Source organism: Ictidomys tridecemlineatus, chromosome 3, assembly GCF_052094955.1.
Source record: "Ictidomys tridecemlineatus isolate mIctTri1 chromosome 3, mIctTri1.hap1, whole genome shotgun sequence".
In the NCBI taxonomy this organism is placed as follows: domain Eukaryota; kingdom Metazoa; phylum Chordata; class Mammalia; order Rodentia; family Sciuridae; genus Ictidomys; species Ictidomys tridecemlineatus.
Genome location: NC_135479.1, coordinates 189,837,549 through 190,125,906, shown reverse-complemented (window position 1 = coordinate 190,125,906; position 288,358 = coordinate 189,837,549). Strand labels below are relative to the sequence as shown.

At 33.8% G+C, this 288,358-nt stretch overlaps 5 protein-coding genes, 2 long non-coding RNA genes and 1 other non-coding gene across 9 annotated transcripts; 5 read left to right on the top strand and 3 right to left on the bottom strand.

Annotated features, from left to right (window-relative positions):
* Positions 1 to 48,229: 48,229 nt before the first annotated feature.
* LOC144376462 (uncharacterized) lies at positions 48,230 to 63,023 on the bottom strand. Its single transcript, XR_013436967.1, has 2 exons — positions 62,852 to 63,023; positions 48,230 to 53,058 (listed from the first exon to the last, which is right to left on the bottom strand). It is a non-coding gene; the product is annotated as an uncharacterized LOC144376462 (long non-coding RNA).
* Positions 63,024 to 63,054: 31 nt separating this feature from the next.
* Positions 63,055 to 73,818, top strand: Hspa13 (heat shock protein family A (Hsp70) member 13). Its single transcript, XM_005324306.5, has 5 exons — positions 63,055 to 63,196; positions 64,721 to 65,061; positions 67,809 to 68,022; positions 69,844 to 70,011; positions 70,788 to 73,818. The coding sequence occupies exons 1-5, from the start codon at positions 63,172 to 63,174 to the stop codon at positions 71,450 to 71,452; spliced, it is 1,413 nt and encodes a 470-aa protein (XP_005324363.2). The 5' UTR covers positions 63,055 to 63,171; the 3' UTR covers positions 71,453 to 73,818.
* Positions 73,819 to 76,642: 2,824 nt separating this feature from the next.
* On the bottom strand, positions 76,643 to 169,893 carry LOC101966891 (multidrug resistance-associated protein 1). The gene is made up of 28 exons (XM_078044464.1): positions 169,649 to 169,893; positions 163,174 to 163,235; positions 154,117 to 154,258; positions 153,313 to 153,455; positions 146,764 to 146,941; positions 139,374 to 139,628; positions 135,488 to 135,553; positions 129,525 to 129,662; positions 128,467 to 128,613; positions 125,879 to 125,963; positions 125,709 to 125,775; positions 125,308 to 125,434; positions 120,863 to 121,039; positions 117,831 to 117,998; positions 115,998 to 116,160; positions 110,174 to 110,249; positions 102,402 to 102,462; positions 101,652 to 101,871; positions 95,706 to 95,860; positions 93,129 to 93,284; positions 90,019 to 90,218; positions 88,830 to 88,956; positions 86,928 to 87,029; positions 83,684 to 83,827; positions 81,807 to 81,965; positions 80,337 to 80,503; positions 79,291 to 79,485; positions 76,643 to 78,935 (listed from the first exon to the last, which is right to left on the bottom strand). Exons 1-28 carry the CDS (start codon positions 169,718 to 169,720, stop codon positions 78,797 to 78,799), a joined length of 3,891 nt encoding a protein of 1,296 aa, XP_077900590.1. The 5' UTR covers positions 169,721 to 169,893; the 3' UTR covers positions 76,643 to 78,796.
* A 30,075-nt stretch (positions 169,894 to 199,968) lies between these two features.
* On the top strand, positions 199,969 to 200,100 carry LOC120890473 (small nucleolar RNA SNORA72). Its single transcript, XR_005734687.1, has one exon. It is a non-coding gene; the product is annotated as a small nucleolar RNA SNORA72 (small nucleolar RNA).
* Positions 200,101 to 213,669: 13,569 nt separating this feature from the next.
* Rbm11 (RNA binding motif protein 11) lies at positions 213,670 to 223,605 on the bottom strand. Its single transcript, XM_005324305.4, has 5 exons — positions 223,384 to 223,605; positions 221,365 to 221,527; positions 220,007 to 220,079; positions 216,171 to 216,267; positions 213,670 to 215,465 (listed from the first exon to the last, which is right to left on the bottom strand). The coding sequence occupies exons 1-5, from the start codon at positions 223,477 to 223,479 to the stop codon at positions 215,178 to 215,180; spliced, it is 717 nt and encodes a 238-aa protein (XP_005324362.1). The 5' UTR covers positions 223,480 to 223,605; the 3' UTR covers positions 213,670 to 215,177.
* Positions 223,413 to 242,969, top strand: LOC144376461 (uncharacterized). 2 transcript variants are annotated; one of them, XR_013436965.1, is made up of 7 exons: positions 223,413 to 223,684; positions 224,015 to 224,148; positions 228,085 to 228,137; positions 238,497 to 238,566; positions 240,813 to 240,915; positions 242,087 to 242,137; positions 242,718 to 242,969. It is a non-coding gene; the product is annotated as an uncharacterized LOC144376461 (long non-coding RNA). The 2 variants fall into 2 exon arrangements; XR_013436966.1 differs by having other exon boundaries at positions 223,417 to 223,684; positions 240,721 to 240,915; positions 242,718 to 242,964.
* A 1,083-nt stretch (positions 242,970 to 244,052) lies between these two features.
* Lipi (lipase I) lies at positions 244,053 to 284,856 on the top strand. Its single transcript, XM_040286943.2, has 9 exons — positions 244,053 to 244,600; positions 246,558 to 246,666; positions 248,040 to 248,141; positions 252,010 to 252,099; positions 253,064 to 253,231; positions 255,129 to 255,233; positions 261,736 to 261,847; positions 268,708 to 268,884; positions 284,315 to 284,856. Exons 1-9 carry the CDS (start codon positions 244,304 to 244,306, stop codon positions 284,400 to 284,402), a joined length of 1,248 nt encoding a protein of 415 aa, XP_040142877.2. The 5' UTR covers positions 244,053 to 244,303; the 3' UTR covers positions 284,403 to 284,856.
* On the top strand, positions 277,887 to 278,384 carry LOC120890357 (mitochondrial inner membrane protease subunit 2). The gene has a single exon (XM_078044463.1). The coding sequence runs from the start codon at positions 278,012 to 278,014 to the stop codon at positions 278,282 to 278,284; it is 273 nt and encodes a 90-aa protein (XP_077900589.1). The 5' UTR covers positions 277,887 to 278,011; the 3' UTR covers positions 278,285 to 278,384.
* Positions 284,857 to 288,358: the final 3,502 nt, after the last annotated feature.

Here is a 288,358-nt window from a genome sequence, read left to right as displayed (position 1 = left end):
TTTTAGGAGTCTTTTTCTTTTCTAGTTCTGTGAAAATGCCATTGATATTTTGATGGGTACTGCATTGAATGTGTACATTGCTTTTGGCAGTGTGACCATTTTAACAATATTAATTCTGCCTATCCAAGAATATGGGAGGTCCTTCCATCTTCTAATTATTTTTTTCAATTTCTTGCTTCCACATTCTATGATGTTCATGATTTTCATGGTGATCTTTCACCTTCATGGTTAGACTAGTTTCCAAGTATTTTATGTTATTTTTTGAGCACATTTGTGAATGGAATGGTTTTCCTGATTTCTTAGAAAAATCACTGTTGAAGTATAGGAAAGCTATTGATTGGTGAATGTAGATCTTGTATCCTGTTACTTTGCTGAATGTATTTATCAGCTCTAGAAATATTCTGGTGGAGTTTTTTGGGTCTTCTATATATAGGACAATGTCATCAGCAAAAAGGGATAGTTTGACTTCTTTACCTATTAGTACCCCTTTTATTTCCTTCTTTTTCTTGATTCCTTGGCTAGCATTTCAAGAATTATTTTGAAATGGAGTGGTGAGAGTGAGCATCCCTGTTTCATACCTGATATTAGAGGGAAAAAATCATTTTTTTCCCATTTAGTATGATGTTGGCTGTGAATTTGTCATATTTAACCTTTATAATGTTGAGGTAAGATACTTCTATAACTAGTTTCTCCAAGATTTTTAATATAAATGGGTGCTTCATTTTATCTACGACCCTTTCTGTATCTGTTGAGATAATCATATGATTCTTGTCCTTCATTTTATTTATGTGTGAATTACATTTATTGATTTGTGTATGTTGAACCAGTTTTGTGACCCTGAGATGAAACTCATTTGATCATGTTATATCACTTTTTGATGTATTTTTAATACTGTTTGCTAATATTTTATTTAGAATTTTTGTATCTATGTTTATCATGGATTTTGGTCCATAGTTTTCTTTTCTTGATGCATGTATGTCTGATTTTGGTATCAGTGTTATATTGGCTTCATAGAATGTATTTGGGAGTGTTTTCTCCCTTTCAATTTCATGGAATAATTGAGAAAGACTGTTGTTAATTCCTCTTTAAAGGTCTGGTATAATTCAGCTGAGTATATATCTAGTCCTGGGCTTTCCTTTGATTGAAGGCTATGAATTACTGTTTTCAATTTCATTATTTGACGCTGGTCTGTTTAGGTTTTATGTATCTTCCTGATTCAATATGGGCAGGTCATATGTATTTAGAATTTTCCAGGTAATTGGAATATAAATTTTCTAATTGTTTCTAATGCTCCTCTGAATTTCAGAAATGTATGTGATGATATCTCCATTTTCATCTCCAATTTTGTTTATTTATGTCTTCTTTTTTTGTTGTTAGTTTGGCTACAGGTTTATTAATTTTATCTTTTCAAAGAACCAACTCTTCATTGTATTGATCTTGTGTACTATTTTCTTATTCCCAATCTTATTATTTTCAGCTCTGATTTTTATTATTTTCTGTCTTCTACTGATTTTAAAATTGGTTTGCTTTTACTTTTCTAAGGTCTTGAGAATGAACATAAGATTATTTATTTGGAATCTCGCTACTTTTGAAATTTAGGCATTCAATGCTAATAATTTGCTTTTAGAATTGTCTTTATATTGTACCAAAATTTTGAATATACTGTGTCTCCATCCTCATTTGTTTCTGAGAATTTCCTGGTTTCTTCTATGATTCATTCTTCATTTTAAATAGTATTATATATTTATCTGGTTTCTACTATTTTTCTTGCTGTTAACTCTTTTCATTTCATTATGATCTGAAAGAATGCACAAATTATATCAATATTTTTGTACTTGCTAAGACTTATGTGACTAGAATATGTTTTGTTTTTCGGAAAAAGTCCATGACTGTTGAGAGACAAGTAAACTCAACTTTTGCAGGGTGAAATGTTCTGTGGATCTCTATTAGTTCTATTTGATTTATAGTATTAATAAGGTCAGAAATATTTTTATTGACTTTATGTTTGGATGACCTGACTACTAGCAATATGTATGTTGAAATGACCCAATATTATTGTATTGGGGTCTACCTGGAATTTAATGTCTAAAAGTACTTTTTAATGTAATTAGATGCACTGGCATTCGAGACACATATGCTGACTATTGTTGTATCTTCTTGCCAAATTGTTTCCTTTATCAGTATGTAATGGCCTTTTTTTGGTCTCTTCTCATTAATTTTTGCTTAAAATCTGCTTTTTCAAATAGAAGAATAGCTAACCCTGCTTGCTCTTGGACTCCATTTGCATGGAAATTTTTTCTGTCCTTTCCTTCAGCCCATGGGTGTCTTTGTTTAAAAGGTGAGTTTCTTCAAACATCATAGTTGTATTTGTTTTTGATCCATTCTACTATTCTGTGTCTTTTAATTGAGACCATTTATATTCAGCATTATTACGTATATGTATCTAAATGGCTTTTAAACTTGGATGTCCCCTAGAACCATCCAGCAAGTTGTGGACATGTGTCGATCCTGCCCTTAGAATTTTTAAAGTTGATCTGGAATACAATCCATGCAATATAATTTTTTCAATCTTGATTTTTATGTGTAGCAAAATTGAGATACACTGATCTCAGTCATCATGGTACTCTAAATTTTCAACCAAGCTCTTCTACCCAATGACATATTTTGAATGTTTCACATGAATCTCAAACCTAGCCTGTTCAATAATTGTATGCTAATCTCAAACAAAGTCTGTTCAAAATGTAATTCATCTTCTTTCTAAAATTCTACCCTCTACCAATGCACCATCATTTATCTAGAATCCAATTATTAATTTGAAAAGGTCCCTTGAATGTTCCCTCTTCCTCATACTTCACATGCAATCAGTTACTTAGTCCCATTAATATTAGCACTAAACATAAGTCTGAAATATATTCTTTTCTCTCCATCTCTACTGCCTCTGCCTTGATCTTGTGTACTATCTTGTGTATATGCTTGTATACATCTTCTTTCACAAAATTATTATAAAATCACCCTGACTAATCTCAATAATTTCATACTTGATCTCTCTCAATTAATTCCCCAGACTGCATGGTAGAGAATTCCACAATGTAAATCGGATTATGCCAATCCTCAGTTTAAAAATCCTTCCCTGGCCTTTAAGCATTTTCTGAATGCAATTCAAACATTTAGACTGCATATTAATTAACTGTTACCATCTAATTTTGCATTCTTATCATTCATCAGTTCTTCACTCATATCTCATCACCGTGTCTCCTGGTGATGGGAAACTGCTTTCACTGTTTCCAAAGTGCTTTACTCACATACCTTTCAAAGCTGTACACAACGCCATTCACATATATAGATGCATTGTCCCCAAACACACACTGAAACTCTGACTCAGCCTTCAAGAATTATTTCTGAGGTTAATCTTTTCTGAAAAGATTTCCTGGATACCCTTGTATACATTAATTTTACCCCCTCATGTTTTCCTATATGATCGAAGGCATTTTTATACTACAGAAATTTTTACTCTTGCAAATTATTTATTTTTTTGTAAAACTGATGGCTCTCTGGGGCAGAAATTGTAACCTCAGCACTGAGTAGGGAATCCACATACAGTAAGGACTTGAAAACCTAAAGTATGAAATAGAAAAATGGTTAGCCTATTTGATTTTTTCAAATTGTATACAACAGCATTGGAATATACTCATCAGTTATCTTAACTTTTTAAATTATAAAACAGAATGCACAGTTGTATGAATGTATAATTACATGATGTGTGTATGTGTACATATTTCATTTAAGTGTATATATTATTTGTGTGTATATATATTCATATATACACATATACATATTCATACAGATAGATATTCATAAGACTTGACTTAAATATGATGCAAAATTGATACTCATTCAATAGAAACCACACTTCAAGTTTTGAGTTTTGATCTTTTCAAGACTATATGCAATATGGTTCTTTCTCTTGTGGTACTTAGAAATGAAAAGATGCTGCTCATCATCAGTCAGTCATAAAACCAAGAGAGGAAACAACTAATAATCTATGGTTTACTGTGTTGCCACGCTATAATGTTTAGTAGGTTAGGTGTATTAAGTGCATTTTTGGTTTAAAATAATTTCATCATATATTGGGTTTATCAGGACATAACCCTCTTGTAAGTAGAGGAAAATCTATATAGTATATATAAATAAAGGGAAGAAGTAACATAGAAGTAAAAAAAATATTAAGTGGTTCTCTACAACATGAGTATGTAGACGATTGTTTACTTTTTAGGCTTTTCTGGTTGTCTATGTGAATTTGTATTATTTTACAATACAAATAATTTTTAAGGGATAAGCTTATTTAATTTGTCCCTACTGATTCTATTTGCCAGTTTCACTCCTATATGAACCAAAGAAAACACATTTTACTCTAATGTCAAATTAGACACAAAAATCCACTGACAGGTGGAAACTACCAAGAAAATCAAGATTCTGAGGCTGCTGGTTTTGGTAGAATTTTTGGAAGATACAAATCAGGAAGTTTAATCCTTTATTCTTCCCTCTCTTTTGCAATCCCTAAAGAATATATGAAAATAAAATCAATTTATAGTGGAATAGAAAGTAAATTAAATGCATATTTTGAATTTCTAATGTTTTCAGTCATTATGATCACCATGTACAAGTTATTGTTAATTACTTTTATGTATCTTAATGCAGAAGAAGATGTTTTAAAAGGGAAAAAATGAGAGACATTTACATGGTTATTTCTTAACCGATGCTATGTATGAGAAATTCACATTTAATGAAATGAAAAGGCTACATTAAGATTCAAATATATACTTAAGAATAAATATTTTACTTTAGTTTACACATTGTCTACTCAGAAACTATAATTATATCTTCACAGTAACAAAGTTTGATTGAGAAAAATGTTCCTTATTAAAGCAGTTAAAATTACACTGCAGATAACATAAGGTCCAGGTACAATCTTAGAGTGAGATGTACTATTTTCCAGATTACATTATTAATCTAACTAAAATGTATGAAAATTAAGTCTGAACTTTATAAACTTCATTATATTTCTATTGAGAAATATTTCATGTTTATACAATTTAGAAGGCATTAAAAAACTATTACTTCACTTTTCTTTTCTAAAACCATGATTTCCAAACAACTTTAGATTAGGGATTGAACAATCTAAGCAAAGCAAACCAGATCTAAAAATATATCCCTTTTATTTAATCATCTTAAACCATAGCTTAGTTGTCTACATGCTCCTTCTGAATATTTCCAAGGGCAGAAACAAAGGTTAAATTCAGAAATTTATCAAAAGTGTAGATCAAATAAAGTCAGATCAGGGAATAGAGATAATGCAAGGAAACAGGAAATTAAGGCACAAAGGAACAATTTAGAACTTAAATAAGAGGAGCTAGAAATAGAAAGGACAGTAGGTCTTGCCTTCTAGATAATGGGAGGATCCCTTACATATTTGTATGAGTATAAACCTCAGGGTTTTTAAAGTATCCTTGGCCTCCCTGCTTCCTCATTCCTACCTGCCCCTTGTAACCATTCCCAGCCTAATCTCTAATTAGGACATATTTTATCTCTGTTCTCCCCACTTCCATGCTGTCCATACTATTTAGAAATTGGATTGATTCATTTATATTGGATATGATGGAGACTTGCTTAAATGAAAACTAGAGGACTTAATATCCAGAAATATTTATGTTGGATAACTAGATCTATAGGTCTCTACATCTTATTTCTTTCCACTTCTCTAACTTATGCTTTGTGATTTGAAAATATGAGAGTTCCAGAATCTTCCTAAAATGCACAATAATAAATGCCCTTATTTGTATATGATTGGTTTCCCTCATACCAACCTGAGCCCAAAAATAAGCATACTTACTAATCATTGTAATAAAATCTTATGGCCATATTTCTGAAGATAAAATAACAATAACAAAAAACATAGTATTCCAAAATTGTGATGAAACTGCCATGAACAAAATGTTCTTGTTTATACCTGTAAAAAAATTTTAAGAAGCTCTTTTAGAAATCTAATGTACTCATCACTTCACTAATACATTCCTTAGATTGGTTTCTTAGAGACAGAAAAACTGAGGGAACGAAAGAAGGAAAAAAAAATCAAGGTGCTGAGATTACAAAGTGAAGACTTGGAAGTATAGGAAAAGAAAGCCACTTCTCAGCAAAAGAAACAATCAATGAGGTGAATAGAGAGCCTAATTTTGGGACCAAATTTTTACCACATGCACATCAGACAGGGAACTAATCTTTAGGATAAGAACTGAAAAATCTTAACACCAAAAAAACAAATAACCCAATCAATAAGTGGGCCAAGGAACCAAACAGACACTTCTCAGAAGAGGATATACAATCAATCAATAAATACATGAAAAAATGTTCACATCTCTAGCAATTAGAAAAAAGCAAATGAAAACTACTCTAAGATTTCATCTCACACCAGTCAGAATGGCAGCTATCAAGAATACAAACAACAAAAAGTGTTGGCAAGGATGTGGGGGGAAAGGCACACTCATACATTGCTGATGGAACTGAAAATTAGTGCAGTCAATATGGAAAGCAGTATGGAGAATCCTTGGAAAACTGGGAATGAAACCACCATTTGACCCAGCTATCCCACTCCTTGATCTATACCCAAAGGATTTAAAAACAGCATACTACAGGGACACAGCCACATCAATGTTTATAGCAGCACAATTCACAATAGCTAAACTATGGAGCCAACCTAGTTGCCCTCCAGTAGACTAATGGGTAAAGAAACTGTGGTATATATACACAATGGGATATTATTCAGCATTAAAAGAGAATAAAATCATGGCATTTGCAGATAAATGGATGGAGTTGGAGAATATAATGCTAAGTGAAGTTAGCCTATCCCAAAACACCAAATTCTGTTTGTTTTCTGTGATTTAAGCATGCTGATTTTTAATGGGATTGGGGGTAGGGGACATGGGAGGATTAGATGAACTCTAGATAGGGAAAAGGGAAGATTGGAAAAGGGCAGGGGTATAAGGGTAGGAAAGATGGTGGAATGAGATTGACATCATACCCTAAGTACATGTATGAAGACACAAATGGTGTAACTCTATTTTGTGTACAAATAGAGATATGAAAAATTGTGTGCTGCATGTGTAATATGAAATGTAATGCATTCTGTTGCCATATATAACAATTAAAATTTTTAAAAAAGAATAGCTTTAGTTTCTAGTTTCAACTCTCTTATGTAATATCAAAGGGCAACTTAGTTCAGTTTTTTAAATGTCTAAAATTAAATTCATTAAAAATGCAAAAAAAAACTAATGAGACAATTTAGAGTTCTCTAAAAACTTTGACTACATGTAAATAAAGAGTATTAGCATTTTCTTACAGAGATATACTAATTTGTAGATGTGGGTGGTTTGTGTATATTGGATTTAATGAGGTTTACTAACTTTTAAGTAAGTCAATTTCTTTTGAAAAAAAGTAAGTATTATTCATTCAGAAAAGTACACAGATTAGAGTATCACTTAATAAATTAGCAAATATAGATACACTTTTTGAAATATCTACAAGGTCAAAATACAGAACATTTCAAGACCTGAAGTTTCATATTATCTCAGTTCCAATTACTCAGTCTCCTTCCATTGTCCTGACATCTAGCATTAGAGATAAGTTGTACCTTATTTACACCTCTATAAATTGTGTTATACAATATATGCTTTTTTGGGCTTAATTCCTTTTCTTCAATGTAACTTTTGAGATTGATTTCTATTATATGTAGTAATACTTTGTCATTTTATTGCTCTGTATGCAAATGTATGTGGATTTATAATTTATTTATCCATTTTATTGTTGATGAATAATATGTTGCTTCTAGTCTTGAACTAATGAAAATAATATTGCTATGGATTTTCTCTTAAATGTCTTTTTGGTGCAACTATGTATATTTCCCTTAAAATTAAACATCAAACATTTGGGTTATAGAGTTTGCAAGTGCTCAAATTTAGAAGGATATATTGCAGTGTTTTTTCTCCTCTCATCTTAAACAACAACAACAAAAAAAAACACCAGATGTTTCTCTCTAAAGAATTCTGGTTGTTCGGTATACTTGTCAAGACTTGGTAATACTAGTCTTTCTCTTTTTAGTCATTCTGATGAGTGTATAATAGAAATTCATTACTATTTTACTTGTATTTTCCTGAATTGCATCAGTTTTATCTATCTTTCTAGGAATTATATTCTATTTTTTTGGTAGAATACTTCTTTTTAACAATAAAGAATAAACCTATATTTATGAGGACATCTTTCTTGTCTTTTTCTTTGGGTGAAGGATTTTAATCGTCAAAGATTCAGTAACATGATGCACAACTGTTGTCATATTTAGTTAAATTCTCTACTGGAAGATGGTTTCTGTCAAATGTTTTGAAAGCATATTTGAAAAATAAGTGAGAAATTATTTCAAGGTGTCTATAGTAAGAAGGAAAAATATCTTTGAAACTCTCACTTATCATGCCTTATCAAACACTCCTTAGTGTAGCTTCCCTGCTTCCTCAAATCACTTTTCTAATGACACAAGAAATAAAAGATAAAAATAAATGCATAACATCACTTGAAAGCTAGGAGGTATACTACCACAAACCAGAAAAGCAAAGAGTTCCTGGAAGATACTATTAACCAAGTAGGAACAGATTGACAATGAAACCTAAGAAAACTGAGGAGCTATATAAATCCCTCAAAGATAAAGGGAAACTCAAAATAAATGAGTTTTTCAAACACTAAATTGCACAAACAGTGGGGCCTTGGAAATCGAACAGGCTATGAGGAGCTGTCCAGGTAATTAATTAAAAAATGATAAAACAGTTGTACCAGTAATCATCCTTATTCCAAATTAGTGCATCTCATATTTGCACCCAAGATGACGGTGTCAAGTACAGTGATACAGAACGAAAATTGCATGCCCAGACTGAAGTTCTGGGTCAACAAGTTGAGCAATATATCAAGAAAAAACTATCCATTCATTATAAAGGGAATTCACTGGATATTTGATCCTCTCATCAAACAATTGACATGAAATAGGAAGAAGAGTAGATCCTTCTGAGCCCATATTTAAAAGAAAAGTCTTTTCAGAACCTGAGAGCTATAAAGAAAATAATGATGAGAGGATTTTAGTGACTTATAGTCTTATTCCCTTGCTTGTAAAACCTGTGCCCATGCTTTAGATAACCACATAATTTTTTTTTCCCAACCCAGGTCACTTCTGAGTGTGATCAAGGATAATGTTAAGAATTTTGCCTGAATAAAAGGCTGACACTATCACTATATAAAGTGATCACAGATAAGTGGTCATGCCTATGGATGCTACCACTCCTCTACAGAAATGGGTAGAGAAGACCTATTGCTATGTGTTTGATGATTAGGTGTTTGCTGATAAACAGGACAATATGAAGCTTCTGATTTTAAAAAAGTAAGAAATAAATGTAAAAAATACAACTTTTAAGATAATCAGAGAGAACTGGATGTGAATTTTGTAATTAGACTATCTTAAATAATTACTGTTATTTTTGTTGGTTATGTTGTTTTGCAGTTATAATTTTTAAAATTCTTATCTGTTAGACTTACATGAAAATTATTTATAAATGAAATTACATGAATACAGGATTTATTTTAAAATAGACTAGTTAAGAATTGGAGTAGGGAGAAAAGAAGCAATGATGGTAGATAAAACTAAATTGCCAACATATTTGTATTTTGTTGTAATGGAGTAATAAGTATATAGAACTTTTTTATATTTTTATGTCTACATGTATATATGTTTTAAAATTCCCAGAATACAATTATCAATACAAGGATTTTATTTTTTATTTAAACCCCAAAAGATAAAACAGTACATGAAGAAGATGATAGCCACAAACTTTTCACAAACTTTGGGAAAACAGAATGAATAAATGATTTAGAGATTCCAAAAAACTCAATCCTAAACCAGCAGTGAGTGTCTAAAATATAATTCAATTTGTTCCATCCACTCTCCAAAAACCCATGAATAGAGAAGGGAGGTGTTACAGGTAGGAGTGCAAGTGAATGTGAGCTAAGAATAAGAAAACTGGCTGAAAGGCTATTGGAGAAGCAATTAAACTTCAAGATTTTCTCTTCCTCAGGGCACGGTGAGCATGCCTGTAATCCCAGTGGTTTGGGCGGAGACAAGAAGATCCAAAGTTCAAAGCCAGCCACCGCAATTTATCAAGGGACTAAGCAATTCATTATTATTCTATTTAAAATTATGCTATAACTATGTAATAGGCATGGGAATTTGCTGTATGAGAGTGGTATGTATGTATGTGAGCAGAAGGATGAAAATCCTGTGTTGCATTGGTGAGGATGTAGAATATCAAAGAGAGCAAAATTTCTCTCTTCTGCAGTGAAAACTCAATAAATAGTACCTAAAATTCAAAGAAATGGTAATAGAAATATGTCTTGTCCTTTGGGTCTCATTTCCTACTTCGGCACAAAAGATGAACACCTCATGAAAAGGCTTTAAAAAGCAGATCAATTGAGAATATTTATTTGGCTTTAATTTTGGAGGTGTGACTATGATAGCAATGGTCAAGGTTCTTGATATAATTATTCTGGACTGGTTTCCCTCATCTATAGTCTTAGAGGGTCTGCAGAGGTGGTGGGAGGACAATCGTCACTGGCAGGTATGTGTTTCCTTATCCAACTCCCTCAACACATTTAGATCAAGGAAGAGTGCCTATTCACCTGGCATGAATGGAGACAATGCAGTCCTCTCCTGCTGAATTTAGTATTGAGACTGAAATACCCTCGGCTTGATATGCTCTGTTTTCCTGTAGAAAGATCATGATCTCAGGGCCTATGCTCATGAAGTGGTCATCTTCCCTACTGTGTTGACTGAATAACAAAAGTTAGTGTGCAACATAAAAAGAAAACAGATGCACAGAGAGATAATGGCCATGGTTCTTAGAACTTTTCAGTTCCTGATCTTGAGAAGCTCCTCTTTCAATTATAAACTACCTCCATTTTTTGAGCCTCAGAGTTCTGTCAAAACTATGCCTGAATGCAAGAAGGCAGCTTGATTCTTTCCTTTGCACCTAAAAATACACACTCCTTAGGTAGTTAGAGGGAAAGACCTCAACTAGAATCTCTTTACTTGGGCACTTAGATTTTTCTGACAGCTGTGTAGGTCAAAGAATAGGCCTCTGGCCCTTCTTTTAAAAAGCACAGAATACTCTGTCCAGGGAGCACTGTGGAACTAAGAGAAGGGTTAGACTGGAACTGGATGATGTCATCACAGTGTATCTTCTATCTCACTACGGGTCACTTACTCACAGCACAAAGGTTTTAAAGGACGTGGGGGGAAAACACCTACTCTCTCTAACATTTATTTTTTAGTGGAAGAAACTAACGCTAATGATCTGTTCTCCCAGCTCTACAGAAGTCTCTGGAATCCTTTTGCTGACAGTGTCATTGCAGGTTTATGGCATTCCACTCTCCTGGAAGACAGAAGGAAAGTCAAATGCTTTATACCACCAAGAGGACATAGGTTAATAAAGAAAAATGACTAATCGATATTTGTGAGCAACATATTGAAGCAAAGACAGTCTACATTAGCTCCAGAGTGTAAACCGCTTTGTAGAGAGAGCACTTCTGAATCCACTCCGTCATTCTTGATTTAGCAAATGTGAGCTTTTCTTCTTTCTCAGCTAACAGCCAAAATAATTAACACAGAGTTTACATGTACTAGGAAAGTGCTGTGTTGAGAAAAAAAGAGAAATTGTACAAACCCTGTGGCCAAGCAGTTTGCTGCCAGAAATAGAACTGTGAACATCAGTCTGATTGGAAATGCTGTTCTGTGGAGTAAAGGTGACTGAGGCTCAGAAATCAGCTCAACATTTTCCATATTCACACCCTATACAAGGTTCTTAGAGTGTTTCATCAAGACTTCTTAACATTAAGGAATGAACTAAAACAAAAAAGAAATATTTAAGGCATTTTCTTGGACACTCCCCATCCTAAATTTATATTAAAGTTCAATATTTTCAGTTTCTTATACATTTGTTTGCCTTTATGGAAAGGGCCCATAAGAACACATAGTTCTTCATGATTGCATTAAATGGCCAGAGGCCCTACGGAAAAGTAAATGACTGTTCCTGTGTCAGCAACTAGTGAAGAACAGAAGACAGCATCAAAGCCAGTCTTCCTGGCTCCTAACTAGTGGCCCTTCTACCCCAAGGTACTTCAGATAAAGACTTTTGAAAGAGTCCCAGTACCATAATGGGAGTAATGTCACACATGAGAAAACTGGTGGTCTCAAAAGAATCCCAACTTCCTTCTTGTAAGCAAGCAACTGATCAGATTATAAAAGCTTTTTAAGAAGTACAAATGTGTTAACTTTGAGCAAGTGTATCCCTGAAGAAGTAAAAAAGAAATGACACAAGTAAAATCAGGTGGATTCATGTGTAAATTTTACCCTCTGGACTCTAAATATCTTGATCATTTTCAAAAAAAAGAAAAAAAATCAAGCTTCTTGTCACCACAATTGAACTGCAACTCCATTACTGAATCAATACTCCTGTTAGCACATATTCCTTCTGGAGTAGCCTTGCTGCACAAATTAAAACAGTTTTAGGAGGAGGGGAGGGGTAATTCTGGGAAACTTGGGACAGAGAAATGACCTCAAAACAGAATTTGTGTAATAGATATAACCAGGGCTGGTTGGGTGGGGATATGATATAAGGAGGTGGAGCTGCTTATATTAGAATGAATTTTTTAATGAAATAAGGATATGGACATTTTAACTTCAAGGCAAAGAATAAAATGATCAAATAGATCGTTTTCCCAAATAAATACTGTTATGCTACATTTTCATGGCCAATAGCACTCCATTTGTAGGTGTTACTCGTCTCAAAAAACCAATTTGGCTTATCTGTTTTCTCCTCCTTACATATATCTCAAAAACTGTAACAGATTCAGGGAAATAGATGACCCAGTCACAAAAATGCTGCTTCTCCAGGGACTTGCCTTTAAATTGACCTTGAGCTTCACAAAAAAAAAAAAAAAAAAAAAAAAAAAGCATTTGTGTACCTCAGGGAAGTATTAAATCTGGAAAAAAAAATGAACTAAAAAAGAAGGGATAGGTAGAGTTGGCCAAAGCCAATAAATCCTCATTTAGACAGCCAAACCAATAGATAAGAATACAGAGTCCTCATTAAGCTGCTGATTCCTTATGGGCCATAAGTAGTTACAGGAAATGTCTGTTCAGATTAATATCACACCATCATCAGTCTTTTACAAGAAATTTTAAAAATGTGAATTTGTCTAACTTTTATATAGCTTCTTGTTTCTGCTCTTTTAATTTAGAAGATTTTTTTTTAATCAAAGAGAAATAAGAAGTAACAGCCTAAGGTTCAGTCAAGTAGTACACGATTTAAGGAAAACTGTATTGTTTACTACGAATTTTAATGGACTCGAATATCATCTTTTTTCTAATTTCTTGGTCTCCAGAGATGAAAACCACAAAGCTATGTGGTAATATTAATGGGATTATGGAATATCGATGAATAAACTGATTGAAATTAATTTCTATATGATTTGTGGCATAAATAAAAAAAACTATTGCTATCATAGAAGGGAAATTTCCATAATTAATATTCAATAGCTTTGTGGAAGGTGTGCCTGTTTCTAAGTTTTCCAACTGCCACCTACTCATGCTATTTTAAAAGTTACATAAAGAAAAAGCAAAGAAAAGCTATGGCTGAAAATTTGATTTTGCTATGCCAACCTGAAATAAACTTATAACTAGACAGAGATATAATGATTACAGCTTAAACTTTTCTAGTACTCTCTATGTGCTGTGGAGAGAGAGGCAGGTTAAATATGGCTACAAACTCTGATAATTCTCTCACATAGAGGTGAAATCCTGAATCTAGGCAGGTTTTCTAACTGCTTTGACCAATCGAATATGGTTCAAGTGTCTCTGTGTTATTTTCTGGACCTAGTCTTTAAGAAGCTGTCAGCTTCTTATCTCTTTTTCTTAGAAACCTTTTTCTGGGAACCACAAAAGAAATATAATTATCCTGAGAGAACTTGGTGAAGAGTTCACATGCAGGAGCCAAGGTCAACCATCCTGGCCATCCAGTTATCCTACCACATGCCAGACAAGAGAGTGAAGCCACTTGGACTCTCAAGTAGCTCATCTCCCAGTTAATCACTACCAAAAGTGATTTCGGATGATGAAACACAAGACTGAAGTAGAACTTCCTCATTAAACTCTGCCTATGATTCTAATCTTGACAATTATGTATATGGGGCAGGGTGGCACACACCTGTAATCCCAACAAATTAGAAGGCTGAGCAGGAGGATCACACATTCAAGGCCAGCCTCAGCAATTTAGTGAGGCTGTAAGCAACTTAATAAGACCTGTCTCAAAATCACAAATAAAAAGGGCTGGGAATATAGCACAGTGGTAAAGTACCCCTGGGTTCGATCCCCAGTAACAAAATAAACAACAACAACAACAAAAAAAAAAAAATCAAAGAATTCAGAGACCCTTGTAGTAGCATAAAATAGCTGCTTTTCAAAGCCACCAAGTTATGGGAAGGACATCAGAAAATGTAAGGTGCAAGGCCTTTATATGTATCATCCTCCTAACTATCTTACCTCTTACCATGTGAGTAATTCAATTTTTCACATTTTTATAAACTGAAAGAAACTGAAAGTTAATGAGATCAAATAACTTGACCACAGTCACATTGTTAGTAAAGACAAAGCAAGGATTTAAGCTCAAGCAATTGGATGCCAGAATCTACATTCTTAGCTATGGTATGTTCTCCGTCAATTCTGAGAAAGGTGAAATAATCAATAAATATTTATGAAGTTTGTCAAATATTATAGAGCACTGATAGGTATCATATAGAAGAGGCATGTCCACAGATATGAGCATAACAATTCAATCTAATAAGAGAGAATTGTTCCCTGATCCCTACCATCCTTCAAGTGTCCCACCTCTTCTCCAGTCACCCCTATTTCATCTCTTCAGTTATTGCTTTTGTGACACTTGGCTCGTCTGAAATCACCTTGTTCTGTTACCACTTAGCCGCTTACTGCCTTTCTTCCACCAAGGTAAACTCAGGGAAGGTGGTTTGCCTTGGTTTAACATGCTTGTGGTATACTTCATTTTATTTTATTCAGTTAAAAGTGGTGAACCAAATGTTGCTGACATCTCATCCTCCCAGCCTTTGGGGCCGTTGGCATTGAAGTTCTAAAGGCATTCAAGCTAAAATACTTAAATGTGAGAAGAAGAGCACAGAAGGAATCACTCCTTCCCATGGAAGGCCTGCCATTTGAGCTGGAGTAAATGTCCTTAATTTAAGCTCAGTGATTGAGATTCATGGGATCTACATGCCCTATAAAATATAAAACATGTATCTCTGAATTTCTGTACTTTCGTCTTGAGAATAGAGCCATAGCTTATATTATATTATTAAAAGAATTTGAGGGGCTGGGGTTGTGGCTCAAGTGGTAGCGCGCTCACCTGGCATGCACAGGGTGCTGGGTTCGATCCTCAGCACCACATAAAAATAAAATAAAGATGTTGTGTCCACTGAAAACTAAAAAATAAATATTAAAAAATTCTCTCTGTCTCTCTCTCTCTGAAAAAAAAAAAAAGAATTTGAAATAAAAAGTTTGGAGAGACATTTTCTTAAATTGGTTTCTCAACCTTTTTTTCACTACCAACAATCAAAAAAGAATTTTTTTTCATCTATAAGTTACCCAACACACAAAGGAAAAAAAATTGGAGACAAAAGATTTATGAAAAAATATTTTCTCTATTTTCATCTAGTGAAATTTTATATTTTAAAAATGCTGGTCTTGACCCACAAAATTAACTTCACAACTCACTAGTGACGATTGAGTCACATGTCCACCAATTTCTGATAAATTGTTAGGATCAATTGAGAGGGGAAGGTATGGAATCTTAGCAAACAAATGGAGATATATATTGGAGTGGGGGGGCAGATGTGAGCTTGTGAATGTTCCAATCGTACTGTGTAGTAGCTAATTGCCCACACCATATAAGTTTCATTTTCAGAAAATGAAGGGAAGTGTAAAACAAGTTAGGACATTGTGAGTGTGGATATGCATATCCATTTGTGTGCCCTGGGCTTCATTGGGGGCAGAGTGAAGAGGGTGAGGAGTAGGATTGTTTCATCTTTCACAAAGGAAGTTCTTTGAAGCACATATCCTGTGGTGAATCTACAAATTACCTACAGAACTTCACACAGCATCCTGTGGGTTCACTGAATGGGGAGGCAGCCTGTACAAGCAAAAGATCACTGCACTCTGAATCAAAAGAAGTGGGTTGGAGTCCTAGTTCTACTACTAGGGCAAGTTGCACACTCTTTGAGCTTCAACTCCTTATTCTCTAAAATGATCAAAATAAAGGAACTCTGTCTACCCCAAGGGTTAAGGTGAAGAACAAATGAAACAATGACTAGATAGACTTAAGGATTCTTAGATTTCCTCTAAAACTTTATCCCACTAGTTAAGAAGAGTTCCAATTAATCCAGCATTTATTTACAAATAATCTATATTTATTCAGTAAATGCCTTTTTACAGACTAATAACTGTACAGCTGCCTTAATTTCCATTTCAGTCATTTTCACTTGCAGACTGTCCTCTTTTTCTTATAGCTCATCCACTCTGTCTACTCAAGAGAGAACTTTAATTTCTTCAAAATCTTACTAGCAACTAGCAGCACCTTGGGATGGTGAGAAATGGAGTTGCTTAATGAGATGGAATGAAAGCAGTAGAAAAGAGAATTAATGACACAGGAAGCTTTGATGTGGTGGAAAAATCTAGACTTTGGAGACAGAAAAACCACTATTCAAACCCCAGAACCTTAATTCGCTATCTTTGTGTTATAAGCTGAGTAATCTCTGCAAATTCATGTGTTGAATTTCTTACTTCCAAAACTTTGGAATATAACTCTATTTAGAGACAAGGTTTTAAAAGAGGTAATAAAAATTTAAAAGGCCATTTGGGTGGGACCTAATCTAATATAATGGTAATAAGACTTCTTATAAGAAGAGGAGATTATGACACAGACAGGTGAGATAGGAGGAACACAGAAGACAAAGAGAAAATACAATCTTCTGCAAGCCTAGGAAACAGGAATCAGAACAGACCAATTCTGCTGACATCTTTATCTCAGACTTTTGACCTCCAAAATTGTAAGAAAGTATATCTGTTATTTAAGCCAATCAGTCTGTTACTTTATTATGGCATCCAAGTAAACTAGTAACTATGTAAGCTTCAGTGTGTCCTATGAACTAAAGTTGATTAAAATGTTCATCATAAATTGTTAAAGAATTTGTTTTATTTTTTATTTTTTAACATGACAGAAGGAAGAAGAATTTGTTATAAACAAAGTAGGGCAAAGCAGTTTTAAATTTTTAGAAATATGGGCTGAATTCTTCCATGGAAAAAAGAATAGTAACCTCATATCCATTGCTTAAGTGCTCTTGTTTGTTCCAGTCTTGTTTAAATATCTTTCTTGTGTTCTTTGTTAAGCATATTTTATAGTAATAGAGAATTTTTGTGAAAGAAAAATAATGGCAGAAGTAAATTATAACTTGATTTTGCAGATGGCCTCACAATATTGACCCTGGGGAATTTCAGAAAGAAATTAAGTCTTAAATTAAGAATTTCAGAAAGAAATTAAGACCTTAAGTCTTGGGTATGGACAATCAGGGCTTCCAGAAAAAATTCCCACAACACTTTGCAGAAGAAGATATTAGGATAAAAAGTTATATCATACAACTAGGAACCCAGTTTCTTTTGGCTTCCAAATTTTAAGAAATGCTTCTAAAAGGTATATTTTTTTAAATAAAATTATTTTGGACTTCTTATGACAGGTCCCAGCTTACATATAATCATAAAGGCCCTGAGAAAAAATTTTCCCATGTAGATGAAAGAACAGCATATATAACGTCAATAAATATTGATACAGGGGCTGGAGTTGTAGCTCACAGGTAGAACATTTGCCTTGCATGCATGAGGCCCTGGGTTTCATCATTAGCACCACATAAAAATAAGTAAATAAAAATAAATATATTTTGTCCATCTACAACTAGAAAAAATTTTTTTTAAAATATTGATACAGGTATAGAGACAGAAGCATTAACACTGCCAAGATGGCACAAACTAAAGAAGCTAATGAAGATGGGTGAGTTGGGAAAACTTTGAGCAAAGTCATGTTTTTATAGAGACATAATGACGAATAGGAGTGACCAGGAAAATTCTGGGAGAGTGCTGAGGGTGAAACAGTGCCTGTGAAGGTGAAACAAGTCCGCATAGACAGACCACCCTGACCCTGGGTTGGAGTGAGAAGGAGGAGGTGTAAAGGGTGAAGCTGGAGAAGTTGGTGCTGGGAGTTAGAAAGATAGTATGTGATGGATCAACTCCTACAGAACTTTGCAGACCTGAATTTTACGTGGAGGAGCAATATGACTCGATATGCATTTTTAAAAGATCATTCTGGCTACTATGTTAATTGAATGGAAGTCAGAAAGGAAAGAAAAGCCATTATTGCAGGGGACTAAATGAAGGAGTGACTTGAACTAGCAAGTTGACTCTGGATATGGAGCTAAGTGGACTATTTGAGTTATATATTGCAGGTAGAATCATTGAGAATGGTGGTAATATAAGCATGAGGTGAAAGGATAGCCAATCTACATGAGGGATAGAATATGTTCACCACACAGATTCATGGTGAGCATTAAATAAGACAGTATGCATCCATGCTCATAGGAAGCAGTATATATAAGCTGTTACTAAAAATATAAATACAATGATAAGCACTTTAAAAATGATTTGCAGTCATTTTAAATTGCCCAAAAGTAAGTATTATGGTTTAGATATTGTTTGTCTCCTAAATTGGAAGTTTTGTCCCTACTGTGGCAGTGTTGAGAAGGTAAACCTTTAAGAAGTGGGGTCTAGTAGAGATCATGGGGCTTCACTCTTAGCAGAAATTAATTCCAATCTCTAGAAAGCGGATTCCATTTCTTGTGACTAGATTAATTTTCACAAGATCAGGTTTTAGAAAGTGAGGCTACCCAGTGTGCTTGGCCCCTTCTACATAAAATCAGTTACTTTCTGCTTCTCTACTGTGTCATGATGCAGCCAGGGGGACCTCACTAGATGGTACCACACTGTTTGAACTTTGCTATCACCAGAATCATGTGCTAAATAAAACTCTTTTCCTTATAAAGTACTCAGTCTTAGATATATAGATGTGTGTATGTATAATATATATTTATATATATATATATATATAACAGCAACACAAAACAAAGCAAGATAGTAAATATCTATATACTGGCTTGGAATTAAAGAAATTGAGGAGTATAATTGGCTAAATTTGAACCCTCAAAAATCTTCCCTTAGATGTATACATGTCTTTGAAGATATTCTGACTTCTCATTTACTTGGAATGACTGTCTCATAACAATATCACATCAACCTCAAAGTGGATGTGAAATGCTCAGAGTTCTGAATGCCTACTTGAGATCCAAAGAAATAATAGTAAACAGGGATGAAAACTTTCATTAAAGACTCACCTTCATTAAACTAATTCAAAGCATCCAGGAAGTGGATGCATTCCTTATAGTTCAAACAAATGAACTCCATTGAAGGATTTTAGTAATCAAACTCCTTGCTTTAAAACATGATGTAAATCTGAGAAAAGAAATGTAGTTTTTTGGATAACAAATACATGACCTTTTGTTCAGATGTCATTTTCACAATATGACTACAGGAATAACAGGAGAGGTAGAAAGTCAGAGAAACCAATGAGCTCTATTTCATCTTGAAGAAAGGAAAGGGCAAATTGCAAGAGTGCTATGCAGGAGACAGAAATTCAGATCTCTCCTGGACATTCATCCAAATCTTCACCTTATCACCAGCAACTTCTGACTGTTTCCTCAAGCAAAATACACATTGAAGGATAATTTTTTCCCCCTTAGGTTTCTGGAAGAGTCTTTCATCTCATGCCAGCCTTATTGTTTTTAAGGTTTTGGTCACTAGCCAAGAAGGAAGTACCAGTACTTCAGATGAATCCAGACTCAAGCCACAGTAATAAGACAGAATTTCTCAAAGGTGGTGGCAGATAGGTCTACAAATAACACTATTAACCCTAAGTACAGAGGACTTGTAGAATTTTCTAAAACATAAACTCACTGCATTACCCCACCTGTATGCCTGATTTTCATTTATTCATTTTAATTATGCAACAAATAATTGGTTATTGTTTATAATATCCTTCTGGGGTGTATCAATGCTTTTTTCCCTAGTGTAATTCAATATCATGAAATTATCTCAATAACTTTTCTCTCTACTTACTTTGTTTCCTAGTTTTCAAGGATGTCTTACTGTATGACAGCTTTGAATGCATAATTGCTATTACTATTTTTTAAAAGAAGAAAAGTCTGGATTCTAGTGAGTTTTTCCGCTTACTAGTAAAATGGCCTCCTAACAATCCATAGCATAAGAAGCCTTAAACTCCTTTACTGCCATTGGTTATCAGCCATTCTGAGGATGCAAGAATACTAGATGAGTCTATACTAGCCACATATTGTCCTAGTGCTCCCTAGGAAGGTGTGCAGGGGACACATAAGCTCTTCTGACACCTTCTAATGTAGAAAAGGGAATAAAGATCCAATGGGGGATGGATGGTCTTCCCTTGGGATGATAATGGCCTTCCCAGGAAGGATGCTTATTTGTAAATACAATTGAATGTCCCTCTGTCACAATACACCTTGGGTACCTCCCATCTCTGAAGCAAACCCCTATTTATTTCTACATACTTTGTGCCTGTCCCAGAGGATGCTCTCAAAAACACAGGTTAGATTAAACTGAATCAGTTTAAAAGGGGAATACTATGCACATTTGACTTTCTATTTTCCACCAGTTTGATAAATTGGCAGCTCATGTGCTGGTTATTTTTAGGTGTTCTCAGCTTAGAGTGGCAAAAGGAATGTATTTGATAGGGTACTTCTGTTTCCAGATTGTTGGATCTTGGTTACAGGAGAGACTGGCAACAAGCAAAAACAATAGTAAGGATGGTATGGGGAAGAGGAATCCCTCTTTACAGTAATGAGTCCCTGAATTATAATTTACTTAAAACTAGAAATGATAGAAATGAAGTCATGGAGTAGAAACATGTATTCATTCACAATCCTGGAATATTCTGAGAGAATCATCATAGGTTCAGAAATCAAGCAACTCAAGTTTCTGTTATTGCATTTTAAAACTTTCTTTCATGAAATCTCTGCTTTTTACTTTCTTGATTCAGACATATATACATGTTTAAAATGAAGAATTGTATTTAATATGAGTCAGGACTTTTGATCCCAAGTCTGTAATTCTTGGATTGACAAAAGTAAATTCAAAGCTGGCAGTGGAAATGGCCTACCATAGTAAAAGCCACAGGGCAAGAACCCACTTGCAGAAGAACAGTATGAATGACAGTCTTAGGGCTGCAAGGAGCCGATGACAGGAAAGTGGCGGCAGGGTAGATATGTGAGAGGCCATGTGCCTCTTCCTGAAAAAAGAATTGTTGTGGATTTTGGGATCCAGGGCTTACAGTGAATGCTTTGTTGTTACAATGGTTAATTTTGTCATTAACATGAATACAAATCACATTCCCAAACTAAGAATATTGGTTATACAAGTAACAGAGGCCTTCCTATAGAACCCCACTGATGTCTTTTGCATGATAAATATTAAACAGCTCAAATAGATTTAAACTATTAAATTTGAATTAGTGACTTCCAACAATAGTAACATCAATGTCCACTAGTAATTTGGATGACATTCTGTCTCACCATCTCCTCCCCTGACTTAATTTCTTTATCCCTTCCTTCTTTATTTCTTAATCTTGTATTCTGTCTACTCTGAGTATTTCCATCAATACACTGTACCATAATCAAAGCCCAATGTTGAAGAGCAAAGGAAGAGTTGTCAAAGGACCTATGTACTAGGCCCAAGTTCTGCCATTGGGTACTGATATGGTTAGCTATATTTGTTAATCCTTAAACAACTTCTGAAGTCATTTGAGCCTCCACTTTTCATCTGTGAAATGGAGGTAAGAAATTATTTTCTGCCCACAGTATAAGACTGTAGGATCAAATTAAATATGTATATGAAATTGTTTTATAAACTGTAAAGTGCTATAAAATATTCTTGATTTTATACTTGTGGTCAAGAAGTATGGATTCTTATCTAGAATAAATATGGAATGAAAATATGAAGTGATTAGTTTGAAGTATAAAGATAAAAGCCAAAAAATTGTGGGAACTAAATCAAAATTATGATAACATCAGCAATGTTTAATGTGATCCTATTTACGCTACTGCTGAAGTATAGAGATAGGATGGCATTTGAATTTTGAATAATTGTCAGTATATTGTTGATTTAATACCCAAAGTTTGTTTGCCTAACAAATACCACAGATGCTAAGCTAATTTTGAGAAACTATAATACCACCTTCCTGTGACCCCCAATCTCTTCCCCCATGCTTTAGATTTAATTTTCTATTCATTATGCATTGCTTTCAAGGTTATAAGGAAAGAAATAGAAAATATGAGTCAATAATGAATGTTCTTGCTAGAAAAATAAACACTGAATTGAATGATTTTGAATAAGAGCATCACATGTTAAATCAAGTGTGGTAATTTTTTTTTTGCCCTACATGGCATTTTAAAAGCCCTCAGCATTCAGGTTGGACTTTTCTTACAGTATGCTAAGGAGCTAGAAGACATCAAAGAACAGCAACCAAGCTGAAAAGTTAATAAAGTTGTACAAATGGGGCAATTTCAGTTATGAGAAAAACAAAACAACTAGTAAGATAAAAGGTCAAGGGAAGATAGATAGAAAATTTAAATTTAGAATCATCTTACATAGCAAGCAGAGGATAAAATTTCAAGCATTAACGATCTTATTAGTAGGACCTATTGTTACAAAAGTAGATATGCAGAGATGTGTCAATTATCCAGTTACATCTGAGTGTGAAAAGGCCCCATTTTTTAAGAACTAACTTGAGGATCATAACTGTAATCATCTACAAAGCCAACTTTCTTGATATTCTCATGTTACCTCCATTCTTTCTTTTTAAAACAAGAATGGCAGAAATAAAGATGCAAATATCCTGAATGCCATCCCTCAACACTCATAAAATACTGAGGTATAAATAGTGTAAAATAAAGTTAGCCATTACAGAATAAACAATTTTTATTTTATTGTTAGATTATTCTAAATCTCATAGAAATGTAACCCCTATGGTATTGTAAACAGTAACGCCCCAAATTATGACTGCTGGGAGATTACTTAATGATGTTTCATCTGGAATATCATGACTTCCATGTTTCTACACAGTGGGGAATTTATTTTCACGTTGGACTCCACGCAGGAAGTGTTTATTCCTTCCAAAGAAGATGTAAAGTTGTCCCTCCCTACCCAATGCTGCTGAGGTTGCTGCTACCACAGAGAACAGTTGCCAAATAGAACATAGATCCAGATGGAAGACTGGCACAGGAGAGAAGTGTCACAGCATCACATGGCCACAGAAAGCATTTGGTGAGGTTCTGAACAAAATCAAGTGTTCCAAAGAAAATCAGATGAGGAAAATTCAGTGCTTTATGCGCTCAGGTTAAAGATATAAACATAAAATAAAAGGTAATGATTAAAAGAAGTAGGTAACAGGAATTTTATGAAGACCACTTGGGATAAGAGAAATACAGGGTACACATTAAAAAGAATCTAGTGCAGACCAATTGTATTTTCTCAGCTGACATAAAATTATTGCTAATTCCTCAGAAAGAAATAACTTGGAAGTATGTGATAGATACTTCTAAATGCCTATAATTTAGGAATAGAAAAAGATAATTTTATAAACATCATATGTATGTATTTATTTATCAGAAATAGGAAATATTAAAAGGTAACATACTAAAAGAATCCTCAGTAAAGCTGGGAACAAGACAAGTATGACAGACACCAATAGTTTGGAAAGCTTAACATTCAATAATTTTGGAAGAGTTCACTAAATGATTAAATTTTAGAAGAGACAAAACTATTATCATGGTTTAATTTAACATAGTATAGTTTTGTGACTGTAATAAAAATAAAACTATAGTAAATTTTGAACTATTAAGTAAGTTCTATAAAGTGACTCTCTATAAGCAAATGTACAGAAATCGATGTTTTATTTATGAATCAAAAAAATGTAAGATGAAAAACAAAATGGAAAAAAAAATCCAATTTACTAGCATAAAAATTTGGTAATACCTATGTATGCTTTTAACAGGAAAACAATAAGAACTATATGAAGAAATCTAAATGCTTTGCAAAAGTACATTTAGGGAAAAGCAAAACATTTCCCAAGATGGGAACTTCATGTTGATATAAATTCTTTCCCAATTATTAGATAAACTAAATGGTATCTCAAACAAAAGCTTGACATATTTTTTTTCTTTTTGAAATCTGACAAGTATACACAAAAGCTAAGAAATTTTTGAAAAAGAATAATGAGAAGCTATGTGGCCTGCCAAATATTTAAATGTATTTCCTTGTTATTGTGAATAGAAATACATAAATAGACAAATAGGTCAGTGGACTAGAATAAAGTTCAGAAAATAAAGCAAGTAAATATTGGAATATATAAATGATAAGTATGACAATTCATATCCATGGGGAAAGGATGTTTTATTCAGTAAGTAGTATTAAGACAATTAATTGTCTTATGAAAAAGAATAGTTGGATCCTTGTATCACACTTATACCACAATAAATGACAGAACACTTACAATGGAAATGTGAAAACAACAAAATTATAATCACACTAGAAAGAAATATTAGAGAAAAACTTTATAATGAAATCAATAGAAGCAGAAATAACAATAAATAGCACTCTTCATATATCAGATTGGTAAATTAAAATATTCTCTTAAATTTTTGATGGGAGTACAAATTGTCAAAATATGTGCACACTTTAAAACCAGTGATTCTAAGAATCAATGTTAGAAATATTTAGTCAAAATTTTGGAAACAAGAATCTACCAAAGAGTAATTAAGCAAAATATAATATAGTTATAGAATGAAATATAGTGCAGTGATTATAAAGAATGAGGTAAATAATCTGACCGTATGTCCTGGGTATACTGTAAATGACAAAAACACTCTCTACTATTCTGTGCACTGGTTCTATTAACAGGACTTGTGGGTCACTACAAGGAGAGCATCCAGATTGACTGACTCTGTGACCTTTAACCCCAAAGTATCATGTCCCTACCGTTTTAGTAAGGTTTGTCCCCTAGAATGCATCATATTTGGGACAAAGAGGAACAGGCAAAGTACTTAAGTTGCATGATAACCTAGACGCAGGGCCGGAATACCAGTTGATGAGACAATCCTTCTATCCCTTCACCCTAACTGAAAGCAATGTGAAGTGTAAGTCCTTGACAGATGATTCCACCTTTCCTCTGAAGCAGGCTACTGACAGTTTAGCAAGACTCCCTCAATTTCATAGACAAGTTTGGATGAAAGCCAACATCATGAGAATGAAAACACAAAAGGAACTGATTCTAGAGTAAATAAGCATTTAGAAAAGATATTTAAAATAAAATGCAATTACCCCCAAGGTGATGCAGGTAGGTATTTCATCTAAGAAAAATGGATAGAAGATTGTGAAACATAGTAATGTCTATTTGTTAAAATTAAACAAAACAGAAATAAACCTTAATATATGGCCTGAATAGTCATGGCTGAAGAGAAAAACAATTAGAAGATGATAGAAAAATTGTCCCAGAACTGATCACAAATTGATAAAATTTAAAAATAGAAAAAGAATCAGAGAGAGGGGAAGATAATGTTGAGAGGACAACATCATCCTAATATAATTTCCAGAAGAAAACACTACAAGGAATAAGAAGGAAGCCACTGAATTAAAAAAAAATCTCAAAGGTATAATCACAAAATAATTGAGAGTGATTACAATGAAGTGGAATTGAAAAGGGATGGGAGGAGGGAAAGAGTATTTTTTAGTGATTAAATATGCTGAGATTTTAAGTGTTTAAAATGTTTTATGTAACAAAAACTCTCTCTATAGATAGATATAATCAAATAATCATTCCTGTAAATATTCTATCTTCACGCACATGAAGATAGAAGAGTTATTCACAGAAAAAATGTATTTATTAACTTGTAAAATCTTTAAAAATCCCTACAATTATCTTTTAAATTGTACCCAGATCTGGGAGACCTGGCTGTCTATCAGAATCACTAGTCTATCCAACAAAGGAAACAAACCAAGTAAGGAGAACCCCTTAGAAAATCCTATCTTAATGACATTACTCTATCCTATACCATCAATTAAATAAATACATCACCATAATTCTCTCTCTGTCTCTCTGGATTTTCAGCAAAACAGGTGACTTTAACACAAAGAATTTGCTTCAACCAGCTTTAGCACTTTTGTTTCGTTTAGTGATGATCTCAAAAAAAGATGTGATATGAAGGCCCAAGTCGTCATACCAAGAAGTCGAACCATGAAGAGATTATCTGGATGACTCATAGAGAACTTGTGCTTATCATCTTGGGCACTGAGTTCAAAAGATTAATTTGTAAATATACCACAACCATTTCCTGGTTCTTTTTAAATGTTAGAGCTGTAGTATTATCTTAAATGAAGGATGAGAATCTCATCTTCTTTTCAGTTAGCCACAAGTCCCCTTCAGACAAAGATTAGTAAGGAGGGCTTCCCCTTTGCTCTGAAGAATAAGACTTGCATGGTACATTGTTGAAGGGGAATCCGGGAGGGTCCATGTAATTTCACCTGTCACTTTCACCACTTTCAATCTGCTTTGGAATTGTATTTTGGGGTTCCCAAATTACATATAAGCATTCTTAACTCATGTGAAAATATAGGAATACCACCGTTTCCCATATCTATTTTCTGAGAGATAGAGAAAACCAAACAAGTTCCTTGAAAATATCACCTATGAAGGAAATGGTGCCATGATGCAGGGGACAGAGTAGACTGAAGCAGCAGAATTAACACAAGCAGTGCTGACAAGTGAGGCAGATGAGCACTGAGGACAGACAACATCCTCTTAAATTTTGCATAGAAGGGGAAGTTTGACTTTTCAATAGTAAATAGAAAAAAGCTTAAACAGGAAAAAATAAAAATCTAGAAGCTTAAGTGTGCTATAACGTGCAATTTTTAAAATTATTTCATGAAATAATACACACAAAAAAAATGGAGCCAATAATCACAAAAAGTCTGCAGATAGAAGAATCCCAGGTAAGAATGAATTATTTCCCAAGTTATTTCAAAAGCAGTTTCTTAGCACTGGCAATTCCTTGATCTCACAGCTTGTTGAAAGAAATGTCTGAATTAATGCATGCATGAGCAGCAAATCTCCCTGATTTTCCACAGAGTTGCCTCACATCTCTGATTTTCTTCTGTTATAAAGATATTATAAAGAAGTGATATTCACTCTACCAACATTGCCAAAATGAAATAAAAACAAACAAAATCAAATAATGGCAATCTTGAAGTGATGCGAAATCTGAAAGTGTTTTGTTTCCTCTATTTCCCTTAAAGAGCTCTAAAGCCACAGTTCTGCCATTGTTAGGTTTTAGGGGTGAGGTATTAGAGGATTGGCCCTTTCAGAGGGAAAACCAATGGTCTATGCTGCTGATCCTCTGCAGGCAATGGAGCACTGTGAAGCTCTACTCTCTAGAAAGCACTTCTTTGGTAATTTTCAAGACCTAATTTCTTGATCTGGCCATAGAGTTAAGCAAATGTGTGTGTTCTTCAGAGTTCTTCAGAGTTAGAATTACTATCCACAGGGAATCTGGCTCTCCCTGCTCCTTTCAAGTCTTATAGTATATTTTTGAGGTAGAACATTTGGGATATTTCCCATATAAAATTTCATGTATCTCAGAAAGATCTCTAACTTATTTAAAGGCAGCTGTGACAAGAAAAAAGAAGGAGGAGGAGGAGGAGGAGGAGGAGGAGGAGGAAGAAAAAGAAGAAACAGTCTTAGTCTCCTTTGTGATATTTGTAATATTTGCCCATCTGAATGTTGGGTATTGTACCCTATCACTCATCAGGAATTCAGCATTTTTTCCCTCATTTTGTCATCATTTCAAAGACTGATTTTATATTTATCATTAACACTTAAGTATAAATTACTGAATCATTGTAACTGTTTCTGAAGAATTTTCATTTGAGCATTGCTTCTAATTGGGTAAAAAATTACTTTGTCCTTCATAAATTAATTTCAAGCTTCATATAAAACATGGAGATGATTATGAATTCTCATTATATTTCATGATTTTTCTCTTGCCTGAAAGGGAAAACAAATCAAGCCTAATTTGCCTATGGCAGTAACCAAAAGAGTTTGGAATTGATTGAGAGCAAAATATTGTGGGTCTAGGAACTGTGCATCCTTCTAGAGATTTAGCGCCCTGAATCCACCAGTTCAAGTTCCATTCTTCCTGCTCATTGCTTCTTTTCCCCTATTTTCAGCCATTTGTTCTCTTGATTCTTATCATTTTCTTTTTTAAGAATTTAATGTCTCAAAAATCACAACTTGTTTATCCTGTCTGTGATTTCTTCCCTTCTCAGTTTACCTACCTCCCCTAGAGAAAATACCATATTTTCATGACCTAGAAGTTGTTTTCTGAAACCTATCAATGTACAAACATCTGTACTGAAACCTGAGTATATAAAATGTTCAGGAAGATTTGAGAATGAAAACTGTCACAGGAAGATGAGAATACTAATGGTCTCAAACCTGAAAAGTAAAATATTCAAAAATATTTCTCCTCCCTTTCTTACATCCCAGTACATTGAAGAGCTATGGGATAATCTAGTACAGAGGGAGCAAATTTCAGAGCAGGGAACAAGAGGCTAGAACTGAGAGAAATTATTTAGCTAAGTAGATGCATCCATATTAAAACTCTGATTGAATCTATTGCTAAAATGAGACTGTTTTGAGTATGAAAGTGATTGGAGTTCTATTTTAATCAAGAAAGAATAGGAAAGTTCTAAATTCAAGATGTCATATATCATAAAAAATAGAATCAGTGGGAGAAAAGATATCCATGTTATATTCAGCAAGCATGTTATGAACATCAGCACACCACAGTCTGGAATAAGTTGTATTTAGTTTTTTTTGTTTGTTTAAGTGAAACAATATTAGAAGTAGAATTGTGCATATTAAGTAAGATAGAAATGGCACTGATATTTCTGTCCTTCAGTTTGTTGTTGGTTTGGGACAATGTAAATGAAATCCTGAGACTAATGCATTAGTATGGTGAATGATAAGTCAAAAAAATCCTCAGTACAATAATTAGTGAAATACTAATTTAAATTAAAGCTCTATGAAAGAGAAAAATACAAAATCAATGTCAGCCCCCTTTACTGACTAATGTCCAGTCCAGGGTGGAGCTAGCATTGTGCCAAAGGGGGAAAGTCCCTACAGAGCTGCTCTAGACTTAGATGAGAACAGGGAAAGTTTTCAGGCATCAGAGAATGACCATCACACATTTTTAATGAATCACAGAACAGCATTAATAAAAGGCCTGGGTGCTGTTTGTTTTCTTTCTCTAAAACCAGTGGTTTCTTAGGTAATCACTTTTATCTCATAAAATAAAATTACCAGAGTTCACACTGGTTTTTGATGATTTTAAAACATGTCAGCAAGTTCTTTAATGTTATTTCCATTAAAAGGTAGAGTGTTAACTCTCCCCACATCTTGTGTTTGTACTAACCTTAGTGACTTTTAAATAACAGAATCAAAAATAACTGCATGAATTTTAAGGCTAGGTGAGAAAAAGATAAAAGCAACTCATAATTGGCTTTTTCTGTCATGGAACATATATGCTGTGGAGCTCTGAGCCACCATGTAAGAATTCCAGTGACCCTAAAGCCACTGTGTTGGAGGAAAACAGATCTCAAGGTGACAGAGAAGAGGCTGAAAAGTCCCTCAGATCTTCTGTTGTTTGAATTTCCCCATCCCAGGAGCAATAGGTAAGCGAGTAAGACATCAGATGATTCTGGACCTGCTCACCATCTGACTGCAACCACCTGAGGGCCTCAAGCGACAACCCAGGCAACCATAGATCCACCAGAGATAACAATAATGATTCTAATAATAATAGTAATAATAATACATGTGTTCTTTTTAAAGTCAAAACATGTTTTATTGAGATGGTTTTTTACATATGAATAAATAATTGGAACATTGCTATTTAGCAGTGGTTTACAAAGAGCTATAAAAATAATCATCTGGTATATAGAAAAAAACACATAGAAATGCATTATATTTGTTACTGAGTCATCTTAATACTTATTGCAAAGTATGATCCATAAACTACCCCAAATTAATTTAGAAATGAATAACTATAATTTGTACATATACAAATAAACATGTAGTTAGGGTGCTTCTCACAGTATATTACCAATCATTATATACAATAAAAATATGTGGACACCACTGGTGTGATTGAAACAAACTTCAACCTGGAGTCTTAATTTAAGACTATTCAAATCTTGATCCTGCCCTACTGGCTTTCTGACATGGAGCACATTTTTGTACTTATTAGTTTTCCCATCTATAAAATGAGAATTAATAGTCATCACCTTTACAATGGCAGACTTCTAAGAAAAAAAGTAAAAAAAATAAAATATCCTACCAAATTACATTTTCCTAAAACTTACCATTTTTGGAAAAAGCTTTGTGATATATTGGGAAACAGGGAAGGCTGCATGATAGCATTTTGATTTTTTAAAGACAAAATTCAAATTAATTTTATTTTGAAAAGCTAAGTAGTATTCGTTAGTATAATGAATATTATACTAATGAATATTATATTATCCCTAACTACATCTTAGATACACTTTAACCCTTGTCTCATATTACTATTAGTAGTCAGCTCAAGATGTTGTCATAGTCCTTCTGTTTTAAGTTTGATTTAATATTTTTAAAAATACACTTAAAAAATAAGCTTAATATTTACAGAAAAGCTGAGAAGATAATACATAGAATTTCTATGTACCTCATGCCCAGTTTCTCCTGTTTTTAACATGGTTCATGTTATAATTAATGAACTAATATGGACATGTTTATAACTAAAGTCCATAATTTGCCCAGATTTCCTTGATTTGAACTTCCTCCTTTTTCTGATATAGTGTCTCATCCAGGGTTATTAGTTGCTATGTCTGTCACCTTTGTTTCCTATGTCCTATGACAGTTTCTTAGATCTCGTTTTACTTGATGACCTTGATAGCTTTGAGGAGTGCTGGTCAGGTATTTTATAGCTTGCACCTCGAATAACAGTTGGTATATGTCTTTTTCATGATCATAATGGGGTTATTGGACTTAGGGGTTTGGAATATTACAGAAGTACCACTTTATCACAGCAATATCAGGGATACATACAATCAACATGGTTGATGACTGTTATTATTGACCTTGATAACCATGCTGAGTTAACTTTCATGAGGATTCTTCACTTTGAAGTTACTCCTTTTTTCCCCTTTCCATATTGCACTTTTTAAAAGGAAGTCACTATGTTCTGCCCATACCTAAGTGAGTATTTATGCTTCACTCCTCAAGAGGAGAACAACTACATAAACTATTTGGAATTTCTATATATGGAACATTTGTCCCATCTCCTCCAATTTTTACTTTTTAATAGTTTATTATATTGACATGGTTTCATGGATATTTATTTCCTACTCTGGGTTACTATATAGGACAATTTTATTTTCTTGATCAGAATACTAGCTTTGACTATTACAAGCTTTTTTAGTTTGCTTTTGTATCTCCTTTTACACTCTCATCAATATGAATTTTATTTGTGAGCTTTTCCTTAATTTCTGGCACTACGAGATAGTCCAGGCTCATTCTATTTCCTGCTCAGTTCTAGAATTAATCATTTCTCTAAGGAACCATGATTGTAATAAGTTTTTGATTCCTTTGTGAAAACATGCATGTATAGTTAACCTACAATAAAACAAACACATTGAGTTTTTTATAATTTATCATCATTACATGAAGATGGTTAAATGGTTAGGATCTCATAGGACATGTACTTAGAAACATAATGAGATCGATATTTGGAAACTAAATGGTGATATTTGAAGAGATTAATTGTAAAGACTATCAATACCAGTAATAATCAGAGAAAAGGAAAAGGTCAGAAAAATCTATACTTTAATCCTTAAGCAATGGTTCTGCAGTAAAACACCAAATATATTAACAAAGAAGTCTACACAAAAGCTGAGTGAGAAAAGTTTTATAATGCATAGTTCTGGGATCCTGTACTGTCATCTGGTGGGATTCCAACAATTTGTAGGAAGTATCTAAAAGCAGATAAATATAAATAAATAGGACATAAAAAGTTCCTTCAGACCACTCCAGAATTATCAGCATTATCTGCATCTACTTTTGACTCTAAAAAGAGGAAAGTCATATTTAAAAACCAACAGAATTTACAGATTCAAAAGGACATTAGCAGTGATCTAGCATATATTAGCTTTCTAGGACTTCTACAATCTTACAGATTGGGTGGTTTAAAAGAATATATTTATTTTCTCACAGTATTGGGGGATAGATATCCAAGATCTAGTTTTAGCAAATTTGGTTTCTTCTAAGGCTTCTCTTTGTGGCTTGAGGCAGCCACCTTTTCAGGGTCTTCATATGGTCTTTCTTCTATATGTGTATCTCCCTGGTGGTGGTCTATGTACAAATTTTCTATTATCTTGACATCAATCAGATTGATCACAACTGATTGGAACACACTGAACAGCCTCATTTTGAACTTAGAATTTGCCTTTTTAAATGCCCTATCACTAAATATAGTCAGATTCTGAAGGACTGAAGACTAGAGCTTCAACATACTGATTTAGGGGGAACACAATTTATCATGTAGTCCCACTCATCATTTTAAGAAGAGAGAACCAAAACTCAGTGAAGTAAACTTATTTATCTATGATTAGATACATTTGAGATTGAAAGTTTCCCAGGATAAGTTTTCTCTTCATTGCATTTTATCAAGAAGAAATTATTCTAGCATTAAAAGATCCCCAAACAAATTATAGCTCAAGACATGAAAAATTCCTTGAAGTAATTTGTGCTAGAAAATATGATCAGATCCAAGAAAAGTTAATTTACAGAAAATTCAAGGAATAGTCTATTCTCATAATATCTTTTTGCTTATTTAAAGATATTCAGTATGAAAAAAACTCCAGAATATTGAAGCATTCAGAAAATAATATATACCATTCATGCAATTATAATAGATTAGGATATATTATATAATTACTTCATTTTAAATAAAAATTTGTATATACTCAAAATACCAATGCCTATAACTTATGATCTACTATTCTGAGCTTAGTGTATATTATTCTTATGAATATTTTTTAATTGTACTACATATGTATATGTTCATTAACAATATATGATATTATAGTGTTTTAAATTTTACATAAGTATTATCACACTATATCTTACATTTTATTCAATAGTATATTTATGATATATGCATATGCTAACATATGTTGACATATTCATTTATTTTATTTAAGGAATTATATTATGTTGTATAAAAAGAACACAAAGTTTATATCCTTATTTGGTAACAAGTTTTTTTCTATATTTTCTCTATTGTAAAAAGTCTATATTTGAACATTTTTTTTCAAAATATTTAGGAAAATGTTTTATGAAGATAGCAGAAGATTATTGGTTGAAGGATATGTATATCTTCAATTTTGCTTGAAATGAATATTACTCACCCAAGTATACCAGCATATACACCTACCAGCAATATTTCAGAATTCCTAGCAAATGTTATCTTTTCAAGACTTTTATTACCTGACTATTTTTTACCCATCTGATATGTGTGAAATGATATTGCATTTTTGCTTAATTTGTACTTCCCTAATTAGTAGTCAGCTTTCTAAATACCTATTGGGCATTGAGATTTCCTTGCCTAAAAAGCTCCCATTTATGCAGTTTACCCATTTTGCCCATTGTTTTAGAATAGTTTGAAGGTATTTGTCTTTGACTTTTAATCCAATGTATAGTCTAGATTTAGATTCTTTGTCAGTAATATGGGTCTCACATGTAATCACTCCTTTGCTACTTTCCTCTTCACTTTTTAAAATTTTTTTTATTGTATACATATGTGTATATAAATATGTAATTAATCACGGTGTACAATATGTTTTTCTGGTTTCCTTACACATAGTTAAATGGTTATTATAATCAAGCAAATTATTACATTCATCATCTCACAGATGTAATTTTTTTCATTGATTAATGACCTAAAATTTACTCTCGGTAAATTTCCAGTTTACAATAGAATATTATTAACTATAATTATCATTTGCACAATAAATCTCAGACTTATTCACTGTACAAACTTATTAGTTGTGCATAAGTACAACATCACACCCTCTTACCTTCATTTTCCTGTTTCTTTTTCCTTTCTACTGGCCCATGGTAACTACTACACTTCTAAATTTTTATGTCTTTTGAATATTTTAGATTTCCCCATATAAGTGAGATCATGCAGTATCATCTTTTCCAGGTTTGGCTTAGTCACTATGCATAATGTTCAACAACCTCATCCTTGTTGTTACAGAAGGCAGAATGTTCTTCCTTTTTATGAATGAACTATATCTATATATATATAGATATCTATATACATAGATACATCTATATATACGATATCATAATATATATCATATATATCTCCTTATTCATTCATCTGTTGATAGACACTTAGGTTGTTTCAAAAACTTGACTATTATGAATAATATTGTAATGAACATGGGAGTGCAAACATCTTTATAAATGGATGATGTCATTCCTTTGGGTATAAATCCAGAAAAGCGATGGAATATCATAACATAGTTCTATTTTTAATTTTTTTATTGATTTTATTATTTTTTAAAAATACACAACAACAGTGGAATGCATTACAATTCTTATTACACATATAGAACACAATTTTTCTTATCTCTGTATATAAAGTATGTTCACACCAATTTATGCCATTATACATGTACTTTTTTTGCAGTACAATTCTTAATACACATATATACCACAATTTTTCATATCTCTGTTTGTATATAAGGTATGTTGACACCCAATTCAAGTACTTCATACATGTACATTGTATAATGATGACCATCACATTCCACCATGTTTGCTAATCCCCTTCCCTCTCCCTTTCCCCTCCCACCCCTCTTCCCTATCTAGAATTAATCTAAGCCTCCCATGCTCTCTCTCCCTACCACTGAGTCACATTATTTTCCATAATGTACTATACCAACAGGGCATAAGATCTCCCTTTTTTTTTACGCCCTCAACACTTGATATTTCTTTTCTTTGGGGCAATTATAAGAGGTATGAGGTGATAACTCATAATCATTTTGATCTAAATATCCCTGAAAATTAGTGAAAAACACCTTTTTATGTACTTCATGTCAATTTTTATGTTCTCTTAGGAGAAATGTCTCAGTTCCTTTGTTGATTTTTAATCAGGTTATTTGCGTTTGTTATTGAGTTGTGTGAGTTCCTTATATAGGTTGAATATTAACCCCTTATCAGATATGATTTGCCAATATTTTCAATATTGGCTATCATTTCAGCCATACCTGCCAGAGACTTTCTTTATTCTTTTTTTTCCCCATTATTTTTCTCTTTTCTCCTCTGACTGGATAATTTCAAATGGCTTGCCTTCATGCTCACAGGTTCTTTCTTTTGCTTGATCAAGTCTGCTGTTTGCACTGTTTTACATTTTTTCATTTCATTCATTATATTCTTCAGCTCTAGAAAATATTTAAATGATTTCTTTTTCTTCATTGAATATTTTGTTCATATTGATTTCCTGATTTCATTGGTGTATATATCTATATTCTCTTGTTTTTCATTCAGCTTTCTTAAAAAACAACTTTTTATTTCTTTTCAGGCAATTTGTACAAATTGACCCTCAAGAAATTGTGCACCATTGAACAAGCCAATGTATCTATTATGGGAGCATTAGAAGGACAAGAGAGAGAAAGGCAATGTCATAGTCCATTTCCTTTTGCTATTATTAAAGACCAGACTGAAAAATTTGTAGAGTAGAGAAATATTTAGCTCATGATTCTGGAGGCTAGCAAATTCTAGCTTGAGAAGACAAATCTAGGAAAGTCCTCCTGCTTGCCTTTTCCCTCTTTGGGGAATCCCTCCTGGCTCCAAACTGATTCTGAATGGGGAAGAAAGTGGCATGAGCAAGTATTTCCTACTCTTTCCCAAGCTGTTATCCTTAATTCATGTGCCCCATAGTGTTTCTGTTACTCCTTTGCTCTATAGCTATCTTTCAGCTATTTATTTTTCAGAATATAGTTGTTTATTCACCGTATTTGTTGTTTTTCTGAGACCGACAATTATAGGGACTTCCTAGTCCACCATTGTGCTGATGTCATCTTTGTCTTTTCACTTTTTAAATTAACCTAAATTGAGTTTTTAATTAACTTCTTCTTGACATCAATTACATATGATAGATAAAAGTTAGTAATTGGTAAGTGTATAGCTCAATTAATTTTTACATACTTATATACCTGTGTAGATAAGATACCACACTGATCAATATTTTGTCAAAGCAAAAGTTACTTGTAAGATTAGCTAGTATTTTTACTCTAGCATAATAGATTATTTTTCCTGCATTTTTGGTCCAGTTTGTGCCCTTATAACAGAATATCAGAGAATGGATAATATATAAAGCAAAGAAATTTACTATTCCCTGGTCAGGAGGCTGGAAAATCCAAGATGGGAGTACCTACAGGTTCAGATTCCTGTGAGGGATGTTTACAATATGGCAATTTGATTGCTGTTCTACAGAAGGGAGGAACACAGTGTCCTTCCCTGGCAGAAGACAGAAGGCCAAAGGGGACAAACTTCCTGTCAAATGCTTTAACAGTTTAAACACCTTTGAAAAGGTCCCAATCCCAATACTGTTGCCTTGGTGATTAAGTTTTTAACACATGCATTTTGCCAGGGGACCATAGCAATTTTGTAAAGATTTGTGTAAATTTCATATGCATAGAAAATATACAGTATTCACCAATGTGTTTGGCTTCTATTGCTCAGCATTTTGTAAGATTCATCCATGTTGTGAGGACAAGTGGTTCAATCTTTACCACTTTTATTTTCATGTTGGTGAACAACAGTTTGTTTCAAATCATTAGAATTTATAAAATAAAGGTGCTAAAGATATTATTGAATGTGTGGATTTGCTTGGTCGTAGGATAGAAATTTATTTAGAATTAGTAGATACTATCTATGTCAATCCTTTCAATTTTAGTCACCATATTAGGAAAATACTGGTATCTCATGGGTTTTAAAGATTTGCATTTTCTCAATAATGTTGAGTACTTTTGCAAGTACTTACTTGTGACTCTTGATGTTTTGGTGTTTATCTGGTTTATAAATTTATTTCCTGTTCCAATAAAATAAATATAGTTTTTTTCTAAAATGTTTCCCTTTTTTGCATTTAGTATATTAACTACATTAAAAATATGGTTAAGATTTAAGCATCTGGGCTTGGGCTGGGGCTCAGCAGTAAAGCGCCTGCCTCACGAGTGTGAGGAACTGGGTTCGATCCTCAGCACCACATGAAAATAAATAAATAAACAAATAAAGGTATATATATATATATATATATATATATGTATATATATATATATATATATAAAGAGTTAAGTGTCTGGTTTAATATATTTCCATAGGTATAAGTTTTTATCACTTTTACCAAATAGTCTTGTTTTACTGATGTGGCAATGTATTCTTTCGATTATATAACTTTTATAGTAATGTCTTATAATTAAAATAAAGTTCAAGGAAGGAAAGAAAACAATAATTTCAGGAAACATTAGAGCAAAAAGAAGCAAACCTACATGTATTTGGGAAATTGGCATATGAATTTTGATGATTGATGATTCTCCTTATTATTTATATTTTTATATTTTATTTCATTTTCTAAACTTTATTATATCCTTCTGTTTGCCTTATATTTGTATTGTTCTTTCTCTAACTTGTTTAGTTGAATGCTTCAATCATTATTTTACACTCTAAATTCTTTTCAACAAATTTAAGGTCACAGATTTCCTTTAAGTAGTATTAGCATGTGGCCTGTTTTGCTATATAACATGTCCATTGTTATCTAGTACTAAATAACTTAAAATTTACATTTTGATTTCTGTTTGGGCCTTTCAGAAGTATTTTTTTTTTAGTTGTAATGGACACACTACTTTTTATTTTTAATGTGATGCTGAATTGAACCCAGTGCCGCATACATGTGAGGCAAGCGCTTTTCCACTGAGCTACAGCCCCAGCCCTAGAAATATATTTTTAACTTCCTATTAAGTAAGGCATTTGATTATATTTTTGTATTATAGATATTTAATTTTATTTCATCAGTGATTGATACAGAGCATTATCTGAATAACACTGATCATCTGTAGTTTTGAGGTTTTCTTCAGGTGAAAACAATTTTAATGTATTGTGTGTGTTTGAAAAAACTGTATTCCAAATATTGAATGAAGGGTTCCACCAAGGTCCACCTTGTTAAGAGGTTTAATTACAATGTCCCAATTTTTCACAGGTTTTTTTTTTGGCTTAATATACATTAACTGAAGGAATTTTAAATTCTTAAGCACAGGGCTGGGAATGTGGCTCAAGTAGAACAATTGCCTACCACGTGTGAGGCACTGGGTTCAATCCTTAGCATCACATAAAAAAGATGTGTTTGATTCCTAGCACCACAAGGAAGGGAAAAAATATATATGTACATATACTTATATACATATATTATATATATTTAAAACAAAAATGGTCATAATTACAGGTATTTTTGAGGCTATACTATTATATCCTTCTTGTGAATTCCTTTTATATTATTTGTTCTTACAAAAAAATGAAGCATTTTTTTCCTATAAATTCCATTGATTATTTAAGAAATTGTGGTCCCTTCTTATTCCTCTTTCAGATCTTAAAAAGATATGTATATCTTCTTTTATATTTTCTGTAGTCTAATTGTTGAGTGGTTTTGTAAAGATTTCTGCTAGAGATTCAAGGCTTTTCCCAGACTGTGACTAATTATTATATTAATTCTACTTTGGGGTTTCAGAGTCAGTAATAAAGTATAATTGTGGCTCCTTAACTTTTAAGATATAGAGTTAGGGATTTTGATTTTGTAGGAAAGACTATTATTGTTATGTTTCACTGTTATTTTCACTCAGGTCCCTGGTAGAAAAGCTCCCTTGTTGGTCCTTACATGCAGATTTTTTTTTTCATTTTTTATGTAATTTCTCTCAATAGCTTAGCACTTCAAGGATTTTGTCTTGTGTATTAACTTTGCTCCAAAGACTTGTTATATCCCAGGCTTTCTATCCAACTCCTAAATGAGTCTTAATTGCAACTCCTTAATTACAATACTGAAATTCTTATAAATTTTTGCATGGTAAGTTGATGCACTTTGCACTCTGGGAATCAGTTCCTTCATTTTCAGCATCTCAGCAGATTCTTTTCTTCTTTTCAACTCATGTGTGCATTTAAAAATTATCAAATTTTTGTTTGCATCAAGAAGATAATCACATGTTCTTGTCTTCTTCTATAGGCATTCTGACAGAGACATCCCATTCAACTTAGTTATAGTATGCAGAAATTTAAGGGATAAATTCATTAATTTTAATTTTCCACATTGAAATACAGACTGTGATAACTTTGAAGATAGACTCCATATGGAGGAAAAGAATAAGAACTTGAAGAAATCATTTGCAAAATATTTTGCAAATTCCATAAAATCAAAAGGGCTCAAATGTATTTTTCCCAATTTGCCTTTGCATTTAGCAATTTTTATTGGACTCAGTTTTCGTGTATATATATATGTATATATAAACTTATGCACATGATATAGAAATATAGTAAAACAATATAATTTCAGTGCCTTTCTCTGTTTAATGCTTTCACTACATAATTCGATAAGTGTTCTGTGATTTCCTAGAACTTTTGCTTTTAATAATAGGAAATATGACATGCAAAAGGAGTAGAAATCAGCCTGTTTTACATTCTTTTACTTACAATATTTCAAAACATTCACAAGATTTTATTCTGAAATATATAGTTAGGGAGGGTGTGAAATCAAAATATTAATGAAAGCAATGGTTGACAGAAATCAGAATTTTAAATAAAGAAAACAATGATTGACTTTCTGTCTTTTCTTTTAGTAGAAAAAGGATTACATGGCCCAAAAGAGATCTAAAATTTTTGACATGTAATAATTGTATATATATATATATGAGGTAGAATTTCTCCTAGAATTTTCACTCTTTAAATATTAAATCTTTCCTAACATTGCTCTAAAATCTTTGTATATTGTTTAAATGGTCTTATCTTAGCCCATGTTATATTTTGCAAGAAAGGGAATATGTTTAAAAATTATATATATATATATATATTATGGTTTATATTATATATTATAATATAATATATATTATATATTATATAACATGTTAAATGGTTTGGATAAAATATTCCCAAAAGACTCATGGGTTGAAGATTTTGTCCCCAATTCACCAATGTTCAGAGGTGGGAATTTGTGGAAGTAATTGGATCATGAGAGCTTGACCTCATAAATGGGTTAATTCATTAAAGGATTCACATTTGGTGTCAATGTTGGAAGGTGGCTGAAAATGCAAGTGGTTGGGCCTAGGTGGAGGAAGTAGTCACTGGAAGTGCACTCTGTAAGTTGGATATACTCTGTAAGGGTATATCTTTTGTCCCTGGTGCTATCCTCTACCTCCCCCACCCCTCTCTTTCCCTCTTCCTCCCTTCCTCCCCCCACCCTCTCTCCCCACTTCCTGGCTGCCATGAGGTGAGTAGGTTTACTCTACTATGCCTGTCTGCCATGATGTTCTGCCTCACCTAAGGTTCCAAGAAATGACACTAGCCAACCATGGACTGAAATCATGAGCCAAAGTAATCTTCCCTTCTCTAAATTTTTTCCTCTGGTATTTTGTTCAAGCAATGAAAGGCTAACATAATATATTTCATAAAAAATCTCTGTCCATCATATGAGAAAAATGAATCTTGATTCACTTTTCTATTATAGGTACAAGATTTCAATGACCCATAGGCAAACTTTGACCCTATTCTCTTGCAGTGTTTGCCAGACAAATATTGAATGGAGTTAATTGTACGGAGCCTGTGTGGAGCTAGAAATACAAGAAAGCTACCTTGATTATAAAGCCCATCTCCCTGACCTCATTAACATTGCACTCAAGCTCAAAATATGCTCAGCTGTGACTTCCTGTACAATTTACTGTGCAATAAGGAAGTCTGTGTGAATTAGATCATTGTCAGCAGACCAAGAGCAGGAAGGCACAAAATTACATTGACTCTCAACAAATATTTCTTTGCACTAATAAGACACATATACAACTACAAGTCACATGTCAGCACAGGTAGAGGTGATATTAACATGAAGAGGGATTGCTATGGTCAGTAATTTGTACTGCCTTATCAGCATGAGCCCATATGTATTGTCAGATGATTTAACTCTTCTGATGTGTTTTAAAGATCAGACGTTAGTTCTAAAAGTTGGATATAAGTTAGATACAGGAAAATTAGAGATCTCTATAAATGGAAATTTATCATTGCTATCTAATGCTTTTATAATAACATTTTCCTAAGCAACACGTTCTAAAAATGTTTTTATTTATTTTCTCAGTGCTTCTATAAATTCAATGATCACTTAACTCCCAATAAGCATGACCCCTCCCTCTTATAGAAAGTAATTTAAATTCATGAAGCAAAAAGATTAGAATCATCCAAAGTTCCCAATAACTTCAGATATAATGATAATGATCTTTTATAATAATTCTCAAATATTTTCATAGCACAATTCACATGACCTAAATCAGCTTCTACAAGCATGCAAATAGGCACATATACAAACACAATAAGTGAAAAAAGGGAAATGTTATAATTCCAGAAGATTCCCCCCAAGAAACACACATAAATTACTCCCATCTACCCCAAATAACTGGGATGATCATTGATGGGAAATCTAGTAAAAGAGTCATGAATAAGGAAAGAAAAAAACATTAAATAAAAGTGTGCTGCATTTCCAGGAAGTATTTGATTCTACTAAGAACTAGTGCTTCCTAACTCCACAAAAGCGAATGTATACTTGCTACTGAGTTTGCATATTTACAAGAAAGTAGTTATGGATCATATTTTGAATTTAATTTTAAAATTAACATTATATCATGATCATCTTTCAATGTCAAGAAACCTTCTATAATTTCATTTTAGGTGCTTCTTGCATTCTATTATATTGATGTGCTATGAATTCAATTAATCCTCAAATGCTAGATACTCCAATTTTATAATGATCCAATGGTCATTTGTCCTTTTTGTGCTTTTTTTTTTTTCCTGCCAAGCTTCATTCCCTCTCCTAATAACACTTTGATTTTTAATTAGAGAAGTAGCTCCTTTTCATTGTTTTTAATATTGAGGGAGAAAACTTCTAGGCAATTGCCTTATACCATAGAAGCCAAAGAAAAGAAATATTATTTCCTGGTACCTGTACAGTCAGGTATTGGCAGGTGATCAAAAGTTGATCAGTGGAAGGTCCTCTTTGAGACTTAGAACCTTCATCTTTGAATCACGTGCAGGAGGCCAATGTTAATAGGTTGTTCATCTCAACAGGGGTAATACCTGTTAAAGCACAAGACAGTAACTGTGCCTCTTACATTTTCCTCCTTCATAACTTAATTCCTATTACATTACTGTCCCATTGGTCTATAGATTTCCATAGAACCTTTTAACAAATTTTAGCAAAAGTTAGTCAATCTGCTTCTTTAGAATTAACCATGGTTTTGTATAGTGTAAACATTTTTGATCAAAACCCTGTAGATACATTTTGCATGTGTCCATTATTATTTCTTTAGAGATTTAGAAATGTCAAGTAAAGCTTATTCAAAATCTTAATTTAAAAGTATGTTGTCAAACTACTTCTTTAAATACAACATAGCAGTTAAGAAGGCTAGCTGATCTCTTATCACATTGCATTTTGCAACTGATCTCTTCAGCCTCAGTTTACTCATTTTACTATGGGATTAATCAGAACATCAATTTGAGGGCTATTGTAAAGAAAAATGAGAGTGCATACAAAGTTCAGTATAAAATGAAATTAAGAATAAATGTTGATTTTATTTTTATAAGAAAAAAATGTAGAAAGTCTACTCCAAGTGGTGATGCCTAGATGTACACATTCAATCCTCATTTTCCTTCAACTGTCTCTTGGCTTCCTTTGTCCACTCACATATCCCTGGTCTACGACTGAAATATATTAGATACTCGAGGAAAACATTGCTGTCATTTTTTTATTTCTTTCATACATGACAATAGTGGAATGTATTACATTCATAATTATCCATTCACAGCACAGCTTTTCATAACTCTATATAAAATACGTTCTCGTCAAATTATGCCATTATACATGAGCTCTCTTATTGATTTTTTTTTGCATTACAATTCTTAATACATCTTTTTAACTTTTAGTTAAATTAAAAAAAATACTTTGTCAAACTTCCTTAACATTTCTGTACACTGTACTATTGTTTGGATTTAATTACATATGAGAAGATATAATGTCACAATCTTTTCAGTGTTTAGGACTTTTAAGTAAAGATTTTTATCTGGTCTTTATTCGAAAAGATGTTGTAAGATAAACAGAGAAAAAAGGTAAAAGTTAAATACTAAGAAATAATTCGGGATGTCAATGAAAAAGAAACGCAGACCCACCATTAATGACTTGAAAGAAGAATTTCTTCACATACAGTAGAATAATAAAGGAAATTTAAATGTAGAAAATGAAAAGTGAATTTAGTTACATATAAATAGGATTACTAAAAAAAAAAAAAAAAAAAAAAAAAAAAAAGGCTCCAGAATCTAATCTACATTGCATAACAGAGACACCTGCTGGTCACTAAGTATTTCACTGATCTAACGGTCAAAATACATTTATTCATTCCTTTACTTTTTAAATTCTACTCCCACAGAAAGTCTGTAAGCTCTTGAACTTTCAAAGCACAAATACAATGAGAGGTTCACATCAAAATGATAATAATTAAATCATGAAGTATAGCTTTTCACACTAAATCTGGGAGAGTGAGTTTTGCCAGCAAGACAACTTTGCTAATGCCATTTTAAATACATGTTAAACTAAATCTGTTTTGTATAATATGCTATTAAATGGTAGATTAAAGTATATCATACTACTATCTTTATCAACAAAAAAATAGGTTGCAATTTCTGAAAGTCCACAATACTATTATGGCCAATGAAAAATTATAAGACAAATATATCTAACATATTTGGTTAAGATTTTTATTAAAAACAAAATATAAAGTACAATTACTTAAAAATACTAATGACACAGCTTATAATATTATAATCCAGTAAAAGAAACTGGTTTGTTATTTCTCACTAATATAAAATGCTAAAGACTGAAGGGATCTGTCCGTAGAATCTAGACCAAGACTTGGAAGGGGTCAGACACGAAAATTGACCATGTGATTATGGAAGGTAAACTGGGTTTCCTACCCCCAAAAGAACTTTTACTTAGTGGGAATATATCCTTCTTCCTTAAATAATTCATCAAATGAATTAAAATACTGCAGTCACTTTTTTTGACACACAAAATGTAATGTGTATGTTCTTTAGCATCTTCAAATTTCATCTTTTGAAAAAATAGATTTAAAAATATTTCAAAAACCAAGAATTACAATCATAATCTAAAATTGCATATACCATAAATTTACTTAGGACATTAAGTATTACACATGGCTAAATTCATAAGGTGAGAAATGTAAAAAGTGCTGATTTTAATCATTTTGCTAATTAACAAGTATATATTAATATTCTTTAATACTGTGCTTAGGATTACAACAGATGCAAACTCTAAGACCTATTTTCAAGGAGTCCATTATTCTAATTGGTAGGTAACTTTATTTCATATAAATAAAAATCAATATTTAATTATGAACTAAAGTGATAATGACCTAAAGTCATGAAAAAGTTCTGACATGAGAGCTATGACAGTTAGGGACTGGTCAGGGAAATGTTCATGGTAGAAATGAACACTGAACAGGTATATGAATGCAGGGCAGGATTTGTGTAGGAGGAAGTTTCAGTAAAAATTATTTCAGGTAAAGGGAACATTAGGAGTAACGAACAAGGAGCAAAGCCCAGAAATAATTTGTTAGCAGAGTAGACAGAGGGTATCACAAGAAACATCTGGCTTGAAACAGAAGGGCCAGCATAAGGAAATTCTTGAAAGTCTGGCAGAAAAGTTTAGATTTGATGCATTAGGACATGAGAAAGATGAGTTTTGATAAATTCAATAATGAGAGTTACTTAATAAATTCCATATTTAAGATTAGTTTGGAAGCAACCTTCTCTATAAGTGGTCTATTATGGATTTGCTCCACTTGTGTTACTTTGCTAATAATATTCAAATTTTACCTACAAGGAAAGTGGTTTATATATAATAACTTCATACATTCTATATTAAATTATTTACTTAGTATAGGCCAATAATAAATGAAGAAGAAAGCCAAGCAATAAATTTGATTCCTATCAATGATCAGCTTAATAAGAACCCCAAATCTATGTTTTTGTACCTTCTCACCTCCATTCCCTGATAAAAAGAAACAGAATTGGCTAAGAGAAAGGAATAATTGTCATTCTGTTTTTATTATCTAATCTTTTTTAGGAAAAAAAATTACAGAGAATTTGTCCTGAATTACATGAAACTTTAGTAAGCATACACTAAATTATAGGAGAAGTAATGTTTGCTACAATTAAAGATTGCCTAATTTTTAAGCATAAATCTATTCATTTCACTAAATTGTCACAGCACCTCCTCAAAGAAGGGACTGCATTTTTATCTTTGCAGCTAAGTTGTCACAGGCTCACAGGATCTGGAAGAAGATCCCTCACATTATGTACTTGGATGTGAACCCAGGTCTGTCTGATCCCAAAGCTTCAGTCCTCTGCATGATCCCAGCTAGTCACTATGGTGAGGACACTATATGAAACACTGAAGCAATTTCTGCCCCTGCTTTACCTTCATAAGTTAAATGTCAAAGTTAAAGGCCACTTCAAACTACATTCGAATTATAGCATGCCAAAATGTTAGTGGACTACTACAGCAATGATCATGGAAAGCATGAGTATTGATAGCAAGGTCTGGCTGAGGATTGAAATGGCAGAGTTCCAAGGCATAATTTCAAAATTCACTCTAAGTATCCTAGAGTCATAATGGAGCCTGACATTGAATAATAGATAACATGCTAATCTTCTACTAGTTTTTGTTTGTTTTGTTTCAGTTACTGCTTAATTTTGGTGATATAAGTCAGGCAACTCTCTATTCTGGCCTACTTTTAAAGTTCTTGATATAAATAATTGATATTGCAATTTTTTCTAGGCTACTTCTCATTTTGGCATGGTTTTCCACTATTATTGATTATATATCTCTATTAGGAGATAAAGTAATCTCTGATTTATAGCTTTTAAATAAGAGAGAAAATCAAGGGATACTAGATTATATAGGTGCATAGTTTTCTCCAAATCCTGTAATAATATATAAAAACAAAACCAAAACAATATAAAAAGGGAGAAAGAGAAAAGAAATATGTCTGGGTCAAACAACTCTAACAGTAGAATCTAAGATCTTCGGTTGCTTTCACTGACCCTAACTCACCAGTTAAGAACTGTTATTTAAGAGGTAATCAATTAATTCAAATACGACATTTTTTTACTCAGAGTGTTAAAGTTGTAACATAAGACAACTTAGGGAGAACTGAACATTTCTAGAAAAATTGTGTATTAGATATAATGAAGAGTCTTCTTACTTGAGGTGGGGAAAGCAAAAGAGCGTCCATAAGGGAGAAAAAAAGATTATTATTAGGAACTAGGCTTCTGATAATTTGAGAATAACTTTTAAGGGACTAAAAAATGAGTTGCTGAAATTTAAAGGGAAAGCCTAAAAGAGTCCTCAAGAGGCAGAGATACCCTGAGGGCAAATTCCAAAATCAACACCCAAATCCTGGGCCACTAGTAAGACAGGGAAGATCAAGTTGAGACTCAAGAATCTAGCAAGGGGGCTTTGGATGGGACTAAAATGGCCCCAAGCAGGTTACTCTGATCTATTTGGATCATCTTCTAAATTGTTTCTAATACTTACATAAAGAACAAAAGAAAAAATATGCAACACATGCCTGAAAAAGATGTAGTAAGTTATTTGCCCTAATAAACAGCATACAATAATTTTAAAGACTTAGATCAATTGACAAATAAAACAGAATAAAGAGCTAAGAAAGACTTGTATATATTGAAACTTGACTATATATGAGAAAAGATCACGTAAAACATTATAGAAATTATGAAGTATTCAATAAATAGTACTGAGCTAAAAATTATATATATGGAAAAAATGGGATAGAATCCTTATTCTAGACCACACACACAAATCACAACCAGGTTGGTTAAAGACACAATCCGAAAGCTATAAGAAGATAACACAGAAGGATATATGAACGACCTAAGTATATTTTAGGAGTTCTTAAACAATATTAAAAAATACTAACTCCAAAACTGACCACATTGTATAATTTTAAAAATTATGATAAATAATTAAAAGTTGTGTTATCTTATTTAAAGAACATCATAAAATATCCTAAACATAAGCCACTGAGATATTTCTATATATTTATCCTGCAAAATAATAGTATTAAAAATATATAAAACCAGCCACAGTGGCGCATACCTGTAATTGCACTAAGGAAGGGTGATCACAAGTTTGAGGTCAGACTCAGTAACTTATCAAGGCCTTAAGTAACCTAACAAGACCCTGTATCAAAATAAAAATAAAAAAATAAAGGGCTGGGGATTGAACCTCTGGGTTCAATCCTTAGTTAAAAAAAAGAACTCTTATAGATACAAAAAAAATTATAAAAATGTGGAAAATGTATATGAACAGACATTTAGAAAAAAAGAGAAATGGAGACTAAACATTAAAAATACTTAATTTTATTAACAATCAGATAAACATGCAAGTATGTATCATAAAGATATATCTTTCTGCTTTCATCAGACTAGACAATATTGAGCAGTATGATAATGCTAAGTATTAATAAGCGTGTAGTTCAATTAAAACTTTAATACGGCATTGGTAGAAATATAAACTTGGTAAATATTTCTGGAAGACAGGTTAGCATTATTTTATAAAATTAGGTGGTAAGTCTCCTATTTATAAACCATGGAGAAATGGTTGTACAATTTACATTAGGAGAAATATATAAGAATATCCACAATAACATCCTTTATAAAAGCAAAAACTGGAAACAACTGAGATACCCACATATAGTAGAACAGATAGAGATTTTCACATAGTGGACCACAATACAGCAATGAAAGGTAAGGCTATATACCTACACAAAACAAGTTAGAAAGTTGTTTTTGAGTGAAAAAAAAGTCTCAGAAATCAATAAAGAATTAATACCTTTCTACTGTGTCAATTTAACTAACTTGGAATTACATGTCACATTTTTTCTGTGTGATTTTGAATTAAATATTCTGTAGAGAAATTTATCTAATATTTGTATGAGGAAATTTGGAACAATACAATCAACAAACATAGTCTATACCAGTGAGTAGAGAAGGTACATTTATTTGTTTTTATGTAATTTTTAACTTTTCTTTTATAATCCATAATTTTATAAATATTTTCTAATTCCCATCAAGACATTTTTTTAAACAATATTAAAAGTTTGCAATTCAGTTTTCACATGTATTGCTCTTTTAGTTCCTTTTCTATTGTTGATTTCTATTTTCATTGCATTTTGAACACAGAAGATACTCTGTTGAGATTCATGTGTAGTTTCAGATCACACAATTCCACTTATTTTGGCAAAACTTCTCCTTCAGCTTCTCTGATTTTGACCAGGTGTGGTTCAGCTTTCTGATGAAGAGAATCACCTTGCCCTTCAGGTCACCTGCATCATCAGGACTGGAGACTAGCAAGACAGACTTGCTTCTGGCTTTGTCCTTGCTTTTTCCTACTTACTGCATTCATACCCACCTTTGCTTACATGGTCAGGGCCTCTGACTTCAAGCTCAGAGAAACAAAAAAAGGACCTAAGTAGTCAATCTAATTAGTTATTAATTCTAATTAATTTTTATGTTAAAGCATTTTGGATTTTGGATTTTCAGACTGGGGATACTCAAACACAAAAGTTTATGCGAATCTTCCAAAATCTGAAAAACTCTGAATTCTGAAACATTCTGGTCCCAAGCATTTTAGAAAAGGGATACCCATAATAGACCTAAAATAAAACCTGTGATAAAATGAACCGTTATTTTACATGACTCACATGGGTTCTGCTTTCCTGAGCAAACCCTGATACAAATAATATGATGTCACTGTGGGGCCTTTTAGGTAGCTCAACACTAAAACTAAATACTGTACTGCTTACATAAGTATCATAAATGATAAAACATTTACACACTGCAATTATTTATTTTTATTATTTTAATTGAATACATTCATGGAATTCATTGTGATAATTCAATCCATGCATCCAGTGTGTAGTGATCAAATCAGGGATATTTAACATTTCCCTCACCTTATAATTACTTTGTTTTGGAGGCTTTGAGCTCCACTTTTCTAATTGTTCACAAACTATATAAATAAACTTTTTTTTTCTTTTTTAAAGGACATGGCAAAACCAAAATTCTTCTCTGGGAGGGAAGTAGGAATTAAAAATTAAAATAAGGAAAGATTGGTAGATTTGGAGATATTTGGATTGATGGTCTTAGTTAGAAAGAGGGATTCACTCACTGATGTTCATTTTATCACAGGTTTTATTGTAGGTCTATTATGGTTATCCCTTTCTAAAATGCTTAGGACCAGAAACGTTTCAGATTTGAGTTTTTTTCGGATTTTGGAAGATTTGCATAAACTTTCCTGTTTGAGTATCCCCAATTTGAAAATAAAAAATCTGAAATGCTTCAAAATAAAAATATTTTGATTCTCAGCATATGTCAGATTTGACATTTTTAGATTAAAGATGCTCAGCCTGTATTCTGTTTCTTAACTTAAATATAGATTTTATATATATATATATATATATATATATATATGTATATGTATATGTATAAAATATTTTATAAGAATTATAAAAACAAAGTCCTAAGATGGGCATGAAAATAAGAGTGAAGTTACGAAACTAGGAATTCAACAGGAAAATATAGGCAGTGTCTAGAGCAGAAGGTTCACTGATTTTCTGAACCAGCCCTAAGGAAAAAGTGTCCTAAGAAAGAGCAAAGATTGAAAAGATGAGCAGGCTCAGAAGCAAACCACAGAGTAATTACTATAATTTGGGAATGAAGAGTGCCCTTAAAGCACTTTGGTTTATAGCAGAACAGCTTGTCTGTCATATGTGCTAAGGCTGCAACTAGTGAGGGCTCTATTTTGCATGAAGTTGCAACAGGTTCCTAACATACCTATATAGCCAGAGAAGCAATGGAATACTATCCCATCACTCTGCTTCATTACTGTACATATGAAAATAAGAACACCTGTAAACATTCATAGTTATATTTCCTTCATCATCTTCTCATTTTAGAACAAAAGACATTATCATTATTTGGAGATAACAGTTACTGAGATCAATTAAACAGACTAAATGTATCAAAAATCAATACCTTAAATAGATGGAGCTGGAGAATATCATGCTAAACAAAATAACGCAAACCCAAAAAACCAAAGGCCTAGTTTTCTCTGATAAGCAGATGCTGATCCATAATATGGGGTGGGTATAGAGAAGAATGAAGGAACTTTAGATTGGGCAGAGAGGAGTGAGGGGAGGGGAGGGGGTGTTGGGGTGGGAGAGATGGTGGAATAACATGAACATTATTACCTTATATACATGTATGATTACACTACCAGTGGGACTCTTCACCATGTATAGTTAGAGGAAGGAGAAGTTATGCTTTGTTTGTGTATAATGTGTCAAAATGCAGATGTCATGAATAACTAGAACAAATTAAATTTTTTTAATTTAAAAAAATCAATAACTTAAGAGTGTTTAATTGGTAATGTAATTCTAATAAACACTGTGTCACAATACCAAAAAGCTACAGAGTATCTTTAAATAAACTTAACCCAGAATATACAATATCTATATGAAGAAACCTATAAAACTGTATCACAGGATGTAGAAGTCCTCATTAAATATGGTAATATATCTTGTTCTTGATGAAAATTTCATTGTTGTAAAGATGTACAATATCTTACATTCAATGCATAAAGTTTTATTACAAATCTTAATGAGTCTTTTGGAGGAAAAGAAACTAGGTTGAGTTGATTCTTAATTCCATGTAGAAAAATAAATCGATTGAAATAGAAGACAAGATGGTCAAAATGAAGTATAAGAATACATTTGTCCAGCCAGATATAATATTTATGATAAAGCTTAAGTGAATAAAATAGTATGTTACTAATCTTTATAATCACTTTAATGAAACACAAGTCAGGCAAAAAGGTCTATCTGCATATGGGAATTTAATATATGGCATATGTGGCATTGAAAACCAATGAGGAAAAAATAGTTTATTTAGTTAATTCTATTTTAACAATTTCTTATCTATTTAAGAAGAAAGTTGAAAATCAATCTCACAACATACATTAGAATGCACTTATATTAAATTCATAATTTGAACATAAAAAACACAAATATATGAGTTAAAAGCAGGAGTATAGTTGAAACTGAATTTGGGAAGTCATTTCATTGAATGGCACCAACCTTAGATGCCCTAAAGACTTAATTATATAAAAATCTAAAACTTTGACATAATAACAGATGGCATACACAAAACAAAAAATGAATGATGTACTGGGAAAAACAACTATAACACGTAATTAAGAGTATTTTAATATGAATATTCATAACAAATATCTATAAAATACTAGGTAAAATGACTAAAAGATAAAAAATGGGGAACAAATAGCTCACTCAAATAACTGTAAATGAATCATGAACATTTTTTTAAATTTATTTTTTAGTTTTAAGTAGACACAATATCTTTATTTTATTTTTATGTTGTGCTGAGATCGAACCCAGTGCCTCATGCATGCTAGGTGAGCACTTTACCACTGAGCCGCAACCCCAGCACTGAATTGTGAACATTTAACATCATGAATAAACAAATGCAAAAATACAGTAATTATATTCCCCCACCCTGATCAGATCAATATTGATAATAAGCAGCATTGGCAAGAAGGCAGAGGGGCAGAGGCTTGTACACTTTATATTGGACTATAAATTAGTACAGTTCTTTGAAGGGCAAATTGGCAGTATCTGTCAAAATTCTGAATTTACAAAGTGTTTTACTTCTAATAAGTGATAACAAATAACTGTAAGGAAAAACAGACATACAAGGATTTTACTGCATAAGTATATGGTTATAGTAAAAACTAGAAATAAACCAAGTATCCAATAAGAGGGATTATTTCAGTAAATTATAACATATTCATGTAGTAGAAAATTATGTGGCTATTAGACGGACACAAAATTATGTACATCAACATGGAAAGATATCACAATATATTGTTAAATGAGATAATAAAATTACAGAGCAATATATATGATATAAACACATTTCTGTTGATAAAAATGTATAGCTATGTTTATGTATGTCTATGCAGAAAAAAAAATCAAGAAAACATACCACACAGGGAACTTGGATTGTTTGAAAGGGAGCTTTCTTTTTAATTTATTCAACCATTGTGGTGTTGAAAGTTTTTACAATAGGCTATATGAAGAAAATATTTGCAGCTGGTCTAAAATGTAAAGGAAAAAAATTCACATTAGAAAAAGAATAAATCTAGGGCATCAGTATATATTTCACCTAGTCCTCTGAGCTCATCATCTTCATGAATAAAACAACTCATTGCTAACATTTGAAATTCTTAAAGTAAATGGCACTGAAATAAGCTTAATCCATCCCCTAGGATATTGAAAAAACAGAAGTTTTAGGAGAAAGACGACTAATTTTACTAAAAATATATTTGAAACATTAACATTAGCTGGAAAACTAAAATTTATTATTTTCTTTATTGAAATCTTGGCACAATTAATTCTCTCTTTCATTATCAATTACATCTTTCATTATAATTTTTAAAAGACACAAACACATGCCTTTAATAAATGGAAGTAGATGTATTTAAGTTAAAACATGAAATAGTGTCCCCAAAGCCCCCTCCACCAATATAAACATTTCCTTGAAGTAGTTATGACTCCACTTAAAATTTAATCACTATCTAAGCAACTAGTAATTAAATGTCCAAGCTCCTCCAACTAGGTTATGAATACTCTGAGCTCAGAAACCTTCCATCTTGATTTCCTACTGTATTTGGAGAACGTAGGAAATGGTAAAGGTAAAGTAAACATTTGTGGAAGGAAAGAAGAAAGGGAGGGAAGGAGGCAATTAGGGACAGAAAAAAGGTGGGAAGGAATCACTTTTTAGAAGAACAAATGAATCTTCAAGGTCACCTATTTTCAATAGATATAATAAATGTCATGTCATCAATGTTTATAATATAAGCATCATACAATCAATGTCACAGAATAGCTCTGGAAATCTCTTCTGATATGGGCCCATTATTCTTTCTATTTTTATATGCAACAGATTTTATTCTGCTCCCAATCAGTGAATTTCATTCTAATTTGAACCAACAGAGTATCTCCATGTACACTATATAGCAAACTTGATAAAAATTTAGTCAACTCTTCAACACTTCTGGTTTAGTCAGCTTTTCGTCTCTATAACCAAAAGACCTGACAAGAATAAGAAAAGTATATTTGGCGCTCACAGTTTCAGAGTTCTAAGTCTATAGATGACCAACTCCAAGAAGGATGTAGCAGAAGAAAGCAGTTCAGGACATGGCAACAAAGAAGCAGGGAAAGAGTTCTATATACCAGGAACAAAATATATTCCCCAAAGGCACATCTCTATTAACCTACATTCTCCAACCACACCTTACTTGCCCACAGTTAGTCACCACCCAGTAAACCCAGACAAGTGAATTAATGCACTGATTAGGTTAAGGCTTTCAAAACCCAATCATTTCAGCCCTACACTTTCTTGCCCTGTGTCACACAGGAGCTTCTGAAGACACTTTATATCTAAACGATGACAACTTCTAAGGTAGTTGTTAAAATATTTGAATCAGAACATTTGTTTAGGAACAATGGGCTGGTAACATTTTTGACCCCTTCCCTTCTCTCCTTTATCTGCAGCCTGCATATAGTAGAGATTAGAAAGCTCTTCTTTTATGTGCCTTTATTGAAGCTTTTATTGTGTGCCTTTGTGTCAATTAACAATCTAAGATCATAATGTTGTATTATTAAAAACTGAATAACTAAATACTTTAAATATACCACTGAAGATTTTTCTCTGTTGAAAAGAGAAAACTAACCTAAAAACTGATACATGCTGTCATACTGCATAATCCATAGTGTATTCATTCTAGACTAGCTTTGCAAAACAAGTTTTAACTATCAGTATAGTTTGATTCATGTACTCAAAAGCCATATTGTAAATCTAATGATTTTGCTATGGCCAAATACTGTTTTGATGGGTTCAAGAACAATGAAGATGACAATAAGGATTAAACTACTGAAGTCTCTTAAGGCATAATTAAGTCTAGGATACGAAAGAAAGCTAACTTGAGACATATAGCACTTATTTGAATTCTAAAGCTGCTAGAAAAAATTAAAGGGTATAATTTGCATTGGAAATAATGCATAACTTAGTCATTCTTTGGAGACAAAAATTAGAAAATCATACAAGAACACAATTCTGTGTGATAATCAACTTGTTCTTTTTAGGGGGTGAAGTCACTAATTAATTCAACAAATATTATGTGCCAAAGAGTTCTTCATGGAGTTATTAATTACAGTTCACAAAGTAAATCATGTATAAAACAAAAGTGAAAAAAACCCAAGGTATTAAATTATTTCATCTTTAACAATTATAACAATACTAAGTATAAAATAGTATTTTATATATGTATCCAAGAATTATTACAGACAGAATTGTGCCCCTCCCAAATTTGTATGTTGAAGTCTTAACTTCCAATGTGAAATGTGACTATCTGGAGACACGGTTTTTTTGGGGGGGAGCGGGGGCAATTAAAGCTAATGAGGTCATAAAAATGGGGTTCCAGTCTGACAGGGATGTGGCCTGGTAAGAAGAGGAAGATGCTTCTCTTTCTCCCCAGCTTTTTTTCAACCAACTGAAATGCCAAGAAGAAAACTCCTAAAAGAAACCAAGAGGTCAGTACTTTTACCTTAGACTTCCCAGTCATCAGAACTGTGAGAATAGAAATTTGCATCTTTAAGCTACCAGTCTATGGTATTTTATTATGGCAGTCCAAGCTGACTAAAACAAGAACATACGTTTCATTAAATAAGAAGATGTACTCTTAAATTCTACCTTTAGTTTCCTGTTGGTAAAAAAATGTATTAATTCACCCCTAAAATTTATTTTTAGGGGAAAAATATATAATATATACAAATCAGCTGTTAAGAAATCAAACAAATGGTAACTTATTACTTTATTCTTTACTCCTCATTTAGACTGGTTAGCAAATCACACACTTTCACAACTTAAGAGGAACTTAATACATATTTAAGTGCTAAGTCATTATTAATATCAGGCATTCCATAATGAAGTGATTTTTCTCTTATGAGTCCTTTCTCTTAATTTTTAATGTCACAGTAATGTGACTTTTAATGACTAGTTGCATGACACAAAACACAAATGACCATTAAACAAGATAAAAGATTATACAATTATTTCACAAAGTTTATGTAGTATTTGATGAAATTTTTAAAATACATGATTTGTTTGTAAAAATTTATAAAATAAAGTAAAAATTAACCTTAGAATGATATTTGACACCATAAAGTCAAAGCCTATATAATGGATAGATAAGTCCAATTACGTTAGAAAAATGGAAATATTTATGATGATCTGCCCAAAACACATTCATTAAATCACTATTCAAAAACAACTGATCTCCATGTATGGAATGCTGTGAAAATGCTAAAATAAGTCTTAATTTTATTCTTTAAGCAGTTGGCTCCTCAAGACTTAATGAAAAGTCCCAAATATATTTTATTTTCATATATGCTTTGTATTTACTCTATTTTATTTTTATTGACTATATTTAAGCATCCATAATGTATTTACCAATGTACTAGGATGTGAACATGCAGCAGAGACCAAGACAATAACTGGTATTGTTATTGTGTGTTTACATATTTATATTCCTTATGACTTGGGCACACTCAATAGTGAAACTTTAGGCACACTGTAATAAAAAAGGTATTTAGATATAAGAATAGCATATGTGCCACACTCCAATCTAATCCCATGGCAGACATTGCTAATTAATTATGGCTGTCATTCTTAAAGAGTCTGAATATGATGTGAAAATTCTTTTCATTACAGTATTCACATCAGCCATTATCAATCAATTACAGTTAACAAATAAGTTAAAATATCAATTTCAACCTGAGTAGAAAGCAAAATGGAGGAGACAACATACTATTACTTCTACTTTAACAAATAGAGGCAAAATGCACACATCCAAAAGTCAAGTTTGTAAAGACGTCAACAGTCAGGAAGCAAACTGGACTACATGAACTATTTCCAGAGATGAAATATGCCTTCTTAGGAAAGATGAAACTAATAGTTTTATTTATTGGGAACACAGGAAAATCTGTGCACATACTAAAAATCAAGTTGACTTAAGCAAAAATTCACAATGAGAAAGAAAAATCAGCACAGCTTTTGGTGGTCACTGAAACTAGAATCTCAAGGAGCCCCAAATATGAATGCTGGTTTGGTACAAAGGAAAACAGAAACTCCTGCTTTCTTATAATGCTTAGGTGACAAAGCTCCTAAAAAGAGATGGATCTGCAATAAATACAGTCTCTACTTTAGAGAAAGACTAAATTTAATGAGATAGACTACAATAGTACTAATTTTTAGATGTGGGGTTTTAACTATTTTATGTACAAAAGACCCCAATAGTTCAATGACAGCACTGCTAAATGGAGCAAAAAGTGCTATAAGATTCTTGTATTCTTCAAAACATGATAAAAAGACCATTTGTGATAACTCAAAGGTATGTGCTAAAATCACTGATAGCCACTAAAGAATAAAATAGAAAATAAAATTTAAAAAAATTTTTTAAATGATCTTAAGAAAAGTACAAAAGAAGTAAAAGAAAAAATGAATTAGGAGCTTTTGTTGTTAAAAGCAACCTTGGTAGACTAAATCTATTTATTAAGCAATATCCATAGCTATATTTAAAGTAAATAAACTAAAGATTTCAAGTAAAAGTCTAATTGTCCCAACTTGCATTGAAACTAAAGCCTAACTGTATACTATTTACATGAGAACCTTTAAAGACATAATTGGATAAAGAGATACAGGATTGGAAAAAATGTACTAAGCACAGACTAGCAAAAGAAAGCTACCACTACTATACTAATATGATAAAGCAGGGCTGGGAAGAGGGTACAGCAAGCAAGTGCAAGTGCTTAACGCACTGACATTAGAAAGTGAGTAGCTCCTAAAGAGTGAGGCATCTATCACACAATTTAAGGGGATTCTTCCCATTATAATTTGGATCTGGAATCCACCCCCCCCCCAAAAAAAAGCTCAGGTGTTAAAAGCATAGTCTCCATTGCAGCAAGGTTCAGACTCCCTGAGCTCTGATATCACTTCTCAACTCAACAAGGACATTGTGCTCTACATGGGATTTCCTTCTCTACACTATGGCCTTGGCAGTTCTATCATCAGTTGCTAAACAAAAATTGTCAAAAATAGGGCAGGCCATCTCATTGGTTAGTTCTGTGAGAGTGTTCCTGAAGCAGGTGTCCATGACCTGAGTGTTTTCCCTTGATGACAGTCTCTAGTTTCATGGGGTGTGACAGCAAAGACACCATTCTTTAGAATAAATTTTCAAATTATACAATGAATCAGCAAATCTAGACTGTGAAAAACTTTGTAGGACAAATTTCTTCAAAACTACAAGTTGAAGATTTTATTTGGATTGGAATTCAAAGAGTCACCTGGAAGGCAATAATATATTTATGAAGCATTTGGAAACCAGAGCACTGACAATTACTAATAACAAAATATAACAATGGATATTTAGGCTTACTAATATTATTGTGTGTGTTTTTGAAAACACTGTTAGATAAATCTATTAAAATATTTAAGGATAAAATAATATATCTCTTATTTGATTTAATGCAATATAAAATGAGAACTGGGTAGAGATAGACATAAAATTGAATCGAGATGAGGTACATGAAAATTAGTTCCCTCTACTCTAATATATATTTAAAATTTTTGTATAATAAATTTATTGTTTTTTGACCCAAAAATGTGTTCTATTTTCATTTACTAAAATGTATTGTTTTGGTGTTAGGATAGTTTGACAGCTTTTTTCTTTATTCTTAAATTTACTTCTGTGGATTTTATCTTCTTGTTTGCTATCACAAATGTGATATTTCCTGCCATACTGTTTTATAACTGGTTCTTATTTGCAACAGGAAAGTTATCTTTGTATAATATTACTGAACAATTTACCACTTAATCTTATTGCTTCTCAAATATTCTTAGCTTATTTTCTTTGTAAATAACCATATGTCTATAAAATGAAAAATCTGCCCCTTTATTCTTTTCCCAAATTTGTAACTTCCATTTTATTTCTTTGAACTAGATATTCCAGAGAAATATTATATAATAGTTGTAAATAGGCATTTTATCTCATTTCCAATTTTTCTGGTTATAATTTGAAGTTTAGTGATGGTTTATTGTTTGGGATATTTTTTTTCTTACATGTAAGGAAATATCCTTTTAATTTTTGTGTTTTGCTGTTTTCAGATATGGATTTTAAAGGAACAATCTGGTAGTTTTTGGTCTACCCCATTTGTATTTGTTAGTATTGATCCTAAATCTGTCATCTATTTTTTATTTCTACTGCTTTATTGATATGCTTGCCCCATAAATTTTTACAATTGACTCTCTTCTATAGAAAACACAAAAAATTTACATATTTTTATTTTGTTCCACTTATTTTTCTTTATAACCTATTCTTTTTTCTACATGTTTCCTGCTTTTATTTAGTCCTTCTAATAGTTGCATTTTTAATTTTGAATTATATCTTAATTTCTCCATTCTACATAACACCTATTAGCTCCTTGCCATGAAAACAGGAATAAATAAGTACATCTACTTTTATTTCTCTGTTCCTGCTCTTCTCATTTCCCAACACCACTGTCGAGTTCTTGGGCCTCGGGGATATAATAATATTAAAAAGAACAGATTTGGGCTTTTGAGCTGATTAAGTTTGGAAGAGCTCTTCAGACTTTAAGTTAATGTTAACAGGATGAGATTTGGAAGGGATACTGCATTTTGTATATGTACAGTTGTGAATCTTTGAGAACAAGAGGGCAAATCATGATAGGAAGAATAACTGCCTCCCAAAGAAGTTCACACTCTTATTCATGGAACTTATGACTATTTCCTTACATGCCAAATAGGGTCTCTGAAAATATAATAAGGTAAAGAGCTTGAGATGGAAATTATCCTAGGTTTTCTGAATGGATCCAACTAATCACATGACCTTTTTTAAATATTTTTTTATAATTTTATTTTATTTACTTATTTTTTATGTGGTGCTGAGGATTGAATCTAATGCCTCACCAGGGCTAAGCAAACAGCTCTACCACTGAGCTACAGCACCAACCCCAATCACATGACCTTTAAAGGATACAAAACAATGTCCTCTAAGAGGGACCTGACCCACTGTTATTGGATTTAAAGATACAGTAAGAAATTTCTGAGCTAAGGAATGTGGGTGGCCTCTACAAGTTGGGAACAGCCTTTAGTTTACAGACAGAAAGCAAATGGGACCTTGATCCTATAATCACAAGGAAATAAATTCTGCCAACTTGAATGTACAGGAAATGGATTCAAACCTAGACTCTCCAGAAAGGAACACACCCTGATGACTACTTGATTTTTACTTGTTCTTTTTACTTGTACAGGGCAGTAGAATATATTTTGATATATTTATACAAGCCTGGAATATATCTTTAGGATCCCAGTCTTTTGGATGTACACAATGTTTAAATTCATTGAAGTGTATTCACATATGTGCATAGTAAAAGTATGTCTGATTCAGTCCACTGTCGTTCCTAATCTAGCCCCTCTCTTTCCCTTCATTTCCCTTTGTCTAATCATTGAAGTTCTATTCTCCACTTCCCTTGTTATGGTTAGCATTCACATATAAGAGTGGACATTCAACCTCTGGTTTTTTGAGATTGGCTTATTTCATTCAGCATGACAGTATCCAGATTTTAATCCTATGAATTCCAAATCAAATTTCTGACCTACTGAATTGTAAAATAATAAAATCTGTATTAGTTCAAGACATCAAATTTGTAGTAAATTTAAGACAGCATAGAAAATTAATGTTCAATTTAAATTCCTCCCCTTAGATAAAGGCCTGCCACTCTAAAAGCATATAAACTCTAGCTACTCCTTGAACAAGTGAGAATACTTTTACCAAGAAGAAAGGAATGGGTGGCAGGAAGCATGACAATGAGCAGTGACTGACACAATCTTCCTGATCTGCTTTGACTTCTCTAGTCCTATATCTCATACTTCCACCAATACTTCATGTCCCTAGAGTTTCTAACCTAGGGGATGGTTTTCTACTCCTATGTTCTTAGTAACACAGTTCCTTCTACCTAGAAATCCCCAGCCTACTATTCATACTACTCCTCCATTAATCTATGTTTTGGTTCCCTTTATCCTCCAAAATACTGCTCATATTCTCTTCCACAAACCGCTTCAAGCTAAGAGTATAGTATTTCTTCAATTCTGTTTCTGCTAGCTGTCCAGGCTGGTATTATAGTATATGCCATATACTACAGTATATAGCAACTCCCCAGCAATATTTGTTAGTATCATTATTTCCCATAACAGTATTCAAAAATTGAATATAAATTCTTCTCAAAAATTTTACTGAATAGTACTTGTTATAGACATGTATACCATAAGTTTCACATTTCACATACTTAAAGAACACAAATAGCATATTAGAATGAATCCTCAATAGTCTTAATTCAGATTCAATAACCATTTTTATATACAATTGAATCAGCTAGAAAGCTAATAGAAGTTTATTCCCATAAAAAAAAAATATTCAAGTCTCCAGGATCTTCAGTCTCAAGAACTTTAGCAGTTAAAAAAATGTTAGGGAATAGACATATATGAATGGTGGGAACATGAAGTTAAGAGAATAACTCTATAAAATTGGCACCTTGGTGGCTGACCCCCACATGCTTTCTTTTCCAAGAAGCAATTTACCTGCGGGCCTGTCTGACCAAAGTGAACAATATATGTCACATTCCTGAGCAGACTACCCGTTAACTGCAAGAGAAATGCAGGCCCAAGATAATGTCAAGGGAGAAATCCAGGAGACTTTTGTGACCAGATCCTAAAACTCTGAGAGATAAGAAGAGTTCGTCCCAACTATAAAATCTGTAAAAATGGACGCTTAAGAATCCAATGAGTTCCAGTCAGCATGGGCCAAGGTAACCTAAAGTTACCATGGCAGTGGGTACTTGAAAGTCTGATGTCACCCTTCTGCCAGACAAGTCATGAGGTGTAGCTGGGCAGGACTCTGGAAGCTTCTCTAGGATCTCCAATAAAACTGGAGTGCATGAGAGGCATATTGTTTCTCTCCTGAGAGAACAAACTCCCTCCCTTGAAAGCATCCCTTTTCCTTTCCTAGCTCTTAATAAATTCATGCCTATTACTTGGAACGACATGTCTGAAATCCTTCTGACTTAGTCTCAAGGATCAGGGTTTGAAGAAGGTGGTCCTCCCTTTGCCTCAGTTTCTCACAGGCCCCAGCTCCGTCACAAAAACAACAAAAGTAGTGTCAAAAGGAGCCCAAGACTAAGAAATGAGAATCAAAAATTATCAACTAAAAACTTAAAAAAACATTTCATAAGTATTCTAACTAGCCAATATATGGTACAGGACCTGTCCATAAAGGACATTCTGGCCACATTTGATTTAAGATAAAGCTAGGTTTATTGTTTTGTCAAGGGCCCACTTTGGTGCTTAGCAATAGAAAAATGAGCTTAGATAAATCGCATTCACTGAAGATTGCTTGAATTCGTTTGTCCCAAACCAAAAGCAGAAGCCTGAAGAGCCGACTAGAGTTCCAGGTCTGTGTCCAAGGTAATGAGTAGGGACATTAGGCCTCCTCTGGGCTTGCACTGAGGCAAGGGGAAGCTGGAGGGACCTGCGGGTTTAGAAGAACTCCATCTAAAATCTAGATCACAGGCAAAGAAACACGCTTTACACGGAAGCCGAAGGAAAAAACAAAGGCCAGCCCCCTAGTCCAGAGACCAAAGAAAACATCACCCTAATGATTTCCACCTTTCTTCTCACGCTTTCCGCCAGATAGGGCACAGGACTACACTTCCCAGAATGCAAAGCGGAAGGGCGGAGCTAAAGAGACTGTTTACCTCAAGTTGGCCCCAGGCGTTTGAGGTTTGATAATAAACTCTAGTCCGTCCCCGTGCCAGCCCTCCATCTCAGCCTCACTGGTTCCGCAATCCGCGCGTGGGAGGGCGTCTGGGTCGTCACTGGCAGCGGTTGAATGGAGGCTCTCCGCCCCGCGGCCTTATGGTACTTGATGTCCTCGCTGTGGACGGAGCAATAGCTTCTTCAACTGCGTCAGAACAGAACGACTACATTTCCCAGGGGTCGGCGGGCTGGCGGGGCGGCGTGGGGGCGGTGCCTCACGTCTGGTACAGTCATCCCAAGCCCCTTCGGCGGGACTGTAATGGCCGGAGAGATGACGATCTTAGGTCAGTGTCTAAGGGGTCTCTTTTGCCTGGGTGGACGTCAAGGCGGTCCGCGGAGGCCAGGGTGGGCGGAATGATTGTCTAAGCTCTTGGTTCCAGCTGGCATAGAAGGGGACTTGGAAAAGCTGACTTGGAGGCGATTTGGGGCTTTTCGGACCTGGTGGGGGTGGAGGCGCCTCCAAGAGAAGTCTAGGCCCTGGCAAGCTACGTACAAATCGTACCTCTCAGGGATTTTCGGCTTGGCGATGGGTTTCTTACAACAGAACCTCGGTTTTGAATTGCTGGCCGAAATGGGGCCTTTGAGAGGCCGCAGGAACCTACACCTCCGGGACCCTTTATGGAGGAAGGGGGGAGGAGCCGCAGCAGGAGCATCCTGAGTTGTAGATGCCTGGGATGCTGAGCTTGAAGGGATGTAGGGCCTTTTGATGCTCTTTCCACCATATCGGATGGGATTTACCTTCCCCTGCTTGGAAGGTGATAAACTCTTTATGCAATTTGCCTGTAGGTGGAAGGAAATTGACACTTGATTTCATTTCTTTGAGTTAGTGTTGAAGAGGATGAGCTAACAATTAGTAACACAGGCCTACTAACTGACGTTTTGGGTTGTAATGTAACATAAGTGTACACAGGTATATAACATAGCCTCCTGAAATCAAGTAAGAGCATAATTCCAAATTTAGAGTAGTTTTTTTTTTTTTGCTTATGTTTACAATTATTTATGGCATTCGTTCAGATCTATTTTTTCATGAATTTGTATTTGCTGAGCATATGTTATTCCTTGGCATGAGAGCTACAACAGTGAACAAAACTTGCCTTCAAGGAGCTTGCATATATGTTGTCATCAGTGTTACTCACTTTTATACTTCTCCCCTAAATATTATCGCTACAAGATCTGTCTTTAATTCATATATATATAAACTATGTTCTGTTATGAAGTGATGGTTTAATACCTGAGCAACTTTCAAAGTCATTGTATCTGATGTATCCATTTTATCCTTTTGAAAAGGAAAAGGAGATAACAAAAGTAAAGAGTTTTAACTCTACATTATTAGTAAAGGTTTTGGTGTGAGAATTTCAATAATGGAGCTTCTTTTCAAAAATGATAACATAAGCTTTATAGAATTTAAATAGCAATTGTTCAAGAAAATTGGATAAAATTTAACTTTTACTTCAGATGAAGGGTGTTTCCTGACATCATGAGCAGAATTATTTTACAAATATTATTAAGTATTTTTACATTTTATTCCTGTGTTCTGCTAGTGAACTACGATACAATTACAGGATTTTTTTGTTTTTGTTTTGTCATTACTTTATTTTTAATTATAACTAATTACATTATAAAAAACTAGATGTCTTAGAGAAGTATTAACAGTTCTATAAAATTAAATGAGATATATTTTTAGTCTTGTTTCAAAGATTGGTATTAAAGGGACTGCTTTAGTAATTGAGCATATTAGACTTTGCTATAGTAATTTAGTATATTATCATAATCTGATAAGATGTATCTTTTAATTTGCCTGTTTTCAGGATCAGCTGTTTTGACTCTCCTATTGGCTGGCTATTTGGCACAACAGTATTTACCATTGCCTACTCCAAAAGTGATTGGCATTGACCTGGGCACCACCTATTGTTCTGTTGGGGTGTTTTTTCCTGGCACAGGAAAAGTAAAGGTGATTCCAGATGAAAATGGGCATATCAGCATACCTAGCATGGTGTCTTTTACTGACAGTGATGTATATGTGGGATATGAAAGCTTAGAGTTGGCAGATTCAAATCCTCAAAACACAATCTATGATGCCAAAAGATTCATAGGCAAGATTTTCACTCCAGAAGAGCTTGAGGCTGAAATTGGCAGATACCCATTTAAGGTAAGGGATTGATCCAAAAAAGTTTTGTTTATTTTACTGTTAAATAACTTATTTATTGTATTGTTTCAATTAATACTTTACTTTCACATTATAAAACATTCTGTTTTAATTTACTTAATCTACATGGATGTTATGCTATCTCATTTAACAGGAAATTCCACAGCAGCTCCAGGGTGAGTTATTGCTAAAACTCTTCAATGTTATCAAGAACTTAGGACCTTACTTACTGCCATTTTGAGAATGTGTCCTTACCTTATTCAAGGTAGCAGGAAGGTTGATGAAGCCCCATATACTGTAGATAGATATTATCTATGTAGGTACATATTTGTTTATGTCTGAATAGATCATACAAGGCATGGTGTTTTCTGATTTACTTGAAACTTAGTAATATGTCATAGATGTTATCTTAATGGTTGTGTAAAATGACTAAATTGATCAGTCTCTTTTCACTGTATATTTTCTTATTTTTTCTGGTATTCCACTAATGGTGGAGGTTCAGTGAATGTTCTTGTAAATACATCTGTTTTTACTTATCTGAAAATTTCCTGACTTGAATTCTAGAAGTGGAATTGATAGGTCAAAGGTACACATGTTTTTAAGGCTTTGATTTTTATTAACAGATTGTGCACTAGAAAGATTATATGCTCTTAACTGTTATTTTTTAGAGCACTTCTATCTTCCCTGGTTATTATTGTTTTACAATATTTGCCAATCAGATGAAAGAAAAATGAAATATTCTGTTAAATTTCATTTCTTTGCTTTCTAGTGAGATTTTTTTAGAAATTTTTTTATTCATATTTTTATTTTCCTTGGTGAACTATTTTTTGTTGTTGTTGTTCTGTTTCTTTGACATGATATTTTTTTCCTAAATGAAAATCAAATACTTTTGGTTTTGTTATTTTTTTAATTGTTTTTATTTTAACTGATGATTTGTTTTTGAGTTGTCAAAATTTTAAGTTTGTATGCAGCAAAATTCCCTCTTAATTTTATAAAAATGGCATTGACTCTTACTGTGCTTAATATGGTTTTCTTATCCACTTGTTTTGGTGTTTTTGTTTTGTTTTGTTTCATTTTTCATCCTGATGCTTTTATATAGGTGTTGGTTTGTGTTTTGTTGCTGAGTATTTTCTTGCTTTTGTTTTAAACATTTAAATCTTTATTTTAATGTACAGTTTTTCTTCTAAGTTATGAACTAGGATTCTAAATTAGTTTTAAAATCATTAGCTAGTTCAGTCACTGCTGCTTGTTGAATAACCCTACCCATAAAAATTTTTAAACTTTTAATCTATTTTCAGAGAGAAAAAAAATTGTTGTACTTCTAACTTTATTACTTTGTTTTTAGTTTCTTTCTTTGGGATTCTTTTATTAATTTATAATCTTTAGTGATAAAATACTAAAGCTATACATTTTCTCTAAGTTACAGCTTTGGGTGCATTACTTACTGGTTGAAGAGTTATTTTAAGTTACTAAATTTCAAATGATTCTAAACAATTTGTTTTGGTTTGGGGTGGGCCTTATGGTACTGGTATCTTTGTATCTTATATTCATAGTAGATCTATAGCTTGCTTTTATTTACAAGGTCAGATTTTTTTGATTGTAACTTAATTATGAGGTCTACAATGGCTGGGGAAAGAGTCTTATAATTTCTGGATGAGATTAATTTTTTTTGCTATTGCTGTTAAAACAATCTGTTCATAGTTTATACTAGGGTGTGTACAAGTGTACTAGGTAAAATGTACTAATGTAGTACATTTTAGAGATAATCTAGTTTTTTAAATGTATGCCCACATTAGAGAAAATGAGCTAATACATAGTAAATATTTTCATGGAAATAAGAATGTAAATGATGTTTGATTCTTGGATAAGGACATAATAAAGTACTAAAATTATTATTTTTAATATGTATTAGAAATTTCTTTAATTTTATTTTTTACTCTAGAAAACAAGCTAACTTGGAACAAAAGAGAAAGGGAAGATCCTGAGTTATATACATGATTGAGCAACTGTTATTCCTTATATATTAGCCCCCCCCCCTTTATTTTGATTTTGCTTTCTGTGGTTATTTTCCATGGTTTTAGTTACCTGTGATCAACCACTATCTGAAAATATTAAAGGAAAAATTTTAGAAATAATTTACAGATTTTAAATTATATAACATTCTGAGTAGCAAAACAAAGTCTTCAGAACTGTTCAATCCCACCCAGAACTGGTATTACCCCGTATCTATTTTATATGCTACCAAGTCCCTTGGTGCTTATACTGATTATCAACTTGACTCTTGAAGTATAGTGCTTGTGTTCAGGTAACTTTATTTTACTGATTAGTGGAACCAAGATGCAGGAGTAGTGATGCAGACAATTTGAATATGCCAAAGAGAAGCCAAAGCAAATGCTTTTCTTTTAAGCTGAAGGATCATCCACTGGGGAACTTGGAACACATCCCTGTGTGGATAAAGGGAAATTCCTGTCTTTTATCAGGAATTCATTGAACAAATAAATATGCTTGGTTATGAATTTTATTCTGCTCTTATTAAGAACTGTAGCATATATTTTATTTACTTTATACTTCTTAAAGTATAACATTTAATAAGCTCTAATCTTGGCAGATGGATACAAATATGGAATTTATCACTTTGTAAAGGTAAATTTTTATTGAAAAAAATCTATTATGTATGTGTGTAAGTACATACATATGTTTATATTTAACAGACTTTTATTCATATTCCTTTTTTTTAATCCTATTTTTAGGTTTTAAACAAAAATGGATTGGTTGAGTTTTCTGTGACAAGTAATGAGACCATCACCGTTTCCCCAGAATATGTTGGCTCTCGACTATTGTTAAAATTAAAAGAAATGGCAGAAGAATATCTTGGAATGCCAGTTGCTAATGCTGTCATTTCTGTACCAGCAGAATTTGACCTAAAACAAAGAAATTCAACAATTGAAGCAGCCAACCTTGCAGGTAATAGCACTCTTGCCTGTGTTGGATTTTTCTCAAGATTTTGTTTGGTATTTGTCACTTTGTAAATCACTTAACTATAGGCACAAAAACAACCTATATCGTGGGTAAATTAGTGGATTTTTATATAGGTTGATAAGTGATAATTACAAGAGCTCTGTAGCATGATGTAGAATGTGTATATTAAAATAAGAACCAGTCATAGGCACATGACAAAGGTAGAAAACATGGACACATTAGCAGGGAGGGATTTTTTTTTCCCTAAAATTTCTTTAATCAAAGTTAAGGTAAATATAATGTTGTCAAAAAATCTGATGTGAAAATATTTTAAAACTTTTCAAAAAATATTGGGGCTGGGGCAGGGGCTCAGTGGTAGAGCACTCACCTAGCATGTGTGAAGCACTGGGTTCAATCCTCAGGACCACATCAAAACAAAAATAAAAGCAGATGGAATTTAAAAAAATAAAACAAATATTGAGTGTCTCACAAAATAAACAGGTACCTCCTTGTTTTTGTGCAGCTTATGTTTGACAGAAAGGAACACAGAATAAACATGTCTCTAAGTTTAACATATGCATTATTGACATTTTGGGCTCAATAATTCTTGGGTGTGGTGGTGGCAGTCCTGTGCATTTAAGAATATTTTGCAGCATGTTATGACAATCATGCTTTCATTCATTTCCACAGATCTCTTGGAGATAAAAACACCTCTGATTGAAAATCATTGATACAGTGTGTATCAGAAAGTAACATGCTATGAAAAATAAAAGCAGGATAAAGGGACAGAATTGTTTGTGGTGGTCAAGTGATTAGAGGCAGCGTGTTAGCTCTGAGTCAGGGTGATCAAAGTACCTGATGAGAACAACTTAAGAAGAAGAAAGATTTATTTGGGCTTATGTTTTCAGGGCAATCAGTTTATGGTCAGCTGGCTTCTAGGCAGAAACCTTTTGGCAGAAGGGTATGCAGAGGAAAGCTTTCAGATCATGGTAGCCAGGGAGGAGAGAAAGATAAGCCAGAGAAGAAAAACTTCTAGGGCATGCTTCCAGTGACCTACTTCCTCCAACTAGGTCCCACCTTCCAGTAGTCCCTCTAAGCCATCAGTGGATTAATGTACTGATGAGGTGAGAGCCCTCATTATCTAATTAATTCCCAAAATCTTTACCTTTGAGCATATGAGACTTGGAGAGACATTTCAGACCCAAACCATAAATAACAGGGGACTTACACATTTAAGTAGGATGGTCATTCGGCCTCATGGAGATATTTAAGCAGATTTGAAGGAAGTGAGGTAGTTAGCTATGCAGACACATGCAGGAAGTTCATTATAGGGGGAGGAAACAGTACAATCATAAAATAGGATTTTGGTGATATATAAGGATAGGAAGACAAGAGTGGTGGCGCTCGCCTGTAATCCCAGTGGCTCGGGAGGCTGACACAGGAGGATTGCAAGTTCAAAGCCAGCAAAAGCGAGGTGCTAAAGCAGCTCAGTGAGACCCTGTCTCTAAATAAAATGCAAAATAGGGTTGGGAGTGTGGCTCAGTGATTGAGTGTTCCTGAATTCTAACTTGTGTAACCCCCCCCCACACCACAAAAAAAGGAATAGGAAGTTGTCTAGTGTGACCAGAGCAGAGTGATAGAGAACCAAAGGAATAAAGGAATAGGTATTAGGATATTTAAAAGAATTCTTCAGTTTGAATGTTGTTATAGCTCCTGAAACATACATTAGTTTTCAATCTATTCTTGAAAGTTAGTTTGCTGAGTGACAAGAAATTTCTTAATAACTTCCTCTTATCAGTTGTCCTTTTCTCCAATCAATCTTTACAGGACTGAAGATCCTGCGAGTAATAAATGAACCTACAGCAGCAGCAATGGCCTATGGTCTCCACAAGGCTGATGTCTTCCATGTCTTGGTTATCGACTTGGGTGGAGGAACTCTAGATGTGTCATTACTGAATAAACAAGGAGGGATGTTTCTAACCCGAGCAATGTCTGGTGAGAAAAAATAGAAAATTGAAGAGATTCAAGCAACACTTAACTTACCTAATATGTAGTTTGTGGGTTTTTTTTTTTTTTTGATTTGTTTGTTTTTTTGTTGTTGTTGTTGTTGTTGTTTTGTACTGGGGATTGAACCAAAGAGCATTCTCCCTCTGAGCTACATCAGCAACTTGTTTTTAAAGTTTTATTTTCAGACAGGCTCTGGCTAAGATGTTTACACAGCCTTGAACTTGTGATCCTCTTCTTTTAGCCTGCTGAGTAGTTAGGATTATAGACGATGTACCACCCCAGCTTATAATTTTCTGTGTTATTTATGCCACTATTTGCATATAGAAAAAGTTATGTTTAAGTGATAGGAAACCCTATAAATCAAATTAACTTCCAATTTTTTCATATTGGGCTAATAAGGCATTCATGGTGATGGTGAAGGAAACAGTGGGAAGAAAAAATTCCTGAAAAATAAAAAGGGATAATTTCATTATATTTGTTAACATACATTATTATAGCAAGCCAATCTGTTTTTTCATCTCTAATTTTGAAAAATTATCTGATTATTAAGATACTTCTTCCACATCATTTAGATATTTTAACTTTAATGTGCACAGTTTTTTAATAGTATGGGTCAGGGTTCAAATCATTTTAACACAGTATTTAATAATGATCTTTGAATAAAATTTTAATGCATTTTAAAAGAAATTTATTATATTAGAATAAAATTTTATACACATACATATATATGAATATAATACAAACTTTTTAAATTTTTTACTTAGGAAACAATAAACTTGGAGGACAGGATTTCAATCAGCGGTTGCTTCAGTACTTATATAAACTGGTGTACCAAACATATGGCTTCCTCCCATCTAGGAAAGAGGAAATCCACAGATTAAGGCAAGCTGTGGAAATGGTCAAATTAAATCTGACTCTGCATCAGTCTGCCCAGATATCTGTATTGCTAACAGTGGAGGAAAAGGATGGAAAGGAAGCTCAGAGTAATGACACTGAACTGCCAAAGGACAAACTTAACCCAGTAGATGGTCATGCAAACAGAGAGTTTGGACCCGGCCTTTTGGAAAAGAAAAGTGGGAAAAGTCAGGTTTTATTTGAAACAGAAATATCTCGGAAGCTCTTTGATAGCCTTAATGAAGATCTCTTCCAGAAAATACTTGTGCCCATTCAGCAAGTATTAAAAGAAGGCCACCTGGACAAGACTGAGATTGATGAGGTCGTTTTAGTTGGGGGCTCTACTCGTATTCCTCGAATCCGCCAAGTCATTCAAGAGTTCTTTGGAAAGGATCCCAACACATCTGTAGACCCTGACCTGGCAGTGGTGACAGGCGTGGCCATCCAAGCAGGGATTGATGGAGGCTCATGGCCTCTCCAAGTCAGTGCTTTAGAAATTCCCAATAAGCATTTACAAAAAACCAACTTCAATTGAATTCTGGAGTAATGATGTGTGATCAAATACAAATACATGATCTTATCTGGTGAGCTCTTCCCCTTTATCAGAGCACCTCCTCCAAAAAAGAGAATTACTATCTAAAATATGTCACAGATTTACCTAGAAGGCAATATTTAGATAAAATAAAATTTTACATAGCATATATATATATTTTTTTTTTTTTGGAGAGGTCTCATTCCAGTACATACTCTTATTAGAGAAGCATAGGTGGCTATATTTTCTGAATTCAGGAAATAGATAACCATATGCACTTAACATTGTATTCTGTAAACATTAAATAGTGCCAATTATAAGATTTCCCAGTTCTTACTAAATTGTGTTAATAGGAGCTGGTAATTTCTTTACTTGGTCATCACATCTAACTATAAATTTGAATATACTTGAATGACAGTGTTGATGTCAGGTATTTTCATTGGAAGGTACCAGTATTATTAAGCTGCATATATATTCAATAACGGCCATATACAAATTTACTTTTTCAATGTCCAGTTGTGTGTCATATGCACATATTCTGCATTTTCCAGATTATCTTAATGTATTTCATGAATCAGTTTTGCTTTCTAAAATAAATACAGATTTATTCAAATTTTTCTGTATCAGCTAGTAGAAATACCCAATTTTTATTGTAGGTCCTTCATCTACTGTGCATCATTCTCTGCTTGGATTTCCATGATTCTGCTTAGCTAGAATACAGTAGGGAATTATTAGTTGCATTCTTAAAATGTGTTCTTGTCATAATAAAGTCATTGCTATTTCATTTTTGTAAACCAGGACGTGCAGATATTAGTAAATAGCATTAATTACCTATTGTGTTTCTGTTTATTTCTTAATTTACATTTTCAGTGAGCTCTGGAAAATATAGCATGGATTTGAACTATAAAAGTTAGTCTGATTGAGTTTCATTGATAATTTTTTCCCCATATTTTGTTTCAAATGAGGAAAATGTATCAAACTGTAAAAACCCTGTTATTTAGTCTGTATTATTTTTAAATAGTTACACTTGGATTATTTTAGCCATAAATTGGGGTATGATGAGATCATAAAATTTGTGAATACTGGAAATAAATCTAACATAGAAGGCAATATGGGAAAATTTTCCACAAATCAGCATTTGTAGAACTTAGGTATTTTGTTGTATTTTATTTGTTTTCTTTAAGAAAACCCAGAGACCAAGTAAGAAAATAATAGCAGTTTTATTTCTATGATTTCCATGTTATGTGAAGATACATTTATTTCTTTAGTGGAGACCTACTTCATATTAATATTCAAAAATTTTATATCCTAATCACCATTTTTTTAAGGTAAAGTGTATCTTCTTTATCCGAACTTTAAAGATGTTGTTTCCAATCACTAAAGATGAGAACCAAGCAAATACATTTCAACAATATCAAAACATTGAACAGTGTTAATATTTTTTCAGATATAAAAAGAAAACGTTTCTTAGCGGTGAAATTGATTTTGAAACAAATTTCAAATACGTTTGTATATAGAAAATACCTGTAGTAGGTAAAGAAAATACAAAACTTTTATTTTAGAACTAATTGAGAAATGCCAAAGATGAATCCACCACTGCATTATGAAAATATTTAAGTGTTCGCTTGGACTTTATATAAATTTTAATAGATTAGAATTGAAAAATATCTTTGGAAGGTCTTTGGGAAAAGTGTTCAATCTCTACAGAGTATCAATTTTAACCTAAAATATTTTAAGATTAAAAAACTTGAATTTCTCAGATACTTGATGTGGTTCATGACAATCTGTTAACCTGTTAACATTTTTTTTTTAAGGAAGCAATGTGCAAAACAGGGCAGCTAATCACACAATAAAATTGGAATTTAAATAATTTGACTCTTTGAAAAATAGAATAGCAGTGTTGGAATTTGGGGGCAGTAGTTTAGCATATTCTCTAGTATAATTATACCTTTAAAAAATGAAGGAATTTCTTCAATCATATTTTAGGGCTGTATCTATACATAGTCTTGACATCAGTGTAGTTTATTTAAAAGATAAGAATGCATTCTGAAAGGGGTCATTTATTAATAACAATCTGAAGTTGTTTTTCGTAAAACAAACGTTTTAGTTGTACATGTGACTAATTATTTTTTCAAGTACATAACAAAATTCTAAATATCTTGTATAGAGTATGTGAGTAATTTATTTTGTATCAGGAATGTTTTGGTACTGTGTTGTCACTCAAACCACTAACTTATCAACAGATAACTGTGTAATGTGTGCTGAATATTACAATATTGTGCAAAACAGATTGTGCCTCTTAAATGTGTGTGTACAGATAATTCATGTTTTAATGTAAATAAATACCATTTTGCAGTTTGTTTTTTAAACTGTGTACTTTATTTTCTATTAAGAACTAGACTAAAACACAGTTTTGATGTGTATAAATTCAAAAGTTGGATAGAGGTGGTCTGATGCTAATGGTGTCCCTCAACCTCAGTCTCAATGTCTCATTCCAGAAATGTACATTTTCCTGCTTCTGTCTCTGGGTTTTCTAATAAGAGTTTTTGCTTATTTCCCTAATTTAGGAAAGAGAGTTCCTGCATCATATGAACAGTGTCTTTTGAATTCTGAATATGAGTTCATTGCTTAAGAATGTAATGAAGCCACAAACTGAGCTAATTAGTTAGGTAATAATTTTACAAAAATAGGATGTTGTAATTATAAAAAGTAATTTTCTAACAGAGTTTGTGTTATTCTTTGGATAACTGATGCTTTTTAAATTATCCTTATAAGATGATAGTCCCAATCCCTTCCGGGACTAGTTCCTGTGATTTCTTCATACTTATTTAAATTACCTTACTGAGAAACTCAAACAAACAAGGAAATATAATGATACTTACATATTTATTTTACTTAACAAACAAAAATACAGTGCCTATTTTAGGTAGGCAGCCTCTAATTTGGATGGCTGCCAGTAACACCCCACCTTCTGGTATCCATCCCCACAAGATACCAAAAATATCCATCTTCCCTTGAGTTTGAGTGAGATTTAATAACTCTGCTAATGAATGACATGGCAGAAGTGTGGGGATATCTCTTCCAAAACTGGGTTTTTAAAAAAAGACTCCTGTCTTAGGTGTTTCCTCTTGCTGCTGGCTACCTCTCTCTTGGAATTCCAACTGTCATGTAAAATTCAGCCTGTTCTGTTGGTAAATACTGGTAAAGAAAAGGCCCTAGGAAGAGGCATTCCCACTGACAGCCAGCACCAATTCACAGCTCCTTAAAAGATTTAATGCTAGTCAAGGCTTAGGTGTTGCAGCCATAATTGAAAATGTGAATGTAACTTCATCAGAGATCTTAAGCCAGAAACATCCATTAGTTAGGTGACTTCCTGATTCTTTACCCACAAAAACACTCATTTTTGTTTTAAAGTACTAAATTTTGAATAATTTTGCCCAGCAATAGAGAATAGAACTCTTAATAGGAACCAGGACATTGCTCCAAATGTTTTACTAATATTAACCAATTTAGTTTCGTCCTCCAAGCAAACATGAGTAGGTGTTGTATCCCCAATTTCAAATGGGGCAATTAAGGCACAAATGTATCAGGTAAACTTTCCAGGTTTATGCAGCTAATAAATTGGCAGTATCAGTATCCCAAACCAGTCCATGCTCAGCCCCAATGTTGTGCTGCCTTATGTGATGACAGAAACCTCTGAAAAATAAAATCTAGAAAAGTGGGACTAGAGGGAAAGCTGGAAGGAGCTAGAAGATCTGCCCTCACCCCTTCTTCCTCACCTTTGTTTGATCTAACTGGAAACATGCATCATTGAGAATCATGCCTCACTGTAATCTCCAGTTATCCCAATGTTGTTGTCCATTGAACAGACCTTCATAAACATTGGCTTAGTTTTATTTTTATTTACATAATAGTGTATCTTATGATGTGATTTTGTAAACATGAGATGTTACTCAATGTTTTCTATATGGCAGACATTGTTCTAATGATTATGTATTTTATATACTATATTATATAATATTTAGTTTTCCAAACAACTTCAGAAGTACATAAAATGATTACTCCCAAATAAGCACAGAGAAGTTAACTTGCCCAAGTTTGTACAAGTCTAAAGTGTTTGAGTAGAGGTTTAATAAAGGTACCCCCATCTCAAGACCCTGAACCCTTAACCACTGTAATATTTTCATATTTTAACTGTTTTTATTCCTTTTTCCTGAAAGAAGGCCCTCTGGATCAAGTAGAACTATTTATAATTTGTATGCATATTTTAAAACAACATTAAATCTTCTTAACCATTAAGTTTGATATCAAACTGTGTTTAAAAATAGATGTAATTGCCACTACTCCATCGACCTATGAAAATGATTATTGTATATGGTTCAAGCTAATACTATATATAAAGAAGCATAGCAGCCCCATCCCAATATTTAATTTAATTTACTATACCTACAATATTATTGTTTCAATTTCCTCCCCCATTCTTGAGTTACAGACTCTTAAGTGTTTCTTGTAGGAATGAGACATTGGTGGAAAAATGGAGTCACGTGGACTGGATTTTGAATCTTATTGCCTAAGATTCTCTTGGAAGCTTAGTGTCATTTTTGGTGAAATTGGTAGATAATATGCTGTTCAGTAAGGACTGAAAGTAGCAAATATTTCAAATGTCTTCAAATGTCTGGCACTGAGGACTATCAGTAATAAATATTCCTCTTGTCTTCAAAGTAGTTCATGCTGTTTAGGATTTTCTTTCTATCTGATAAGGTAGATATTACATATTGAGATTATATTCTTAATCTATTTTAAAGTTACAATCCTTGAACAAATTAGATAATCATGGAGTAAACTTTTTTCTTAAATACAAATGTATGACTTCTTTGTAACCTAATCATTTTGAGTACCCTGTACTTTGTTTCAAGTATACTTCATTGATTAGCAAGCTTAATGTGGACAATTGGATTATAATGTGGAAATGAGAATAAAATAATAATTTCTCAAAACACAATGAACTCGGGGCTGGGGATGTGGCTCAAGCGGTATCGCACTCGCCTGGCATGCGTGCCGCCCGGGTTCGATCCTCAGCACCACATACCAACAAAGATGTTGTGTCCGCCGAGAACTAGAAAATGAATATTAAAAATTCTCTCTCTCCTCTCTCACTCTCTCTTTAAAAAAAAAACACACAATGAACTCATCTTTGAATAATTTTGACTATTAGTCATTTTTAATAATTTTAGTTTTGTTTAACTCTTAAATATCATATGTAACAATATATAATAATACTGAACCAATACTCAGATTAAAAAACAGAATACAGCTATTATCCCAGGAGCTTACTTTGCAGACTCCATCACTACCCCCTCAAACACACACACACCAAGGATAACCAATATCCAAAATTTCAATATTATAGATTAATTTTTTTGGTTTTGATTTTAACTTTAACATAAATAGAATCATAGAACCATACAATGTTATTTCTTTGTACCTAGCCTCATTGATTCAGCATTATGTTTGTGAGATCCATCGTATCTGCGGCTGTCATACATTCATCCCATGACTACACAAAGTTCCGCCATTTATGCAGGCTACTGTTGATGTCACCTTAGATTTTTAAATTGTGCAGCTTCTCTGATTTATTAAAACTATAGGAAAAGAGAGGCACTATGGGGCTAGGGTTGTGGCTCAGTGGTAGAGCATCTGCCTGGCATGTGTGAGGTACTGTGTTTGATCCTCAGCACCTAATAAAAAAAATAGATAAATAAAGGTTGTCCATCTACAATAAAATATATTTAAAAAAGAGAGGCACTATGGTATGAATTTGTCCCCCAAAGTTCATAAGATGGAAAAAATCCCAATCAACAGTGTTGAGAGGTTGAGACTTTTAAGGGTGATTCACTCATGAGGGTTCTGCCCTCATGAATAGATCAGTACCATTATCACAGGAGTGAGTCCTAATGAAAACATGATTTCAGCCTACTTCCCTTTTCTGACTCTATCTCTTCTCTTTTAAAGTCTTCTACAATGAAATGGTAGAGCAAGAGGGCCTTTGCCAGATATGAACCCTCAATATTGGAGTTTCCAGAACTATAACCTAAATAAATTTCTGTTCTTTGTAATTTACCCAGTGTGTGATATTCTGTTAAAGCAATACATAATGAACTAAAACAAAAGCTAAAACAAGTTTTAACGGTATTTCTGAAATGCCTATATCCCTTAATGGATTCTAAATAAATATTTATTCAGCATTTATAAATTACATCAAGGATTGTAAAGCCAGGACAATATTTCAAATATCTTACATTCTATTAGAAGGAGATTTAGTTAATATTTAGTTTTATAGATTAAGGCAATTTTTTCATAAATACCCTTAGGAAATGAAGCAAATATATATATATAGGGTTGCATAGAAAGGAAAAAGGGGAAGACAAAGAAATGGTTGATGGCCTTAGCAAACATGTTAAATAATTGTTTAAAATCATGTTGAAAATGCCACTGAAGTTTGATCACTTCAAATCTGAAGGGCAATTCAGACACAATGTTGATTTTATTCCAAAAATCTGAATTAAAAATTCCTTCAAAATATGATTTGTACTATAAGTCAACAATATTATCACAAATGTATACCAGCTGATAAATATCTTTCTGAGGTTGATCCAGATATTCCATAGAAAATAGATATTTTTTAGGCAAATAGTAAAAATTCTACAAAATATTTTCAAATAAATCAGACCATAAAATTCAGTTAAGATATAATTATCAAAAAATTGCCCTTTCTTTAAACCTAAAAGCAGCTCAACTTTTCTTTGATTCCTCCATCATTTCATAAACTATACAATAATTCAACACACACATATACATACTCTAATACACAAGTTCATTATTTTATAAAAACATTTGCTGGGCTTGAGCAATATGAAAGGGTCTATGCTAGGACCTATCATATAAAGAAGAATAAAACTGAGCACCTGCCTCAAGTAGCTTTTTTTAAAAGGGGACAGACAAGAAGTAGAGTAGAGCCCACCACTACCATGATAAAGATATGCACAAGAGGTAAGTAAGTGCACAGATGAGGGGCACTCAGATCAGACTGGAAGGCAAATGAAGATGAGTGGTCCTGCACTAAGGAAGTTACTCCTGAGATACTTAGCCCATGGGGAAATGCAGAGAAAGCAGGCATGAACAAAGTGAGAAGCCTGAATGCAGTGCCTGATGGTGAGAAATTGGGGCATCTGTTAGTGTATGTGCCAACTCACAGTCAGGAACTTGCCTTTGAGCATTCCTCCCCCATCCTTATTTTTTCAATACTAATGCTGAACAGTTGTTCTATTCAGTATCATCAATACCCAGTTAAAGTAATTGATCTTTTGTCCCCAAGTCTTGTGTCATTCCAGCTTCTGTTGTCATTCGAAAGAAGAGTCCTTTCTGGTGTATCAGATTCTGTGGTGCCCCAAATTCTATAATCCTTCCAGAATCTAGAACAAGCACTCTGAAATAAGAAGAAAACCAGTTAAATAACCTGCAATCAGGTTTTCTGATCTTAGAAAGGTAAGATTTTTAAATTATCATATGAATTAGAATAAATACAATAAAAAATTTTTAAAAAACAGATTACCATACGAATAATTCCATTCCAAAAAAATATATAGATACTAATTAACTTGAGAAATAAATCAAGTTTTCTAACATTCTTCTAGCACTAGAATTTTCCTCTAATTTGGAAAAGATCTTCTATATCATATGGGGAAATATAGTATTTCTAACACAGGTAAACTTTCTTATTAGAGGCAAACAATTAATGTGTTTCCTATAGATATTGTTTATTTTTTGAAAACAAAGCATACCTGTCTGAATCAAAGATAGAATGTAGTCTATGAGCAATGGTCAGGATGGTGCAATCAGAAAACTCCTTCCTGATTGTGTTCTGCACCAAGTTATCAGTCTCAAAATCAATAGAGGCTGTTGCCTCATCCAAGATGAGAATTTTTGTTTTCCGAAGCAAAGCACGAGCCAGACAAAGGAGCTGCCGCTGTCCAACACTGTAAATGTAAACACAAAAAATGTAAAATAATTTCAGCACTGGACTTTATGGTAATGACTCCTGTTCCCAAACCCTAATATTGTTATTCTTTTTTTTTCTCATTCATTATTCATTCAAAAAATATTGTCTTCTATAAACCAAACACTTGTCTAGGTTCTAGAAATGGAGCAATGAAGGACAGACAAAAATCTGTGTAGAGTTTGGATTCTCCTGGGGGACACAGAAAATAATAACAAAAGGATAATTGAGTAAGTGCATAAAAACAGTAAGGGTACCAGTATAGTAGACGTGTATTATAGAATTTTCATAAAAATATGTATATAAAAAGTGCTAAGAAGAATTCAAGCATGCATGAAGAGGGGTTATAAAATGTGGATGAGGAGTGGACATGGAAGGCTAAGAAAACCCTCACCAAAGGAGTTGCCTTTCAGGTCAAGGCCAAAAGTTAACCCCCAGATTTCTGGTGCAAACTTATACCAGGCAAAGGAAATAGCATATGCAAAACCCTGGAGGCAAGCAGGTCTGGCCTGGCAAACTCAGGAAACAGCAAGAGGTCATTGTGCAGAAACAGGATCAGCAGGGAGATTAATCAAAAAAGTGGAAGTCCTGCTGTGCAACCTTGAAAGGGGGTAGCTCATTTTCCCTAGGTCTCTGATCACCTGAAAGGGGCTGTCTTAAGACAACACACAGAGATGAAAATAATACCAACATTTACTGAGGTTGCCCCTTTATTACCTGTCCCTCTTCCCTGAAGGGAACCAGCAAGGGTATACTTTAAACAATGCCGGCTGTGGCTCTCAGCAAATGCCAGTTCTAAAACCCTTGGAAAGCTCTGTTCTTGCAACTTACCTGAGGTTTTCACCACCTTCTGAGATCTCATGCAGCAGCTTCTTGGGAAGGGACTGCACAAATTCTTTTAAGTGACACAATTCCAACACCTCCCACAGCTCACTATCAGAATAATTGTCTAAGGGGTCCAGGTTCATTTGAAGAGTTCCAGAAAATAAAACAGGATCCTAAACAATAAAGTAGCCTTCTGTGATCTTACTGTCATATGAGTCAACACATTTTTTAAAAAACATATCAGAAAACTAACAGGGAAAAAGCAAACTGATCAAACCTATTACATTTATAAAATCCATTTTACATAAATAAATAAACTATACAGTATCCCCTCCGCCAATCTGCTGTTCTATTCCCCATGGTTTTAGTTACCCATGGCCAACCATGGTTAAAAAAATATTAAATAGAAAAGTCCAGAAATATACAATTCAAAAGTTTTAAATTGCATGCCATTCTGAGTAGTGAGATCATATCTCCCACCATCCCACTTTGTCCTATACAGAACGTGAATCATCTCTTTGGTCAGTGTATCCACACTGTATAACCTACATACCAGTTAGTCACTTAGAAGTCATCCTGGTTATCATACCAGCTGTCTCAGTATTGCAGTGCTTGTGTTCAGAAAATATTTATTTTACTTATTAATAGTTTCAAAGTGCCAAGTAATGCTGGCAACTTGATATGCCAAAGAGAAACATTCAAATGTTTCCTTAAAGCAAAAATGCAACAGGGCACAGGAGTACATGCCTGTAATCTCAGCTACTTGAAAAATCAACTAGGGCAACTTATTAAGACCTTCTTTCAAAAGAAAACAAAAAGAGGTCTGGGCATATATCTCAGTGGTATAGTGCTTGTCTAGCTCATGAGAGGCCCTGGTTCAATCTCCAGGACCAAAAAAAAATGAGAAGAAAAAAAATTAAAAATTTATGGTGCTCAGAAAGGAAAAAATAATTGTTTGCTGAGGTTCCTAAGACCTACAGTAAGAATGAATCTTGTGTGAACCTCTCATAAAAGAAAAATAAATTTGTATTAGTTTTCCTGTTGTGCCATATACTGAAAAAAGGGGGGGGGGGAAGTCATAAAAAACTCATAAAGTTTATAAAGAAAAATTTAACCAAATTAAAAGAGAGAGAGAGAGAGTGTGGGGTGCATTCTCAAAACTCACTATTTTTTTTAAGAGAATATGGCTATAACTGTTCTGTCGATAGTTATTATTAATCCCTCATAGTACCTAATTTGTAAGTTAAGCCTTATCATAGGAATGTATGGATAGGAAGGAACATAAGCAAAATGGTTGGAGGTGAGGAGAGAAAGAGAGAGAGGAAAAAGAAGAAGAAGAAGAAAGAGGAGGAGGAGGAAGCAAGGGAGGGAGGGAGGGAAGGAGGGAGAAAGGGAGGAGAGAATGAGGGAGGGAGTGTGAGCAAGATAGCTCACCTGAAATGAGTTAAGAGATACTGCTTTCAAAACAGGTCTTACCTGTGGAATTATATTGAGTCTACCACGAAGGTCATGAAGCCCAATTGTTGATATGTCTATTCCATCAATGATAATTTTGCCTCCTGATCTCTCCACAATTCTAAATAAGCTATTTGATAGTGTTGATTTACCTGCCCCAGTCCTTCCCACAATTCCGATCTGTAATGAAATGATCATAAACAGTTCACATGGTGCATTTTGTAAAGGAACAGAGCCTTTGCTCTACTCAAATGTGCTATTTGTCACAATTAGATCCCACTGACCCAAATGTGTTATTTGTCACATTTGGGTCAGTGGGATCTAATTCTGCCAACTAGACTAACTTTGACTGGTGTGGAAGATAATAATGTGTCTTCCCAAGATCTGTTGTGTGCAGACCCTCTTTACCCACTGAAAAGACTCTGGATACTAAGTTTTCCCTCTAGCTTTGAGTGAACGAGTTGCCACTTAACTAGAGAATCCCAGTCACTCCAGTGACAGTAGGTCATCTCCGAATCATTCCTGAACATCCAGTATATGGGCATCACTGAGGACGACGTAGTTTAACTGGAACTTTCAGAATGAGAATTTTCTCTACCCTTCCTTCCCACAACAAACAACACAACTAATTAATAAAAGGGACCGGAAACTGGTTGGAAAATCCAAAGGGATATCTGTAATTATCCCAGGTGTATTAAAACAACTTCACATTAAATTATCAAGGGAACCACAAGTAACGTTAAGGGTCTTGGACTTCTGACCAAAATAATAAGCACCCCAGCGACTGAACATGTTCCTATAGTCACAAAAATTAGTACAATATTTTCTGGTTGCTGATTTGTATATTGGTGTTAATAGAAGAACATTAGGAAAAGAGTTGTTTTGCCCTAATGAGAGATCTTAAATCTGACAAAATACATCAGAAAACAAAACCAAACCAGAATCTCTTGCATTAACTGGGATAACCCAAATGCTAGAACCATTTTACTTGTTTCAATAATATTTTAGTCTTTAACTACCATGGCAGCAGACCTAGTTCAGAGTGTTGGAACAAGATGTTTAAGGTTACAAAAGATAAATCTCTGAAAAAGCCCAAGTAGGACATTATTCTTATTTTTTATGTTACTTCCATTTATGTGTAAAACATCTTTTTAAAATGAAAATAATGTTTCATATATAATTGTAAAAAAAAATGAAGGAAAATTACAGAAGAAAGTATAAGATCATCTGAAATTATATCACCCAGAAGTAACAGCTATGTTTGATGACTATTCTTATATTTTTGCTAATGTGTCTCTTTACTTTTTAAAAGAGAAAACTGACATTACACTACCAAATGTTTTTCAAACCATTTTTCGTTTTCTTTTTCTTTTGTTTTTGAGAGAGAGAATTTTTTTTTAATATTTATTGTTTAGTTTTCGGCGGACACATCATCTTTGTTTGTATGTGGTGCTGAGGATCGAACCCAGGACACATCATCTTTGTTTGAATGTGGTGCTGAGGATGGAACCCAGGAAGCACGCATGCCAGGTGAGCGCGCTACCGCTTGAGCCACATCCCCAGCCCATCAAACCATTTTTAAACCAAATTTCATCTCAATCATCAGAAAACATCATATCATGAACAATTATCCCATTATAAGGATTTACCATATTTTAGGTGAATATTTACTTATTTTTGACATTTGCTTTATAGAGGAAGTAAAAATAAAATGTACTAAAATTGTGTTTCATAATACTGTACAATTTAAAAATGTATTTTTTTCTTAATAGAGGGAAAACTTGTTTTCTACTATCAACCACATGTCTTTATTCCTCTTATATTTATGAAATATCTTTAAAAGACCATCTTATAATAAATATTATATTATACTTAACAAAGTGCATTAGATATGGTACCTTCTCTTCCCCATTAGTCTGGAAAGTGATGTCTTCTAGTGCCAAACCAAGATCATCTCGATATCGAGCTTGATAATTAATAAACTCCACTACCCCTTTATTGGGCCATTGTAATGGAGGCCTTCTAGACATAATCCAAGGTGCCTTAAAACGAAGAAATATTCTTTAATTATACTTACAATAAAATAATACCTTCTCTTCCCCCAAAATAATTCTTCTGCATGCAACCAAAAGTGAGGAAAATGATAAAAGACATTTATATATATGATTTTCTGAAAATAGTTTTCAATACTTACGAACATAAAACTTCTCATCAGGTTATAAGAAAATTTTAGAAATAAATTTTTAGAGAGAGCAAAGCTTCCCATCACCTATCAAGTTATCAAGACAAACTTTCTAAAATCCTATCAAGAGGTTTTAGGGTAACTTGAAATTTTAGGTGAGAGGAGGACAATCTGTCTTTCATTCATTCCCTAAATACTAAGTGTTTATAATGCCAATTGTACTTACTGGAGATTCAGCAAAGAGGAAAACAGATAAAGTGATCTTCCACTTTTGAAGGATATGTGCTAACAGGGAAGGAGACAGAACTACATAACACAGGAGGAGCATTGGATGAACAAAGTTTTGGAGGATAAGCACTTGGTAGAAGTGACAGGAAGAGGGCATGATTGTGAGCAGGGTCATTAGCAAAGGCTACACTGCACACAGTGAGGGAACAAGTCACAAGAATGTCAGCAGAAGAGGATTCAGGGCAAAGGAAACTGTGTGTGCCAAGGACCTGAGATAGAAGCCTGCCTGGAATACTGGAGAGACTTCAGGAGGTAGAACACACAGGACTGTGTGTACCTGGGTGGCTGGATGAAGTATTTCATGGGAGGATGTAAGGATGGCCTTAGACCTTAGCCTAAGCAACTCCATTTTAAAAACTCCAGTTTGAAATCTGCAGTCTCACCAGGCACACCTATGGAGCCCTTCAGTATGGCCCTCTCAGGCACAAACAAGTCACTTCTCCCCACTCTGACAAACTCAGAGTGAAGACTCTGGCGTGTTGTCCTCACCCTGATAAGAGCGAGAAGCAAGAAAATCAGGGAGGGGACCACCAGACCAGATTCTCAGGACAAATGATGTCACTGAGAAATCCAGTGGCAGCTGATAGGGATTGAAAAAACAATCAGAAGCTCCCAAATTTAGTATAAATGATGGAGCAAATGAACAGACATTCAGCCAGCAGACAAGGATGCACATAATCCTGAGAGCATGATGAGGAACTGGACTGACAGCCCAACTCTTCTCATCTGCCTGATCCTCTGTGTCATTCTCACTGCTCTCAAACTCTACAGCAGCCTCCTGATTTGGGTGAGAAAAGGACTTCTCCCTGATCACCTCCTCAGGAAGCCATCAGCTCCACCCCAGGAGAAGCCTGCCTTGGTTCCTGACCTGATTGCCACGGTCTGAGTGAGTGTGCATCTGCTGGACTCAGAACCTAAGGCTTGAGACTTTTGATCTGACCCTTGAGCTTAGCATGCAGAGGGAATGTCTGTCATGAGCCTGTCATGATTAAGTGTGTTTGCAGTCCTTAGAATTAATCTAGAATTGTTTGCTGTGAATTTATTGTGCCTGTTGCAGTGCCTAAGGATTGCAGCATTAAGGATTGTCATTTTCTTGATTAAGAACCTACAGAGTGAAATTGTATTGACTGATTTGAAAAAAAATTATTGAAAAGGGCAGAAGTGCATGGACAGTCTTTATTTCTCCCCCTTGACTGCATAAGTCGCACCTTTTGCCCATCGAGACAGAGAGACAGATGGCCAATGTCAAGTTATACCTCAGGTAACATGAAAACTGAATACGGAACATTTGTGATCTAGGTAAGACAGGTTCCATGAAGTGGTGGAATCAGAGGCCTGTTTAAAGAAGAAAGGAACTAGAGACAGCAAGTACCGGAAAATGTTCCAGAGAATTCTTCCACGAAAGGGAGTGGAGAAAGGGGGCTCTGGAGGGGATGAACAAGGTTATCTAAACAGATATACCTCTTCTACATCAAGAGTTTTTGCAAGGGTATTTGTCACAATTTGCATCAAATTACATGAAGATGTTTTTGTTTTTTAAATATGTGTATACCTACACATGCATTATATTGTATTTTTCCAATATGAAAGAAATATAGATTTATTGAAAATTTTCAGAAAATAAAGAAAATGATATTTTTTATGTAAATCATCAGATGATAAATGGACTAAGCAAACTGAAATTTAGTTCCTAAAGATTATGAATATAGAATAATTGTCTATGAGAAGGAAAGGCAAGAGCTAGGAGAGAATCCAGAGGACAATTCAAAGTTTAGGAAGGAGCTGGAGGATGTGGAGAATATTTTAGCTTATTTATAGGTTGTGTAAAGTAAGGGAGTAGGAAATTAGAAAGGTAGGAAAAAAAGGTAGAGAGGTGGTTAATGGAGAAAGGTCTGAGAAGACAGGAAGAAATAAAACAAAAAATATAATTGGAAATGTTAGATTGTTATGTGGAGAAGATGTATTTCTTCCTTAGTGTCCAAGCAAATGAGAGTTATATGCAAAAGAGGAAAGAGGAATTCAAGTCACCTTCACTATCTTAATATTTATGGAACTTGAAGTGGAGATCACTTGATGAGCAAAATACAAGGATAACTTAAATTTTATTCTCTATCAATAGTTAAATTTTTTGCCTTCCCAAATTATAATTGATTAAAAGGAAGATTTATTTTCCTTCTCCTTCCCATTCACTGAGGTGTTAATGATGAATTAATGAAACAGAAGGTATAATCACTACAAACATAATTAATCTAAAAACTGTGAGGACTCTAAATAATTATAAGATGACTATATAAAGGCTTTTTTCACAATGTTAAATATCCCACAAAGTTATAATTGTAAATTGTGTATTTTGCCCTATATCAGTAGAGGACAAATCATCATGTCTTTTGAAAACAGGTTATCCTATTTCATTCTGATAACTTGTTGAAACACCTTACAATTTGTGGAGAGTCTATTTAATCAGCAAGGTTTTTATTTCTATTTTAGTGATATATACAATAATGGTGCATTTTACAGTATTTTTTTGTTTCATTGTCATTGAAATGCTGAATATTAGAATGTGAATTTAGAAATTGAAGGCTTTGTTTAAAATTTAGTTTTCAAGATGTCAACTAAAGGTGCATCATGATGTCTTATTCCTAAACATTTACTGGTTATTGATGAGTGCCTACCTCTTTATCAATATCTTCATATTCACACACTCTTTCAATGGACACTGCATTGGTTTCAATTTCACATGCCTTCCTTACCCAAAAATTCAGAGATTGAGTAATCTTGGGGATGAGGATAAGAGAGAAAGTAAGAGATTAATTCATATTCTTTCATCTTATATGTAAAAAGTAATACTATGTTTTATAAGGTTTAATTTTCTGAGTTTTCAAATGCCTCCTGTCTTTTGATTACTTAACAATTCTAGAAGAAAACATATTTATACATATATACACATCTGTGTTCCTTCAAGTATGTTAGACCTACAATATAATAAAGAAGATGATTTGGAAGATGATAAAATGACCAGAATTCAATACATAGTAAAGTAATCCACACTTGGTGTAAGGAATAATGAATAGCAAGATGGATAGGATATGCCTCACAAAATCTACATCATAAATGCAAATAAAAGATAATTAATGACACTGGGGCATTCTTCTCTACCTTCCGCCAGAAGGAAGACTCTCCTATTTTATTTCCTCATTTGAAAAAAAAATTATAGTCCTCACTATGGCAGTGTATATACTAAAATTGGAATGATACAAAGAAAACACACATATTCGTGAAGTGTTCTATATTTTTCAATACAATATTACATAGCATTAATAGAGAATAAAATTATTGTATTTGCGGGTAAATGAATGGAGTTGGAGAATATCCCCCAAACCAAAGGGGGTAAGTGGATGCTGATCCATAACGGGGAGCGGGGAAACATGGGAAAAATGGAGGAACTTTGATGAGGCAAAGGGGAGGGAGGAGTGGGACGGGGTCATGGGGGCAGGAAAGATGGTGGAATGAGATGGACATTATTACCCTAAGTACATGTATGACTGACTGCACATATGATGTGACACTACATCATGTACAACCAGAGAAATGAAAAGTTGTGCTGTAATTATGTACAATAAATCAGAATGCATTCTGCTGTTATATATACCTAATTAAAATAAATTAATTAATAAAAGTTTGTGAACACTAGTTTGTTTTGTTTTGTTTTTTTCCGTGCCCTCAAATGTAGGTTCTCCAGGTTGAACTTCAAGTTTACTTCTAAAAGTCAAAAGCTTTGGCTTTTATTTTATCTTCAGTTTGGTGCCAACTTACATGATGGCCTACTTGACTTGAACAGATGTGGAGCTCCTTAAAATGTTTCTTGAACCCACTTGAGATATATATTCACACATTTCACTGAAGAAATAGTAACATTTGATAATGGGATTTTGCCCCAACCCCTGAATATGTATTTTATATTCTCTTTCTAGAAGTCTAAGTCCAGAATACTGAAATGCCCCAGGGGTTTTGAATACAAGACTAAGGTACATACCCAAATCATCTAGACTTACCTGTGTAATTAATGTGTAATTACGTTAACTAGTTTAAGGCATTTACTCTTTCACAAAGGAGATATGGACACACTCTTACCAGTGCTTTGAAGTATAGTATAAAATAGGGCTTAGGGGAAAATTCATAAGCAGAAGAGAAGTGGAGCATATACTGCCCCCAGAGCTTGCAAGTATCTGCTTGCTTCAGCAGGGCAAAGTGAGCACACCAGCTATGGTGGGGAAGAGACCATACCCCAGAACCTTCTGTAATTATAAAGATGGGGAGCAAGAGACTTGTGGGTCATTATGGAAGGTTCCTGTTCCTCCAGGGCTCAGCCCATTCTTTCTGGGAGCTAACTGAAAATTGCTGAGCCAGCTCCTGGCTACTACCAAAATAGAGGAAGAAATGAGCCTCCAGGGTAATCCAGCTTTGCCTCTCATTACTTAGTTAATACAATCTATAATTCAGACAGGCAAAGGAGAAGAGTGTTTAATTAATTGCATTATAAACATGCCATGTACCACAAAATCATTATTACTTACATTTAGGGCATAGGATATAGACAAACCAACTATTGCTGAATCTATGGAATTGCCAGCCAACACAGCAAGCAGAGCAGTAAAGAACAGCATTAAGTTGCCAAGAAATTCAAGCCTAACGGACAGCCACCTGTAATAAATGGAATGTTCCTGAGAACTGAGATGCAAAAGTTTTGGTGCAGTTAATACTAACTCTACTCTGGGAAATTGAGAAGAAAACATCAATGATTACTTTCTTTGCCTGCCCCACACCCCCATCCTTACTTGGAACTCAATTAGGAACTCAATTAAACCCAGATTATCACAATGATGCTAGCTTAAATAAAGGATTCCTCTGCATAAAAGTTCACATTACTTTTGTAGAAGTTTGCTTTAAAACTTAATCAGAATTAAAAAGCAAAAGACAAGAACTTTAGCTAAGATGAGTTACTGGCAAATAAGTTACTTCTCCAATTACATACACTGTAAAATAAGATGCATTTCATACTGATTAAATTATTCTCTAAAAATTAAAATATGCCCAACTACTATTTATTATTTCATTATTACCTCCTTATAAGATTATAACTTGAAATTAAAACTACCATAGAAAAGTATGCACAAACAAAATATATTCTACAAATACTGAATACAACAGAATCTTATTAGTCATTCTAATAGCATCCTATAATTTCTTCAAAAAACAGAACTTTGTTTTCATATAAAGTAGTAAGTATGTGTCTTTTATATGGTATATATGTAGATATGATTTAACTTAAATGCATATTAAACACTAGAAAATATTCAGGATTTACATATATGTGTGTGTGTGTATATATATATATATATATATATATATATATACATATTTAACTAGTTAATGTATACTGATTTGATGAAATGGCATTAGAAAACACTTTTTTTTTTTTTTGCTATTCTGGATTGAACTCAGGGGCACTCCACTGAGACACATCCCTAGCCCTATTTTGTATTTTTTCTCTTTAGATACAGGGTCTCAGTGAGTTGCTTAGTGCCTTGATTTTGCTGAGGATGGCTTTGAACTCTCGACCCTTAACCTTCAGCCTCCCAAGCCACTGGGATTATAGGAGTGTGCCACTGCACCTGGCTAGAAAACATTCTTTCATTTAAAAGTCAGTGAACAAAGTATCTAAGAATAGACAGATTCTATGCTAGATTTATTGATGAAACATACCTGTTTGAAATTACATTATTGTAGAAACAGACCAAGTTCTCATTCACTACCTCTCTGTTTTGCTGGATAAACCTCTGTTCATGTCCGAATGCTCTAATAGTGGACACTCCCAATAAAGTCTCACTGAAGTGAGAAATGACAGGGGAACGGGAAGCTCCTGACAACCGCCGAATCTGTCGAGAGCTGGCTATGTAGTATCTCTAATCAGAAGACAGAAAGAAGTAGTTGGAAAGATGTAGCAGAAGTTGCTTCAGTGACTTAAAAACTACAAGAACCTTGTGTGGTGACTTAAAGTGACCCCTCCCCCCCAAAAGCTTGCGTCCAAATTCTAACACCTCTCTCTGTATCTTTAAGCATCACCTTATTAGGAATTAGAACCTTTGCAGATGTACATAATGTAAGGATCTCAAGATAAAATCATTCTGGATTTGTGGTAGGCCCTTAATCCAATGCTGAGTGTCTCTACAAGTCTCGGTAAAGGACTCAAAACAGAGAGAGAATGCCATGTGTGGTGAAAGGCAGAACATAGAGGGATATGTCCACAAGATAAGGAAAATGCCAGGATTGCCAACAGCCCAGAAAAGCAAGCATAAAGCATGAAACAACTTCTCCTTGGAGTCCCTAGGAGGAACCAACCCTGCCTGCATTTTGATCTTGGACTTCTGGCCTCTAGAATTAACAGAGGATAAATTTCTCTCATTTTTAAGACATCCAGCTTTTACTTGCTACAGGAGACTTAGAAAACTAATACCCCTTTATAACAGTGAAAACCCCAAATTATGGACAGTAGAACTAGGACATAATTAGAAAAAATTTCACTTGCTTGGTGCTCTCAAGTGACCATTACTGAGTACCTACAATAGGAAAAGTTCTGTGTCACATGCTGAAAACATGACCAGGCAGTTAACCTGGGAAGTTGACCAAGGGTACCTATGATATTTTTTTACCTGAACAAAATTGCAAAACAAAAAGCAAATCAATTTATTTTTTCCTCCATGAAAAAGATATAGTATACCCAGAATTATGATTGAGTTACTCCCCCTTAGCCTTAGGGATTATGAAGAGTTTGGAAGGACTATGTCCTAAATTAACTGAAATATCATTAACCATCTACAGAAAATTGCTACCAATGAAAATCAGGGATTACAGATCTTTTACTTTTTTTTTTTTCAGAAAAATCTCCATATCTGGAATTTCATGTAAAATCCCTGATTTTAATGTCTTTATTTTGGTAAAAACGCTGATCAAGCAAAACAAACATGTATCTCAAGCCATTTATAAAACTATCAGTTCATAGTTCATAAACTCTGCTCTGTACTAAATGCTCTGGAAAATACAAAGGATTATCACATTCCAGAGGCTGCAAAGGGACTTACCAGACTGTCTAGTTCATGGATGCTGTTTTTGGAGACACAGGCTCTGAGAGTAGCTGATTAAGGGTGAGACACTTATCCCTAGGTATATGTATATGTGAATACTATACATCCTTTGAGTTTTTTTTTTTTAATTCATTGACCTATAGAAGCCATGCAGTTCTTCCAGGGAACTCTCCAGGGAATCTAGCTTAAGAACCATTAATCTAGATCAGTTTCTCATACTCTAGTAGGAATCACCTGGAAGGTTTGTTAAAATGCAGACCTCTGGGCCCCATACTGAGATACTCTAATTCAGTAGACCTGGGTTTATCATACTTTGAATAGCACATGTCAAGTGAAACTGATAATTCCACAGGGAAGAGAAGTAGAGTCCAGAAAGGGAAGTTATATTCTTGATGCAGAAAACAAGAAGGTGACAAGAACTCAAGGCTCCTGAATCCAAATTCAAGTATCACCTTATTCAACTTCCTAGGGGGTTCTAGATTCTTTTAATCCTGGTCACCCTATTATAGTTTACCAACCATGAGATCATCACATAAAACTTCATTCATGACGTGTGTGTGTGTGTGTGTGTGTGTGTATATTTTTTTAAGTGGATAAAATTGACCCTCAGTAGCATTCTTCTGTTTCCAGATTGATTTTTTTTTTAAATAAGACATAGTCTCTGGCCTTTGGAAACATGATCTGATCAAAAAGACAATATGTGGTCTCCTAAAAAGTAACTTATAATACTAGTAATATAATACATCCAGAGTACATAGGTGATTTTGCACTATTTTGGTAGAAAATGATTCACAAGAAAGTGGAATATAACATAGGCCATGCAGAGTAAGATCTAGGTAGAGAGAATAGAGGAAACACGTGAAGTAGGTAGAATAATAATAGCACATGTTCAGAAATAAGAAAATGATTAACATTCTGTCTTGAGCAGACTAAATTCTAATATGAATTTAAAAAGTTGAGTTTTGGGAAGGATTTGAACTACAAAGAAGGTATCCTTTTGTGAGAAAAGCTTTAGAATATTTTGATATTCAATTTAAAAAATATATTAGTATATTGTGTTTACTTACTGTAGCCTCACAGTGACATAATTTTTGAATTCAAATTGGTTGATTGTATTTTAATACACAGATAATACATGAATAACATGAGACATATTTAGTTCTTCCAGCAAAAATTTGCTGATATCTAGGATAATAGGACAAAAGGTAGTATCTGTTTCTGTCTTGATTATGCAGGCAAATTAACATAGCTTAGAGATAGCATGGACTGCTGCTCTGCTAGAATTACTGCACTATGACTATTGAGGCTACTTTTTCATGGATGGCTCCCAGCCAATGACTGGATATGAGAGAGAGTGTGAAAGCAGACTCATTCAGAAGTCACATGGGACCCACCAGTGGTGACCTTGGTTGAGATCTTCCCTTTGAATTGAATGCACCTTTAATAAAAAATGCTCTGCAATGACAGACTTTTCCTTCCCAATTCTTCTAGCTCCTTTTCCCTCACAGGTATCACATATACATTGCCGTCCAAGAGTTCTCCCAGCTAAGCCTTTTCCTGTTTCCTCTTCTTTATTTTGACATGCATTTCCCAAAGTATATCTATAGTACAATTCACTTCTAGGACCCTGCTTTTTGGAGAATCTGAACTAATAGAAAGTTTAAGTGGGTGTAAAACTATATTGGACTGTAGATGCATGTTATTAATACAAATAAAAACCCAAATACTTACTTGTATGGTGAAATATAAGAAAACCAAGGGAATAATCCCAAGAATGAAGAGTGGGAAAGCTCCCAGGATGACCAAAATTGTTCCGATAACATCTAGTGTATAATTCAACCAGGTCCGTAAATAGTAATGGAAACGTATATCAATTATAAACATATCCTGAAAAAAATTTGATACCAGATCACTTTATTTTGAACTATTTCATGGCTTAGAATGAGAGAGAGAAGAAATATATCCTTTAATGGAAAATGAAAAAGAATTTACCAAACTGTTACAATTAGATGACTAAGAAAGTCTGACTACACTCTTTTCCCACCACCATACATTTTTCTTATAGTCCATAGGCTATGCCACAAGCAAGTCTTCACAAATACAAAAAAAAAAATAGAGATATTACACAGCATTCTATCTGACCATAATGGAATAAAATTTGAAATTGATGACCAAAAATAGACAAGCTACTCCAACACTTGGAGACTAAACAACATGTTATTGAATGATGCATGGATAACAAAAGATATCAAATTTGAAGCCCGATCCCATGAGATGGAGATTAGAGCCAACTTTTTCTTCTATCAGATGCAGAGTTTCTGGTTTGATCCCTAGCTCCTTGATCCATTTTGCATTAACTTTTGTGCATGGCGAGAGAAAGGGATTCAGTTTCATTTTGTTGCATATGGATTTCCAGTTCTCCCAGCACCATTTATTGAAGATGCTATCCCTTCTCCATTGCATGCTTTTAGCACCTTTGTCTAATATAAGGTAGTTGTAATTTTGTGGATTGGTCTCTGTGTCTTCTATTCTGTACCATTGGTCTACCCGCCTGTTTTGGTACTAGTACCATGCTGTTTTTGTTACTATTGTTCTGTAGTATAGTTTAAAGTCTGGTATCACTATACTGCCTGTTTTACTCTTCCTGCTTAGAATTTCTTTTGCTATTCTGGGTCTTTTATTTTTCCAGATGAATTTCATGATTGCTTTTTCTATTTCTGCGAGAAATGCCGTTGGGATTTTGATTGGGATTGCATTAAACCTATAGAGTACTTTTGGTAATATTGTCATTTTAATGATGTTAGTTCTGCCTATCCATGAACAGGGTATATCTTTCCATCTTCTAAGGTCTTCTTCTATTTCTCTCTTTAGGGTTCTGTAGTTTTCATTGTATAAGTCTTTCACTTTTTTTGTTAGGTTGATTCCCAAGTATTTTATTTATTTATTTATTTTTTGAGGATATTGTGAATGGGGTGGTTGTCCTCATTTCCATTTTAGAGGATTTGTCACTGATATACAGGAATGCCTTTGATTTATAACTCTGATTCAATTTATCAAAATCTCTGGGACACTATGAAGGCAGTGCTAAAAGGAAAGTTCATTGCAAGAAGTTCATTCATTAAAAGAAGAAAAAGTCAACAAATAAACAACTTGAGATTACATTTCAAAGCCCTAGAAAAAGAAGAACAAACCAACACCAAAAGTAGCAGAAGACAGGAAATAATTAAAATCAGGGTGGAAATCAATGACATTGAAACTGAAGAAACAATTTAAAAAATTGTTTTAAAATTGACAACATCAAAAATCTAGTTCTTTGAAAAAAAAGTAATAAAACTGAAAAACCCTTAACCACTCTAACGAAAAGAAGGAGGTTGAGAAAACTCAACTTACTAAAATTTGTGTGATGAAAAAGGAAATATCATGACAGACACTATTGAAATTTCTAGAGGCATGTGATCAATCCAAACTGAGTCAAGAGGATATACACAATTAAAACAGATGAATTTCAAGCAAGGAAATAGAAGATGCCATCAAAACCCTATCAACCAAGAAAAGCTCAGGAGCAGATGAATTCACAGTTGAGTTCTACAAGACCCTCAAAGAAGAACTAATACCAATATTCTCCAAATTATTTCATGAAATATAAAAGGAAGGAAACCTTCCAAACTCATTCTATGAAGCTAGTATCCTGTTACCAAAACCAGGCAGACACACATTAAGGAAAGAAAATTTCAGATTTCCAATTTTCAGATTTTCAATATTCCTGAGGAACACTGATGCAAAAATTCTCAGAAAAATTCTGGCAAACCACATACAAAAACATTAAAAAAACTGCACCATGATCAAGTGGGGTTCATTCCAGGGATGGAAATGTGGTAAAACATGTGGAAATCAATAAATATAATTCATCACATCAATAGAATTAAGATAAGAATCATGATTATATCCATCCCCCACTCACCATATGTGATTCTCAGAGATCTCCACATGTACTTACATTTTCTTTCCCATCCTAGCCTTAAACCAGTGACTGTCAACTTTATGTATGTGAGAAAAAAGAGTTGTAGATACCAAAGTATATGTTGTTCTTTAATTATTTCAGCAATCTTCAAGGTAATTTTAATTAAATGCTTAAGGTATGACACTCTTACACATCAATTACAAATTTCTTAATAAATTTGACAATAAAATCTACACTAAACACATTCTCAGCATTTTATAATAACATTTTTACAAATGAGATTGCAAAGAACTACGCATAGGTTATCACTTTAAGTATGATACTTGACAAGGAAAGTCTTTCCTTACCTTGGTGAACCGATTAATGATTTGACCAATGGGATTGGTTTCAAAATACTGGAGTGGGAGGTGTAGCACATTACTCAAGAGCTGAGCATATAAGGTTCTAGAAGCAGACAAGGATCCTCTGGTGAGTACACAGGCTCCAAAGCAGACAAAGAGACCTAATCACAAACGTTGTTAGGATCAGGTTCACATCTTAAAGGAATTTTGTGTTTTAATTCTCAAAAGTCTGCTTATAATGACATTTTTAAAAATAGAAAATCCAAGTGTCATACTTAAAAAATGTACAATTGCGGACCAAAGCAAATGTAAATGTACTTGGTGCACTAGAAGCAGACAGTCTGATGATTTGCATGCTACCATAGGTTTGTGGTCAATGGTTCTATACAAAATGCACGAAAGTTAATAAGAGGTCAATCTGGTTCACAGAATGTTAGCATCCTATTAAGTTTATAATGTCCTGTGGGAAAATGTGGTTGCCACTAGTGTTGTCAGCCAAACTGTTCCAAGTTCTCTCAGCTTCTAGGTACATGGTGCATTTGTACCCACTAGCCCCTTTGTGATTGATAATACTAAGCACATAGTTCTGAACAATGAATTGTGACATTACCACATGACACTTCCAGGTTAGAGTATTTAATTGCAGATGCCAGCCCTGTTACAGCTCCAATTTCCTTTATACAGTGTCTTCTAACATTGAAATGGTGACTGAATTGCTCCTTCAGTTTGAGTCCTCGGACAAGAAAGTCCCTTTCTCGACTCAGTGGACACAAGGTATGAGTGAGGAATAAACATTTTTTGATGTCATAAGGTACTGAGATTTGGCTGGTGGGAGGGTTATTTTTATAATAACTAAAAAGTCAGAAAATAATATGAAATAAATGGGAAGCTTTAGTGAAAAAGGTTAGAAGTTATTAATACCAATACAATGTTGATTTTGACAATGTATAACAAAAGACAAAAAAGAGTTAACCAATATATGAGAAGAAATGAGAGTCCTCAGCTTGAAAAACTAGTAGGGCTTGAATGGAAATGTTGGGTTACAATGTTCAGAAATTACTTTGTGACCCAAATTGTTTCATGCAGAGTAATTCAAGTACATCCATAGGAGGAAGTTCTTTGAAAACACATTTCCATTACCATGTGAAAACTGAGAGGGAAAACAATGAGGAAAATAATAGAGATAATAAGTTAAAAGGGTTGTGGACACTTCCTTTGAGCCTTTTGTTAAAGTGTGTTTAAAGATCGAGGCTTTTCAGTTGGTTGTACATTTGGGATAATTTCTTATAATTTATCTTCTCACACCTGTACAATCTTTTAAAATTCTTTAAATTGTTTAAGAGCTATCTTGTTCTCAGATTGTATTTAGTTCAACACATTCTGCATTTACTTTATGAATGCAATATTTGAATCTCTGAAGATACTAATTAGACATTTGAAGGTTCTCTTCTAATTTAAATATGATTGTTTTCTGGATTTAGCTGCTCTAATTTGCTGACTTGTTTCTTTATACTATTGCTATGACTGAAATACAGGATCATTTTAAACAACTAAAGGAAAAACATATTTGATGAGGCTTTCTTTTGTCATTGCTCACATTTATTTCCCCGAACATTTCTCTCCCTTGAATGTGAGAGGACTTACTTCGAGGTTCACTTAAGTGGGAGGATATGACACCAAAAGTCTTCAATTTGGAATGAGACCCAGCAGGCTGAGGCTTCAAAAGCCACAATAAGAAAGCTTTCCTCTATATTTGCTACACACTCTACTATTCCTACTTTCCTCTATAAACATCATCTTTCTGGTTTCATTGCACTGTTCCTGTGTTAGTGCTTACTTTGGTTGTGATGGCAGTGGTGGTGGGTGGGCTAGTGGAATAATGCCCTAGTGACTTATTTTTATGACTTCCATGTAATTTGATTTTATTCTTTGCAACCATAAAAACTAGTGTTTTTCCATGGCTCTACCAAGCATCACCCTCTTCTTTAGAGTTTCTCCAGTATTTACTCCTGGCTTCAGGTTCTTGTACCCTTGATCTTCTGCAGGTATAATGGTTTATGTAGAAATTTGTCACTTTGAAATTCCCTGAAGCCTTTCCTTTTATATTTATTCACTGTCATTTCAGTGAAGTTTTGTGTGGTAAGTAAATGGTCCATTCAGTGATTTTAAAGTGGAAGGAACAGTATACTCGTTTAAACATTACATTTTGGGAAATAAGGTGTCTATGTTTTATACCTTAGATCAGGAAATAAAGTCCCTAATAGTGAGACATAAAACACAATATATTAGGGATGTGCAGAGTATCCTACAGATTTTAAAGCAAAGAGCTGAGACCCAAGGAAAAAATGCTCAGGGCTATTTATTTTTTTAGAAAATGAAGGAAGATCTTTATTAATGTTATAAAATATAAAGTTTTCTGCCTCAGTACTCAGGTTCTGTTCAAATATTAGCCCTCTATATTATTTATAACAGATCTAGAATTAACATGTGAAAGTACTGTTTTTGCCTTTAAGTTAAAAAAAATTGTTTTGAGCTAAGATAATTTAAATGAAGATAATGTGAGTATATCCTGCACAAGCCCTGCATTCAATCCTTAGCACAGGAAAAAAAAAAAAAAAAAAAAAAAAAGAATGGGAGTCAGGACCCAGAGAGTTCTTTATGTAAGCCATTCAAATAGCTCTGATCTACTAAGCCTTCGCAAGTTATTTGGTTGCTACTAAGCCTTTCCAAGTTATTTAGTTCACAACTTACTGATTCTTTATACAATTGAGTATATAAGTGATTCATTCTGCTTCTCTGGGTTTTTATTTCTTTATGAAGGTTTCCAAACTTTGATTAAATAAATCAATATGCTTTTTTTCTTGTTAATCTATCTTATATCAATTTAACTCTCAGCACTAGATGAAAGGAAATACTAAAAAGGAAGAAGAAAAATCCTGCATGCATCTATTTTCCCTTCATATTCTTAAAGACTACAATGTCCATGTAGAAGGCTCTGTTATTTTCTTTCTGATTTGATATTACTGTCTCTCAAGTTGGCTTCCTTTCTTATAAATGAAACTAGTTGCATTTAGTTTTTTAAATTTCCTTATGTTTATACTATGTTTTTGAGTATCTTTGTTCTTTCAAATTGCCTAACATCTTTTAAGGACTATATAGTATAATTATATTACATGTACATGTAATATAATTATACTATATATATGTGTATGTGTGTAGGTGTGTATGTATGTATATACAACATATATACACATATACGTGTATGTGTAGGTGTGTATATATGTATATATTGTATATGCATGTATATATATATATATATATATATATATATATATATGTAAAATATACTCCTTCATTCTCTAACAACTTCATAATTTCCTACAATGTGTTCTTTTCCCATTTTTCTCTCCATGATGTATCTTGGCTATACCCGGATTCTTAGTTTTCTTTCTCCTTCTTATATGATAACATTTCACAGTCATTGAACTTTGAAACATTAACTTTTTATTTCTAAGTTTTTGTTTTGCTTCATCATGATTTTATGCCTCACTTTGAAAGCAGTGTATTACAGCCTGAAGTTTTCCAAAGTATATTCTATAAAAGGAATGTTTTTCAAGATGTTAATGGGAAAGAACATTTTTAAAATATCCATAGTCAATAGATTTGAGAAATATCAAGTCAAACAATTAAACAGGGCAGCTTATCATTTAATAACCTAAAACCTTTAATGAAATCCAGAAAGAAAATTTCAGACTCAGAAGAATACAGTTGCCACTTTTCCTAACCTGTTGAAATACAGAACTCAGTTTGTGAAGCATACTGAAAGTTTCGTGTAAAATCCTTTTGGAAATTCTAATTTAATGTTTAAGAACAAGCACTTGGGAGTCAGGCAAACATGGATTCAAAAATTAGCTCCAAAATATGCTATCACAGAATGTTGATCATACGATTTAGTTTCTCCACTGCTAATAATACCCTACATTTATTGCACTACTGCTGTATTTTTCTACCTACTCTACCCATATTGTCTAATTTAATCATGAGGAAAAATGTCTGTGTGGGAATATCTATATTGTATGAGCATTAAAAGTGAAAGGTTAAGTAACATCCCCAAGTTTAATGAGTTTCTCTTTAGGATATATATGCTAAGTTAATTAATCTAGTAGTTTAAATAGTATGAAATGGCCATTTTTGTGAGTTAGAGAAAGCCAAATCTCACTTGGCTAAATCTCTATAGCTAAAATACTTTGTCCTTCCAGAAACAGAGCAAACATTCACATTATAGTATTTGTTTTATCTCCATTTCACTGACTGTGGAATAATCTCAGCTCAGCTTCTATGAAGCTGGTCCACCAGGTAGCTCTATGGACAAAGTCCTCATTCACCCTTATGGCCCTTAATTTTCATTTATAATGGTCACATATGCTCTCATGGCTTCATTTATTCTCTGTGTAGAACAATTCCAAGTCAAAGTAGAACCACAGAAGTATAGAATATTAGAATTTGGAGGAAATACAGAAATCATCTAGTCTAAGTCTCTCATTTTACAAAGAAAACTGTTGGTTTAAACTTCCAGATATGCATTTTAATCGGTCTAATGGAATAAAAATGGTGGAAATAGTTATCAACACTTTCCATTAAATGTGTCCGAAACTGAATTTACCATTTGTCTGCCCCACCAATTAAGGATCCCTCCCTATTTCTTTATTTTTGCCATCATCGCTTTTCTAGTTACCTAATCTAAACCTTAAAATCATGATGAATGGGTGTCTTTTCCTCACTCACCCTCAATTCTTATGTACATTTTCACTGCAATGTTTTCCCATCCATCCCGTTTAAACAATCCAATGGCAGCTCTCTATCCATTCTTTCTTTGGTCATTCATTCATTCATTATGTATTTATTCGATGCTCTTCTGCCCTGTACCCGTGAGTCAGCACTGGACTAGAGGCTCTGGGTGATTCACAGATGTATCAGACAAGAAAACTTTCCACATTAGATTACTGTTCCCTTAGACTCCTAAATACCCTTGCTTATTTCTTTTCTATCAACTTCAAGTTCTCCCTGGTCCATCCAACTCTTATCCTCACAATAAGAAAAATGTATATTTTTAATCATTGCTGCTGATTTTTTCTTTTTCTTTTTGAAATGTAACTTCAAATATGTAACTATTTCTCTCCAATTCCCAAAGTTTTCCACTTGCTTTTTCAAATATGGTCTCCAACATATCTCCAAACTACCTTACCATCTTTGGTTCCATTCTGCCCTTATAGCAGCCTGAGGATCACTCAAACTGACACCCTCATTCTTGCCAAAATACCTTTCTGCCTCTTACATACTCTGTTCTGTCACCTCAATGTAAAAAAAAATTCCATATATCCTCTTAGTATCACTTCAAACTCCAAGTATTCTTTAGAAGTCACATTAATACCTCAACCAAATATGACCTTCCTGCCCTGAATCCTCATAGAGCTTTCTTTTATACCTATATAGCACTGATTGCTTACTATGCAGTTTGATTGTGAACCTGACCTATATTCATTTGGCTTTAATTCCTTAACAGACTTTCCTATCGATTTTCACATCACTCCCAACACTCACACATACAGAGTGATACCTCACCGGAACTTTTGAATGCTGCATGGCTTAATATATAAGTCTCAGTGTTCAGCTGTACAATGGTGACAATGGCATCTTTCTAGATAATTACTGCCAAGACTAAATGAGATAAATATGCAAGTTATTGTTGTGAGCCATGTAGCTGACGCTGACAAGCTTTGGTATACTCTCTCAAATGTGGTAAATTGGAAATATATGCATTTGGTTACCTCCATATATTTGAAAATTATGGCTTTATTTTGAGATATCATGATGCCATATGCTTATGTTTGAATTAACTTTGAGTCCGTATAAAAAGAGAAAGAGAAAAGCAAATAGACATTTCTTTTTTACCTTGAATGAATCCCAATAATCCATAGATATTAAGTTTATTGCTTCTTATTTGCTTCCATTCTGTGAAATCATTCAAGTGTTTTGCTTCTTTTGCCCAGGAACTAAGCCATAGATTCTGTCCAATGCTCACCAAATTCTGTCCTAGGCAACTGGCTACTATCAGCCACACCCAGGGCCAGCCAAAGGCTTGGAGATACTTCAGAATGATTGAGAACTTCACCTAAGGTAAAATTGGTCTAAAATTAGATTGCTGAGAACACTAAAATGTGACATGCTAACTTGAATGTTTCTTTACTGATTATTTATGATTAGTATCAATTAAATAAATACCATGATAAAAAGCCTCAAAATTGTACTTTAGAGTCAGACACAATAGATTTAAATCCTATTCTGATGTTTCCTAAGCTTTGGTATGGTGATCAAATTACTATCTTGTCTAACTCCAAGATTACTCATCTGCAAATTAGAATAAGAACAAGTAGCCATCTTAAGAACATCCAAAGCAAAAATAACAGTCCTGAATACTTAAAAGTGGTAAATTAATCTTAGTTACTATCATTAGTAAAAGACTATACATAACTAAATAAGGTAATCATTACTAAACACAAGTAACATATCCAACAATTCCATTTAATTTAATTTTTACAGACTATTATATATAAATTAAATGGTAAATGTAGCATTTATTAATAATGAGATATAACATTTCATTTTTGGATAATTAATAACATATGGTCTTCTGATTCTTACCCCACCAACAGGGATCTTTTCTTTTTTCATCGAGAACTGTTTTCCATGGTCCACTGAAGGTCTGATAAACCAAGACAATGTTTAGTTTTTAGGTTTTAGATAACTTAACATTTTTAAATAATATGTACTCTGAACCATTTTTTACATTTTTTCTTCTACTTCCTTATCTTGATAGCAATCTGAACTGCTATTGGTTCTTCAGTCTTATCCAAAGGAAGGTGATTCTCTCTCTTTCCTTATATAGCTCAGGGTCAGGGCATGTTGTCTGCTTTTTTATTTCTTCTAAATAATTATTTTTCAAAAGTGAATCAAGTCACTGGGTGCATTGTACCCCACCACTCCTTCTTGACTCACTTTCTGGTATCAGAAAGCTCCCCAAATCCATATTCTTTCCACCTCGTTCTTCCACCATCCTGGTAAAATCATAGTGTCCATGAACAACTATGTCAAACTCAGCCCTTTCCCAACCTCATGACCTTCATAGTTTCAGTTCCTTCATCTTTATTTTACTTTGACCATTACATTTCATGACTTTAAACCATAAATTGTATTATATAGAATCAACTCACCTCTAAAAACCCAAGTCTAAATATTTCAATCTCTGGTCATAACCTTTTGTATTTCAGTTGTAAATTTAGTTACTTCCATCACACCTAGATTTCCAATTCCCAAATCCACTTTTCTATAATGTTTTCGCTCTTCAATATGATCAATAATCCTAGTTTACCTGGATTTCCCTGGTTTTAGCATTGATTATTTCACATTTAAAAAAAATTTTTAGTCAAAAGAAAAACTATGCCCTCTCACTAATTCCTTCATTACCCTGCATATCATCCATGATTTAATTTTATCCAAACTGTGGTAATATGTTAAACTCCAGACCTGCTTTCTTTCCCTTAAACCTCATCAGAACTCACTTATCAGTTCTCCCCACCCCTACCCTGCAGAATGCTGCTCCAAAACATCATGTAACCCTGTACATTGGTTCCACCATAAATGATGCCTTTCTTGCACTTGGGCTCCTAATATGACCAAAGAGTTTGCCTCACTCTCAGAAGGAGGCCTTCTATCCTGCTTTATGAAAACCATGGAAGCAGACAGGAGAACAACCACCAAATCTTTATAGGTATCTGCATTTCCACCCAGTCTTTTCTCATTTTCTCTTTTAACAATCACAGAGATTTCGCTCCTTAGATCCAAGGATAACTCATGGCCAGAGTTCTACTCTGTCCCACTTTCTCAAAATACATTTATTAATTATAGTGTTTCTAAACTTTCCTGCTAATGAGTCCCCTGATAGTATTTGTTAAAAACACAGATTGTGAAATTTCTCCTCCAGAAATCTGTCATTTAAACAAATGATTCAAGAGATTCTCATCTTAAGGCAAGTTGGAAAAACAACTCTACTCCCTTTTCTAATCATCACCTTCTCCCTTTCTACTGATGCCTTCCCATCAGCCTACAGAGAACCTGTGCTTCTCATTTTGAAATCAGTAACATCACCACCAAAAAAAAAAAAAACCACTCCAAACTATGTGTTCCCTCCTTACCATTGCACATCCCACTTCTTGATTTCCTTTTGTTGCCAAATATTTTCCTGCCCAACCACCTTTTACTCCTCAAACTTTCTGGAATCTTCGTAAAACAATTTTTTTTTTTCATCCTGGGCAATAGCCAACTACTTATGACTTTATCTACTCCACACTTTTGAAAATTTCTATGAGAAATTCCTTGGGTACTTTGACCACTTCTTTGTTTGAGGGACTCTTCTCTTTCTGCTGTATGTTCCTTGTACCTCTCTGGAGCACTTTTAATTTCTCTTCAAGCTCCTTTCTCTGCTTTCTCTTTTTTTTTTTTTTTTTATTGGTTGTTCAAAACATTACAGAGCTCAAGACATATCATCTTTCATACATTCGACTCAATTGGGTTTTGAACTCCCCAAATACATAATACAGACTCACTTCTGTTACATACTCACATTTTTACATAATGGCATATTAGTGACTGTTGTATTCTGCTACCTTTCCTATCCCCTACTATCCCCCCTCCCCTCCCCTCCCCTCCCAACATCCCTCTCTACCTCCTCTGCTGTTGTTCAATTCTCTCCCCTTTTTTTCCCCCCACCCCCTTGCCCCTCATAACCTCTTATTATTTTGTGTATCACTGAAGGTCTCCTACCATTTCCATATGTTTTCCCTTCTCTCTTCCTTTCTCTCCCCCCATTCGTCTCTGCTTTCTCTTTAATGTTTATATTCTGGGGCTCAGTTCTAGCCATTATTTTCTTTGGATAATCCACACCTCCTAAACCATCTCATCCACTCTCATAATTTTAATGACTCTCTTTCTTGTGGATAACTCTCATATTGGTATATTAAGTCCACATCACTTTTCTGAGCTCCAGTTCCAAGTCTAACTCCTACTTGCCATATAATTTATTTCTTTGCAGGTATCATACACACCCAAAAACGAACTAGTTATTTTTCTGCTTTCTCCAAAATTTTTTGACTTTGCAAAGAGTAGCAGTACAACTTCTGTCTCAATCATGGGACATTTCCAACTGTTCCCAAGTACTTGACAATTGCATCTTCAAATTATCTCTAAAATTATATTATTAGGGAAGTATTTGGTAAATGTCAAAAAACATAAAGAAGATTGAGGAGAAAGGAGGCAAAGGAGAAGGAAGAGAAACAGGAAGATAAGAGGAAGAGAATGAAGAAGAAGTGGAAGTAGAGGAGGAGGAAGAGAAAGGGAAAGAAGAGGAGGAGGAAGAAGGGAGATATATAGAAGAAAAAAGATTCATAATCCTATATTTCAAATAATCTGTGCTAAGATGTTTGTGAATATTGTAGTTTCTCTCTATAAGTGTGGTGTGATAACATGCCTGTTCTAAAACTGGTCTTCATTTTTTTTAAATTTGTATATGGTCTTTATAACTCAATATATGATGAATAATCAATAGCCTTCTATAACAGAATTGTATCTTATAAAAGCATCATATTTTATAATATGATAATATAATATTATTTTATAATTCTACCATAATGTGGTATAAAAGGCAATACTTATTCTGGTTGTTATTTTCTCCTGATGTAATTATTGTTAAAATGAGCTTTTTAAAAAAAAAATAGATTGTCCCTTGTAATAAATTCTATATGTAGAAGCATAGGTATGCTGAATTCTAAGTCCTTTGATATATTTGATATTAATATGACCTCTAGAAATAATGGAACTGATTACACACCCATAAGCAGATCATGAGAAGCTTCTGTTTCTCCTTAGTTTTTGTTTTATTTATCAGAATAAGAAATGCCTTATTTGATCTTGATCGTTTGTTAGTTCTTCCTTTCCCGCCTTTGGGACTAACATCAAGAAGTATTTTGTGGGAGGCTGCGGTACATGTCCTCTGTAGATCAGCTTCGCCATCAGAGAAAGACACACTCTTTTAGAGACACTTGCTTTGGAATAGCTCCTGGTATATGATTTGGGTTAATTACTGTCATCATCCTTCAAACCCTTGGCATGGCTTCTGTTTGAATAAGCAAATTTAGCATTGGGGCCAAGCCAAAAAATTAATTCTTAATGTAGCTGGACATAAAATGCTATGAAATCCAACTGTTAAAAGGGAATTAAAGCTTTCTGATTAGACATAACTAACAAAAGACCAATAATTTATTGGACACTATACAGAAGGGTATTGCTTTTCTAAACTAAAATGTTTTTCATTATTTTTCCACAAAAAAATACTGTATTTGGTTCTGGCTACTTTGTTGTCAATAACAGGTTTTGTTTGAGTCTTTTACAAGAACAAATTACTTAATGTTGGTATAGAAGTTTTTAAAATGTGTCTTTTTCTGTCCTTCAGAAAAACCTCAGAAAATTTGGCACAATACCCATCTATGTATTTTTGTATAAAAGATATAAAATTCACATATTGAAACCATTATGCCTGATTAGAGCACACAATTGCAAAGGATAGAGTATGTATGAGAAGATTGGGGATTAAGAAAGAGCGGCTGGAAAGCCAGGAGGGGGCAGTCTAGATACTAAGATTACATTCAGTTTTATTTTATTCAGAGTAGGTAGTACCAGAGAGTTAAGGAAGTAATTAAAATATACTATATAAATTTAGATAGAAAAAGAAAAATATGGAAATAGTTAAAGATACTTTAGCCCTGATTAGAAAATGGGACCAAAATTATTAATTAACTCATTCTTAAATTTTGAAGGGGGAAATTTTCAGACATTATTCCCTTTAATCCTCTTTCTTTTCCTTATTCCTAGAAGATAGTTAACAACATTTACCATGAACCTCTCCTCGAGGAAAACTCTTTGTATTTTATATCAATTGATCCCATTGGGGAGAGGCTTGAACTGTTGACAAGTTCCTTCCTGCTGTATCTTCCAATCCTGGTCCATGTTAGTTGTCCCTGTTCCATATTGGGAATAATCCAGTAATTCTGGACAGTAAAAAACTAGGCTAAAAAGTCAAGAAAGTTCTCTTCATGTAATTTTATTTATCAAAGAGTAGATTAAAAATAAAGGGAGAATAGAAAATAAAATGGAAAATAATAAACCATGGAGCCAAAAACTTATATTAAATTAAATTAAAACTGATGTCTTGAATAAAGATAAAAATATATTAAATAAAATATAATCAATTCATTATTTGTTTGAAATTTCTTGCTTGAAAAAATAAGAAAAATCAGCACTGGGTGAGGGGAGGAATTCAAGAAAATTTTTTTTAATATTTATTTATTTATTTGGTGGATACAATATGTTTATTTTACTTTCCATGTGATGTTGAGGATCGAACCCAACACCCTTCGCTTGCCAGGGAAGCACGCTACCGGTTGAACCACATCCCCAGCCCAGGGAGGGATTTAAGAACTTGTAATAGAGTTTAGAACCAATTAGTTTTTATCATAGTCCTTAAAAGTTAAACTTGACTCTGGGTAATGTTAAGAATATGATGCACTGAAACTAATGTAATCTTCCCAATATAGTTTTCACTGAAAAGAAATTAGAAGTCAGTTTCAGAAGTCTGACTCCAGTTCGAGCCTCTGAAACTTAGAAATACATAGAAACCAATTTGTAAACAAATCTTTATTGGGATTCGTGTTCTTTGTTCAATGAAGAAAAGGGTAAATAGTTTCAAGAGTGGTTGACAGAACTTCAGGGGGTTCAGTTTTTATATAATGATCGACAATGAATTTTGTAAATAAGAGAATATTGATTTTAGAGGGAAGGTTTTGACTAACAGTGCAAAAATATTTATTGGTTTTTAAGTTTCAAGCTTTGTCAAGCTACTTACCGAGTACATGATGAGACTATATCTAGATGGAAACTTTATAATTTAGAGAATATATGAGCCCTAGCACACAACTTTCAGAGTCTCTTTCAACACTTCTACATTGTTTTTTTCTAGGACTTCCTTTAAAAGATGATCCTTGGGGCTAGGGTTGTGGCTCAGTGGTAGAGCGCTTGCCTAGCACATGTTAGGCACTGGGTTAGATCCTCAACACCACATAAAAATAAATAAATAAAGGTACTGTGTCCATCTACAACTAAAAAAATTATTTTAAAAAAATGATACTTAAATGAGAGATACTAAGTTATAACGCCCCAAAATATGAAATAAATGATGGATTAGAAGATTTTGTGGTATTCTTTCAGTTTCTAGCAATTTATTCGTCCATTTGACATATATTTATTAAGCACTGATTTATATGCTATTCAGTGTTCTGGTTGATGACAATACAATAATGAACACACACAAAAAACTTCCTGCTCTGATAAGACTTACAACGATAGACAGAAGCAAGAAAAAATAAATAAATCAGGACATTTTCCAGTGTGCTGAAGGTTAATAAGACTTGTGAAAAAAATTAAAGTGGGAAGGAAGTGGGAAGTATTGTTATATGAAATAGGGTATCGAAGCAAGTTTTCATCGATGTTGAGCAAAGACCAAAAGAACGTGAGTGAGGAAGCCATATAGGTATATGGGAAACTATGCTTTAAGCAGTGGAGCAGGAAGTGCAAGGGTATGAAGGTAGGGGCATGCGTGGGCTGTTTCAGGAACGGAGATTCTGTATTTCGGGAACAAAACACTGAGAGGTTCTGAGACCAGAAAGGCAGACAGGTCCAGGTCTCTGTACAGCTGTACAGTTCATTGTAAAAGATCTGGCATTTTCAGAAATGGAAATCCTCTGTAAATTTAAAGCAGAAGATTGATATGATCTGACTTATACTGGCAGAGGAAACAATCTGGATGGTACATTGCTAACAGCCTGTATGTTAGGGCAGGGATGGCAGCAGAAAATCCTGAAAGATGGCAATTATAATAATCCAGGTGAGAAATGATAGTGATTAGACAAAGCTGGCAGCTGTAAAATGAGGAATAGTGGCTGAATTCTGGATTACTGGGTATATTTTTAAGGTAGGGCTGCTGGGATTGGATGATAGATTGAGTATCACAGAAGAGAGGTCAAGGATAACTATCCTATATATATTATTTTTCCTGAGCAACTGTAAGAAAGGCACTGTCATTCGCTGAGATCAAGAAAGTTGCATATGGGGCAAATTGTGTATGGTATGGGAAAATCAGAAATTCTTATTTGGATTTATAAGTTGGAGGTGTTATTTAGACATTAAAGGCAGGCTGAGAGCATCAGCTGGTCATCCAACTCTAAAGTTCAGAGAAGAGAACCAGACTAGAGATTTTTTTTTTTTTTTAAATTGGAGGTGCTAGTGTATCGAAGGTATTTAAAGTCACGGGACTAGATGACAACCCCATAGATTGACAACACTAAGAGAGCCCATAAAGAGAATAGATTTCCTTGACCTATCCAGTCAGCTAAATCTGGGACATATGCAAAGCTCCAACCCGCCACATCTGCATTATACACACGTCCTTTGGCATATCCAATCCTTCTAAAAAACAATGTCATTCATCTGGGTCAAATTCTAGAAAATTCTGACCTACTGGATACTGCAATGCTTGCTTCCCTGGAACCTATCTCAATGCTCCCTATAACTCTAGTCACTTATTTTTTTAATCTCCTTGTTCCTATTATTTCATTTTTATCATTCAGCTTCCAGTTTGGGCAACTTCTGATGGAAATTTTAAGGGACAGAATTTATTAGGTTAATTTGCTTCAGTCATTGATCATTTTAGTTATGTACAAAACGCAAAAACAAAAACAAAGACAAATAAACCCATTTAAAATGTAATAAAATCTAATCATTGACAAAGTTATTTTATCCCTCCCATCTCTTCTCTCTCTTCTCTCTCTTCTTCCATGTTTTCTTCCCTTCTTCGCTTTATTCTTTGCTTTTGTTTTTAAAACAGGTTATTTGGGTCCTACATTTAGTCACTATTTATAGGTCACATACTCTGGACCAATAATCATCCCAGACCACTGTGGAATTTTCATGTCCAAAGATTATCTTCACATTCGCATCATTATAGTGTATAAATGCTATGAAATGGGGATGGTTTTGACATCAGTCTAATTAAATTAGCTTTCTACTACCGGACTTTGGCTAGAAATAGCTGCAAGTCTAATGAGCATATGTTTCCCAAATGAAGTCACATCCATCTCACTTAAAAAATTAAACACATTCATCTAATTTAGAGCGTCAAGTTGGAAACAATAAAGTACATTTTATATTTATTTTAATGTGAGGATCCTTTTTATAAGCTGAATCTTAAATACTAAAAAAGTAATTAATCAGTCCACATTCCCAGAGCCTGGAATTCTCCTGATACTTACCTGTTTTCTTGTTCCAAGATTTGGTCTTTCAGTACATTTCTGGAGTTGATTGTACTCACTTGCTTTAAAGCAGGACCTGGAGAGGAAGAGGGTGAGTGCTTTTATGTTCATATAAGCAAACAATCCATTAAATAGAACTAAGATGAAAGACCACACAGATTGGCTCCCAAGGTCCACAGGGAGCCTTTTCATTTTACTCATTATTTCCATTTCACCTAATATGTTTTGCAATTTTTTAAAAATAAATTTAAGATTCCATAATCAAAAACCCTAGAGAGAAAGTTTTTTTTTTTTTTTTTTTTTTTTTTTTTTGGAGGGGGTGCTAACTTACTTTGGATATTTTATAGAAGAACCAAGTATTTGCCAGAGGAACCCAACTCTCAACTGTAGCCTTTAAAAAAACAATAAAACTCCACCAAGACTTATGTATGAGTGTGATTACTGTAAAGATTAGAAAGAAAACCAGATGGTAAATCCTCCCAATCTGTCATCTGCTGATATGTTACCAATACCAATAGTCGCTTCCCATGCAGCAGACACTATTCTAAGGGATATGTATCTACAAATTTTTTTCATCTTCACAGCTACCCTAAAGGGGAGCTAAAGGGAAGCCCCTATAGCTGTCCTTGTCTTACAGCTTAAAAAGACCATGGCCCAGAAGGGTGATGCAGGTCACATACCTATAACTAATAGAGAATGAAGTTCAAGTAACTGTTAGTGAATTTGCTGGTAAATACCTCAGAGGTAGCATAACAGATTTTGTCACACACCGCCCACCCCCCCACACATATACAGCATTATGATACTTAAACTCCTTAAATTTCCAATCTCTAAAAGAAAAGAAATAGACTTGGACGTCTTCAAGGTCAGTATGTAAATTCGATGCTTTGTTATTTATAGAAGTAAGGGCCTAGCCCAGCAGGAAAGAATCTGACTACCTCTATAAGCACAGGATCCCCAGGCTTAAAGAATGACAGTTCAGTTTAAAGATGTTTCAGCCTTTCTTCCCAATGTGCATTATCATTCTTCTATCTTCTAATAAAAATATTTAAATTTATATATTTACAGTTTCTAGTGTGTATCACATGCATCCTATATACTAAGTGCCAAACAAGCTGATAAGGTAAAAAGAACTGGGAAAGTTACTTGTAGTTAGTTTACAAGAGGGAAAATAAAACCGAGAGAGGATAAGCAACTTGCCTGAAACCCAGATTTGTCAGAAAGACACAGAGAGGGGTGCAAGCTACACAAGGAAGGGTGAGCTGGGCCTTCAGCCATGTCTTTTCACACTAAGTCAGTGTCTTGTGCTTATTCCTACAGGTTGATATATGTTTAAGAATTGATAGGCTCTCTGGCATGAAACAGAGACAACATTGGATTCTCTTCCAATCTGTCTTAATTTAAGCAAGATATCTAATCTCTTTGTATAATCAAGATCATTCAGCCTTAGGAGGTTTTTTTGGGATTAAGTCAATGCAAAACACACGAATATACTAATATAGTTAATACTCAAGATATACCAACTTTCACCAGTGTCATCAGTATGCACAAGAATTAACCAAGACTAGACTTGTAAATATGTAAAATATATTCTCTTACATCTTTCATCATACACCAACTTCTCATAATCCCTATAAAGTGAGATGCATAGATTTTTTCAGAGCTAAATCTTTTTATTTATTTATTTATTTATGTTTGTATACTGAGAATTGAACTCAGGGGCACTCAACCACTGAACCACATCCCCAGCCCTACTTTTTAAAAAATTTGTTTTAATTAGTTACACATGGCAATACAATGATCTTGACATATACATTTGAATCAGATGGGGTATAATTTCTCATTTTTCTGGGTGTACAGGTTGCAGAATCACATTGGTTATAAAGTCACGTATATACATACAGCAATAATAATATCTATTTTATTCTGCTGTTCTTCCTTTCGCCCCATCCCTTCCTCTCCCCTCCCATCACTTCTCTCTACCCCATCTAATGTGACCCACTTCTTTTTTTTCTTTTTCCTCACATCGTCATACATGTATTCTGTATAGCTATGAGGGTCTCCTTTCATCTTCTGTGCAATTCCCCTTCTCCCTCCCTTTCCCTCTCACCTGTCTTCCTTATTTAGTAATAATCTTCTTCTCATGCTCTTCCTCTTTACCCCATTTTGAATCACCCCCCTTATATCAGAGAAGACATTCTGCATTTGTTTTTTAGGGATTGGCTAACTTCACGTAGCATAATCTGCTTTAATGTCATCCATTTCCCTGCAAATGCCATGATCTTATTATTTTTTAGTGCTGAGTAATATTCTATTGTGTATATATGACACATTTTTTTTTTTTTAAAAATCCATTCATCCATTGAAGGGCATCTAGGTTGGTTCCACAGTCTAGCTATTGTGAATTGTGCTGTTATAAACATTGATGTGCCCAGCCTTATTTTTTTTTTTTTTTTTGTATTTTATTTAGAGACAGGATCTCACTGAGTTGCTTAGTGCCTGGCCATCGCTGGGATGCTTTGAACTCATGATCCTCCTGTTTCAGCCTTTCAAGTCTCTGGGATTACAGGTGTGCGCCACTGCACCCGGCTGCTAGATGAAATCTTAAAGATCTAATATATCTCCAAACTCAATTTACACTAAACAGTCTTTTTACTATTTATTTACTTTATTATCTGTTACCAACTTCAGCAATGAAAATGAGAATGTTCTAGAAAAAATAAAGTGTGAGTCACAAGCAGTCTCTTGAGGGTATGGGGGGGGGAGAGAGAGAGAGAGAGAGAGAGAGAGAGAGAGAGAGAGAGAGAGAGAGAGAGAGAGAAAGGAAGAAAGAGACAAAAAAGAGAGAGAAAGGAAGGAAGAAAGGAAGGAAGGAAGGAAGGAATGAATTAAGTAGATAGGTAGGCAGGAGAACACACATTGTTCAGTTTCACATCAGCCACCAGGAAAAACAGCTAGTTCAAGCCCTATATTTCACAAATAGGAAGAACCAAAAGAGTTCACTCCTGTGAAAACCAACATAGTGTTTCAGTGCAAGGACTAAATCTGAAGAGCTCCTGACTTCAGACCCCTGTATTTCCCCATAATGTTGTGCTAACTTATACCCCAATTATAATGTCATATAACTTAATTTAAAATGAAGAATTATGTGTCATTTAAAGGAATTTCTGAATAGGTTCAAAACCAAAAATGATGAATTATAATAGACGAATGACAGATCACAGGGTGATTTTAAAACTGGGGATCACATTTCTCAAACTGCACTCCCTGCCAAATAGTTCCCTTCTCCTAAATTTTGGCCAAAAAGCCCTCAGATAGAATTTGACTTTTCCTTATCATTTATGCAAATAAATCTTCACAGACAGGCCTATATCTAACATCTGTGTGAACCAGGGCAAGAGTTCAAATGAAGGTCCACATACCCTCTAATCATTTTAAAGTTATAGAGCTAGCAGACTCTTAAGTTCTACTGCTTACCAACAAATATGCCTCCCCAATCACTTGGAAGGGGAGATGTTTGGATTCTTGACACTTTTCCCTACTTTGTACATAGCAGTCTTTGGTGAGGTAGTCCCTTAGCTCTCAATCTTTCCCTCCCCGGTTCCATCCTAAAACAGAAGAGCTGCACACTTCAGTCCACATGTTCAGTCTCTACCCATCACCACCATGCCCAGGGGGGGAAAATTCTCAGGTCAAAAAGTTGTGCACACCAGCACAACAGCTGGTTCTTTGCGCGAGCAGACCCAAGGCAGAAAAATTGTCCTGGTCCTAGGAGCAAAGAATTCTGGAATCTGAAGACAAAGGTAGAGAGGTTAAGAAACGGCAAGTGGAGAGGGCTCAGGTGGTGAATGCCATCTCTCGACCAGAAAGTCAGGCACGAAAGGCAGAACAGAGACTCTATAAGGCAACAAGTACTGACCTAAGTGTAAAAGGCAGAACTGCAGGAATATCACACTGGATGTAACTGAGTTTGAAGCTATTATTGAATGAGGGATTTCATATCATTGAAATGTATTTCTGCCCTGCTTTCACAGTAAGCTAAAGAAATCATACCATATATGGCTAACCTTCGAAGGTTATCTATCTATCTATTTATTATGAGTAAAGTATTTTTATGAGTTTTTACTAGATAAAAATACTAGATACTAGATTTTTTTAAAAAGCCTTTATATTTTCACCTAGTATCCAAATAAATTAAAATCCCAGAAATATTCAATTTCAAACATATTCTATTCCTAGTAACCAAATTCTCTTTACTTTCTATCTTCCTGAATTCTAACACAAAATGCAAAAATATTGAAGTCATTAGGAAAAAAAGTTCAAATTATACATTTCTAATGGCATATTTCTGGAGAATTGGTAGTATCTGTTAGGATAATTCTAGGAATAATATTGCTTTTAACCTGTTACTGTAGAGGACACATAAATACATAAAAAACATACAAATGCAGAGAAGGTGTGGCATTTGTATACCAAAAGAGATTTGAAAAATAGCAAACCCACAACTTTTAAATGGTCCACTGTTCATACTTTGTAGTAAATTAACTATGGAATTAAAAACATATTCTGTTTGATTTTGGATATATCTTTTCCTATATAATGTAATCTATATTTTATATGACTTTCAATAAATGGCAGAAAAAGACACTGGCTCATAGTGTTGTAAATCATCCTGTTTACTTCTGAAGAGACACATATTTTGATGCAGTTATTTAATAAACATCTAGTTGGCACTTGTTTGCATGTGGCTCCATCAGTGGTGAGGACAGAGACAATAATAAGACTCCTTTCTTCTAGAGATGCACTGTGTATTTTTAAATATATGCACAAATAGAATATTTATAATATGATAAGTAAAATCAGGGAATTAAAAAAAAATAGAACTCAATTTGTGTGTCTTAGCTAAGGTCCAAAAAAACAAGACAACTGAAAAATGACTTTATTTTTGCATTTCATGACATTAAAATAATAATTGATCTTGTTTTAAACCAGTTTCATATTCTATGGCATTTATATACAGGTCAAGGGTAAAGTGAGGTTAGACTAGATATTGAGTCATTTAGAAAATACAGAGACATATCACTATAAGTCATGAAATTACAAAATAATCCAGAAAAGGCTCTGGAAAATGATCAGGCTCTGATGGTCTACATGAAAAACCAATTAAAGCTTTAAAAAGAGATGATGTGACATCCCACTTTCAGAGCAGGCAAGGACTGATTTCTGTGAAATATTAAAATAAAGCTGGATTTCAAACATCCCTGTGTCCTAAGCATTAAACAGGGATGGAACCACTTCTTTTATTTTAAAAAGTCTATGAATCTGATTTTCAAATTCTATGACTATAGTTACAAAAATTAGTGAATAAAACCCCAATTTCTAACTCTTCAAAGTTAAGCTGATATGTTTCCCTGTATTATTATTTTTTTGTGCATCCAATAATTTACCTGAAAGTTTCAAATAATTACTTTTTGTTCCTTGTGGATTTATGCTTTAAACTTTGTGTTCTAAATGTTAAAGACAGAATGTTTTGACCCATTGTATTCTAGACTAGACTAGAATTTATAAATCTTCTAATCTCTTTATAGATGAAGAAACAGACACTGGTGCATTTATATTTATTCTTAAAAGCCATAAAGGAGTTGATGTTTAACTGGTCTATCTCATTGTCTTTGTTTCTTTCCTATTGAAATAAAAGAGCCTCACCCTTGACTTTAGCAGGATCAATGAAAAAGAAATGTACAGCAAGAGATTAGGTAATTAATAGACTTTCAAAATGCGTAGGCATATTATGTCTTAGGTTTATTTTTTATTGTATCCTTACCTTCTTCTTGTCCACTGAAAACCTGAAGCAAATTATGGATGTTTTGGGTTTTCGATAGCAGCTCCTGGTATGTCCCCATTTGTGCTACCCTGCCACTTTCCATCACGACAATAAAATCCACGTGTGGCAGAAGCGTGAGGTTGTGTGTGACTAAAATACGAGTCTGAAACGCAAAAGTGTTTATTCCACAGGTTAAAAAATATGGCATAAATAGGACTAGGGATGTAGCTCAGTGGGGGACCATTTTCCTGGCATGTTTGAGGCTCTGGGTTAGATCTCCAGAAAAAACTGAAAAACAAACAAACAAACAAACAAAAAATGGCACAAATATTTTTTTTTAAACTAAAGTCACTTTTTTTGTCTTTATTATTTGAGAGTGAAATTTTTGTAGGTGACAATTGAACACAGCATCCATACTATCTCCTAGACATACTGCTGGATCAGAAAATATCTTACAATTGTAATTTTAACCCTTTGGTTAGGGTATTGCTCAGTCATTAGAAATTAACTGATTTCATAGCAAATTTTAAATAATTTCATATCTGTCACTACTGCTTAATGTTAGGGTTTAGATTGGGTGTCCCCCAAAAGTTCACGTGTCAGAAAATGCAAGCAGATTCAGAGGTGAAATGATTGGGTTCTGAGAGCCTTGACCCAATCAGTGAATGAATCTCCTGATGGGAACTAACTGAAATGGGGCAGGGTGGCTGGAGGAGGTGGGTTAGTGGGGACATGCCTTTGGGGTACATATTTTGTATTGGTGAGTGGAACTTCTCTCAGCTTCCTGATTGCCATATGAGCTTCTTCCCTCCACCACCCTCCTCCATCATGATGTTTTGCTTCACTTCAAACCATGAGGAATGGAACTGGCTATTGACTGAGACCTCTGAAATCATGAGACCTCAAATAAACTTCTTCTCCTTAAAATTGTTCTTGTCAGATATTTTAGTCACAGTAACTAAAACATTTGCCTTTAAAAAAAATATGCCACCGGTAAAAAATGTGTTTTGTTCAAATTACAATTAATAAGTTTTCTTTTTTAATCTTTCATATTATTATACACATAGAAATACAAGTGAATGAGAAGTTTTTATCTTGGGTTCGTCCCAGTAAATCAAGAAATTTTTACATTATTGACTGAAATAAATATTTTAGAATTTTACATATATTTTCCAGAATGCTACATATTAACAAATCTACAAACATATTATCATGGAATGATTGTGATTATGTGGTCAGACAGACTTTGAAAAATCTTTGCTATTCTTAAGTTGAGAAACCTAAATCAGGCCAATTTAGAGTATGATTTCCTTCATATGTAAAATAGGCATAATGATAATACCTATCTTAGAGAATTGCTATAAGAACTGAAGACACTAATTTAAAGAGTCAAACATATAATGCACTTGGTAAATATTAATTTCTATTTTCTTGGTCCCATCACAAAATGATGGATTCATTATTATTGCTATGTTTGTAATACCAATTTTTAAGTAAAATGATTCTATTTTTTTAAAACAGTAGTACATACCAAAATACCATTTTTCAAATAAAGTTAACTAATTATAATTCATACTTCCTCTTAGAGTACGGTAATTGTTAATGAAGTAACTACTTTATGTACATACTTATTGCTGATATAAAGTTATGCAAAAAATCTCAAAAATGATCATTGAAATTTATCTCTTAAAGGGAAATGCATGTATCTTATCTTTTCATGTGAAATTCGACTATTTTGCTTAAATAAATAGGCAAGATAATTGGAATAGTAGGCACAATGCTAAGCAGATTATCCTCCCTCTGCTTCCCTCCAAGGCACAAAATTATGAGTACCTTGTTTTTCAAAAGGCCCGAGGACCCTATCACTTTTTCAAAGAGCTGTTTTCCAACATGAACATCCACAGCAGACAAGGGATCATCCAAGAGGTAGATGTCAGCCCCACTGTAGACAGCTCTGGCCAGACTTACTCGTTGCTTCTGACCTCCACTTATATTCACACCCTGAGTATGGAATAGAAGTTACATCTAAGTGCTCTTTCATAGCAAGGACAAGATAACAACCCAATATGAACACTCAAAACTTTGTCAATTATTTCCTAGTCTTATCTCCATCCCATTTCCTAGTTCTACTAACTTGGGCAAATTAACAACTATGTCTACCTCCTTTTAACTACTTACTCTCAAAAGAAGAGGCTACCAATTAAGGAAAGAAGAATTTTCAAAGCTCTAAGTCTGAAAAGTTAAGCCTGTAGAATATTAAACAAGATACCTGGCTGCCAACTATATACTGACACTAAGTGATCATTTTAAAATTGACACATAGGAAATCGAGAATAATGGCTAAATTACCAAAGCTGTAATCAACATGTCCTATTTTCTCCTGTAGAAAGATTAGTGCAAGTCTTGTTGGCAAAAGGACAACTCCAAGAAGCAAAAGTAAGGAATATACATCACTGTGTGAAAATTAAAGTTGACACATACAGCTATGTATAGAGAATTATGGGGTAAGGCACCCAATTCACTTGATTCATTTATGTTTAGTGTTTACTGATCTTATTTTAAAGCTCTCAATGCAACGCAGAATTTAGCCAACGCGTACAATTGCAAAATGATATTGCTTCTTTGCATTTAACAATCGTCCTGTTACTCAACAGATATCTCCTCAATATGATTATATTCTGGGGGCTATGCTAGCCCTTCAGACTCAAAGATAATAAGGGAGTTGAGCATGAAAATGTATATATTAAGGAACGTGGTTCACATGTGTGTATTATGTGTGCATTTGTTTGCATGTAATTATGGTAGCCCCTGACTCATATTTTGGGAGAATTCAATAAAGTGTGTAAAAATATTCCTAAATCCAACACTGAGTGTGGACACCGTTGGCATTTGGTATTATTACCCAATTACTCCTCTCTCTAATTCATCTTCTGACATGTCACCACTTATCCTGTAATTATATTACCATCTTGCTTAAATACCTTGGATTCCCACATCTCACTTTTCTATCATCCATGAGCAAAAGCATCTTTCTCAGTCTAAGTGCTTTTATTATGGTATTAATACCCCCTTCTACTTCTCTCCCAATGATGCCCTCGAGTGAATATGATTGACTGAGCAGATTTACCTACCCTTTCATAGTAGACCCAAGGATGTTCATTCTGCTGGGGAGCCCACATTTTTTCTTTTCAATTTGAAGGATACCCTAAAAAGTTCTCTTGGACAGCAACCTCTCTCTCAGTGTATTGAGTATAATGATGTCTTCCCTCCCTTCCTATTTTGCAGAACATTGTTTATTCAGCCCAGTCTCATAGTCTCTCATGAGCCTATCAGCTCCCACCTAGTTCATCCTTTATTCCAAATACTTAGTGTATGACACCAGAAAATGAATAAATCTTGGTAAAGACAATCGATTAAAACTGTTGGTAGTGTTCCGCTAGATTACTTGAAGGCCGGGTGACAGCTCTCTCACTTACCATCTTATACCTCAAAGCAGAATCAGAGTATATAATAAATTCATAAATATTTGTGTTTAATTAAAAAGTGTCAAAGGAAAAGATCATTAAAAGAAAAGGAAAACTCTATAGTCATTGTCTTGGTTATCTCATAAACAGCTGTAAACAGATTTCCTTATGAAGTATTCAATTCCATGTTTGTTTTAAAATACATCATATCAAATTGAGAAAAAGCTAATTAAATGAAGTAGGAATTATAAATAGTAATATCATTTAGTTCCTATATTAAATCAGTATATCCAATTTTGAATTTTTTTCCTTTTAAAATTCTTTATAGTTACGTACAATCAGATATTCATATTTTTAGAGACAGTTTTCTCATCGTGTTTTTTAGTATGCACTAACAAGTTTGAAGAAATCACATTTCTGCAAGATTTTAGCTATGGCATCATTTTGATCAGGGATAATGAAGATGCCCAGAAAAATCCAGGGGTTTGGAAAAAATAATAAATCTATTTAATATTATTGAAAAATTAAATCTACAAAATAGCAGACTATGAAGGAAGCCAATCTTATTTAGAAAGTCAACTTTGGTTCCTTCTGGATTTTATAGATTTCTACTTCCTACAATTTTGTTGCATACCATATTTTATTTATCAATGTATAAAATTGCCTATGCCTGCTCCCTTTTCAGATATTTGAAGTACTCAGTAAAGACTATTTATTCATCCTTATATCCACATGGATTGTAGACCTCAGGGATACTTCCACATTCACGCTTAAATGAAGATTTTTGTTCCTGGTCAGGGATAATAAATTATTTAGGGGTTCATACTTAGTGTTATATATATATATATTTCAGACTTTATATATAAAGTCTGAAATACTGAGCAGAGTAATGATTATTCATTAACACAATGTAAATAAAATAGAACAAACAGTGAGATGACTGGGAAACAAGTCCCTTTTAAGCAGGAATAAACCAATGTAGAGCAGGCACATTAACAAATGTCATCTCAGAACCTCCGTAGAACCAGAGCTTGGTGCTCTGATGCTCCTTTCCTGATTGGCCTTATACAGAGAAAAAGAAAAAAAAAAAACTCTTTAGAAGGAGAACAGCATTGTGCTAGGAACTAAAACAAAAATGTTGACAATCTAGTTGGCGGACTTTAATTCCACCCCCATGGATACTAACAAATGAATTGTTTTTTAATCTGTTTTCTATGTAGCTAATTATAAATAATTTTTTGCCCTTAATACTGCCATCTTCTTCACAGGAATTCTATAATGAGTTTTTAAAAATTGTAGTTGGATAACTCTCCAAGACCTCAATAAAAAGACTATTAACATTTTATTAGTATAGCTGAATGCTATTTTATTCCTGCATATGATAAATTATATTTTCCTTACTCTTTCTCCAATCTCAGTTTGATCTCCGTTTGGTAACTGCTCCAAGTCAGGAAGGAGAGCACAGGCTTCCAATATTCGCTCATAAAACTGCTTCTGCATGATGGAGCCAAAGAGAATGTTTTCTTGCAAAATGCAATTCTGAATCCAGGCCTGCTGGGAAACATACGCCACAGAGCCATAAAGAAAGAAAGAAGTAAAGGAATATTCTCAACAAGGAAAGAAGAGAATTTGCATGCACCACATGAAAGTATACAGAGTCCATGGGTTCTGTGCGTGCACACACGTATGTACACACACATACAATTTTAAATCTAGGTTATTTCCCTACATGTAAACATACAGATCATTGTATCCTGTTTTAAGATTGTATCTGTTTATTAGCAGTCCCTTCAAATGAGTTAATTTGTGCTTTTTACTTTCTTTCACTTTAGCTTCCATCACACTTATCTGTCTTTATAAGGATTTTCTGGAAGCAGATGCTAAATGTGTTATTTTCTAGGGCTACCAATAACAAGGTACCACTGACCGAGTGGCTTAAATAATAGAATTTATCTTCTCACAATTCTGGAGGCTAGAAATTCAACATCAAAGTGTCAGCAGGGTTGGTCCCTTCTGAGGCCTTTCTCTTGGGTTGTGGATGATGTCCTTTTCCCTGCTTTACATGGCATTCACTTTGTGTATGTGTCTGTATTCTAATCTCCTCTTCCTAAAAGAACTTCCGTCCTATTCAGTTAGGGTCCAACCTCATGAGATTATTTTAACTTGATCAACTCTTCAAAAATCCTGTGTCCGAATGGTATCACATTTTAAATTACTGAGGATTAGAATGTCAACATACAATTTGGGGGACACACAATTCACTCTAAAACAGAGATAGAATTTGAGGTACATATTTTATATTGTATATTGGGGCTCAACCCCATGGAAAGAAAGGAGAATGGAACAGTAGGTAGAGGGGAACATCATACTGTGTGATTCAGGCTTGATAAAGCTGTGTCCAACCTTCCAGAGCTTTGGAGGAGTGTTGTCCATTAGTTGTCCCATGTTAGACTGAAAAAGAGTAGGATCTTGGGCTGGGTCAAGGCCAACACTGATGGAGCTGGCATGCTGACCATGTATTTCCACAACAGGCAGCAAGTCCTTCTTAAAAGGGTGTCCTGACAGCACACACCCATGTCTTATACATTGATTATCACTCCTGAATTCATTTTTTGATTATTTATGGCTTGAAATGATCCCTAAACATGTGGCAATTTACTCCATCAAATGTCCTTTTAACTAATCTTTCTTTTCTGGAAAAGAATCTATAATATTTGAACCAGAGACCCACCTTTCATTCTGACCCATGGATTCTATCCAAACATTGATTATGTAGTATCTTAAACACTGCCCGCTCTACAACAATAGCAAATGTTTAAAGTACTTTCTGAGATAGGCATATATGCAACTATTAGCCTTTTGATTTCAACCAACCACTTTAAAGATCAAAGATTAACGTTTAATTCTTCTTTGTTGAGCATGTAAGACACAGAATGGCTTTTGATCAAAAACAGTATAGTTCTGATCTGACCTGATCTTGAACACAAAAGTAATTGCTCTGGAATTGCATTGTGAAGGGAATAAGCTGAACTTTGATTAGAATAGCCTATAAAATCAACCCACAGGTGAAAAATATTTTGAATGCTTGTGGCATATTAAGCAAGTTAAGCAGAAAAGAGAATAAATTAAAGAACACAGAAGAAAAGATTGAAGAATATGAAAAAAAATAACTTAAAACAAAAACTACATGGTCTCACATTGCTATAACAGGGATTAAAACTGGCTAATCTGTTTTTACAAAGATGTAAATGTTTTCTTTTATTGTTATTATAATTATTATTCACCTCTCACAAAGGAAAATGCATTTTCCTTCATACATAATAATGAAACTACAATTGAATTTTTGGTAATGCAAAGTGATCTTCGATCTCTAATATTCTATCAAAGAACACTGAATACTGAATATTCTATATGAATGATATCTTTTGTGAGCCCTTGATACAGAATAGGGGATCCTAGAGAGTTTTAGAATTTGACTATTATGATATAAAATATGCCTCAAAAAAGTAGTCATACTCTGAATGCTACACACAGAAAAACACTATTTTATTTTTTGTACTAAGGTTTGAACCCAGGGGCACTTAGCTACTGAGCCACATCCCCTGACCTTTTTAGTTTTTATTTTGAGATAGGGTCTTGCTAAATTGCTTAGGGTCTTCCTAAGGTGCTGAGGCTGCCCTTGAATTTATAATCCTCTGGCTTTAGACTCCCTGGCCCTGGAATTATGGGCATGAGTCACTATGCCCAGCTCACAAAAGCACATTTTTTTCCCTCCATGGTGCTGGGGATTGAACCCATGGCCTTGTGCATTCAAGGAGAACATCCTACCAACTGAGCTAAATCCCTATCCCTACAAAGAAACTTTTAAAACTCTAAATGTTAAATTGGTCATACCATTATAATGATCACTTCACTTAAATAGTGCTCATCAATATGATACTTATACATTTGTGATAAAATATTGGGGAAATAATTCAGAGTGTAATATGTCAAATCCTGCGATAGATCCAAAACAAATACTTCTGAAGATCAAGCAACCACTTACAGAGATTATAGCTTCTATCTCGGACACCTACAGTTTAAAAAAACAGGTGGGGGTTCCTCTGCTTTACCATTCACAATGGCATTGTTATGGTTTCTTTTATTACAATGAACACGCTTTTTAATTTAAAACACTCAAAAATGTCAGAAAGAATCCCTATGTCTTACCATAAAAACCTCAACAATCAAAATGAAAATAATGCTAGTCATTAATATTCATAGGGAGCCAGCTGACTGTACCATAAACTAACTAGGTCTTGGTATATCCTCTCATTTTAATCATTACCCCGGGCCTTTTGCTCATTGTCATTATTAATGCATTATGTAAAACCTAGAATTGATATCATTTTTATGTTTATCAATTCCTAATTCTTTTCAAGATCAAATAAAGACTACCTCTTCTCTGATTCTTTTTCTTACCCTTCAAAACAGAATTTGTTTTTTTTTTTTGTCGTTGTTGTTATGTGTGTGCTTTCATTCATTTTTAATAACTTGTCATAACTGACTTTGGTATTTACCTCAGTTGACTATGATCTCTGAAAAAAAGAGGAACATATCTTGTTCATGTTTGTTACTCTAGTACTATGCTATAGATGCATAGTATGTGCTTCAGAGCTGCTTATTGAAAATAGCTTTAAATACTAAATGAAAATGAAATTACTATGATCCTCTTTATGTTTGCAAAGAACATTCATTGGTCCAAGAAAATTTATAGATATCTTGAACTATATGGAAAGAGCTGATTGCAATCATTACGAAGAACTCAGGGCTAAAAGATGGTATACTTAAAGTTCAAAAATAGTAGTACTTATTAAGTGTAATCTTATCTGAAAAAGTCATAGGGATTATATTTGATCCTACACTAGGTAACAATAAATCTCAGAGAAAACAGAATAATACAAGTTAAGTCATAAAGACAAGAATCAATAAAGTTATAAGGATATGAGGAAATATATGTTGTAAGGAAAGAAAAAGGAGTTGATAGAGTTGATTTTTTCCAGGGAGGAAAAAAAAAAGTAAGGGTAAAGAGGAACTGGTCTCAGATGCATAAAGTTTCTCCCTTTTTAGAGGTGAGAAGGAGGAACTGGGTTAGTATTTTACCTGAGGGTTAATTAGGTTTAGGGAAAAACTCACAGGGTAGTCTAATATTTCAAAACCATTAAGAACTTGTTGAGACAGTGTGATGGTGCATGTGTATAATCCTAGAGACTCAGGAGGCTGAGACAGTAGGATCACAGGTTTAAGATCACAGCCTCAACAACTTAGCCAGGCCCTAAGTTGAATTTTTATCTACTTCTAAGAGTAGAATAAATATCTGAGAATAGATTCTTTATAATTCAATGACTGAATATTAAATATAAGCTATTAATATTATTTATTATTTTTTCTGAGGTTTCTTTTAGGCCACAGATATCACCCATGATCAACTAGCTAAAAGACTTGTTAGAAATGGAATGGCCATAATTACTTACGGAAACTTGTAATGAATGGTAATTAGAAGACTAATCAAATTACAGTATAAATCAAATTCATTTCTTTATAATTGGTTGCAATTTGGTTAACATCATCAAACAATTACTATAAGCATTTATAAATGATCTGCTGAAGAACTTAGAGGACAGATCTCTGTTACTAATCTATCCATAGCTAATCGATTTTTATGGATATTGAAATGTTTGTTATAAACTAGAAATATCCATTAAATTCTCGAATCTTCAATTTAATTTGATAAATTGTTATTGAAACTAATGACAAATTGGTTATGGCCTCTTCTACAAGATTTTGAAAGAACACGTCAGTGCTACCTTTCTCTGGACGACTCCTGTAAGCTTCTGCATTTCCCCCAGGATGGCAGACAGCACAGAGGACTTCCCAGACCCAACCTGCCCTACAATTGCCACCAAAGCTCCTTCAGGAATCTTCATGTTCAAGCTGCATGATGAAAAAAGGAGAGAGATGATGAAGGGATTTTTCACATTTTTCTACAAACACTTAGGCTTCCAAATTGCAAAGAACAGGTGAATTGTAAAGTCCTGAGGAGGAAATAAACAGAAAAAAATCACTAAGAAAATGAAAGGTACAGTGAAGGGTTAAAAAAATCTTATTTACTATATTAATTTGTTAAATTCTAAAAAATGAAAGTTGACATAATTATAGAATCCAATACTAAAATAATTTTTCAAATGTGCCTCAAATCAAGACTTACTCTTTTAGTACTGGAATCCCTGTTTTATCCCAGGAGAAAGAGGCATTAGTAAACCCAATGGCATGATCTAGGAAAAAAATAAATAAATGCAATAATGCATTTTGGATTAGAACTGATTACCTTGAACCCAGAAGTCTAATAAATATTGAAGGTAATGAGTAAGCGCTGACCTCCTATGTAGTTTGTTTCAATATTTCGAAGAGAAAGCTCCTCAGAGTTGAGAAAGTCTTCCAAACGACACAATGATATCCTTGTCTATCAAAACAGACATACACAGGACCTATCTGTTGTTGAAGCAAAATGTAAACTAAAAAGCTCTTACTGTAACATACAGACTGAATAAATATTTTAGATGCAATTTCAAAATATTGATATAAATAGAGCAAGCATAGTTTGAATTGTTTTAATGATATAAACAAGTTCATCCTTAAAGAGCAGTTTCAAGGGTCAAAGATCAAAACACACATCATCTTTGAAGGAAAGCAAGAAAGACAGCAGTAAAATTTCCTCCCTATTATTGTATAAAAACATAATTAATCAATAATTATAGAAATAGTAATTTTCTACCCTTGTTGAGGTAAAATTGATAAAATTACATATATTTAAAATGTATAACAGCATGCTTTAATATACCTATACATTTTGTATCACAATCAAACTAATTAACATATCCATCACCTTACACAGTTATTTTTTCTCTATGTAATGAGAATATTTAACATCTACTCTCTCAGCAAATTTAAAAAATATAAAATGCATTATTATTAATCAGAATCACCATGCTGAATATCAACTCTCCAAAACTCATTCATCTTACGAAAAGTTTGTACAGTTTGATCAACATCTCTCCATTTCTTTCCTGGCACCTCCCAACCCCTTGTAACCACTCTTCTACTCTGTGCTTCTACAACTTTTTTAGATTTCACATGTAGGGGAGATAATGAAGTATTTGTATTTAATGTGTCTGGCTTATTTCACTTAGCATAATGTTCTTCCATTTGTTTTTTACAAATGGTAGGATATCCTTTCTTATGGTTGAACAATAATTCCTCTGTATATGTGTGTGTGTGTAAGAGAGAAAGAGAGAGAGTATGTGTATGTACCACTTTTTCTTATACATTCATCTATCAATGGACACTCAGCTTGTTTCTATGTCTTATTGGCTGTGGAAATACTGTAATTAATGTGGGAGTTATTATTGAGTTATTCTCAAGATAGTAATTTTATTTCCTTTAGATACATATACCAAAAGGGAGATTGCTAGATCATATGGGAGTTCTATTTTTAATTTTTTAGGAAATTTCCATGCCACTTTCCATAATGACTGTACCAACGTACATTCCCATCAACCATGTGCCAGCATCCCCTTTTTCCATATCCTCATCAGCATTTTTTGTTATCTTTTGACTTTTTGATGATAGCCATCTTAACAGGCATGAGGTGATAACTCACAATGATTTAGAAAGATTAGATTTTTAAAAAAACTTCAGATTGATGTATCAATTGGGCTTCCAACAATAAAGAAATCCATGGTTTTGGCAATACAAGCAATCAATTTTAGAAAAAGAATTATAAAATATTGAGCTACTATTAAGATAAATAAAACCACTTCCCCCCCGAAACTGAGTACATGAAATCTGCAGTACATTTTTATTTTGTATTAGAAGACATCACTTGTTAACATTAAAGATGTAACTGGGCTGTGGTTTCCTTTATAGAGTACATCATATCAATACACACTGCTGCTGCTGCTTTTTTCTTTCCTTTAGACAATTTTTTTTTTAAATTTAAATGAAGGCAGCAGTAAGCCACTAGATCTTTAACACTTTGAGATACCAGACCTTTAGCTAGATTCCAGTTTTAAAAGCAAATCCAAACCATTACTTTAAGAACTAACATTATCTTCAAGTGAAGTGTGCTGTGGAAATAAGAGTTAAAAGCATCACATCCAAGGTACTTCTGTGCCCTCTGTTGGTTATTCTAAGGAAGATAATATGAAAAAGATAGGCTGTAACAAGAATGACTTAATTGGTATTTACTATTCATTTGTTAGTCTTCATTCAAAAAATAATCAAATAAAACAAAAGCAAAGTTCTTAGGTCAAAGAGCTGATTGTAAGAAACAAAGACCCACTTTATGGACCCAGACTTGAGGAAATGGTTCCAATGGAAGATGCCTGAAGAATCCAAGCATGATTTTAACTGAGTGAATCTCAGTGGGAAAAGAAGGATACAGGAACTCACTTTTTTGAATGCCCTGAGGCTTTTGCAGTTTTTACTCATTGTAGTAGCTAAATAGTCTCTATGGACTAGAGGTTACACCTAAAAGCATGCCCAAGCCAGCTCTCAGGTTTTTTTTTTTTTTAATCAGACTGGTGTTATCACTGCACTTTCTCACTGCTTGTCTTGCTTATTCAGTAGTGATGACATGTTGCTGAATCCAGGGAAAACCTTCAGATCTGGGTTCATACAAAGCACCTGATTATAAACCTTCAGTTATAACCAAGTGAACTCTGTGATGACACAGGAGCTAAGTAAAAGAAACCAACACCTAACAATGAAAATAACGTAACGTGTTGAAATATTTAAAAGTCACAATGTTCTCTACCACTTATTGAATCAGGAAAACAAATTTTGAATGCAGAGTTAAATAACTACAAAAAGGGAATATATGATATAAAATGACAAAAAAATTAAATGTACAAAATCATTGATTTTATAGAGAAATGATTCTTAGTTTAAGGATACTCTGAATGTACCTGAACCACAGCTGAGATCACTGTTGGTAAATCAAAAAGAGGAATCCTCAGAATATTAAACAAAGACATAGATGTGAATGCTTTAGTGGCTGTTAAAATGTTTCCTTCATCCAGTGAGAAATACACACCAAAGGTGGCCAGAGACACCTAAAATTAGATACATAATTTAAAAATATATTTATTGCTTGCAACCTAACAAGTTATACAGTCTTAAAAATTAGGGAAGAAAATTTCAATACTTTCCCTTTGCTATTTACTGAAGAATATCAACTATGATACCCATCTGTTTTTTTGAATTAAAAAGTATTTTAAATTATCAACATGGAGACATATAGAATTTCCCTGATTCTCATTACTACCTAGAGTACCCATTTTGATTAAAGTTAAAGTCCAGTTGAACATGGTTTGTTTGTTCTTTGTTTTCTTGCCCTTTGATTCATTTCTCAAGGCAATTTATACTCTAGTTTAAATAGCATGAGATACCTGATGATTAAATGGTGTGAAAGAAAGAGAATACTTCACTTTATATCAATTCACTGCTGAAGACTAACTCTACAAGTTTGACGTTGTCTTCAAACTACTATAGACTTTCATTTTCCCTTGTGAAATGAGAAAAATAATTCATATTATTGTGAGAATAAAAAAAAGGCAACATATATAATTTGGCTTGCTCATAGGAAAAATACTCAGTGTTACTTCCCTTCCCAGCTCCATATAGTGTACCTTTGGTTGCTGCTTAAAAGGAATTAATCATGCCTAATGAAACTTTAGAGCTATAATGAAGCTCTGAAGAGAAGATTTTTCTTTTTAAGAATTAAAAAGGCATATGTTCAATGTGAGAAATTTCAAAGGAACAAAATGTGTAAAAAATATGAACCAATAGGAACACATTTTCTTTGAGCTGTTTGTTCTCTAATCTCCCAAAATTAATGATTAAAATGATTAAAATTTTTAATTTAGACATAAAATTTTTACTTTAAATGTTTTAATTTCAGGCAATTTGGAAGCAAACCTATAAAGTTAAATTAAAAATCAAAAGAGAAAATATATACACTTACCAAAAATGGAATGCAAGTTAACATCAGCATAGAACATATAGAAAGATATGTAGATGATTTTTGAAACTCCAATTCCTGATCTCGAATTTTAATAATCTTATTTTTATAGGCAGGTTCCCATGCATAAAGTTTGAGAATCTGTAAAGAAGTCAGACAATGAATATTTGACAACTAATATTATAGAAGAAAAGACTGCATGCATACAAATGCACACTACACACACACACACACACACACACACACACACACACACAACACAACTGAGGGTAAAAGTAAAAAAAAAATGCTCCCATTTTTGACTGAATCAAAATATTTCCTTGAATTATGTGGCCTTAAAGAGGGGGTCTGAAATCCTCTGAAACAGAAATGAGGACAACTACTCCATTCACAATATCCCCCCCCCCAAAAAAAATAAAATACTTGGGAATCAACCTAACAAAAGAGGTGAAAGACTTATACAATGAAAACTACAGAACCCTAAAGAGATATATAGAAGAAGACCTTAGAAGATGGAAAAATATACCCTGTTCATGGATAGGCAGAACTAACATCATCAAAATGGCGATATTACCAAAAGTTCTCTATAAGTTCAATGCAATGCCAATCAAAATCCCAACAGTATTTCTTCTAGAAATAGATAAAATAATCATGAAATTTATATGGAATAATAAAAGACCCAGAATAGCAAAAACAATGCTAAGCAGGAAGTGTGAATCAGGCAGTATAGCGATACCAGACTTCAAACTATACTACAGAGCAATAGTAACAAAAACAGCATGGTACTGGTACCAAAACAGGCGGGTGGACCAATGGTACAGAATAGAGGACACAGTAACCAATCCACAAAACTACAACTATATTATATTTGATAAAGGGGCTAAAAGCATGCAATGGAGGAAGGATAGCATCTTCAACAAATGGTGCTGGGAAAACTGGAAATCCATTTGCATCAAAATGAATCTGAATCCCTATCTCTCGCCATGCACAAAAGTTAACTCAAAATGGATCAAGGAGCTTGATATTAAATCAGAGACATGGCATCTGATAGAAGAAAAAGTTGGTTATGATCTACATACTGTGGGGTCGGGCTCCAAATTCCTCAATAGGACACCCATAGCGCAAGAGTTAACAACTAGAATCAACAAATGGGACTTACTCAAACTAAAAAGTTTTTTCTCAGCAAAAGAAACAATAAGAGAGATAAACAGGGAGCCTACATCCTGGGAACAAATCTTTACGCCACACACTTCAGATAGAGCCCTAATATCCAGAGTATACAAAGAACTCAAAAAATTAGACAATAAGATAACAAATAACCCAATCAATAGATGGGCCAAGGACTTGAACAGACACTTCTCAGAGGAGGACATACAATCAATCAATAAGTACATGAAAAAATGCTCACCATCGCTAGCAGTCAGAGAAATGCAAATCAAAACCACCCTAAGATACCATCTCACTCCAGTAAGATTGGCAGCCATTAAGAAGTCAAACAACAACAAGTGCTGGAGAGGATGTGGGGAAAAGGGCACAACTGTTCATTGTTGGTGGGACTGCACATTGGTGCAGCCAATTTGGAAAGCAGTATGGAGATTTATTGGAAAGCTGGGAATGGAACCACCATTTGACCCAGCTATTCCCCTTCTCGGTCTATTCCCTAAAGACCTAATAAGAGCATGCTACAGGGACACTGCTACATCGATGTTCATAGCAGCACAATTCACGATAGCAAGATTGTGGAACCAACCTAGATGCCCTTCAATAGATGAATGGATAAAAAAAAATGTGGCATTTATACACAATGGAGTATTACTCTGCATTAAAAAATGACAAAATCATAGAATTTGGAGGGAAATGGATGGCATTAGAGCAGATTATGCTAAGTGAAGCTAGTCAATCTTTAAAAAACAAATGCCAAATGACTCCTTTGATATAAGGGGAGTAACCAAGGACAGGGTAGGGACGAAGAGCTTGAGAAGAAGATTAACATTAAACAGGGATGAGAGGTGGGAGGGAAAGGGAGTGAGAAGGGAAATCACATGGAAATGGAAGGTGATCCTCAGGGTTACACAAAATTACATATAAGAGGAAAGGAGGGGTAAGACAAGATAATACAAGTGGAAGAAATGATTTACAGTAGAGGGGGTAGAGAGAGAAAAGGGGAGGGGAGGGGAGGGGAGGGGAGGGGAGGGGAGGGGGGATAGTAGAGAATAGGACAGACAGCAGAATACGTCAGACACTAGAAAGGCAATATGTCAATCAATGGAAGGGTAACTGATGTGATACAGCAATCTGTATACAGGGTAAAATTGGGAGTTCATAACCCACTTGAATCAAACTGTGAAATATGATGTATTAAGAACTATGTAATGTTTTGAACGACCAACAATAAATAAATAAATAAATAAATAAATAAATAAAGAGGGGGTCTGGGGGACGGGGTCACAATCAGCCTTATCTTTCTTTTATGCACCAGCAACTTATTTCTGAGCCAGTTCTGATGAAAGCCCAGCTCTATGAATGAACTCCACAGCAGTTTCTGTCTCACTCAATTCTGTCACTATTCCTGCTGGTCCAGTTCTCACTTCTTCATAGCCAGCCTATTTTTTCTGGCTTCCCAATTTCTTTAAGACTGATGTCTTGGAACTTAAAGCCATTCTCTAAAAAATGATTGATATTTTCCCATTGTAAACTACTTCCTAAGACAGAAAATGTGGGGGAGCAGGATCATACACTGGTTCACTGTACACATTTTAAAGTGAGAGACCTACATTCAAATTCCACTTCTCTGTGAGATGCTTTATTTTGTGTCTATTTGACTGGACTATGATGCCTAATTTTTTGATTCAATGCTAGACTGGATATTGTTACAAATACATTTTCATATATGATTAAGATCTAAATCAGTAACTTTGAGCGAATGAGATTAATTTCTAGATTATGGGTGAACCTCATTCAATCAATTGAAGGCCTTAAGGAAAAAGATTGAGGTCATCCAAGGAGGAAAAAATTGTGCATTCACACTGCCTACGACCCAATAGTAACTGCCAGCCTGTTCTACAGATTTCAGACTCACCAGCCCCCACAATCATGAGTCAAATTCTTAATTTAATTTTTTTTTTTTGTAGCTTGAGAAATTAAAGCCAGGGACTTCACACATACTAGGGAAGCACTCTAAAACTAAGCTGCATTCCCAATGCGTCATGAGCCAGTTTGCTAAATTCGCTTTTCTTCTTTCTCTCTCTCCCTTTCCCTTCCTTTCCCTTCCCTCCCCTTTGTTCTCTCTCTAAACACACACACACACACACACACACACACACACACACACACACACACGCACACACATGTGTTCTCTATTTTCCTTTTGCTTCTATTTCACTGGAGAACCCTGAAACACTCTCATTTGTTCTGTAAACTTAGACATGACACTTAGCTGACCAGTGTCTTTGTTGTGTAATTTGTAAATTGAGCATAAGAAATATTTTACTCAAGGTTTATAGGGATTACATGAGGAAATGGAAGTAAACTTATCAGCACTTGGCACATAGAAGATGTTTAGTAAATGGCAGCTCTTCTTAGATTATCAGAGAGAGGCTTTATGGCACCTGTTATCTGACCCCATGGAATCCAACTGCTCACAATTTTAGACCATACTACTTGATTGCTATTGGGACTTCCACTAATTTTCAAGTTTATTTCCTGCTGTGGATGCTACTTCAAGTCTTGAATTTTGCTCAGATCTTGGAGAAATGTTCATCCATTTTACCCACACTGTACTAATTCTACTGATAATGCAAATATCCCTTTGTGAATATAAATATTAACACCTGTGAACAAATGCTGGTATACTTTTTATTTTTGGATGCAAAGACTATCAATCAATGTACTGAGAATTGCATTCAGATCATATCACTTTACAGTGATCTTATTAAAAATGTGAGTTAAATTTCAGAGATACTTAAGGCTTCTCTTAATTTCAGCCAAGTCGGTAAATATCACTCCCTCTTCAAGGTATATTCAATCTAACAATTTCTTTCACCTTGGTAATTTACCATTTTGTGTAAGTTCTCCACAGAACGCTACAGCAGATCACTTACTGATTCTAAGGTGAATCTACATGTACATATAATGGATATATACTGTGCACATAAAAATAGAAAATAGATATTCCAAGGATTGATTCTTCATCAAGATGCAAAGCACAACACACACAAAGCAACAATAGACAAATGAGATTACATCAAACTAAAAAGCTTGTGTGCAGCAAAGTGAACAATCAACAGAGTAAAGAGAACCTACAGAACGGGAGAAAGAATTTGAAAATTAAACATCTGATAGTAACTGGTGGGGAGAATGGAGAGAAAGGGAACTCTTGCACACTGCTGGGAATATAAATTTGAATAGTTATTACAGAAAACAGTATGGAGGTTTCTGAAAAAATTGAAAATAGAACTACCATATGATCCAGCAATTCCATTACTGGGTATATATCCAAAGGAAATGAAATCAGTATGTCAAAGAGACATCTGCATTCCCATGCTCATTACAGCATTAGTTACAATAGCTAAGAAGTGGAAAAAGACCTATCTACCCAACTACTGATGAATAGGTTTTAAAATGTGGTACATATACACAATAGAATACTACTCAGTCATAAAAAGAATGAAATTCTGTTATTTGTGACAACATGAATGGAATTGAAGATCATTATATTAAATGAAATAAGTCAGGCATAGAAAAACTAGCGCCTTATGCTCTTACTCATATGCAGAATCTTTTAAAAAGTTGGTTTCATGGAAGTTGAGAGTAGAATGATGGTTACCAGAGCCTGGGGTGAGTAGCAGGGAGAGAGGGATGGGGAAAGGTTGACAGTGGCTACTATGTTACACTTAGGTACAATAAGTTCTAGTATGCTATCCCACAATAGGATGATTAGAGACAACAATTGTGTACTTCATATTTCAAAAACCTAGGAAAAAAAAGATTTTGCATGTTATTACTAAAAAAGGATCAATATTTAAGCATTGATATATATATGTTTTACCTAACTTATATAGTATATGATGTATACATGTATCAAAACATCACATAGTACTGTATTAAATACATATAAATTTATGTGTTTATGTGTCAGCCAAAAAATAAATTTAATTTAAAATTTTAAAACTAGATGTATTACAGAGGGACTCCCATATGTGATTATTAAGGCCAGAAAGAAATTCCATATTGGCTTTGCAAATTTTGTCTTTTAGAGAATTCTGTAAAGCATAACCTATGTCATAATAAATTAAAATGTTGCGTGTATGTGTGTGTGTGTGTACACACACACACACACACACACACACATACATAGAAAACAGTATGAAAACATATATATGTATGTTTATGAAAATGTTCATTAAAATTCTATAAAAATGATAGGGTTGGGGCTGTAGCTCAGTGTTAGAGCATTTGACTTGCATGTGTGAGGCACTGAGTTCTATCCTCAGCACCACATAAAAATAAATAAATAACGATATTCTGTCCATCTACATATATATATATATATATATATATATATATATATATATAACTTTATAAAAATAAATGTAACCTTATGAACTTAAATAACTTCATAAGGATTCACTCATTATTTTGTGAAGAAAATGTTGGTGGCATGAGTGATGTAGCTTGTTTCAACCCATTTTTTCACATAATTCTTTAAAATAAGTAATATTCTGTTTCTTATAATACTTACATTTAGTCGCTGAGAAACGAAAATACCTGCATATTATTTGACTTTTCATTTTAATGCTATTTTAGCACAAATATTTCCAGGTACCTCAAATCTGAAATCTACTCTCAGTAATTACACACATGTGTCATCACTGTGAGACACAGAGAACATTACAAACTTTATTTATCAGTTAGCATGTTGGTATATTATAAATAGTCAAACTGAATGTAAATCTTGTTTATATTACCTTAATTCCGTGTAAGATTTCCTTGAGTAGTTTTATCTGTGTATCTTTGTTCTTTGTTTGGTTTTTCTGTTTAATGGAAAAAAATCACACAGGAAAAAGATTGTTTAAACTTTTGCTGATATGGCCACAGCTATTTTAAAAATACATTCTATTTCCTGTGTTTTATATAAATTTTATTTGAGAAAAGCATCTTACCAATACTTGAACAACATTCTTCTATTGCTAATGTTAGAAGATAGTTATAAATAGGTAAACTACATGCAGATACTAATAGAATAAAAGCAGAATAAAATTGTAGAAAAAAATTATTTAAATGTGAGTAATTCAGAATTTAATAATGAAGTAACACCTGCATTCTATTAAAAATGGAATTATCTATTTCTCCCTTTGGACTTTGATATAAATTCTCTTTTTATAGTTTTTTCTTCTCTCTTTCTGTCTCTTCTTTTTTCTCTCCCATTTGACCAATAAATTTCCCAAAACTCTATCAAATCAAAAGTTCCAGAAATAAAAGCAAAACTCTCTATAAGTTTGAGAAGTTTGGGGAGAATTTGAGTACTTACAATGCATATTTTCAAATATGAGCTGTTTATTTTTTAAATACTATGTAAAATTATTTGAATATCGTATACTTTTTCAAATATGTAATGATTAAAATAACTTAAATTTATTATTGTTTGGGAACCAAGATTCAAGAAAAATTTTCTTCATCTTGAAATGGGATACTATAAACAACTCTAATGTCAACTTTGATCATATAAACAACTTCTTAACTTGAACAATAATTATTAACCCAATAGCTAACATTGTACCTTCAAACCATTTGAATGTATTTCACCTTATGGTTTAAATCATGAGTTGGAATCAATCTTTCTATCTTTGTTTTCCTATCTCTAGTTTATACCTGTTTTTCTTACCCTCTACTCATCCTTTTATGTTATCTGCTACTACCTCAAATGACACCCATTATCTATTTCTCCCTTTGGACTTTGATATAAATTCTCTTTTTATAGTTTTTTCTTCTCTCTTTCTGTCTCTTCTTTTTTCTCTCCCATTTGACCAATAATTCTTTCTCTTCCCTTTTAGCCCTAACTTAAGGTTTTAGTAAGTTACTAAATTTAAAAATTCATTTTTTGACCTGTTCCAGAATTTATATAAACCTATAAAATAGGTTTATACCTGAATTTTGGGAACTACAGGAAACAATTGCAATGAGGTTTTTTTTTGTTTGTTTGTTTCTTATGAAGTTGAATAGAATGAGGCTTGGCTCAGAAGTGATTACAGTAAAAGGACTCAGTGGAATCTCTTAAAGTGGTACTGATATTGGTATCAGCAGAGGTCACACATTGACTTAAAATATTGTAATCTTAATATTTATCCAACCCAGGGCTCTTGAGAAAAAGAAGCTCACAAAGTAGTCCTTCACTTAAAAGAAGTCAGAACTATACTGATAGATGAGTAGACATATAAACAATATGAAAAAGCAAGGGAAAAAAAACATCCCAAAGAGTCCATAATGCTTTAACAGCAGACTTTATTGACACCATAGTGGAAAATATGCCAGAGAAGTACTTTAGAAAGTTCATAGTTAAACTGTTCTATGAACTAAAAGAAGATGTAAGGAATAAAATCAGAGAGAAATTATAGGAAGTGAAAGATCACTTCAAATAAAGAGGTAGATATTCTTAAAAAAGAACCAAACAAAAATCCTCAAAATGAAGTAATCAATAAATCAAATTAAAAATCCAATGGAAAGCATCACCAATAGATTAAACTACTTTGAAGATAGATTTTCAGACCTCAAGGACAGAGTATATAGCTGAAGTCTCTGAAATACAAACTAGAAAATGTGTTATATATGCACAATGGAGTATTACTCAGCCATAAAGAAAAATGAATTTATGGCATTTGCCAGTAAATGGATGGAACTGAAGACTATTATACTAAGTGAAATGAGCCAGTCCCCAAAAGTCAAAGGTTGAATATATCCTCTGATATCCAAAAGCTAATTCAAAATAAGGGGGGGGGCATGTAAAAAAAAGAAGAAAGATCAATGGAGTAGACAAAGAGGAATGAAAGGAAGGGAGAAGAAATGGAGGGATGGGCTAGGGAAAGACAGTAGAATGAATCTGATCTAACATTCCTATGTACATATATGAATATAAACAGAATCTCACCATCATGCACCTCCACAAGTCACTAACTTAAAAAAAAGTAAACCAAAAATAAATGGCAGAAAGATCAGTATAACAGAGTGATGGAAACAGGAGGAGGGAGAGTAGGAGGGGAAGGGGAAGTACTGGGGACAGAATTAGAACAAACTATATTCCATGGTTTTATAATTATGTCAGAATGAATCCTATAGTCACATATAACTAAAAAGAATCAATAAATTTTTTTAAAAAATAAAAAATTTGTTACATTTAAAAAATAATTAAAATATATTATTATTATTATGAGCAAGCATTATTCAAAACATTGTGTTTAATACTTCAGAATTATATCCTATTTTCTAGTTTTCATCTTTATAATTAACCATCTTTTATTTGAACATTTTAGAAAAACAAAAAATATTCAACTTTCCATCACTTAAATTATTTAAGTAAGTAAAACATTTCCCTCTCCCATACATCTAATTCTACTCTATGGGAAATAAGAGACTGTTCCTTTTTCTCTAGATAATTTTATAGTTAAACAAATAAATATGTAGTTGTATATCTTCATTTACTTATTTCTATCACACACATGTGCATGAGTATATTCATGTTGTAAATACTGGAGTAGCATTATATAGACATATGTATGTATATGTATAAAGTAGTCCCCATCTTTGTATCAGTGATTTCTCTTTGAGTGATTTTGATTACCAATGGTCAACAGAGGTCTAAAGATATTAAATGGAAAATTCCAGAATGAAATAATTCATAAGTCTTAAACTCAGAGCAACATGACAAAACCTCTTGTTCTCATCCATTCTGTCCTGTTGGGATGTGAATCCTTGCTTTGTCCAACATATCCATGCTTTGTAGACTACATGCCTGTTAGTCACTTGGTAGCCTTCTCATTATCAGTTTGACTGTCAAACACTAGCTGTGTTCATGTTCAGGTAACCTTATTTAATGCATGGAATCATCTTTCTCTCTCATTGCAGTGTGATTTCCTTCAGCAGAGTGAACTATGCTGTTTCTCTCTTCCTGTAGTACAGCATAATAGTACACACTGTCTGACACCCCATGGGTGTCAATAGACTTTCTATCAATATATGGATATTGATAGAAAGATGAAAAATTGACGGTTAGGAAAGAGTATCAAAATTAGTTCTGTGAAAAATTTACTGTGCATTCACTCTTTGCTCATTCGAGCACGTGGGCCCTTTCCACTCTTCAGACAACCGAGAATACCCACCTCCAGCCTTTGCACTTATTGTCCCCTTCACTTGGTTTATCTTTTTCTGAGACATACACACAGATGTCCAACCATTTGTTGACATACCATTTCCTTCCTGAGAACTTTCCTCCTTCTGCATATATGGAGGTCTCTTTGCTCCTCTATCACCTTATCTTGACTATTTTTATGCATACACATCTTACTATGTATCTATTTAATACCCACTTGATATCTGTCTCCCCCCACAAGCCTCATGAGAGTTGGAACTTGTCAGTTCCTCTCACTACCTCCCTTTCTGTGTCTAGAGTGGTGAGTGGCACAGAATAGGTGCTTCATCAATATGGGTTAAATGAATTAGTGAATGATACATCTGAGTGGTTTCCATTGATAACCTTTACTTTTCATAATTATAGAATTAGCCAGATGACTATTGTCAACTCAAGTCAAAAAAACTCAGCTTCTGTTCAGCACACATAACATGAGGCAGTGATTTTCTTACCTTCAGCTTTTTTATTCTAATGGCAACAAAAGCATTTATTGGTAATACAAGAAAAAGGACTGCCACTCCTGCTAACACTGCAGGACCCAGTTCTTGCCAAAGAAGAAAGACGGCCATCAGGATTTGGAAAGGGGCTGACCAGAGGACACTGAGGTTGGCTGTCAAGTCCATGAGCTGCTGGGCATCTGCTGACATCAAGTTGATGATTTCCCCAGTGGAAAACTGTTTGTGAGAAACATTTGATAAATGAAGGGCCTGTAAAAAGAGAAATAAACAATTTTAGAATTCTTTAAGTTATGGGACATCTTGTTATCAAACAATGGTAAGTATTATCAGTCATTAATATATTTAAGAAAACATGACTTTTAAGTGAGGAATTATAATTTTGATTAAATACATAGTTTTGGAATCAACTGCATAATGGTAGAGAGTAACATCTGGTTCATAAGACAATAAGAACCTTCTACAACTATTTTCTTTAATTACAAAACTGAAAAAGAAATCTGTTCTGAATATATTGAACTCTCTTCCATTTCGTGCCACCTCCATAAAGCTAAATGTAACTGATAAAAAATACACACATAAATCAATGAATATCTAATGAATACTGGTGAGCAGTATTATTACCGAAGTTGTGAAAAACTAAAAAAAACATAATCCCAATTATTAGGATGATTACAATCTAGTTGGGGAACTGTATTCATATATATACATCCACATAGGCCAATTCTAAGTATAAAAGCAACTGGAAAGGGTCATGGAAACAAAGAGGCATAAGATGACTACAAAGACTTCATGGAGCAGATATATCTTTTCTTCCAAGGCCTAATTCTTACTTTTCACCTGTGTATATTATTTAATATTTGTATATCAAATTCAATATTCCCAAGCAAAATTATTGGTACCTTTTTTTAAGGATTCTAGTAGAATGCATTTATTTAATTCCCACTCCCTTAAAATTTCCAGTGAGATACATAAATAACTAAAAATGGTGGAAGATTTGTATTTGCACTGGAAACCAAGCAGAGGCCCATTTACATAAAGAATATTTTATGAAATTTTCACTACATTGATTTAAAAGAAACAAGACTGAGAGTTGAGGCTACCGAGAATAATGGGGTACAAGAAGCAAGCAAAATACATTTTTTTAGTAATAATACAAAAGGAAATTCCACCTGGCAGGACTCACAGTGAAACTTATCCAACATTGCCTACCTTCAAGCAGAGGGATTAAATGCAAGGTGGGGTTGGGTAGGGGGCCAGAGGGACTGCACAGCCCTGGGACTTTCACAAGGCTCCAGCAACTCCACAGGCAAAGGCTTTACGACTGTCCTCTTTACTAGTCAGTAGCAAAAATATCTCCAATCTTGCACCACAAATTGGAGATATTTTTACTACTAACTAGTAAAGAGGTCAGTTGTATTGAAATAACATCAAATGACTATTGCCACATGGGAAGAAAAGGGAAGTCATTATTTACCAGTTAAACTTCCAGTCATATTTATTCCAAATTTTGCTTTTTAACCTCCTCCTAATAAGTTACTGACTATTGTGGACAAGTAAAACAGTAGAAATCCAAGCACATTACTCATTTTATTAAGAGCATAATAATTCATAAGCTCAATCCATTGATCTTGAATAGAATCCTCCCCCAATTATAAACAAATATAGGCTCTTTTTCTCCCTATTTTCTCAAATACTCACTTAGTGTTTATGAAAATATTAAAGGTTATGTAGTTCAAAATAAGTAAATTATCCAAGGAATCAAATAAATGTTCCCCTACTGGGAAAAGGTATTATGATAAACGTAATAAAATAGTTGACTATCTCCTTATTATATTTTTAGGAAAAAAATAGAATACCTAGCAAAAATGAGTAAGAACATGAAATTTTTCCATATCTGAAGTACAACTATCAAATTTTACAAAAACATAATGGAAGCATCCAAAGTCCAAATAGATAATACTTTAAAATGGAATTTGTAAAATGTTAGAGAAGTTAAAAAGCTTTCCCCAGAAATTAGAGAAAACATACTTTAAATCACAAAGAACTTGTATTGATGGTGTATTTTCTCAATACTTTTGCTCATGAACTATTATTAAATAAATTATATATTACTAAGTAAATAAGATTAAAAAATAAATATCAAAAGAAAATATATCAGTGATTATTTTTTGGAGTTAGAATAAATGCTATTTTCTCTTTCATATTTTATGTACTTTCTTCAATGAACAAAATAATCTTTAAAAATTAATTGCTGAGGGGCTGCGGATGTGGCTCAAGAGCGCGCTCGCCTGGCATGCATGCGGCCCGGGTTCGATCCTCAGCACCACATACAAACAAAGATATTGTGTCTGCCAATAACTAAAAAATAAAAATATTAAAATTCTCTCTCTGTCTCAAAAAAAATTAATTGCTGAATAGTGTTCAGCTGCAATTTACATTTCTTTATCATTTATGTCTTATATGAGATTTAGTTTGTTTCTACATTTTGGTTATGGTGAATAGTTGTCTAATGAATACAGATATAAATGTGTCTTTGAGATACTGATTTTAATTCTTTATATATATATATATATCTATATATCTATATATATATATATAGATATATATATATATATATCCAGAAGTAGGAGTCAGATTGCTGGGTGGCATGGCAGCTCCTTTTGGGGGGCAGAGGGTGGCGAGGGGATACCAGGGATTGAACTCAAGGGCACTCAACCACTGAACCACATCCCCAACCCTATTTTGTGTTTTATTTAGAGAAAGGGTCTCACTGAGTTGCTTAGCAGCTCCATGTTGCTGAGGTTGGCTTTGAACTAGAGATCCTCCTGTCTCAGCCTCCTGAACCACTGGGATTACAGGCACAGCTCCTTTTTAAACCTTTGGAAGAATCTCCACATTATTTTCCATACTGCCTGCACCATGTTGCATTTCCACAACAGTGTACCAGGGTTCTGCTTTCCCCACGTTTTTGCCAAATCTTGTCTGTATTTTTGCTTTTTGATATTTTGGTAGTAGTCATTTTGATAGGCATGAAGGAAGGTATTGACATGGTTTTGATTAGTATGCTCTCATGATAAGGAAGATAAGCATTTTATAATACTGTTTGGGCACTGTGTATCTTCTTAAAAAAAGAAGGAAATATATGGAAACATACATGAATCTTGTGGATATTATGTGAAATGAAATAAACCAAATACAGAAAGATATGTGTTGATTCCACTTAAATACTGTATCTAAAAGAGTCAGATTCATAATCAAAGACTGGCATGGTGTTTACCAGAGGCAGAAGGGAGGAAAAACTGGGGAATACTTAACAAAGTTTCAGTGTAGTAAGAGGAATAAGTTATAGAGATCTGCTATGCAATATTATATAGACAGCAATGTAATAAATAAGCAAAAAGGATTCATTTTATACTTAAAATAGGTTAAGATGATAGCATTCATATTAAATACTCTGACAAAATTAAATTAAATAATTGTTTTCAGAATATTAAAGAAAAGACTAAAGGGCACCATATCATTTATTGTTATTTGCATGGCATTTCTAACATTAGGAGAACTGCTTCTTCTTTCAAGATCTTTTGTTCTGACAAATAAACCTTCACATTTCTGTAAGGGACAAAATTCACAGGCCATGAAGGACAATTCAGTTACCATTTACTGCTAAATTATACAATCAAAACTGTCTTTGTGTTACAGGAAACAATTTGAAAGAATACTGCAATATGCACCACAATTACAGTAAATCGTGCAATATTTCTAGAATTGTCTGGTAGAATTTAATCTAATGAAAAAGAGAAAGTGTGATTGAGATAAAAAGAAAGGATCTTATCTTTAAAATCTAAAATAATTTGAAAAGTCAGGACATTTCTAAATATCCTTAAAGTCAAAATTGAAATTAGCCAACATATATTTGTATCATAATTACTTTTTTTCTAAGAAAGTTCCTCCAAGCTCCCCAAGTTTTAGGTTTTTAATCCATACACACACACACACACACACACACACACACACACAGGCATAATTGTGTGGCTCATCTCTTCCAAAACTTCATTTATTCCACCTATTATTACAATAGAAGATGATCCAGATGAACTAGATAGAGTTTTAAGCTTCCCAAACCCCTCCAAACTAACTGGAAATATCTTCATTATCGATGAGTTCAATTCACTAATATTTAATTTTATCCATTTATGATAAAATTTGTTTTGCAATTTCACCTCTCCCTTTACTGTTTTTTGCTGTATCCATTGCCAAGGCCCTTCTTCAAATCTTTAACTATTGCAATAGTTCTATGGTTTTTCTTCTCTCTACCCTGTTTTAAATATTTTTGCCTTGAGCATCCCCCTGTGGTTCAACTGCATCCTAAGTTCTTATATAATGCAAATACATTTTCACAATATAGTCTTCAAGGTTCTTCAATTTTGTTTCAACAAACAATCCCTTCTTTCTGTAATATTATCTCTCCCCATCATACTATATAGGAAAAGTGTCAACCCAAATTAACCTACTTACCATTTTCTGAGCAAGTCTTATATTTGTTTCCACCTTTTTTTCATGTTATTGCTACATAAAAGACTTTACCTCATGACATTCATCCTACTGACCCACATTTGTATATTGACCATGAAACTTTTTCTGACTTTGCTAGCTGGAAGCCATACATATCATGCAAAGCTGAAAGGGCTCTATATTCCCATGACCTTCAAATGCAAGTATGAGGCATGAACTTAAAAGTTTAACCTTAACATTTATGGGAATTTGTTCTTCTTCCGTTCCTTTATATTCCAACAACTATGCCAGGATTCTCTTGACTCAAAGTGCAGGGTTTGGATTGTGGCTCTCTTCTTCTTTCCACCCTTAAATGCAATACCTCTACTTTACAGAGTGCAACTAAATTTTATCAGTTTTATTTGTATTTTATAACTTCTATAAATAAAGTAAGATAAAAACTTTAAGTTACACAGGGAGACATTCTAAATATTGTACTTTCCAAAATGGTAGCCACTAACCAGGTATGGTTAGCAAATTTAAAGTTAAATTAATTAAAATTAAAAATTCACTTCCTTAGTTATACTAAGTTATACTAACAGTCACTTTCAAATCTTCGACATCCATATGTGACTAGTAGCTACCATATTGCACAGTGTAAATGTAGAACAATTTTAGAAACACAGAAATTTCTATTGGACGGTGTTTAATGAAGGAATACACCCCGAGTGCCCACACTAAGCCCAGGACTAATTGATGCTGCTTTTGAGTCATATCTTTTTCTGAGTCTTTATGAATTCTCATGGAACCCGCACCTATAAACCAAAGAATAAAAAAAAAAAATCTGAGTTTAGAGACCCATAGATTCTTAAAGTGACCAATGTAAGGAGACTCATGTTCTTCACTGAGAACCTAAAAATAATATTCCCTGAACTATATTTCAAATAAAGCATAGTTATGTGAATGACACAGAACAAGTGAGTCCTGCCAACTCCACTTTTTGTCAAGCAAAGGATCTGAGACCAGCTTTACTCAACTCTATTAACAAGATCCTAATGAAATAGATCCAGTTTCAAGTTAAATAGGTCATCTGGGGTCTGCTAGGACAGTCACTTGAAGATATCTAAATATGAAATAAATCACAATCCCAAATCCTGTAAAGAAGAAAGGAAATTTATCTATTCCAATTAACCCCAAGGAGAGAGATTTCTACTGCACTCCCCTTCAATTAAAGACTATTTTTAGAGAAATGTTAGGTTCACAGCAAAACTGAGAAGAAGGTAGTTCTGATAGAGTGTCTCTCCCCACACAGGCATGGCCTCCCCTATTATCAACATTTCTGGAGTAGGACATGAGGTGTGACTGATGAACACACTCTGACACATCATTATCACCAAAGCCCATAGTTTACATTAGATTTCAATCTTGTGTTGTACATGCTATGGGCTAGGACAAATGTGTGACACAGTCACCAGGATAGTGTCATAAAGAGCAGCTTCGTTGCCTAAAACTTTTCTGAGCTCTGCCTTTTATGCTTATAAATCCACCCACTTTTGCTTCTGCTCTTTCAGGGAAGTTGATACTTTTATGCTTGTAAATCTACTCACAACCCACATCTAAACACTGAGGCTTTAGTCACTGAATAAAATCCTGTTCTGTAGAGACTGTACATCAAAAGTCAAGCGGCAGCATTTAAACAGCTCCTAGATTCTTTTGTATCTCTCCTGCATGTTTGGATTCCTCTGGAATTATGATAGGACAGTCTCTCTGACCCCAGTTTTGGGCTGAACTATATAGCTCTGCTACAAGTTCATTTAACATTTATTGATTCAATGGGTCCTGGGTTATTTTAGGTTGTCTAAAACCTCTCTATGTCCCCATTTGACCCAAAAGGATGAAATAGCCTATAATGCCTGTTGGCCAGCTCAGTCTAAATTCTAATGCTTCCTTTTACTTATACAAGTTCGATAGGTTTCTAAAAGACTCTTCCAAGACTTGGTGTGAAAATTTCCTTAACTATATACAACCCTTGTAGATTTTCTGCTTATTGGATCCATTTAGTTCCACATACTATGTATGCTAACATTTCTTTCCAATTTCTTGAAGGCTTCTTTGTTCATTCATTTATTCATTTATTTACTGAGCCATCCAACATTTATAAAAATATTAAAAAATCATATCTTAGATGATAAGGACACAACAGGCAGATGCATTTCTGTTCCAGATCTTGAAGCACCCAGAATTTACAGGAGGAGCACAAAGAAAGAACAAAACACAACCGCTGATTGAATAAATGGCTGATAACTAGGGGAGGGAGGAAACTCTTTAATTGTTGATAATTATGATATAAATAAAAGGCTCTGTATAGAAACAAGGTGGTGTTTAAAACAGTATTTTCTAAAGAGGACAAATCAAACTTTAAGTCTGAGGAATGAAACTTAGGATCAAAGAGAGGGAAGCAATTACTGCACAAAGCAGGATGGATTTGTTGCATTAAAAAAAGGTGAGCAGTGGAGTCAGACAAAAGTAGAAAGAATTACAGTGAAAAGAAGAAATTTTATGGATGCTCAGATATACAATCAGGAAAACATTCAATTCCATTTGCTTTTGGAGGAGGAGTTAAGTGACATAACAGTAGACAAAGAAACCATTTAGTTTCCCAGTTGAAGGCTGTCTAAAAGTTTTAGGACAATAGGGAGAGGGAGAGAATCCCCTAGGGAAATTAATGCAACCAGATTGATGAGTCAGTTCTGTATTGGAGTAAAACAAATGTTCATGTAAAGGACACTTTAAGCACTTTTTAATATATTCCACTACTTTCCCAGTTCCATTATTGCAAAGCATAACAAGAGAGCAATCCACTTAAAGTTGGGAAATCCTTGAATATTTTTACCTTTTTGTAGATCAGTCCAGTTACAGCTGTTTTTATTTTTGCTGAGGTGAGCAAGCTAAAACGTTGATACTGCTGAAGGATCAAGGTTTGGGAAAAGGCTACAGCAAAAAGTGCAACTGCATAACCATAACCAGTCCAGTTGGAATCTGGGGTGTTTTCACAGAAAATGATCATTTGCCTGGATGTCATAAAAATTGAGAAAAGGGAAGAAATGTTATTTACCTGAAGTGGTTAAATGCTTGTGAGAGTTAAGTATTGTTAACACCACACACACACACACACACACACACACACACACACCTGTATGTTCTTCTGTATCTGCTCAATTTGGTGTCCTTCTCTTTCTTTGTTTTTTAAACTCATGCATTAGATGACAAAGTAAATAAAATCATCAATTACTATCACAGGCAGGTGGGTATGAGGTTATTTTCTGGTTTTCATATGATAATATCATCAAATAATTAACTCTTCTAATATGACTTCATCAGAATGTTGAGACAGATACATTAAAAAGCAAACTTTTATTTTCTTCAAAATGATGCATTTTGCCAAATGTAGGAAAACATGAAAATTGGAACTCAAGAAGTGGTATTTTAGGATGAAACACAGATGTCTTATTTATTTGTTTATTTATTTTTGGTAATATTATTTATTTATTTATTATTTGGCAGAGCCCCTTTACTACTGCACAACATCTTTATTTCTTTTTATTTTGAGATAGGACCTCAAACTTGTGATCCTTCTTCCTCAGCCTCCTGATTTTCCAGAATCAAGGGCATGCACCACCATGCCCAGCCACAGACACCTGTATTAAAGACTTGGTTTATGTCTCATCTTTTATTGTTACTTTTATCCATATCCAGTTTTTCTCTTCTCTACATTTTCTCACTTTCTCAAGTTTGATTGTGACCAAAACTTAGTCATGATCATTACTGCCAAGGAGATAGTGAAACAGTGGGGACAGTTCTAATCGTAACTATCTTGTAACTATCTTGATTGGCTTTTGTCTTTCAGTTGTAAATATTGATTAAGATTCAGAGTGCCTTATGTCCACTGTTGATAACATTTATATGTGGTCTTACCCTGTTTTATAGAATCTACATGACTAAAGATAATAACTTTAAAAGACTACATATATTCCACATAACTGTGAAAACAACATGGGCGTATAGAATGAGATAGTATCAATTAGTACATCATTTATTTTGCAGACCCACAGTTCTTGGTTTATTTAAGTGGTCCCTTATAATTCATAGGTAAAATGCATAAGGTTAGAAGTTGTATAAATATATTATTTTCATTGTGAACTCAGGAGTTACAAAAATGGTCTTTATCATCCAATAGCTATCTTGAATGAATTTGTAAGTTATATAACCAGAAAAATAAAGCATATGTAATTAGGTAAAATCATATCTAAATATTTCTAAAAGAATAATAAATTTAAAAAGTCACTCTTTATATAGCTTAACAATTAAGGTGGCAGATAAAAATAAATTTCTAAGAGTTGATCTCTTATATTGACAGTTTGAACTGCTAGTGGATGTGTTGCTCAAATTGCTTTATAAACCAAGGACTTCAAATATTAACGCTATTAAAATCAGCTTTTAGAATAATATATATGTATATATGTGTATGTGTGTCTCTAAAACTAATATTAAAACTTCTTGAAAATTATTTGGGGCATTATATATTCTCAGTGACATTATTAAATTATTCCATTTCCCAGAGGGACATACTAATAATGGGATTTCTTAACTGACCTCTTAGCTGAATTTCTTAACTGATATCTATTGGGTGCCATCTACTAGAACAATAAATTATTTTTGCAAGGCAATTTAACAAAATGCCTTTTGGGTCTCTGAGTAAGATTCCCTGAAAGAAGAGCTCTAGTATTCCTATTATAAACATAGCTCTCATTAACCTTTTGATTTTTTTTCATAAAAACCAAAAAAACTAAATGTTTATCACCAGGTACCACACAGATTCTACACATTAATTATGAAATATTAAAAATAATCTGTGCTCCAGATATGGTAAAATCCATAAAACTATTTGTGATATTAGATATAAACATTCATTTTATGTTTGGCTGATGTTAGAATAAATTCCATAAAGAGGGATAAAGAGAAAGTACAATAATCCAAAGAGAAAAACATCTCTTCTACTAGAAAATTAACAAAAGCATTATTTTCTATGCTGGGTCACACATATGTGTCATAATCATATGACAGAGTGCCCTCATCTTTAAAAATAGTCCTCTCCTTAACTCTTCCTTATCAACAAAAATATATATATATATATCTCAAAACTAGCTCATAAATTCAGCTCTGCTGAGTCTAAATCATATTCATGCAAACTCATAAAAACTCATTCTTTCTGATTACTGAGTTGCTCCTCAGTGTAGAAATTTTAAGGTTATTCAGTTACTGTAGAATGAGAATCTCTGGGGAAAGTGTAACTTTGCTGATGTCCATGTATTCAGTATGCAATTCAGGGAATGTGTTGGGGCTCTATGTGCCAGGTTTATGGCAGTGGCTGAAGGGTGAATAACCCCTGGAGGAGCCTGTTGTCTAGGCAGGGACAAAGGCTGACTCATTTCAATGCAATATTAAAATTTCTGTTTTGCAAGTGTGGTCAAGTACGTGTGTTGCAAGAATGTGTCACAAAATTAGAACATTCTCTATCTCACAGGCCTTCTTTCATAGTATAAATTTTGGGAGAATACAGAGACACTGACATGCTATAACACATTATTATTTTAGGAGAGACTGTGGCCATAGTGAGATTCTCTAATGACTTTCTTGAGCAGAAGTCATTGGTAAATGGGAAGAAAGAGATGGATAACTGGCCATTCCCAGCCATCTTAGCCCAGGTATCTGAGTTAGGAAGGTAAGGCAGCTATCTGGGATATTCCAGTACCAGCAAAGAGGGAGAAGAAACAAGGTCACCCAGCCAACACCCAGAACCAGGGCACCAGACATAACATCTCCATTTGTCCAGCTGTTCAAGACACTGAGCTGTGAAGTAGAGAAAAACAATACTTGCCTGAAGTTCTGACCCTCCAAATTATGAGATTAATGAAACTTCTGTGTTATGTCATTAAGTTTTGACATGGCTGATTTTGCCACATTAGATAACCAAAGCAGGGCAGGAGAGGAAGAAGATGGTGCTAAACGCCTGTGATAAGTAACTTTCTCTTCACACACAAGGAAACTGTAGGATCACTCTTGGCATATACTGAGGTGAGGAACAGTTTTCTGATAGCAATGCACACCTTCTTCTTGGGCTTCCTGATGCCATTCTTTCTTTCTTTTATTTATATTTTTTTATTTCTTTATTTTTTTATTGGTGTATTACAGTTGTATATACTGATAGGATTCGCTGTTACACATTTGTGTACACGCACACAATATTAACACCATTCTTTCTTGGTTCTCTACTTTCTACACTAGTCATTAGTTGTTCTCAATATCCTCTGATAGATTTCTTCATCTTCACCAACTGTACGCATTGGAATAGCTGATGGCTTTGTCCATGGACATCTTTACTTCTCGACATGTATGCTAACATAGCCTCATCCAGAACAGTGGCTGGACCCCCACCCCAGTTCAATTCAGAATAATCCCAGTTTAATCACTGGTGCCTCCACCTTTCCCTATTCCAGACTTGTATAGAGAGTTGCTTACTCAACCTTTTAATCTAAATTGCTGTGTCAGGAATACCCAAGACCATTCAATGATTCATTAGGAGAACTTACAGCACTTGGCATACAGTCATAAACACAGCTGATTTATTATGGTGAAAGAATACAAAGCAAAATCAGCAATGAGAAAAAAATGTGCATGAGTTGAAGTCCAGGGGAAAACAGGCACAAGTTTCCAAAGTTCCTTTTTCTCTTTCAGCAAAATCACAAAGAACACACTTAATTCCCCCAGCAACTAATACTAGTGTGAAATATTTTCTACCATGCAAATTTGGTAGAAAATCAGTATGTAGGGTGGTTGGTCCAATATTTTTCCTTTTTCTTAACCCATATCAAAATTCTAGACTCTTAGAAGGACAGAAGGTATTTGGCACAATTAACTATAACAACAGTTTTAATATAATTGAACCACTTTCTATCTGTCCAGGTAGTGAGAACCCTCTTGAAATCTCAGCTCCAGATGTCAGAAACAGACCACTCCCACAAGCACGCCTTCTGGAGTGCATAGTCAGGCCTGCTATGTCAATTCTTTCTTGCACAATGGTTAATAGATATTTCAAATTTAAAAAGTCCTAAAGCAAACTCAATTCCCTATTCTAGTCTTTCCTGAGTATTCATAATACACAGTGACTTTGTTACCTTCTGACTCAAGTTTTAAAAAAAATACTCTGAAGGCATTCTTGATACCTCTCCTCCTCCCTCAACCTACATTCTAACCATCAGTGTGTCCTCTTTTGTCTCCACTTCTAAACCAGAGCCAGACTCTGACCACTTTTTATCACTTTCATCACCACAGCCTATTTGAAGCCACCACTCACTTTTGCCTGCATCACATCAATGGACACTTAACTGGTGTTCCTTCTGATTCTCTTCCTCTTCCTTACATGATTCTCCACACAGTAGCCAGAGCGATCACAGAAAAACTTGAGTCTAATCACTTTCTGCCCTTGAAATCTTCCTAAGGCCTCTCTTCTAACTCTCTCCATCATCTTTTCACAAAGGCCCTTCAAGATCTCCTGACTCACTCTGAGCCTTTCTGACCTTAATCTTATCACTTTTCCTCTCAGCCTTCTTCTGCTTCAGTGTCACTTGTCACCTTACAAGCCCTCAAAGATAACAAACTATGTCCTTAGCTCTTACCTTTTCCCTTCATGTAACCTCAAATTACAACAGATATTGTCTTGGTTAACTTTCTAACTTCTTTCAGGACTTTGCTCAAATGTCACCTTATCACCAAAGTCATCTTCAATCACCTAATAAATCAAATAGAAATTTACAGTCCCTCATTTGGCTTTGTTCTTCTACTTTCCTAAGCACTGATGATTTCTAAATATTGTTTATGTTTATTAATTTGTTTATTCTCAAATCATCCTAAGTGTCAGAATGGAATTTTGTTTTGATTTTTGTTCTATCCCTATAGTCTACTTAGAACAGTGTTTGGCATATAATAGATACTTAATTAATATTGGATAAATATGCTCCTGGAAATTATCTGAAATTTAGGTAACTCATGATTAATTATATTTTCATGAATTAAATGACTAAATTGTTTTTAAAAACTCTAACTAATTTGAAAAACTATGTATCTTCAATGCTAAAATAAAATAACAGGTTAATAATAAATGTTTTCTTCAAATAACAGAAGTAAGGTAATTACTCCTTTAAAAATGTGGTACACAATCAAGGCTTCAAGTTCATTGCCTTTAATCCCTTGTAGGCAGATATTATAGAAATGCTTTAAGATAGATATTATAAAAAAATCTTCGAGAAAAATATATATACAAAGATATATCTACAAATATGTACATGTTAATTAGTAGTGATGTATATATATATATATATATATATATGTGTGTGTGTGTATATACATCACTACTATATATTATTATTACATATTAATAATAATCATATATAATGACATAGTCATTATATATTAGTACCTTGGTTGATAAAGTTGAATTCTCAAAAGACCACAGCTAAAAACAAATATCAAAAGCATCTATCACTGCATTTTATAAACATACATTCAAACTATTTTTCAAGAGTTCAATCATTACCCTGGTAGTTTTTAGCTATGTGGACTAGGCAAATTAGTTAAACCTTTCTGTTTCTATATTGTAATTCTAGGTGTAAAAATACATGCTACTTCCTTGTTGGATGTTGTAAAGGTTAAGTAAGCTAATTAATAGAACTTTCATTTCATGCTTTAACTTGATTTGGTGAAGGAATACCCAGATAGCTGATAGTACAATTTTCCATGAGGGAGTTCCTAGAAGAGATTAGCATTTTAGTTAGTAGACTGATATTGGAAGGCCTAGTGTGTCATCCAGTTAATTGGTGGCCTAGATAAAAAACAAAAATGAGAAAAGGGCAAGTTTGTCTTGTTTTCTGAGTAAAAATTACTATAATTCCCATTTCCTATCCTTGAGTGTCTTACTTCTAGGTTCTCAGGTCTTTAGACTTGTACTGAATTACATATTGGCTTCCCAGATTATGGAAATTTCTTGGTTTCCATAATTTCATGAGCCAATTCTCATAATTAATTCCCCTCTTATAAATCTGTCTGTCTATTTGGTCTTTTTCTCCAGACAACTCTGACAGTACCACTAATACAGAGATTTTATAACATCACTTACTACATTGTTGGCCTCAGTAAACACTGACTATAGTATCACAATTTATATTCACAGCACAGATAATCCCAACACAGTGTTCATATAATAAATAAAATTCACAAAAAAAGAAACTTTCCTACTCTTTTCTAGGGGAAATTTTATAGTGGAATATTTGCTTAGTATTTACCTGTGAGGAGAAAATAAAGAAAAAACAATAAGCTTTCAACTTACTTCATTATGATTGGGCTAGTGAAGGACAAAATATCAGCAAACATTTTGAACAAAGCAACTTGAATCAGGGAAGACTTAAATGTATTCCACAATGCAGAGAGTAGAGATGGCTTCCTGGTATGGTCCTCTCTATGAAAAGATGCCTATGTAATTAAAGAGAATGGAAACAATGAGAAAATTGGACAGAACTAATATAAGTAAAAGTAAAATATAGATACAATATCACTACAAAATTAGCAATGCACTCCAAAGATAATAAGGCAACAGGGAAAGAATAAATTCAGTTAAGTTGAAAATGTGATCCATATCATTGGTATCCAGATGCACAGGTGTTAATAACACCAACACAACTTCATTTACTCATCACTTTTTGAAATTATTTCATTAATATTAATACTGCCTTATCTCCGAGTTGCATTTTCTTTTGGGGATGTTATAAAAGGATATATGTGTGTATATGTGATGTTATATATGGAAGATTTGCCCCACAAACTTGCTGTGGTCACAATGTGACTTACTTTGACCAATAGGTGTATACTATGAGATATAGGAGCCATCTTTGCCATCATGACTGACAAACCAAATATACATAAAGAGAAGAGATGATGAGAAATTTGAGTATAGAAATGGGTCACAATGACTACCAGTTGTGCTTATGAGAATGGTTTGTCACTACAAATAATTTAGGGGATTTTTTTGGATTAATAACAATAATATCTCATATTTAGAAAAATATTTATCTAACTTTACATAGTAGTTAACTTCTTGAGTAATCAATAAAATTTAATAATTAATTACCCCTACCTTTTGCCTGTCTTGATTCCTTAAAACTTCCTTCCTCCATTGCTTTTCAAAGATGGGACACACAATGTAGGGAGAATCACTTTCATTTAGTTCAAAAAGATCCTCTCTTTCCAAAGGTTTCTTATAGCCTAAAATAATTATTCTAAAAATAAAATGGTAAGGTAAATAATTCAGCATAATCAGTAATTACTTTAAATAATTTTACATGCATTTATTTTACTCCCTGGGTTATAAATTGCTTTATTGATTAGGATAGAATGACCAGATTATATATTTTAAAATCCGTACAACTTTATTACAGAGTTAAATGATGTATTACAATTATTTGTAGGTTTAAAAATGGCTATGTAGACATTCAATAATTTAGTGAAATACCAACTTCATTACTCATCTTACATTTGGAAAATATACTACTCATGTATCTTACCTCCTTTACTGAAATATCAGTAGCAAACTTTTACAGTTAAGTTATTCACCCACTCATTCAAGAACCCACATTCGTTTTTTAGGCTTGTGCAGAGGAGAAATGGATCCACCCTTTGCGTTTGCAACTTTTTGCTATTCTGTTGGAAATTTATTTGCTTTTTGTGATTTGACTGTAGAGATTTTCCAACAATATGTAGACTATCTGTCCTTAGCCCATAAACTTTGACCTTGGCTATATGACTTACTCTGACCAGCAGAATACCAGCCAATGTGAGAGTGCCATTTTTGAGTTGACACCTGAAAATGGCAAGTTTCTGCAAACCTCTTAGAGTTTGCGTCCCCCTTCCTTCAAAGGGCCCAAGGTGCACCGTAAACAATTCTGTGAGAACAGTGTGTCTAAATTGAAAGGCAGACAAACATGCACATTCTAGTCAGACCACAAAACTTATTGTGGGAAATGATGAACTGCACATTCCCTCAGCAATCCTTCTGTTCTACCATCTTCCTGCTAATGGAAATCTTACATTATTCAGTTGAAAGTCTCATGAACTTGGGGACAGCCCATATTCCAGTAGCTGAATTATGGATTATGGCTGGTCTAAAGCAGTCCTGGGAATCCCATTACACTTGGGGTTAGGAACATAACTAACTAGTTATGGCTAAGTATATTGAAACAAAAATATGCTGGGGAGAAATTTTGATTTCAAAAAACAAATACCAAATGTCTTCTTTGATATAATGAGAACAACTATGAACAGAGCAGGGAGGAAGAGCAGGAAGAAAAGATTAACATTAAACAGAGACATGAGATGGGAGGGAAAGGGAGAGAAAAGGGAAATTGCATGGAAATGAAGGGAGACCTTCATTGCTATACAAAATTACATATAAGAGGTTGTGAGGGGGATGGGAAAATAAACAAGGAGAGAAATGAATTAAAGTAGATGGGGTAGAGAGAGAAGATGTGAGGGAAGGGGAGGGGGGATAGTAGGGGATAGGAAAGGTAGCAGAATACAACAATTACTAATATGGCATTATGTAAAATTGTGGATGTGTAACCGATGTGATTCTGCAATCTGCATTTGGGGTAAAATTGGGAGTTCATAACCTACTTCAATCTAATGTATGAAATATGATATGTCAAGAGCTTTGTAATGTTGTGAACAACCAATAAAAAATACAGTATAAAAAAAATAAATGAAAAAAAAAGGAAAAAAAAATAAAACTTGAAGCAGAGAAATATTTTGCTACCCCTTTTCTTCTGCTTACTCTTGTTCACATACTGAAGAAATGGTATTCTGATATAGAAACTGCTATGGTTTGGATGTCCTCTCCAAAACTTATCTGGAAATGTAATTGCCATTGTAACGGCATTAAGAGGGGGAACTTTAAGAGGTGGTGAGGCAATGTGGACCAAGTCATCCTCATGAAAAGGATCAACTTGTTGGAGGGGTAAGTGACTGAGGGAGGGAGTAGACAAGAGGGTGATTTCCTGTCACCTGTTTGTTCATTGGCTTTTCACCAAGCCTGATGCAGCATGGAAACACTAACAGCACAAAGGCCATGCTTGGAATCTCCCAGCTTTCGCCACTCTGACAAGTTAATTTCCTTCCCTAAGAATTTATGCAGTCTGAGGTATTTGGTTATAGAACTAGGAAGTGGACTAAGACACTACCTTTGCCATCAGAGGTGAAAAGCCAATGAGAAGCATGGAAAGTGGGAAGACAGGGCCTTTCATAGCATTTTTGAGGTAGCTGGCCAGCATGTTCCATGTCTTTCTCTCACTAAGAAAATGAATGCAATTAACCCTTGTTGAATGATGAGACACATTCCCAGAGATATGCTATTAGGCAATTTTTTTTTGTGCAAACATCAAAAGGTGTCATTAAAGGAACCTAGATGGCGTAGGTCACTCACTTGGCATGGCTTCTTTATGTAATCAGGAGTCATGGTAAACCTGAGATGTAATAGGTATTGATAGCATATCCCAGAAGATAGTTTTACAGTGAAATTTTATTTTTAGTAAACAGAAGGCACACACTCTAAAATAATGATAAAAGTATAATACAGTAAACATGTAAAGCAGTAACAGAGGTGTTTATTATTATTATGAAGTATTAGGTACTATATATAATCAGATGTGATATACTTTTACACAAGTGGCAGTGCAGTGGGGTAGTTTACAACCAACAATGCCACAAACACAAAAGTGAGTAATGCACTGTTATGACGTTGTGACCAAAATGTCATTATGTCAACCCATAGTCATGTCTGTACTTATTTGTTTAAGCTATTATTATTTGACTACTCTGTTACTTACACCCAAACACAATCCTCAGTGATAGAATTCAGATATAGTCTGTGAGTTTGGTGATGTGACTTGCACAGTAAAAAAAAAAAAAAAAAAAAAAAAAAATTAAACTAATTTATATCTAATCCTTCCAACTCTCTAGCCTCAGTTCCTTCAATTATAAAATGCATTAGACCAAGAAACCATAGCAAACTATTATACTACTCCAACTAGGTCTACTTCATTTTCATTGTTACTGAAAAATCTCAACTGATTGACCCTGGGATGAATGTAAACCCTGTGGTAACTGGATTCTCCATTGGATTCAATTTTACTTTTATTGTAATACATAGTAGCATACTACAATCCTTATTTAACAAAAAGGCCCAAATGTAATAAGAAAGTACCATCAGTAATCATGTTTCTGTTGGCTCAAATATGCTGGACATTTTCCTGAAGTGCACTTTTAAAAACATATTAAGCAATAAACTCCTTTCATGTCATATTAAGTCCTTCTATTCCATTGCATAAAATAAATATTCATTTTCAAAATAAGATCACATTGATTTTTCAGAAAAGCATTTTTAATAACATTTACTGCCTCAGCATTTTGAGATAGAACTGTGCAAAACTCAGCGGTTTTGGTTCAGGGATAAGTGACCCCTAGCTTTCATGCTGAGTCTCCAAATAATGCAGTATCTAGAAGTGACACTTCAGCTGAATTGACTGTGATTTTCATGGCTCTGTAATTTAGCTACCTTGACTTCCTTTCTCCCAGGTGTGTGCTCCCTCCCCATCTTTTGTTCTCTGTGATAAACTTTTAAGACTCTGATCACATGGGGCAGTCTTATATTCCCACTTAAGAGTTTGGGAAAAAGAGGAAGTGTAGAAGTGGTATTTCTTTATATTAAATGTTGAGGGAGCTTTTTGGGAAGCAACTAGGATCAATAGTTGACCTTCTCCATGACTGAAATGTTGCATTTGCTGGATCCCATCAACTTGTGGACCTTCTTCTCAAAGCAATTATCAGATTCCAATGTGCATCTAGTATTTGTTAGAATATTTTTTCTCTTCAAAGTGTATTCATTTCAGTTCACTTAATCCTCACAACTCTTTAAAGCAGACAGGGCAGTATTCATTTCCATTTTTACAGGTGGTTAAACACCATGAACTCCAGGGACAGGTTGTAGTTTTTTCTATGTGGAATAAATTAATGCTACTTTAGCAAAAGTCAGACAGTTGCTTCGAAATGTGATAACACCACTCCATTTTTAATTTTGTCATCATAGACAGAATTTTGAACATATGTAATATTAACAAGTGTCATTTAATTGGAAAGATGCGGCAAAATATAATTTTGTAGATGAGTAAATTTGAATACTTGCAAAACAAGAACAGAGAGCATTTTCATTTATATTACTATTAGTCACCTTTTAAAGATTTCTGGGAAGGGGTGATTGTCCCTTTTTTTGAGTAGATAGAAAAGGAATGAATCAATCTGTCCAAAAATCATTGACTGAAACAAAGCCAGTTAATGTACACATTTTATTAATGTGTGAATAAAAGGTAGGACATATTGGAGAATGTATGCCTAGTTAAAATAATGACCCAACTGTGACCCATAAAAACATTAACTAGATTTTTCCACATATATCAAGGGGATTATTCCATGACCCTGATCATTATACACTAAAGACAGATTATATTTTCTAATAAAGGCTTGGTAATTATTTGATCATCAAAATGATCTAGATCGCTACTACCTTAGGAATTAAGACTCATAAGCATATTATTTCCTAAGTAATGTATTGTCTGAGCTCATTTTTAATTGAATTATTCATATAATTTTGGGCAAAGTTGGCCTAGGAAATAATTTCTGACTTTATTTTACAACTGAAAACCAGACACAAGAATATAATTAAACAATGATTTCAGAGGGACATTCTCTTAAACAATAGATCTTTTTCTTTTGTTTAAATTTTAAATGTATTTATTTATTCTAATTTGTTATACATGACAACAGAATGCACTTCAATTTATAGTACACATATAGAGCACAATTTTTCTTGTCTCTGGTTGTTCACAAAGTAGAGTCACATAATTCATGTCTTCATACATGTACTTAGTTAGGGTAATGATGTCCATCTCATTTACCATCTTTCTTCCCACCATACCCACTTCCCTCCCCTCCCTTGCCCTTGCACTATTTAAAGTTCCTCCATTCCTCCCATGCACCTACACACATCCGAATATGGATCAGCATCCACATATCAGAGAAAACATTCAGACTTTGTTTTTTTGGGATTGGCTAACTTAGCATAATATTCTCCAACTCCATCCATTTACATGCAAATGCCATGATTTTATTCTCCTTTAATGCTGAGTATTATTCCATTGAACATATATACCACAATATCTTTACCCATTCATCTACTGAAGGGCATCTAGGTTGGTTCCACAGTTTAGCTATTGTGCATTGTGCTGCAATAAATATGGACACGGCTACATAACTGTTTTTAAGTCCTTTGTGTATAACCCAAGGAGTGGGATAGCTTGGTCAAATGGTGGTTTCATTCCAAGTTTTCCAAAGAATCTCCATATTGCTTTTCAGATTCGTTGCACTAATTTGCAGTCCTACCAGCAATATATAAGTGTGCCTTTTCCCTTACATCCTGGCCAACGCTTATTGTTGTTTGTATTCTTAATAGCTGCCATTCTGACTGGCGAGAGATGAAATCTTAAGAGTAGTTTTGATTTGCATTTCTCTAATTGCTAGAGATGCTGAAAATTTTTTCATGTCTTTGTTGGTCGAGTGTATATCATCTTCTAAGAAGTATCTGTTCAAATCTTTGGCCCATTTATTGATTGGGTTATTATTATTATTATTATTATTATGTTAAATTTTTGAAGTTTTTTATATATCCAGGAGATTAGTGCTCTATCTGATGTGCATGTGGTAAAAATTTGCTCCCAAGATGAAGGCTCTCTATTCACATCACAGATTGTTTTTTTGTTGTTGTTTGTTTGTTTGTTTGTTTTGCTGAGAAGAAACTTTTCAGTTTGAATTCATCCCATTTATTGATTCTCGATTTTATTTCTTGTGCTATAGAAGTCTTTCTTATTAAGAAAGTCAGAGTCTAATCCAACACGATGAAGATTTGGGCCAACTTTTTCTTCCATTAGGTGCAGGATGTCTGGTTTAATTCCTAGGTCCCTGATCCACTTTGAGTTGAGTTTTGTGCATGTCAGAAAAAGGGGCCATTTTGCTGCATATGGTTTTTCAGTTTTCCAAGCAACATTTGTTAAAGAAGCTATTTTTTCTCTAGTGTGCTTTTGGTACCTTTGTCTAATATGAGATAACTGTATTTATGTGAATTTTCCTCTGTGTCCTCTATTCTGTACCATTGGTCTACAAGTCTACATTGGTGTGAATACCATGCCATTTTTGTTACTATTGCTCTGTAGTATAGTTTAAGGTCTGGTATTGTGATGCCGCCTGCTTCATTCTTCTTGCTAAGGATTGCTTTAGCTATTCTGAGTCTCCTATTAAACAACAGTTATTTTCCAACTGCAATTGTCTAACCATCAAATAAAAAATCAAGCCAGCGACATTTCCAAATAATAGCATACTATAAAAAATATTTTGTATTTACTTCTGTTATGCTAAATTTAAATAAAATAAATATGATAGTCAGCAATTATAGCATGTTGGTATGTTTAATTAACTTAAGATATGGATTTCAAAATATTAGCATTTACAAAAATGTTATGCTTAAACTTAATTTCAGTTTCTTGCTTTAGGAATCCTAAAATGGTATTCACAAAATTAAATACTACATACAATTTTATAGTTTGCTAATAAAAATTTAAATCTATATTTGACTGAAATTAATTTAATCTGTACAATTTAAATTCTTTGATATCTACAACTTTAAAATGACCCCAATTTTTTAAAACCACAATAAATAGTACTCTTTCTCTCAATTCACAGATGTAACAGAATCCAGGTTTGGAAAACATTTATATACATATGTGAATTTGAAAAGTCAAAAATCATTAACTGTAAATAGCCCATAAGCACATATTACTATAATTTCCATCTAATTGTTTTTCTTCCTAATATGTAGTTTAATTGTATTAGTATAAAATTTTTGCCAAACTCTTTAAGTGGTTCCTAGGTTGATATAACTTGGAATTCTTACCATAATTCAGTTTTGTCTACCTGGAATGCCCATAGTATATACATTTTCTACTTAACCTGATTTCAAAAAAAAAAAAAAAAAGACTAATCTTAAGGTTGTCAAATTTAAGGAAGAGTATCCTGTATTTATTTTCATTTACTCCCTTTTTAACATTTAGCTCTATTGAACATTTTGTTTTATTATTATATTTTTTGATGGTGGTGGGGATTGAATGCAGGGCCTTATGCATGCTAAGCACATGACCACTAATCTACATCTGCTTATCTTTCTCCTTTTTTAATAGCTCCTTTTTTCTTAATTGCTAATCATATTTCTGTCCTTGGATATTCCTCTTACATTGTGAATACCTGAATATAGTTTCCTTTGTAGACTGACTACCACTCCTCTCTTCATTTAAAAACGAAGGATTCCCAACAGGCCATCTGTATTCAGTGGATTTTCTTTCTTGACAGTCATATTCATACCGATGGTTTCAGCGACTGACCTATAATAAGTGACTCCCAAATCCATACTAGAGATCACATATCCAAATACCTGTTTAAATGATGCTTCTCATGCCTCTCAGAGTAAAACTTCCCCCATCTGAGCCTACTTTTTTTTTTTTTTCCCACCACAACGGAACTTCACAGTTACCTGAACTAAAAATTGGCATTTAACCTACACTTTTCCCAGTCCTTCAATAATCTCATCCAATCCACACTTTTCTAAATAAATCTTCTAAATAGTTTCTTCCTCTTTATCACCTTTATCATTATCTTATTTCAAAATGTGACCATAAATCTCCCAGGACACCCAAAGAGCCTCTTTATAAATTTTCCTGTCTCCATTTCTATCTCTTATACACCTTTTCTACAATATTGCAAAGGTGATGTTCTAAAATGCAAATATGATCACATCACTCTTCTGTTATGATTCTCCAGTGTCTTTTCATTCCCTTCACAATGTTCTAAAGAAAGTCTCATGATCTCTCCCTCTGGGTTAGTCTTATGCCACTCTAATGTCCTGCAAGGTGGGAAGGGGCAGTTCTCTCTTCTTTCTGTGGCTTGCAAGTAGCAACTTGGAATGCAACCTGATTCACTCCTACACATCTTTAAATGTTGAATTAAGATACATGTACTCATGAAACATTTCAAAGCAGTGCAAATTTTTTTGGATGAATCTACTGAAAATGTGTTTCTTAATCTTATTTATGTTGCTTTTTTGATATATCTTTGTTACCTTTTGATAATTGATGATTTATTTTTTAATCTTTCTAATTCTGCTATAAATTCCAAGAAAGCAGAAACTAAATTATTTATCCCTATATTTTTAAAGGTTAGCAGAGATCAGGTCATCTAGTTTTCAATCAATTATTTTAAGGATTCATCTACTCTTGAGAAAATATTTGTAGATAAAAATTGAGTTTTGTTTTTACTAAGCAGGGGAAATGAAGTTAACAAGGTAGATTTAATTTCATATTATCAGAAACTTTCTCTTAAGAGTGAGAAAGAAATATATTTCTAAAAAATCTTCTGAATTTATAAAATAAGAAAGTCAACACTTCTCATTTGATTTCATTCCTGTGTTAAAGTCAGAGATCATACTGGTGTGTCTAAAAGAACTTCTGAGCTCTCATTGTACTATACAGATTAATTACTCTGTGAGATAAAGCACAGTATTTTACAGAAATGATTTCTTATGTATGTACGTGTATGAGTTTTTATAGTAGAATATATAAGCATATATGAAACCACTCCTAGTTAAGAGTAGAAAGACATCAGTGAAAAAAAACATGGACTCAAAAGAAACTGACTTGTAACACATACTTGATCCTACCTGGGTACCAATCCAATGGATGAATTCCATACACATGCATACATTTACACACACATACATATGATATATACATACATATATATATGTATGTATGTATGCCTTTTTCCTTTCCCTCCTTAGTACTCACAGGACACATTTCCTAAAAAGAGATAGCCTTATTGTCATTACCTATGATTTCTGTGTAGTAGGTGACATGAAAAGAAAGTCTTTACAATGACATATTGTAAAAATATTCACACTTAAAATAAAGGAATAGCATTCCAGTGTCTTTTCCCTTGGAATTGTTCTTATCTCCACATGCTGCGAATAAGTAAGTATAATTCTTACCTGCTAAACCAGGAATATGTCACTTTACTGAAAAATGAAGCACTTTTCTCTGGACTGCATTTCTAAAATGAAAAACATAATGAGTACATACTTAATGCCTTTCATTTTCATTTGGAATTCAGGTTGTATAAGCCTTATCTGTAATATTTGAGATCAGAAGTATTTTGGATTTTTTTAAGGTTTTGGAATGTTTTCATAGACATAATGAGATACCTTAGATGTGACCCAAATCTAAATTTGAAGTTCTTTTATATTTTATGTTTACCTTATACACATATCCTGAAGGTAAATTTACACAATGCTTTTAGTATGCCTGCATTTTGACTGCAGTATATTCCAGGAAGTCAGGTGTGAAATTTTCCACGTGTGGCATCAAATTGGTGCTAAAAAAAGTTTCATATTTTGGAGTATTTCAGATTTTAGATTGTTGAATTAAGGAAGCTCAGCTTGTATCTTGGTCAGTAGGTGGAAGAGTAAACATTAAATAAGTTATTTTACTAACAGTTAAAGATACATTGATTTCATAATCTTCAAGGAGTACAGTTAAGCAAATATATTCCTGGGTAATTACTGGAGTAAAGGAATTTTAAGATTTTTACCAACATTATGACCACTTACATATGAATAAATGATGTTGGAATAGATGATAATTTCTAAAACTTACTCTTCTCTCTGTATATGTCCATATACATGTATATAATAGCATGCACTATAATATATACTTATGATAGTTATGTGTGTATGAACATATATACATACATACTTTGACTTATACACATATTTTATAATTATTAAATTAAAGATAATTGTCAGGCTAAAGTTGTGGCTCAGTGATACAGCACTTGTCTGGCATGCATGAGGCATTGGGTTCAATTCTTAGCACCTCATATAAAAATAAATAAAATAAAGGTCCATCAACAACTAAAAAAAAATTTTTTTAAATATAGTTTTCATTTTTTCTGAAGACCAGAAAAAAGACAATAGGTATTTGGCATACTTCTGTATAAGCACTTAATTATATATTTTTATAATGGCATTTGCAATCATGTAATTATCACAATTACATATTATTTTAAAGTTAAACATTTCCCTAAAATTTTTCTCATTAACTTAGTGGGTTCAATGAAGAGAAAGAAGAGAGATTTTTAAAAGGAAGCTTTCAAAATTGACTTTTTTTTTTTTTTTTACATTTTTAGAGTCAGCATTCATCTGTATTTCAAAAAGTAAATCTGATCAATCACTAAGCTAAATTTGATTCTTAAAAATTGTCCCATGTTTAACAACTTTTGTATTGATCCTCTCTAACCCAGTTTGGATTCCATACTCAAACAAAGAGTTTACCATATTTTAAAAATTCTGAACCTAAAAGAGAGAAAAGAAAAAATTCCATCCCTTACAGCAAGATGTCCTGAGCATGAAGGGAAGACATGATATCCAACTTTAAATCTGTTTTCTGCATTATAGTAAATGATAAAAATCATTTATATAAAACTTTTCCAAATGGTATCTATCCTCAGGATTTTTGTAAGAAGTAAGTATAATGATGATTATAAAACATTTATCACAATTTTGGCCCCAAACAAAGACTCAATAACATGAATTATGATATTGCTATCACTGTTTTTATTAACTATATTATTTACAAAAACAAATACACAAGTTATTGGGGAAATATTGTTAAAATTCTCCAATTAAACTGGAATTCAACTTTTGTGACATATATCCAAATGTCAGAGGGAGTTATCAATTTGATAATTCACTGTCAATGAAAGGATCTCTTCCAACTCCCAAACAGGTACATGTCTGGCACATTGTAAATGGCTAACAATTCTTTGAAGCTTCTTCCATCGAGTAGATCTTAATTCCCATCTGTTGAGTCTTGACAATGTTGCTTTGATCATGAAAATGCCACGGGAGCAACATTGAAAGAGCTCTAATTCTAAACTCAAAACCTTACCACATCTGTTTTTGCCCAAGACCTTGAAAACTGTCAGGCACATGGGTAAAGAGGGGCTGCATTATCCAGCCATCAGTTGAGCTGCTAGCTGACTGTAGATGAGTAGGAGCTCAGCAGGTATCAGAGAAGCTGATACAAGTCAGGACACAGCCCAATGGATCCAGAAAGTTATCAGCTAAGTATAATGGGTTGTGTTTTAAGCACCTAAGTCTTACAAAGCTTCACAGATAGTTACTTTAGAAGACTAGAACTCAGCATTTGACTTGACATTTCCCTTAGAATAATTTTCCAGGTAGTATCTTATATGAGGCCCACTGATTACTCTGGTAAACAGCCTCCTTAAGTGTGGACCTGGCATCTTATACTGAATTTATCATAGGAAAAGTCCAAGTATATATAATGTCTGAGGAACAGCAGCCAGGTTAAAAAAAATAATGGTGAAGATGCTTAATTCTTACAAAGCATCAAGGATATATGAATAATTTTTCAAGGAATAGTTACTGAATTCATACTGTAGATTTCACTGAGATTATTATTTAAATATAAATGCATTGCAACTTGTATATAGAAAAATAGAATATATAGAACATGTTTCTATTTTTCTATATAGAAACATGTGGGATTACATTTCAATTTTCTTTTTTAGTCCTTCTAATTTACCCCTTCTTACTCACACATCTCTAATCTCCAGATCTGCTTGACCCCAATTAGTGTCTCTTTGCCTTTGTCTTATTAAGCTTGCACAGGCCTTTGTCTTCTAAGCCATTTGATTATCCATTTTACTTCTCTATCACTGGACTTGCCGCAGTCCGGCTGCAGGAAAATAACCGGGGGGGTGACAAGCAACTTGTGTAGATTGATACAGCAGGAGTAGGAGCCGTTTATTGTAGGACAACAGAGGTATTTATACATTCCACACAGTTTATCTTAATTAACATAAACTAGATACAGCAGTCAACCAATAAGAAATCTCCACACTTAATAGCTCGCGCTGGCACCACCTCACAAACCACTCCCCCTGGCAAAATGCCAGGCACCATCCTGACTTGTTTACAGACCCTAACAGGACTTACAGTAGGCATTTCATAAACATAACACTGCTGACTTAAAGGCAATTTTCACTTGACTGGAGGCACTCTTATTTCTGGATTATGGCAGAGAAACAAGAGCATGCTATAGTTTGAATCTCAAATGTCCTTTTAAGGTCTGTTCAGAGGTAATGAAAATGTTTAAGAGGTAGGGCCTCATCAAAGGTCTTAGATCATTTAAGGGTATACCCTTGACACAGATAATGGAACCCAACCTTTTCCTCTTTGTCTCCTTTGCAGGAGGGAGTCATGAGGTAAAGGGACATCCTCCTTCACATGCTTCCTCCATAATGTCCTGTGCTGCCATATACCCAAAGCAAAGGAGCCAGTCATAGAATGAAACCTCCTAAACTCTGAGCCTCTTTTTAAGTTTCTTGAGATTAGGAATTTGTTACACTCCTGGAAAGCTGATATACACAAATTATTTAGACCCACTGTGCCATAGCATAACCAGGATCCAGCACTTGGCAAAATGTCTACTCATCTTCTTTGTGAGATGTGGCCTCACAAAGATAGGGTTTGTATGACTGATTGCTAGGTTTAATATCTCATATCCCCTAATTTCATTTGAGAGTGTTGTACAAAGATCTAAAAGTAGAGAAAGTTGTGGGAAAGTGGAAGTTTAGACTCATAGAGAAGGGAAAGCATTTAGAAATCAAAAAGAGATATGTTTTTAATAACTTACTATGTATCAGATTCTGTACAAAATGTTCTCTCTCATTAAATACAAAATACCTTTGTGGTGGAAACATGTTTCTGATTGCCATGTTTTTAGACAAGGAAAATAACACACAGACTTCAAGAAACTGGCGGGAGACCTTTTAAGAATTTAACAAATCAGATCTAATTTAGATAGTCCATTCTGTCTTCTATTCCTACATTCCACACTCTCAACTCCATACCTGTCACATACTGCTTTCTATGACTTAGGCCTTTGCTCCTGCCCATGTTGTTCCACTCACCTCCCCTTGCACTTCACTCCTGTTCAGGATTTACTTACTGCCTTTGCTTTTCCTTTTTTTTGGGGGGGGGGGAGGGGTAAGGGAGTGGTACCAGGGATTGAACTCAGGAGTACTCAACCACTGAGCTGCTGAGGGCCATTGCCAAGTAGGAATGACACATCGAAATTTCCTTGCCAGCGTACCCCATGTTAAATGGACTTGCCTTGGAATTTCGCTGTTGACATTGCATGTAAGGTGACCCTGCTCAAGGACCAGGATGGATCCAGGATTAGGGTGTATCCTGCAGGTTTTAGGAAGTATCCGGGTTTAAGACAATTTGGGTTTAGGGTGTTTCCGGTTTAAGACAAGTTTAGGGCGTTCCCCGTTTAAGATAATCCGGGTTTAGGGAAGTTGCAGGTTGAAGGTTATTCCTGCTGGGAGTAGGGCGTGCCTGCTGCCTGAGTTCCCACTGAGTTCTCCTGGAGAGAAAGTTTTGGGATGTGAATTGTGCGGTAGATTTTGGATTTCCCCAGAACGTGTTTGGAGAGGTCGGTGTGAGTTTGGGAATAAAGAATTGCTGTTTGAATCTACAAAGCTGTGAGTGGCTCGTGATTCAGTGCCAAGCTGAGACATTGGCACTGAGCCACATCCCCAGCCCTACTTTGTATTTTTATTTAGAGACAGGGTATCACTGAGATGCTTAGCGCCTGGATATTGCTGAGGCTGGCTTTGAACTTGGGATCTTCCTGTCTCAGCTTCCCAAGCTGTTGAGATTTCAGGGGTGTGCCACTGTGCCCAACTGTTTTTTCCTCTTCTCTTATTTACATGGTGGTTCTGTGTCATCAAGGAAATCTCAATGTACTCCTTAGGGAGGACTTGAGGGCTCCTTCAGATCTACACTCACTAAAGTTCACCCCATCCTCCCAGAATGTCATCTTTTCTAGCATGTGCTTTTCTCTTAGTATAATCAGTATCTCTGGAGGACAGAAAATACATTAAATTTCACTCTGGATATCCAGTTTTTTCTTAGAACCTAGTTCATAATAAATATATTTTGGATGAATGAATAAATGAATGAATGAACAAACAAATAAATGTTAGTTACTATCAACCAAAAATATTTACAAGCATTCTAGTCTTAGATCACCATGCCAGCCCTACTGAATCACAAAATCATGTTCTTAGTTTATAGGTTAGGAAGAGATTTGTTAACTAAAATTCATTATTTCAAAAATATTGTCTCAACCACGAATGTAATCATGTAAGGTCTTCAATATGCTTTCAAGCCATTAACTTTAAAAATTTTTTGCATTATATAATATAATTAAAATGGACATTTTCTATTCTGTTCAAGCGGATTTTTTTTTTTTTTATCTGTGATGACTATCAAGGTTGAAAAACAATCAAGAAAATAAACATTATTTGAATTCTAGAGGAAGAGCACAGTGGAATTTTTGATGAGGAAATTGCTTGAGTTTTATAATTTCCCACTATGTAAGTTTGTAATTTAGGGCTTTTGGCAACTTCGATGTTCAGTAATGACATTAAAACAATTTGACTGATTGAGCCTGTTCTCTCTACTGTAAGATGAAAAAGGAATATTGTCTTGAGGGGGCTTTTCCTTATTTTAAGGGCTTATTGACCCCTCTATTATGTAAACTTTTAAAAGCCTAGTTTACATGCAACTTTTTTTTTTAGTTTTTTAAATTTTTTTATAATTTCATTTTATACGTAATAAGAAAAATAGCTGTTATGTTTATTTAAATTTTGGAATTATAACAAAAGACAAGTTTTAAAACGAGTTCCACAAAATGTTTTTTTCTTCTTTTTTATTTGTTTTTTGTTAGAACTATAGAACAACTTGTATGAAGGACTATTTTCAAAGACCACGTCTTATATAGTGATAATAAATGAAACGAATGCAATTTTTGTTAGACAAATCTCTCCTGATTCACAACGGAAGGTTTCATTTCTCTGGGCTACTGCCTTAGCACATGACTCCTATTGTGGGAGAAGAATGACTCATTAGGGGGTAGAGCAAAGCACCATTAAGTGTCTACAGTTTCTGGATTTGTCCCAGACCCTAGTGTCCCCATACTCAAGTCAGGGTTCTCTTGAGTATTTATCTCTAATGGCTCCCGCGGTTTTCGTGGGATGAGCCCCTGGTTGTAGAATTTCCCCACGGGCTTCCACCCCTTCAGCAAGGACAAGCCCATTCATGCTCTCAAACGCTTGTTTTTCCTTATGCACGAGTCACTTATTCTTCACCAAGGCGTAGATCACGATGGCTCAGGTTTCCCACCGTCCTGGGGACTGATCTCAGCTCTCAGGATTGGAGCGTGTGCATGTGTCTGTCTCTGCACCACTAAAATAAGACATCTGCCTAGTCCACGGTCCCAGGAGCCAGCCAGTCCCCCCTTTTCCACTCCCGCCCCCACCGGAGCCGCCAAGACTTGCTCTTCCTCGGCCCCAGGACCAGTGGGCTTTACCTGCGTATCCAGCCCCCCTGGGATCGGCTCGTAGAACCTGCAGGCGCCCCACCTCCGCAAGCTGGAAAACATGTCGCTGGGCACCTGAGACTGGCGGCGGAGAGGTGCTGGGGTTGTCACCTCCCTTGGGAGGCGCTGTGATGCAGAGCTCTGGAGGTGGCAGACCCGTGCGTGAGAGTCAGCTGTCGCCTTGCCGGCTGTACCCACTGCCCTTCCTGGTCAGAGGACCGGGGGCGGGATGAGGGTGGAACCCGGTAGTGCTGGGAGGAGGAAGAAGGGAGGGAGAGAAATTGTCCATCTCAGAGGATCCCAGACTTGCACTTGACTTACTGGTCCTCAATTTCCCAATTTCTAGGTTGGCCTGTTAGAAAGCACAAAGCTGGTTCCTTCCTCTCATGACACGTATAAGTTTGCACACAGAATGTTACAGCTGTCTCCTACAGAAAAGGACAAGTATCAGTAGAATATAGGGGATATAAATTTATTGCAATGGCCTTAACAGCAAATGTAAATATAAATTGGTACCAGAAAACCATAACATTATTTACATCCAGATTATATTCTTCAGATTGATTATAAATTAAGATAAAAAATGAAAAACTCCATAGTAACTAGAATTAACAAAGAAATAAAGGTGACACATGATGTATAAAGGGGAATATGAAAATTAAGAGGTGACATTTAGCTTTTAGTAAAAACCATTAGCTAGCACAAAGAAAAACATGGAAAGGTGGAATAAAAGTGCAGCTGGATTTAGTAATGGGCAGGACATATTCATGTCACAATATTCCACTCTTGTATATGAATCTTGTATAAAGTAACAAGTTACTTTGAGACAGGCACAAAACACCCGGCATGTGCCATTGGTTTGGTGGAGCATTTTGCTTCATTTAGAATCTGAAGATATAGAAAATGGATAAATCTTAGGAATTCCAAATGATGGGGATGAAGATAAGGCAGTGGAGAAGGATGGGTAACATGTTTCAGAACCAAGGAATATTCTTGAGACATCTGCCTGGTCCAAGGTCCCAGGAGTCAGCCCTTCCCCATCTTTCACACCTCCCTACCCCACCAGAGCCACCTAGACTTGCTTGGCCTCTGCCCCAGGACCAGAGAACTTTACCTGCCCATCCAGCCTTAGCCTGAGGGGCTCTTTCCCTATCTGTAACTGTCAAACTATCCTCTGGAAGATTCTCTGTGGAAAAGACAGATTTTATAGTTAGTGCTTGCTTTTTCAGATACAGTTACAAGGAAAGAAGAAATTTGAACATGTGTCAGAGAGGGAAGCCAGGAAGAAGAGAAACCCTAAAAAGAGCATAGTCACTAAGCATTTGTCTTTCTCCTCTAGGAAACAGTTTCCTCAGGAAAGACTGGTTCTACGAACTGCACAGAAATACTTCTTTAGTTGCTCAATTCTGCAAACAGACTCACCTCCTTGATAGAAGTGAAGAGAGAAGAATGACTAAATTAATTGAAAAGTGGTAGGTCAATGGCGGAACTGGAAATGAGAGGGAAAGCATGACGGTTTCTATAAAGAAAACTTAGTTTTCAACAGTTATTTAAAGAAAATCTGTATTTGTATAGGGAAATTGAAAGAATAAAATAAAAGGACCTGATATATACAAAATCTAACCGCAAAGTTAGCATTCTGACTTAATGATTTCTTATGCCAACTGGAGTGTGAATAAATACCTTCATTAGCTAGCACAAAGAAAATCATGGAAAGGTGGAATGAAAGTGCAGTTTGACTTAGTAATGGGCAGGACGTATTCATGTCACAATATTCCACTCTTCAGTGTGTTGGAAAGTTTCATTAGTCCTTCCAGGAATTTTGAGGTGCTTTCCAAGTTCTGCAGGCATGCAGGTCACCCTTTCCTGTTGAGGAGAGCCACATGGAACAGAGTCACTGTCTCTGCAGCTGTTGGAAGGCAAGAGCTGACTGCATAGTTAGCATGGCATATAGTTGTCACCATGGCAGAGAGGGGAGAATTCTTCTTTAAAGTGATTGTGGATTATATTCTCATAGAGGATATTGAGTAAATATTACCTTCATTGTTCTTATTAACCTTGGTATAAAAGTGTGAGTTAACAATATTATTCAATTCATAGAATAATATCATTTTCATTTCATGAAGGGCCTTTTAAATTTTATTTTGTTTTATTTTTATTTTCCCACCTATTCATTTTCTAATCAATTTTCCCCTGTCATGGGACCACTAATCAGAATCTTTCCACTCCAACTTCTATACATTTATCATCTACTTGTTTATCCTTGAAAACTATCTGGTGCCATTTTATGTATGTATAATATTTATTCCAATGGTATTTTACACAAGATTGCTTCAATAAAATTTGCTCTTGTCATGTAGCTGTGAAATGATTCCGAACTCTTACACAGTTTGCTACCACTACCAATGAATATGATATATATTTTGCTGTGCCAAGAACATGGGGTGGCTTCTCCCCTCAAGACTATGACACCATGCCTTATCAGATTACCCTGTGTGAGTTACTGACCTGAACTCAAGAATTTGTTAGATATATGAGAGTTTAGGCCATGGCAGGCTACATGATGTCAGTGGCTTCTGCTAGTATGCTGTGACAAGTCTGCAATCGGCCACTTCTCTGAAGACTGAGAACTTAGGCTGTAACAGTGCCACACCCTAATGAGTGTCTCCCACACCGGTTTGTTGCAAGTATTATATGACTTAATTGTGGAATGAGAAAAGTGCTTAAAATGGCAAGGGCACATGGTAAATACTGCCTAAGTTATTATTACTGATCTATTTGTCATTTGGGCATTCTGCTCACCTATGAACCTTGCCTCCAACTCTGGCACTGACTTTTAGAATCTAGGGACCTCAGACATCGTCAAAGATCTCTGCTTTGTAGGTCCTTCCAGTTTCTCTCTGAGAACCACTTGTATAAATGTATACCACCAGCATTAATGAGATTTTACCTTCCCAAGGGACCTGCTTCCATCCTAATGGAACAACTAGACTTTAAGAATTTTGGAAATTACTAGGTGGTTAAGGAACCTCGTTTATAGAGTGTATTTCCTGTGAGGTTTGTTCTTCTTATTAAGCATTATGAACCTAAGGAGCGCTGTCCCTGTATGGCAATAAAACCGTGCAATGCATAGACTTATACTTTGATAGCATCCTTTTTCCAATCATACCAACACATCTGTCTGGTATTTTTAAGTTCAACATTATTTGTGAAGTATCTACCATGTGAAGCTATGCTGTTCTCACCGACTCTTCCTGACTGCAGTGTGATGTTTTGTTCTATGCAAATACAAGCTCCTGTAGGAGAGTGGTAAGCCCACACACACAAAGGCAAGACTGTGGGAGTAAGTGGTGGCTCCACTCTTCACCAGTTTGTCATTAATACCTCAGCTAGTAACTCAGCATTCATTCTCTTATCTGTAAAACAGAAGTAATGAGTGCCTTCCACATACGTGTGCTTCATGGATTATAGGGATTAACTATGGAATGGGTAAAGTGCTTAAAATGGCAAGGGCACGTGGTAAATTCTGCCAAAGTTATTATATCTATTCGCCTTGTGATCAATATGTAGGCTAACTCCATGGTCAGTACTGTGAGTGACATCTCTTTTTAAGGATCAGTGTGTGATTCAGGAAGTGTTTATAGACTTCAAATTTTATTAAGGATCTAAGTATCTAGTTTATGAGCACCATACTTATGTTTATCATGTTACAATTTAAAATTTATATAAAAAAATTAGATTTAAAATTAACAGTAATAAGCCCCTTACATTTCTGTAATATGTATATATGATGAAATATGCTATCATGAAAACAGTTATGATAAAAGTTAGCATCAGAAATTTCTGACAGCATAAATGAGGGAGATGTAAAAGGGCATAGGCAACCAGGGCAAGATGACAAGTGAGGAAGTCAAGAGGCAGGGTTGAACAAAAGAAGCCTGGAGAGGGTCTTCCAATGAGGTCAATGAGTATAAACATATCTGTCTGATTTGGGGACCCAATGAGACAGATATGTTTATACTTGTGCTTCTAAATGGGATATCCAACAGAAAACAGAAAATAGATGTGTGGACAATACAAAGTACTGTTTGGGGAGGGGAGGAGAGAAAGAATGAAGGAGACCATAAAAAGAACAAGCCAAAATTTTCTCACTGGCCTCCAGGCCCCGGGATCTCTTCTCTTTGAAGAAATCTGCTCCTTCAGCTTTTGCAATAAACCTACTGCTTGCCAGCTATCTCTGTGTCCTATTCTTCAATTCATTCTTGGGCATAGACAATGAAGCCAAGACCCCTAGATGGTAACATAATAATTTCAGAAAAGATAGCACCTTTATATATGATGCATTCATTTTTAAATATATATAACAATTAAATTATTTTGTTTAGAAATGTTAGATTAATTAACATTACAAATAACTAGATATTAATAGTGGTCCCCACTAGGAAGTGAAATTATGAATTATTTTTGTTTTATTTTTATTTACATAGTTTTAAAAATTTCCTACAAGAAACATGCATTTATTTTAAAATTGGAGAGAAATAATGTGAGGAGAAGTTTCTTCATTAGGTTTTTTTTTTTTAATCAACATTTTTCCAAAATGTGATTTTAAAATTTTACCTGCACCTCCATGGCCCAAACTTTGCCAGTGTTTTATCAGCATGGAGGGATTAGGAGATCCAGGGCTTAGTTGAACACAGGGGATTGCCTGCCAAAGAAACCAGAGGTAAATTCTCAAGGGCCTTTTCAAGCTTTGAGAAATAAGACAAGTTACTCACCCCTTCTTTCTTAACCTTACTTTCGATGGCCTGCTTCCTACCTCACAGGACATCAGAAGTATTAAATCAGGGACTGAATGTAAAATGCTGGATGTAGAACCCGGCACCAGTAAATATCCTCAATAAATACTACACTCATTCACTTAGAGCCCTATCTAAAAAAGTCTAAAGGCTGAGATCAGCAGAGGTTGAAAACCACAAATGTGAAGCAGCTGCTGAGCTTAACTTTGCAACCTTCTTAGATCTGCTTACAAACATGAGAACAGGAGTAACAAAGGGAATGATCAGATTTATTCAATATAGAGAATCTGAAAAGGGTTAAGAAGTCACCAGAATTCAGAGCACTGATGAAGGGGTCACTGAGGACAATAAGTGCTCATAGAGAAACAGTGGAAGCTGAGAACGGTTTTAGAAACTGGAGACCAGGGGATCAAAATACCGAATATTTCAAGGAGGACAGACCTTCATGAGTTATATTTAAATAGTCACCAGATTGTAATTCCAAGGATGCCCTGGAAATGACAGACCCAGCAGTATTTTGCTCTCTCTGCCAACAGAGTGTTGCCAGTTAAAAGTGAACTTGGTTTTGTTTTACCTTTTTTTCCAGAAGAGGTTCTTATGGGCAATCTGCATGCAGGTCTGTAATTTGGGATCCAGGGTGTTATTCTTGATTGAACATGGCTACTGATTTTTTTCCCAGTAGTGAGCAGGGCTAATCTCTGCAGAACTCACACACTGATCAAAAGGGCAGATGTTGATTTCTGTAAAATATGCATGGGCTTCTCTGTGAAATTCAGATGCCAGGATCTGGCATACTGGAATAACCAACTCTTTATCCTTGCATTCTTTCTAATTTGGGAGCCAATAGAAAAATGGGGCTAGGAAAATATCAGTGGATATAGTCTAGTCCCTTGCTTGCTGGATTTTAGAAGAAGCAAGGACAAATGGCACCGCTTTAGACTGTTCAAAAGTTAAAAACCAGCAGTGGTGAAATACAAAGCAAAGCAACAGGAGAAAATATCACAGGATTCTCAGGATTTATTCCAAAGTTTTTTCAACACAGAAGAGATTAAATCAAGAGAGTTGACTGACAACCATCATTACGGTTATAAGAAAAGCCAGGGCAAATCATATTTCCTCAGAATCCAGGATTCTTTGTGTTTGTTTTTCTGTTCTACCAATCCCAAACCCTTAGTTTGTGCTACAAATAACTATCTAACTGCATGTGAGCTCATTTTTATATTAACAAAGGATAAACAATTTATTTATGATCATTTTTGTTGTGACTTCAAAGATCTATGCACATGATAGCTAAACACATTTCCAAATATTTTCCAAAGAATTTCTTGAAATCTTCACCGCATTATGCTGGATGTTATTATTTCATTAATGCATTTAACAAGTATTAATTGACAAACATCTCTGTGCCAAGCATTCTGGTAGGTGCCCGAAATGTCGGGATTCATTCTTGTCCCAAATGGATTATACACTAGTGGGAGAAAAGAAGCAAAGACAAGTACATACCAAAATAAGAAATAAAATAAAAAGAATCACTACAAAATGTAAGGTGCTTTAATGAAAATGATCAGGATGCAATATTAGAGAATAATCTATCAATATAGGTGTCACCTTCCAGGTTAGCTGAGAAGTTTCACTAAACAGGTTATAACATAATGAACAAACTAAGGGGCCAATGATAAGAATAGTTGGAGCAAACCAGACCATTTCAGGCACAGAAATAATGTGGATAGAAGCCTAAATGCTTCTTTTTATGTGTGCTTTTCATTCTTTTTATAAGTAATTTATTTGAACACATGACTAAACATTGCTAAACCCAAAGCAGGACTATACTCTTTATTTCCTCAACTGTCTTTCATTTTCTAAGTCACTATTTAGTTTAGAAGACATAAATGGGATAAAGTCCACATTTATCCCATTTCAATGAACATTTATTGCACCATGTCTCATAAATCTGTATGTGCTCCTTTCTGTACATAATGCATTTCAAATAGACTTGAGTATTTTTGATCAAATTAATGTAGGTTCTTATAATAGGGTCCTGAAGTTTTTTAGATCAAAACAATAATAGCTAATATTTATGGTGCATTTATTATGCATTAGATGGTATATTAAGCTGCTTACATTTAGGATCCAATTGAGTCCATACAATACAACCAAACCCTTGAGTTTAGAAAAATTTAATAATTTGAAAAGATTCCTATGGCTAACTGATCAGAAGCAATATTACCATCAAGCTATTCAGGATGGAAGGAGATGATGCACAAGAAGTTCAAGAGCTGTGGCTGCTTATGTGCATTTTAACACTAACACAGCCATCAAGAGGTTGTGTCAACCAAAAGTGGTGGTGGTATGTGTGGGGAAGTCAACATAGAAAAAGGTTCAGAGGGAAATACAGCCTCTCATTGTGAATACCCTGCCTTTCAAGGAGAGGAAACTTCCTGTGAACTAGGAATACTTTCTACTGTTTATGTGAATAATCTATCAATAGTCATTTATTCATTTATCAGGTACTTATGAATTCTTATTATGGAGTATAGAGTTTGCAAGATGCTATGGGGGGAAAAAGCAGAGGAAGAAAAATTCTGCCCAAGTAAAACTTAACAGTTGAATATAGAAACAATACATACATAAATAATGAAGTGCTTTGATGTCAGATGATAAGAAGAGACAAATTATGAGGGGAAGAGGACAGTGAATATGGTGATGTTGCAGTTGTATATAGTGGTCTGCGAAAGACCAAGAAGGATTGGAGGAGAGGCAAGGTATTCTTGTGACCTTCCCGAGTTCTATAGCTCAGTCTATGAAACAAATTGACAGCAGGTAGAGAAATATGAGAAAAGGTATATAAATATATTAACTATTATTATTAAGTGCAAAGGGGTATTACATGAGAAAAGTTAATATGAGAAAAAAGCCCTGACAGTTTGGAACTTACATGTTAATAAGGGAAAGGAAGAGAGAATGTAGGTAACTTTTGGGGGGAGTAAATTATTTTTAGGAAAGATGAGTGGCCCCCAATAAAATTTGTTGGGTGTAGTGATTACTTGTCTTCTGTGATGAATCAGTCTTTCCTGGTTGATAAGACTCTCAGGGAGGGGACTGGTGACAACTGTTTTCTGATGATGAAAGAAGTTGGGAAAAAAGCTTCTCTGTGAATTGGTTGTTTTCCAAGAGCCTTTAGTACAAAATAAGAAGTATATTAATGCACATTTTGGGGTAGGATGTCCCCAATTTCTTTGAGTTCTTTAATCCCTGAAAGAAGAGGAAGAAGAAATATGGCTATCTGGTATTATTCAAGAAAACCCTGGTAGCTAAACCTGCAGAACAGGTGTGAGTAGTTTGGAAGAATCCCAGAACAGCAGTGGATGGAACACATCTGGTCGACTTCACCAGGACTCTTCATGGCACAGAGGATGATTTTATGTGGACAAAGACAGCTTCAGCAACTCTGACTCAGAAAGAAATTGGTGAAGTGAGATCTGAGTGCAAAGAAGTTTTAGAAATATACAATTGATTTATTTTGCTGATACTTATGTGTAGGCATAACAGTACTATATCAAGACAGTCTACTCAAGCACCCTAATTAAGTATAAAATCGTCTATCTCAGAGATAAGAAAAACATTGTTTCATAGTTCAATTTGCAACACAGTTTTTAGAGGTCAGTATTGGTAAGGCTTACAATCATGGATCTCTTAGATCCACTGAGAGGAATCCATTCAAGGGTAAAGATTTTCAAAGGAGTCTTCTCATTAAAAATATACACCATCGAGTGTATTTTAAAACTTTAAAAGTAGTTCAACAACAGGTTGGTACACAATTTCTACCTCCCTTCCTGACCTGGTCTTGGTCAACATTCTCACTTAGAATCTCTATCAATCTTTATCGGTTAAAGAAAGGGTGTGGGCTGTGCATACAGTCTTCATCTTTCTGTTAACATTAACTAAGATGAGTTGAAGGGGTAAGGAGGAGCCAAAAAAGGTAGAGTTTTATTAATTTTGTTTTTAAATGGCATATTAATGAACAAAGAAGTCAGAAAAGCTTTTCGATTCTTCAAAGACTATCATATGATTATCCAGCTTTAATCATAGATTTTTATAAAAAATAGTATTCCTCCTACTGATTATTGAAAATTATTTTAAGAATTAAAGAGAAAAAATTCCTATTTATAAACTTGAACAAAAAAGAAGTAAAACATGAAAATGTATTATTTAGTATTATTAATTTTTCTCTTTGTAATAGCTGAAATTAAAGCTCACATTATTTTGATTTTAAATAGGTATACTTATGATCATGTTTGAAAATATATTTGTGAATAATTTAGATAATCACCTAAATACATTATCCCCTAATTTTATGAATTGAAAAACATAAAACTGATTTTTAAAAAAACTAAAGAAAAAAATCACTTAAACTTCATTCTATCCTACCCCTAATGGGGTGCTCCATTTTTCTTTTCTAAGTCCACTTATTATATTTAATTACAATTTTGCCAAGATTACTTATTTTCTTTTTATATTTCATAAGTGGATTTCATTTGCTACATTATCTCCACAATTATTATTTTAAAATTACTACTTAATATTTTATTGTGTTAATATAGTGTAGCTTAATTAATGAAGTATTGTTGATCCTTAAGCATTTTATTATTTCTGAATTTCTACCTCCACATAAATCTTTGTGCAGACAGTGTTTTTATCCTTCTTTTTTATTACTTTAAAATGAATGATCAAGAAGTGCTAGTTCAGAAGATTTCAATATTTTAATGACTCTAGATAACTTTTGGCCACATTATTCAAAAGTACGCTACTAACTTACATTGTCCCCAGAATGTATTTATCCATTGATTTTTCAACTAATTCTGCAACTGTCCTCCTTTTCTATAAATAATAATGGTAGAAATGATGACATATTTACTGACAAGGATCAAGCAGGTGAGCATTATTCTAAACAATTTATGTAGAATTGCAATGGACAATTGCAAGCTTTGTATTCAAATGAACTTGTATTTAATGTCTTGCTCTTCTACTAAGCAACAAAATGATCTCAGGCAGGTTGTTTAACCTCCTTCACATAAGCTTTTCCATTCATATTATGCGTATAAGACTAAAAATTCTGGAGAATTTTTTTGACAATTGGTTTTCATAACACTTGAATTTTTATTTATTTATCCCTTCAATCTACCTGAAATTTATTTTTAATATGTTAAAATATGTACATCTATTTTTCTGAATTGTTCATTGATCACATTACTTTTAAAATATTATCCTGTTCATTAATACTTAATAATGTGTGTCCTTAAATTCTAAATTATCATAATTAATTTTATTTAGTTCTAACTTTTTAAATTCTTTTTCCACTTATATATTATCAATGTATTAGGTAATATTTTAATGATTATGTTTCATTCTTTGGAAGACTATACTTTTCTTTCTAAATTCATGTTTTTTCAATTTATTTTGCAATATTATTTCATAGTTTTGCAAATTTATTTTTACCAGAAAATTTTATAATTATTTTGAGTTGCAAAACATTAGATATATATATTAATTTCAGAAATATTATTAACTGTTCAATATAATCCAAGTCAGATTGTAAATGTGGTCTCTGTGTAGTATAGGCATGGCAATATCTATCCATGAGATTGGTGAGAAGAGAGAATCACTTTCTAATGGTCCCATCAAAGTTAGTTTCAATAAACTTTTATAACTAAATCAAGACCTGTGGGCACTTGTAGCTATAGAACCAAACGAACCCTATTAAGTTGGATATCTTGTTTAAAATATATAGGATATGGGTTCTAATATATTTATCACATTTAAATATAAAAATTATGATTGTATTTTAATTGTCAAGAACATAAATATTATCCCTATTGAACCATAATGTGTCATTCATCGAAAATTAATGAGTAAATTAAATCTGACTAATGAATTAAATCCTTTCTAATTGAAATCCATTTAAATTCAATTAAACATACCCTGAGTGGTATGCTATTTAAATGGAAGATAGCACTTCATTTTATGAAAAAGAATGATTTACATAAATATTTAAATAAGAAAAAAGAACAAATGTACCCTGAATAAATGGCCCAAATTATCTAGTAAAATTTTAATATTTTAGACAGGAGTTCAAAAAGTTTAACATTTGTTACATAATAATAATGATAATTGTATTAGCATTTATTTAGCACTTTCTATTTTTAGGCAAGTTCTAGGGGTTTTATTTGTAGTTATCTCAGAGCAAACTTATGAGAAAAAAACTATTTTTATCCCAACTTAATAGCTGTGGAAACTCTTAAAGGAATTTTAAGAGCTTTGTTCCAAATCATACAGAGCATGTATCTAAACCAAAGTTGTTTGTCCTTAGATTGTACACTCTCAATTACTTTGCCAAAAATAGTTAAATTTTTTTTTATGTTAACCTTTCATCCATTTGCTTACCGAATGCTTTTGATTATCTATTTTCTGTGTAAATTTGAACTGAAACTTTTCATAGCTTCACGATTATTCATTTAAACTGATGGGGAATTCCCTGTAAAAGATCAAACAGGGCTTAACAAGTGTCCTTGTTTAGGATTAAAAGCCACTCTTAGAAGAAAACACTGTGCACAGTAAAAAATAGGTCAAAAAAGAGAACACTTTTCAGATATGACTTTTCAATAAAAATACGACATATGATTATAAATTATTTTCCTCACGTTCATAACACTTTCTGATTTAATTTCAAATATATATTTATTTTATGAGTCCATAAAAACTCTATCAGCAAATGTCTATAAAAGCTCTAAGATCATTGTTTGACCGTTAATTTCAACATAAAAAAATAAAATAAGTCATAACATTCAGTTTCAATATACAGATAGCAGTTTGTTCCAACTGCCCTTAACAATTGGAAACACAATTACCTTTCCAAGGCAAAGGATGACCTGCAGTGGAAGCAAATCCTTTTTGACCTAGTCTGCAAGAGACCCAGTCAACTCGTGTTATTCGAGCACCATCTACTGGAAATTTTATATAACAGCCAACTTACTGGGCTTGGAAATAAAAGGAGATGATGGAAAATCCTCCCAGAGAGACCTACCACTTAGGATGTAAGCTACCATTTGTGTAATAGTAATGCATTTCCCCTAGATAGTCGGGCTTAATTGCCCAACCAGAACATTCAGTCCTTTCTTTGCCTGTTGGTTTCCTGGCCAGAAGTGGCCAGAAGTGGGCCGAAATTCCAGGTTAATTTCGTGTGTCTGGTGGATGCAGTTCTCCATGGGTACCAAGATGACTAGACTAGCACAACACAAATTCCTGAGGGCCCTGAGGTCTCTGCCATAAGTGCTTCATCTGCCATTTGTGGTGGCCCTGCCTGGGTCCTCATTCCTTCCAATAACAGGAGAACTATAGGTCCAATATAATAATCTGTTGAAATGGCTGATAAAAATCTCATTCACGTAATTAGCACTCAATCTATGCCAGGCAGGAACTATATATTGTCCATATTTTATATCAGTTATTCTTTAGTTATCACTAAGGCTAAATATGCCTATGACATCAGAACTTATTTAACTTCTCCTTTACTCTTACTTTAGTTATATACCTGACCTTTCTCTGACTTTTCACTCATTCTCTGAGGTGTCTTAACCATTAACATCTGATGCATTTGACTAGGAATCTGAGAAATAAAGACAGCAAGTAGAATTTGAAGGTCAGAGAGACACAAGAACAACTTTGGTTATTCATGGGCCCTGGGCTTGACCTCAGACTTCACTTGTTTGAACCACACATGCTTTTGATCTTGAGTTTTTATTAGTTCTTTTAAAAGGCTTGGCTTAGAACCACTCCTACTGGCAGCTTTGCACTATGTTTCATAGCCAGAGTTTTCTACCTTGGAATTTTATGCTTCGTCATTCATTTAGGGCCAAGTAATTGAAATTAGAGCTTTGAATTCCAATTTTCTTCTGCCTTTGCATTCTCCTGAGGACTTAATTACCAGAACTCATACTTACTCTTGGGAGTACTGGAGACCTGGGCTGTATTTGTTCCCATAGATTTGTAGTGATCTCCATTGAGAAAGTGAAAGAATGGGATATCACCTTTACTTGAGTAGTAAGAGAGGGAAATCTGGATGTCATCGCTGAATATCCAAAGCCAACAAAGTCTTTAAAAAAAATTTTTATACTTTTTAAATGGTTTGGATTTGGGACTTAAGGTGGCACAGAAAGAAAGAACATGTGAATGGGTCAGTAGAAAGGAAAATTTTAAGGTGCTTTGGATGAATAGAGGACTGTCAGATTTAGCCCTAAGAAACTATGGGAGTATCAGTCAATGAAGCTACAAAGAGTATTTGAGTGAACTAGACTGTAATGAAAGAGGGAAAAGGGACAGTAGCTAAGAGGACATACCTAGAGCTGTTTAGTTCCAACAACCAAGCTAGAAGTGATATTAGATGAAGGAACATGCCACAGAAAAGTCCCAAAGAAACCCCAAAGAGAAAAAAGGGCGGAGAGTATATGCTCCCCACAAGGAGCCAGCTCTAGAAAATTATTATAGTTTAATTTTAAAACTTTAGATAGAAACTACTGATAAGTTCTCCTTCAAAATTGGTAATTACTGACATGCTGACATGTTCTCTCTCAAAACTGAAGGGACCCACCTTCTCCAACCACACTTGACCTGTCTATAGTTACCACCTAATCAGTCCCTATCAAATTAAAGCATTGATTAGGTTAAGATACTTGACCCAATCATTTTCCCTCTAAACTTTCTTGCATTGTCTCCATGAGCTTTTATATATAAACCATAACAAATGGACTACTGGGTGGTAACTGTTGGCAAATGGGGTACAGATCAAGGAAGTGGGCCACTGGGAGCATACACCGGGGATTACATATCTTGTCTCTGGCTCCTCCTGCACTTTCTCTGTGGCTTCCTGGCTACGGTGATCTGAGTAATTTTCCTCTACCACACCCATCGACCATGATGTTCAGTCTTGGCTTTCAGTCTAGAGATGGAGCAAGAACTGAACCTCTGAGCCCAAAATAATCTTTTCCTCTTTTATGTTGTTTTGGTCAGGTATTTTGGTCACAGTTACACAATACAGACTTACACAATCACAGAAGTCTAGTTTATGGAAGATGCAACCTTTGACACGTATCTTAAAGATTATGGGGCAATACCAATGGATTGCATAAAGTATGGGCAAATGTGACAGTGAATGCTGGTAAGATCAGTGTTGTCTTAGTCAAGGTTCTATAGAGAAATAGAACCAAAAGGAGAAAGGATGTGTGTGTGTGTGTGTGTGTGTTTGTGTGTATGTGTGTGTGCATGCATGCGTGTGCAAATGAAGACTTATTTGGAGGTTTTGACCTGCATGATTTTTATAGGGGTTGAGAAATCAGTGGTGTAATTCAGGCTAAGTCTGAAGACCTGAGAGTCAGAATAAATGATGTAAATTCCAGTGGAAGACAAGGAGCAGATGAGATGCGAAGTTCGGCTCAAGCAGTGACACAGGAACAGGGGTCTGAATTTCTCCTTCTTTTGTTCCATTCAGATCTACAATCTATTGGATGATACCTGCCACAGTTATAACATGAACGTCTCCCAAAGGCCCACACGTGAAAAGACTGATTCCTGGAGTGGTTATGAGTAGGTGGTGAAACTTTTGAGAGGTGAGACCTAGTGGAAAGTCCAAAGGTCACTGGAGTCGTGTCCTTGAAGGGACCTGTGGGACCACAGCCCCATCCTCACTCTGTTTTGTTTCCTGGCTAAAAGAGAAGCAGTTTTTCCTCCAGGTGCTTTTACCAAGATATGGTGCCTTGCTCCAAGCTCAAAGTAATGGGGCCGATATGTTACGGACTGGAACCTCAACAAATTCAAGTCCAAATTAAGGTTTCTTTTCTTCACAAGTTGATTATTTCAGGAATTTTGTTATAGTGAAAGAAAGCTGACTAATACAATGTCCAATGTTTTGAGGGGAAGACTGTCTATGATTACTGAGTTCACTGACTTGAGTGCCAATTTCATCTGGAAACATATTCACTCCGAAATAATGTTCATTCTGGACACTCAATGGCACAATCAAACTGATGAATAAAATTATCCATAATTTGTACAATGCATAGGAACCATTATCAGGCAAGAGTTAAGGTGACACAATATTGTCCCAAGTCTGGGAGAGATGCTTCAGATTCTAAGGCCTTAGTTCCCTAAGAAGTTCCCTTTATTTCTTAAGAAGGAAAAAAAGAGATGACATAGGCTGAGGGGGATCTGAGCAGATGGTGTGCATGATTCTCTACCTGGGTTAGATATTCTGATAAAATAATACTTCCTGGGTAAGGCAAACGAATTCATTGTGGAGCAAGTGGAAAGAATTGCACAACTGATGCTTCTGAAGATTCAGAATTTATCATGCATTTTGCTAAAATCTGTCTCACTATGGGTGGCTTCTCCAAACAAGAAAACTTGTCTAGTCTGAAAAGAAAAGAAAGCTAAAATGAGAGGTATAGCCAATATTAGGGGAGGAAAAATTCATAGTTCAAGGTTAACTTCCTAGAAGCTTCCAGAGACTCTTGAGTCTTGCTGAAGCATTGGAGGGGTTGCACAGGGAAATTGTACTCTAGAATATGTGCGGTGGATACATCTTCCTTATGTACATTTGGTCACCTGAGTTCACTAGTACCTAAAGAAAGCACTTTGTGTGCACACAGCTGTCTACCTCCAGGTGACCTATCTCTCTTTGTCTGGAAGCTTCTCCAGAGCCCTGGATAGGCTAGAGGGGGTAGTTAATATGCCAGGGCAACTCCTGACTGATAGGAGATGGGACTCCAAAAATAAATGGGCAGCCTCCCCAGCCTCCAGGGGGCTTTTGTGAGTCGTATTTTCATCACTGTGATTGGAATAACTGGAATAACAACTTAGAGGAGGAAAAGTTCATTTGGCTCATGGTTTCAGAGGACTCAGTTCATGGTTGATTGACCCCATTGCTCTGGGCTTGAGGTAGGCAGAACATCATGGTGGAAAAGCAGAGTGGAAAAAAGCTACTCAGATAATGGTGGCTAGGAAACAGGTGGGGGGCAGAAAAAGAAGAATAAAAAAAAAGAAAGAGGAGGAAGAGGAAGAGGAGAAGGAGGAGGAGGAGGAGCTGCTGCTGCTGATAGGGGAACAAGGTATTATCCCCAAGGATATGCCTTCAGTGACCCCCCTTCTCCAGCCATGCCCCACCAGCCTACCTACAAGTACCACCCACTACAATAGTTCTTTTAAAGTATAAATCCATCAAATGATCAAATGAATTAATCCACTGATTAGGTTACTCCTCTCATAATCTAATAATTTCAATTACTGCATTACCTAGGAATTTTGGGGGGACACCTCATATCCGAACCATAATAAGCCTGGTTTACACTGGATCTCATTAGATCCCTATGGGATGAACTCCCAGTTGCCCACAGCCTTGAACTGTTCGTTAATGGATTCTTTGTCAGTTTTCTCCCTTTCTTGTATCACTTTCTCCACTTCTTTACTTGTGCTTCTTGAGCTCACTTCCCAAATAATCTACCAAATGATCTATTCTCTCGTGCTAGAGCATTGCCATGCTGAGAAGGTCCTATCTTAGAAGGTACATGGAAGAAGCAATGTTCTTCACTAGGCCTGCTTGGCCATAAACTTCAGAAGTTTTAGAAACAGCTGCAGTGCAGAAGTCGGCTGGTGGTAACAAGGGCAATGGGAGCAATCAGTGTCCAGAGAAGAAGAACAAACAACTCAATGTCTGGAGGGAGTTTCCACTTCCTGCAGGTTTAGAGGAACATATAGGGTAAAAGCGGCCACTGAAATGATGATGTTCTGAACTGTTGCAACCTGGAGAAGGGGACTGTCACCGTGGGAATGTCCTATATTGTGCAACTAGGCAACAATCTCTATATTTGTCCAGGAAATGAAATGAGACACACAGATGAAGTTTTCCTTACACATTTGATAAAACATTTGAGGAATCTTATACTGGCATTTTTTACTACTGGAACATTCATAAATTTTATTCTTGCACTATCCCAACGTGATTTGAATTCATTATATCACCTCTTGTTGCCTACATCAGCTATAATGTTGGGACGTAATACAAATGCAAAATTGAAACTTTCAATTCCAGTTTTAAATTCCAATTCCAATTCCTTGACCTTAGATGAAAAATTGAGCTTTGAATTCGAAGGCGCAAAAATAAAAATAAAAATAAAACTCTGTGATTGTGAAACACAACAAAAAGCCTGCTAGCCAAGTGTTTTAGTCAGCCTTTTGGTTGCTGTAACCAAAAAATCTGACAAGATGAATTTTAGAGGAGGAAAAGTTGATTTGGGCATTCATGGTTTCAGATTTCAGAGTTCTTGGGCCATTCCTTGGGACTCGAGGTGAGGTAGAACATCGTGGCAGAAGAATGTGGTGGAGGGAAGTGTCTCACAAGATGACCAGAAAAGAGAGAGAGAGAGAGAGAGAGAGAGAGAGAGAGAGAGAGAGAGAGAGAGATGCCACTCACCAGACACAAAATATCTACCCCAAACACACACTCCCAGGACCCATCTCCTCCAGCCACTCCTTACCTACCTTCAGTCACAACTCAGTTAATCCCATTAGGGGATTAACTCACTAATGGGGTTAAGGCTCTCATAACCCAATCACTTCTCTTTTGAGTGTACTTGCATGGTCTTACACATGAGTTTTTGGGGCACATCTCACATCCAAACCATAACACTCCGATTATAAGGTGGCTTTTTAAAACAATTAAGGAAAACTGGAACAATTTGTGAGTATTGTGTCCTATTGAGCAGAATAGACACACTGTCTGAGGACTATGGCATCATACAAGTTAGGGACAGATTAAGGGAAAAATACAAATGTTAAAACTCTAGGATTTCCAGCTTTTTATAGATATTTCCATATAATCAAGAAATGTGCACCATCATGTTTTGTAATTCAGTACCTCACATCTGTAAGTAACAAGAGAAAAATTATTTTGGGATACTGGTGGGATGGAAACACAAGGAGAGAGAACAGCTCTGTTACTCTAACATCTGTGGGTATTTTTTTTTTCCTCTTAACCTATTGGGTTTAATCTTTAGGCTAATGATCAATCAAGGGCAGGATCTTTCTTTTGAAAGGGATCTGCATTCTATCAAGGCTAACAGCATGAACCTTTAGTAGCCAACTCCACCAAAACAAACACTACATTTTTTTGATTTCCTTCTATGACTATTAGCAAGCAGTTTATATTTTTTCTCCCAGGAAGCCATGAGATAGAATATAAAGAAACAAAAAAGTGAGTTTCCAGGTGACAAGTAGTGCCCCAATGCAGAGACATATGTTCTAGAACTAAGGAGCTGAGTATTTATCTAAGAAAGCACCAAGTGCCATCCGAATGCTTAGGGATATGCTGATCTATCTATCCTGTAACTATTTAAATAACTCATTAGGTAGACTAGGAATTCTTTAGCATGAAATACTTTTGGTTAAATTCATCTGTCCTGTCAAAAGCCCTGAAATTCGGACCAACATTGATTCATTAGTTGTAAACATGCCCCATACATGAGTTGTAAACATGCCCCTTGGACTACAATGGAGTTATGTCTCAAGAAACCCACTGTGAATTGGAAAATCTGAAGTTTAAAGTGCATTTAATACACCTAACCAACATCACAGTGTAGCAGCATGGTATGCTGGAGAGTATTGATGGTAAACTCTCATAAGTGGCTGAGTGAGATGCGTGGCTTGCTGCCTCAGAACAGCAATGAGAGAATAACATATTGTGAGCTCATGAAAAGATCAAAACTCAACATTCCAGGTACAGTTTCTACTGAAGATCTATCACTTCCACACCATTGTAAAATTGGAAAACCATAAGTGAAACCATTGTAAGTCAGGGACTGTCCGTATAGTTTTGTTTCTATCATAAAAATCTAGAAATAAAGGTAATGTAAACAAAGAACAGTTGAATAGGCATTGGCAAGCATGATGCACCTCTTCCAGATCCCCGTGGAGGCAGAAGGCCTGGGGCAGCTGCAAACAGCAGGAGTTTACAGTGGATGGGCCCAAGAGTCACTCAGCCTAAATCATCCTTCTGCTGGTTACCCAACAGGCCAAACTGGCAGCTGCCCCTGAATATTCTTTTGCTCCAGGTATCTGCAAACTATGAATCTAGAGTACTTTTATTATTGAAGTAGTATATTTGTAGTTTATAAACGTTTGAGGCTATACTTTTCTTTTTTTCTGGGATTCTTTATGGTTTTTTTTTATCCTTTTGGTTTTGGCACACAATACATATGATATGCATTATATGTATTATAATAAGCTTGGTTCAAACCCTAAATATACATCTTGTGAAAAACTAAAAGGCATCCCCAAGATTTCTAGGAACAACTAACATGGTCATTGCCATAGTTTTCTTGTTTTTAAACTACTTCTTCTAAAAAAGTACAACAAATAATATATGGCACTGTTCCAAACCTTGTTAACTTTCATTGAACTCAAAACTTTTGAGTTCACACACCACAGTATGCACGGAAGACCTCTGAAGGCATAGCTGACTTTACCTTTATTCTGTACAGATGACCTAGACTGATATTGCTGCAAAATACATAATTTGAAATCGAATATTAAACACTATCCTTTGTGTTTTCTACCTCAAGTAGGCCAGTCTTGAGCCATATCCCAAACAAACACTACATTTTTCTTGCTCCCCTTTATGTTTTAGTCTCTGTATTTGTTCTCTTTCCCAGGGTCCCATTCATTTCTATGAAAATCTAATGCATTTTGATTTTCCTAGTTTTCTGCTAATTATTGCCCTCTAGTGGTGGTAAACAAACATCTACCTAACAAAAACTCTGTTGTTAGCTTTTAAGGTTTTTAGTTTCTTTTCTTCTTCTTCTTCTCTCCTCCTCCTCCTCCCCTTCCTCCTCCTCTTCCTCTTCTTCTAACTCCATTAGCAATAGACTGAAGTAATTTTCAGCACAATTTTAAGACTACTTCATTTAGAAACTAATCTAAATTCTTGAGGAGGATGTTAAGTATTTTTTTTTTAACAGATTACGTAAAATCATGGGTTTTCTGAAAACAAATCATTGATCAATGAGCAATATCAAATAAGTGTATTTTCCAACATATTGATTAACTTGGACAAATTTCATAGTAGTTTACCCTGCTTTTGTGTGTAATAGAAGAAATAATTTAAATCAGAAAGTTTAAAGGAGCCATTCTGAGTTATTTTATTCATTTTGTTTTGTTTCATTTAATGGTATTGAAAACTGACGTTTATAACCTATTTGTAAAATTCTGTGAGACAAAATAATATTTTCCATTCACAGTGATCAGATATCCGATAAATACTTATACAAACACAAGTATGTGATTAAAAATGTCTCTAAAAAAAAAGCCGTTAAATTCCATTCCTGCTATACATCTCAGGAGGGTTTCCCTGCCTGAGGGCAATCTAGGAAGTGTTCATTTCTTGAAGCAGAGTATGGATTTAACTTTTTCTCCTCTGTTCTCCAAAATAATCAACAGTATCAGATATGTCCAGCTAAGGTATGCTATTGTAAAGATGACCTTAACCTAACAATGGCCTTAGCCTAAGTCACTCCATTGTAAAATAAACCTGCAGTTCCACAAGACACAGCCTACAGAATCCTCCAATATGAATCAGGCAGAGCCTGATAAAGACAAGTCACTTTCCACAACCCCTCATAAAACTCAGAGTGAAGTCATTGTCATTTGCCTTCGCCCTGATAAGAGTTAGAGGTGAGAGATCAGGGCGGAAACCACCAAACCAGATGTCCTAACCTGGAATGTAAGATGTCACTAAGAAAACCACCAACAGCAGATAGGGATTTAAAGAGTGAGCAGAAGCCCCAAAATTTAGTATAAATGATGGAGCAAATGAACAGACATTCAACCAGCTGACACTGATGCCCACATGCCGGATAGCCTAATGAGGACCTGGACAGACATCCCAACTCCTCTCATCATCTGCTTGATCCTGTGCATTATCCTCACTGCTCTCAAACTCTACGGCCACATCTTGACCTTGATGAGAAAGGTGACTTCTCCATAGGGCTCTCTCCTCAACTGGCCTTCAGCTCTACCCCTGGAGAGACCTCCATCAATTCCTGACCTGATCACTGCAGTCTGAGTGAGTGTGCACCTGCTGGACTTCAACCCTTAGATTTGAGACTCTAGACCTGGCACTTAAGCCTAGCATGCAGAAGGAATGTCTGTCATGAGCCTGTCATGATTAGGTGTGTTGCAGCGCTTAGAATTAACTTAGAATTATTGTTTTGAGTTGATTGTATCTATTGCAGTGCCCAGCATTAAGGATTGTCATTTTATTGATTAAGAACCTATAGAGTGAAATTGTATTGAGTGAAAAAAGTATTGAAAAAGGCAGAAGCACATGGACATTCTTTATTTCTCCCCTGGACTCCATATGTCGAACCTTTGCCCATCACGACGGTTATAGGGACTGGCATTCAGGGGAAGCCCAGGGATGGAATATGGACACTGGTGTGATTCGCAGAGATAATGGAAGAGTTCTAGTTTTGACACAGAAAGTAGGGAGAAAAGAGCAAAGGGTCAAGGAGAATTTTTGATCAGTCCTAAATACTTAATGCTTTGATTCTATGCCTTTACTAGATGTTAAATGTCTATGGCTTCTAGAATTAGGTCAGTAGAAGTTTGATTTTGCTTATATATAACTTATATATTGTTTTCTCTATAACCACTTTTATATAACAATAGACAATATATAATTAACTGATCATTGCTTTCTATGAATATAAAAATTCAGACAAAAAATCCTCCACATAATAATTAGCTGGAATAATAGCCAAACCCTGTTTTTAAGGTTATTTATATCCCCCCCCCCAAAGTACCTATGTTTGAAACCCAAGAAGAATACTATTGTCCAGAAGTAGCATTTAGTTTATTTTTTGTTATGGTTTGGAAGTGAGGTGTCCCCCAAAAGCTCATGTGTTAAACAATGCAAGAATATTCAGAGGTGAAATGATTGGATTTTGAGAACTTTAACCCCTTCAGTGGATTAATCCCCTGATAGGTATTAACTGAGTGGTAACTGAAGGCAAGTAGGGTGTGGCCAGAAGAGGTGGGTCACTAGAGGCATGCCTTTGGGGTATATATTTGGTGAGCTGAACTGAGTACCTCTCTACTTCCTGATCATCCTGTAGCTGCTTCCCTCCACCACACTCATCTGCCATGATGTTCTGCTTTACCTAAAGCCCAGAGGAGTGGAGCTGGGTGTCTAAGGGCTGAGACCTCTTAAACTATGAGCCCCCAAATAAACTTTTCCTCCTCTAAATTTGTTCTTTTTAGGTCTTTTAGTCATGGCAACAAAAAAGCTGACTAAAACACATTTATAGTGCTAATGATTGGAATAATTTCTGTAGGTTTCCTTTGATATCTGCTAAGAAATATTGATGATTTTGTGTAATGATTCTATATTCATAACTGCTATTTGTCTTCCCCCCAAAATGCAGAAGTACAGTATTAAAACACTTCAAAAATATGTTTTCCTTTTTTCTATTTCTCATTGCAAAAATAAATTTTGTAAGGTATTTTAAGCATTGTTATATTCAAGGTTGAAAAGTGCATGACAAGTCAAAACATTAAGCTTAACTTTATGGAGAAGAATGTAGAATAAAATGATCTATTGAGCACTTGAAGGAACTAGACCTGTTCCTACCTCCTAGCATGCAATCTGGAATACAAGGACAGTGGCCTCATATTTGTAAGAGGAATTTTAACTCACTATTACTGCTATGTCATTTTGTAGCACTTCATCCCTTACAATCTTAATAAGCTAGTACAATAATGGGTAAGCAATAGGTATATTTGTCTTCTCAAAATCACTTTTTTTTTCTATAGGACAAAAAATATTCAGGTTCACCCTTGGCTAGGTAACTTGAATTTGAGGATTATATCAATTATCTGACTCAATGCATAACCATAAGCACAAAGATTTGGAAAACTGAGAGTACTCATATCATATTCTCATGTTAATATTGAAAACTACTAAACTGTGCTGTAATGTGAAGTGTCAAGTGTTTATATTGAGAGAATGCCTTTCTAATTTCCATGAATCTTCTCATAATTGCAGATAGCACTCTTGAAACAAAAGTGATGTATTAACATTGTTTCATAGTTCAGAGGAAAAAATGATATTTACAAAGCATTTGCAGGTATATAGAATAATCTTGTGAAATAGCTATAAATTCCCGTTTCGCATATGAAATGGCATAATTTTCATTGGTCCACAATTCTGTATTAGATATGGATTGGACATAGATTTCAGACATTTGTTTTTTGAAGAAATGTTAGATGCTCTGTTACATATGGAATTAAAAACAACTAGCATATGGCAATTTCTGAAAATTTTCTAAGTAAAAATAAAATTCAACTTAAATTCATGTTATTACAATCCAATTATTTTTCATTGCACATTTAAGTATTCAGTATTAATAAACAAAACTGTTTCAGGTTAGCAGTAAGAGGAATCCATACTGTTTACTTGATTTGAAGGTACTAGATCTCCCTCAGAAGATACAGTGACAGAACAGATGAGCTTTCTTTCAGGATATAAGGTGGCCATAAAGAGAAAATATTGGCATAAATGTGATTTTTAAAAATAAGCTTTCTTTTTCTATTTTAAATTAATTGTCTCCTAGCATATATTTAAATATTTTTACTGGTTAAAAAAAATAACACAAATGACCGAAAATATCAGTAATCTAAATGTTTTGGGGGGTGTCATTTGAAAACAAAATCAATGTTTTGTATGGTATCTTTCCCCACCTGCTTGCTTTGATTTCCTTTTTTTTTTTTTTTTTTACATCTCATGAATAAAAAGTGTTTAGTTAATGACCTCCCATCCTTTTAAGAAAATGACTATAATAAATTTGCCTCATTTGGTCTCTAAGATAATCAATGGTAGAAACGGAAGAAAATAAAATTTACAACAGCCACGGTGGTAAACTTTTCTGAATCTGAGAAAATGCTCTATAAACTGCAGGCTGATGGAAATAAGAAGTCAATCAGTTCAGCTGTAGAAAGCAGTAAGCTGTCCCCTTTTGATTCTTTGCTTTTGTCTTCCTGTTTTAGGATTTCAAAATCTTTATCAAGTAGAAAACTTGACAGCCATTCTTCTATTTCTTAGATTCAACTTCATCATATCAGCATCTACATGTCAACTCAACATCTTCATCATATCAGCATCTACATGTCAACTCAACACCACTTGTGTTCATCAGCTTTCCATTACTATAACAAATAGCTGGGCTAGTCAACTTTCAAACACACATTGTTTATTTGGGCTATCAATTTTAGAGGCTCCAGGCCATGATCAGTTGGTTCTCTTGTTTTTAAGGCGGTGGTGAAACAGTACATCAAGACAGAAGATTGTGGCAACACAAAGGGCCTCCCTCTTGGCTAAGAAGCAAAAGAGAGAAAGGGAACAGAGCCTGGGAGTCTCATTTCCCCTTCAAGGACAATCTTCTGGTGACCTAATGACCTCTCACTAGGCCATACTGCTTGAAGTTTCTATTACCTCTGAGTAGTGCCAACTGAAGACCAAGATTCTAACACATGGGCCCTGGGGGACTTTTGAGTGATAAGAATTTGGGTGTAGCATCTAGATTCCCATTAAACAAGTGGGAGAGAGCCAGAGGCCACTGGGGGGAAAAATAGTAGCTTACTATTTTTTTTTTAATAAGATGTAATGACTATAAGTTGAGCGTTAGAAACAGAGGTGGGGCCAGACCACCAGTCATGGGTGCACAGTGGGATTTTTACAGGTTCATATGCACTTTTCACTCAGAATGTTAAAAACTCCAGTGGTATAGAGGGTAAATGTAGAAAGGGCACCACTTGTCACTGTAAGACCCAAATTGAGAAACTTCTTCTAGTTAATGAAGGAGTGTATGAAATCAGCACACACTCCTGACAGTATTCATGTTCAAGAAAAGAATAGGACCTGCATTCAGGGTGGTACATAATGGATATAACCATTTCTTATTCCATGTGATTTGCTGAGCACTGAAGTCTGGGGAGAATTCTCCTCATTGAGTAATGAGGGACTTTTAATGGAGAGAATATTAAAATGCATGATAAAGAAACAAAATCATCATGAAGTTTCAGAAAAGTGAAGACTCTCAAAATTTTATATTGTAATAAACATTTATGGCCATTTTTTACTACTCTTTTCAGAACACGGAATGTTTCAACATTAATTAAAAATGGGCAGAAGACCACAAGGAAGGAACAAATTCGGATGAAAATGTGTAAAATGTGATAAGTAGAGAGATGGACAAAGGGATTTTATGTATTCTATAAGTTAAAAAAAAAAACGTAACTTGGAAGAAGAGTGGAGAACATTTCAGGAAAAATCAATGAGAAGAAAGTCACACCTTAAAGATTCTATAAATGAGAAAACATGAACACCTTGAATATATTTCCAGATTTTTAAAATTGGAATTATAAAGCAAGAACTTCTAAAAATATAAAGTAGAGGTTTGCTTGCAGAGAATAAAAGAATGTTCATACTGGCTTCAGAAATCATCTTTGCAAAAATTTTTCCAGATATATTCATGGGCAATTTATTTTTCACTGGTAACAGTTAATTTATTTTTTTAAACTAAAAGCTTTCAGTTACATAACTAATACATAAATTCTAGTTCTTTTCAAAACTTTTAAAATTTTTTAAAATTGTAAAAATATCAAAGTACAGGAGAAAAATAACAGGTTTTTAAAAATATCCTCTAATCTCATCATAACTCATTTGAACAAAAATAGCCACGCTCAACTAATTTCCTACGAGCAACAAAAGAACTCATCCTTCTAAATCCATTAACTTCTCCAAATGCATGTCATTATATAATTCATTAGCAATCAGCAATTTACACAAAGGTATCTAGTATGGCATTATCTACAAAAGTAAAAAACTACTCAAATTTCTGACAGCAATGTTCTGAAGCAATATTATGAAATGTGTATGTCTTTAACCTGCATCATCTCAAAGTTTAAAACATGATCATTTCAGCTCTAAACAGCTCTATCTTGGTCTTGCCTATGACTATTAATGGAAAAACAGGTGTCAGTGCATAAAGAGTGAGTTTTTAGAAATTGAAATAAGAAGAGGTTGTAGTTTTTAATAATGTGGAAAGATCTATTATGGCCATGGAAATGAATGTATGAGAAAGGTCAAGAGCTTGGCTCCTTGGAGAAGTATTTAGGGACTAAGGGACCAGTGATTTGTACTAATCATTTAGTACATAGGTATACCTGGGTATACCATGGGTATACCATGGTAAATGGGTATACATTTAAATCACAGAAGTTTTTTAGAAGAGTGCTAAAAAAGAAACTCGCAGTGAGCCAGAGTTATATTCAAGACAAAAGAACTATGAAAAAAACACACTACAATGAAGGCATAGCTGGTGATATATTACAATGTCAGAAAGAAGTGGGTAGGATATGAGAATGTTAATGTTGAACCAAAAGGCAACTATCTCTCTTTAGGTAGAAGGGTGAGGAGGGTGCAAGAGAAAATTGCTACCCCTTGAAAGTACGACAAGGCAACCAGTGTCCCCAGGAGAAAATCTGGTAGGAAGGTAAGGGAACAGATTTAGAATATGAAGCATGTTGCTGTAGAACGACTGTGACTTCCAGAAACAGAGTGAGAAGGTCTAGAAATTAAGAAAGGAGTATAGATCAGAGTAGGGATGTTCTCATGCCTCATGATGCCCAGTCTGAGAGATGAGGGATAACCTCTTGTGCTTTAGGAATATTTGCAGCAAATTAAGGTAATACCATATAAAGTTGATATTAAGGGTCTGAAAGGAAATAGGGAACAACTTTGAGTACAAGGGCTGCAGGAGGCATAGATTCCAGAATAAGGGACAGCTTCTCAATACATGGATGGCTGGCCCTTCGGTTGAGACCTCCTATCAATCTATTCTACAGAGGAAGGGTTGAGTTCTAAAACTTCCACTTCTTCTTTAATAGTTTTAGGAACTCTTTGGGAAACAAGTGCAGCTTATATATTTGGAATTGGAAAGCCCAAGAGAGCCAGGCCGGATCCCTGAAACAGGGACTGTGAATAAATGGGGAGAGAAGACGTGGTCCTCCTGAATAGAACAAAAGAAAATAAAATGTGTTTCACCATTTAGTGAAATAAAACGTGCTTTGTAAATCTTGACCAGAGAAGATCAAACCAGGTTTGAAGATTTCTAGAACATGTGGCTTGTGATAGGCAGCGTATATGCGTGAGGGAAGAGGACCAAGAGAGAGCCACACACAGGGCCAACTTGGAGAGAAAACCAAAAGTCAATGAGAAGTAGAATATGCAAATTCTTAGAGCAGCTTTAATGTAAATCATTTCCTATGCCTTTTTTAGACCAGGTTTTAAACATATCTGTTTATGGATGTAGCATATGATCAAATGGGCTTTTTTTAATGTTTAAAATTAAATGAGAGGTTAAAACTTTAAAAATTACTTCTAAAGATTAAAGCTACATTATTTTATTCACTCTCTAACCATAAGGAGAAACATGTGCCCATGTAGATCTAAAACTCCCAGTGAACAGATATATTTCAAAAAGATTAAAGGCTTGTTGATCTGCAGAAATTCATTTAAATTGTTCAGGGAGCACATGGAAAATTATTTGAGTTGGTTAATGGAACCTGACAAATCAATTCCATCTTTTCCATCTCACTGGCCTATAAAAGCAAACAAAACCAAACTGATTTCATGAAAATTCTGAAAATTGTGATGGGCAGACATATAACATTGGTAAGGTTTAGAAGAGGATGAAGAAAAATTCTTTCCCCTCTCTCATCTACCTGAGTTCTGAAGATAAGAGAAATAGAACAGATGGAGGCCAAAATATAACAACTGCACTTGGGAAGACTTGGGAGGAAAACGAGGTTGAGATCAAATGGTTTCTAATTATTGGACTCCAAAGTTTAAAATACTTACTAACCCAGTAAAGATAGTGCTGGAAAGATCCTTGGTATTAGGAACAAAGAATACCTGACAGGTGGAACCAAATCACCTCCAGAAGATCAAGGGAAAGAGAAGTGTTTTTTTTTTTTTTTTTTTTCAAAATAAAACACGAAATCCCAACTGCTAGGATTTGGGTTGTTTTACTTTAAAAAGTTATTTAATTTTTCTATTATAGTGTAGTCAATTATCCAAAACTTAGCAGCTAGAAATAACATTTTGTTATATCTTGCGACACCTGTTCCCTTTGGTGCTGACTGGGGTCTTGTGGGTGACATTCAATTGGTAGGATAATTAAAGGGTTCAAAATAGATTCACTCACATGCCTGGCCTTAGCAGAAACTGTTGGAAAGTTGCGTTCATCATGACCTTTCCTCCCTCCATGCAGTCTCAAGGTTTCTGCACATGATTTATTCAGCAAGGTAATTGGAGTTCTCACATGGAGAATCAAGACTGTAAAGGTAAGGATTCCAAGACACAGAAAATGCAAATACTAGGCTCTTAAGGGCTAGGACCAGAGATGGGCACAATATTGCTCTGATTCTACTCTGTTTGCCAAAGCAGTCAGAAGCCCATTCAGGTGCAAGGGGAGAAGTCATAGAATAGTGTAGATATGGTCTGTTTCCCAAAGTTTCATGTATGGAAAGCTTAGTCCTCAGTGTGGTGACATCAAGGTGTAGAACTTATAAGAGGTAGGGCCTCATGGAAGGTAATTAGGTCATGAATTCTTGATCCTTATTAATGTATTAATGCTTTTTCGCAGGTGGGTCAGGTCTCATTGACTGAACTACTTCCTAAGGAATGAATTATTATAAGGGATTGTGGCACCATCCTTGAATCTCTTTCTCATATGGTAGCTCACTAGCTTTAACCTCTCCTACCATTCTGATATCACCTGATCACCTACCATTAGGCCCTTACCAGAGCTGAGAAGATAGCTGGCACCATTCTCCTGAAGCTCTGCAACTATGAGCTAATTAAAACTTACTTTATAATTTACCTGGATTCAGGTATTTTTTTGTATCAATAAAAATGGATTAAAATAATGCATATATGCCATAACTCCATGAGAGGAATATTAAAAAAAAAAACTTATGACCATCTTTACAAGGTCATAGTTTGCCCATTGACCACACACAAAACCCATTCACAACTTCTCATGTTCATTGATGTTCATGTTCATTGCCTTATTGTCAGGTATTATGTGTAAATACCACTAGGACTGGGATTTACACATTTTTTTTTTAATTGAGAAAGAGTCTGTGGGAAAACATAAAATTTACTTTTTAAAAGAGCTATTAGGTAAACAATGAGAGTGAGAAAAAGGAACAATTTAATTATTCACTATCCCTTTTATTTATTTTTAATAATATATGCAAATACGTCTTTCAAAACTATTTATCTTGTTTTATCCTTTTCATCCTGATTAAAATACACTCAAAACTAGTATGGCTGATAGAAATGTAAATTACTTTGTCACAAGAGGGCAGAATTTTCATATGTATTAAAAATAAATGCCAGTGCTTCAAATAATTCTGAAGCTAGGTTAGCTTACGTTAGAAATGAGGAAAAAGGAAACCAAAGCAAAATTAACCCTTCAAAGTAATTATTTTGACAGGCTACTTTTAAATTATTGATAAGTGGATTTTGAATTTAAAATATTTTACATCAATAAAGTAAAATAAGCAGGAAACCAAATTTTAATCACAATAAAATTTTATTATTTTAAATGTTTTATGAAGATGCAAAAGTCTGTGGAAATAGTATATTAGATTGTGAATCTAGAATAAGGAAAATTATGTAAAATTGTTTTAAAGCAAAGTGGTTCAATGAAATAGAATACAAGATATAGAAAAATAAATAAGAACTTCTTATATGATAAAGGAGTCATTTTAATTATTTGGAGAATAAACAAGGCTAGATCCTTAACTTATACCACAAAATAATATTAACTCTAGGTAGATAATACATTTAAATGTTAAGATGAGAATTTGTGAATATTTACATAATAATTAAAAAGTTTCCTGAGTCTCTCACACAAGTCATTCATCAAGATGGAGGCAATGGTGACTTGGGCACATACTGCAAATTCTCCAGTTTGTTTGCAGTTACCTTTGCAAAACTGAAGGCAAATGACAAAGAAGCTATATTTGCAAGAATTATAAATGCCAATCATTACTGTTCCTTCCATATAAGTTCTTCTTAAAAATAATTAAGAAAACTATGAACATTCAACAGAAAAACGTAGACAAAGAATACAATTCACCCAGACTAGGAAATTACCATTAAGCAAGAAAAAAGATTCCACATTCTTTCCTCATAAATTTCATTCATAATAAAGTATATGAAAATTTAAACATCAAAAATGTTTTTTTTTAATTAGACTGGTGATTGAGAAATAGTAAAGAACCTAAATTTCTAGTGAGAGTTCTGTTGGAAAATGAGCTGTTTCACACACAGCTGGTAGAAATCTAGTGCAAATATTCTCACTGTTCTGATTTTGTAATAATCAGGATAGGCTAAACATATGCTGTATTAAGACCATGCATTTGTCCTCGGACCTAGTTTATTCTTTAGGTCTGGTTTTATAAATGCTGGTGATAAACCCTATCTGATTTATTATGTGATCTTTTTGTGTGGCCATATAATGGTTATGATTGTAGGTTATCTTTGATCCAACTAAAGAAAAATGACAGAACAGCTAGTGTAATAACTTGCAAATAATCAGGCTAAGTTGCAGACTTATCTAAAGAACATGTAATCAAAATTTGGGAAATTTTGCTACTACCAGTTGCCAGTAAATGTATTGTAAAATCACTGTTTTTATTTTGTAGGTGATTCTGATATCATTAGAAGCATGCCAAAACAGACTGGTGAAAAGTAAAACATGGAAAATTTTTCTTTGATGAAGCTTGGCAGAACTTGTTAAAAGAAAAGAAAAGAAAAGAAAAAGAAAGAAAAGGAAAGAAATCTTTCCACTCTTTTTCTGAAGAGAAAACCAGGACAAAGAATATTAAGCAACATACCATAAGTGACAGATAAGAAGTTATAGAAATCAGATTTTACTACAGAGATTGCTACCAGATGATTTATTATCTTTACTTTTTAAAAATGCGATTTAGGAATATATTATTTAGAATCTAAATCAAAGGCTTAAGCCATAATTGAGAATTAATGTAAAACTGCTGATTTTAGGAAAAATTTTGAACCAGGGTCTCGAATGCCTTATTGCTTTCTATGGTTTCTGCTTTCTCTCCATAATATATTTAGCTACCCACCATATCTAAATAGATATATCTAAACAGACATCTACATAATTTACATGTAAATTCATTCTGTAAAGAGCTTCAAGTATTTCACTTATCCACAACATAAAAAATACAGCTACTGAGAATGACTAAATCTGCATTTACTGTTTTTTTTTTTTTTTTTTTTTTTAGAAGAATCAACCATTATTAGTCCTACTTGGACTGGTGCTAATCCTGTTACTGTTGGTCAAAAACAAGAGATGGCAGGGAAGATTGATTGGCTGGGATTGGGTCATGTACATTGAGCTCCTTCCAAACATATGTAATCTAAGGAAGCTGTGCCATTATTAATTGTTACTATACTGTAGAATATGTGGAGGAGGATTGGTATTTATTTATTTATTTTTGTAGTGCAAGGGTTGCCACTTTTTAATTTTTATTTTGAGATGGGGTCTCCCTAAACTGCCAACGTTTTCCTTCAACTAGAGATGCTCCTGTGTCAGCCTCTTGAATGTCTAGGATTACAAGACATTACACCTGGCAGGAATTGGTTTTTAATCGAGATTATTCAATGTGAGGCAATCCATGGAAAGCATGCAGACATAATCAGGTTTCTGAATTTCAGAATTAGGGACCAGGTGCTGAACTATGCTGAATTCAATGATTCTACCATGTAAGGGCTTTTGAAAGCCAAGCTCTCTAGCCCACAACTCTGCCTTATATTGTATTTTTCTTTCAAGCTTCAATAAAGTCATGCCTCAATTTCAGATTTGTTTAAGCAAGAGACATAAAGTTTTAACTGGGCAAAAGAAATAAGTGAATTGTTTAAAAGTAGTTAAGAATACGGCATTTCATTTTTCACTCATCTTAGTAGGAGGTAGTTTTTTTAATTTAAAAATTTATTTAAATTCTGTTTTTTTTTTGCTACTGATATCTGTCTTCTTAAATAAACCCACTGCATTAGTTCTTTGTAAATATCTTGTCTATAATTTCTAAATAGTGCATACAATATGGAGAAAATACAACTGAATCTTGTGGAAATGTGGATCTGAAATAGAATGATCAAAGAATAAAGAAGTAGTTTTATTATATATAATTGTTTCACACAGAATATTGTAAGAAACCTCCATTTAACTTACCCAAATTTAATAGATTTGAAATTTGGACTAAATTAGGTACAGTACAGTCTTTACATCGAGACACATCTTTAGACACGCTATGTTCAGATATGTACCAAGGAAGAATGATGATAAAATCAATTCCAAAACAAAAAAAGGTAATCATGATAATGGTTCAGTATATTTCCATTCAAAAGTACTGTCCCAGAATTGTAGACCCTGAAAGCAAATCTTTAGTACCAACCATAGATATTATACTGAGGCACTGGAACAAGTTCCATGAGACTTATATTCTGACTCTTTTCTGTAGAAATACGCATGAGTCTTTGGACAAATGAACTTGGGCTTCCTCTTCTCTGTGGTATCATTCTGGAGACTAATGTCTGGCACATAATAGCCTGACTAGGTAGTAGTTACGGTGATTATTAACCTTTTTCCGGGTCAGTCCTTTTGCTCCATTCTTTCATTCATCTACTCAGCTATTCATTAATATCTACTCCTGACATTGGATAATGAACATTTCTAGCGATAAACAAAGAAAATTTGATTAATGTTCTTTTCCTACTATTGCTTAGTTCTTTGAAACAGTTCAGTGAATTTATTGCCAGTGTTCCTCAGAAAAGTACACTATGATATCCGGCACAAATTCTTTCATCTGGTTCCCAACTACTTCTGTGGTACAGTGTATCAGAATGATTATCTAAATTCTACTTTGATGGGGAAGGAGAGGGGTAGAAGCTGTTGTTTAGGTAGCTGGGTGGTCTGTGGGAGGAAAGTGGTGAAGCGTATCAGTCCGTCAGAAATATAGAACCAAGATTCCTTCACCTGTAGCTGCTTCTCCATTTTCATGTACAACACACAATCTGATCTTCTGAGCTTTTATTTATTATATAAATATTATATATAATATAGTTAAAATATTTTTACACCTTTATGACTTACAAATAATAATGTGATACATGTATATGAGGTATAAGGATCAAATAAGAGTAATGAACATTTTCATCTCATTAAATATTAATTATTTCTGTGTGTTGCAAACTTTCTTATTATTCTAGTTATTTTAAAGTCTATCAAAAATTGTTGTAACCAATCATTACCCTCCTTGGCTATAGAAAACCAGATATAACTACTTTTCTTTGAACTTTAGTGACTCTTATCTAATGTCTTCCCTCTCCTTCTCACTCTATTCCACTCTATCATTCTATGAGAGACATTTTAGGTTTTTTTTTAAAGTGGGTTTAAACTCATGGTGTTTGTCTTTGTCTAGCCTATCTTATTTAGCACAATGACCTCCAGTTCCATCCATGTTTCTATAAATGACAGGATTCAGCCTTTCTATGACCGAAAACATTCCATTGCATTTATTTGCCCCATGTGTCTTCTCCATTCATCTACTGATAGATACCCTGATTGATTCTGGATCTTGACTATTGTAACTAGAACTACAAAGAACGTTGGAGTACAGGTATTTCTGATCTGATAATTTAGTTTTCTTTTTTAATTTGCTTACTATGGAGATACCAATATTTTTATTTTCTGAATATGGTATTTATCTTAATCACTTTTACTACTGTGCACTTATTTTGAGGATGGAAGTTGGAGCAAATTACTCATTGATTTGTACTAAAATATCTTGTGACAGGGTCTTGACCTTTGCCACCATCTAGAAATGGACTTTTAAACACAATCAATTTTTAAAAATTAAAATTGATATTTTAAGAATTTCTAGTTAATAGAACACACTATTTTTTTTTAGACCAAAGTATGGTATAGACATTTGAATAATTTTTTTTAAAAAGTACAGTACTTGTCTGGACTTAAAGGATTGGGTTAGTTGAAGCAAAATGCCTTATCATAATAAATGTTGCTTAAGAGTTACTAAATTTTTACCAATTAGTAATTTTTTTAAAAAAAATATAATGCCAGATTCTTTATATAAACAGGTAAGTTTATTTGTTATTAAAGGACCCAAAACACATCAAAATGGTATAAGGATTTTGTTAAACTGAAAACATCTGAACAAACAGAAGCCACAGGAAGAAACTTTATCTCAATATCTCAATTTCCCTTTCCTGACATCCAAAACCACCCAAACTTACAGCTTCCATAAATCCCCCACTGAGGGAGTTTCCTGTTCAACTTTTAGACTGATCTCTATTACTGAATGTGAATAATCAGCTGCTATAGTTCATCCATTGGAGGAGGAGTTCTTGGCCAGGAAGAAGGCTGCCAATCAGCACTGGTATGAAAAATTGTGTAAATGAGCCCAGCAGCCCTGGCAGACTTTCCCCCTGAAGCCCTTAACACTCTTTCCTTTGTTAAGTGGGTAGACAAGCACTTGCACCTGGCTGTTTGGGAAGCCACTCCTCACAGAGTACGGCACCTGTGTGAATGTTAAACTTTTATCCTGTATGACTGCTAATTTTTGTACCTTACAGAGTCATCAGGTCAAACATAATTCTGGGTGTGTTCTGTGGAGGTGTTTTTGAGATGAGCTTAACATTTTAGTTAATTGACTGAGTAGAGCAGATTGCTCTCCATCATGTCAGTAGGCCTCTTCCAATCAGTTGGAGGCCTGAATGGAAAGAACTAATCCTGCCTGAAATATTAATTTTTCTGCCTGGCTGCCTTTACACGGAAAAAACAGTATCTTCAGGCCTTCGGACTAGAGCTACATTATTGGCTTTCCTGGTTCTCAGGTCTTCAGACTGAGCTCTCTTTTGACTGCCCTGAATTTCTAGCTGGTCTATTGACAATCTTGAGACTCGTCAGTATTCGTAATTGTGCGAGCTAACTCCTTGTAATAAGTCTGTTTACTCATAAAAGTGTACACTGATTCTCTGGAGAACTCTGATAGATCCTGCTAATCTATTTATTGTCAATCAAATTGTGGACCCCGACCACCCAGAAGTAATTTAGCAGGGAAATATTTTCCCTCCAAATGTTTTGAGAACAAGGAAAGTTCTCAAGGACTTCCTGCTTACTCTGGAGGCTGCAGATGAAATCTAGGGAACTCTGATCAAACTGACAAAGGTAAGCCTTCCCACAGGTCATTCTGCTGGGTCTCTGCTCAGAATCTGGTGGAGCAAGGTAAAAACAATCCTTGTTTGCCCTTTACAAAAGAGGAATTTCCAAAATTTAGATTTACAAATTTTTTATTGTTGTTGTTTAGAACAAATTCTTTGACTGTTGTGACTTGGTTTGATTAGTACTTCAGAGGCTTCCAAGAGATAGCCACTGTATCCATTTGAATCTCTCTTGTGCTATTGTTTTGTCTTATACTAAGTGTACTTTGTTATAAAAAATGAGAATCAAAGGGTAAAACACAGTCAAAGGTACTATATGTATGTTGTTTTAGTTGGCCTCACAGACACATTATCTAGAGGGAAAAAACAGACCTATCCCATCGGTAGCCCCCAAACCTCTTTCTTGGGATGAAATTGAAGAACTGGTTTAATTATAGATTTCCTTTTACAACAGGGTGTTCTTATCCTCACCTTTTCACCCCACAATACTTCAGTCTTTTCATTGAAGAAATAAAGGACACTGGATTGAGGAGGAAGCCAAATCTATTAATTTGGGCAAAAAGTATGAACCATAAACTCTTTCATGATCCCTCACTACTCCATGGTCTTTGCCATGGCCCTTACTTCAATCCAGCTCTCATTCCTCTTCAGTGATGGAGATCCCCAGTCTATTCCACATGATTGTCTTACATGTATAGAAGTGTGCTCAAAGCTGAAAAATTATTCTCTCAGACACTTCCTTAGACTTAATTGTCTTCTTCAATATCCCTTGCAAATAAAATTTTTAGGGAAACACAATTTGCTGGCTGACTTATGGATCAACTTGATTGGGCCAAGAAACACCAAGATTGCTGCTAAAACATTATTTCTTAGTGTCTGTGAGAGTGTTTCTAAAAGAAATCAGCATTTGAATTAGTAGACTGACAGAAGAAGATCGTCTTTGCTGATAGGGGTGAACATCATCCAATTTGTTGAGGGCCCAAATAGAATAAAAGGGTGGAAGAATGAATTTGCACCCTGTTTAAACTAAGATGTTCATGTTCCCTGCTCGCAGACACTGGAACTCTGGGTTTTCAGGCCCATGGACTTAAATTGTGATTGATATAACTGCATCCCCCGCCCCCAACATACATTCATACACCATTTTCAAGCCTTTGGACTGGAACTTGGACTTATATCCTTGTCTCTCCTGGTTCTTGGGCCTTTAGACAGACTGAATTATACTGTTGGTTTCCTGGTTCTCCAGCTTGCAGATGGCAGAAGATGGTGTCTCTGGCCTCCATAAACTTGTAAGTTAATTCCTATAATAAACACCTCTCTCTCTCTCTCTCTCTCTCTCTCTCTCTCTCTCTCTCTCACACACACACACACACACACACATACACACACACACACACACACTTATACAGACATGGACTAAGTAACGTATCCATCAGCACTGAACCATATATATAAGGCAATAGTCCCATAGAATTACAATGGAACTGAAAAATTCCTATTGCCCGCTGACATTGCAGCCATTGTAATATCATTGAGCAGACACACATGATATATTATTTGTGTAAACAGACATTCTGTCTTCCAATTGTATAAAGGAATAGCACATGACAATTATATACAATATAAAATATGTGTTGATGATAACAACTAGGTCACTGGCTTATGTATTCATTATTCTATATTATTTATTGTTATTTTAGAGTGTACTTCCTCTATTTGAAGAAAATAGTTAACTGTAAAACATCCTCAGGCAGGTCCTTTAGAAGGTATTCTAGAATTAATTGCTATTATAAGAGGTGATAGCTCCATGCATGTGATCATCTCTGAAAATCTCCCAGTGGTAGAAGAGATAGAGGTCGAAAGCAGTAATAGTGATGATCCTAACCCTGTGTCGGCCCAGGCTAATTCGTATCTTAGTTTCCAAAATAAAATATAGGGATAAAACCCCCCCAAATTAAAGCTTATTGAATATGACAAAAGAATATATTTGTAAAGTCGTGCATTGTGTTTTATTTCATTACAAAAGTCAAAATTTGTAAGTTTAAAAAGTAAAATTATTTTGATAAACTGTTTAATTTAGCATTGAAGAAAATTATTTAATACATTTACTGTAACTTCAATGTACATGGTTTACAAAATCTACAGTAGTGTGATGGTTTGGATGTGAGATGTCCGTCTAAAAGCTCTTGTGTGAGACAATTCAAGGTTCAGAGGAAAAATGATTGGGTTCTAATCAGTGAATAATTTCCCCTGATGGGATTAACTGAGCTGGGAAAACTGGGAGGTAACTGAAGGCATGTAGGTTGTGGCTGGAGGAGTAGGTCACTGGGGGCATATATTTTGTATCTGGCAAGTAGAGTCTCTCTGCCTCCTGATCATCATATGAATTGCCTACCTCCACCACACTCTTCTACCATGATTTTCTGCCTTATCTTGGGCCCAGAGGGATAGAACCAGCTGTCTATGGACTGAGACTTTTGAAACCATAAGCCCCTACACAAACTTTTCCTCTTCTAAAATTGTTCCTGTCAGGCCTTTTAGTCACAGCAGCAAAAAAAAAAAAAAAAAGCTATCTAAAACAAGTAGTCAATGGTAATAGCCTAGGCCTTCACATTCATTCATGAACATAGTACTCACTGAGTCACCCAATGCAAATTCCAATCCTATATGCTATATTCATTGTGTCTTAATAAATGTAGCCATTTTTACCATTTGTACCCTGTTTTTACTGTATCTTCTCTGTATAGACACAAAAATAACATTATGTTACAATTGCCTATAGCATTAGGTATTCAGCCTAGCATGCTGTACAAGTGTATAGCCTAGGAGCAACGGTCTATACCATATAGCCTAGCTATATAATAAGTTATTCCATGTATTTATTTGTACACACACTCTGATATTTGCACAATAATAAAAATGCCTAATTACACTTTCCTCAGAATGCACCTCCATCATTAAATGACATATGACTATATATCTATAGATAACATATATTCATACATTTAGCCACACATGTATCCTATTGGTTCTGTTTCTTCCATGGACCCTAATGTATATAATAACTGGTTACACAATAGTTTTTTCACAAGAAACACCTGAGGCATACTCTTTGCCTTCTCTAAGATCAGCTCATTGTCAAACTCCTAGTTTTACTAGCTCTTATACTTTGTCAAAGGAGAAAATTACCATATTTACTGATTCCAGACATACTTTTGAAATTTTGCATGTTATTGGGACAATTAAAAGTCTTAGATCCTTGGCCTTTGCCAGCACTCCTATTGCCAATGGACATAAATATGCTGACCTATGATACGCTGTTCATCTTCCAACTGAACTTGCTATTGTTCAGCACATACCAATAAAAACTAATAATCTCTAAGAAACAATAGGGCTTAAAAAGCTGCTGAAAGTATCCTGCATTTATTCTTGATATTACTATTGGGCAAGTGTTGAACAACCTGAAAAAGACAAATGGCTATCAAAGGCTTCCAAACAATGATTAGATGTATTTATTATACATTGTAACAAATGCTCATGCTGTAGCCCCCATCCATTGACTTTTATCTCCCATCTAATAGGACATATGTAAAAAAGAGAGGAGGTCAGGAAACTTAATGACAATTGGTTCTGTCCTAAAATCCCAAACATTCTGACCAAGCCACTTCCCAATGCATTGTTTGTTAATCTCAACAAGTTTCTGGAAGTAATCATCATATCTCATGGAATTATTTAAGACACATTCTGCTCTTGGCAGTAGTCCAAGTAGATTCTATAAATTTGTCTCCAGCCTTTGCATATTCTCACTCTTTGGTTATTGTCTGTCTGTTTGGTGGACTAACTAAAACTATCAAACCAGATATGCTGATTCTAAAATAGTGGTGAAAAAAAATAAAAACTGAGGTTTTCCCTTATTTTGGCATTTCTTTATAGATCAAATCAGATCAAGCCACTTTACTGTAGAAATAATTGTAATGGAAAATACTAGGGTAGTCACTGAAATTTGATATCTCCTATCATTCTCAAACCTCAGAAGCAGAGAAGCATTACCTCTCTCCTCTTTCTCCTTTTATAAGAATCCAGTCCAATGCTGGGTGTGGTGGCACATCCCAGCAGCTCTTGAAGGTGAGGCAGGAAGAACCCAAGCTCAAAGTCAGCCTCAGCAACTTAGTGAGGCTGAAACAACTTAGCAAGATCCTGTCTCAAAATAAAGAACTAGGGATGTGGTTCAGTGGTTAAGTGTATGCCCCTGGGTTCAATCCCTGGTACACTCACACACATGCAAATACAGACTACCCATTGCTTTTGATTGCCCTATTGCCAGGCATCTCTAAGCCTCTCATTCCAGGATGAAGCAAGCATTATTGGATTTTCAATGAAGAGTTGTTATGATGATATCTATCTATCTATCTATCTATCTATCTATCTATCTATCTATCTATCTATACTTGGAATGTATCATCAACGGGTGTAAAAAGTGTGGCTTATAACACTGACAAATCCTGCCATCTTTTTCAATGAGGAGATAGAGTACATATCAAAGTTTCTATTTATTTATTTTAAATAAATGTTATAGTGTACATTTAAGGATACAACAAAGGGCTATGGGACACATAGAAATGGTACAATAATTACTATAGTGAAGCAAATTCTGTATTCATCATTTAATAGTTACCTGTGTGTGTGTGTGTGTGTGTGTGTGTATACAGCAAACTCTACTCATTTAGCAGAAATCCCTAATGCAATTCAATTTTTCCAACTATAGTTTCTCATGTTGTACTCTAGTCTCTAGATTTGTGCATCCTAAATCTTTGTAATTTCTATCCCTTGACCTATATCCATCATTCCATTTCCTCTGAATCCTAACCCAGGTAACTGTTCTCTAACCTCTGTATGTTTGACTTCTATTTTGGATCCCACAATCAGAGAGATTATGAAATATTTTTCTTTTTTGTCTGGCTCGTTTCATTTAGCATGATGTTTTCCAGGTCCATTCATGTTGTGACAAATGACAGAGTCTCCTTTTTACGGTTCAGAAATATTCCATATTAAACATACACACACCACAGTTTCTGTATCATTTGTCCACTGATAAACACTTAGATTGTGTTCATATCTTGGATATTGTGAATAACGCTGAAATGTACATGGGAGTACAGATATAGCATCAAGGTGCTAATTGCATTTCCTGTGGGTGTATACCTAAAAGGACAATTGCTGGTACACATGGTAGTTCAATTTTAATTTCTTTAGGAATCTCCTACTTTTTTCCACAATGGCTGCGTTAATCTACATTATCACCCACAGTGTGAAAGGTTTTTTTTTTTTTTTTCTCCACATAGCTAATATTTGTTCTTTCCTGACGTTTTGGTACTAGCTATCCTACTAGCTGTGAGGTTATATCTCACAGTACTTTTGACTTGCATTTTTCTCATGAATATTGTTAAGCACCTTTTCATTAACATCTGACTATGTTAGTGTCTTTTTGATAAATCTATATATTTAAATCCTTTCCCATAAATTGAGTTTTTTTTTGTTATTGAATTGCATGATTTCCTTCTAAAATTTAGACATTAGCCCCTTGTTAGATATACGGTTGTAAAGAAATTTTTCCCAAATTGTTAGATTACCGTTTTATTTTATTGACCCTTTCCTTTGCTATGCAGAAGCTTTTAGCAGTACCAAGCATTGAATGCAGGGGTGCTCTCCCACTGAGCTGTATCTCCAGTACTTTAATTTTTTTTTTTAATCTAGGCACTGAGAGTTGAACCCAGAGGCACTTTATTCCAGTCCTTTATTTTTTATTTTGGGGCAGTGACCCACCAAATTGCCTAGGCTGGGCTTGAATTTGTGATCCTGCTACCCTGGCCTCCCAAGTCACTGAAATGACAGATGTGCTCCACCATCCCAGCATGGTCTACATTTTATTGAGGTAAAATTACTGCAAGGAAATTTCTTCCTTTGAATTGAAAACATAAATGGCATTGAACTGTTCCTAAGTAAAAAAATACCAAAGAAATACTATAATCATTCTCTATAATGTGACTGCAAAGTAGGTTTCTTTCCGTTCTCTAATAATATCACAGGGAAAGAGAATGACATTTAGATGGATATTTGCTGAATCACAGGAAAGTATTCCTGGGCTCTACCAAGGGTACATAGAATAGAGCTTACCCATTCTTATCTTTCCTGGTGACCAGAACTATAGATGAGTACATTTAAGATCTGGAGTATCCCGATCAGGTCATATTTCCTCTGTGGAGGCTAAGCTGAAGGTTTCCTCTATCTTCTATTTCTCAATTCGATTTTGCTATTGTAGCTGATGGAGGTGCAGGGAATATGGAAATATATAGATGCTAATACAGCTAATGACAAAGGTCATAAGTCACCAGACCTCATCCTTGTGGGTCATAGTTTCTACCCTGACCTTGTTCATGTTCAACCTTGATCTCTTTATTTGTTGTGGCAACGAAGTATATAAAAGATTATTACTCAAATGGTCAGGGCAGTGTAGACTCAGATACCTGGTGCCACTTTCTTCACCAGATATCCTGCCTTAAATGCCCAAGTGTGAGGCCCTTTGTACACAAACATCACAGAATAGTTGTACCAGGTAAGTCATCCTAGAAAACTCACTTTTGAACTGAAACATCAAGTTTCATTCAATAATGTGGATAGTTTTTCCAAACTGAGGACTTATGATTTGGAAAGAACAATTATAAGAATTTACAAAGCAATGATCTAGATATTTAATGTTTCTATGTGGTTTTTGGAAGCTTCCAGTTTAGCCTCTGTTGTACTCTGAAATCATCCCATCTCAGATACACTGACTACCCAACAAGGAGGAGGTTATGCAGTCTGCAGTGAATACTTCTGATTGTTTTTAAATCAGAAAGGACAAGTAGCATCTGATTTACACCATTTCAAAGATGGTAATATTCTATATCACATTAAGGAGACATAGCCATTTAATTGCATTGACCCATTCCCAGAACTAGAAGACTGCTTCAATGGGGGTGGGGAAATGTGTTTAGATTTGTTCCTTCTTGCTTATTCATTCTTCTAATCTATATTATTATTTTCCTTTTCAGATATCATACAATATAAATATGAACTTGACTTTTCTTTCCATAGCAATTGGTTCAGCTCTTTGTGAAACTTCTTGTGAAGTTTCAAGTAGGGAAAATGAAGTGACCACCAACTCACCAGAATGGCATAAAAATGACTTTAAATTGAAAACATATGAACAAACAACAGTCATTGAAAGAAACCTTTCCAAGCTTATCTTCAGGGAGTTAACCAGAGCCTTCTGAATGCACAGCTGCCCCAAATCTCCCTCTTTGAGGGAATTTCCTATTTGGAAGAAGACTGACTCTTAGCACTGGAAGGTGAGAGTTCACTTGCCATAAATCCTTCCCTGGTGAGCTCCCAGCCAGGAAGGAGACTGCCCATCAGCGTCTGGGTGAAAAATTGCCTAAGGCTCCCAATGGAACCTGCCATATGTTACCACTGAAACCCCAAACTCATTGTCTTTAGTTATGTTTGTATATAAACCTTTACCCTGGCTACCCTTGGAGCCACTTTTTTTAGAGTGTTCTCATATGCTCTAAACTTTTCTGTTAATCTGATCTCACTTTAATTGTAGGTAATTTTTCTGATTTTGCCACTTCCTCATGCATTAGAGACTGATTTATAAAAATTAGAAAATATGAGAATATGCATAATGTCTAATTTTGTTCTCATATTTAAGATTCTTGTAGCATAGTAGAATGGGTTCAGGCTTACTTAAAAGTGAACAGTTTTTAAGAGTAAGAAATTAAAAATTGGAAAATAAAATCCCCAAAGTTAAATAATTTTAATAATTCTTAACTCAAATATACAGCATTGGGGAAAACTGATAACTCAAAATTTTATAGGATAGTGACAGATATTTCCAGGGATATTTTATATTTTTTATATATGTATTTTTTTAATTGTTTAGATCTTTTATTTTATTTATTTATTTATGTGCAGTGAGGATCGGACCCAGGGCCTCACACATACCAGGGAAGTGCTCTACTGCTGAGCCACAACTCCAGCCCCTATTTTATATTTTTTAATAATGAAATACACCATGGTAAAGGTGACTTTTCTAGTCTTCTATGTATTTCAAGTTGGTTGACTTGTTCAAGTTAATACCGAGGTACTGTATTAGCTTTTCATTGCTGTGAAGAAAAGGTGCCTAACATGAATAACTTAGAGGAGGAAAGATTCATTTTGACTTATAGTTTCAGAGCTTTCAATCCATGGTCAGCTGGCTCCACTGCTCTCGGCCTGAGATGAGGCAGATCATCATGAGAAAGGTCATGGTGGAGAACAGCTGGTCAACTCATGGCAGCAGAAGGAGGGGAAAGAGAGAAAAAGAGGGGAAAGGGAAAGAGAGATGGAGTGGGGCAGAGAGAGACAAATATATAGGTAGGTAGATAGAGACAGATAAAGGGTAGGGTGAGGAGGGAGACAGAGAGACAGAGAGACAGAGAAACAGGGACATTTTCCCCAAGAGTGAACCCCTAAGGATGCATTCATTTTTACTAGGTCCCACTTCCTACACTGTCCACTACCTCCCAGTAGTCCATTCAGATCATTATCTCTCATTCAACCCACTGATGACGTCAGAGCCCTCATGATATATTCACATCCCAAGGATTCCCACTTTGGATACATGAGTCTTTGGGGGACCCAACATATCTAAATCACAATGTGCACTTTCCTGTCTGTGATGGAAGAATTTAAGAAAAATATTTTGCAGTTTTCACATTTTAATTAATGTAATAGTATTTCAAGATATATTTCTTACACAAAGCTATTCTGAATTGCTAAGAAACATTTTTTTATATACTTCCAATAATACCAATCACAACAAAATAATTTAGGTTTAAGGTAAGTTACAGGATTAAAGAAAAGATTGAGGTGAAGGTGAATTTAAGCTTTTTAAAGATATGCTATTTCCTAATTATGTAGAAGCCATTTTCCCCTTTGGCTTGATTTTAAATTGAAAAAAAAATGTGAATGTAAAAAGAAAAGAGTATGAGTTTCAAAAGCCAAAAAACAAGAAAACATAGTTAAAACTACATAAAGCACCAGTCAGTTTTTCATATTGATCAGATTAAAGTAGATTAATGTTTGTTCTAAATTCTACTATACTCAGTTAAATTCAGTTACTCCTTTTGTTAAAAACAGATCTTTATTCTTTTAAACAGTAAGGATCTATAAAGTTCTATTCAACATGCAAAAGACACATCCAAGCATGGCCCTTTCTACTAAATTTGGTGCTCTACTCACAAAGGAGTTGCATGATTCTTTCAATTAGCTTTAATAAATATAATTCTTATCATTCTAATTTATGGTGGGCTATAAAATTAACAAAAATGTTTAAAAAACCCCAATTTATTTAACGTGTATCCTATCTTCTAAAATAAATGAACACAAAATAGAAAAATTTTTTGGACGATTAAGTATTAGATATCAAACATTAATGAAATATCATTCTATTTACTTATTCATTATCAAGATTTAAATACATTAAACATATCCTCTCAAACCTGGCTGGCAAAAGAGGTAGATAATGTAATACTTACATAGCCAACTTAATGTTCATTATAAACAAGAAGTAAAAAGGCAGGAATCCCCATTGAACTCATATAACAAGTTAATGACCCAAAAGCCAATCCCATGATAATAATCTTTCCTTTGGTATCACTGTCATATGTCTTCATTTGACAAAATAAACCTGAAGTACAGTAAGGCTAAGAAACAACTTGAGTGAATGTAAAAAATAAAATGTTATTAACAAAGGAAACAAAGCCTGTTTATAACACATTCACTAGGAACCACATGCAACTCTTAAATATTTGCATTGTTTTCTTTTGGCAAATCTAATGTTCCTAATTACAGCCTAATTGTACTTGAATATTATAGGAACAATCTAAAGAAATCACAGTACCTTATCCACAAGTGTTCAGTAGCTGACTTTTAGTTAATAGTTTAATGAAATTTCATCATCAGTACTAAAATAAAATGATACAAAGTATATTTCTTATTGGCAATGGGTCAAATATATTATGATATACAAAAGTAGTACATTATATTATTTTTAAAAGCTTTTGTCATTTGAGGCAAAAATTGAATAGCAAATGAGATAAATCATGTTTTAATATATTTCAAAAAAAGACAAGACACTCAGGAAATTGGTCAGTTTTCTTTAAACAGAATTAAGATCAATGAAGATACGTATTATCTGAAGGTAATACTAATATCTTTTCTTTTTCTTACATTTTCGGAATTTTTGGCTGAATTCATTTCCTCTATTGTTTTCTGTGCTACTATCACTGTCACTGGTTTGCTTTTGCCTCTTTCGGGTATTCATCTGATGAAGGTCAGAGTCACTTGGTTGTTGGATAGTCCATTCATAGGAGCTAGGTCCAGCATCTAGATCTGGAACATGACTCAGTGAGGAAGACCCAGATGTGCTATTGGGAAGTTGGGCTGTCATCTCATAGTAAGGAAGCTGCAGCACTGGATTATGTGCATGCCGCTGCTGTGGGGGAAAAAAAAAAGACAACTTATATACCAAAACAAATCCAAAATGCTAAATTAAATGCATATTAAAAAGTCTAATGCATGTTAAAAGTAACATGAATTATGCAAATAGTCATGAGTAAATCAAATTGTATTTTGGTATAAGAAAGGCAGTGACTTCATTGTAGGAGTGTGGGAGCTTCCTTAAATCCTTAACATAAACATTTAAAGGTTTATTAGTTTACTACAATATAGATTATCAAAGAAATATAATGCAAACCACATATGTAGTTTTAACTCTTCTAGGAGCCACAATATAAGAATAAAATGAAACAGATAAAATTTTTTACAAATGTATTAATCTCAATATATGATAAAGAGATGATAACTAAAATTTCTAACTACTCAAAGCAGATTAGAAATAAACTGTGATACCTTGAACTTGTCTTTCAACTCACTTCCATCTCTATGGGGGGGGGGGAGAGAGAGAGAGAGAGAGAGAGGGGGGGGCGGAGGGAGAGGGAGAGAGGGAGGGAGAGGGGGGAAAGAAAAGAATAGAATAGAATAGAATAGAATATGTTGGGAAAAATACTTTCATAGTTTCAGGTAATGAGTGGTTGTTCATTAATATTAACTATTTGAGCATCAAATACTAAGAATGTTTTTCATGTTCTTCATAAATTTGTGTCATATATATGCTAAACTAAATGGGTATCAAACTTACCATTTTCTGAAAGAAAAAATATTCTTGAGGTAAAGCAGTATTATTAATGGGAAAAAACTGCATGGGAAAGGAAGATCTGCCCAAGATTTCTTCATTCCTTTTGAGAAATAAAAGGGAAAACAAAAAAATCTTAAAATTCTTAGGTACAAATATTCTTTCTTCTTAACAACTTAATGAGGGTTGTCCATAATCAGAAACAGAGACAGAAAGAGCTTCTCTGATAGCAGTTAGAATTAAATATCTTAAACAAACACATGCAAATAATCAGTTATTATATTGATAATGTAGTGTCAAAACAGTACATTAATTAATTATTTCATTACTAAATATTGAAATTTCAACATTCAGAGTCACATTTGGTTTTCTGATATGAAAATGTTAGACCAGCACTTGTATTTATATAAAGATATACAACATTTAGATAGTAACAGAACAATAGCAAGTCATTAATCATCACTGGGCGTACACTTCAATCTTCTACAGATATAAAAACAAAGGGGGAGAAATTATCATCAATTTATTTTTAAAGTATCTTTGCTATGTAAATATATAAACTGTACTCCTTCCTAAATGGACTACTAATGTTAACACAAACATGTTGACTGATATTTTCCAGGCATTAAGATAATCAAAACATCTCTAATTAAAAAACGGTGGTGTTCCCCACATTTCATTTATATATGTGATAGTTGTTCTCATGGAGATGTTATAAATCCTGGTTAGGTTCTGCAGCTACTCTTCAATAGTCTCCTAGCTCAATAGTGTACCCTAATTTTAATGCTAACCACTAATCCTTAGGCTAGGAAGCATACTGTAAGGGGGGCTGAAATCAGCACAGGCAGATGGGAAGAAATGACAGAATGTAGTCAGATGGATGGGGGAGACTCCATTTATAAATACTGAGAGTAGTATCCCAGAAGTCAGTAGAAATCAGAAGTCTATTCATTAATAAAGAAATTAGAAAAATATAAGTTGTTCCATAGGGGTAAACTGAATAAACATTGAGGCTGCTGAATGGCTGATCAGAAAGTTCTCATCATCTCAAAAAGAGTAGCTCTCATATAACAGTGGGGTTAAAAAATGAACAGGAAGAAAGGATGTGAAAGATAAAAATATTTATTAGTGAGAGGAAGAAGAAAAATATGGGAGCCCAGTTAGGAGACAAGGTGAAAGGTGAAGGGAAATTACAGAGTGGGGAAGACTCCGAAGCAGAGGGGAGATAAGCTGCCTTATGAAAACAAGTGTCAATTGTCTAAAACACGTGTCTTTCCCACATGAATCTTTGGACATATAGTTGTCTGCATGGAGGAATCACATGTAAATTAAAAAATGTTATGGATTGATACATTCTCTTCATATTCAGTTAATGAAATCTTAGAATGTGGCCATATTTGAAAACAGGATCATTGCATATGTCATTGGTTAAGACATGTTCATGCTGAAATAGGATGGATCCATAACCCTTTATGACTGGTATTCATATAAAAAAGGAATATTTGGAGATGAAAACAGAAGAACAACATGTGAAAATAAAGGCAGAAATGTGGGTAAAGCTTCTGTCATTCAAGGAATACCAAGCAACGCTATCAAAACAACAGAAGAATAGGGGAGAGGCATGGAATAGATTCTTCCCCACAGCTTAGAAGAAATCAGTGCTTCTAATACCTTGATCCTGGATGTCTAGCCTCCAAAATTGTAAGACAATTAATCTCTGTTGTTTAAGCACTCTATAGTACATTGTTACAGTGGCCCTAGCAAATTAAAAATCAGTTCATCAAAGAGTAAGGCATAAGAGGCAATAAGAAGTCAAAAAACCCACTTACAAGGAAGACTAGTGAAAGACTAGGAGATAACATTTGCACATCACAACCAGGACATGATAACTCATTCTCATACTTCCTTTATGAGATACCAAATACTAGAAAAAAGTACTACCAATGAAATGTAGTGTCATGGGATATACTCATAACTTTTTTGACATTATAGTCTAGACTCTGTGATGATTTACAAACCATCTATCTAGTTATACTGCAATCTTCTATTGCCTATCTAGTCTTTTAAACTCCAAATCCTACAAATATTTTGTTCTTTCCCCAAACCCAAAGAAAATGAAGTAGTTTTTCGCTCTTGGTATTAAAGAAGAGGGGAAGATATTACATCACATATATGGCTCAATCCATACGTCTATAATGATTTCCCTATCTTAGTAGTAACTTTCCTTTTGTTGAATACTTACAATATATTCAGTATTTTAAGTATCTTGTATTTATTATAAAATTTTATTCTCATAAAATTTTTTAGGTATTATTTTTAGAGGTAGGATACAGAAAGGTAAAATAACCTCCTCAGAGTCACAGCATTAATAAAGTGGCACTGGCAGAATTCAAATCCAGGCAACCTGATTTTATTACCTACTTTATTAAGTTCTCTTTATTCTCCCCAATATAGAAATTCTGGAGAGAATAAAAATATAATAAAAATAAGTACTAAACTTATTTGGGGTTTAATACTTCTGCCAAAAATAATTGTGGGTATTTGCCAGTCCCAAAAGGTCACTCTCCCATGCCTTAGAGGGCTGATACACTTAACAAGGGATAGGATGTTTGGTTATTATTAGTTTATTTGAAAATATTCAGTTCTGCCAAAGACAATAAGAAAACAAACAGGATGGACAAAATTCTTAAAAATGCTTAGTGTAGATTGTAAGTAAGCTATCGGTTTATTAATAGCAATGGAACTGTTAGGGATAAAATAAGCAAGAAACCTAGGAAGCCAAGATAGAATTCATAATATATATTAGAGGATAGTGAATGATTTAGATCTTATAAGACACAAGAGAGATGGATACCTACTCCTGATCATGCCTAACAGTTATATTTCTCTTCTTCCCTTCATTCTGCCTAAGATAATCTGAGATAAAATCTACAGAAAACAAGCTGATGAACCAGGATGCTTCCTCATCAAGTAAGTAATATTAGTTCCATGAACTTTCCATCAGAAGGGATAGCCTTGCTCAAACATACACTCTCATCATCATCACCACACTATCAGTAGGGAAGGTTGACAGCACAGAAACAGTGTATGAATATTAATATAACCAGAACTCAGTTACTTCATCCTTCTGCCCACTTACAATCTATTCTAAGTGTGCTAAACTATCCACCAACCTTGCTCTTACTTTTCACTGTGTTTTTCACACTGATTTAATAAACACTGTGACTTTGGAATCTTAAATTGGTTTGGCAGACTTTAGGTACCATAACCTCTGGATACCTTGCCAGACAGTCTACTGGAAGGTTATCACTGCATCAATATATCAGACTACACCAAATTCTAGAACACAGAGAAGTTCTAAACATTAGTGAAATAAATAATTGAATGGCTTAACATCAGAAGACTTAGTTTCAAGGCTAGTCCTTTAGCATCCTTGTGACCTTGAGAATTGGTTAACTTTTGTGTCTGCATTTATGGAAACATAAAATATGGATAACAATATTTCTATGATCCATAACAGCAAGACTTTGTATGCTTAAATGATTTAACAGCTAAGAAAAACATACAGAAAATCATAAAGAATACCTCAAATGTAAATCTATGTCACTTACTACTTTAAATATTAAAACTGACCTTTAAATGAAAATATTTTCTCTCACTTTCCATGGGTTCAGAAGAAATGAACTTCTTAATCTAATCCTATGCACAAATAGTAATATTCTGTAATAGTCCAGAATAGGATAGAAATCATCCTCTCACATACTTATTATTTTTCATTAATATACATTATAAGAACATATTTATTTGCTTTACCTTTATGAAAAAAATATATTTCTAATTACCTGTAGGTGTGTGAATTTATCTTAACACAGCCCTCAAAATTTTGGTTAGCTGGTTCTGAAGAGCGAGAACTTCCTTTGAAAGAAATACAATGATTATTTTAGGGTACAACTACTTGGAGTTTAAATATTAAAACATAATATAAACCAATCTTTAAAGATATGGTAGTGACTTAAAATTCCAGTTACGTAAAATATGTGCATATCTATCTCTCAAGTCATATTTAAATATTGTATATATTACTGTAAATGAATGAAGTATAATCAATATTTATCCAAAAGCATGTCATAAATAAGAATAAAAAGATATGGAACTATCTGAGATATATGATGTTGTTTTGTAATACTTACCTAGAAACTAATAATTACAAATGTCAGCACTCTTTGCCTCCAGGGTAGAAGGCATGAGTTCTCTAAACTGCTCAGACAAAAGCCAAGTCAACTTTTTATAGGATGTTTCAGAATATAATAAGCTCTGGCCTATTCTATCAGCGTGTGTGAGTCAGCTGGGTAGAATCAAAGAGCATGATGCATCCATGCATTAAACTAAAAAAGAAAATGTGAAATGCAAAGACAAGAACTTTTACTATGCAAGAAGATATTGCTTTTTTAATTCTTATTTTTCATTTTTAGTGGATCAAGAGAAATAAAAACCAAAGGAGTGATACATCAATAAGCCTGATGATTTATGGCAGTGATACGCAATACGTCTGTACCATTTATAAAATGTTTAAACACAATATTCTAAGAATCCCTCAGATTGGTCCCTGAAAAGATGTGAGGCCAAGTGTAATAGTTTTCTGAGCAGCTAATCACAGATGCCTGGTTCCTAGCATGAATTCAGGACAAGGATTTGAAGCCATTGAGTCAGGAATCTTTCCTCCCCTTCTAGCAAGGCTCTACAGGTACCTTTGTCCACTTTGCTCTTATAGGGGCTTAAAACAACTCCAGGCAACAGAATGAGTTCCCCAGAAGGCTAATTTAGCCACTTATCTTCCAAATAGTAGGTATTTGATACCATACATTAGCAGTGACAAGAAGATTGGCAAACAACCTTGCTATATAAAAACTACTTATGTACCTTCAGTTCATATAAATTTGATCAATTTTAGTCAATAGCAACCGTCATAGCTGTCTCCTGATTTTAAAATAGTACATTTTAAATTTTACTTAAGAAGAGATGCTACAAATTTGGTAATATAACTGGCAATATATAAATTAGATATGTGTTTGAAAAAATTAAGAGACTACAGAGACACTTTTATTGTCTTATACTACATGGAAAACAAAATGCTTACAACTTCTGACACTAGCAGCAACCACAAAACACACTTTGAAAATTCATCAGTGAGAGAACCTACCAAATCGATACTGCACATTAATTGGTCTTCCATATAAACGGATTCCATTCAGCAAAGCTATTGCATAAGACACTGACTCTGGGTGCTTAAAGCAGACAAATCCAAAGGATTTCGGCTTTCCTTCTCTGTCTTTGCATATAGTCACTTTGGTTAGTGGCCCAGCCTACAAGAAACTTAAAAATTATTTTCTCATAAATCCAAAGATTTATTTTTACACTCAGAAAAATTAAACTTTAAAGAAAAAAAGGTTAGCAATAGCTTTATGTAGCTCTGCTAATAATGCATTTTCCTTACAAACATCACACTTACTCATACTTCCTCTATATTTTCTTTAGCAAATTCTCCATGGGCAAAATGTAAGAACATAAGCTTACTTCCTGATCTATTAAATGAGGTTTACATTCCATTTAAGTGGAAAAAGGAAATCATAAAAAAATGAGAAGATAATATATATATTGCCTTATGAATCCACACAATTGATAATTGTGATCCAGTCCTTATGGACTAGAAATCATATATTTTTTGTACAGGTAATTGCAACCCCACATTCATCTCTCCCCACCCATTTTTTTTGGGGGAGGGCTCAACATGAAAAACCCTTGTCGAAGATAATAATTTTACATTCCTTTCTTCCTTTTTGGTGGTAAGATTCAAATTATATTGGTTTTTAGAAAAAGATAAGGTTTACAGGTTTTGTTTTAAAGGGCAAACTTAAAAAGGTAGCAAATTAAAAGGATAAACATAAAGTCTTAAAATTAAAAATATTTTTCAAATAACAGAAAGTTTTACAATTAGGAGAAGAAACTGTGGTCCTGAACAGAATATTCTCTACTAATCTATGTGTATCTATTATTAACAGAGACACTTTAGTTTTGAGATAAAGTGGGTCCTTCAAAACCAAATAAATTCTTTCACCTCTGGTACTTATACTTAATCCTAGACATTTAGCTCTGCTATTGTCTCCCTTGGAACCCTCCTTTATTCTGACAGGAGGAAGTCACCTTTTATTTCCGTTAATGTTAGTTAGCATTACTACTAATACAGGCAGCAAACACCTAGTAAATGCCAGCTATAGATTTGCTTTATTTAGGTTAGCTCATTTATTCATCATAATTGTATCATATTATTCTTCAATATTCTCATCATATTGTAGATACTATTACTCCCATTTGACATTTGAGGAAACTAAGAGACTCATGTACTGGCCAAAAGTCACACTGCTGACCTAAGAGCCCTGCTTTTCCCATACTACATATCCATGTCTTTGGTAGATTACCCTAAATAATGGTAATTAATGTTCATTAATTAACAAAGTGTAAGGAATGTTTCTAAAATTTTTATGTCCAGCACCATACTTCGTGTTTTCCCTGTGATTCTGGATCATTAAATGGTTAGATGAGTGGCTGAATGAAGATATACCTTTGGCAAGTGAGACGTCCTGTGCACCACAGGTAAGTGTTTACAGAACACAGGAGACTGAATCCCAGACTTAATCCAGACCTCAAAAAGTTTCCTAAAGTCCTCTTGGAATGCAGAAAAAGACCTTGACCAGGGAATCAGTTGGTCACAGTCATGGTATATTGGTTGTCCATCATCTCACATCTCATTTATCATTCTAGAATAAAAATACTCCGCATAAAAGGGCTTAGGAGGATGAGTAATATATATGAAAACATTTTTAAAAGCGACACCTCTCACTTTGCAGAATGCAAGGCATAAGGGTGCTTATTATCTGAAGGAAGACAGTGACAGGGCTGTTTTCTACTGGAGCACATCCAAGGCCCGGTAAGCCCTTAATGAGGGCTGGGAGTTAGGGAGGGCCCAGCCACTGCCCATCCTCAGAACTCTGCAGTGAGGATGGGGCTAAACCATCTCCTTCACCAGCCGCTCCGCTGGGGACAGGTGCATCCAGTCAAAAATAATTAAAAGCTCGGCACAAGAGGGGGCGGGAAGGGTGCCGGGCCGCCGGTGGTCCAGGTGTGACCCGCCCCTCCGCCGCCCCTTCCCCGAGGACGGTACCTGAAGGAATAGCTCGTAAAGAATCTCTTCCCGCACGCGGGGCTCTAAATTGCCCACAAACACGGTCCTGTCGGCCTCCTCCTGAGCTGGGAACATCCCTCCGGTGTCAGCCCCGGGATGGAGGAAGGGCCAGACCCGCCCCCTTGCTCCGCTTCACTGCGCTGCTGGGGCGAGGGAGGAGGGGCGGGAAAGGGAGCGCGCAAGTAGAGGAGCTAAGCTGCAGGCCACGCCCCCCGGGGCCCGCGGGGACCGCCCACCACGCTGCCGCCACGCCCAGAATCAGGCCTGGGAAGAGTGTTAGGTAAGGAAGATTGTTGTTCAGGGGCTTTGCCCTTTTGCTGGTAGAGGGTGCTCTCTATTTTCTCCTGCTTTTTCTAGTCTTTATTTAAAATGTCGGTTGAGTAAATCCAAAGTCAAAGACTACAGAGATGAATTTAAGGTTTTAGTAACTTCACTTCAGAAGCTGCTAGGCTAATAAGGGAAGAATAATTTGTCTCCAAAGAGTCAAAGGATGATGAGTCATTAAGATTTTTAAAAATTATTGTTGTTATAGAAAATGATATTGAAAGAATTAATGCATGTATGGATCTTGTTACAATACAATACTGAAATTAAAATTTTATTTACCCAGGAAGTGCTCCCAAGAGAAGTCTTTGAAAATGGCAACCCAAGTTTTTGGGGGGCTCCGAAAGCAGCTGAACTTGAGAAAACAGTCATATCAAGGAATCCTTGGAAAATGTCTACGTAGGATCCTGAAACCATCCTGTAAATATCGTAAAAGTAATGAGGACACCATTCCTTTTAGTTTGGGAATTCATTTTGAATTGAGGAGGCAAGTTTTTGCTTGTCTGATGGACCAGAAAAATCATCTTTTCCAAAAAAAAAAAAAAAAAAAGATACATTTTAGGAAATCTGCTTTTCTCCTTTTACTCTGACATTGCTTAGCTTTAAGACTTTGAAAAAATAACTTCTGTTTGGAATTCAGGTTATGTTCCTTAAGGAATGGATCAGACTAAATATAATGACTTCATTTAATAGGTATTTTCTGATCTCTATGAAATGAAAGTGAACATAAAACTCTGCATAATGGGAGAGACAGAGGTTCTATACATACAAATGCAATAAAGTGTCAGTAACTCTAGTAATTATCTTAGGTGATAATTCATGAGTCTATAAATTGTTTCCCTTTCTTCTCTCCTTCTCTCTCTCTCTCTCTCTCTCTCTCTCTCTCTCTCTCCCTTTGTCACCAGTATAAGCATAGTAGGGTAGAAGGAGGTTAAGGAAACTAGTACAGTATAAGCAAATAACAAAGAAATGCTGACCAAATGAATGGTTACCTGCAAGTCTCTGTTATGTGTATATCTCCTGATATACATGTATTTATGTATCTTATACAAACCAACATATTTCCTCCTTGACCTACCTTTGGATACTACTTTTCTTGGAGCTGTATCTTCAGCTTTCTTTGTAAAAATAACTTTTGTTATTTTTGACTGTGCATGCTATGAATCTTTGTATTTGCAAATAGTGTAATTAGATCATATTATATTTTTATATTGAAATTTACACCATTCTTTTGTCTACAGATGCACGTGAGTTTGGTGTTCTTAATACATCTTCTGTTTTGGTTGTACATAATTTATAGTGCTTATAATTCTGGAGTACTTATTCAATGTTATAAACCATAAAATTCAGCCCCTGTGGCTATTTGTTTAGAATTTAACCTCAATAGATCTTTTTTAAAATGTATATATACTGTGTCTCCTAACTCATGATAGTAAATCTAGCAATAACTAAAAAAATCACTTTACTCTCAACATTTACTGGACCATTAGTCACATAGAAGGCATTGCTTGTTTCAATACAAGGAATACTTTATTATAAAGAATTAGCTTTTCTTTATTCATACCAGGATGTCTTATACTTCTACCTGTATGAACCTATCAAAATGAAAAAATATATATGCAAATTAGTTTATATGCTTATAAAACTGGAGCTCTTTACTTTTTCTTCTTTACCCAGATGACTCATTCTTTTTTAACTCAGTCCAGGTAGGATTCCCTGAACTCTGCAATCTAGATTAGCTGAGGGCCCCACCTGTATAAGTATCACAGTTTCCTAAGTATACTTCTTTAAGCCCTCCTTTATTGTGAACTATCATGCAGTAAATATAATACCTAGAACAATATCTGACATGTCTATGGGCCAATAATAAATAGTTGCTGAAATAATACTGTTTGAATAAATGAATATTCTTACTTTGTATTTGTGTTCCCAGCAGGTTAGTCTATGCTGGGCAGTCCATAGGTGCTTAATAAAAGTTGCATAAATGAATGACCAAATGAATGTCCAAATGGAAAATTGGAAATTTACTGTTAAAGGACTCTTTTTTTTTTAAAATTGACTTCATTTTTAAAAATTCTAATTTTGTCTTTATTATGATTTTCCTGCCCATATTTTTCCCCAAGTAAATATAACAGTTTTTGTTCTTGTTTTTTCTACATGTATTTTAGATGTAGTTATTATAAAGAAACTTTTTTTTTAATTTAAAGAAATAAAAATTACCAGAAAATATATCGCATAGAGATAATAATTTTGGAGGGAAAACTTGGATTTTGAACAATATGTATATACATATAACACAATTTTAAAATCATACTGTCTATATCATTTTTGAGCTTATCCTTTTCTCCTTAAAAGCATAATGAAGGTTTTTTTCTACACCTATAAATACGGGTCTGTCTGATTTATAAATTTTAATCTGCAGTGTGGACATAGTTAGGCTAATCCTACATGGTTAGACATTTATATTTTTCCATTTTTTGGCTATTATACCAATGCTCTGATGAACATCCTTGTTGGGATACATTTGTGCACATGTGGATTATTATGACTTTGGAGGACCTTGGATTTTTATAGAAAAGTACCCTGGTGTTAAAAATACCTTGATGAGTGAAAGGGTAAGATTACTAAACATTTTGACACATTGCTAAGTTAAATAAAAGGTTGTAGTAAAGTGCATTCTGATAAATATTTACTTTGCCATCACTATAAATATTATTCAACTATTATAATTACCTCAGAAGCAAGCCTGGTGCATAGAACTCAGTTTTTTTTCTTCTTAATCATTATCATCACCATTATTGTCAATGTCATCATCACCTTGGTGTTCTTGTTCACACTGTATGCAAGTCAGCCAATGTCTTAAAATCATTTTTTATATCCAAGGAAGACTAAATAAGTACACAAGTAAATAAGGACCTATTAAACTATTGGCATTTTATATATTATTTTGTCATTTCTTTATAATTTGCTGTTTAATCCAATAGGCTTTAATAACCCCAACTTTCCCAATTGACAGTAAGTATATGATAATTAATACATGTATTTTGAAACTCTGCTTTGTATTGTACTATATGAAATGCCAAGTTCTTATGATCTCTTTAGAATATAAAGATAAAAATAATGTGTGAGGGTCATATTATAGTATTACCTCAAAAGCATGAAGAAAAGGGAAATTATAAATTAAATAGGAAATATTGATCTTTTAATTTATTCAGTATACATTTGTTAAAAAATGTTTTACATGAATAATGTGTACATTATCTTTCTCCACTCTCTGAAGTGATGTGGTTTATTTATATCTCTGTTATATCCCAGTGCAGTTACTACAGCTCAGTGCTGTGGAAGGACCTACATTATTTGGTGGTAAACAAATTATAGTAACGGCAACCTTTCAAAATAAAGCCTCACATAAACATTCAGAGATCAAACATGTCAAATGATGATGCTTTATCAGCAGTTAAATTTTCATGATTTTAAAATGAATTTTTGTTTGTGGACTTCTGAAGCATGATTCCAGACTCAGATGAGTTTCTGCTGATCTCTGATGTACATTAAACACTTCTGTTCTTACTGAATCTTTGGAAGTTACAGAGACATGAATTTTCTAAAAATAAATTCAATTTTTGAACTTATAACCCATGTACTTAGAACTCTCAATTTTATTTGCTGAAGTTCATAGCTGGGAGGAAAATAAGACTTAAGTCAACATGTAAAAAGAAAGCTTATAATAATTTAAAATTATAGTAAAAGCAAAAGTATTTTTTTTAAATTTTTAATTTCTAGCCTTAAGAGACAAGCTAGAATTTTAAATTTAAAATAGCCTCTGTGTTTTGGATGCAAAATGATATAAACCTGAAAAGCCCATAGTTTACCCTTGACAGCTTCATGGGTATGGATTTCATTATTGGTTTTCTGGTATATAAAGACAACTTAGTTTGTAATCAGACTGAACATAAACCACAACTCTTTCTGACTCTTTCCATTTCTGGCATTTTCTAGCAACACATTTTTTCCCCCCTCGGCTTTCCACAATAGATTCTTCTAGACCACTTCTGAAATCCTGAGGCTAAAAGAAATAAAATATATAATTAGCCTTTTCATTCCCTTAAATTCAACTTGTGTAGTTGAAGCTTTGTGATTTATTACAGAGACTTTGACTTGAATATCCTTCTCACGACCTCAAGTCAAAAAGGAAAAAGAAACTACCTCACCTTTTCAACAAAGAGGGAGGAGCAAAAGTCAGTTTTACAGTAAAGCCTGCCAGCCTGTGACAAGCCTATCAAAGAGAAACCTTAATGAATTACGGAATTTCTTTTTTTTTTTTTGTGAATCTGAGTGCTTCTTTTACTTTTTCAGATTCCAAATGAGAGTATACATTTTCCTGTGTTTGATGTGCTGGGTAAGATCTGGTAAGATACTTATTAATAATTTGTCTTTAAAACCGCATATAAAATAATTAGTACAGTTTGTATTCTGGGATAAAGAATGCTATGACATCATAGTATGAAAAAATATGCTATGATCATAGGTATATTAAACCAGATTACTATGATGATTTGTATGTATATGTATACTTGTATGTTTAATATTGGGAAATTGATATTCTGTATTTTATTTACTTTTCAGATAATTAATAATTAGAAAACCTTTTACAAGAAGACTACATAGGGAATAAATTTATAAAGAGAAAAAATAATAATAATAGAGAAATTAATTCAGTGATGAAAATCATAACTTAATAAATATTGTATTTTAATTTCATTAATTCAAATAGCCCTCCTTTTTAGAAAACTTTTTACACAGGTAAATTATCAATTGCAAAGCAAACTAATCATAAAATACAACTTTCTTCCTTGTTTAGCATAATACAAACCAAAGCCGGTATATGCTCATAAGGAAAAACTTTATTCAATCTTGGTTTACTGTTTTAGGTTAATAAACTTTACTAATTTTAGTAATTTACTACTTTATTAGTTTTTATGGCAATAAAGTAGTTCTTAACGTAGAACAGTTTGTTCTACTTTATGATAATGAAAACAGCAAATTCAAAATTCAAAATGAAGTGTTTTCTGAGGAGTTTTGTGAAAGTAGATTATTTTCTTTATGTTTTAAATGTCTTCCTAAAATATTCTTGCATGTATACTAAAAAACACCATAAAATCTGAAATAGAAATTAGCAAATATATAATTTTATATTTTCAACTGCATATTTAAGCTAATTATTACTTCTGGAAACATTTGAATTTTCAAAACAGAATCTAAAGAATAGTAGTGTACAGTTTATCATATTGATTTCATCATTTATATTTATATTTTGTTGCATAAGTCTCTTAATGAGTGTTTTGTTTATGTAGTGCTTAATTTGGGCACTTTAATTTAAAAGTTAGAGAAATTTGAACTCTGGGCTCCTAACCTTTATGTGTCATTTTAATGTCATAGTTTGTGATCATTTTTATATTGTAGTTTCACTATGAACTGCTGGGCAGACTTCCTGAGATTGTTTTGACTAAAGATTTAGTCAGTTGCCTGAGTTTTTAATTAGGAAAACTCAAAGAATATTACTCAGTATGTTTCTGTCTCTGTTGACAGTTTCATTCTTGTATGATAATGATTAAAATATAATAGAACCTTTATAGCAATATAGCAAACAATAGCAAAAAGAAATAAGCTATATAACAATAGCAAAAAGAAAATAAGGTAATCAAAAATTTTGATGTGTCTTGAAATCATTTTTATCCCATGCAAATTCTTAAGATTTCTCTCATCTTCCTTGAATCTATACTTGATAAGGGATTTGTGTTGAATTTTCAGTAGATTATTTCACATGATTGGTTTATTCAAATCATATCTGCTCTTCCTAAACCCCTAGATATTGACCTCTAGGATGGCATGCCTTGCTCTTGTTGACATGAGTAATCATTGATTACATCTGTCTTTTAAAAAGGAAAAACATTCTGATAAGTGAAACTAGTCAGGTATTTTTTAAAAAATTAATATAATGGAATTGAAGATGTAACTGTACAAACAATATATAATGTCTCTATATGTCTCTCTATGTATATTCTAATTATATACATATATATTTGTAGTATAGTTGCTGACTCATACTACCTGTAAAAATGGCAGTTTTTGTTGTTGCTATTATTTCTGCAGCAAAGGTTAGCAAATATTTCTGCAAAAGGCCAGAGGGTAAATATTTTAGTTTTTGTAGGTCATCTATTCATCTCCGCCAACATAGTATGAAAGCAGCTGTAGACAGTATGTAAAAAAAAAAAAAAAGGAGTGTGTCTATGTTCTAACAAAACTTATGGATGCATGCTAAATTTTGTATTAGTTATAATTTTCACCTGTCACAAAATGTTATCATTTTGATTTTTTCAGTCATTTAACAATATGAAAGCTATTCTTAGATTTCTGACCGTATTTGTCTCATAGGATATAGTTTTCCAAATCCTATGTTTTAATATTCTGACAAAGATGTAAAAGATAGATCAATTCAGCTTTCTCATTTCATAGATGAGGAAAGTGAAATACAGGAAATTGAGTCATTTTCCTAAAAATCATGAAACTTGCATTATATGGTAAAGTATGCTTAACAAACTTGGTAAAATGCAAATTCTTATTCTTGGGCTGGAGAGGAAGCCCCAGTTTCTGCATTGCTAATAAGCTGTTAGGTGATACATGGATACGGGAAGCACACTTCAAATAGCAAGGGAATAGCATAGCAAGTCATGCAACCTTAATAGCCAGTATGTAGGACAGTGACTTTTCCAAGACCCATGGGATTTTGAGCTAATCGTCTCAAATAAAATTGTTATATTTGTCTAAATTGTACCAATACTCTTCTGATGTGTCCAGTAATTTATTTCTGTTGACTTATGAAAATCAAGTGCATACAAATGACTAATTTACTGTACTAAAGTCACTTTAATACAAGGGTGATGTGAAAGAACATGAAATGTGTAATTTTAAATTCATGTCCTGGTGGCTAGATATCAGGGCTAAGTGACTCAGCCTCCATGAACTTCAGTTTGCTCATTTTTAATTGAAAAGAATAGTTACAATACTACCTCATAGAATTGTGAAGCTCAAATGAGGTAATGTAAATGTGTGATGTGATAGATTATAAAGCAATAATCCACTGTTTTCCCTTTAAATGCATTTTCTTTTAATTCTGTTGAATAATTTCCAAATGTAGATCTTCTCCATGCAGTTTCATGGACTACTTGAATTTCCTAGGCTATCCATTTAAAAATGCAAATCTACCTACCAATCAGAATCTCTGGAAATTGCCCCAGGAAACCACATTCTGAACAAACTTGCCCAGTATTTTTTCATACCATTTTTTAAACCTATGCTTGGGAAATCCTAGTTTGTTTTGCTTGTGTAGTCAGATTCCTTGTCAGTCATTGGCCACATAGTTTTATAAATAAGTGATTGAATATCTTGATTTTTGTATAACATATTGAATCAATATTTATTTTCTGAATTTGCATTGATGGCTCAGAACTAAAATTTAAAATACATTTTTTGCCTTTACTTTTGCTTTTGGCCACTCTCCTTGAGGGATCTTAGAGTTTCACCTTACAATTTTGTTTTAACTGCTGCTATAACCACATAAACACCTGTCTTGGTGGCATCAGTGGGTCAATTGTTTCAGGTTTGGGATTCTGCTGTCCCCAAAGGCTCTTTATTCTTGATACACACAAATAGGCAAATGAACTAGTGAACTTCTGATGGGGTCTTATTTGTGTTGCTCAAATGTGTACAAAATAGCGTATACCATGAATATGTTCCTATGGCTTTTTTATTTCACCTGAAAATGTTCTGTTGCTTCTTATTTTATGACCTTAGGTTATTTAATCTGTTTAATCATCGCTTTATTCATATGTGGAATGGATGTGAAGAGTAGGGAAATATAAAACAACACAGAAGTGAGTTGGCATGGAGTGAGTGCTAAATAATCATATGCCATATGATTGTTGTTGATAACAAATCCATTTTGTTTTCAGAAATAGGGAAAGAGAAGTAAGGAGATTTTCAGGTACACTTTTTGGGATGAGATTGTGGTTTAAGGGGATTATCATAGAATAATGGATGAAATTCAGGACATGTGTGAGGATTTGTAACTTTTTATGCAAGTGTTGGTCAACACTGAAAGTCACAAGATAAAATCATTTGTCTTAGTAGTTTACCAACCAGTAAAATGTGTTTGGAGTCAAATAATATTATAGCAGTAGAGAACATTTGTCTCAACTCCTTCCATTTAAGGATGAGGACATTATTATATTAAGTGAGTAAGTCAGAAAGATAAATGTCTCGTGGCATGATCTTATTCATATGTAGAATCTTTAAAAAGTTATCTTGTAGAGGTTGAGAGTTGGATAGTGGTTACCAGAGAATTGGGAGGGGAAGTGGGAAAGGAAGATCAGGGAAAAGTAGGTCAACACATCCAAAGTTACAATCGGATAAGAATAAGCACTGGTGTTCTATCACCTGTTAGGGTGACAATATCTAATAATATATTGTGTATTTCAAGATAGCTAGAAAAGAAGACCTAGACTTATCACCAGAAAGAGGTACTAATGATTGAGGTACTATATATGCCAATCTGATTCAGTTTTTTTTTTCAAGGTTTAGGCATTGAAACCAGGGGCACTCTTTGACTGACGTATATCAATAGATTTTTTATTTTTTATTTTGAGACAAGGTCTCCATAAGTTGTTCAGACTGACCTTGAATTTGTAATCCTTCTGCTTCAGCCTCTGTACAGGCATGTGCCAGTTATTCAGTGTATATATGTATTGAAATTTCATTCACACTGTACTCCATAAACATGCAATTATTATATGGTTGATTATGCAAAGTAAGGCAATAAAATACTTCAAAAAGTGAAGAAACCCGGGCTCAGGGTTGAGAGGCATAAGAATTTGTTCAGAGCTGTCAGGGAAGTACGAGAGGGACTAGAGGCCCTTGGGTTTTAGATGTTCCTGCCAAGGGCACTGTTCATTCTTTGGAATGTTGTGATCATTCTGTTCTCATTATTACAGCCATTGTAACTATAATGAGAATGTATTGTGAAGATACAGTTAAACAGTGTAGAACGATTTTCCCCAACTTCACCATGTATCTGACATTTTTTAACATTTTTCTGCTACTTTATGTAAAATTTGAAACCTAAAATGATTTTCAGCATTCTTTATCAGTGTACCTCTCTTTTGAGCCAATTCCAGAATCATTATCTTCCTAAGAACTAGCAATAAAATCCTATATTGTTTCTCAGTTCTCAATTTTTAATCACAATAATGTTACATAATCTAGTCCTTAGACCCTCAGTTTGTTATTCAAAAATTAATATTTCTTTTTCTGCTTTGATTTCTTTGGCTTTTTTTTCTAATAACATTACTTTGTGGTGTTTTCAATTTTAATTCAGTGGGGTCTATTTAAACCATTTTTCCTCTTGATAACAACAAAATGTGAATATTTTAGGTCCCAAAATCTAAGAAAATATAGAAATACAGGAAATAGAAAACACAAAAGTACAAATAAAGAGAAAAAAAATTGCTGTAATATTAGCATCACCATAAACTATACTTTATGGATCTGTATCCTGGTTCTATTACAATAAATATGTATGGTTGTGTAAGTGCACATGTACATGTATATATTTATATTGTGCATACACATACACTAAGTATTACAGATGAAATTAGGACTCTACCTATGTACTACATATAGAAATATATTTATGTGATTTATTTATGTTTTTGTAATCTTGCTTTTAATTTTATTTTATATAAAAAGTTTTATAATTTATCTCTAATTTTTATAAATGATTTTTAATTTGTCTCATAGCCTTCATCTTAAGGATACACTATAACTTATTTTATTAGTCTCTCATTGCTATAATTTAGTTGATTACTAAATACTGACCATTAAAATTATAATACACCTTGATGTATTAATACCAATTAGGTCAATTGGTATGATAGTAAAAATAATATGGTAATATTTTAGTTAAATTTTATTTATTTGATCATATTTTAATAATTTTGTGAGTCCTTTACTTTGGATAATATCTGTTTTTCCCTTGCTTGCAAGTATCATTTTCCTTTACTCATTTATGGGTCTTTTTAAAAATACATATATATATTTGTTTATACCTTATATTGAAAATATTTTTCTAATTTATTTTTTACATTTTAGCTAGTTTATAGTTTCTATTTTCAGACATGTTAAGTTTATGTGCTGTGGAATATGTTGGCTTGTATTTATATTTCCACCTTTGTTTTTATGCTTAAGATAATTTCTCAGTCTGTAATTGTATTAATTGTGTCCTTCTACTTCACACAACTTGTCTTTTACATGGAATGATTTAGTATAGCTAGACTCGAATAATCATCTTAGCATTGTTTATTTAAAAATCTACTGCCTTTGACTATTTTAATTGCCCTAGTTTTCATGGCTAATATGATATACTTATTGGTGTCCTCATTTTGTTTCATCTATCAGTTCTTGATTCAATTTCACAGGCCTCTTTATTTATAATATTGGAATAATTTTAACCATGCCTCTTATAATCTTCAAAAGGTCATTCTTTTTTAATACATTTTTCCCTTCCTGTGACATCTCATTAACATCTTAATTTTAGAATTATATTGCACATGTAAATTAACTCGAATAAAAATTATTTCATATTAAATCTTCCATTCTGGATTGTGGTATATCTTAGTGCTTATTTGAATCCATTCTATTTATGTATAAAGTTTCTTTGGTTTCATAGCTTTTTTTTTCATTTTTAAAAAAATGTTTATTGTATATATTTTTGTCTTTGTTTTTTTTCCTTTCTTCCTCCTTTTCTTCCTCTTATTCTTTCTTCTGGTCTCCTTTCTCCTTACATTCTGCTTCCTCTTCTTTTTTTGAAAGAACTAGTTGACTTTAAATTATAGAACCTTGTTCAAACTAGGTTAAACAAAAACAGGAGTTTATTATCTTCCATAACTTAAAGAGTTTTGCATCAAATACCACTGAATACAAGTACTCAGAAAATAATAGCTTCAGGATGTATTTACTTCTAGCTTGAGCTCTCAAAAGAATAAAGACACTTTTTTACTTCAATGCCTCTCTCAAAAGGTTCCTAAGTGGGTCTGCTTAGATTTCACACACTCCTGTGGATCCAATCCTAGGTCTAGGCTGTTTGAATATTCAGAGATCTCTGAGATGGAGAGAGAATACACCTTTGCAAATTAGCTTAAAAAAATCATTTAGGATGGGGAGAAGTTTCCAAAAATGTAAGGCAGGAGAGCTGAAAAACAAATTATACAGATAGTAATATTAATTAATATTTTTTGTGGTTCTGAATATTTTTAAAATTATATTTTATATTGACTACTGTTGCTGTGAGCCAAGTTATTGATTTTTATATATTAACACTAAAGTTTCTCACTGGATTACTTTTTCAGTTGCCATCTTCATATTTTTGGTAGAACATCATGTCATATGCAATAATAAAGAATAATATCTGCATTCTTTTGATTATATCATATTTCTTTTTCTTATTGCTAACTTAAAAATATTTAAAATGCATAGTATATAGTATTTACTTTTATATTTTTATTATTTTAATAGATATATGCTATTATTATTTCCTCATTAATAGGATAATGACTCTTAGCATGAAATTCATAGAATTTTCTCATTTTAATAAATAATATCTGTTTTAGCTTATGTAAAATACTTTGTAAAATTTATTTGTTCTAATTAGTTATGCATGACAGCAGAATGGATTTCAGTTCATAGTATACAAGTGGAGCACAACTTTTCATTTCTCTGGTTGTACAAAATGTAGAGTCAAACCATTTATGTCATCATACATGTATGTAGGGTAATGATGTCTATCTCATTCACCATCTTTCCTATCCCTATGCCTTCTCCCTTTCCCTTCTTTGCCTTTGCCCTATCTAAATTTCCTGGATTCCTCCCATGCTTCCCCCAACCCCCATTAAGGATCAGCGTCTACTTATTAGAGAGAACATTTGTCCTTTGCTTTTTTGGGATGGGCGTAATTCACTTAGCATGATATTCTCCAATTCCATCCATTTACCTGTAAATGCCATGGTTTTATTCTCTTTTAATGCTGAGTAATATTCCATTGTGTATATAAATCACTGTTTATTTAACCATTCAACTGTTGAAGGGCATCTAGGTTGGTTCCACAATTTAGTTATTGTGATTGTGCTGCTATAAGCATTGATGTGGCTGCATCACTGTAGTATGCTGATTTTAAGTCCTTTGGGTATAAACTAACAAGCATCATTGTTGATCCATTAAAATGTTTTTTTTTTAATTTTGTCTAATGCTGTGTATTTTTGTCAATATGTTATTTAGGCATTTTGCTTTTAAGGGGTTGCATGGCTTAGAATGATTTTTAATTCATGTATCTGTGTATGTGTGTGTGTGTGTGTGTGTGTGTGTGCACGCATGCATGCGCTTTGTGCATGTGTGTCTTTGTCTTATTTTCATGTTTGATATTAAGGTTATTGAAATTTTTAAAGTGATATTAAAAGTTTTTTTTTCTATTTGCTGCAAAATATTGGGTACTTACGATGACATTTTTATAAAATTAAGGTTATTGAGGTATAATTTAAATGCAATAAAATATATACTTTATTTATATTTTGATGAGCTTTGAATATATATGTGTACAGTTTTATAAGTCTTAGTAAAAACATATTAAGATTTAAACATTTATTTTACCCTAAAAGTTAGCTTTTTGCAATTAATTCCCTTTTCTTTGATTCCTTATAAACTGGACATATTTTCTGACATTCTAGATTAAAGGTCCTTTTCTAGAATTTCATATAAATGAAATCTTCTTTTCTATAGTTTTTATAGCTATAGTTTTGCCTAAAATATATTTTTTGTGATTCATCAAAGTTGTTCATGAATAAATACTTTATTCCTTTATATTGCTGGTGGCCTTACATTATATAGATAATCACGCTTTGTTTATTCATGTACTTCTTGATTAGCATATGGGTTCTTTCCAATTTAGAGTTTATATGAAAAAATAGTACTGAGTGGTACATGTCTGTGATCCCAGCAACTCAGAAGGCTGTGGTGCGTGAATTGCATGTTCAAAGCCAGCCTCAGCAACTTAGCCTCAACAACTTATTTTGAGTCCTGTCTCCAAATTAAAAATAAAAAGGGCTGGGGATGTTGCTCAGTAGTTGAACATTCCTGAGTTCCATCCCCAGTACCGAAAAAGAAAAGAAAAAGTGCTACTATGAAGATGTACATGTTGTGGTGAGGACATGTTTTCAGTTCTCAAGGGTTAATACCTAGATGTGAGCTTTTTGTAGGTTTTTTTTTTATTTTAAGTTACATATTTAGCATTATAAAAAATTATCAACCTTTTTTCCCAAAGTATTGTATTATTTTGTCCTTTTTCTTCAGTAATGTAGAACAGTTTCAGCTTGCTTTTGCCAGTTTTTTAAAATTCTAGTGGGTGAGTAGTGGTGTATTATTTTGTTTTTGATTAGCATTTTTTGAATGACTAAGGACGTTGAGCATCATTTCCTGAGATTCTTGGCCATTATTACAATCTTCTGTTAAGTGTCTTCAGTTCTTTTGCCTATTAAAAAATTGATGTGTCTTATTATTTTATGTATATTCTACACACACTCACACACACAAATCGTTTGAGCCCAAGTATTTGTCAGATATACATATTGCAGGTCTGCATGTTTGTATCCTTGACACTGTTCTTTGAGGAGCAAATCTGTTTCATTGTGAGAAGGTCCAATATATCACTTGTTTCTTTTTTGTTTCATTCTTACAGTTTCTTGTATGAGAAATCCTGGCTTCACTCAAGATTGTTACTGTTTTCTCTCAATTCATACACATATCCTGCTTCCTGCCATTAAATGAGACTGAATCAAAGCAAGTCGAGCTGAAAACATGAGAGGGAGAAAGGGCGTGTCTAAGTTCTCTTTTACTTTATATGTGGTTTACAGCATGGCAACTAATGTGTGACTTTCTGGGGTCTCTAGAGGATGGACATGCCTTTCATTAATGTCCCTCTACTCTATCTAGTTGAGACATTAGTGTCTTCTTTCCCTGCATGACCTCTGGAGTTGTTCAGCTTGTAGCTCCTTGTGCTTTATTCTATGCATGCATAGGTTTGCATACAGCAACAGACACAAAGAAACTGCCCTATAGATTTCAAAGCTCTTCTTCTTCATGGCTTCTTCCTCTCTAGCATTCTGCTCTTCAAACTTCAATGGCCAAACTCCAGCTTTCTCCTATGTTAGCAGGATCGCCATGCTCTAACTGGATTCACCGTTCCTATACTGCAGTCAAGAAAGGACCTCCTAGCAGAAAGATATGAGATTATAGGATTCAAATAATTTGTTTCTCTTCTTTCAGGGAACACATTCCTATGATTGTTGTTGTCCAATTTTAAACTTATTTGTTCCAATTCTTATCCAGTATTCTGTTTTTAGAGAAATATCTGCAATGGATATCCATTATGATAGGAATTGGATTCTGTTAAGCATTTACTTATCTATTTATTTTTGTTCTTAATTGAGGTAAAACACATAAAAATTTACATTTTAGCCATTTCAAGTGTATAATTCTGTGGCATTAAGTATAAAAATATTGTCATGTAACCATCATCACTAACCATCTCCAGAACTTTTTCTCCTTCCCAAACTGAAACAATGTTCCTTTGAAACATTAACTCTCCTTTACCTCTTTCTGTTCAGCCTCTGGAAACCACCATTCTACTTTCTCTCTGAAATCAACTATTTTGGTCATTGAAACTAAGTTGATCATGTAAGTGGAACCATAGAATATTTGATCTATTTTTGATTGTTGTATTTTCACTTTATCATATCTAGTCAAGGTTTTCCCATATTGTAACATGTATAAAATTTTCTTCCTTTTTAAGGTTGAATAACATTCCATTGTATATTAGAGATTTTGCTAATCCATTAATTTATTGATGGATATGTAGGTTGTTTCCACTCTTTAGCTATTCTAAATAATATTGCCATGAACATGGGCATTGAAGTCTATCTTCAAGCCTCAGCCTTCAATTATTTGGTTATTTAGCTAGGAATGGAATTACTAGATTTGTTTTTCTTCTTTCAAGGAACACATTGTGGTAATTCTATTTAAATTTTTTTTTGAGAAGACATCATATTGTTTCCACAGCAGTGGTACCATTTTGCATTCTCATCATCAATGCAAAAGAATTCCATTTTTCCATATCTTTATCAATAGTTGTATTTTTTATGTTTTTTAAAAACAGTAGAGGTTCTAAAGAGTTGGAAGTGATATTCAATTATGATTTTAATTTAATTTTCTTAAATTTAGTATTTTTAAAATCAGTTTATTGACCATTTACTTTTCCTTATTGATATGTCTATTCTAGTCCTCTGCCTGTTTATTTTTTTTTTAATTTGAGTGTTTGATTTTTATTTGTTACATTGTGGTATTAATCTGAAAATTATCTGTTTTTTTTTATGAATATATTTCCCCATTCTGTGGGTTGTCTTTTCATTTTGTTGATTCTGTCCTTTAATGCACAAAAGCTTTTAATTTTGATAAAGATAAACTTATCTATTTTTGCTTTCATTGCTAGTGCTTTTTAAAATCTTTTTGGTAGTCTTTGAGAAATCAGGAAATCAGTGCTAAATCCAATTTAATAAAGTTTTCTATTTCTGTTTTCTTTGGAGGTTTTATTGTTTAAGCTTTATAGTGTTTTTCCTAATCTTTTAACAATTTTTAATTTATAAAGTTATTTTGTCTGGTATTAGTGTAGCATTTCTACTCTCTTTTGAATTGAATATTTTTTTTCATCTTTTGACAAAATGAGTCTGTTATAGATAGAATATAGTTGGAGGCTAGATTTTTTGTTTTGTTTGTTTATTTGTTTCCCATTCTGCCAATGTAGATCTTTAGATTAGGGGTTTCAATACATCTACATTCATCTGCAGGGATCTACTCTTTTGTCATTAGTTTTCTACATGTCTTCAAGTCTTTTTTTGTTCCTCATTTCCTACATCAGTGCCTTTTGTTGTGTTTAGTTGGCTTTCATACTGACATGCTTTTAGTCTCATTCCCTTTCTTATAAATCCTATAGATAGTTTCTATGAGGTTACGATGGAGACCACAAATAACATACTAAAATTATACCAATCCAACTTAAACTGATACTAACTTAAATTCAATCCCATAAAAATACTACCTCTCTAAAGTTCCCCTCCACCCTACTTAATGTTACTGATGACAAAACTTTTGTCTTTATACATTGTCTACCCTTGAACATGCACTTACAGTTATTTCTATGCATTTGTCTTTTAAATCCTTTTTTGTTCTTCATTTCCTACATTATTACCTTTTGTTATGTTTAGTTGATTTTCATACTGACATGCTTTTACAGAAAAGTAAAGTTATAAACCAAAATTATGATAGTATTGTTTTCTGTATTTGTCATGTGTTTTGTCTTTACTGGAGAACTTTATATTTTCATGACTTCAAATTACTATCTAGTGGACTTTTATTTCAATTTGAAAGATGCATTAGCATTTCTTATAGGGCAAGTGTAGTAATTTAAAGGAGCTTCCAGCTTGTTTGGGAATATTTCAATTTATACCTAATTGTTAAGGTTAATTTTATGAGGATTCTGATATATTTTTGATGCCTAGAATTTTATTCTTCTTTCTACTCTAAAGATCTAGAATTAAATCAATTTAATGCTCTTTAAGTCTAACAATACACTATGTTAACTCTTTTGTATTATTTGGTATCTCTTGTTTTCACTCTCTTTCCTACAATATTATAATCAGGCAAAAATAAAGCCAAAACAAAATAAAAGCTAACATCCTTAGTGGCACTTGATATAAATCCATTATTCTTACCTGTGGACTCAGTGGAACATAATAAGGAACAATTATTATTCTTGCTTTTGGTTGTGATCACCAGCATGTCTGACTGTTGAGTGGCCATCATCTGGACTGACTAGTGCCTAGCACAACTGAGGAAATAAGCTTTTCCACACCTGTCTCATCTTCTAGCTGGACAGACCAGGGTTGTTTTCATGTGATGGCAGAGGTGTGGAAGTGTAAGTCGCCTGGTACAAGTCCATTTCAAGCCTCTGCTTCCTTCAAGTCTCTTAAGGTACTATTTGTCAAAGAAAGTCCTATTTTTGTTTCTTCATTGTGGGTTTGGGGCAAATCACCTCCCTTAAATGAGAGAATACCTCAAAGTGACACAGTAAATGGCCCGGACTTGGGAAAGGGTGATGAATTGGAACCATCATTGTGCTCTAACAAAGCTGCCTATACCCCTTTTGTGAGGAATATACTTATCTGTCCATTTATAGTCTTATTTATTTTTAAAATATTTTTAGTTGTAGATGGACACAATATCTTTATTTTGTTTATTTAATTTTTTTATGTGGTGCTGGGGAACAAACCTAGCGCCTCATGCATGCTACGCCATGCATGCTAGGCAAGCACTCTTACCACTAAGCCACGACCCTAGCCCTGTGTTCTTATTCTAAATGTGTTATTCTTATTTATTTATTTATTTATTTATACAAAAGCTGAAATTGATTGCTTTTTAATAGACCAACTTTACAGTTACATGTCTATTTACATATCATATTTTTTTCTCTAGTGTTACTTTATCGTTGTCTTATGCTTTCTAGTTTCATTACTTCAATTTTCAAATTTTCTTTTCTTTTGTATATATATACTGTTATACGAGTAAATATTTAATTTATATTCTAAATATTTTTATATTTAGAAATTTATGTTTTACATAGCATAGCAGTTGACATTTGGGTTTTCAATATTTTTTTAAAACCCTGTTTTTCTATTTCTACAGTTAAAAATTTTGAAATTTTACAAATTCCTCTATTAAGGACTTTTTGCACCAAGCCCACTTCCTCTATACTCCTTTTAATATATTCTTCTATCTTATTAGTTTAATTTGGACATACAGAAATAACTTTTGGTATTGCTTTTCTGTTTTATCCAATTTTGTAACATTCAACCTAAATCAGTGTTCACCTTATTTGCACATTCACTTTCAATCTTTTTTATACTATGAAATTCTGTCCATCTTATCTCCAATAAATCCAACATTTTTAAGTAACAACGATGATTCAGAAAGTGTGCTGCATTATTCTTAGTAGAGTCCTCTAGAAAGACCTAGACTTCTTAGGCCCCAAACTTTCCACTTATAACTTTTGTCTGTCTGATGTATTCATTTAAAGGAAAACATGAAGTCATCATTACTTCATTCCTCTGTTTGTAACCTATATTTTCTGCCTTACTATTTTTAGGATATTTCTCTCTTTCATGGAACTCCAAACGAATTTCTAGGAAACCTCTTGGTGAGTCTGATTAACTGACTTTCTCTGCATTGTAGTGAACCTTCTCAGTTTGCAACTCCTGGTATGCAATTCCCTTAATTTTTGTAGTTTCTACCTACCCCCTCCCCAATGCCCCAGCCCATGGAACAACAACATTTTAAGATTTGAATCATCTTTCTTTCTCTTGTATGTATGTTTCCCTTCATAATTTTAATTTTTCTTTTTTTTATTTCTTGCTATAAGAGAGTTCCATGTTTGTTATAACATTTATAATATGAATTTTAATTCTGCAATTGCTTCTTTTTACTTTCATAAACTAGAATATTTCATTATTCTGTTCTCCATGTGATGCTGTGTTTTTTTTTTCTTTTTTAACCTCAGTTAATCCTCTCTTAATGGCTTCCTGCTTTGTGTTTCTGAAATGAGATTTTTCTTCGCATTCCAATGGGGATGCTATCTCTATAGAAATTACTTCTGCAATTATTTGTACATCTGGTAATAAATAATATATTTCTCTGCTGGTGGTTTTGGATGATAATTTCTTTCCTTTAATTTTTTTTCACAGTAATCCTACTGAATAATTCCCCATTATTCATTCTAGGGCCATGTAACAGCTACCTAGAGTTGGAGTGGGTCAGCAGTTTGGATTCATTGATTGCATTTGGCCCTTGTCCAAGTTCTGCTGATAAGATAAGGTGGAGGTACAGAATTTCTTACACAACTTGAACAGTGTAGCAAGCATTCATAGGCACTATGATTCAATCTATTCCTTCTCTTACTTCCTCATTCTCTAGTACTTAAAACATATGAAGAATCAAAGTTTTAACTTTTCCAAGGATACCTTAGTATTTTTGCCTGGGAATTGAATGTATAACTTGCTTCTCCTTCAATGTCTTTCTCCTTTTACTGTATCTCAGTGATTATGACAATACTGTAAATATATATTCACAATTAAGATTATTATAAAATATATATATCCAGTAATAAAATAATATTTGTTAGTTCATTTCTTTTTGTTTTTTTTTCCTGATAGATTCTTAGAAGTAGATTTGCTGAGATAAAATATACTAACCCATTTGTGAATATTTCATATATGTTGACAAATTCTCTTCCGAATATTATAGAGTTAATGTTCAAGAAGGAATATAAGCACACATTCTCATTAAAAGTTCATTTGGAAAAAAACTTTTGGGATTATGTTGTTATTATGAAAAGAGTTACAATTCTGAAAATCTATGAAAGAGAAAATAAAAAGCGGCTGTTGTTTTATTATGTGGCAATGAGCATTTTTAATCTTTCTTAGTTATTTTATTTTCTGCCTTGGTTTCTTCTGGGAATTATAAAGGGAGAGAGAAAGAAAGAGAAAGAGAGAGGGAGAGAGAGAGGGAGAGAACACATATAGTTTCATACTGACATTTAAAGTGATTTATAATTTTGTGCCAAGAATAAGTGTGTGGTGCACACATATGGAGATACACACATAAATATAAATTTTTCAAAGACTGTGTAATTTTATATGTTCTCACTGTTTGTGTTTATCAGTCATTTGGTATTTACCCTTATCAATGGTATAGGAAGATTTTCCTATTTTTATTTGATAGGAAAATGTTATCTTGTTTTTATTCATATTCATTAGAGAACTGGTCAAGTAATATGTCTTTTTACCTAAAGCTTATTATTCGTATATAAGTACTATTCTATAAAGCTATTGTTAAAGTTCATAATTCAAAATCAATTTATCTGTCTTACTGGTGGTGGGCTCATCACTTCTTTATTAGCAATATTCATGACTGTAGTCACAAACATTGCTATAATTTCCTATTTTATACAGATAAACAACTCATGATTTTTAACCAATCATATTTATTTATATTTTTTATTGTAACTTTTTAATTATTTCTAGTTTAGAAATTATACTTTTTTGCCTAATCAGTGCATTACTTTGAACAGTGCAGTTGATTAGTGAATTATATTTGATTGCTAATAAAATTTTGAAATCCCCTAACCCTCATATTCAATTCTGTTCTTTATAACAGCATCAAAAATCCAATAATATCTAAGTTCTCAGCTTAATTGACTTTTTTAATTTTAATTTCAGAGAATAAAAGACCATGCATTGAATTCTCTCATCTAAGTGTAAAGGATTCCTTAAAAGATTTGTTTATTCCCAGATTAAAGATAGTTCTGATGATGTATACAAGGAACAACCTGAACTGTGCTGAGCCACTTTTAGGGCTCAATAACTCACTCAATGTTAATTTCAACACACAAAAGAAAACAGTCTGGCTGATTCATGGATACAGACCAATGGGCTCCACCCCATCATGGCTTTCAAATTTTGTAAGGAGTTTATTGCATAAAGAAGATATTAATGTAATTGTAGTAGACTGGAACCATGGTGCTACCACTTTTATTTACAACAGAGCAGTTAAAAACACCAGAAAAGTTGCTGAGGCTTTGACTGAGTACATTCAATACCTTTTGGTAAGTCTGGAAATTTTATCATTAATCTTGCTATACAATATATAATGTGTTATGTAATACTACTTGTGATAATAAAAGTAATACTTTTTTTCATAAGCATTTAGAATTATAGCTTTGAAATTCTAATTTGTGCAGTCTTATTATTTTGCATCAAAATATAATTGTATATCTAGATTTTACCTTATTTTAAAATAATTCTCATAAACACTTGTTATGATTAATTTAAAACATTGTAAGACTTTTTGACTCTAACTAAATTAACTTCAGAATAAAGTAGTGATCCTATGTGGGCAGAGGGGATAAAGTATATAATCTTTTCATTCTTTAGATATTCTCCCTAAAATATGTCTTAACATGTTTACATTAATCAAATATGAATTTGGTAAAAGACAGGAGAAAACAGTCTGAAAAGTAGATTAATTTTATCTATGTCAAAGGAAATTCCATTCAGGTTTGCTCAAAGTGGGGGTCAGGTAAATTTAGGCCAGTTCTGGGTCATCTATAGTTTGAATGATTTTTCTTAACCATGTCAACCTTTATGGAGACTCATGTTTATCCTGAGAGGTGGTGGTTATGGGTAATTGAAAGACAGAAGGGTTAATTTGGTCTGTGGTTCATTCTTGGGCTTGAAATTGCACATGTTGTGCTGAACTTCCAAGTCTTTGCTGAAATTAAACAAGCATAGCAAATCCAAGAAGCAGCTACATCTAGTGGCTAGAAGTCAGACTCAACGGTTCAAAGTCCAAATCCTTCACTAACCATCACAATTCATTAGCCTCTCTATGTGCATTTCCTTATTTTTTCATTTAAGATAAAATTTTATAATAATGTTTATAGAAATATTAAAGAATACATAGATATATAAAAAATGTTAATGTGTATGTATGTGTTTAACCAATGAATAATATTTAGTAATCATTGAATACAATCAACTTTTATTATTATTTTTATGTTTCCTAATTTGGAGAAAACAATACCATCTCTGTGAAAGGCAGAGGAGATAATTGCCTTACTCATTGCTATCAGTAGGTTATAAAAGTGCACAATCAATTTTTTTTTGGTTATAGATTTTACATAATAGAAATGAACCTCAAAGTATGGAAAGGGTGAGAGATAAGTAGAGAAATTTGGGAAAATTTGAAGCATAGATAAATTTCTAGCAATACTTCAAAGTTCAGTAACTGTTTTAAAAATAACATAAATCGTTCAGTAGCACTACACTTTGGAGAAATATTTTCTTCAAGTTTTGGGGCATTGCTCTGAAGTATTTGGAGACCTTTATTGCTTGGTGCTGGGAAAACCTGTCTAGTTTTCCCTTAGTGGCAATTTACATCTTTCTGTAAGCCTTCAGGCATGTCACCATATAGACTAGACATGATCTGCTCACAAGTCTTCTACAATTTCCTTATGAATATGGTGGAAGAAATACACCCTCATGTAAGCTCCTAACACCTCCATCCTCCCACCTCTACCCATTGACTAATAGGTTTTCAAACCCTGACCTTGGCAGATTAAATTCCATCACTATCCAGCTTGTGATAGGGGAAGCCACTTAAAATCCATAATCCTAATTTTATCATCTCTGAAGTAGAAATTATTATTACACTTTCACCAGTTTTTCTAGGATTTTTGATAGAATCTAACCAGAGAAAATGGAGAGACAGATTAGCATAAACTTTGGTGAGTCAGATTGATCTGGGGTATGTCTTAATTCATTTGAGCTGCTGTAACAAAAAGCAAGCTATACATAGTGACTTACCTTTAAATAAAAGTTTAATGATAATTAAATAAAAGTTTAACTTGTTTCAAAAATTAAAAAAGTTATCTTCTCTATCTCCCAGAAATGAATTAAGCCATGAGAAAAAATAAAAAGAACGAGTTTTAGAATATGGTTGTGTGAAACAAGATTTGTAAATACCCAAAATGAAAATTGTGACATTCTTATTTTCAATTGTAGACACATGGAGCATCTCTTGACAATTTTCACTTCATAGGCATGAGCTTAGGAGCTCATATTAGTGGTTTTGTTGGAAAGATATTTCATGGTGGACTTGGAAGAATAACAGGTAAAACTATTTTTAATAAATTATTATTTTAGCACATTTTTAAGTATCAGAAGTTATTTAAAATTTAGCAGGTACAAAAACGAAGCAATAGAAATTGTGTATGCACATTTATTTTTCTGTACTTGTCTTCAAATATTAGATATAAGTAAGATTCTAAAATATTTTTTAGTTCTGAATACAGCTCATGTGACTTGAGATAGAAATGAGAGGAAAAGATCTATCCCTGTATTTCTATCTAAATTATTGTTGTAAGAATACACAGGAAAATTCGGCATATTAAATTAAACTTTATTGTACTTCATGTATGCTGAGATAAGAATGATAAGAATATGGCGATGTACTTAATTTTCACAAAACTGTATTTCAGTTTTTAAAGTGTTTTACTTGAGTGCTAGAAGAATCAAGAGTCGGTATCCAAGTTTGAGGAGTTCTGATTCCCAATTTTTCACATATTCCCATGACAGAGTTACTGTATCCACAAAACTCAGTAACCAAATAATGCCAACATAGACTTTCTTCCTTCCTCTAGAAGTGGTGGTGATTTTAGAAGAAGTATAATATCCTTCCTTGAACAATTTATGTTATTTTTAAAACAGTTATTTATATGTATGTCCATAGAATATTGATAACATTTTGAAGTATTAATAAAAGACAATAAACTTTTAGTTGAATTTTAGAAAAGAGGAAAAGGAGACGTGAAAAAATCTGTATGTATGGATATATATTTCTACCTATTAGTCAAATTTAATGGCTACATATTGGGGCTATTTAAATAAAATAAGAATACTAGAAGGGCCCAAGATGAGCAATATATTTTTCAAATAAATTTTTAAGATGGTACTTTCTTCCACTGCATATATGCTTTCAAGGAAATTAATTTTATCTCCCCTGACTTTTGATACAATTCAGAAAGTCATGAGTCTAGAATTTTATATAAAATTTAAGCTACACTATAAGTAATATTTATATTACATAGAAATTTTAAATATTTTTTTTTCTTAAGAGAATATGAACACATACTATTTATTATCTTTTCCCCTCCAGGAGAAGTCATAGTTGTTATTAAACACAGAACTTCTAATTTGCTAACAATTGTTACCTAAACGAAAATTCTAGAAATGTTTCAAAATATTGTGTGTAGGTATCTTTAAGGTGGTTTAGTTTGACTGTCTTCAAATGTTGATATTAAATATTCAAATAATGAAGATCCATGCTATTTATCAAGTTTTACTTACCTTTAAATATGGTTTGGGGGCAGATTTCAACTTAAAGTGCTTAGTATGTTTCTAATGTAAAATTAATAATACAACGCTGCAATAAATGAGCATCAAGTAAGAGTTGATTAGATTAATCATTCCTTTCTTGAATTTCAGGTCTTGATCCTGCTGGACCAAAATTTACTGGAAAGCCATCAAATAGTAGATTAGATTACACTGATGCAAAATTTGTAGATGTCATCCATTCTGATGCCAAAGGTAAAGCAGTGGCTTAATGATTTAAAAATGAAAAATTAAATGTAGATCCTGGAGAAGAGGAGATAATAAGAGGAAGAAGGGATGTGGATAAGATGTTTCATGTTAATGATTTCCTGCATTGTCAAATGACACTGCTCGCCTCAGTTTGCCTCATTCAGGTTTCAAGAAGTATCACATCATCCTAAAAATGAAAATTTTGGGAAACATAATTTGTTCTATTCAAGCCATTAATAGTCATTGATTTGATCCTCTTCCCCCCTTTTTTAAACCTAAATTCCATCTTTTAAAAAATAACTTCAGAATCTAAGTATTAAATTAATTTGGAATAAAAAGGACTAAGTATTGCTAAGGCAGTCTTGAAGAAAAAAGGTACATATTTTTAACAGATGTCAAATTTTATTATAAACTCATAGAAATGAAGACAGTGTGGCACTAACATAAGGAAGACAAAAAATTCAATAAAATAAAATAAGTTTCTTGTAAAACTTCTGAGATTTATGACAGGTGGGGCACAGCTGGGCAAAATGAAATGAAAATGAAATTTCAATAAATATTTCTGTTTTAACCTGTTAATTGTTGAAGTTTGGAAAAAACCCTCTAACTCACATATAATTAAAATCCTGTCCACATTTTGCATATAGTATGAAAAAGGAAAAGCAAATAGCTCATAACCCAAGTGAGAAGACTTAAATATTTGTTTACATTAAGACTGATAACTTAATAAAAAAAACTTTCAGAAAGTAAAAAGCAAGGGGTTGTGGTTCTGGCTCAGTGGTACGACACTTGTCTAGCATGTATGAGGCACTGGGTTCAATCCTTAGCACCAAATACAAATAAATAAAATAAATGTCCATTGACAACTAAAATATATGGAAAAAAAAGAAAAGAAAGAGCAAACCAAAAATATGGGGAGAAAGAGCTTTAAAACAAGAGTGCATTAATAATAAGGACAAAAATAATCAAATTTTAAAAATCAAGGCTTGGGCTGGGTTTGTGGCTCAGTGGTAGAACACTTGCCTGGCATGTGTGAGGCACTGGGTTCAATCCTCAGCACCACATAAAAATAAATAAATAAATAAAGATATTGTGTTCATATACAACTAAAAAAATATTTTTAAAAAATCAAGGCTTGATCAGGCATTTTTATAAAGGAAAAATTCCAAATAAACAATAACCATATGGAGCATTTTTAAAGTTAGTAAAAAGAAAAATGCAAATTAAAACTTGAATGAAATACCACATGCTTATAAAGAGACCCAAAATTTAAAACCCTGGCAAGACCATTTGTTAAAGAGGTTAAAGAACAACAGAAATATTCAAATGTGGTTGATAGAGGCTCAAATTGGTGCTGCCAATTTGGAAACACTTTTGCATTATTTATTAAAACTGAAGATATTCATGGTCTATAAAACAGCAATTCCACTTCCAAGTGTACAGTCAACAGATTTGCTTTTGCATGTACATGAATATATGTTCAATACTATTCAGAGTATGAATGAATATTATCCCCAAAATAGAAACAACACAAATGTCTCCCAACTGGAGAGGACAAATTAAGCTGTGGAATGCTCATACACTGAAGGGCTACGTAGCAGTAAATAACCTTCACACCTGATCATGTGGAGTAACATCAAAAACAGACTGATCATTAGAAAAAACCAGACACAAAAGCATATGCATATGTTTTATGTATATGTAGTGTCTTGTATGTATTCATAGTGTATAAATATTTATATAAAAATAATTTCATTAAAGGAAAGGATGTTTGTTATCTTTAGAGGATACATAAAAGCTTGTGATTGGATAAAGGTCAAAGAGGTTTCTAGGTGCTGTTCCTTGACATGAGTAGGTACAAGGCTACTTGCCTCATAATAGTGTATTTGTAGCCCTTTATTTTATGTTACTTTCTTATGTTGTTATAATTTAAAATAAATAGAAAATGGAAAGGCCATATTTGTTCTCCCTATCATTCTTAAAATCAAGGGAATTAATAATCTAAGTTGACCAAGCCATCGTGTTCCCTGCATCTGATAAGAAAAATAACATGCCTGAATGAAGGACTGTTTCTAAGTTTATAATAAGTATCTTTTGCTTCCCCTTGATCCTGGAGCTTTCCTGTTTGGGTCAAACCCAGTGGCAGATTGGAGAAATAGCTGGTTCCAAAATTAGAACCCAATGTTGCACTTAGAGGTCAGGAAACTTCAGAGAACTCCAAATTGTTGGATTTCATATTTGCTTAAATGCCATAAGCTGAGCATAAGATGAGATGTAAAGAGGGACTGACTCTTCTTTCAGTCATACAACGCATAAACTGCCCTGGAATCTGGAGACGTTAATTGAAGTCATCTAAGTTGTCTTTTATATTTCCTTATATGCTAAACGTCCTCACTTCCCCACCATTATGTATATCACCAGTGCTCTCATATCCCTCTAATGCTTCCCTAGCTGTTACTGTGTTCTCTTAGTATTATATACTAGTTAAATTTCCTGGATCTTAATCTTTGGCATTTTATTTTTTTGTACCAGAGATTGAACCCAGCTTAACCACTGAGCATATTACCATAGATATAGATAGATATATTTTTTAATTTATAGAGAGGGTCTCATTAAGTTTCTTAGGACCTCACTAAATTGCTGAGGCTGAATCTTTGGCATCATAATAGTTAATGTCAGACTCAATTATTTTATTGTTATGCTAAACCTTTTGCTGATTTCTTCCAAGTGTTAACTGTGTTAATTTCTTGTGCCTTAAGGCAAAGCATTTCAATCTTACTTGGCAACAGGGTTTTTTTTTTTTTTTTAAAGAGAGAGAGAGAGAGAGAGAACTTTTTTAATATTTATTTTTTTTAGTTCTCGGCGGACACAACATCTTTGTTGGTATGTGGTGCTGAGGATCAACCCGGGCCGCACGCATGCCAGGCGAGCACGCTACCGCTTGAGCCACATCCCCAGCCCCGGCAACAGGGTTTTATAATTGTAGTCCTGAATTTTCTGAGCTTGCTACTCTTTTTTCATTCTAGTGGCTCCCTGGGTATTAGACTGCATATTGATAATGGACTCAGAATTTCAACCTTCACCAGTGCCCCAAAGATCTACAGATCTACAGAATCCTGGGACTCAGCTGTATGTTGCAAGCCACCCTGACCCAAGTCATACAAGCTGAGGCTGTGTGCTCTTTAGGTTTTGCCAGTTAGCATCAGCTGTTCCCAGGCATGAAAACCCCAAATGAGAATAAATCCTCACCCTGACCAGAAGGGTCATATATGGTGTGAATTCTTGTCTTCTGATGATCCTTCTTACATGTTATGCTCCAGCCACCTGGATTCCTTAAATACCCCAAGTCTACTCACACACATATCACCCATGGCTTACTGCTCACATCCTCCATATCTCTACTCACTTTCAGCCTCCTCAGTGGGAAGCACAAACTACTGAAAGTTCAGCTACCACCCTAGCTAGGTGTGCTCTGCGCCCTGTTCCACTTGCTCCATAGCACTTATCTTGAATATTATATTTTTATTTGCCTCATATTTTTCTTCCACTAGAAAGTATATTCCACTACAAGGATTTTTGCTCTATTTTTAAAAAACTTATTTATGCACTAATAGCATAAAGAACTGTGATTGGCCCATAGTAAACTGGTGACTGGTAAATATATTGAATCAATAAAATATAATCTCACAAAGAATTAATTTGAAAAACTAACATGATAGAAACTCATATCTGGAAAAAAATAGCTTTTATTTTATTTTCAATTTAAAAATTTAAAGAGTACTTTTCAATAGATTTTGTAAGCAATTTTGTTTTAAGTGATTGTTGCCTCCCTGATTATATATACTTTGTGATTCTTGGGTACTTTTCTTCTTAGGTTTAGGTATCCAAGAGCCATTGGGACATATAGATTTTTATCCAAATGGAGGAAAAAAACAACCTGGATGTCCTAAGTCAATTTTTTCAGGTATATGAAATAGTATTTGCAAATGAACTACACATGATTGGAAATGGTAAAAGAAAATAATTTATTTTTCCTTTTTAATCTTTGAGCAATAGTTTGATTTAATCTTCTTTTCCCCAAGATTCAGGATAGTTATTGATCATAAATACTTTAATTTGACCCTGAGTCATTCATAAAGATTGCCAGTAGTCATATCATTTGTTTATGAATGAGTCCTATTATGTAATGGTTCCAGTGATTTTAGTTCATCATTTTAAATGTTAGGAAAATTTTTAAGTGATTGAGAAAGTACCATGTAGCTAAAGTATCATGTAATACACATTTGATCTCAAAATTCAACATTCACCATCACCATTTTACTGTACAAACAAACATTCTAAACTCTTGATTGTCTTATATATAGAGATAAATGAGCAGCTGCTACAGGTGTGGAATTTGGCTCGTCTTAGAGCCATGGTGATAAATATTCTTAGGTCCACAGCAGTAATGAGTAAGACATAACACAGGGCCAAAGGCTGCTGAAGATAGATGAGTTTGGCCAACGGGAGAGGATGCTAGACCTTGGGAAAGAAAAGAGAGGTCATAAAGTTTCATTGTCATCTGCTTCCATAGGTATTTCTTAGGCTGGGTGGAAATCTTAGAGGTAGAGGATTAGAAGGGAGAGATGTACACTAGTTATTAAATATGCTAGCTTTGTGTTTTTACAACCTGCTTCTATTGAAATTAAACATCCTTTCTGTATTAGTAATTACTTTATGAAAAATTTTATTAATTTTCTGCAAAAGGCATGCTAAAGTTAAGTTTTTAATGGTACTCTTTGTTAAGGGGCTTGAGATATAACTATATTGTAGTCAAAAATTTCATATTTGTGAGGTGCACAGAATTTAGTAGAACTTAATCTTCAGTTTTTCTCTAATTGATCTCAGTTTAATACATCTATAGTTCTTTTGCTTTTTTTTCCTTAAAGGATTGGAATATATTAAGTGTGACCACCAGCGAGCAATTCACTTGTTCATGGCAACTTTGGAAACAAACTGCATTTTTGTTTCATTTCCTTGTTCTTCATACAGAGATTACAAGGCTAGTTTATGTGTGGACTGTGGCAGCTTTAAGAAAAACTCATGTCCTAGGCTAGGTAAGAGGGATTGGTATAGTTACTGTAATTTCTTTTGAAAATGAATACCCAAATTGTTAATATTTTCTGTTGAATTTAAATCATAAAATCAATTATTTATGTTTATGTGTTAATTTGCTAAAATTTTATGGAAATGTATCTGTGGAGATGTGGTACTGTCAGAATAAATATTTTATTTACTACTAATTTTTTTTAATACACATGTGATTTTTATTGATTAAACAAACTTTGATTGCTTTCTTGATTAAGAAAAAGAAATGATATATTGAATTTATGAAACATCATAAAAGTTACTAGCCAATTATTAGATACATATGTTCCCCCCCAAAATCCAAAATACCTTGCTTGTATTCCTATAATATAAAAACTCTATGCATTTTATTAAGCAAACTCTATGCATTTTATTAAGCAAGTAGTCATGAATCCTACATAGTTCACACCTTCTAAATCAATAAAGCTTGATAAGAGCATTTAAGCATTGCAGCTTCTGAAATTTAAAGCCTTCCAGTGGAAAATTATAAAGCAAAAAGAATGTATATGAAAATAGAATATTAGAATTTCAGGGACTGTTCATTGTTTTCCAAAGAAAATACTAGAGCCTAGCATATAAATGTCCAGTCAGTATCAAGGAAAAATATTCCAGAAATGTTTCTAAAACCAAAAGAGCTCTAGTAGTGTTTACAAAGGCTGAATCCAATCATATGCAACCAGTTTTCTTTAGCAGGACTAAGGTATATGGAGAATCTCTAGGCAGGCAGGCATTATACCAAATTTTTATTATCCTAGTTCACATCTGCCCACATGACATCATGTGAGTTCATTTTCTGCAGAGTTCTTTTGGGATTGGTTTTTTGGTCTTATTGTTTTTTCATATTTGACCCAGATTGGTTAAGAGCATAAGTGGGGGCTGGGGTTGTGGTTCAATGGTAGAGCGCTCATCTAGCACATGCGAGGCCCTGTGTTCGATCCTCAGCACAACATAAAAATAAATAAAAAAAGATATTGTGTCCAACCAAAAAATAAATATTAAAAAAAGAGAGCATAAGTGGGAACTAAAGTTGAACTTGTGAAATCTCCATTAAGAATTCTTTCTACTTCATTCAAATCTCCAATGTTGGAGGTAGGAGTTGGGGAACAAAGAAGCATTTGAAATATGTATGTGTATATATTATTAATAAATATTTAAATTTTATAAATATGGAAATCTGTTATATATAATACACATTCTATGTGCATATGTGTACATTTATTAAATATATGTTATCTACTATGTGACTGTGTATAGATGCCCTTTATGCTATTTATATATTTATACTGTATATCATATATATACATGCATATCATATGTGTATGTATGTATGCATGTGTATATAGGAAAACTGAGGGCTATACCCAAAGAACTAAATTATATGTTCATTTACTACATTGTATTCTGCAGAACTTACTAAAGAGTTACAAGTAAAATTATGAATTCATATTATAGTAGTAAAACCTATTATAAATAGACTATAAGTCTTTCGACATGTTAAATTCTGATTAGACTTTTAGAGAGTGGATTTATTAATGAATCCTGAATTTGAATTATTATTGTAGTTGAAATAAGTAGAATACTACACTTTTTTTTTTAGTTGTCAGTCGACCTATTTATTTATTTATATGCAATGCTGAGGATCAAACCCAGGGCCTCACACATGCCAGGCAAGAACTGTACCACTGAGACCAGCTCCAGTTACCAATACCGCATCATTTGAAAAATATTTTTAAATTATTAAAATCTATGACTGTGATTATCGCAATGATTATGCTTATTAATTCTTTAGTTATACTTTAGTGATCTGAAATATGCATGTTATTTGATAGAAGTTCAATATCCAATGTTTTATTTCTTAAATCTCAGGTTATGAAGCTGAGCTATGGAAAATTGGCATGAAAGGAAGAGTGGAAGGATGGCCTCATAGGACCATTGTGTATTTGGATACTAGTAGTGCAAGTCCATTTTGTAGTAAGTTGTTAACATTTTTAACAAATGAAAAAAATATTATTTTTTTGTATTCCTTTTTTAAAAAAAATTTTTGTACCAAAGATTGAACTCAGGGGCATTAACCACTAAGCCATATCCCCAGTCCTTTTTTATATTTTATTTTGAGACAGGGTCTTCCTTAGTTGCTGAGGGCCTCCCTAAATTGCAGGGTCTGGCTTTGAATTTGAGATCCTTCTGCCTCAGCCTCCCAAGCTGCTGGGATTATAGGCATGTGCCACCGTGCCTGCTGTAGTCCTTTATATTTTATTGAAAATATGCTTTGCACTCTCCCAAATTCCATCACTTTAAAAAATTTGTTATAGTTGAACAAATTTGACTAAGGACTTTATTTTTTTAGATAAGTTGATCAGATGCTTGTATAATATTTTCCCAAAGAAATCATCCTAGCCTCCTTCAAATTCACATGATTTTTTTTTCCAGAAATCATTTCAGCATATAACATGTTAAGAAGCTTAAGACTTTTGTATATACTACTTATACCAAATTAAGACTTAAACTATATACATCTGAAAATGGCAAATGAATAATAATCTCCCTAATACATTTAGAGTTAAATGAGAGAAAATGTGTAGAACAGGAGAGAATGTTATGCTAGTTGTATTACATAACTAACATAAAGAGGACCTATGAAAGATAGCACAATTATTTTCTTAATTGTATGTCCTGTTATACTGAATTGAGTCTGTCCACTAATGAATTAAAATTTTTATTTATTAATTTTAGATTTGCAAATAGAAGAACTAATACAGAGCTACATACCTTTTATCCAATTTCCCTCCATGGTAACATTTTATAATACTATAGGTAATATAATTTTATTAGCAGTGTATTGATGTTTGTATAGTCCATCTACTTTATTCAGATCTTTTCCTAAATTGTGTGTGTGTGTGTGTGTGTGTGTGTGTGTATGTATAATCTGTATACAGATTAGTCACATATATATGGTATGTCTCTACCACAACAGTTAAAATACTGAGCAGTTCCTCACCACAAGGATCCCTTATGTTGTGCTTTTATAACCATATATGCTATTTCCCAGCTGTCTCTGACTTCTGACATCCATTAAAATATATTTCTACAATTTTGTCATTTCAAAAATGTTATATAAAAGGAATTATTTAGTATGTGATTTGGTTGTTGGCTCTTCTTCATGCAACATAACCTGAAAGGTCATTCATGTAACATGTATGAACAATTCATTCCTTTTCTTTAGTGAGTAGTATTCCAGAGTATGTATGCACTATAGTTTGACCTTTGAGCTATTAAAGAGCATAGAGGATGAATTTAGTTTTTGGCTATTACAAATAATGCTATTAAGAATTTTGTGTACAAATTTTTGTGTGAATATGTTTTCATTTTTGTCACAAAGGCTCAGGAGTGCAATTTTTGAATCATAAACTAATTGCTTGCTTAGGTTTATAAGAGACTGACAAGATGGCTATATCATTTTGTATTCCCCTGAGCAAACTATGCGTCATCTATTTTCTCTGATTCCTGTTTGGCTTTGTCATTATTTTTGAAATCTTACCGATTCTGATGAGTATATACTGACACCACATTTGACTTTAACTTGCGTTGCCTGATATGTGATTATATTGAATATCTCTTTATAAGTCCTTTTTAGGTGAAGTGTGTGCTCACACCTTTTTGGCATTTTCCAATTGGATTATTTTTTAACTATTGAGTTTAAGATTTCTTTACATATTGTAGAAAGTAGTACTCATTAGTTATTTGGTCTAAAAATATTTTCTCAGGTTCTGCAACTCGTCCTCACAGTTTTCTACTGTTTCATGTTAGTTATACACGACATTAAGATTCATTTTTACATAATTAAAAAAAATGGAATGTAAGTTGCTTAAATTCTGTCCCCAGTATTTCCCCTTCCTCTTGCAGTTTCCTTTCCTCTACTCTATAGACTTTTCTGCTATTTATTTTTTAGGTTTCTTTTTGTTGTTGTTAGTGTTTTGTGGAGATACCTGATGGTGAGATTCATGGTGGTATATTCATATATATGCATAGGAAAGTTAGGTTCAATCCTTTATTCTTCATTTTTTCTGCCCCTTCTCCCTCCCCCATAGTCCCCTTCATATAGCTTATCCATCTTTCTTTTATTTGATGGAATCTCCCCACTGTCCCCCTCCCCTTTTTTTCTCTCTCATTTTTTCCTCCTTACTTGGGGCTTGATTTCACATATGAGGGAAAACATTGGGCCTTTCACTTTCTGAGTGTAGCTTATTTCTCATAGCATCATTGTTTCCAGTTCCATCCATTTACCAGCAAATGCCGTAATTTTATTCATTTTTATGGCTGAGTAAAACTCCATCATGTACGTGGACCACATTTTCTTTATCCGCTCATCTGTTGAAGCACACCTGGGTTGGTTCCATATTTCAGCTATTGTGAATTGTCCTTCTGTAAACATTCATGTGGTTGTGTCACTGTAGTATGCCGATTTTAGTTCTTTTGGATATGTGATGAGGGGTGGTGTAGCTGGATCATATGGTAAATCCATTCCTAGTTTTTTGAGAAATCTCCATACTGCTTTCCATACTTGTTGCACTAGTTTGCAGTCCCATCCACAATGCATGAGTGTACTTTTTCCTCTCATATCCTCACCAACACTTACTATCATTTGTATTCTTGATAATTGCTATTCTGACTAGAGTGAGATGAAGTCTCACCATGGTTTTGATTTGCATTTCCTTGATTGCTAGCGATGTTGAACATTTTAAAAATAGATTTGTTGGCTAATGGTATTTTTTCTTTTGTGAGGTGTGTGTTCAGTTCATCTGCCTAATTATTAATTGGGTTATTTGTTTTTGGTGTCAAGTTTTTGAGTTCTTTATATATATTCTTAATATTAATATCCTACCAGAGGTGTGGGTGGACAAAGATCTTTATTGTGTAGGAATTCTTAATTCTTTCCTTTGCTGTATAGAAGCTTTTTAATTCGATGAGATCTTACTTATTGGTTTTTAAGTTTATTTCTTACATTTTAGGGGGTTTGCTAAGCAAGCAGTTCCTGTGCCAACATATTACAGTGTTGGGTCTATATTTTCTTTGAACAGTTGGAGAGTTTCAGACCTAATTCTGAGGTCTTTGATCCTCTTTGAATTAACTTATGTGTAGGGTGAGAGATAGAGGCTAAGCTTCATTCTTCTACATTCTTCTACATATAGGGTTCTAGTTTTCCCAGTTCCATTTGTTAAAAAGGATATCTTTTCTCCATTGTGTATTTTTAGCAACTTTCTTTAGTGTAAGATAACTGTATCTATATGGATTTGTCTCTGTCTTCTGTTCTGTTCCATTAATTTTCATGTCTGTCTGGGTTGTCAGTACCATGCTGTTTTGTTACTATAGCTCTCTTGTATATTTCAAAGTCTGGTATTGTGATGTCTCCAGCATAATTTTTTTTTTTCAGGATTGCTTTGGCTAGTCTACATCTCTTATTTTTCCAAATGGATTTTAGAATTGCTTTTTCTAATTCTGTGAAGAATATCATTGGCAATTAATTGAATCTATATATAATGCTTTTGGTTATGGCGATTTTAATAATATTGATTCTCCAGATCCAAGAACAAGATGTAAAGTGTTCCTTTACATCTCTTGCATTAGAAATTTTCATATTCTAAGGTCTTCTTCAGTTTCTTTTTTCAGTGTTCTATAGTTTGCACTGAAGAGATTCTTGACATCTTTTGTTAGATTCATTCCCATATATTTTATTTTATTTTCTGAGGTTAGAGTGAATGGGATAGTTTTCCCAATTTCTTTTTCAGTGGGTTTATTATTGGGTTTGTTATGTGTGTTGATCTTGTATCCTGCTGCTTTACTAAAACTTTTTATTAGCTCTAGAAGTCTTCTGGCTGTAACTTGTCTTTTCATCCTTTCCACAGTCATTTGCAGAGCAAAATGTTTACTCTGATAAGGAATGAATTCTATATTGATGCTTGATATAAACTTATATTCTGCTTTTGCTGTTTGGAATGTATATAGTGCTGTTATGTTTCCCTGAATATATTATATATCATATTTGCTGCTTTTATTTTTGCTTTATATGTAAAAATTTATCTTACCCTCATGGACTATTTTATTAGATTATATTCACAGCAATAATTTACCTCACAGATTCTTTGAATCTTTTCTTTATATCTATCTTTAATATTTTATTCTGTGGTATTTTGCTTCCATTTATTTAATACTCAATATTAATTATAAATATCATTATTGCATTAACTATTCAATTTTATTTCCAAATTTATTTTTTCTATTTGTGTCTGGAGTTCTGATCCTGCATTTCTTCCTTTCAGTGTTGACTTCTTCCTGACATATACCCTATCAGTGACTTTTCACTAGTGGTCTCTACCTCTATTTTTTCCCCTTGAAAATATTCTTATCTTTTTCTCACTTAGAAATGAAAACATAGTTTGAGATAAGTTCTATATCAACATTTTTGTTCAGCTTATTGAAAATATTAATTCTCTTATGTTCATTCAAGCTTTTATTCCCCAGGTTTTATGAACCTAATTATTTCCTGAAGATAATCTGTCACTTTCCTCTTATTGTATTTATTAATTTATTTTGTTTTGGTGTTATTTTTCAATATTGATGCCTTCAAGTCTGGATTAATTGTTAATGAAAAATCTGTGCTCTTTTAAATCAGAAATTCATGTGTTTCATATATATAGAAAATGTTCAGCAGCCAGCTGTTTTTCAAAATTCTCAGAGCACATTGGACTCCTTTTTTTCTAGAACTATATCATTACAATCCTAGAGGACTCTTATGTAAATTGTTTGGGGTTCTTCATTAAATGACTTGTATTAATTTAAATTTCATGTTGTTATTATTTTCTTAACCTTAATACCTGCTGGGTTTGTACCTCGGTAGTACAATGCCTGTCTTGCCTTGGGTTCAATCCTTAGAACCTCAAAAAGAAGAAAAGAAATTATTTTTAAAAAGATTCATACAGGCACAGAACAAGGAGGAGTAATTTCCCCTTTGATCACTTCAATGATGAGGCAGGAAATTGAGGTTCCTGGATCTCTACAGGGACCTGCATTTCAGCTCTGTCACTTAGTACCAGGTCTCTTTTTCCTTTGTGGAGGTTGATACTTCAGCCTCACTTTCCTTCATTCACCCAGTTCTCAGATCCCAGGGCTTCAACCCTTATGGCTTTGAATATTTTTTCTTCATTTCTACTTTCTCCTTTTGGGTTTGATTTTGTATGAAAATATATATTGCTCACCTACCACTTCTACATACTTACAGTAGGATGGTGGCTTATTCTGTAACATTTTAATATACGGTGCTGCCAGAAATTACCTGAGCCAATTTATGGGTGAGGTGGGTGAAAATACTATGCCTGAAGCTGGGCATAAACTTCAGAATAAGAAGTGTTTCTTTATATCTCTTGCATTAGTAATTTACAAGATGCAGTCATAAATGCATTACTTTATTTGAGTTAATTCTAAGCACAATGAATGATGTTACTTCTGACTGTTTAGTGGAAACAATTACCAGGAGCATTTATAACTGTTGTATATCTCACAGGAAAATTTACAGATTTCACATTATGTTTGAATATGTATATTGTCTTCTAGGGAAGACTCAAGATAACTGGCAGAGTCAGGGCTTCCTGTGTAATCCTGAAACTGTTGAGAATAGGAGTGATTTCACTAGTTTTGCCTCTGGAAGGTATACCATACTAAATTTTCATGAGCGCAATTTTGAATAGGAGCTATAGTGAACTTACTCTACTGGAGTTATTTAATTTAATAGAATCATTTAATTTACTCTTTTCAGCTGCCAAAAAATTGGGGATGATGGTAGTCAAGCAGATGTAGCTTGGACTATTAATCAGATAATTAAGAAACCTTATTGTATTTACCTTAGATATCTTATTGAAAAGTACAAATTGTTTAATTGGCCCAAATTTTGAATGTTGTTTATTTTCTGATTTGCAGATTAATTAGAATTTATTAGGTATTTGGCCAAATCCTAACCACAATCATGACTAGGTTCTTAAATTCTTTGTTTTTAAGACTTATCAAAAGTTGACAAACAAGTCAGGTGCAGTAGTACACACCTTAAATCCCAGCAGCTCAATAGGATAAGACAGGAGGATTTTGAGTTCAAAGCCAGAGTTGGCAATGACAAGGCTCTAAGGAATTCATTGAGAGACTCTGGCTCTAAACAAAATACAAAATAGGACTAGGGATGTGACTCAGTGGTTGAGTGCCTCTGAGTTCAATTCCTGGTATTCCCTCCCTCAAAGAAAAAAAAAAAAAGCTGACAAACAAGCAAAATATATTACTTAAGGACAAAAAGAGAGCTTCTAATGAATAACATTTAACATATATAATATAGGACTAAATTAAATAATATGTATCTCTTTGTATTTGTATATGTACCAAAATTAAAGTTTAAAAAATAATGTGAATGGCCTTTTATATTTTTATTTCGTAGCTTATTATTTTGTTCTCAGTATAGTTGCTGTGGGTGAAGCTATGAGTGATGGCTATATTTCATTTAGATTATTGAACCAACTTGGAACCATTGAAAATCCAAGGCTCTATGAGTAAGTACCATTTCATGTTTTCTTCTTTCATACAGTAAATGTTTGCTATCGTGAGTATCCAGTTTAGAAGATAGTCCAAACAGAGTAAATTTCTATCCAAAGAGTATTAAAATGTTAGATTTTACAAGGATCCATGTGTCACCTTTGGATTCTTTCATTTTAAAGAGGAAAATATTGAATATGAGGCCGAATAGCTAATTAATATTATAGAACTGGTTGCTACCTCAGTTACAAGAGTACAAGAAGAAATGTTTTCTCTCTGTCTTTTCATTCTTTTCTTAAAATTTGGATGTGGGCATGATACCTTATTTATTTTTACGTAGTGCTGAGAATTGAACCCAGTGCCTCACACGTGCTAAGCAAGTACTCTACTGCTGAGCTATGACTTCAGCCTCATCTTTCCATTCTTAATTCCAGTATTTTTCCTAACAATCTTGCTTTCCCAATTTCTCCAGTTTTCATGGAACATCATGTTCACAGTGGTGAAAGTGAAGGTCCAGTGGCATCAGTTAATAACTAAGTGATGCCATTTTAGTATTTCAGAAAACCATGCTCAGCCACAAAGTTCCTAAATAATAGGAGAGAGATGTTTTTCCTTAATCTTCTATTTAGCTTCTTATGCATGTGCATAATGTTATCTAATCATCTCAAAGCCAACTATCATGTGGGTTTCTTGAATGCCTGTGTGTTTAATAAATTCTTAAAGTAGGAAATTTATTTTCTCTCATAAGTATGACAAATAGGTATGTGTTACAGTTGAAATTATGACTTCCAATATAGTGTGTTGGACTTCTAGAAAGCCATTAAATAACAGAGTTGCTTTCAAAAGACTCACAGTTACCATATCAGGTGATTAAATAAAAGATAAATTTTATTTTGCTATGACTGCACATATAATAGTTTGGTTTAACTTTTGAATGGCTATTGATGATATTGGAGTTTCAGGAGGTTTAGTTGGTATCTCAAACATTTGCTCCTGTCACATTTTAGGTAGTCCTAGTACCTGAATTGGCAAATTGATTAAATCTAATGTGTGAGGGACCTTGGACCTGAGTATACAGTGACATATAGATTTATTCAGCCATTAACTATGAACTAGGAAAAAGTTCCTGCCTATTTTATTTGCACAACAATAGCAGTGTCTTTAATATTATAGTATTATTAACATTTAATTAAAATAAGAATAACATTAAAATATAAAAGGAGACACACTTTATAACTGATACAGTGTTTAAGACAAAATATTTTAGACCATGCACTACACAAAGAAAATGATTTTAAAAAAGTTCATGTTGATAAAGATCACTGAAAACTTCTGTACTAAAGTAAAATAAAGACCTTCCAACCTAGAAAACAATGATCATCCTCAGGAATAATATTCTTGGTTGAGAGTCAGGCAATTTTTAAAATCTTTTGAGAAAAATGCATTTTTTAATATTAAAAACTCTAACATTAATTTTCTAAAGTTAGTAAAAGCATTGCAGATAATTTAATGGTAAAATGAATGTAGTAGGGCTGGGGATGTGGCTCAAGCGGTAGCGCGCTTGCCTGGCATGTTCGGGGCACTGGGTTCGAGCCTCAGCACCACATACTAATAAAATAAAGATGTTGTGTCCACTGAAAACTAAAAACTAAAAATTAAAAAATTCTCTCTTTAGAAAAAAATAAATGTAATAATAATGCAAGAATGCCAATTATTCTTGTTCTTTTCCTTTTTTAAACCTTCCTTTAGTCACTTAGAAAAGATGATAAAAGAAATCATATTAAAATTTCAATCCAGATTTTTTTTACTTTTATCAAGCACCCGTCTTTTATTATAAAAAGCTTTAAAGCGTTATTTATCTAATTTTGAACATTGGTCAAATGTGTTGTCATTGTATATATTATTGCAAAATAGTTGACTACTTTTTGTAACATTGTATGTAATTCTAATTTGAGTATGTATATTTATGCACATTCATATAGTCAATTATTTAGTCTTATCAGAAATATGCTTTTTTAGCTTTTGTATGAATTTACTTATCTAACACATTATTCATCACAAATCTTATTCAGACATTTTACAGAGTACTAGAACTCAAACTGAAATAGTTTTATTGTTCACAAGGAAGGCACAGAATACTGGAAGACTAAGCCATAATTGCATCTCTGAGTAATCAGTTTTATGATAGAATATCACTAAATTACTGTTAAAGCACAGAGGAGAAGCAAGGGAGCATTTGAAAATAAGGTGATGGACTCCAAAAACAGGGATAAGTTATTTTCAAACATAGGGAGATGGGAAAACACATAATTTAAGAATAGTGCACAGAGTAGAGTTCTCAAGCAGTTGCTTTGAATTTTTCTGGAAAGCAAACTTATGTCCTGATTTATTTTGCAAACATATGGAACACCATGGAGAAATGTAAAATATGGGAACATTCCATGGTAAAATCTGCCCATCTAACCCTGGGTAATGGCTTTATTGTTTATATATTAATTATTTTGGGGATTTGAACTATATTTTAGATGCTCTGGGAGTCAGAGAATGTTAATGATCTTTTATTTGCCTTTCCAAAATTGAAACAGGAATATTTCCTCACTGTAGAAAATGTGTCATTTTATAGACTAGAGAATGAGAATTGCCTATAATTGTATCACCCAAGAATATTCACACTTAACCATTTTTTTAAAAAAATAATCATTCCACCCCTTCTTTCTCCTCTTTTTCCCCTTTCTTGTTCTTTTCCTTCTCTGTCCTCTTCTGAGCCTCTTTTTTGGTGGTTGTTATTTTTGCACATGACCCTGTGGATATATTTTTTTATTTAGCAAAATGTGTATCTTACTGAAAATGTGGTCTTCATCCTGATTGTTATACTTAGTGATATAGTGTGGACACATTTCCTTTGTAACTAAAAATCACTTAGATCTTGTGAGACCAAAAGTATGAATATGCCAATGCAGGACTTTAAACAGGAAATACCAGTATTATAAGTTCAGATTGTAACAATTCCCTAGATGAATGAGCAGTAGGTAGATTAGAGGGAATGAGATTGGTGCCAAGAGTCCACAGATAGAGCTACTGCCATATTCCTATAAAAGATGAAGGGGCGTGGATCAAGCCAGTGGGCATGAAAAAGAAGTGTGAGACTCTAGAGGTTTTAAGGCTTACAAATAGTTATGTGGTATGTTTTTATGATAAATGAACGTGAAAATCAAAAAAAGAAATCAATCTAGAGTAACTTCATGTGTGGAGCTTGGTGGCTATTTAAAAAGTATAGACTATTACATAGTAAGGTGAGACTTATTTTAGGGGATGATCCAATTTAATCATTAAATTAAAAAATGTTGAGAGTTTTCATAGCCCAGGAACAATGCTAGGATGGGAAAGAAACTCTTCGACAAATTGGATCTCTGCCCTTATATGATTTCAGCATATAGGTTTTAAATTAATGATAGAAGGAATACAAGTATGTACATCATCCCTATTTTCAAACAACTTTATGTACATTGAGTCAGGCCCTTTGCTAAGTGTTTAGAATATTGCAATGAGCAAAATAGACTTGGTCCTCTCCTCATTAAGCTTGCAGCATAGTGAGGAATAGAAGGGTAGACAAATTATAAATAAGTTAAAAGTAAAATCTGTCCAGGAAAAATATCTTGAGACAAATTTGTACTTAAGTATGGAAACTTAAAGTAGGGAATATGAATTAGTGGGGTCATTAAAACATTTTTGTGGGTATTTTTCATTAGTTGTGATCTAAATGATCAATGGGTCACTGCCCTGCTGCATTCTAGGCTGGGGATCCACAAATGCAAAGAACTGATGCAGAAAGCAGCACAAGCCACTCTGGGACCTGACAGGAGCTCTGTGTTTCAGAATAGGGGCAGAACAAATGAGAGGGGCGGGGAAGGAGAAAGATGAGATAGAGATCTCCCATATATCGTAGGAACAAGAATTCATAGGCCATGCTCCAGAATTTGTAATAAATTCACTGGACAAATGAAAATCACTGAAATGTTTTCATTGGGAAGTTTGACTGGGGCCAAGACTGTATTTTTATTTTGGAAAAACAATAGACCACAATGGTTAGAGAGGAAATTGGAGAGGGGATTGAGTGCTATTGCAATTATATATATAGGCAAGATACAATGGTCTCCTTGGTAAGAGGATTTGCAACGGAGATAGAAAAATGAGATTGGATTCAAAGATTCAAGATATTTTTTAGGTAAGATTCATAATAAGAATTTATGATAGACTAGATGTGGGGATTGACTGGAGAGTGGTATTAGTGATGAATCCTGATTTTTTTGGATAAGGCAATAGAGGGTAGTATGAATTTACTTATCCAACACATTAATTTACTTATCCAACACCATAAAGATAATAATGCCCTTTAATATCATTAGGAAATTTATGTTTTTGTTTAGATTTTTATTTTCTTTTTGTGGTCAGGGGAAGGTGTTGGGGAAGATAATTCGTTTAGACTTGAAACTTCTAAGCTTTAGGCATCCTTGTGATATTCAAATGACAAAGTGAATACTGGTGGATATATGTTTCTGGACTCTCAATTTGAGGTAGCTACTTGGTGATCATGAGCAACCTGTTGGCATTTAAAACCACTGGGGTGAATGCAAATTGGTGGGAAAGGTAACGTGTTCTTATATAGACATGTTGAATTTGAAGTATTGAAATCCAGATAACTTCTTGGAAAAACATTAGGGAGATATCCAGTGACATATTCTGTGAAAGAGGAGGAGGTGGCTCTGCTGGGAGGGAGCTGGGATAAACCTTAAGGATAATAATGGCATCCTTCTTTGGGCCTAGCTGTTGTGAAGGAATAAAACAGGAGGGCAATAAAAAATAAGATATGTTAGAAAATGTTTGTTCTTCAGTGTTTCTGTATGAGATTTTCACCTTGGTTTAAGCAAGTCTTTCTTCTCTCAAAAGAGAAGCTTCTTTCAATAAGACTTTCTTTCTTTCCCTCTCTCTTTCTTTCCTTCTTTCTTTCTTTCTTCCTTCCTTCCTTCCTTCCTTCCTTCCTTCCTTCCTTCCTTCCTTCCTTCCTTCCTTCCTTCCTTTCTTTCTTTCTTTCTTTCTTTCTTTCTTTCTTTCTTTCTTTCTTCCTTTCTTTCTTTCTGTTTTTACAGATTTTATTTCAATAGACTTTAAAAAACGATTTTCTCCCTTCTCTCCTTTCCTTTCCTCTCCTTAACTTTGTTTCTTTTCTTTTCCTCTCCTTCCCTTCCTTCTCTCATTCTTCTTCCCTGTTCCCTTTTTCCTCCATTTTGATCCTCCTCCCCCTCATTTTTCTTTGCTCTTGGTTTTATCTAAAGAAACACAATGCAGTGGAGTAGGTTGAGTCTCTTTGCAGACAGGTAAATCCATGTTGGTACAACCAACTCCAGGGACATGGAAATGAAGAATTGGCAGAGAAGCACCAGTGAGGCTGTTGACATCCCTCGTGCTTGTCTGTCAGCTGTGTGACTTTAAGAAAGGCACCTGGATGCTCTGCTACTCACTTTTCTCATCTGTATAATAGTAATGCTCAGAATTCCTAATAAAAAGAGTTGTTGAAATAGTTAAATGAGGTCTAATATGTGGAGTGTTGTTAGAATTCTGGGTACTTCATCAGTGCTGAGGAAATTGTATTCACTAAATATTACCCTTGATTTTTCTTTTGAATCTCTGGCTTTTATAGATTATCCCTTTAAGTATGGAATCTTTGATAAGATGGCACAGAACAGTGGAGTTATTATTTGAGGAATTGTGATATTGAAGTGTCCAAAGAAAGAAATGTAAAACAAATAATCTTAAACACATGTATAATCTAGGCACTCACTCAGAAAAACAAGATAGCTCACTTTTTAAAAAATTTATTTATTTGCTCTTATCAGTTATACATGACAGCAGAATGCTCTTCCATTCATTATACACAAATGGAGCACAGTTTTTTACTTCTCTGGTTGTACCCAAAGTAGGGTCACACCATTCGTGCAATCATACATGCACGTAGGGTAATGATGTCCATCTCATCTCACCATCTTTCCTACCCCCATGTCCCTTTCCCTCCTCCTCTTTGCCCAATCTAAAGTTTCTCCATTCATCCCTGCCCCTGCACCCCATTATGTATAAGCATCTACTTATCAGAGAAAAACATTTAGCCTTTGTTTTTTTTTCGGGGGGGTTGGCTTACTTGGCTTAGCATGATATTCTCTAACTCCACCATTTATCTGCAAATGCTATCATTTTATTCTCTTTTATTGCTGAGTAATACTCCATTGTGTATATATACCACAGTTTCTTTATTAATTCATCTATTGAAGGACATCTAGGTTGGTTCCACAGTTTAGCTATTGTGAATTGGGCTGCTATAAACATTGATTTGGCTATGTTACTGTAGTATGCTGCTGTTCTGTACCTTTGGGTATAGAACAAGGAGTGGGATAGCTGGGTCAAATGGTGGTTCCATTCCAAGATTTTTAAGGAATCTCCATATTGCTTTCCAGATTGACTGCACCAGCCGATTGGCTGCACCAGCAATGTTTGAGTGTACCTTTTCCCCCACATCCTCGCCAACACTTATTGTTGTTTATATTCTTGATAACTGCCATTCTGACTAGAGTGAGACAGGATATCTCACTTTTTTTTTTTCCTCAAAAGTATTTCCCCAATATATCTGTGGTAATGTATGTATATATTATTATTTTATTAGGTTTATAGTAAATTACTGTTTAGATTATTTTAATAAATATTTAACAAGTATTTTATTTGGCCTTTTCCATATCAAATTGTTTTCTAAATCTTGCCTCATTAGGATTATACTGATTTTAGACATAATGTATGTTTAAAATCATTAATATGCAAATTTTTTATTTAGGAAGAGCAAACCATTTTATAGACTTCAAGAAGTCAATATTCTTGCTCAATTTTTCACTGATATTGTAAATATTTCAAGCATTGGTTTGACGTATTTCCAGACCTCAAATATACAATGTTCCACATGCAACTACAGGATCCAGAGTCTCATGTTAAAATCTCTCACGTACCCAGAAAGGTAAGACCACTCAATTTTTATTTCAATGTGTCATCTTTAACTTGAAAATCCCTTGTTAAGTAATGTTATAAATATTCATGTATAAATAGTCAAGTATCTGTTTATTGTTGATTTCAGACTATATTATACATAGATATTAGAGTGTTAAAAAGGTATGAAATACATTTCTTTTTGCTTGGATAAAATTTATTTTGAAATTACATTACCTAAGCAAAGAAAATACACAGACACAGTCACTTCCTAAGACAAAACAAACATGAAAAAGTGAGACAATGTGTGCCTTAGAGGTTTATCTCTGGTTTCTTATTTACAATACATTTTCACGAAGTGGTTGAGAGCTGTCCTTTAGATGGTGTCCAGTGGTTGAAAACTATGATGAAACACAGGGTCACAGCAGATGCAGGTCGCCATGACTTCCAGCAATTCATTCTTTCTCCCAATTTCATTACCCTTTGGTTGGGGAAGGAAGAAAGTCCATTTTCATCTGATGCCCCTAAGATTCTGGAGATAACTGGAGATTCAACACAAGAACAGAGTGAGACTCTGGGATGCGTACCACAACAGCATGAAGAGAAGCTGACTCTACACACTTTAGTCTTATAGTCATTATAGTCATCTCTCTTGTTTGTCACTTATGTCACTGTTGCCTCCATTCCTATTGAAATGTGACACCATCATGATCATCTGGGGTATATTGTCTTGGGGATCATCAGCTTAGCAGTAGTTTGCTTCATCCCACTGACTGTTCTTGATTTCTTATACTCACAACCACAGAGGACTCCTTGTCCTCATGGTAGTGATGAACATGTTTACCACAGAATTCATATCTCCATCAATAACACCCTTGTGAAGGTACTAGGAACACTGAGGAGCTCCTTTGTGAGTTGGTCACCTGTCATTTGCATGTGTGAGTGTTTCCAACAGTAAGCATCAACTGAGAGCCAGTAGAAAAGCCATGTGTGGATTGCTGGAAATCTTTCTTTACTTGACTATGATGCTTTCTCTTTATGTACTTGTGCATTTATATATCTGATTTCCCAATTACCTTCCTATGAATGTTGATAATAGTAAATATGAATTTGTGGAGAGTAAAAATAAAAATGATAAGTGATAAGAATACAGATTTACATGAAGTCTATATCAACAGAGAGGAGTTGGGAAAATTCTCTGAAGTATAAGTCATTTTATAACTTTGGGGGCAATATTTAGACACTAAAATGTCAACAAAATGCCATTATAATTACAAAAAACTAAGGATTATTTTATGGTCATTTGCCTTGGATTACAATGTCTACAAAAAATATATGGACATTTTTAGCAGGAGCATTTTGCTTCATCATTCTCTACCAAAGTACAAGGTAATGATGGTGGTGAGGTCATGCCTTGAATGACTAAAACTGTAAATATTTCAATCTTCAACCAACCTCCATATTTACTTTGTTAAAGATACAAGTTCTCCATTAAACACAAGCATAGAAATTGTATTTGCAGTCCCCAAAGCTGGGCTTAGAAGAGGTCAAAGTTGTAACAGCATCATATTGTCCTCATCTCCTCTGTCCATACCTTTCTGAGTGTAAAGATGGAGGATATTAGTGCAGAAGTCTAGAGGTTGTAATTTTGCATCTTGTCTATAGACTTTAAGGGATTCATATTGTCCAGGAATAGTCTTTTTAAAATTTGGTATCATAAATGGAAAGAAAAATGAAGAATTTTCTTCTCCGTCCAGTAGAAGCACCCAATATAAATCCTAACAAGATACCAGGCGTTTAACAAGAGTATTTGTATACAGAACAGCACACAAGCTCAAGATGAGCAAAAGAAGTTTTGTTGTAAGCATGAATACAGTAAAAGAAACTACTCAGACTCCATTCTTTTCGAGCATGGGTAAATATGGGGGTAGACACTCCACTTACTGTTTAAACTGAAATGAAATGAAAACACAACAACATAGGTAATAATACAGTGTTGAAAATAAAAGAAAATTTTACAATCAAGCTTTAGGAATAAGTTTACTTTAAAAATGTTTATCAAGGAAATTACATAAAGCATTGCTCAGGGTTCTCACTGATATTTAAGAAAACAAATTCAGAAAAGAACAAGTGAAGACTGATATGATGAAACAAATAATAGTGGTTAAAAGAGATTTGGCTGAGATAATTGAAATCAATATCAAAATTGGTATTGGTATTACAAACAATAAAGGAAGGTTCAATAATGTAGAAAATACATTATAACCTACTGAATAAGGAGATATAAATATTTGAGAATATTGGATAATATAGATATGGGAAAATAATTGAAATGCGAAGTGGATACCTAATGTCACTAAAGAAGAGACAGAAGAGAAATAATATTTTGTGATAAAATAAATCTCCCTTTAATTGAAGAAAAGAAGATAAAGATCTCAAATGGAAAGGCTGAACTAAAAAGCAGGAAACCAAGAGGCCAACACTTAGACTATTCTTATAAAATTTATTTTAAAATTTTGATGATAAAGAGAATTTTTTAAATATTCAAATAAATCTTTAGGGAGTAGAAAATTCAATGTTTTAGCAATGAGGGTTTTTATTAAATGCATGTGCAGGTTTAATGTGATGCCAATAAAAAATGTAATATTTGAATCTTCTAACCAATCTGAAATTAGAAATATCAAGATGAGCCAAGAAAGCTTGAGTAATTAGTATAATTTTTATAACTTTAAGTGTGAAGCAGTAAAGAGTTTATCATTGCTTCCATGCAGCAGTAATTTAAAAAGTCTGAAATTGACAGATAAATTTAAATGTAGTTTAATGAATAAATAGAAAACCCCAAATCTTAGGGATGTTGAGGATAGCAGTCAAATAATGACACTATACCAAATGATTGGCAAGTAAAAATTTGACATTTTCTTATCACACATCAAAATTAGTTCCAAATATAGTGAAGTATTAAATGTAAACTGGTAAACAAAGAACAGAAAGAAATCTAGAACATGTTTGTGTTTGCACTAAATTAAAGCTGAGATAGAAAACAAAAAAATGTTAATCAGTTTGCCTATATAAAAATCTAAAAAACAAGTATTATGTATATGTCAAAGATACCATTAACAAAAATAAAATAAGCTTAGAAAATTTTATAATGTATATGATATTGGATGACTTTAAACTATATATAAGTAATTTTTACAGAACCTATTAAAATGCATTTTAGTTGGAGTATGGAGTAAAGGACCTTCAAATTATTTAAAACCCAATTTCTGAGCCTATCTTCATTTATCATAGCCTAGATTCTTTGTCTTACATTCCACATCCAGTTTTGATATTGCTTGTCTCTACCTTCTAATCATTCTCAGAATTCATCCATTCTTCCCATCTCCACTGCTACAAACTCTATTAACCTGGACTGTCCGCTAGAAACATTTTAATAGTCTCTTACCTGTTCTCTTTACCTTAGCCAAATATCCTATAATTTATTTTTTTCTTTTCCTTCCCCCTGCTCCATTTTTCTCCTTTTCTTGGGGGTTGGGTATTAGGGTTGAACTCAAGGATGTTTTACCACTGAGCTACATCCTCAGCCATTTTTTCATTTTGAAACAGGGTCTCATTAAGTTGCTAAGGTTTTCACTAAGATTGCTGAGGCTGACCTTGAACTTGCTATCCTTGGGCTTCGTTCTCCCCAGTTTCTGGGGTTCTAGATGTGCATCACTGTGCCTGGCCTATAGTTTGTTTTTAAAACAGTGCCCAGAGTGATCCTGTGAATGGTGGCTTTGGTCCTGTTAAACTGACTCACTTAGCTCTTCTCAAAGGCTTTCTTGATGTCCTTGGATACCCTGGACTGATACTCCTTACTGTAACTTCTCCCTCCATGCTATTCCCCTGGTTGGTTCCTCTACCTGGAAATTTCTGCTGCTTGATATGCCCCTGGCTAACTTTCTTGTCTCCAAAATTTTTCTCAAACATGGTTTTCTCAACGAAACCTACCTTACCATTTGGTTTACAGTGTACCCAGCAGTCTTACCACTCCTAACCTGCTTCTTTATCATTGTAGCACTTGTTATTTATGGTGAACTCTATACTTATTCCTTATTTTTGTTGTTTGTTTCTCTCTGGAAGACTGTAAGCATCTTGAGGGCACTGATTTTATCTCTTCTGCTCAAAATATTTCAAGTGCCTTAATATGTGCTTGGGACATAGTGGTCACTAAATGAATGGTTATTGGATGAAGAAATGCGTATGTATCTTGTCATAGAACAACTCTAAAAGTTGAAGTAACAAATGGTTAATAGAATCTTTAATCCTGATTGTATTCATGTAAGTTAAAATTAAGGCAAGGAAACATAGCATATTTTTCCCAACTTGGCAAAACAACGTCTGTTGTTGAATTCATACTGAAATTGCCTTCCTGTTTTACTGCTGGTAGGTATGCAGGCTTTTACACATATTCCATAAAAAAATTAGTGAAATATATCAAGAACTCCCAAATGTTAATACATCATTTTGTTTTTAAGAATTTATATTTCAGAGACATGGGATGGTGTTTAAGAGCATCAACTCTGCAGTCAGAGTGTCTGGATTTGATCAATTAATTACTGTTTTTGTCATCTTGAACAAATGAATTAATCATCTGTGCTTTAGTGTCCTTATCTGAAAATAGGAATAATAATACTTTACTTTGTAGAATTAAGAAGGTTAAATAGTATAAAGGAAATCTATAATAGATACAATATTTTAGATATTTAAACTATTGCCTGGCATATAGTAAGTGCTATGTAAATGTTTGTTAAAGGAAATATCAGAAATATATATAAGTATTTCTATATAAGAAATGTATACACAGTTTGACTTACAATACTAAAATAGAAATAAATTAACTGCATTTGGTGGGATAATTGATACATATATTATGGAATATCTATAGTATGAAATGTTAGGTAGTCATCAAAATGGGCCAATTAACACAGCATATTGTTTAATGACTAATTTTTTCAAATATAATCAATGTATTCCACAATTAGGAAAAAAACAATGAAATATATTTTTTTTTCTTGGGGGGACTTGATGAAAATAATTTAAATATATACTAACATAATAATTCTGTAAATTTAGTCTAAATATTTTCCTTATTTCATGTTAAATTCTCTGGTTACTTAAATGTAGTTACATATAGTTCAATAGTTTCAAGATTCTTTTGGAAATATATATAAGGCTTAAATTTAACGAAGGGCAAGCATTTGAAGAAGAAGAGTCAAGAAGCTGTCTTTAATTTAGAAAATAGCCTCAGAAAGCCAATTTATAGTTACATACTTTGTGGTGAAATAGAGATTTCATTTTTGTCCTTTAAACTTCATGCCCAAAACACCAAAGTACTCTAGAAATTGTGGGAATTGGTGCTCCAGATCTCTGAGATGTATAAAAGTAGCAACTTTTGCAAAACCTCTGAAGTACATTTTTCCAATATGTGTTCATACAGTCTGAAGCTTTCTATCCTCACTGTCCACTCCCTTGTCCCCCTCCCCCCCTTCTCAAATGATGTGATCCAGTTTCAGGGGATTGTGGAGAGGTGGCATAGATAAAACACCCCAGTGTCAGTAGTGTGAGGCACATATGCATGTGTTTTAGTAAGCTTTTTGCTGCTGGGACTAAAAGCCCCAACCAATACCATTGTAGAAGAGGAAAACTTTGTGGGCTCAGGGTTTCAGGGATCTCAATCCATAGACAGCAGGCTCCAAATCTCAGGCTCAAGGTGAGGTAGAACATCATGGCAGACAATTTTGGCAGAGAGAAGCGGAACTCACTCACATGATGATCAGAAAGCAGAGAAAGACTCCACTTGCCAGATACAAATATATACCCCAAGGCCCAATAGCCCCAAAGCCCAACCTTCTCCAGCCACACCCCATCTGCCTTCAGCCACCATTTAATCCCATCAGGTGATTAATTCACGAATTGGGTTAAGGCTCTCGTGACCCAATCATTTCTTCTTCGAACCTTCTTGCAATTTCTTGCAATGTCTCACGCAAGAGCTTTTGGGGGACACCTCACATCCAAACCATAACAGTGCATTTCTGTATGGAGTGTAAGGCACACCTCAACAAGAAGAATCTAACAGGTTTAGGAGGCCTGAATTGGATGCTCCTCACATGTACCAGTATATGGTTAAGAAATAAAACCTATTCACAGAAGTATTGGGAATAGAGTTGGAAATAATTTTATTGATAATTTCAACAATTATTTTCCCATTGTTGAAATTATCAATAAAATTATTTCCAACTCTATTCCCAATACTTCTGTGAATAGGTTTTATTTCTTAACCATATAAATTCTCCTAGGTTCTTGTAAATATTGCAATTATTAGAACACTCTCGACTTCCTATCAAGGCTCTATTCTCACTTCTACCACTCTGGTAACTTCAGTGCTAAGCATTCTAATCCAAGAGAGTTTGGGGTGATATAGGAAGACTGAGCAAAACTAAGAAATTTGGAAAAAGAAATCTTTCATTGATTGAAATTGCATCTCATAAGGTAGAATTTATCTTCAGAGTTATTTATCCCAACTTTAGTTTAACCTCTTCCTGCAGAGAATTGAAGGGACTTTTAGTTTTATCCAAGGTGCAGGTTTTAGACAACACACGTGATTTAAATGCAATATATTGTGTACCAAGGATGGATAATTTTAAATATTTGAGCACTAAAGATACATTTTTTGAGAATTTTTATGTGATTGAACTGCTTTCTAGGTAAATAATCATGTGAACATTTGTATATAATATGCTAAGTTGCAGATGCTATTTTTTGTGATATTTAACACAAGCCTTTGAGATATTTTGTTTTATTTAGCAAGGAGACAGAAATTCACTAGTGGAAAGAACGTATCTAAGCTTTATTAGCTACTTAATATATTCTAATATTCACTGCAGAACTTTTGAAAGTTTTATTTACTATATCATCCTTCAAATAAAAGATAACAATTATTAATATTTTGTTATATTAAGCATATAAGTATAAGCATGCATGCTACAATTAAACCATGCATTTAATTTTTTATATCATGGTAAAAGCAGGGTCTATTTGTGAAATCATGCAGTTCTATTTATTGACTGCAATAAAGTCAGGTATTCACTGTTCCTGTGGACATCAACATGAACACAATGTATCCAACCTGCACTGCACTGTGGACCAGGCTATCAGCCTTTTTTTTTTTCTCTTTCTAACTATAAGTTAATGACTACATTGTATTTCACCTTTTGTGGAATATTTAACCTTATATTTCATGATTTTCAGATCCTTCATTTTTTTTACAATGTGCTATTATGATAAACAATGAATATATGTACATATATGACTATTTGCATTTTAAGCAGTTTTCTTCTTAAGTATTCATAGTTGAGAGATTAAGAAGGAGAAACATTTTCAAATTTTTCATTTCACTCCATAATGCTCATACCTTTATTCAGACTGTTGGAGAACCTACAGGTAGTCCCTGTTCTCCCAGTGTATTTCCTTCTTTAAGGTCACTTATTACAGTTGGTAAAGGAAACAGAAGAGGCAACACAGATAACCACCATTATATTTGATTCATTATCAAATAGTGTGTAAAATTTATTCACAGGTTAAGAAGTAGTGTGAAGTTATTGGGATATGCCCCAGTGTAAAAAAAATGCTCTAGTTTGTAATTTTAAATTTAATGTGAAATCTAAACCATGGATAGAATATGAAAATTCACTACGTTTATGAAATTTGGAAGCAGTTGTTTCTACTCAGGAAAAAGATACCTAAAATACATTTTGTGGGTGTGTAGCAAAACTTAACATTCCCTGCTGGCTGGAGATGCTAACAGATGCTTAGATGAAAGTATGCTGTAAGTTTAATTACCTAGATAATTGCTATAACCATCTAGTGGATTTTCCTATTTAGATCTGTCCATACAGATAATGTGCAATTAATGAGAATTAGCACTGCCAAATTATTGTAAATGTGAGTTATAAAAATGTGATGCCTTATGGTCTAGATTAAACTGCAGGCACTCAACAATAATTATTCCTGTAATGAGTGTGATAGAGACTACAAGCACTCTTTCCTTCCAGACAGTTAAGTAGGACCTTAGAATTTAGGGAGTGAAGAATATACATGGCAGATGTGACCTGGGATGCCTTCTGGAGAATAATTGGGCTACGTGTCCCCCAAAACTCATGCTCCCAAAAGAGAGTACAGAAATCTTCAGAAGTGAAACGATTAGATCCCAAGAGTCATAACCTAATTGGTAGATTAATCCATTTGATGGATTAATGAGAAGTAACTGTAGGCAGATAGTGAAGGAAGTAGGTCATTGGGGGCATTCCTTTATAGTTTATGTTTTTTCCCCTGGCACCTCTCCCCCTCAGGACCCCTGACCTTTCCTGACTCTACTTTCTGTCTTGAACTGAGCTGCTTTCCTCTATCACACCCTTCTGCTATGATTTCTGACTCAACTTGGGCCCAGAGCTATGGAGTAGATCAATCATGAACTGAGGCTTTGAAACTAAGCCAAAATAAACTTTCCCTCCCCTAAGTTGTTCTTGTCAGGTGTACTGGTCACAGAAATACAAAGTTGACTAAAACAGTCACAAAAATTCCCTGGTACTGCCCCTTGGTTTTCCACACCATTCGCCATCCCCACCCACTGACAACCAGTCTGGTTTTACCTTTTCCAGATATAAACAAAATATGTTATATTATGTAAATGGAATTGTATAATATGTTATCTTTTAGGTGTGGCTTCTTTCATTTAGCTGCTTAAAATTTATCCATATTGCTGATCCCATCAATGGAAAGTGTAGATGAATAGTGTTCCATTGGTGCAAATAGACCACAGTTCATTTATCCATTTACCAGGTAGAGGTCATATGGCTTCCTTGAAGTTTTTGTAGTCTATTAATAAAACTGTCATAAATATTTGCATGTAAGTTTTTATGTGAACATAGTTTTTGTTTCTCTTGGATAGATATCTCAAAAAGGGATTGCTGAGTGATATGTAAGTGTGTATTTAACTTTATAAGAAACTCAGGGGACTTCCCCTGGGTACAGCGGCGCGGCGGGGTTCTGACCAAATTGGGCGAGGGCACAAAATAACCACTTACCCCTTCTCACCGAGGAAGAGCGGGAGAAAGGGTATGGCACAGTCACAGGGCTGGGTGAAAAGATACTTGAAGGCCTTTTGTAAAGGCTTCTTTGTGGCAGTGCCCGTGGCAGTGACTTTCTTGGATCGGGTTGCCTGTGTTGCAAGAGTGGAAGGAGCATCAATGCAGCCTTCTTTGAATCCTGGGGGAAGCCAGTCATCAGATGGGGTACTTTTGAACCACTGGAAAGTAAGGAATTTTGAAGTACAACGTGGTGACATTGTATCATTGGTAATTTGGAATGCTTTTAGAATCTGTGGTTTCTGAAATAATTTTTGTACCAGTAAGGAGCAAGAAGGGACAGTTATTTTTCTACTGGACCAGACTGAGTAATCGTGTAAATGCATTTCTAATTATCATTCTGTGAGCTCCTATTCATTTCTAGCCATCATGGATTTCATTGTAACATGTCATAATTGCAGTAATATTGTTTAAATTATGTTTCTGAATTGTATAAGTTTTTGAACATCTTTAGTATTCCATTGTAACCTGTATCAGTGTTGAAAAGAACCTCAGCTGTATTGACAATTTTTAAAATAACTTTCAAGAATTTATAGGAGAGTACTCAGAGATCTGTTCCAATGGTACTCTTTTTTAAAAAATCATACGAGTTCTCTGAGTGAGATTGGATTATTGTACTTTGATTAGTTCTATTATGACTGAGAGGTCATGAAGTGGCTACTGCAGTTATCTTTTATATTTTTCAGCTTAATAATGAGAAGAAATTGGAGAAATTTGAGTGGTTCCTATGCTGATAATGATGTATTCCCATATTTTATATATTTCCTATATATCCTATATATATCTGTCTCTGTAAACAGATAATGAGGTATATAGTTAAACCCCCATTTTAACACCGAAATTATGAGATTTTTGATATGTAGAAATCCAGAGTTCAAGTTTAGAATTTCTGATATTATATTCTTTATGAATTTCAGCTCCATTTTTGACATCAAGCAGTCAAAATGGCTCTCTTGCTACTTCTGCATTTACCTTGACTAAACTAGAAGATATGATGATAACATTTAAATTATGAAGATAACATAAGATTACTTTCTTGCCCCTGACTTACCTCTGAAGACAGATTAAAATATTTTTCTTTTTTATTCAGAAATAGCATATTTGTGAGTTAAATTTTCCTATATTTATTTTGCTTCCATTTATTCATAGATCATATATTTGTTCTGTCCCAAATATGTGAAAGACATAGCTCAGTCTTCTGGTGTATAGTAAAGTGGATGAATAGTTGAACAGTTGGTCAGAATACCTTGCAGGCACAACTGTAATAGAGATGTGCAGCAAGGGAAATGGAGTGCATGTAGTTATTTCATTATAGTGTCACATTTAAACATATGATCTGCATGTGAGTGACTGAAAACTCCTGAGTAAAAACAGGTTAAATGAGGCATTCTATTAGATAAGAGTTTCTTTTTCATAAATTTTAGAAGTTAGTATTTTTAGTTTCATTTTTCTCTAATAATTTGTTTTCCTACTTGAGTATAGGAGCTGTCTATCCCTTTGAAGTCATGATATATAATTTTAAAATCTGTAACCCCTCATATGTACATTATTCTGCATCAAATTATGCAGATGCCCATTTCCATATAAATGATTTTATATATATATATATATATATATATATATATATGATAATTATTGAAGTTAGAGTGCCTGTATGTCATATCTCTAGTTTTTGCCAAGTAGTAACAATATATGTTTATATATAAATAACACTATATGTTTATATATAAATATGGGCTATCAAAAAATTATATTTTTAAGTAATTCTCTTTTAAACAAAAACCTAAACCTAAGATTTCTAATTCCAATGTCAGATAATTTTTGCTAAATGATATTGTATGCTGGGTTTCTGCATAATTAATATATTATTTATCTTTTATAGTTTCTGAATATTCATATTATTTTTTATTATTTTCAAATATTTAATGAAAATAACTTAAGTAGCTGTATTGAATGTTATTTCTCCATTGCCACCCCACTGTTAGAAATGTTTATTAATTCATGCATATGACCTACAGTTTTAAATATTGTATTGAAAAATGAATTTAAATTAACAGTGAAACAATGTAACTGAAAACTAAGCGAATCAGATTGATATGTGAACAGTTAATGTTATAATTCTTATTTCTATTATGCTATACAAATATTAATTGCCTTAACAGAAAAAGGATATCTGAAAATGAGAAATATGCTTTAAAGTACAAAATAAATTAATGTACAAAATATATTAATGATACTTTCTGTTTTCACAAATCATATGACTCTTTATAAAGTCTTGCTTAGGGTTGCCTAAGAGTCTGTGATCCAGTGACGACTTTTAGTACATTTGTGCTGGCTCAACAAAGGACAGTTACACTTTTGACAAGAATGGTGATTGAGGTATTGGATTTGCAAGAGATCATTGTAATCATATCCTAATAAGTTACAGAAAATTTTTCAAAATAGGGTAAAGAATACATCAAATACAGAAAGGTACAATTAAAACTCTAAACAGTCATTGCCAACTCTTTAGTATTTACTATAAGTCAACCAATGAGAAGGATTAAAGAACTATCAATTTTAACAATTCAGGTGTGAGGGATCAACTTTTTAAATCTTAAAAAGTTCACTTAGTAAGACAGTGTGTGGTTGTCTACTTATTATACAATTCACTGTTTTTAATGTTAATATTAATTTAAATATATATACAATTATTTCCTTATATATTGAAGAAAATAGTAATTTCCCCCATCTTAAACATGCTGAATATTATCATTGTACCTAGCTATATTTTGCTGTTCAAGATAGCAATGGGATGAAAATTTAAAGATAAATAGCAAGTGTATGAGGGGGAGGCAAGAGAGGAGGGAATGAGAAGGTACTGGGGAAGAATATTAAGCAAATTATATTATCTTTATGTATAAATATGAATCCCACCATTATGTATAGTTATAATTTAAAAATTTAAAAAATGTAAAAAAAAAATAAGAAACTCAGTGATTTTCCAGAGTGACTGTATATACAGAAGTTTTATTCCTCTCCTGCACCCAAACTGTATTTTATCAGTTTGTTGTGTTGTTTTGCTTGCTTGTTGGTTTCATTTTAGCTCTGCTAATGGGTGTCTAAAGGCATGTTGTCATTTTAAATTTGCATTTCTCAAATGAAAAAATGACTTTGGTGATGTCTGACATTTAATTGAGGGTATTTACATATTAATTTAATGCAATAAGTGATATGGCTGGTTTTAATTCTATTATCTTGTTGTTTTGTTATCTATTTTTCCACCTGTTGTTTCATTTTTCCTTATTATCCATCTTCCTTTGGATAAATTGAATAGTTTCATTGTACCATTTTATCTCTTTGTGGGTTGTTAGATATGTATCTTTGTTTTATCATTTTGATATTTTTAGGGGTTTGCATTATAATATTTTGTTTATTATAGTTCATCTTCAAGTGGATTTTATCATTTCACATGTACACAGTAGCATACTTCCAATCTCTCACCTAGCTTTTATGATGTTGTTGGAAAACATTTTCCTATACATATGCTAAAAACCTCCATAATACATTGTATCATTGTTGTTTGAATAATCAATTGAAGAGATATAAGTAATTGGGAAAAATCACATATGGTTACCCACAGAGTTTCCATATCTGGTCCCTTCAGACCCCTATGTAAGTACACGCTTTTATCTGGTATAATTCTTCTTCCAAATTGAAGTAGCTTCTTTAACATACTTTTATACTACAGGTGTCCAGGTGGTAAGTGATTTAAGTTTGGGGTGTCTGAAAACATCTTGATGTTGCCTTCATTCTGAAAAATAATTTGAGTACAGAATTTACATTCATTATTTTAACATTTCTATTCAATTCAGCATCTACCAAACATTGATCCTAATGAGAAACCTATTGCTCTCCTTTCTTTTGTTTCCCCTGGTGCTAAGGATTAAACTCAGGTCCTTGTGCATGCTAAACAAGTGCTCTCCCACTGAGATACATGCTCATCCCTGCTTGCTAATTCTTGATTAACTGTCAGACATTGTGCATTTAATCATGTGGATTTTCTATATTTGTGTTCCTATACATTTTCTTGAGGTTTATTTTCAAGCTGCTATTAAGTTATCTGTAGTCAAGTATTCATTTCTGGTCCTCTTTTCAACATGTAATTAGGCAGCCAGGTCTGGCCAAGTGCTAAGTCTAGGCTCAATAACTTGCACTACTTAAAAAAGACTTCTTTGTGTGCTTTATCTTGTGCCCTTGGATCATTGGTTTTTCCCACTTGGCAGGTAGGAACTGGCACTATTTTTGTTCCTGTCTTGGTGTTTAGAATCTTATCCTAAGTAAAACAAAAAGTCTCAAAAAGAGATTTTTTAACTGAAAAAAAAATACATTCCTTTCTTATAATTTAGTATGATATATATGGATTAAAATGTATGGATTAAAATTAAAAACTATGGTGTATTTAAATTTTAGGGGCTATTTATTTCAGGACTTCTTCCATTACATTCATTAAAGTTTATACTCTGTCAAGGTAATGTGCTCATTTCTGTCTATTTATGGTCAGCAAAACATTGGAAATGTAATAGTTAGTATTCTTTTTGAGATTAAAAAAGTAAACACAATATTCTTCTCAAAGTAGTTTCACATAGATCATACATTATCTTCTAAATTATAGCATTTTCATTTCATATTGTTTGGAGAGAAGGAACTATTGATAATAAAATAAAAAGGTGGTTATATGTTTTGGTGAAATTTAACTTTGGCAGGCATTGCAAACCTGCTTAAGCTTTTTTAAATGCTTTCAGAGGCTTTATGAAGTGTGGAATCTTTAATAATGGTGTGTATTTACTATGTTAACAATAGAATACATATCAGTGGTCATAAGGTGTGCATTTTCATTCTATTGTAAAAAAGAGACAAAAACATACTTGCCTTCATATTATATTATAGATATGAAACAGAAAAATTACTAAATGACAAAGGTAATGTTTCTAATGACATGTTTACTGAACTTGATAAATTTAAAATGAGATGAGTCTAGGAAATTCAGTGCATTGAAAGTACATTCAGTGATAAGAACAGATGACAAGTTATCATAATTGTATATACATTTGTATGGGGAATAAAAAAATAATTCATCTACTTATTTCTTAATGGAGAAGGATAACATCAGATTTCTTAATCATATGCAATTATTCTAAAGATAGATGTGCACATTTTACTCTCTGATAGCTTAACAAAAAACTACTTTGCCAACATCCAAAAGATCTTCCATATTGAAACATTATTATTTCAAATTTACTGTTAGAGTATTAAAATGGAATTTCAAATTGCCTTTATTAGTCCAAATGGAAAATACTGTACTATCCTTTATCAACTTCCATAAATGAAGATGAATGTCTATCTTTTATGACTTTTGTGACTTCTAAGCATGTGTAGAAATTTAATTTAATTTTTTAAAAAATGAATGATTTAAACTTAAAATGCTCTTGAGTGTTTACAAAATGTGTTCAGTGGTATCTTAACCAAGCTGGGAGGACCCTGGAAGCCATGATCTTCTGAATGAGAGTTCTCCATGTCACATTAAGGTGAGCTGCCACCACCTCTGCAGTCCCTTTTCTTTAACTGGTGATGGTTGCTGATACAGATTCTTTAAAATTTATTTTTACTATTTTACTTTGTCTTTTATTGAGATTTTACCACCTTTTTTTTTTATTTTAGCTGATCACTTTTTGTGAGAGTTTTTCAAGACATTAAAAGGAAAATTTATAGCTTGACAAGATGCCTTATCTTGCATTTGAAGATACTCTCTTCATGTACACTCTTCACGTAGTATACATATAATCTCTCCAAGAGAGATTGTATTGTTATGTCCATTTTAATGGGTGGCAAAGAGAAAAAAAGGACTGATTGAAGAATTTAGGCAAAATTTGCCTATACAATTCACTTCACTCTTCTTTTGAGGTAGTCATGAGAGTGGCCTGGCCACTTAGTGAATACAGGTTAAGCTATTTCAGTGTCCAACTATGTCTCCCATACAATGTAAACTTCCAGTAAAGCAAAAAGTACATATGCTGAAATGGAGAATTTCTTCTTCATCAGTGTTATATCTTCTTCATCCCTACATGACTGAATGAGATGGAATGTTTTTGAGCCTGTAGGTTTGTTGGAAATCCCTGCATTTGGAGAACTAGTTAGTTACAGGCATAGACTATCCTAACACTTCTATAAAAGGGAAATAAAATTTGTTCTTTTACTAATCAATATCTTTCTCTCTTTTTTTTTTCTATTTTACAGACCACCACTCTGCAGGTATAATTTTACACTTAAAGAGGGAAAAGAAATATTTCTTAAACTACGTGCATGTACAGCAAAGATTATTTAAACTCCTTCTCCCATCAACTGTAAACTTATTTTTGAATTAAAGAACTTTCAAATTAGAAAAATACCAGCATTCTTTCTTTTAGAATGCATTGTTTTTAGAATCGAGAATATTAAAAATAAAAATGCATATGAAAAAATATTCTGAATATATTCTAAAGCAATTTATTGCTCTTTACCTCATCTACTTCCTAAATCATAGATTTACCATTGAATGTTTACCTCAATTTGTTATTTTAGTAAATATGTTAAAACATTTTCTAAAGGAAAAATGGTGAAGAACTTAATAGGTCCCTTCTAATCAATATCATTGTACAATTCTGCAGTAATAAATTAATTTTTAAAAAATTTATAAATTTGGGCTAATGTAATCTTTGTAAATATAAATACTTGGTACTTTCGGTAAAGTTTTGTAAATAAAGGATTTGCTAGTATGAGCATAATAAATAAATAACATATAGGCCTCTAAACTTATGTTTAAATCCTGTGTTCATTATTTATTAATGTTGAAATCCTGAGTAAGTTAATTTATTTTACCATGTCTCAATCATCTAAGGAAATTTTGTAAGATTGACTCAATAAAGCCCTTTGAATAGTGTATGTCTATAATAATGATAATAAGAATGATGATAGCTATTACATATATTTATCATTGTGTTCTTGGAAAATATTAATTAGTTTAATATTACAAAAACTCATGAAGTTAGTCTTGTTTTCTCCATAGATGAAGAAACTAAGGCCTAGAAATGTTCACTGACTTACCGAGGATCACACATAGAACCAGAAGTCAAACCTAAGAAGTTTGGGTTCATAGTTTTTTTTGTTTCTTCAAAGTTTGATGTGTGTTAACCATATTAGTAGCCATATTTATTAATGATCACATTCAAAATAATAATATGAACACGGCTGAAATTTTCCAACTTATCTGTTCAGTTCAAGAATTTCTGGGCAAGGATCCCTCTCACTTATGTTTCAATGCCCTGTCTTTTTTGTTTTCCTCTGAAGCGGACTATCAACAATAGTCGGTATCTATAGTATTTATTGTCTACTGTTATGGTTTGCATATGAAGTGTCCTCCAATAAACTCAGGTAATAGACAATGAGGAATGGCCAGAGGTGAAAGGATTCGATTATGTGAACAGTGACCTAATCAGTGGATTAATCCATTTGATGGATTAATACTTTAAAAGGACTCCTTACTGGGTGATAACTGGGGCATGACAGGAGGAAGCAGGGCTCTGAGGTATGCTATTAGAGATTATATCTAGTCCCTTGAGTTCAAGTTTCTCTGTCTGCTTCCTGGCTGCTATGAGGTAAGCAGCTTTCTTTCACCAATCCCTTCTGCCATGATGCTCTGCCTTACCTGGGCCACAGAGCAATAAAGTTGGTCAACCATGGACTGAACACAAAACTAACTTTTCATCCTCTAATTTGTTATTGTCTCATGTCTTAGACACAGCAATGAAAAGTTAACTAACATACCTCCTATATTAGTTTTTCATAGATTCCAGAACAAAATACCATATATTGAGGGGTTGAAGCAACAGAAATGTATTTTCTCAGCATTCTGGATCCTAGGAGTGCAGGATCAAGAGTTGGCAGGTTTGGTTTCTTGTGAGGCCTCTCTCCTTGAAATGCAGATGGCTTCCTTCTTGGTGTGTCTTTTTAAGGCCTTTCTTATGTGCATATTTATCCTGTGTCTCTGTATCCAAATTTTCTCTTGTTGTAAGGTTGCTTGCCAGAATGGATTAGGGTCTATCCCAATGGCCTCAGTTTGAATTAATTGTTACTACAAAGGTCCTATCCCTAAATATAGTCACATTTGGAAGTAGTGAGAACTAGGGTTTTAACATGAATTGTAAGGGTACACATTTGAGTATGTAACACTTGCCATGAACCCTTAACTTAATTACCCACTTGAAGATGAACTGGGGCCATTGTGGGGTGCCCACCTGGAAATACTGACTGTGAAGTCCTTGAGGTATCAGTTGCATGCTCTAGGTAGAAACACAAAGATGCTTCACTGTTTACCTAAGGATTTAAGAAGTGTTGCCTGCACCTCTACTAAATGACTATATTTCAGGAAAATAGCTCCTTTGATTTTTGCTGTCATCCTTCACTCCATAGGCCCATGACTATAGTCCACAGAGATAACTTCTCTCTCCTTTCTGCCACTGACACTCAGGCACTTTCTGCCACTACTCACAGGCTTTCCACATTCTTAAGCAAACCCACAAACTCTTATGTAATTTCATTTTTTATAATAATACTCTCCATTAATTTTTGAGATATTCCTAGAAGCTTTTGAATCTCACAATGATATTAGAATAATTTAAAATAAAATAAAAATACTATAGATATGCTTCTAGGGACACCAGAAGTGTTCCTGATTGTTTACAGTCTCTGGGCATTAGGAAAAACAGTAGCCTACTTTTCTCATAGGATATTGGACCACTTTACCTTCATAATGAAACTTCCATCCACAAGTGATTCAGTCTTCCAAGGATAACTCAAAGATGAAGATGCTTACAGGTTTTCACAATGCCATGCCTTCCAACTTTTTTCAGGGTAAAAATTGGCCTGAATAAAGAGCCTTTGGAGTTTGCATTTATGGTAGTGAGGGAAATAAATTCCTGTGACCCCTAAGTTTATAGCACCCAAACAAATAATGTACTCACATCCCCCCCCAAAAAAAATTGCAAAACCTGTAGATTATAAAATGAATGTAAGGAGGAAAAAATTGCACTTTTGGGGGGACCATAGTGAAGCACAGGTATTCTAAAAAAATTATCTGGAACAACAAATGAACAAGTGGCCATTATGTACAAAACATCTTATTCCAGATTGCCTTGATGACATGATGCTCTAGGTCAGATCCAGAAACATGCAAAGAGACTAGGTGATTTAATTCTTTATTCCGTAGATGCCTGCTCAGCCCCGGTCACAGAACATGACTAAATACTACCTTTCAAAAACTCTCAAGAAGGCAGTTTGATTATATTTTTGTTAATGTTTTAATATAAAGTTATTTAATCTAATTAAATAAGACCTATTTTATTAATGGGACTTGTTTTCATTGAATTATAAACTTCATATAAAAATGTCATCGATAAAGCAATGTTTGTTACTTTGGCTTTGAGGCTTTGATTTTTGCTCTTTTAAAAAACAACACTTCAAAACATTAAAAAAAAAAATTATATTACCTAGATGGCTATGTAAGGTTTCTAAGTTACTGAAAAATCACTTAAATGTGTGTTGCCAGTATATACTAGGTATAATTATATTTGTGTATGTATAATTATAGTAATAGAAGTGTCATGGCTTATAATATTTTTGGCTTTTGCATTAATCCTGTTCTTTCACATTATTACAACAATAATAGCAAAAACACAATGAGTATTTACTGTGTTAATTTTCCATTGCTGTGACAAAATACCTGAGAAAATAAAAGGAGGAAAGACTTATTGTAGCTGGTGTTTCAGAGGTTTCAGTATACTGTCAGCTGGCTCTGTTGCTTTTGAGCCTGATGGAAGGCAGAACATCATGATGAGCATATGTACTTGGAAAGTTCTAAACATCTCATGGTGACTGGGAAGCAAGAAAAGAGAGGAGAGGAGGAGACTGGATCCCAATATTCCCTTTGAAAACATGCGCCAATGACCTAATTTCCTTGCATTAGTCCTTATATCTTGAAAACTTCCACCACCTCCCAATGGGGCCATCAACTTGGGACCAAGCCTAAACACATGATCCTTTGGGGTACATTGAAGATTCAAACCAAAACACTTTCTGTGTACCAATTTGTACATTAAGTCCTTACTTGGAACATCTCATGGATCCTTATAAATGGCCTATAGAGCATCTTCAGGTACTCAGAGGAGACAAAAAGGGAAAAAAAAATCCTTTGAATGATTGAAAATACTGGAAAAAAATTGTTGTGTTTTGATTGTTATATATTAA

Excerpts from the sequence above, each read along its gene's own strand:
- Hspa13 (XM_005324306.5), top strand. The coding sequence starts at position 63,172 with ATGGCCGGAGAGATGACGATCTTAG. Across the intron at positions 63,197-64,720 it reads CGGAGAGATGACGATCTTAG|GATCAGCTGTTTTGACTCTC; the intron begins GTCAGTGTCTAA and ends GCCTGTTTTCAG. Across the intron at positions 70,012-70,787 it reads TCTAACCCGAGCAATGTCTG|GAAACAATAAACTTGGAGGA; the intron begins GTGAGAAAAAAT and ends TTTTTTACTTAG.
- LOC101966891 (XM_078044464.1), bottom strand. The coding sequence starts at position 169,720 with ATGTTTTCCAGCTTGCGGAGGTGGGGCGCCTGCAGGTTCTACGAGCCG. Across the intron at positions 117,999-120,862 it reads AAACTGAGATTGGAGAAAGA|GGTGTGAATATAAGTGGAGG; the intron begins GTAAGGAAAATA and ends TTCCATACTCAG. Across the intron at positions 101,872-102,401 it reads AAAAGATCCCTGTTGGTGGG|GTGAAGTTCTCAATCATTCT; the intron begins GTAAGAATCAGA and ends ATTTTACCTTAG.
- Rbm11 (XM_005324305.4), bottom strand. The coding sequence starts at position 223,479 with ATGTTCCCAGCTCAGGAGGAGGCCGACAGGACCGTGTTTGTGGGCAAT. Across the intron at positions 221,528-223,383 it reads TTTACGAGCTATTCCTTCAG|GCTGGGCCACTAACCAAAGT; the intron begins GTACCGTCCTCG and ends AGTTTCTTGTAG. Across the intron at positions 215,466-216,170 it reads ATTTTTTCTTTCAGAAAATG|CAGCGGCATGCACATAATCC; the intron begins GTAAGTTTGATA and ends TTTCCCCCACAG.
- Lipi (XM_040286943.2), top strand. The coding sequence starts at position 244,304 with ATGATGTATACAAGGAACAACCTGAACTGTGCTGAGCCACTTTTAGGG. Across the intron at positions 252,100-253,063 it reads TCCTAAGTCAATTTTTTCAG|GATTGGAATATATTAAGTGT; the intron begins GTATATGAAATA and ends TTTTCCTTAAAG. Across the intron at positions 255,234-261,735 it reads TAGTGCAAGTCCATTTTGTA|CTTATTATTTTGTTCTCAGT; the intron begins GTAAGTTGTTAA and ends TTTATTTCGTAG.
- LOC120890357 (XM_078044463.1), top strand. The coding sequence starts at position 278,012 with ATGGCACAGTCACAGGGCTGGGTGAAAAGATACTTGAAGGCCTTTTGT.